This window comes from Melanerpes formicivorus, unplaced genomic scaffold (genome assembly GCF_026170545.1).
Source record: "Melanerpes formicivorus ecotype bairdi unplaced genomic scaffold, bMelFor1.0.p_v2 SCAF_14, whole genome shotgun sequence".
Lineage (NCBI taxonomy): Eukaryota > Metazoa > Chordata > Aves > Piciformes > Picidae > Melanerpes > Melanerpes formicivorus.
This window is the reverse complement of record NW_027142366.1, coordinates 7,509,042-7,755,334: the sequence shown is the minus strand read 5'-3', so window position 1 is coordinate 7,755,334 and position 246,293 is coordinate 7,509,042. Positions and strand designations below refer to the sequence as shown.

The 246,293-nt window shown below is 41.5% G+C and overlaps 14 protein-coding genes and 1 long non-coding RNA gene across 27 annotated transcripts; 7 read left to right on the top strand and 8 right to left on the bottom strand.

Annotated features, from left to right (window-relative positions):
- The first annotated feature begins 5,730 nt into the window (after window positions 1-5,730).
- KDELR2 (KDEL endoplasmic reticulum protein retention receptor 2) lies at window positions 5,731-18,329 on the top strand. Its single transcript, XM_068146778.1, has 5 exons — window positions 5,731-5,929; window positions 12,625-12,725; window positions 15,529-15,687; window positions 16,819-17,071; window positions 18,203-18,329. Exons 1-5 carry the CDS (start codon window positions 5,839-5,841, stop codon window positions 18,235-18,237), a joined length of 639 nt encoding a protein of 212 aa, XP_068002879.1. The 5' UTR covers window positions 5,731-5,838; the 3' UTR covers window positions 18,238-18,329.
- Window positions 18,330-19,962: 1,633 nt separating this feature from the next.
- Window positions 19,963-33,396, top strand: DAGLB (diacylglycerol lipase beta). 2 transcript variants are annotated; one of them, XM_068146775.1, is made up of 15 exons: window positions 19,963-19,996; window positions 21,087-21,238; window positions 23,347-23,521; window positions 24,156-24,417; window positions 25,477-25,602; window positions 26,413-26,540; window positions 27,544-27,670; window positions 27,946-28,029; window positions 28,398-28,475; window positions 28,866-28,946; window positions 29,038-29,165; window positions 29,622-29,690; window positions 29,780-29,852; window positions 30,061-30,314; window positions 31,592-33,396. In XM_068146775.1, exons 2-15 carry the CDS (start codon window positions 21,232-21,234, stop codon window positions 31,782-31,784), a joined length of 1,785 nt encoding a protein of 594 aa, XP_068002876.1. In that variant the 5' UTR covers window positions 19,963-19,996; window positions 21,087-21,231; the 3' UTR covers window positions 31,785-33,396. The 2 variants fall into 2 exon arrangements, with proteins under 2 accessions (XP_068002876.1, XP_068002875.1); XM_068146774.1 differs by lacking the exon at window positions 19,963-19,996 and adding an exon at window positions 20,290-20,473.
- Window positions 33,397-33,399: 3 nt separating this feature from the next.
- RAC1 (Rac family small GTPase 1) lies at window positions 33,400-48,453 on the bottom strand. Of its 2 annotated transcripts, XM_068146776.1 has the most exons (7): window positions 48,224-48,453; window positions 41,399-41,470; window positions 39,916-40,033; window positions 37,631-37,687; window positions 36,042-36,104; window positions 35,139-35,298; window positions 33,400-34,991 (listed from the first exon to the last, which is right to left on the bottom strand). In XM_068146776.1, the coding sequence occupies exons 1-7, from the start codon at window positions 48,256-48,258 to the stop codon at window positions 34,861-34,863; spliced, it is 636 nt and encodes a 211-aa protein (XP_068002877.1). In that variant the 5' UTR covers window positions 48,259-48,453; the 3' UTR covers window positions 33,400-34,860. The 2 variants fall into 2 exon arrangements, with proteins under 2 accessions (XP_068002877.1, XP_068002878.1); XM_068146777.1 differs by lacking the exon at window positions 37,631-37,687 and having other exon boundaries at window positions 48,224-48,445.
- A 9,117-nt stretch (window positions 48,454-57,570) lies between these two features.
- Window positions 57,571-61,479, top strand: SMIM10L3 (small integral membrane protein 10 like 3). The gene is made up of 2 exons (XM_068146772.1): window positions 57,571-57,831; window positions 59,450-61,479. Exons 1-2 carry the CDS (start codon window positions 57,646-57,648, stop codon window positions 59,468-59,470), a joined length of 207 nt encoding a protein of 68 aa, XP_068002873.1. The 5' UTR covers window positions 57,571-57,645; the 3' UTR covers window positions 59,471-61,479.
- A 551-nt stretch (window positions 61,480-62,030) lies between these two features.
- LOC137445233 (uncharacterized) lies at window positions 62,031-79,880 on the bottom strand. Of its 2 annotated transcripts, none has more exons than XR_010988373.1 (5): window positions 79,528-79,880; window positions 78,941-79,064; window positions 77,511-77,569; window positions 67,180-67,303; window positions 62,031-65,095 (listed from the first exon to the last, which is right to left on the bottom strand). It is a non-coding gene; the product is annotated as an uncharacterized lncRNA (long non-coding RNA). The 2 variants fall into 2 exon arrangements; XR_010988375.1 differs by having other exon boundaries at window positions 78,941-78,996.
- Window positions 79,873-130,802, top strand: CYTH3 (cytohesin 3). Its single transcript, XM_068146770.1, has 13 exons — window positions 79,873-80,127; window positions 107,031-107,113; window positions 107,633-107,697; window positions 108,120-108,186; window positions 111,919-112,037; window positions 114,549-114,629; window positions 116,663-116,775; window positions 116,963-117,111; window positions 118,148-118,259; window positions 126,130-126,206; window positions 126,288-126,359; window positions 126,498-126,652; window positions 127,300-130,802. The coding sequence occupies exons 1-13, from the start codon at window positions 80,097-80,099 to the stop codon at window positions 127,370-127,372; spliced, it is 1,197 nt and encodes a 398-aa protein (XP_068002871.1). The 5' UTR covers window positions 79,873-80,096; the 3' UTR covers window positions 127,373-130,802.
- A 1,923-nt stretch (window positions 130,803-132,725) lies between these two features.
- USP42 (ubiquitin specific peptidase 42) lies at window positions 132,726-150,059 on the bottom strand. The gene is made up of 17 exons (XM_068146766.1): window positions 149,897-150,059; window positions 145,504-145,738; window positions 144,580-144,780; window positions 143,300-143,410; window positions 143,038-143,140; window positions 142,824-142,891; window positions 142,603-142,673; window positions 141,870-141,952; window positions 141,504-141,615; window positions 140,980-141,120; window positions 140,688-140,788; window positions 140,123-140,261; window positions 138,662-139,402; window positions 138,257-138,345; window positions 136,100-137,563; window positions 135,328-135,617; window positions 132,726-133,518 (listed from the first exon to the last, which is right to left on the bottom strand). The coding sequence occupies exons 2-17, from the start codon at window positions 145,727-145,729 to the stop codon at window positions 133,478-133,480; spliced, it is 3,981 nt and encodes a 1,326-aa protein (XP_068002867.1). The 5' UTR covers window positions 145,730-145,738; window positions 149,897-150,059; the 3' UTR covers window positions 132,726-133,477.
- Window positions 149,901-162,887, top strand: EIF2AK1 (eukaryotic translation initiation factor 2 alpha kinase 1). The gene is given in 15 exon segments (XM_068146767.1): window positions 149,901-150,659; window positions 151,130-151,288; window positions 153,154-153,290; window positions 153,993-154,024; window positions 154,762-154,861; window positions 155,652-155,732; window positions 156,128-156,228; window positions 157,754-157,804; window positions 158,466-158,829; window positions 159,632-159,743; window positions 160,399-160,505; window positions 161,366-161,486; window positions 161,611-161,690; window positions 162,044-162,277; window positions 162,685-162,887. Coding segments are annotated over 15 exon segments (2,463 nt in total). The 5' UTR covers window positions 149,901-149,998; the 3' UTR covers window positions 162,808-162,887.
- Window positions 162,888-163,144: 257 nt separating this feature from the next.
- On the bottom strand, window positions 163,145-165,990 carry AIMP2 (aminoacyl tRNA synthetase complex interacting multifunctional protein 2). The gene is made up of 4 exons (XM_068146771.1): window positions 165,805-165,990; window positions 164,482-164,688; window positions 163,769-164,000; window positions 163,145-163,665 (listed from the first exon to the last, which is right to left on the bottom strand). The coding sequence occupies exons 1-4, from the start codon at window positions 165,934-165,936 to the stop codon at window positions 163,280-163,282; spliced, it is 957 nt and encodes a 318-aa protein (XP_068002872.1). The 5' UTR covers window positions 165,937-165,990; the 3' UTR covers window positions 163,145-163,279.
- Window positions 165,991-166,149: 159 nt separating this feature from the next.
- On the top strand, window positions 166,150-178,888 carry PMS2 (PMS1 homolog 2, mismatch repair system component). 2 transcript variants are annotated; one of them, XM_068146768.1, is made up of 15 exons: window positions 166,239-166,337; window positions 166,744-166,883; window positions 167,441-167,527; window positions 168,572-168,674; window positions 169,390-169,573; window positions 170,326-170,493; window positions 171,863-171,960; window positions 172,708-172,807; window positions 173,083-173,167; window positions 173,650-173,802; window positions 174,878-175,769; window positions 176,491-176,658; window positions 177,538-177,638; window positions 177,783-177,952; window positions 178,338-178,888. In XM_068146768.1, the coding sequence occupies exons 1-15, from the start codon at window positions 166,318-166,320 to the stop codon at window positions 178,479-178,481; spliced, it is 2,613 nt and encodes an 870-aa protein (XP_068002869.1). In that variant the 5' UTR covers window positions 166,239-166,317; the 3' UTR covers window positions 178,482-178,888. The 2 variants fall into 2 exon arrangements, with proteins under 2 accessions (XP_068002870.1, XP_068002869.1); XM_068146769.1 differs by lacking the exons at window positions 177,538-177,638; window positions 177,783-177,952; window positions 178,338-178,888 and having other exon boundaries at window positions 166,150-166,337; window positions 174,878-175,816; window positions 176,491-176,626.
- Window positions 178,889-179,021: 133 nt separating this feature from the next.
- On the top strand, window positions 179,022-204,770 carry LOC137445223 (radial spoke head 10 homolog B2-like). 7 transcript variants are annotated; one of them, XM_068146762.1, is made up of 20 exons: window positions 179,022-179,176; window positions 180,646-180,935; window positions 181,532-181,607; window positions 181,839-181,907; window positions 182,111-182,284; window positions 183,341-183,426; window positions 184,193-184,313; window positions 185,140-185,316; window positions 185,967-186,105; window positions 186,589-186,710; window positions 187,128-187,317; window positions 187,725-187,836; window positions 187,927-188,006; window positions 188,112-188,260; window positions 190,754-190,861; window positions 191,947-192,102; window positions 192,469-192,520; window positions 194,150-194,345; window positions 194,771-194,994; window positions 203,245-204,770. In XM_068146762.1, the coding sequence occupies exons 2-19, from the start codon at window positions 180,691-180,693 to the stop codon at window positions 194,961-194,963; spliced, it is 2,445 nt and encodes an 814-aa protein (XP_068002863.1). In that variant the 5' UTR covers window positions 179,022-179,176; window positions 180,646-180,690; the 3' UTR covers window positions 194,964-194,994; window positions 203,245-204,770. The 7 variants fall into 7 exon arrangements, with proteins under 7 accessions (XP_068002863.1, XP_068002864.1, XP_068002859.1 ...); XM_068146763.1 differs by lacking the exon at window positions 179,022-179,176 and adding an exon at window positions 179,678-179,700; XM_068146758.1 differs by lacking the exon at window positions 179,022-179,176 and adding an exon at window positions 179,781-179,956 and having other exon boundaries at window positions 180,643-180,935.
- Window positions 195,453-211,122, bottom strand: CCZ1 (CCZ1 homolog, vacuolar protein trafficking and biogenesis associated). The gene is made up of 15 exons (XM_068146765.1): window positions 210,932-211,122; window positions 209,095-209,192; window positions 208,886-208,979; window positions 208,714-208,788; window positions 207,768-207,815; window positions 207,073-207,156; window positions 204,765-204,940; window positions 204,071-204,152; window positions 203,391-203,452; window positions 202,415-202,526; window positions 201,818-201,851; window positions 201,354-201,471; window positions 199,056-199,214; window positions 197,864-197,991; window positions 195,453-195,806 (listed from the first exon to the last, which is right to left on the bottom strand). The coding sequence occupies exons 1-15, from the start codon at window positions 211,034-211,036 to the stop codon at window positions 195,751-195,753; spliced, it is 1,431 nt and encodes a 476-aa protein (XP_068002866.1). The 5' UTR covers window positions 211,037-211,122; the 3' UTR covers window positions 195,453-195,750.
- A 5,544-nt stretch (window positions 211,123-216,666) lies between these two features.
- LOC137445557 (parvalbumin, thymic CPV3) lies at window positions 216,667-220,092 on the bottom strand. Of its 2 annotated transcripts, XM_068147396.1 has the most exons (5): window positions 220,044-220,092; window positions 219,305-219,372; window positions 218,818-218,950; window positions 218,289-218,398; window positions 216,667-216,868 (listed from the first exon to the last, which is right to left on the bottom strand). In XM_068147396.1, exons 2-5 carry the CDS (start codon window positions 219,363-219,365, stop codon window positions 216,843-216,845), a joined length of 330 nt encoding a protein of 109 aa, XP_068003497.1. In that variant the 5' UTR covers window positions 219,366-219,372; window positions 220,044-220,092; the 3' UTR covers window positions 216,667-216,842. The 2 variants fall into 2 exon arrangements, with proteins under 2 accessions (XP_068003497.1, XP_068003498.1); XM_068147397.1 differs by lacking the exon at window positions 220,044-220,092 and having other exon boundaries at window positions 218,818-218,915; window positions 219,305-219,361.
- A 6,536-nt stretch (window positions 220,093-226,628) lies between these two features.
- LOC137445555 (parvalbumin beta-like) lies at window positions 226,629-229,616 on the bottom strand. Of its 2 annotated transcripts, none has more exons than XM_068147395.1 (5): window positions 229,543-229,616; window positions 229,116-229,183; window positions 228,359-228,491; window positions 227,498-227,607; window positions 226,629-227,037 (listed from the first exon to the last, which is right to left on the bottom strand). In XM_068147395.1, exons 2-5 carry the CDS (start codon window positions 229,174-229,176, stop codon window positions 227,012-227,014), a joined length of 330 nt encoding a protein of 109 aa, XP_068003496.1. In that variant the 5' UTR covers window positions 229,177-229,183; window positions 229,543-229,616; the 3' UTR covers window positions 226,629-227,011. The 2 variants fall into 2 exon arrangements, with proteins under 2 accessions (XP_068003496.1, XP_068003495.1); XM_068147394.1 differs by having other exon boundaries at window positions 229,116-229,186; window positions 229,543-229,604.
- A 3,394-nt stretch (window positions 229,617-233,010) lies between these two features.
- On the bottom strand, window positions 233,011-241,180 carry LOC137445222 (parvalbumin, thymic-like). Its single transcript, XM_068146757.1, is given in 6 exon segments — window positions 233,011-235,971; window positions 237,699-237,808; window positions 238,199-238,331; window positions 239,106-239,173; window positions 240,963-240,997; window positions 241,000-241,180. Coding segments are annotated over 6 exon segments (447 nt in total). The 5' UTR covers window positions 241,075-241,180; the 3' UTR covers window positions 233,011-235,945.
- Window positions 241,181-246,293: the final 5,113 nt, after the last annotated feature.

Here is a 246,293-nt window from a genome sequence, read left to right as displayed (position 1 = left end):
TGTTGCTTCTGCTGGGAATAACAGCTCCCATCACAGTCTCATATAAACTGTGATTCCTGCAACAGCAGGAGCCAACCTGATTTTCAGGGCTTTGTTATTGGTAAAGTGAGCAATGAGAGCATAGCCATTCTTCACATCCCCCTGTTCCCTATACCCCTTTAGCAATCTGCTGCTCAAGGAACTGCCTTTGCCTATAACTAACCTTGGCAAGTGTGACATGATGTTATGGATAATCCTACATGCTTTAGTTTTGCATTTTATGAGCAAAGAACTACTGCTGCAGACTGCCTTGCACCTTTCTCATGCTGACAAGACGATACCAGGTCTTGCCTCTGTTTCCTTCTCTGCATGCAAACAGTAGATTGCAACATTTATTTAAATAGAACTAGATTTGGTTTATGAATCCCAGCAAATAGATGCAAAAGCCCACTAAACCAAAAGAAAAATAAGCTTCAATGAGTCAAATACATTATCTGGTTTTTCACAGTAAAGTTTGTCTTTCATTTAGATGTGAAAGTACTAAAAGCTTATTTGACTTCTAGAAATTGCCTGACTGGAATATTATGTGCACTTCAGTGAAGATGAAGATGCAGGAGAGTATTTTCATAGTCAAGAAGACTGTTAGCATTTCCAGTTCATCTCTTTCAGTCAGATATGTGACTTAGCTATCCTGAGCACTTCAAAAAGCTGTATGAGCTGAAAATTATCTTCTGTCAAGGTACCTGGGAAGGATTCTGTCTGCAATTATGTGAGTCAGAGTTTAGCTTTTAATTGGAGCGGGAGCAAGCTCTTTGTTTTATGCCATCTGTGCTGTAATTTCTTTCAAGCACAAGTGCTTTTAAATAGCTGAACTCCTTGATTATTTATTTATTTTATTAAATTAATAATTATGTTAATAACTTTGGCATTGCATTTACATTTGGTCAAAGACAGCTGTATTTCTCACACGAATAGTGTAGGAAGGGTAAATGTGGAGCACCCACTTAGTGTTGTGCTTACTCCACAGTGAGGTTACAAATCCTGTTTGGTTTGTAAAATGGTGTGAGCATCTTGGATGGTGAGTGTTGTAGAAAAGCAATTTTACTCTTGCCAGTGTACCTTCCGTAAAGTTCACCAATGGATAAACCTACTCTACAAAAACTGTGATTCATGTGGGAAGAATAGATGGGAAGAGACGGTGAGCATTAGTCTGCATGGTATATAATTCATGTGTGTAATCTGCTGGCCATTCACAATCTCACATATTTCCACTGCTAGGAGGAAATTACTCCTTTTTCAGTCCTGTGAAACAAACCCCTTAACATAGGCATCCATGCCACAGGATACAGACAGTCATATGGATCTCTCCTCTGTGCATATGCATATTACATCCAAAATGCACATGATCACTTTCACTGGAATGCACTCATGGGACAAATGTCACACTGTCCCTCTCTCTTCATACCATCAGGATTTTGGGGAAGAATAAACCACAGAGAAATGTTGTATAAAGAGTTCTTTGATACTTATCAAAATGTTGATGTAGATGTGGGTAACATTTGTTTAAGCCAAGCTTATTTTTTCCTGTATCCTTTCAATTCTAACACTTACATGTGAGAATGAAAGAAAAAAAATCAGATTAATGCATAAATCTGCTGTTGAATATATATCATGACAATCATTTTCTTATCTGCATATTGTGAGAATTGCAGCTTTCCTCTCCACTTGTGAATACTCTGATGGTTGCTAGGCACTGGTGTACATACAGCAGGATACATGTTGGACTGTTGACAGCCTGGTGTAATTTGGTGTAGGCCTTGCTCTTCTGAGCGTTGTGAACCTTGTGGCAGGTGACCTTGTCCAGCCGTGTGCATGAGCAGGTATTTCACTTAATTCATTTGATTGGATGTAGGACTCTTAAGAGGCTAACATGGGAAGAAACACTTTGTTGTTGGGTGCTTATTTCAGTGCCTGAGGCACCTTTATATTCAGAATTGTGTTTAGAAAAGAGAAAGGCACTACTGGTTCTGGATCACCAATAGAGAAGATAAACCTACACCTGATGCTGAGAAAATGCTACATTTGTGGTTCTTTAAATCTCTGAAGAAAACCACTACCCACCCCCAGGGTCTGAAAAATGTTAAAGTTGGCATTATGGTTGTCAGGTTTTGTACAGTACATGGAATGTTTGACTCCCAGCAATCTCAATCTGTCACATCACGGCTAACCAGCTCCTATCAGTGTGAGGCTCTAAAGTCATACTTCTTTAATTCCAAGAAGCCCTTTATGCCTCTGTATAATCTGCTCAAATATTCCAGAGGCAATTATGTACTGCATTATGGCAGTTTTACCTTACCACTTGAGTGCTGCACCTACCTTACAATGATCACCACCTGATTTATTTTCCCATAACACAGATTGCAGCCCCATTCATATTAGATTAACACCTTATTAGAGTCCTATTGTCTGTCCAGCAGATGTAGAAACAGATGTAAGATATGCCTCCCAGGTGAGCCAGCCAAGCACCATGAACCTGAGGTTGTAGGAGATGTCTAACTCAAATGCCACTCACAAATAAGCAAGGGATCAAATAGTCACCTGGAATGTGTCACTTGAGCTGGCAATCCTGTATCATTTGCCATAGTGCACGTGCTGCTGTTCTGGCTCTTGCTGTGTTGTGGTTATAGATACCTCATGCTGCTCCCAAGTGTGCACACAGCCAGTTAAAGCTGGCATTCCTATCAGTTGAGGAATGGTAACTCCCTACATGGAGGTACCTCAGTCCCTTGTCATAGGCCATCTTACTTAGAAGCAGAAATCAAATTTCAAATAGTCTCTTTTTAATATTCCCATCAAAAAAAGGCTGATATTCTGTGTTGCTACACAACTTTAAGCAATGTGGTCTCTTTATCTCAGTGGAAATGATGTGTGAGGGTTTTTTGAAAGGAAAATCTATAGATACATGCACCTAAGGAGGGCTAAGAACGTTATTTTACTTCCTTACAGTACTGATTTGTAAAATATTCTGTGTCGTATGACGTGGGACAGCCTTATGGACTGCTTACTGCTGTTGAGGTGAGGGATCAGACTTTCCTTTCCAGTAAGGCAGGAGGAAACTGGATAGAAAAGACAGATCTGCAAAGAGTAAACACAAACGCCAATGTAAGTCAAATATTGGTACCCCAGAACATCTGAAATTGATCCTCAAGAACAGTATTTTGTGCAGTTATACAGCATGCTTTCCAAAGTGCAGATAAATGTCAGACTTTTCAAGGGACAAAATACATTTGTGTATCATCCAGGTATCCAGAACTTCATATTCTAGTAGTGTCTGATCCATTATCAGACTCTCTTTCCATATCTATCTACTCATTTCCTAAACAGAGAAATTGTGAGACTAGCTCATACACCCCACCTGACCTTGTCAGGTATCAGGACCTGTAGCAATTTGATGCCATAGGATATTTTTATCAAAAATCACATAAGGCTCTTTAATTGTACCCAGAAATAGATAATCTAGCAATGCATTACATTTTTTCTGCAGTGAGTAGCGAGCATCCAACGTCCATCTGTCTCTTCCCGCCTCTTCAGCATCAGTCTGCATTTCCAATCCGGATTAATGAGAGGATTTTCTTACCCTCATGATGCAGGAGCACAAGGCATGGTCAGAGCTTACAATCTAAGTGACTATACATTGGAATATTAAATGGAGGAACTGTGATTGCTGGATTTCTTGCTTCACTGACAACAGGGTAACATTTATCTTCTAACATTTGAGAAGATTATTAATTAGCCTTTAAAATATTTAACATCTCACTTATCTGTGATCTTCTCTTTGGGGGACAAGGATTAAATGCCTAGAGGAGAAGTATGAAAATAGTGGAAAATACCAATCTGTCACAAACACAGCAGGGTAGTATTTTCTGGTATGCCTTTCCCCAGTAATTTGTAACCATTGTATAGAAAAGAATTGTATTGATTTCTGAAAGAATAGCCATTGCTTTAGTTAAAATCCTGTGTTGGTTTGATGCACAAGCTAAAGTTGCCCTCAGTCATCCTTAACTGGGGCCTGACCAATGTCTATATTTAATCTGACGTCAGAAAACAATTCAGATCACAAACAAGTTCTGAATACATCCAGCATGGACTGAGAAAGGGATTGAGAGAGAGGGGATGTCTGTTCTCTGCCTTTAAAACATCAATTAAAATAGATTCCAGATAGGCATCTGTCAGTGTTTTTATTAGCTGCTTCTGTTTCAGCATTCATCCTTTTAGGAGTGTTTACATGTAACATAGTAAATGTACAAATCTAAATCAAGCTTGTGTCAGCTAATCTGACTAGTTCAGCTGGTGCTGAGACAGACACTACAGTTGTTACACCTGTACAGAGTGACAGAAGTGCCACAGCACAGCAGAGGTTGTATTTCTGTAGCAGCACTTTCTCCTGCACTGCTGTGGTCTACATCATAGACCTAGGGAGTTCTGTCAAACACTCTTGCGGACAAATTCTTCTCATACTGGACCTACGTTCCTAATGTGTGTCCTCAAGGAGGCAACTTACTGGTAATTGCATCAAATATCATTTGATGCTGAAATTTATGAATGTGTTTAGAATAATTAGTCTCTTAGAGTTAAAATCTGTTACACTTTTGAAATTTGACATTTAATCTCATAGGACATTACAGGTGTAGGGTAAGAGGTATCATGGAGCTTGTCAAGGACTTGTGTTGCTGTACTTGTAAACAGTGATTTAAGAGGACAGGCTTTGATTTCAAATCTCTGAAAATAAGTGAACTTCTTTCTGTCCCACTGTGGGTACATATTAATAAAATAAGCTTGCCGTCTTTTCTTTCAGGGAAGATGTAAGCCCTTTAAAAGATTTTAATGTCATTGCTGTGTGGCTATTCCTGGCTTTGTGTGGTATTGATTGTTGGGTTTTTTTTACAGTGAACCTTGGGAGAGTTATTAGAGAGTTACTTAAGAGGAAGTATCTCTTTGAACTGGGGGACTGATGGTGATGTCCTCCTTCAGGTTTAGGGATTCCGGGCTGCAGAGGCAACATGCTAACTCGTGAAGCCTTGTTTGTTGGAAAGAATAATTACTGTTTTATTCCTTGGAAGATCCGCATACACGCTTGCACTACTAAACACGAATCAAGGCAATTGTTCGTTTTCACAAAACATGACAATAGCTATTAAATATCAACCGCTGCACTTGCCAAACGCCTGATGGCTGAATTACACGGCAGCTTCTCTCTCCCGTTCATTCCGGGTCCTCGTTCTGCTGACAGGCAGCCACTGGGCGCCTGGGGCCGCGAGGTGCTGCCGGAGCCGCTCGTGGCTGCACAGCTCCGCTCTCTGCTTTCTGCCTGATAACAAAGAATCTCCATTTTATTCACGTGAAAGGGCTTCTGAAGAGTTCGGGGCAAAAGAAGGGAGCGTGGCCTGCTCCGCTCTCACTAACGGCCACCACCCTGCGCGGGACCCGATCCCACGACCTCGGTGCTCAGGGAGGGGTGGGACTGAGGCCCCACCGATACTGGGCCCACCCCTGCAGGGCCTGGGCCCGGCCGCTCCCCTCAGCGCCTCGGGAAGGAGGGCTGAGGGCGACCGGAGGATGATCGGTGTGTGTTCCCTACCCGGGCGGACGGGACGCAGCGCGCCCCGGCGTTAACGGCTCCGTCGCCCCGCCGGGCGGGGGCGCGGGCAGAGGGGCGGGGCCGCTCCCTCCGGTTTCCCAGGGTGCACCGGGCGCGGTGGCTGTCTGGCCACGTCCCCGGGCCACGTCGCTCGGTGCCCGCTGAGCTTGCGCCATCTTCGCTCCCCGGCTCCGGGCTGCGCTACTGCCTCTGCCGCCGCCATGAACATCTTCCGTCTCACCGGGGACTTGTCCCACCTGGCGGCCATCATCATCTTGCTGCTCAAGATCTGGAAGAGCCGCTCCTGCGCGGGTGCGTGCGGAAGGCCGCTGGGCGGGAGAGGGGAGGGTGGCGGGACCAGCCGGGCAGCTTTGGGCCGCGGTGCTAGGAGGCATCCTCGCTGGGGGCTGGGCGAGATCGCCGCATTCTCGCCGCGACGAGGGGGTGCTGCGGTCTCGTCTGCCGCCCTTTAGGGACTGCTGCGTGAGGAGAGCTCGACTGCGTCAGTGGAGGGGCAGGGGGTAGTGCGGCGGGGTCTCGCCTGCCCCACTTGGCCCAAGGGGCGGCCGTGGTGGAGAGAGATGGGAAAAGGGGGATTGTGCCCTCTGAAGCACCCTCTGAAGAGCCCCGGGGCGAGAAAGCAGAGCTCGCCCCGGGCAGGTGAAAAGGGACGATCGCTCACTGTAGAGAAGAGGGGAGTCAGCTCTTGTCCTGACCGACCTCCCTCTTAACTCGGCCTCCCCCAGAGCCAGGGTGTGGGGAAACGGGCGGGCAGCCGGGAGGAGGAAAGGGGAGCCGCATCCCTCTCTCCGAGGTTGGGGCTGTACTCGTGGGAGCCGCGATTCCATTAAAGGTTGCCATTATTTGTACTTCGATCCCCGAGCACCGCCACCTCGGCTGTCCCCGGGAGGGTCGCCCCTTCCTTATGTAACTGCCCGGTGGCGAGCGAATGAATGGGGAGGCAGGTTTGGAGGAGGGGAGGAGGGAGGAATGCATCCCCCGCGGGGCGGGCAGCCTCCCTCCCTTCCCCGCGCCGGGCCGCTATCGGGAAAGGAGATGGAGCTTGTTTTCTCGCCTTCCCTGACAGCGCACAGCCTTCCGCCTGCCTGTTTGCAGGGCAGCTCTAAGCGCCGTTTTGGTGCAGCGTTGGGAGTACTGACTTGCAGTTTGCAGATCCTGAAGTTTCCCTCGTTCCCTCCCTTTCCCTCCACGCACTGGTTTGCATTTGCGGCCGATTAAGTGGCCCGCTTCTTGCCTTTTGTTTTCTCCTTTCGCTGAGGTAAGAATTAAACTGTGGTTCATGCCGGTTTTAAGGTTGCAGTGATGTTTTCCTCTTGGCATGACCAGCTGCAGCAGGAAGCTAGCAGAGCGATTCCTAGCCGGGGTGAATAGGCTTTCAGTCGAGATCCTGGCCTGGTCTGACGTGGCAGCGGGAGAGGTGTGGCGGGGTGGGAGCTGGGTCCCGGCCGCCCTCCGGGCTGAGCGCCGGGAGAAACCCCCTCCTGCGGCTCCTCTGCCAGCTCGGGTGGGAAACGCTGCTGCTTCCTCCCATGTTCTGTACGCGCTTGCTCCAATTCCCTGTGATGTGGTTTGCCTTTTCTCTCCTAATATACGGTGTGGTGGTTGGAGGGAATTGCAAGCAGTTCTTCTAACTGCAGCATGGCTGGTTTCTTTCATAAAACTAGCAGCTGCTGTAAGTCAAACCGGTCTGTCAGTGCTCTGGGTATTACCTGGACCCAGGGCATCTACACTGGAAATAGAATTTTTTTTCTGTGGACTGGGGTTTGACTCTGAGTTTGGCTTTGCCTTCTCTCTAGTGATCTTCATTAGTAGAAATCTGCTTCGTTAGCTGAAATCAGCTTGCCACGTGTTGACATGAGCTATCATTCAAATACTGTGTTAATGCTGTTGATCAGATGTATCTGTAAATTACTCAGTTAAGAGTGTGAAGAATTGGTTTAAGCTGTGATCTGAAAGAACTGAGAAAGGGGAAATAAAAGAAATTTGCACTACAGGTAAGAGGAAGCACAGGTTTTGCATGTTTCGCGTCTGGGTGATTTTTGCTAATCACTTGATAGCACAAAAGAAAAAATAAAGTGAACTGATAGCTTTGGGTTTAAGCACACATAAAGTAAAAACTGTTCTTCACAGACGAGTTCAAGCAAATGACTCCATGGTCTGAATGCAGTGGTAGCACAGAACTATTGTTTCTGAGGTCATGAAGCATAAGAACTCCTTCCTCATGAACCTTCCTGGCTCAAGGTCTAGTGCATCAAGAATTGTCTGGCTCTGGGAGGAGAGCTATTCTGTAGAGTTCTGTCCTCTGTCTTCCTTAAGAAGTGCAGTCAAGATTACCAACAAAACAGAGTTAATGATCTAAAAACCAAGTATCTCATGCTGTCTGAAGAGAAAATGAGGAATTCTAGTGCAAGGCTAAAATTCAAGTAGGATTTTAGCCAAGAGATTCTTAAGTGACCTTTGGACGTGAGTTTTTTTTGCACAATACAGTACAATGTAATCTAGTCCCATCTTTCTGCTTAAAAAGTGCTCTGATGTTGTTTTCCTCAAGTGAGGATCCCTGTTGTTAGGGATTTATTCATAAGAAATTAATTATATCAGAATAGGGATTTATTCATAAGAAATTATACCAATAGTTGTCTTTGGTACTGCATTCTCCAACACAGAAGGGTAAATGGGCCACTATTATCTAAGGCACTCAGCTCTTGTCTTCACCTAATTGGCCAGTGTCCCTGAACACAAATACACATTCATGGACCCTGTCAGTAGAAAATGTCTCTTTAATTTGCCAGAGGCAAATAAACCCTGAAACAGGAATGTGTTTCTCTAAGATTGTTCTTTAGGGTCTTCCATTTTACTTCTGTGAGATTAGTGTCTGAGACCTGACAAGTTTGTCTAGAATGAGAAGAGCCTCTCAGAACATGAAATTTTATTTCTGGGGCTTGATCCTCTTTCCTTGTAGTGGTTTGTTGTCATTGGCTGTGGTTTCTACTAATAAAACTTCATAAATACGTAGTGGCATAAAGTATGTCTGTAATGCCATACACAATAACAACCACCCCATAAGAGTTACCAGTTGAGCAGCTGCTAAATGCCTGCCGTTGTTGGGCCTTCTGTGATTCCTCTACATTGCATGTTAGAGCAGTTAATATGTTAAACAAACACATGTACCTCATGCTTATTGGTGACTAAAGAAATGCGGGTAAGCCAGACAGCTGCTGCTCTCAACTGCACTTCTGAAGCAGTAGCTTAGAAAATAAATAAAGGCTTCTAACCGATTGCTGAGCTGTAGGCTGTGATCCATGACGAGCTGGCAAACCACATGGTGCCGAGTCCTCTCTTCTGGTTGCATCTGTGTGTGTCTGAGGCCTTTGTTCCAAGAGGAGCTTAGAGGCCTGTAAAAACAGCTGAAACGAGAGGGAGACAGCTTGTGTACCTCTGCTGCAACCTGCTGTTTTCTGAAGACACATCAGTCCCTGCTTTTTTTTTCCTGAGGAAGTCACTCCTGTAACTGAGGAACATAGGTGAGGCTAGGATAATCTGCATTATGAAGCACCCTGTTTTCAGTGTTTGACAAACTTCCCCCCTCCCCCCCCTTAATTTAGTCAATATGTTAAAAAGAGAACAAGGGGAAAGCAAATCAAGGCATGATTTCAGAGCTGGCAGGGAAGCAATTTTTTGCATGACTAGTTTGAGTTTCTAGATTTAGAGTTTGGCAAAATGTTTGTCACTCCAAATAACAGCTCAAAAATAATTACTAGGAGCTGTGGAGAATATAGCAGGTAACTCCACTATTGACTTTGTGTCATAATTAGGAAATTCATGAGACCTGAAGAATCTTGTGCTTTCCAGCGTTGTCATGTTCAGACTGCATTTTCTAACGCATTCCAAGTCAAATTAGATTGTTCACACTCTGAATTACTGCCTGAAAATTGATTTGCTTTTCGTAATGTCATTTGTCAAGGGATAAAGGTGACCTGCAGTTGCAGGGCTGTCAAATTATATGCTTAATACTCTAAAAGAAGTAGCATGGATAGTAAATATGTAATACTTTTGCTAGGGAATGTAGTTTCTCTCTTACAGTTTTGTTTATGTATCTGCTATGGACCTGATCATATGCTGTGTTGAAGACTTTAGGCCCTACTTAGCCAGAGATTGTTGCCAATTTGTCTGTATCTCCTCAAAAAATGCTGCTTTAGGTAGCTTGGGAATTTCTTCTCTCACTCTTTGAAGGCAAATTTTGCCTTTCTCAGTTGGTAAATAAAATCAGCCCAGCTCTAAACACAAATTTAATTGTTTCTAATTGTAAGTACAGAATTTGTATTGTTAGTACTTCAGTGGCAGAACTAAAGAACTTGTGGGTCTCTGGCTGATGTGGACTTCAATACTGTACAAAGCTACTTATTTTAAAGTCTGTGAAGTCTCCATGACAAAGCATGGACTGATTTTTTTTCCTTTGGAAAACTTCTGTTTGTAGATGTTGTGGTTATGACATGCAGTTCACAGTAGGTAGTGCACATGTTTCACAGTCAGGCTAACTGCTGCTGCCTACTGCTCTTCCCCTAGCTCTGAATAGCACAAGTTAGATGAGAAAGTATTATGAGTTCAGCTCTGCTGACCTCCTTGGCTCTGAAAATCAGCTGAGCTTTTGAATTAAAGTTTCATGCTCGTGCTTTTAACCAAGCTAAGTGCAGGAGTTGAAGGAGTCTTTCCATGAATAGGAATGAAACAAAAATGAGATATTTGACTCCTTGAAACTTGAACCCAGAGCCTGGGAAAAAGAAACAGAAAATGTGTTTATGCAGATCAAGAGCTCAGTAATGTTTGTGGGAGTAAAAGGAAAGGGAGAAGGACGAGAATGAGAGCAGTCTCAGTATGCTGCAGTTCCTAGCTGCAAGGCGAGTGCTGTGGCAGTATTTATGCCTTTCCTGAAGTACTGAAACGTGTCCCATTTACCCAGCAGTGTTTACCTGGTTCCCGCCCCTGCTTTTGGTGTGGTATGGATCTTGCTCTCTCCTAGTTTTCCTGTTTCCCTGTAGGTCTTTGGATTAAATTTTGCTAATCTTAGCCTACCTAATGTGAGCATTAGTTTCAATGTGGCTTTAGGGTGTGTTTCAAGAACATTTGACTGTTCTGAAAATCAATAATTGAGTGTAAATACTGGAAGTTGTAGTAAAACTTACAGCTTTTGAGTTGTGGAGGGAAGGTGAAGCTGGCAATGGCTCAGAGGAATTTGTCAAGTATATTACTTGTATTTATGTGATGATACTCTCAGATCCAAATTTATAGCCATTATCAATAATTAGTGTCTTGGGAATTTTTTTTTTGCTGTTCACAGTTACATAAGATAATGCTAAATAATTTAATGTAGTTACATCCTGTGGTGTGATGCTGGACTGTAATCTGTGCAGGTAGATTTCTTTGTCCTGTGGGTTCTGACCTTAGGACAGTGTTTCTTGCTGGGAGCTTTTATTGGCCTGAGAGAGGTGTAATGTCAGCAAGCACACCAGGGATGCAGCTGAGAGAGCCTGCTGCTGCACTTGCAATGTCGTTCTACTCCAAGAAGTGTCAAATAATGTTGTTTGGTTTTTTCCCCCTAATCTTTGGGAAGTGTTTTGCTTTTGTTTGGGGGCGGGGGGTGTGAGGTGGTGTTGGTAGCATGGCTTTTTTTTAATACATGCAGATTTTGGGTTATGGTTTTACAGTCTGTATAACTGTAGGGTTTGAGGCATTTGCTGTTTCCTGTACTGCAGGTGGGTTGTTCTGCAGGTGGTGCTTTAGACTCACCTTGTAGACGTTTCACTCATGAAAGCTGCAAACAAAACCCTTTTTGATTGTTTCAGCCATTCCTGTACTTAACTGCCCCAGATGAAGGGACTTTATACATACTCAATGTGTTTCTTAAGCCAGAGTGACAAGGCAGCTGGTAGCCATAGCAGATAGCCTTCCTTCTAATTGCTTTATGGCACTGTTAATAAAAGCCTTTCTCGGCAATATCTCTGTGTAAAGGGACAAGGATTTTTCAGCCTTCCATCTTAACCCTGTCACAGATGATTTTTTTTTTTTCCCCCCTCTTGTCTTTTGAACCTTATTTCCATGCTTAGCTGAACAGATTCAAATATTTTCACCCTGGATGACTGAAAACAAAAATAATTGGAATAACAAGAGAGAGGCACAGGCTAGGTTGTTTTGTCCCCCCACTGTGACACACCACCACATCAGTATTACAGAGCAATGCTTCACCTCGGTTTTCAGCAGCTTTTAGTGACTGGTTGTGCAAAGCTTTTATGCTTCTAACTCTACTTTAGTGGCTGAAGTTAAATACAAATGTTTTGATGTTGGTCCTTCAGCCTAAAATCAGAAGTTACTTTGAAAATGCAATGTAGCTGTCTGTCATTTTAGCTCACTTCTCTCCTTTTGAACTTTGTTACAGTACATAGTAGTATCTGCTTTTGTCTGTTCCACATTTTTTCTTTCCCCTACTGTGATGTCAGTTAAGTTTCTGAATTGAATTGCCTTACATTTTGAAATCAATTTATTCCTCTAAAATCATGTTGTTGGTGCTACATACTATGTGATTATCACTGGATCTGTAGTATCTATTGCCCTTGTACCTTTCCAGCTGCTCAGCACCTAAAGAATGTGCAGACAGCACTCTTCAGAATTGAAAGCTAATGCAGCCTTGCTGCAGAGTGCCCAATGATAGTGCAGAACATATAGTGTAATCTGCAAAAATACCACTAGCAAGCTATGTTCTATGAGTAATTTCTGAATCTTGTGCAGTGCTAACACTTGGCAATGCAGGGGTACTTGACTACTACTGAGCTACATGAACTTACAGCTCTCCTTGTACAGCTTGAATTTTTGTTCTGATTTTGTAATCAGCTTCCTTAGAAATTAAAGATATGGCCTTTCTCATCCTTAGCATCAAGTGTTTTGAAGCACATCATCACTTTTTGAATAATTAATTATTTCCTTTATCACTTTAGGTATTTCTGGGAAAAGCCAGCTTCTGTTTGCAGTGGTCTTCACTACCCGTTATCTGGACCTCTTCACTTCATTCATTTCATTGTATAACACATCTATGAAGGTAGAGTATGCTGCTGAGTTAGAAAAGCTAGTAATGTTGCATGCAGAGTGGGTAATCTAATTAATAAAAAGCCTCTTTAAATGGCTCACTGCACAGTTATTGCAGAACAAATTCTAGACAGGTTTTGGATAAAGAGTGTGGAAAATGGACTTAAAACCCTGCTTTTTTTCCCCTACGCTTTACATGCAGGGTTGAAAAACTGTCTGCATGGTGACACTGACATTTAGAACAAACACCATTTTGGTTACTGAAAATAAAAGCTTTGGGGGGAAATGGTTGAAATACATTTTGTTTCTCAACTGAGATGTTAGAGCCTAAGTAAACCTCTTTTTATCCACTACAAGGTAAATTAGTATTCAGAATGCTTTGCCAGAATGGCAGCTAGTGTCTGGTCAGAGGCTGATCGAAAGTTGACAGGAGAACGCTTTCAGGAATGTAGATTCCATCAGATTATACCCCATTCACTGCCCACCCAATGTCAGCAAGCCCAAACTTGGTTTCTCTGTTTCTTAATCCTGCAATTTCTGGTGCTGAGTACAAGAAAATAAAGCAGTAGACTGGAAGAGTGCAGTATGTTTGTGGCACCAGTATGAATTAATGCACTTGTGGCACTGGAGCAGACACCTGTTCAATCCAGTTCCTTGTTTCTTGGATTTTCTTGATGCTCTTCAATTTTATTTTAAAGGGTAGTAGTATATCTTTGCCAAGAGGAAAGACTAGATAATCAATACTGCAAAATTTACTGAAGAATACTGTCAAAATAAAATTGCAGCTCTTCAACCCACTCACGCTATTGTCTTTTACCAAGTCAAATGTGCATGTTTAATCTTTAATGTTAACAGTCTAGATAATCTGTGTATTAAGTAGAATATTCTTGAATCACAAGCTTTTTTTAGTTCTGAGAATACTGGCATTCTTGGTTGGAAGCACTAAAGGAGCAGCTAGAGATTTTTGCAGTTTATTCATTGGTTGTGGTTCAAGGTCTGCTCTGCAGCCCTCCTACCCAAAGAAGGAATGAATATGGGAAATGACACTTGTGATCCTCAGTTGCATACTGAACTGTCCAGTGTTGAAGGAGTGGTCCTCTGTTCAAATCCAGCGTTTGCTTGCAAAATGGAAGCCTGTTACAAGGTTTAAAGGTTACTGCATAGAGAGACTGTTTGATATAGTTGTCTTATCAGTCCTGTATCATGATACAAATGATCTTACCCAGAGCATAGCTGCACAAACTTCCTAACCTCAGAAAAATGCTGTAATTGGTAGCAAAACCCCATTAATTTCTTTAGAGTTAATATTTCCTTCTATGTTTTTAAAGAAATATTAAATTACAGTTGCCAACACTGTATTTGTCTGGTGGTGATCATCAGTTACTGAGGAAAATGAGTTTCTCCTGTGTTCCAGGAATATATACAGAAGTACACACACAGACACTGTCCACCTTTCTTAAAGACCTGCAGACAGTAATTTTTGTGATTTGCAGTATCTTGGTTTCTTTTTCATGGTACCTGTATCTGAGTGTTGGATGCATTTCTGCTCTGCAGTCATTTTTCTGCCATTGTTTTATTTTGGTATCTTTAAAAGGTAAAAGTTTTTGAGTGTCCAGAACCACACTGTAGTTCTTTACTAAGGAGATGAGGTTTAGTCACACTTTCTTAGTGTCTTCTATGACCACACCAGTTGGAATTAGTTTAGACTTGTAGTAGGATTTCCCTGTATGTGATATACCATCCTGTGGTGCTTTCTCCTCAGTCAGCCAAACTGCTAGTGTAGTGGAGAGTCTTTGGTTTCTGAGCTCCTGAGTATAGTATTTGCAGCATTTTTTTTATCTGTGAGCAGTACTTCTAATGATGAGTACCATCTGCAAACAGTGGGGTTTTAGTCTGTTACTTTTCAGTTGTAACGAAGCTAGCTTTAGTGCTGAAAGTGGTTTGCAGTATTTAATCCTTATGATGAAACTGAGGCATAACCTGAACTATTTGTCTAGTCTCTACTGTACTGTGTTGTCTCCAGGACAATGTGAGCTCTGTCCTGATGATGGTGGACTGACCTTTACAAAGTCACGTATTCTCTCTCACTCTGTTTTCTCTTCTGCAAAATAAGCCTATTTGCCTATTCTAATTGTTAGGGCACAGTAGATTCCATACCTCTTCCCCATGGAAGTGTTAGTGTTAGAAATAAGGTGAAATAGAAACTGAGCTGTGGCTGAGTGCTTCTAGCACTCTGTTAGTTCTGCAGTTTCTGTGGTTGGTGGGGAACATTGGCCACTTGCCACCATTTGCCACTTCTCATATTTTAGAGATGTTTAAAGGTTGAAATCAGATTGACTAATTTGTGGTATGTTAAATGACTGAGTCAGGATGGGGCTTATTGAATAGGGTTTTAATTGCTACATGAGCCACAACACTCCCAGGCTTTTTGAATGTTAGCAGACTCCTTCCATCATTATTGCATGTATGCACTTGCACATTTTTCAGGTAAATGATTTAGGCCAGTGCTTCCCCTGCAGCAGCAGAAGGGCTTAGTCCTTCTCCAGACTTTGGACAGTCACTTCAACCTGAGGCAAGGTGATGCTTTTAAAGTAACAAAACCAGTAGAGCCCAGAGTCACTGGTTTTGAATTATTACTCAGCTGAGAAGTTAAATACCACCATGTAGCCTGGAATTGCACAAGCATGTGAGCAAACAGTGCAAACAACTAAAAAAAGACAGTGCTTGTTCCCCTTAGTGTGTGGGAGTGTTTGTTTGGTGAGTTTGAGCTAATCCTGTAACCTCTGTGCTTTGTGTTTTCATTCTTTGCTCTTTAGCTTATCTACATTGCTTGCTCGTATGCCACTGTGTACCTGATCTACATGAAATTTAAGGCCACCTATGATGGAAACCATGACACATTCAGAGTGGAGTTTCTGATAGTTCCTGTTGGTGGACTCTCATTTCTTGTCAATCATGACTTCTCTCCCCTGGAGGTGAGTTGATTGTGGACAGAAGGTTATGTACTTCTTTCTCTAAAATATTCAGAACATGAAGATAAGCATTTAGGGCTGATTGAAGAATGCTCAAGATGTCTGTGTTCAGTAGGTTCAAGCTAATCCTGTTTATGCATCTTTACAGGGTAGACTTCTATGCAAATTTAAGGCCCTTCAGGAGACTGGCATTATTATCAGCATTGATTATTTTATCAGGCAGAAGGCTGTCTTTTTCCCAGCATACCCTGATGGTTGTATTAATGCAGAAGTGTCCTTCCTTTTGTGTTTGTTAAAATGCCCCAGAATGCAGTTTGTGAATAGCTGGTGCCACCTGGTGAAAACAAAAGGGAATGAAAATACTTCTTAAGTTTACAGAATGGCAGAGGACCTGCAGAGTGTTAGAAAGAATGGCATTGTGTTTGAAATCCAGCTCTGTGTTTTCCTGTCAGAAGAAAAAATAACAACATTTCATTGTAGAGAGTTCAGACAGGCAATTTTCCCACAAAAGAAAGAATAACTTTAGATGCTTGTTTGAAGTGTACTGAACTTGTTATATGGTTTTATAGCTCAGTTTTCTATTTGAGTTTTCAAGTTTTTAATTAGAGTGGGAAAGAATTTTAATTGCAGCACTTTGAGGCATTATTCTAAATTTTGTTCTGCTTTAAGCCACAAAGTTGGAGCAACATGGAAAGAAAGGATTTCATCTTACCTGCACCTTTTCACAGCACCATTTCTGCTAGGTGTATTTCATGCTGAAGGTGTAATCATCCTGAACTGATGGATGCACATGAGATTACTCAGGAGTAAGCATGCCAGCTCAGCAGATAGCTGGTTTGGAGAGCCTGCTCTCTGCCAAGAGTTCCCTCCTACCATCTTGTGGTTGGTTATGAAGCTCACGCTTAGTTTTTCCTGCTGGATGAGGCCTGGAGCAGCAGAATCTAGTTGTGAGGCATCCCTGCCCGTGGCAGGGAGGATGGAGCAGATGATCTCTGAGGTCCCTTCCAACCTAAGCCATTCTGTGATTCATAATGTTTTAGAGTGAAAAGTCAAGGCAAATGCCTTATGTGCTTCTGTTACCAGTAGGACAGCTGAATATACCTGTGGGTTGTTTTGTCTGTTATTTCCTTTCAGATACTGTGGACCTTCTCCATCTATCTTGAATCGGTTGCTATTCTCCCTCAACTTTTTATGATCAGCAAAACTGGGGAAGCAGAGACCATCACTACTCACTATCTTTTCTTTTTGGGTCTGTACCGTGCCTTGTACTTAGTCAACTGGATTTGGCGCTACTATTTTGAGGGATTTTTTGACCTCATAGCTGTTGTTGCTGGTGTGGTCCAGACTGTTCTTTACTGTGACTTCTTCTATTTGTATGTTACAAAAGGTAAGTAACATCGTAACTTCCAGCTTCACGTTGGGGAATGTAGCAGCTAATGCCTGTTACATTGATGTTACCAGGTGGTTAATTCTGGGTGCAGATTATCACTGGAATCTGCTTGATAAATCCATCAAGTACACTTCCTGCTAGTGCAGGGCATTTCTGAGGGCTGGTTTTGGGCGTGGATAGACTATAAGTGCATAAGTTGCCTGATTAACTTAATTGATGTTTAAGATAAATGTGGTAAATAGGTGTTGCTGTCGACTTGCATTGATGAGTATGATCCTAGTGCTTCTCCTGACAGCACACATGGTTTTGTGTGGATTCCATGCTTACAGACACCTTTCTCAGTGTTTTAAATAGCTTAAAAGGCCGAAGGACTTTGGGTGTTGTGGTGGGTTGAAATTCCCCCTCTCAACATTAACTTTGCCAGACCCTAGGTGTTTACGCAGCTCATTGCTGATGAGTGCATTTGCAGTTCTGCCTTTACTCACATTGCAGCTTCCATCATGTAACTACAAGAGTCATTGCTCTGTAAGAAACTGTAGTCATAGGCTGGAATGATCTGTGGGGATGAAAAGTGAGAATTCAGGGTGCCATGAGAGGGCAGGATTGGAATGGTTGTCAAATCCTGTCTGTTTTACCCAGGATGTGTGGAAGAGAGGGAGAGGGGCAAGCTTGAAAGGGCTGCCTGCAGGGCACCCGTTTTGTAACAGAGTGACTGCATGACAGGTTTTCATAGTATCATAGTATCATTCAGGGTTGGAAGGGACCACAAGGATCAACTAGTTCCAACCCCCCTGCCATGGGCAGGGACACCCCACACTAGATCAGGCTGGCCAGAGCCTCATCCAGCCTGGGCTTAAACACCTCCAGGGACGGGGCCTCAACCACCTCCCTGGACAACCCATTCCAGGGCTTCACCACTCTCATGGTGAAGAACCTCCTCCTCACATCCAGCCTGAATCTCCCCACCTCCAGCTTCATTCCATTCCCCCTAGTCCTATCACTACCTGAGATCCTGAGAAGTCCTTCCCCAGCCTTCCTGTAGGCCCCCTTCTTTGAAGCATGAAGTCTGTACTTTCAACTCGCATCTTTGTTTTGCTAACTGTTTTCTTTTCCTCCTTTTCCTTACAGTACTCAAGGGAAAGAAGCTCAGTTTGCCAGCGTAAGTGCCAAAAAAACCCATCACCAGCATCTGTCCTTTTGGATGCTTGGACAGAACAATCCTTATCACAAGCAAAGGCGAAGATGCTTGAGACAGAAAGTCAGAAACACAGCTCTTTATAGCGCAGGTAGTCATCAGCGGCTCTGTAAGAACGGAGGAAAAAACAACCAGCAGATTTCTGTTTGATGCATCTTGCCTTTATCTTTTTTATTACTATGTATAAAGATTTTTTACATAAAGAAACTGATACTGTATTAATAAATTCAGTGTATGGTTTCAATTGGAATAGTTCCAAAAGTGAGATTTTTGTGAGATTGTTTATGACCAGGAACAAGTGCAAACTTTTTGGTTTTTATTTTATTTTCAAGATTTTCTTTGAAATGACTGATAACTTTTTTTTTTCCCCCTCCCAAGTGCACAGATATGTGCATCCTTGATGGATGGTAGTCATCTGTTCTTTCCCTTTTTTGATTCAGTTTTCATTCCACTATATTTATTTTATTGTTTTTTTTTTCCAAAAGGTGAATATATGTCAACTCTCAATCTGAAACCACCGCTGTTTGATGTGTTGTGCTGGTACCCAGTCTTTGTGCCATCTGCTGACATGGAGTTCCTTAGTTACAACATGTACGTTGGTGCCAGAAGGGGAACGGTCGCGTTCTGTAGCCGTTCCCCTTCTCAAACAGGCAGACAGCAAGCACACAGTCAGGAAATCTCTTGAGGCTGCAAGGATGGGCCCTTCCCTATTTTGGCATGGTGTTTGGGAAGGTCATCCCAATAACGAAAGCACTTGGCGGTGCAGGTCATGAAGGGGAAAGGGACGCGGTTGTGGTGCTCCATGGTGAATGTTTGTGGCTGTATATTTTTTTTCCTTAGGGAAAAGAAGGTTAAATATCTTGGATGTACAGCCCTGCTGCCCATTGCAGAAATGGGAAACTTGCAAGTTGTTGATTACAGTAATCTGTAGGTGATCATTTTAAACAATATCTACTTTTCCTTTCTAATGACTGCTTTATAAGCAACTTCCATGTTCAGCTTCAAGTGGTTTTTGATGTCACTTTTGGACAATTAATTTTTTTTTTTTTTATAAACTTCTCAATCAACAGCACCAGTTACCATTCTTTATCCTTTAAATGATTCCCTTTTTTTACTGAGCTGTTGCATGATTTATCCTGTGTTACCATCCTCAATAAACACTTTATGAAATGGTGAAAATGTTGGGCTTTCCTTTTTTTCCATGAATTAAAGCTTTCTGGTAGCCTGAGACCAGCTGCAAAGTCGTAGTAAGGATGAATTGCTTAGTGGCATTGTTTGCTTTATTGAAATATGAAGTTATTAATGCTGTACGGGGCATTATCACTGAGTGAAGCAATGGTAACTTAGTTCTGCTTGTTTTCTAAGAGCTCGGTCTCCAGCCTAGTGCTGGTCTAGGTTTGGTGCTCTGTTAGTGGTTATAGCTCTTGGGGATCTGGGTAGGTTGTTTGCTTTCCTGTTGTCAGCTTTTTCTTCAGTACAGCTGCAAAGTGTCCCTATAGGCTGCGCTGTCCTGCTGAGCACAGGGGCCTGTGGGAGAAGGCAGGAGGGCTGCCGTAGCGCCGCCCAGCTCCAGCGTGCTAACTGCCCATGTGCTGCCGCACCTGTTAGCGGCTTTGCTGGTTTCTGGTGCCCACTGGTGACCTATGAGAGCTGCAATGGATGGCATCCCTCAGCATACCAAGAGCAGGCCGGATGGGGCGTTGGGACACGCAGGCGCCTGGAACTAGGTTTGTTCTTTACCCCTGAACCGCCTTGTGTTCACCGCTCCCCGCTTGGAGCGCGACGGGGTGAGGGGAGGTGTGACGTCCGCTCTGCGCATGCGCTCCGGGCGGGGCGGGCTTCTCGTGCCCGGGTGATTGGCCCTGTCCCGCCGTCTGCGGGCGGGGGAGGGGCGGGGCCACTCGGCGCGGGTGCGGCTCGGCGGAGTCGCGGAGGAGGAAATGTCCGCGGGGCTCCGTGGGGCGCCGCGTTTACGTCATGACGTGCCGGCGCCGTGACGTGGTGCGGCGCGTGCCCGCAGGCGGGCGCTGTGGCCTGCGGCAGCGGAAGGGCGGCGCGCAGGTGCTCGAGCGTCCGTGACAGAGCGGCCGCAGCGGCGCGGCCCGCAGGATGCCGGGGCTGGTGGTGTTCGGCAGGCGCTGGGCAATCGGCAGCGACGACTTCGTCCTCCCGGGGGCTTTTGAGCTCTTCGTCAGGCTGGTGTGGTAAGGCGGCCCGGGGGACCGAAACCTCCGCGTCTGTGGGGACGGGGCAGTCCGATGCTGCCGCTTGACCTGGGGCTCGTTTCCTGACACGGCTACGGCTGGCCGCCGGCTTCTGTGGCTGGCAGGTGAAATGCACGGCCGCCGGCGGCCGGCTGGCGTGCCTGGCGGCGGCGTTGCCGCTTTCGTCTGAGGCGTTGCATGGCTGGGGAGAAAAGCGGCAGGTTTGTAATTAGAACCCCTTGAGTTACATAATCACACGGCGGAATGTGCCTGCGCTGTCTCCTCTACGCACGGAACCATAATCACCTGCTTGTGTTTAATCGCCGACTGATGCCTCCTTTGTTTAGATCAGCCAAGGTTCGTTGGGATCTGTGAAAAGGAGTAGCATCACACAGGGAGTCCGTGGCTCGGTCTGCGAGCGACTGTGGGCTGATTACTGCTGTGTCACTTCACTCTGACGGATTCTTTACGCGAACGCTCCCTTTGTAGTAATCTTTGTGGGATACTTTCATTAGATGAAAACTCAGCCACTCTGACAGGAATTTAGGCGATCGCTTTGCGTTACACACTTTTCCCTTCCTTCTGTAACTTTTCTTATCTCGCTTTCCTGTAGGTGGATTGGAATTCTTGCCCTTTACACAGTTCACAAGGGGCAGTTTAACTGTCCTGGGGGAGGATTACTGCACAGCTACTTGCTTGTCCTCCTCATTCTCCTGGCTTCTATAATATGTGCGTTATCTGCTCTTGTATACGTCAGTATGCAAGGTAAATGCTTCATATTTTCATATTTTATATCTGTCTAGTAGTATTTTAATGTGTATGTTCATTTAATCTGGAGTGAACATTAAAAGGATGCAGAAGAATTCAAGTGCTTTGCTGGTCGTCAAATCCAAGGAACTGTCAGCATTAACACATGTGCTTTAAGAGAATGACTTCACTTAGTCAGGAACCTAAGATGATAAATGGGCACTGTAGCTTAATGCAGCTAATGGTGACATGCCAGTTGCCATCAGAGCATCCTGAAAACGTCCTCCTGTGCTCACCACTCATACATGACCTCGGGGAACTCTGCTCAGCCACTCTGACAGGAATCAAGGGGAATTCATCCAAAATCAGTTTCCCATCTAAAAAATCACAGAGTTGTCAGGATTGGAAGGGACCTCAAAGACCATCCAGTTCCAACCCCCCTGCCATGGGCAGGGACACCTCACACTAGATCAGATTGCTCAGAGCCCCATACAGCCTGGCCTTGAAAACTTCCAGGGATGAGGCTTCCATCACCTCCCTGGGCAACATGTTCCAGTGTTTCACCACCCTCATGGTGAAGAACTTTTTTTCTAACATCCATTCTGAATCTACCTATTTCTGGTTTTGCTCCATTCCCCCTAGTCCTGCTCGACTAGCCAACACCCTAAAAAGTCCCTCCCCAGCTTTCTTGTAGGCCCCCTTCAGAGACTGGAAGGCCACAAAAAAGTCTCCTCCAAGCCATGTTAGCTTTGTTTTGCATAGGAAAATTTATTCCTGTCTTTTGAAAGTTCTTCAGCTGCAGTGGGTTGTTTGGGAAGAAACACACATAGGATCCATATAAATGTCATAGCAAAACTAATGCAGTAAGTACTGTTACACAGGACAGGACTTGCAGCTTGTAGTGAATGGCTAAACAGAAATAAGGACACCAATGCAACTCCTAATCACTTGTTGAAAGGGTTCACTTTGGATTAAAAATGCTAGGAAAGCTTTATTTCTGGTGAGGCATCTCTACTACCTGAAGGGTGGTTGTAGCCAGGAGGGGGTTGGTCTCTTCTCCCAGGCAACCAGCACCAGAACAAGAGGACACAGTCCCAAGCTGCACCAGGGGAAGTTTAGGCTCGAGGTGAGGCAAAAGTTCTTCACTGAGAGAGTCATTAGCTATTGGAATGGGCTGCCCAGGGAGGTGGTGGAGTCACCATCCCAGTTGCCAGTGGTGAATCTCACTGGAGAACTCATTCACTGGCTTGTGGTGCTGGAAGAGGAGAGGAGTTGTTCTCAGGAACCACAGTTCCACCTGGTTGTGTCTGTGCTAGCAGCCATGCTGCTGCAGTGTAGGCTGGATCTTGGCAATGGGAGTAAGGGACCAGCGGATCAAGGGCTTTCTAAAAGGAGCTCTGTCACTGGGTGCAAACCACAGCTTTGTAGCTGGGGCAAAGCTTCCAAAGTTGTTTTCCTTCTTCAGTGTCTTAAACCTTTACAAATCATCCTTCCTACGCATGAGCACAGACACCTCACTACCTCATTGCACTGCCATCAGCAAACTGGCTTAAGGAGCCGAGCTGGCCAAACATTACTCTTCTTTTTATTGCCTCAGAGTGCTAAATGGAAGGGATTATTAGTGAGCTACAATACAGGGAATAGTCTAGGAAGTATTTGTCCTGGTGATGGTTGTTCTTTCTTTATCCTATATAAAAATGTGAATTAATTTATTATTTACTGAGTCCATACTTCATTGTAGCCCAGCAAAGCAGCATCTAAAAGTGAAATACACAGCCCACTAAAAGCTAAAGAGAATGGTAATAAAAGCAGGCACCAAGAGTCATAGGGAACTGTAGGTGAGCCAGTGCTCCAGTATGGCAGTTTGGCTTGTGCTGGGCACGACACTTCTGCCTCCAGTTCACTGCCTCTGACTAGAGGATGATTTGGGGTATTAGGAGAGTTGAGTCTGACAGCTATAAACCTATTGTGGTTTCAGTGATAGCTTTCCATGAAAATGATTCGTAGTTTCAGTGTAGTTCTCTATTTTCTGTGAAGCTCAGAAGTTTGTGTATCCAGGTGGGATTCGATGTACTTAAGATGCATTCATAAACAGCTCTTGGTCTAAACTTTCCCTGTAATTTCAGGAACAATTTCTAATCCAGGCCCAAGGAAATCACTTCCCAAGCTCCTTTATACTCGCCTACTTCTCTGTTTTCCTGAATTCATCTGGGCTGTGGTAGGAGCTGTGTGGGTGTCAGACAGCAGTGTGCACTGCGAGAAGACTGTGGTAAATGCCATTACTGTGACTGTTATTGCAAGGTAAGAAGCTTTCCCTCACATCTGTGCTTGCTAGTGTGCATGACATGGAAAGTAGTGCTGACTGGCTTTGGTTTGATGATTGAAAGCTTGTCCAGCAGTTAGAGACTTTGGTGCTTCTTAGAAACGACTGTGACTCCTCACAGAAGGGTTTGCATTGTGAAAGGATAGGAAATTTTAATCTAGCTAGCTAGAATGAGTTGATAACCATTCCTAAACAAGCCTTCACTGTTGCCTTGAGACAGCCTATGCTGGAATGAGGGAGAGGAGATGAACATCAGATGTGCCAAGAGGGATAGATGGGAATGTAGTGAATTTGATAGATGTGAAGAGGGTAGTAACTAGATTACTTCAGTGCTAGTGCAAAAGGGATCCTTCGCACCTCTGGGTTGCTGTTTCAAAGCACAGGGTTGGTGATTTTGAGTTTGCCCTGTGTGAAATGAGCTGACAGCCTTGTTCAGCTGCCTAGTGGGTTGAAAGCCCGGTGAGAAAACAGGCACCCTTAAGACAGTGACAGATGGTGTTCATGTCTGACTTTGGTTTCTGTCTGTCAAGTTCTGTAGTTGTGTTTTCTTGCATGCTTGTCAGAAGTATCTAGTCTCATGGCCTGTTTATCCCCCTTCCACCTGTTTTGCAGCTGGGTCATCATCATCTTTACCATCATTGGAGTTGTAATCGTCTTTGATCCGCTTGGGGGGAAAAAGACATTTTACTTCACCGATGGTGTAAACCGGAACCTGGAAAGCAGTCAGTCAGGGCAGTTGCTGTATAATGTGAAGAGCACTGCCACCAGAGTCTGGGAGAAAAGGATCAGGTTACTTTGTTGCTGTATTGTGCAAGACGATGACCATCGAGTGGCGTTCACAAGTATCGCGGAGCTTTTCCGCACCTACTTTTCAGTAAGATGGAGAGATTTCCTTATCTTTTGTTTTGACTGACTCTGAACTTGCAGCTATTGCAGCACACGTGTACAGCCAGAGGTCCCTGTCAGCCCATCCCTTGAAATCAGGTTTTGAATATGCCAATTTCAAAATGGAAGGTGATTCTCGTGCAAGGTGTGCAACACTGATGTTTTATTCCCTTTAACAGAGATTTCTCTCCCTTCACAAGTGTGAAGGGCTGTGAGAAAGCAGTGTTCTTAGGTGAGTATCTATTCAGGAGTACAAGGATGGGCTTCTAATCCTCACTATGTGAAGATAGAGGCATGTTTCCTCCTGAAGATGAGTAAGGAGTCACACCCATAGCAAAGACTCAGGCTTCTTTCTGACTATTAAAGAACCAGTCCCTGCAGTACGTGAAGGCAGCCTGCCTGTTCTGAGCCACTCCTGAGCACGTGCCAGCCTGGAGCCTGCACAGGCAGGAAGCTGCTGTTTGGAAACAGTGTCTGCCATGTCAGAGTCTGTGTCACTTGCTGCTTGGGCAACCATAGTTCAATGATGACTTTGAAATCTGTTCAAGACTAGTTCTCATTCATCAAGTGTTACCTAGGTATGCTGACTTCCAGCTACAGCCTCCTCAGTGGTGTGTAGAGTAGAGGGTGTCAGTCATACAGAGAGCTGACTGCCCCAGATACTTCATTAAAAACTTTCCAGCCCTCTGCTGTGTAAGATCCTTTTTTGTTGCTCTCAGTACAGAGGACTCTTTGCACAGAGCTTTTCACATAGTAGTGTAGAACAGTGATCAGCAAAGTCTGGATGATTATTTGCTATATGGCTGAGCAGCTCTGCTGTTGGGTACTCTGTTAAGTGATGAACTTGATGTGGAGAATTGTCAACAGTCTTACTGAAGAAACCCAATATGCACAGAAGGGGTGGGAGGTTAGATGCTGCTCTGACCTGCTTCTCCATTTATACAGTCTGAAAAAAAGAGAGTTCCACATGAATTTTGTGATCAGATAGTCTTGCTATGGTGAGGTGTGGGATGGTTTTAAGTGGTTTTTGCTTCATTTCTTTGTACAGGACACTGATCTGGTGCCAAGTGACATAGCAGCTGGCTTGACTCTGCTCCATCAAGAGCAAGATAAAATGGAAAGTTGCCCAAAAGACCCTGAAGAAGTCTTGTGTCATTCTCCATCATCTGTTGTGGTAAGATAGGGTTGTTGCAGTCACTGTTGCAGTTAGTCTAGGTAGTGCCAGATCCAACTGAAATGCACAAAGGTTTGGGGGTTTGTTGTTTGGGGTTTTTTAACAAGATTTAAATACTTACTTGAAAATTCACAACAACTGAAATTATTAATGCATGCAGTGAAAATGTCTTGATGAGTTAAAACCTCTGTCTGCTTCTGCATAAGTAATACTATGAATGGGAAATTAAGTACAAAAAGGACCCATATAGGACATTTGGGAGAGAAAGAACAGAGAGAAAATGAATATTTAGTACTATTTGCATAGAACTGAAAAGTTAGTCTTTAGTATTGTGGTCTGTTTAAATTGTCTGCAGCAGATACCCAGGTGATAGTTTGCTGGTTGGTTTTTGCTGGTCCTCTGTGGTAAAATGCCTTTGTAAATGATTTTACCTTCTTTTGATCTGTGTTTTATGTAAGTATTTAGTTCTGTTTCAACCCATTTCCTCAAATTCCTTTGAATCCAGCCAATATGATGGGGAGAGACTCTTAGCTATTCCTTTGACAGCCTTAAGTAACATATTTGGACTGAATGTTGCTTTCAGCATTGAGCTTATCAGTGCATACCTATTGGAAGAAACTAATGAGAGCTTTTCAAGACTCTTGAGCTGTGTAAGCTGAGCTCTTAAACCTTCAGGTTCTGTTTTTGAACAGTGCCTGTTTCATTCTACCTTGGTTTTCACTAGTCTGGGTTCAGGTTTTATTTTGGCACTGCCTTACACACCTTCCTTCCTCTCACTCTTCATTCTTTTCTCTCCCTGTGTCCCTTCAGACAGATGATTTGGATATCGAACTGGAGAATGCTGCTCACTATATGCTGTTTGCTGCAGCTGCTTATGGCTGGCCCTACTACATATACACCAACCCATTTACTGCACTCTGTAAGCTCAATGGTGACTGGTAGGTTGAATCAAGAGCTTAAAACCACATAGCTTCTTTTTATTTAACTAATGTTAGCAGAAAGAAAATTGTCAGTCACCATCGCTGGAGGTGTTCAGGAGGAGACTTGACAGGGTGCTTGGTTGCATGGTGTAGTTGATTAGGTGGTGTTGGATGATAGGTTGGACACGATGATCTTGAGGGTCTCTTCCAACCTGGTCTGGTCTGGTCTATTCTATTCTATCCCTATCCCTATCCCTATTCTATCCTATTCTATTCCTATCCTATTCTATTCCTATCCTATTCTATTCCTATCCTATTCTATTCCTATCCTATTCTATTCCTGTCCTATTCTATTCCTATCCTATTCCATTCCTATCCTATTCTATTCTTGTTGCATTAAATTATTTTGCTTTGGAGAGCCCATGAGCTTGACTGGTAGAACTGTCTTTCACAAATTCAAATATCAAAACCAACATTTCTTCCACCCTCAGATTAGCTTTTCTTTCTTAAGAGAAGTTATTGATAGAAAGAAAACTCATTTAGCAAGATGGCAAAGGAGGAATTGGAATTAAGGCAAACGTGTTTTAAATTGAGGCTCTTTTGGGCACATGTAGAACAGGAAGTTATTTAACCTACTGAAATATGCATGACTTGGAAAACAGCCCAGACATGTAATACAATGGATAAACATGAGATCAGCCTGCTGTACAGACATTGAATTGCCTTTTTTACTTGTGTGTGTTTTCTGTCATTAGCCTGTAGTCTAAAAAGTTCTTTCCTTCCTGCCCTGTTTGCTCTGCTGATACTCCTGTGGCAGTGGTGTAGCAGGCAGTCCCTGAACTGAAAGTGTATGGCACACTGGGCAGAGGGTAACGACATCTCACAGCAAACTGCTGCTACTGTTGGTGAAAAACAATAAACCAGAAAAAGAGCATTTGGTTCCTCTGCAAATACAACTGAGTTTGATTTGTTGAAAGGAAACCTAAAAAAAGGTGAAATTTTTTCTCTTCTTGTTTGTTAGTTGCCGAAGTAGGCCAACAGATTCTGATATAACTGGCAGTGACCGTCATAACTTTCACTTTGGATCCATCCTAAGAATAACAGGACTGCAGTACAGAGACTTCATTCATATCAGTTTCCATAACAAGGTAAGCAATCAGCAGAAAAACATAGTGATGAATTCACTGAAGGCAAGGAGTGAAGTTTCCATTTTGCCTTCAGCATTTGTCATGTGCAATAAGCAAAGCCAAATGAAAACAGGCCCTGAAACATTCACTTTTGGCCCAGTATTGCAGTAAAGGCACTTAAAATAACTTGATAAGAAAGTAATTCATTTTTTCCCCATAACATAATAAAGAGCCTGAGTAAGAGCTTTCAGAAGGTGACTGATGGTGGCTTCACTGATTACATTTTTTTCTTACAGATTTATGAGATTCCATTTTATGTTGCTTTGGATCACAAAAAAGAAGCTATTGTGGTGGCAGTGAGAGGAACCTTGTCTTTTGAGGTATCATTAGCTCTACAGAAATGGGTGAAGTCCTTGTATTTAGAGGAAATTGTGTTAGGTTGGCACACATTGAACAATTGCTGACAGGTATGGGTCTTAGCAGGCCTAAGTCGTAAGGCCTCTTGTCCTTGGATGGCCTCTGAAAGAGAGTAGAGGGTGGGCAGTGGTAATTCCTTTTCAATCTGAGTGCAGGTGTGTGTTGTGGTGTCTGTGATTGCACTTGGAAATAGTTGCTGAAAGCAGAGTTGATTGCTGTGTATATTTGCTTGGGTGGTGGTTTATGGTGGGTAGTGTTTGCTTGGAAGTCAGCTTGGTGATCTTGGTGATGGCCCTGCAGAGAGGCCTGACAAAAGCTGTCTTCTTTACAGGACATTCTCACTGACCTGTCAGCAGATTGTGAAGACTTGACACTGGAGGATGTTTTAGAGAATGGCTTTGTGCATAAGGTGTGTGCAGTCTGTAGCTGTTTGTCAGTCATCTCAGCAGTCAGAGAGTTACAGGTACCTGGGATCCTTTAGCTAAACAGAATAGTGCTCTCCTTGTGAGATGGGTAGTACAATTATTTCAGTGACTGGGATATTGCATCAACTACTGTCTCTGGGCCTGCAAGGTAGAATTTGTAACCCTCTTGTCAGAATTGATGTCCTTATTAAATACCAAAAAACCCTTTTCCACCCTTACATACAAGACCACTTGGTTACAACTAGACCAGGATGAGAAGAGCAGCTTTGCAGAGAGAAAATAATTCTGTGGTGGTGTTGTATTTAAGGTGTGCAGGTGTCACACTTCAGATTTAGATGCAGCCTTCTCTTCTAACTTGAAATGCTGTCTTCCAGGGAATTACTCAAGCTGCGAATTACATCTATCGAAAGCTGATAAACGATGGCATTTTAAACCAGGCTTTCACAATTGCTCCAGTAAGTTGCCTTCCACATCACTCATTTTGCCAGGAAAATTACACCAAGCTTTTTCTGTGTCGCTGTTTCAGTCTCCTCTTCCTGTCTGTAGGAATATAAACTTGTGATAGTTGGTCACAGTTTGGGCGGTGGAACAGCATCGATACTGGCAATCATGCTCAGGAACTCTTTCCCAACATTAAGGTGCTATGCCTTTTCTCCTCCAGGAGGACTGCTAAGGTGAGAGCCTTCTGGGTCTGTCTGAGATACAAAATCCTTCAATTTGTGTTAGATGGCAACTCTGGGCTGTGTTGAGAGTCGGTTTATGTATTTTCCACTATAATTAATGTGCCCCATCTCAAGTTGCACTCAAGTTCTTGGAGGAATATTACAGAATGAATACATCTAGTCAGTTCTATCAGGTGCTATTATTAGGGATTAGAATGTTTTGGGGAATAAAATGCTCACCTCTCCTGGTGCAGCTTGGCCTCTTCAATATCTGCACACACCACTACAGTCAGCATTGAAGTTGCTCCCTCATCTGGGGCAGATCTGAAAGTCTGCTGAAGAGCTGACTGCAAATACTGCTGCTGGTGCCACCTATTTGTGCTTTTGTTGAAGGAGAACAGTCATAAAACTGAAGCTGGACGTCTCTTTAGTGTATCTAAAGGGCTTCTCTTCTCTTTTTCTGTTAAGCAAATCACTTGCAGATTACACAAAGCGCTTCATCGTTTCAGTCATTGTTGGAAAGGACCTTGTTGCAAGGTGAGATGAAATGGTTTTGAATTGATCCTTCTGGGATGCATTAGACTTCAGAGATAGGAGACTGCACTTTGTCCTGTGTGTTTCAACAGGTTGAGTATGCCCAACATGGAGGATTTAAAGAGGAGAATAGTGAGAATTGTAGCAAACTGCAACAGACCCAAGGTAACTAAATGCAGTTCCTAGTTAAAAATCAGTGGAATTGGTACATGGGTTGAGCCCCAGCTTTGATGAGTGACAGCTGGTGCCTGTATTGCTGATCCTTACAACATTTCCTACTTGTAGTTTCCAATGATGTGCATGCAAGCATACAACTAGAAGTTCTTACTTGGAGATGCCAGGCCTCAGTTTGACTTTTTCTTTCCGAATTCAGTACCAGATTTTGCTGCGTGGGTGTTGGTATGAAGTATTTGGAGGAGATCCAGATAACTTCCCAACTGAGCTGGATGGTAGAAACCAAGATGCCCTCAACCAGCCACTTCTAGCTGAGGAGAGTTTAATGGTGCATCGGTCACCTTCATACCATGCCCTTGAGGATGAGTCTCACTTAAATTCACCACCTCAGTATCCTCGTCTGTATCTTCCTGGAAAGATCATCCACATTGTGGAAGAATCCAGCTCTAGGAGGTGAGTAGAATGGCAAATGCCACTGTCCTGTTTTCTTACAATCTACTTCAAGCTGCTTCCCACTTTCAAAGCATGTTTCCAGCTCTGCATCTCCAGTACCCCTCTTGGGTTATTACACCATCAGGCAGCCCTTCAGTTTTTATTCTGAGCCTCCCCACTTCTTTCTGTGAGCCCTGGAGATGCCCTCTCTTGCTGCCTGTGTCCCCCGTTCACCCATGTGTGCTCAGGGGATGATTGTAAGATTTTAAAGCTGAGGTTTGGCAAGCTGTGGTTCCTACCTGAGACTGCAGTCTTGCAGTCTTGTGTCCCAGTAGCAAAGAAGTGATAACCAAATACCCAATTGCTGAGTAGTCACACAAATAACAGTGATGAGAAAGAGGCAAAATACTGCCTGGAATACCAGCCCAGCCAGGCTGGAGAGGCCCAGTAGCCAGAGTGCCCCTGCAGCCTCCAGTGTCCTGTCCTTTTCTCCTGTTTTGTGGGCACAGGAAAGTGAGACACAAAGACAAGAGAGAAACTGAAAGTGGAGGAGGGATGAGGATTATGGCTTTGGTGGGGCAGAGTTGTTGTGTTTAGGGCAGTTTTTGTTTTGTTTGTATTTTGTTGGTGTTGGATTCTTTGTTTTTTGGACAAAAACACCTGAAACAAGCCACAAGCTGGGTAGTCCTTGATACCCTCTTCCATTCTGGAACATAAATAGGAGTACCTGTAAGGTGCTCTTACAAAAGTAAAATCTATACCTTACAGCAGAGGAAAGAAAAGGGACAGAGAAGGAATGGACTTTTTTTCCCTCCCATGCAGTAGATTCCTATTTCATTTAAGCTTCACTTTTTTAACATTATTTTAATCCTGGCTTTACAAGTTAGCTGCTTTAAACACCTGTGACCTGGCAAGCTCTCTCCATGGCTACTCTTACTTTACTTTTGTTATTTCTTTTCCTTCATTTACTCTCCAGCACAGCAATTAATCATGTTTTTTAATTAGCTGACCTAGCACGAGTCCCCTTCAGGGTCTATAAAAAAAAGATCTTAAATACATCACAGGTGCTGATTTTTCTACTGCTAGCAGTGACTTATTCCCTATGTTTGATGGGAATGGGCAATGCTAAACCCTCCCCCTGCTTTGCTCAGACTGTTCTGTGCATTATTTGACAGGTTGAGAAGGTCCCAGTTCCTCCCTGAGCAAGGTTTGAAGGCTGTAGGTGTTGTTCCAGGCTTGGTGTCAAGCACCAGTGTTGACAGTCTAAGCCATTGTATTCGTGGTGTTTTCTTTCCTAGGTTGTGCTCTTCAGATATTAAATATTCGGCACGGTGGTCAAACGAAACAACCTTCAGCAGCATATTAATAAGTCCCAAGATGATAACAGACCACATGCCAGATGTTGTGCTCAAAGCTCTGAACAGTTTGTCTCAGGAACATGAATCATGTATTTCTTGTCAAACACGAGAATGTAACACCAACGTGGTGTAAGCAGTGCTGGGAGAGGAGCTGTGGGGGTTTCACTGCAGGTCTCAAGCATTCAGCACCCACTCTGCTTTCATGCCAAAGTGGGTTTCAGTACTTCATGCATTGTGTAAAATAAAGAAGGGCCTCAGTGCCCTTGCTCTGCAGCGACCCAAGTCACGTTCTGCTGGTCAAAGCACAGATTCTGCGTTGCTGCTGAAGGCTGAGCTTTTGCACAATGAACAGTGTGACACCTTCTAGCTAAGCCTGTGGACACTGGCACACAGGAGCTGAGGTGTCAGCTGAGTACTTGACCAGAGCGGGGGGGTGTGTGAGGACAGTGTGGCCTACCTTACAGCAGAGCTCTGTCAGACCTTACAAATGGAACATGAAGTCCAGTTCTGCTTCAGAGTCACTTCAGGCAGTTGTCTTCGTGCCCTGCGACCAACCCTTGCAGAGCCTGGGGAGCATCATAGGAATGGAAGGCCCTGAAAGCGACACCTTGCAGGGGTGAGTGGCTGAAGCAGGGTAAGTGAGCAGGGCTGCAGCAGTGCACTGGCAGCACTGCACAGGGCCGTCATGGGGTGGTTCTGAGCCATTGCACTATTACAGACTGTGGTAGTATCCTGGGGGTGTTGTGGTTAAATACTGCTTGGGTATACATGTGCAATATTCTTTACTTGACCTGTCTTTTATAGTTGCTGATCCACATGACTACTTTCATTGATTTTAAGCTGAACTAATATTGTTAACTACTTCATGAGAGGGAAAAAAACAAATGCATTCATGCCCTCCCATCATGTTAATCACCAGCTCTAGCTCTGAGAGCACCAATCCAGTTCTATCAAAAGTGTATAACCAGTTGTGATGATTTTAAAAAGTGGGTTCCTCCTTTCTAGTGTGCAGCTCATTTTAACTTCTGTTTTTTCAAGGCTCAGCAGCATTTGTTAAGAAACAAAATTAACAGACACCCAACGTTCTCTGATGTGTTTGAGAGTAACTGTTTGGATGTTGTTGCTGTGATAATATGGAGACAAAATAAAATGCACTCTAAAAACCTGCTCTTCTGTTCAGGTGTGCTGGGTGCAAGACAACAGTTACTGGTTGCTGGCTGTTCAGAGCTAGATGCTGTGCAGTGAGGAAAGTCAACACCAAAGGTGTAACAGGTGCCTCCTCTTCAAGGAGGCAGCAAGGGTGAGACAGGAGCCCTGACAAGCATACAGCACAGCTGCAACATTAAAAGGTTAAAATCTCAGACATTTTAGCTCAAATAGTACTGCACCAGAGCCATCATTTACCAACCGTTAAAGCAGTAACAATTTTGTTTGCACAGAATGAAACAGGTATTGTTTCTTTCCCCCCTGGTTGGCAGCAGCTTTAAAATGCTGCATAAGCAGCAGCAGGAGCTAGTAATGACTCAAATGATAACGTGAGGGCTCTGAAGAAATGTTGCCAAGTTCCCTATTGTGTGATGGTTCTTAACATCAGGGCACCACTGAAAGCCGGTGGTCAGCGCACACACACGCCCCCCGCAGCAGACAAGTGCCCCATGCTGCTGTTGGCAGCAGCAGCAGAACACTTCATTCACAGTGGTACCAGAAAGAGAACACTTGCTCAGAAACTGAAAGATGACCACCACCCATGTGATTCAAGGATTTATTAAGTCATACATGCAAAACATACTGCTAATTGCATTAGCAAAAGATCAATGTAAAAACTTCACAATTTTGCAACGTTTCTTTTTCACTTCTGCTGTAGTGGTTGGAAGGGTGTAGTCCAACATTGTATTCCTGCCAGTCTGGATGTACAGAACATTAGCACTAATTTACAGCACCTCACAGACCCAAGTTACCATTACTCAATCTATGCTGCACATGTACATGTAGTGACATCGAGAACACTTGTCTGCATTAGTAATGTTACAGTGGTGGGGACATCTGGCAAAGAGTGAGAGTTGAGAGGGTTCAGAGTTTAGAAAGGTTTAAAATAGGAAAAAAAAAAACCAACCTAAAATGTGTAAAGCTGCTTCACATGATTTTTACACCTAGTTAATAGACTAAAAGCTCCTCAGAAAGCATATAACTTACTGGGTCAGAAGTAACAGGAAAATTAGGAGAATATGCTTGACCACACTACTCTACAAAATAAAAAGCAAGTCTCTATCATCAGAAAGGTTTCAAAAATACAAGTTCTATTGCTCAGGAAGAAGAGATCCTACAGGAGAAGCATTTACTACACAACAGCTGTGGGAATGACTGGTTCAGAACTGTACCTAAATGAATGCCCTGCTCGAAATTCAAAGGAATTCAGGGATGAACGCCAGCCTCTCCTCCACTACTGCACCTCGAGGAAAATGGTCCCTGATTTTAACCTGCAACAAGAGTCACTTCCGTTTCGGCTACTCTGGCAGTGTAGTGTAAGTCAGCTGTACAGTGTAAAAATACTGTCTGGCACTATCATTGATGCGATTTTCAGGTACCCATCACAAGAGAATGCTGTCAAAAGGACTAGATACACTTCAGTAAGAACAGGTATTTATTTTGTTTAAATCACAGCAGCAAGAACTAGATTGCAACCAAGCCCTCACCAAGGAGAAAGCATTTTACACTGTGACTCAAGGGTGTCAGTCATTGTCAAAGATTTAGGGTCATTACACAACACTAGGCAACGACTGGGGGTTGTCATCATCAAACAGGCTGGAGTGCAGTGTCTTGCTAATTCCAGGGGAGTTACTGTGAAAAACTAGAAAGGTTTTGCATTTCCTACCAGAAATTAGAGTCGTCTTCAAGAAAAATCTTTAAAAAACGGTTTAGTGCTTAGTGTTGGTAGCACAACAATGCAACTTAGTTCAGCAGATAGTTTGGCAACACTTAATTGAGCAAGAACAGGAGTTTAAAAATAAGGCTTTACATAGGTTTGTCTTTTCAGGAGTTTGAGAAGAATGCAAGGTAACTTGAAACAAATGAATCCATGAAATTGGTGACTGGTTCAAGAATTTATGGAAGAGAACTAATTTAAAACAGAGAAACTTGGCATTAAGTGTGAATGCTCCATTGTTCTGAGCAAAGCACAAGGTTGGGACTGGGCTGGGGGAGGGTAACATTTACAGCAGCAGACATTTTCTCTTCCTCTTCTTTACAGGAGGGGGGCACAGAACTGCTCGGATAGCTTCATCAAACACTGTCTTGAGGCCTCGCTGCGTAAGCGCGGAGCACTCGAGGTATTTCACTGCACCTGTGGAAGGCAAACAGGCAATTACAAAGCAGTCCTCAGTTCCAGCAGCACTGCTCCTGGCAACTCCACGACAAAAGCCAGGCATTTATTTTAATTAAGATACAACATCTTCACAAATGTAGAACGATAACCCCATTGCCATCATACCAATCTCTTTTGCCATGGCAAGGCCCTGTGGGTAGGTGATAGGAGTCAGTTTCTTCTCCTTCAGCTTCTCAATAGTGTCCTTATCATCCCGGAGATCGAGTTTGGTACCCACTAAGATGATGGGGGTGTTGGGGCAATGGTGCCGCACCTCAGGATACCACTGCAAGAAACCAGCACAGGTTGTGTGGGGGCAGATTTCCACAGAGGCTCTCCAACATTAAGACTGAAAGGCTCAGAGTCCATGACACTTGCAAGAGTCAAAGAGTAAGGGGAGTTCATAAGACCCCATTAAGGCTGTATTAGAAAAGAACATACAACTGCAAAACATTTCCATTGAAGCCAGCTGGTATTTCTGTAGAACTTACGAGGTTACCTCAATAAGGGGCTGTATTTTTCCCACAAGTGACAAAAACCCCTGACCTACACTTCCCCCACCCATGGAGACCACCTCTTATTTGTGAAGTCTCCACAAAGCCATCATACAGCTGAGATGTCCAAGGAGATGAAAGAGTGCAGCAGTAGCAAACCATGTACTAGAATGCTGGCTGATGCAAGAAACGAGTGCTGTGAACCGGAATTTTTACATACGCTTGAGGTTTAATTTTTCCTTTGCCTTGCACTGAAAGGAAAGCTTCTATTTGTCATCTTAGTACCTCACTGGTTGAAAACTCTTACAATTTCTGTTAACCTATCAATTGAAAGGAACAATTCATACTTAAGTATGTTCTATGAACACTAACCTTCGGTGACTTAAGTTAGGCAAATGGCTTTCTGCCTTTTCAAACCACATTTCACACTGCTTGCAAAAAAGAAAGTAAAACCCACCTAATGCATTTCCAGACACTGATGCAAGGTGAGCCCTATGCTGAACCCTTAGGCAAAGTGCTACCAGCTTGTACTTACCTTAGCACGGACATTTTCAAAGGAAGCAGGACTGACAAGGGAAAAGCAGATTAAGAAGACATCCTACAAAACAAGTTGACAGATGTTAGCCCAGCAGAGCAACCACTGCAAAATCTCACAACTCTGAACAGGCCAGTGTCACAGCACCTGTACCACACTTGCAAAAAGTAAGGGGGATAATACAGCTGCACATAACAATTAAAGGTACTTCCCAATGGGAAATCCATTCCCAGGCAGCTACAAGGGGCAGGGGCAACCAACAACTAGATTGTAGTCAAGTTGATACCGTCAGCTATTGCAGTAGCCAGCAACTAAAACCACTAAAGCCAGCACCTAAAACCACCACTACACTGCAAGCTTTTATTTCATAAGTGTCCTTCCTTCTCCCTCACCAACAGGGGAAAAAAAAAAAGGAAAAAACCACACCAAAGCAAACCAACACTTCAGATCCTGGACAAACAGAAGCAAAGATGAATCATCAGGCTGGCTTCTAAACCGAGGCTGGATGCTCCCTGCAGACCTCTAAGTGATTTAAGCCTTGAAAGACACATATCAGCATAGGATGCTGCAAAGTGTTAGCTGTTGGCACCAATATGTTAATATACTGTTAATATACTACCCTAAATGAGTCTTGCATTGCAAAGGCAAAGTACACTGTGTGCAACCAAAAAGAAGTAAAAAATCAAATTTGAACTTCTGCAATGATTGCCTCTATGCCCCAATCAGAAGAATCTTGCAGAACTGCCACTGCTATTGAATGTCAGTATAAAATAGTTCAGAATTGCTTCCTTCTTCCCTTTCTAAATGATACATATCTCACTTGTCAATTGAAGGCAAAAGAAAGGTTGCAAGAGCAAGTAAAGTCATTTTAGAGCACTGCAGACCTCAAAGAACAAGGAGCTTCACACCACAGTCTGTTCAGAATAACCACAAATGATGTTCCTTGACCTAAACTGATGAAGACTGTAATCCTGCTGTGTGATCTACTACTCAAACAAGCCCAACTTTCCCCAACCTACCTCTGCATCCACACTTGCTCAGTATCAACTGTGTTACAGAATCAGGCATTTCAGATTGTTAGTTGATTGTGCTGCATTTCACGGCATTTTGTTAGGTCAGCAGCTGACATCTGCACTGCTAAGCACTTGCAACCCAGTTGTTCATGCATCACCCCAACAAGTTTCCGTAGCAGCGTCCCAGAAGAAGAAAGAAACAACATCAAATAGTGTGATACTATGGCCACTACTTCTGTTCTCCAATTCTGCAGCTTTGTGGTGACTGAAGTGCTGCACATTACGCAGCCTCCTTCCTTTGCTAGCTCCAGAGAGCAGAAATTTTCAGTGTAACCACAAGGAATTACATGGAGATTTCAGGTGTCTGGCACACTACCAATCTTAACAATTAGGAGGAAAAGCTATTGATTTGCAAGAGAACTTTCAGTCTTAGCAACTTGTATAGAGATTTGGTAACAGAGTTGTCAATTGGCTAGTTCCAAGGAAGCAGCTGTTTATAAAATAGGGGCCAATTTATCACTATGGTAAGCAAGACAAGATGGCAGAACTTGGAACTGGAGTTAACGTGTTACATACGGCAATAGGTTGATCTGTCAGACTGGAAGATTTACTCTTACCATTGGTTCCTCCAACCTAGTGACAGTAGGAGATAAAGTTACTCCTAGAATGGCTTTAAGAGAAAATGTTCTCTCGGTCAGATTTGTGCTCACCAATGTACACAACGTGACTTTTCTTCCTGAGAGAGAGACGCTGCCCTGTAATTCCACACAACCAACTGCCTGCACCCAGACCAGACCCCCAGACTTCCCCCAAACCTGGAAATGTCTGTCTGCACTGTCAGAGGAGACTGGCAAGAGCAAACTCCTCCTGACAAGCATCCTCCTCACACAATTTTATTTTTGGATTGGTTGCCTGAGGAAACAAAGTTAACCTCCTGTTCTGTTCCAACTTCTTCCTTCCCCAAATGCTTCAAAATAATGGTAGATGTCACAGACATTGAACAGAACCTACCAAATTCCTGTACATTTCCAGGGAAAAAAATAAGGGCAAGAGATAGAAAGTAAAGCCTCAGCTACAGCAAAGTCCTTACTCTGAAGAGCTGCTGAACTGCTGGGGGGTGAATGGAGAGACACTTAGTGGCCAAGCAATCAGCAGTACCTGCTGTCACCTTGCCCAAAAGCTCAGGTGCTCACACTGGGAAACAGGGCCACAAGAACATGCCAGGGGTGAGTTTTCAATAGCAGAGGGAAGGAAGCAGGATGCTGAATGCAGATACTTAAAAAATCAGGCTTCATCAGCTCCATTTTCTCTCTCTCTGTGCTTTTCTGTTAGTTTTGTGGGTACCCTTCAGTGATGATTCTTACATACTGCACAAGTCGAAAATCTGAAGACCACTTCCATAAGAAGTTCAAGACTGACCACCCTGTTTAATTTTCTGCTGTACATAAAACCTTTATGTAAGAGATCTACAGCAGAAGAGATTCTTTTCCCCAAAAGTATGCTTAGATGGAATTCTTTTGCAGTCTGAAAGCCAAAGTTATTTTAGCAGGCTGAAGACATGCACATGCATCCTGTCCCTCTGCCATAGAAGAGGAATGATACACTCCCTTACAACTCTGCTTTCTCACACTATTAAGTGATCTTTCAACATACCTTTTTCTACCCTGGGATACTTCATGAAATCTTAAGTTCTTAGTATCTCATAAATATTAGATAAAAACAGCTTTCCATTCTCTCTCTCCCTAGAAAGGCAGACACTGCTGGCATTTCTGCTGCACTTCTACTGCAGTTGCCTGCAACTGGCAAGTTCACATCCATCTTGGGTATGGGAATCAATGGGAAAGCCAAATTGTATAAGTCAGTGAGCAGTGAATTAAAGAAAATTGTGAATTAAAACAATTTACTAAGAGGAGCACCAGAAGTCATTATTAAATAAGATTTGCATTATTCTGCTATGAATGGCACCATTTTGCCTTTTACATTGTTAGCACTGAATCTGGCAGTTAACAACAATAGTAATCGACACCAAAAAGCCCTGCAAATGACCTCCATCCTTCACTTACAGCAGAGTTCCACCAGACAAAAGTAACTGCTCTAAAGAGACTAGAAAACCAGCCTCTACAGAGGTAACTGCAGCTGAAGTTGCACTGGGAAAAGCACAGCAGATTACTTCAGCATTTTCCTCGCACAAGGAAAGCTGCAGCCTGCAAACAGGACTTAACCAGTTGCAAGCATGGAAGACAGAAGCACATTTGTATTGGCGTTATAGTACAAACTACAGCAAGTAATGAAATAGCCACAGCCTTAAGTACATTAGAAAGCTCCAAGGCAGCCTCTGTCAATACCAATAATATCTTCATTCAGAACTGCCTCTTGCATTTAGAACATCTTCACAGAGACTAAACAATTATCAAGTGCTTAGCAGTGACAGTTTCAGGTTGCAGCCAAACAGCACGCCTGAAAACAAAAACAAGCCCTGCTTTTGGCAAGCAGCTAACCTGAAAATCAATGGACCAGCTGAGGGGACTATTCACCAAGGGGTTTTTGGTTTTGTTTGTGGTTTTTATCTTGTTTTAAATCAGGCATTCTAGTTGATTCTGAGGCTGCAGTTAAAGAAAAGGCACCAAGTATGGGTGCAGGCAAATACACGAGCATGAAAACGTTACCATTTGTACAACAGCATGCACATCAAAGACCATACTATTACAGCTACAGCATGTAGGATGCAGGAAGGTGGCTTGCAATGAATCACTGTTCCTAAGAGACACAGCTCCAAGTACGACATCAACCTTCTGTTCACAAACTAAAACCCTTTGACAAAGCTGCACAGATTCTCTTTAGTTTTACACTGTAGTTCTTACTGTTTGTGGATAGGAGAGTGGACGTAGTCTGTCATAGTCCTCTTGACCAGCTGTGTCCCACAAACCCAGGTTGACTGGTTTTCCATCAACCATTACATTAGCAGAGTAGTTGTCAAAACTAAAAGAAACAAATAAAGGACCAATGAGCTGTGTAAGCTTGCACTAAAACACAGAGCCCAAAGACTTGGCTAGAGTCCTCATTGGGAACACTATGAAAGGAAACATTTTTATTGCATCCTTCTGTCCCCCAGAAACAGTAACATTCTCCTTTAAACCCTGAGCTCAGCCTCGGGTAATGGAAGGAGAAAAGCAACAAGCACAAGAGACTTGGTCCAGTCTGAGCATTAGTAATCTTTTTCATGGCTCCTCCAAAGGAAGTATTAATCTCAGTAAGCCCAGGAAAGCAGGTGACGTGCTTAGCAAGCACTTTCCAGTCTTAGTGGGATACTCAGCAAGTTAATCTGTCTTGTTTTGTAAGATTTAGAATAGAAGATACATAAGCAACAACCCAGGAATCCTTAATGGCAGCAGTAGGTTAGGGAAAAAAACCCCACCACAACCTATTAGCCCTGCTAAGGGAACAAAAACTTGAACAAATCCTCCAATGACATATCAGAAGTTAATAACCAGGGGACACTAGAGGCATACTTTTTATCTTATCACTACAGTATGCACAAAGGTTGTGATGACTTGGTAAGAGTAAACCACATTCACTGGAAACACAAGCACACTGGAATGCAAAAACCTGAATTTTACACCAGAAAAAGAAGTAGGAACAATTAAGACAACAAGGCCCCTGAAAGTTTACTGAAGCCATCCCTAAACACTGTTATCTGAGAAACTCACTAACTCTTAACAGAGAAGGCATAAAAAGAGAACTATCTGAAAAGGGCAAAAAGCTGCTTGTCTCCAAGACACCTCCCTCCAACAGGCCCTCAAAAAGGGAACTACACTACCACCGATACTGATGAATTCTTACATGCAAGAAAACAGGAAGCACCAAAATAAATGAGTCCCCACAGTCCTGTCTGAGGAGGTAGAGAGCTGTGGCTGGCTCAGAGCACAAAATGTGGAAGGAACGAATGAAAAAACCAAACCTCTAGTTGCATAAAGTGACTATTTCTGATTTACATATGACATTTTACAAGCTCTTCAGCCTGCTTATTATGACTGACATTAAAGAGAGAAATAATACATTACTTTAGAAGAGAACAGCACTGATAAAATGTTAGTAAATGGCAGTCCCTAATAAGCTAGGCCTGGAGGGCAGGCAGAGGCTAAGCTGACAGAGCATGAACAAGCACAGGTATGACTGTGCCATGAAGTAAAAGCCCAAATTGCTTCTCCTTGCACACACCTAGATACTCAGTTAAACATTTAAGATGAACCTGAGAGGTGCTTGCAGCTAATTCAGACAACTCCAATACGGAATCTGGAATGGCAATAAGCACAGATGAGTTTTGAGCATTTCAGAAGTACTTACACAGTGGGTATATATTCTCCAGGGAATGCATTGGTTGTGTAACTGATGAGTAGGCATGTTTTACCTACAGCACTGTAAAGAGAAAAAGTTCACATGTGAAACACATTCATCTTGAATACTGGGAAAGAAGATTTGTTCTAGGGAAGAAGACTGATTACCTCCTGTCACCTAAGGAACAATTGAGTGTCAGTAGTCACTGTTGTGTGAGAAAACAGCTAACAGACTATAGCTTTAAGATGACTGGTAATTAAACCACACCTATTACAACCACCCATTATGTGAAGTGTTAAATTTTGTCTATCTTTAGACCCCCCCCCCCCAAAAAAAATCCACCAATATTAATATGACAACTAACATCTGCTATGCTCACAACTGGAAACTCATCATGACAGCCTTACTCCAAATCCCTGAAGTTAAAAAACCTGAAAAGCATTTCCAGATACCCTCTACCCAACTCCAAACCGTTCTCTCTTCCACAAAATGGTAAACTTTCACACCAGACTGAAAAGTGCATTCTCAGAGCATTGTTACTTTGGAGTATTTGGGGAACAAGTACAAATTATAATCCTCACAACATCTGTTGCCGTTGCAAAATGACTCCCCACATCCTTTGTCAACTATTCAAACATTTCATAAACTGATTTATAGATAGACTGCATTCCAGTATTGGAGAACCTGAAGCACTGAACCATTTCCCACCAATCTCATTCTGAACAGCTTCAAATGGGAGCAGGGCAAGGTTCTATTTCAGGTTTCTCTCAAAACTCTGGCAGTAAGCTCCTTCCCTCTCCACCCTCCTCCTCATACCTTATCTAGAGTCAAACACTAGATGAACAGCACCGCTGAATTTTTGTTACTGTTTCAATTCAAGGGTTGGAAAACCTGGAGTTGGAGCACATTTCTTTTTAAAAATCAGACACTGCAAAGAGTGTTTCTGGCACTGCAGGACTGGTTCCCATGCTGGTTTCTCACTTTAAGTGCATAATCCTTTAACAGTGTGAGAGATTCCAGAGGTGAGTGTGCAACTAGTTGATCAAAAGCAATAATGGCCAGACAGACTTGCAATTCTTCCCCATCACTCTTCTCAAACAGATAAACTCCCATGCAAGGAAAACTGCCTTGCAGATGCTTTATCACTACAACCATCTGCACAAAGCACGTCCGCAGTAACTTTGAAACCTTTCTGCACTGGAAGGTACAATCTTGCTTGCCATTAGCATTAGGTTTGACTTATGAGCCTTCTGATCTGAAGCTCTCTCCAGCTGAAGGGAATCACTAAAGTTTGAGTCTAGAACTGCAGTTAATATTGAAAAAAAGAAAACCAAACCCACAAACAAACCCAACCCAAGAATCAAATGCCGTTTCTAAAAATATGCTATTGTCTGTTAGCTTCTGCAGAAAAACCAAACCAACCAACCTCACAGAAACAAGCTTTTAGTGAAGGGCTTATTCAGCTCTCAAGCTGCAAAGATTGTGAGGCATTCATATATGAACTTTACTATCTACCTTTCACTTAACTCACTGCATTTCATCTCTCTGGCAGCATGTGTACTGTTCCCTAACTTACCAAAGGCCATCTTCCAAACATCATTTAAACTTACTTAATGCTCAACATTTACCAGCCAGCCTTACCTACTGACTCACAATTAAGGCAGGCTAAGTAAATCCTGAGCTTTTTCACAATCCTAAGTGACCATTTTATGCTGTAGCTCAATCTGTAACAAGTCTCTCAACCTTTATGCAGTTCCACACTGCATTAGCCCATTATTTGATAGCAGCATGACATTACCTCAAACACTTGAGCTGTGAAAGAGTTGCTTCAGTGCACAAATTTACCTAGGATTTTATCCTACACACCCATTTTTTAGTTGTAATGTTATGTTTCTGATCTGACACCTAGGGTAACATCCCACCTGCTGTAACTCACTCTGATCATACCATGCAGTTTTCCACATTACTTTTCACACCTGCTTCTGAGGAAACAAGATGCCAGCTCCTTGCACAGTCTGAGGTTCATTTTTCCCCTTTCAGCATGCACTCTATTACCAAGCTATAACAACAATAAAGAGGGCACTTATTCTGTTCTTTAGAAGTGTAAGTGCTGAACATTTTCCTGTAGTAACAAGCTTGAGATATACTTGTGCTGAAAAACAGGAGGGGGATTTAGCCTTCAGAAACTTCTGTGGGACAGAATCAGGGAGCAGTATGACAACACAGCTAGCTAATGTTCACAGCTGTCAGAAGAGCAGATCCCATCTTATCTCCTGCACTAGCACGCACTGCCTCTGTAACAAGCCAGAACAAGGAGTTAAGGGAAGCTATTACCCTGCTTCCCCCACTAGGACAACAATTTCAGCTCCCTGAGCTATCAGTTAGATCAGCTCCAATATACTGCTGAACTGCACTCACAGCACTACAAAGCAGGCTACACCGGTCCAGTTTAAAAAGGACAGATGTTAAAACCTTTAAAATACTGAGCCACTTTCTTTGGAAAGCTTCCTGAAGTGCATGGGCTACGTGTTCTCATGCTTCTAGAACCTGTTTGGTCTAATTACACAGAATTTAAGCTTTAACAAATCAAGGTTAAACTCAACATTTTCAGCAGTAGACAAAGAATTTTTTTCTGCAGCCAGGCTCTTTCACTCGCCTTGTACTGAAACTGGTGAGTCTGCTCTGCCTAATCAAAACAGCATAGGAAGGAGGTAGTGAGAGATTCATTCCAAGCCTAGAAGTGCCTGCAGAGTGTTTCTGCAGCACCAACCCGACAGAGTCATTTTAACAAGAAAAAACACGTTCAACAACCCTGTTTCAGACTTGCTCCATCTAGGTTTCCTGCTCTCCTTGCCTTTTGGCTCCCTGCCCTAAGAATCAGATCATTATGGTCACAAGTCTTAAAAACAAACACTAAAGCCTACCTTCATAGATAAGGCACAACCTTTATCAACTTACGTTACCAACTTTTTTAGACTTCTGACTTCTGTATTAAAGCAACTCTCCTAAAGAGAATTCTGTTTGGCAACACATAAATCCTTGTACATAAAGGCTGAGACTAAGAAACTAAAGCTGAACCAAGATTAGTCATAGCAAGATTTCTAGCAACGACTTAATCATAGCTCTGTCCACCCACTATTACATAAATGAAACTAGTAACATTTGACTGTCATTTAAAATATGGCCTACAGAAAGATGGTGTTTTAACCAGCAAGTGAAAGACTTAAAGACAGCACTGGGTCCCCTGTTGCTTCCAGGTAGCATCCAGCAATTGATGTATTTATATAACCACACAGGTATTAATTCCTGACAACAAAACACGCCATCTCTGTCCTGGACTTAGTTACAGTAACATGTCTTATGAAGCTTCCCCATTGTGTTAGAGCTGCTTGGAGCCATCTTTCTTACATGACATGCACTGGAAACTCTGTTGGAAGACCTGCACCATCTCTTCCATTCTAAAGGTGCCAGAGTTGTGTAGATGGCTGAGAGTTTTCTGTTTTGCTGCATCTAAAAACCATTGCTGAGAATTCCATTCCCATTTACAGCTATGGAGATAGAGGCCAGCTGAAGTACTCGCTGGGTTAAGTCCAGAAACACTCATATCTGCAAACAGGTGGCAGCCTTCATGAAAAGCTTTGCCTGCCTCCTTTCTTTCTCTTATCCACATGAACTACTTCCCTAGTAGACATGATGCACAACAGCCCAGGTTTTCCCTCAAACATCAAAGAGCAGCTGAGATTTCTCTAGTATCATCCTCAAATCAAAAGTTCAGTACTTCTGCCATGGCTCTGACAGACAAGCTGCTTTTACTCGCTGTAGCACACCCTCTCCCAGATACACTGCACGGTACCTACAATACTACTACATTTTGTAAACTTAAGGTGACAACTCACCACATTCTCTACAGATTGCAGTGGAGGGACCCAAGGTGTTCAGTATCCTACACTGACACTGCATTACACAGTAAGATACCAATTACCCTACAAACCCTCTCTCAACAAGCAATCCAATGAAATTCAGCATGGCTTTAGCAGAGAAGACCTCAAATGAAGCAGAATTCCAAACAGAGACTCTTAATTCACTGCTCTTGTTCTTACAGTATTTCTACAACTAAAAAATGCCTGCAAAAGAGCATGAAGTGGGACCATTTCTGCTGCATGTAAGTAATCATTTTTCCAATATGCAGAACTTCCCCTAACATTACACAACCTCACTGGAGATTTCATTCCACTTAACAGCTGCCTTTTCAGAGTGCAAACAAAAGCTGCTAAAAATAACTCAGACCAATGCTTTTTCTCAAGTGTCAATCAACAGCAATTCCTGCAGTTACTCAAGGGGAGTGCTCCTCATCTGTCCTGCACATTCCTACTGCCCTGTATCATCAAGAAGCCAAAGCAACAGTTGCCATTTCTCCCCACAATGAATTAACAACAGGACAAAACAGGACAGCACAGCAAGCACACATGCTGTATTTTCCCAGTCAAATGTACTTATATAAACAGATACTAGTCAAAGCACTAGGAACATGGGTTACAGATGAGAAAGGCTACTCATTTACAACTTAAAAAAATAATCACCACAGAGGTACTTCTACACCTTTGGTTATTTTGTTCCTAGCAGATCTTTGTGGAGGGTACATAATACCTAAGTTTTATAGTGCAAAAGCAAATCTTCGGCTTGCATTGTTTCATAGAAACAAAAAAGCTTTAGCCTTATCTAAGCCAAACACCACACATTTCCTAGAATACCTCTAAAGCCTGAACTTTTGAAGCAGCAACAGCACAGAGAAACATCTTTAGTTAAATGGTTTTTAAAAACCATTAAATGGAGAATGATACAAAACTACCAAAAATGAGCAATTCTGCCTGAACAGAACCTTAAGGGAGACTTGTTTCCAATTTGCTCTTCTTGGAAGCCAAATTCACCTCCTGCAATTTTGTTCACAGGTTATGTACAACGTTCAGGTAGAATTACAGCACTTTCCAAGACAATGCACAACAAACATGTTAGGAAGCAGAAGGGTTTACAGAGCAACTGACAATAAAGAACTGCTTTGTTGAATCAATTGCTCAACATGATAGTTTGTGCTGAGTTCTCAGATCTAATGGAGGAAGCAGACTGATCTTTTTTCCCCACCCAAACGTGATGCATCACATTTACAGCACTGTCACAGATAACAATTTAGGTGATTTAAGAAATTGTAATAGAAAAACAAACCTGTTGGGTTTAAAATCAGTTCAACTGAAAGTCCACAGTTATCCTAACAAAGAATTACACTGCTATGACAAGTCTTAATTTGTCAGAATACCACTTCCATTGAGGTTCCTATTGCTCAAAATCTCGCACAGCAAGTCAAAAACTGTGTTTGTTACACAAATTTATCTTTCAACCACACTTAGCTGCATTTTTAAAGATCCAACATCTTTACAAAACCCAAAACCCAACAAAACCACACAAATAAATTGAAGATTAAACCACCCTATGAAACTACAGACAGCAGTGGAACTACTTAGCTACACTTCAACTCTTGTCATCTACACAAGTTTGCTGTGAAACCAACTATCATCAGCCTACACTGTGATTTTTCTTTCTCCTATGGAAAACCAAACCTTTCAAACTGCATAAGGTAAATCTTGTTCTCCAGCCAGCCTGTGATGCTCCCCTGAGCTCTAACATTTAGCCAAAGAAAGAATGCCTCAGTATTGATGGGAATAGCATCATTGAGGATATTCTGAAGCAGCAAACACAAACTTTCCCCACCACCATTTCAGCATTTCTCACACTGCAATCCAACAGCTAATCTTAAAGAGTTAACCCAATTCTGAAAAGCATCCTCAAGTTGTTTCACTTATGACTAATGCCACATTAGAATGCTGTAGGCGTAGCAGCTCTTTACCAACAACTCTATCATTAATGATTTTCATTTCGTGCTTTATCAGTCTCCTTTAGATAACTACTTTTACAAGACCAGATGCACACATGCAGAAAAACTGTGTTCACAAGCATTTATGACCTGTTTAGAGTTCTGTGTATTTCACTTAGCTTCACAGCAACAATCAGAGCTCAAAAAAATCAAGCTATAAACTGTAATAAGTTTGTTACTGCCACAACAGGTATTTCAAATCAACATTAAATTCCTCATACCATTAAAAGCGTTGTTTGTGGGGGTTTTTTAATGCATTTTGAATACTTCGGTGTGCCTAGTGATACATGAAACACCAAAAAATAAGAGGCAGCTCCCCGGGTGAGCTGACAGAAGCGGCCCAGCCCTGCCACAACAAACCCGAAGCGCACGCCCTCCTGTACCAGGGCAGGCAAAAGCCACTTCTGTCAGCACCCGTATGAATTATTCAGACACCACTACAGCACCTATCCCAGTAGCACCTTCCCCAAGAGCGATCCAGGGCTCGGGGAGGAGGCCAGCGCTGGAGACACCCACCGCTTACTAACACCCCTGCAGAAATCTCGCTCTCCCGCTCCCGACGCAGCCACCATTTGCTCGCAGCATTCACAGCCTTGCCCCACGCTTCCCTCCCCTCCCCCGCCACCAGCAGGAAGCCGCGGCCACCACCCACCCCCTACCCACCCGCCGCCTCGGCACGGCCACCCCCGGCCGCGGCCACCCCCGGCCGCAGGCAGCCCCCGCACCCCCCAGAGGCGGCAGGGCCGCGCCCGGGCTCCGCGGCCAGAGCGCCCATAACTCGCGGCGGGGCCCGAGCGGCCCGCGCCCCTCCCCGCCCAAAGGGCGGACACCCTCCTCCCTCACCCCCACCCGAGGCGGGCAGCGCTCTCCCAGGCCAGGGCCCGACGGAGGGCTCCTCTCAGACTTACCCGTCACCCACCACCACACACTTGATGGCCTGCATTGGGGCTGCGCCTCGGCGGCGGGTCCTGCTGCTGAGCGGGGCGTGGAAGGCCGCGCGAGAAGGGAGCCGGCGACAGACTCCGCACCAGGTCGCAGCCGCCTCCGCCCTGTGCCTGGAAGCCGGGACGAGGCAGCGGCCACCACCCAAGGCGGGGAGAGGGAGGACTGCGGGGAAACAGGAAGCGGCCGCTCCACTCACATCCGGCCGGGCTGCGCTCGGTCCCCGCGGCCCCGCCTTCGGGCCCGCTTCGGCGACACCCCGCCCTCACGGGGAGCCGAGCCGGCGCCGCCGCTTCGGGCCTCTTCGCCCAGGCGGCGCACGGCGCCGAGCGGGCCGCGAACCGCTTCGGCAGAGTTCGGGTTTCTCCGTATTGCCAGGAGGGCTTCGGGTGCGATCGGCATCTGCCGGCACCGCCGAGCGGGAGCGGCCGCCATGCTTGTGCTACTAACCCACTCAGGGAGCGAGACGGCCGCGGGACCAGGGAGGCCCCCAGGGTGATCTCGTTTTTGCCCTTTAATCATTCAGAGCCTTACTGAAATGTGATATCATTCACTGGCACTGCTGAAGCAAGCAGACAGCCTGGTGGTGCAAGCAAGGCTGGCAGCTATACGCAGACTGTGGGGAGGCTGCCTCGCCGTCTCCAGCCAGCGTCCTATCATGGACACGAGTGGGGGCATCATCCCACACCCTCTCTGTCCACCACATCACTGGTGATGTACGGACCTGGCAGACACCCCATAACAAACCCGTCAAAGAAAAAGCTGCCTTCAGACACCACTTTGGATCCTGTCTTTCGTTCCTGACAGTCTAACACGACCCAGCACCTGTTCGCTATCAGGACTTCACGTACCAATCTAATTCGCATCTCATGAAGCATGCTAATGTGACGTCATGTTTACCCTACAGATGTACCGTGTGAATGTAACTTCAGTTACCTGACAACTTCAGACTTCCTGATGCAGATGTGGATAGATGCCTGTTTTCTCCTGACAGACCCCCCCGACAGTCTCCCTCACTATGCCAGCACAGTGCAGAGCCAGAACATTTCCCTTCATCAATGGATCGTCACACCACCCTCAGTTCTGATGTGCTACGGCATTAGTTAACTCTGCTGGCAAGTCTGTCTCCTATTTCTCTTCTGCTGAGCAAAGATACTTTTCAGATATTTCACATCAGTGAGGAAAACATCATAAATATCACCGTGAACTGGAAGGCTATTTTTGCAATACTTGTATGTCCATGTTCCCTCATACAAATGGAATCTGAAATGACTTGTCATTTAAGCTGAATATCCTTAAAGCCAAGACTCTGCTGCTGCCAATGACCTGGCAACTGTTCCCTATTCAGCAGCCAGGAGCTGCGGAAGAGAGGTGTGGGCAGTAATGCAGTGCTCCTGCTGTTCTTGGCTGCTGCAACAGATTTTGGGGACTCTGAGATAAGGCACAGAAATAGAGCAGACTGAAGGCTGTCTAGTTTATATCATGGTTCTGGAGAGACCCAGAACAGAGGAAGATGCAAGGAACACTTAAAACTGCTTCTGATTTTCCCACTCCCTACCTATTCCTCCACTGGTACTTATCTAGTGTAAAATGGATGATTAGAGTTTTTCCCATGAAAAAGAAGGTACAACAAAATTTGCAGTATATTTATAAAATAGCATACAAAGAAGGAATTGCTTTTATGATCCTGCCATAAGACAAGCAATATCTTTTTAAACAGGACCTTTTCAGTGCTTCTCCATCCTATTATTTAGGGATCAATTGTTTTTCATTGTCAAAATAATACTCAGGTTAAAACACAGGCTATGCTTTGCATATGTCTATAAAGTGACACTTTCATATCCAGTTGGGGATATAATTGCCAGCACTAGAAAATACCATACAGTTTGAATAGGTTGTGACAATAACAGACCTATAATTCCCTTCCCCCCCCCCATTTTCTGATTTCCTGAAGTGCATTAAAAAGAATCCTTTTGGGAATTGTTCACAGTTTTGTATTTTAAATCATAGTTGCTATTTCTCTCAAGGTAACTTAACTTTTTTTTTGGTCCTGGAAGATAAATTGTAAATTGTGTGTACATTCCTTAGAATCCATTATGTGTTAATTATTCTATCATTAAACTTCACAATCTTTTAGCTCCATTTTACTCTATTCTCGCATCTTTGTTTGTTTAATTAGTATGTAGTGTATTTGCTTTTAAAGAGAAACAAATAACATGGTGCAACAAATGGTTACCACTCTTTGCTGGCATGGTGTTTTTTTCTCCCTGAGAGTGAGAGATGAGCACAGGGAATATATTGAAGTGTTAGTTTGGCAAAGTAAAAGAAACTTAAGAGAACGGTATGAAAGACAGAGCAATGGAGCGAGAAGTTAATAACAGACATCACAGAAAAACTCTCAGTTTGACAGATACAGCTGCAGTATATAAAATAGTTACAAATGAGTTACACAGAGCATGTAAAATGAAAATAATGAATGGCAGTAACAGTAACCAGTTATAACTCTTCCCATAATTCCGATAAGGTCATGAATCATAAAGTTGAGGTTTAGGTCAGCCCTATTCCACACACTGTCACCTTATCTTCTCTCATCCGGTGCAATTGTTGTTGAAAGTCTTTTTCTTAGAAGTGAAGAGGAGATCATGATTTAAAATTAGTTTGGATACTGTCTGGATATGCACATTGTGTGTGTGCTGGCAGTGAAGGAGGATTATTCTTTGTGGATGGGGAGTGGCAGGGTAATCACGCTGATGCAATACTGGAAAGTTCTGCTCACCCTGACACAGACCAGCAGCATTACAGAGACAATAATTATTTGCATCTTTATAGTATCTTTCATCCCAAACTATAACTGTGTTCTTTCACATATTAGTTCATTCATAGAGTCACAACCAAATGCACAGAGAAATTAAGAACTATCAGTATACACACTACACATCCATGGAAACATATCAGTGCAGCCAACAGAGCACCTAAGAGTGACTCATAGGTGTATTCTCTTACTCCTAGATGACACTTCCTGCTGACACCAGTTCTGTTCATTTGAAGGGAAACAGCATTCTGCAATATCTGGGTGAAAAGTAAAAGCCTGTCCAATGATGTAAAAAGTGTTTTAGGGCTGAAAAGCTGCCGTGGTAATTCACAGCCATTTCAAACTGGGGGTTGGACTGAAGTGCAAGAGCCAATCTGACATGAAGAAAATGTGTTATCACCAAGTGTTAGAGGGCAGAATAAGGTTTTCAGCATATTGCACTCTACTCTCTTTAGATGTATTAAAACCAGAAGGATAAAGAGTTGGTGGTACAAGTCAGGTAATTAATGATGTACTATTAGGGATATAGTAACTTGTAGAAAGAAATGCTTTCCTGGAGCCATTTTACCTGTGTTGTTATCTGCCTTAGTGGCTCTCCCACTGACAAATCAAGACAGCAGCACTATTTAAGCTGTTTGGATATCAGCAAAAGTCTTAAAGAGTAACACCTAGCAGTGCCTGAGATTCTGAAGGTTTTTACTTAACATCTTTGAATTCTTTAGTTATGTGTCTTTATCAAGCTAACAGAGCACACAGTTTTAATTAGGAAAGTGCCACTGTGGCTATGAAGGAAATTCAGAGTATCTTTATGGAAGTTGGGGAGATACTGTGACACAAAATTAATCTTAGAATGAATATAATCCACAAGTAAGAGTCTACAATTTCTAGCTACTTCAGATAGACATTTTTTTGGCATGATTAGTGACTTGAGTGTTGAAAAAACCCTGTACTAGCATGTGATAAGTACACTTGTCAAATATAGTACTCAGTCTGCTCTGGAGGAACTCAAGCCAGCAATAAAAAAGGAATCACAACTTTCATATGTCAGCATTTGCTGCACCAGAGAGAACAGATTAAGGCAGCATAAAAAAAAAAAGGTTAGTATATAAATCTCCACATTGATAATAAAGCATTTAAAATAAATGCATCACATTCATGTGATACCAGCACAGATGATTTAGATGGTATATGTACAAGAGAAACGAGCCCTGTATTTTCTTTAGGTAGCTTATGATAAATATCTCTTCTGTCAAAGAGTTTCAGTTATAAAAAACACATGAGGCTTTGCATTCACTTATGTCTGCCCTCAGGTTTAGCAAGCAGTAACGGACAGCGTTTACTACAGTGAGAACTGCTGTTGAAGGCAGTGGGTCTCTATACAGTAACCCCTGTATATGGCTGTAAGTTTATGGAATAAAGACATCATTATATATTTATAAAGAAGGACTTGAGATTTCTCTGTCTGTCCCTCCCTCAGCAGAAATACAGGAGTAAGCCTTTTTACAACTGTAAGCATCACATCAGTGAGGTGAGGCACTGCTGAAGTGCACAGATGTGCAAGCTTCAAGTTCCCCTCAACTTCTACCTATCTGGATATCAAACATTTCACAGATATGAGCCTTAAAATATTAAGAAAAAGTATAAAGGCTTAACTTTAACATAAGCCCTTTCAGCTTTTCTGCCTTCCACTGCCCAATCATTTTTCACATGAATAAAAACCAAAGGCTACAAGTTTTTTCCTGGCCACTTGTTTTACTTTGAGAGCTTTAGTATTCCTTTTGCTCCAGGCTTGCAGACATGCTTATGGACTTCAGCAGAGCTTAGTCCTACAAGGACCAAGTGTTCTGTGGCCAGTTTACCTGAGGACAGATGAGGTTATAAGAAGCTTATTTCCCTCTGTCATGGTGTACAGCTGTAACTCACATCTCAGATAACTTCTCCTGAAGGGGAAAGCCAGGCAATAACCAGACAGCTTCAAAACCCACATTAGATCAAAGCCAGCAACTAAAATCAGTGGTTCCTCATATAGCATGGTCAGCATTTGGGAACACAAAACAAAACAAAACAAAACAAAACAAGTACATTTATACAGAAATAAGACAACTGTCAAAAATTGATGGCATATTCTGGAATCTGTTCCTCAATGTAACCATTTGTAGACATCCTAAAGAATTTGTAAGAGGAATAAATACAGTAAGTACAGAATAATTTACTGTACCATAAATAGAACTACACATTGTATTACAAAGAATCACAGAATGGTTTAGGTTGGAAAGGACCTCAAAGATCATCTAGTTCCAACCTCCCTGCCATGGGCAGGGGCACCTTCCACCAGACCAGGCTGCTCAAGGCCTCATCAGCCTGGCCTTTTTTTGTGCAATCATTCAGGATTAAAAATTAATTCATTATTTTCCACTCCCAGTGACTGCATACTGACAAGCTGCTGAGTAACAGTTTCAGTGGAGAGGAAGACTTCTCAGAATAAGATGTTTATTTTCCATTTCATATACATAAAAATTACAAAACTGTCCTGTTTGCAGGTCAGTCAAGCTCTTTCTGGTTTACCAATAAATGCAGTTGAGTGACTGATACTTCTGCTTATTTCTGGCAGTGAGGTATTTTGATTTAATGCTAGATCGTGCCTTTATTAAACTGATGGAACATACCTGCTCCAGTAAGCTCTTGTGCCTTTTTAATACTGCCTGTTGTGGAGTACCAATGCTTCTCAGTGCAAGTTGTGTACAACACTGTGTTATAACACAACAGCTTCTGCAGGAGCTGTTTATACTGTCAGTAGCCTTCCGTGTGTCAAACTGTAACTTGCCAACATTGTGCTGGCAGAATCCACAGCGTGTTGTACACTTCATTTTCTGAAAGGTTTTGGAGGGAGTGGGCTCTGAACTCAACATCATCACAAACTAAAAGACTGGACTGAATGTTTTTGTCAGCAGGAAAAGGGTGCTTGGGATTCCAAGGTGGCAGATAGTAGATAGGTTCTGGGGAAGGAAACATGGCATCAGCAGACAGGCTACCAGAGATGGTGACAAGTTTCCTTGCAGCAATAAAAACCCACTCACAAGAAGGGGTTTGTTAAGAACCATCTGGCTTTTTTAAAACTGAAACTTCAGTCAAAGAAAGGATGGAAGATGACAGGAACTACACAGAACAAAATGCTTTTTTGTTTAAAATACTTCACACTTAACCTTTTCCAAGTTTCTGTTATGATCTTGGTCGCTTGCAATCGTTTTGCCAATCATTTAATGCAATTTTTGCAGACATAGCAATGGATATAAAAAGGCATCAAAAAGAAATAATTGTAAGCATAAATGACCCAAAACTCTGTTTTCATTTAAATACTAAGTGTTAGTGGTTTGTGTTGGTACCAGTTCCTACAGAGAGTACTAGAGACCTGATCACAAACATAAAGATTGCTCTGTGTCATGCTCCAGAGCAAAGAGGTCCCTTCCCAAAGGTGGTTTCTCCTAAGGACAGGGAAGAGAGTTAAACAGGAGAATGCAGTTAGATAATATTGGTCTCTGTAGTGTGCACATCAAGAGCCTAATTCTTCAATTTTTTTTGAAATACAGTTAACTTAAGAGCTTTGAGGGAAAATAATCCCTGTATAAATCTACAAGGAGCTACTTCTAAATAAAATAGAAATATGTTGAGAAAAGCATAAGAAAGCATTTTGAACATGTCAAAAGTCAGTAGTGTTGACTAACAACATTTTATTTTTCTTTGAACAGAGGAATATTTCAATACCTGAGAAGAAATGTTAGGCAAAATCAAATAAAACATTCAAATACTTGAAAATACAGGAATGTGCTTGTGTGATGCAACAGAGAACCCAAGTCGGGGTTAGGAAGCAAAAAATGGCATTAAAGTGATGGAAAATGATCTCTGCAGCCATCAGCCACAAATTGCCCTTCTGCATATTAAAGTAATCAGAGTTCCAGATAAGTTGAAAATTCTTTTACCACCATGACAGAGCTGAAATCAAAGGAGGAAGTATGGGATAGTTTTGAGGCTTCTTTTCACTGTCAAAATGATTAGCTAATTTCCAAATCTCTATGTGACAAAATCCACTGAATCTCTTCAACTGGTTTTCAGCTGCATTATCCACTAATTTCTTTGTTACAGAGCTAAATAGTGTTTTATCAATCTCCCTGTTTAATTAAAGAATTAGATCCAAATCAATACTGATACTAGCTTGTTATTATGACCTAATTCATTAGTTATATTGCCTACTTTAGTGTGAAAACTAATTTACAGTTAATCAAGATTTTAAAATTGATACTGCATCACATCTGTTTTGATGTGCAACATGAGCCAGAACTAATGAGAATCTGGCAGATATCTACAGATAAATAGAAAAGTTAATCAGCTTCCTGATTTAACCTTTGTGTATCGCACTGCATTCCAGTTTAATCATGGAAAGCTCCTAAATGTCCTGTGGCAGCTAAATCATGGTCTCAGGATACATAATGGAGAAAGGAATGGAGACAATAGGGAATTTGAATGACCTTGGAATTCCAGTGTAGGGCCTGGACACATTTCAGTTCCTGTGCCTCCAGTGCCTCTTAAAGGGTTATTAAAAACTTCAGATGAGGAGGAAACAAGATACACCACTGTACTCGCAAACCAGACACAGAAGGGAGGAGGATGGGGACACCACACACCACACCAAGGTAAAAGCACTGCTGTGTACATCACTTTCCTGCTTTCAGAAGCACAGTACCTGGGGCTTTGGAAAACTGGCAGAGGTTAAGACACTGGTGAACTGGAAGCTGTGGCATTAACTTTATGGATAATGTCATATCTTCTGGCTCCTGCCTTCTTTTTCTTGCATAGCTAGATGTAATAATAATAACCTGTGGGATACTTTTTGAATGAACTCATGGGGAGAGTGAGAGCTATGATTTCAGGTTCTTCAAAATGAAAACAGTGCAGATAAGTCTTCTGAAATGTTAACTCTCTGGAATTGCATAGACAGGCTCAAGACCACCAAGCACGTGGGAAATATAAAATCACAGACAGATCAATTCTGGCCTCAGAGGGGATCATTCATTTTTGATTAAAGCACTGATAGAAATATATGGCTAAAGAAGGATCTAAAGATCTTTGAATCTGCTAGGATGCCTTGTGCAAGATGGACAAGCTCCTGGAAAAGGATAATCTTAACTCTGAGACAACATTCAATTCCACAGCCTGGAATTCAGTCAGATCTACTTAGAAGACAGCAGTGATCTGTGGCTGTCTGAAGTTGGAGAATGGGGTGTAGGTCAGGGATTTTCACACTAAGAAGATGCTATCTAAAAGCCTAAGAATCCACATGGGTTCCTTCAGGTCTGCTCAGAAGCTGGGTGGTGTTAAAATTGCGCTAAGGGCAGCGTCACTCCCTGGTTCTGCCATTTAAAATCATGCCCTACCACAGCAGCCACAGGCCAGGCTGGAGGGGCCTGCACAGTCCCATTCCTGAGAGCACAAGCCAGTGCCTGCGGTTCCCTTAATTGAGCTGTTTAGAAACATGGGGGTTCTGCTCTATTATGCAATTAATGGATTACAGACAAAGGGATTGCCGATAAACCCGGGAAGATGTCAATTTTTGACGTGGAATTAGTCTTTCTCTGTACACCGTAATGATTCTGTGGCAATAAAATAGTGCTTTAGAAGGAGTTTAGATCAATATATTGATTTTCCTGTTTCACTTGAGAGTTATTGGAAGTTGATTGAATGGAAACTGCACGGAGCAGTTCTGGTGGGGAAAAAAGGAGACACCTTCATAAACTGTATTGGTTACCTATTACTCTTTTGGGGCATTTTTCCCTTCCCACAAAGCAAGTGTCACGATGATCGTTTATCTCAAAGAGCCTTCCTAAGAAACGTTTGCAAAATGTTTGTCAGTCTCAGACGTAACTCATACTCCAGCGCTGTATCCAATGTAAGAACTGAAGTATAGATTCTAAACCGATAGCAACTCTTGCCTTGCGAAAGCAGCTGGCTCGCAGAACTGATCCTCTGATTGCACAAACAAAAACCCCACCCGCACCCAGAGATGATAATCAATAGCGATGAATTGAGAAGGTTAATGTGCACGCCTGGGTTAAGCCTTCGAGCCTCTGCTTCCCAGCCAGAGGGGCTAGCCAAGCTAGAGACAGATCTTAGGAATCACAACAACGCCCCGTGGGCTCCCTGTATGCTTTCCACACCCGCGGGACCTACCGAGCAGCAGAGCAGAGGCGGTGAAGGAAGGCAGGCAGCCCCGCTTGGCGGCCCCGCTTCCCGACCCCGCCGCTGCAGCCCTCGCCGCTGCCCGCGCGCCGCCCTCAGGCCAAGCTTGGCCCGCGCTCCGCTCCTCCCTGAGCACGCGCAGGAGGAAGAGCCAGTGGGGTAACCTCGCGCGTCGGCGTGCTGCGGCACGACCGCGGGCACCGTCCCGACGCGCGACGTCACCATTACGCACGTCCGCGCGTCGCCGGCGGACGGCTCCTCCCCGCTGGCGACACCCACCGCCGGGTGCGGGGAGGGGGCGGTTGCGGAGCCCGGGTGGCGCGGCACGGCCGCTGCAGCGGGTATATGGCGGCGGTTCTGTCCGCCCTCGCTGCCAGGCTCTCCCAGTCAGCTGCGGCCAGGTCCTACGGGGTGTTCTGCAAGGGGCTGACTAGGACCCTGCTCATCTTCTTCGACCTGGCCTGGAAGCTCCGCATTAACTTCCCCTACCTCTACATTGTCGCCTCCATGATGCTTAACGTGCGGCTGCAGGTGGGCGGCGGCGGCGCGGACAGTGGGGGCGGGGGGGCTATCTGGCCTCGAGGTGGGGTTCATGTCCTGTGTTTTAGCCCAGTGCTGGGCAGAGGGTGCCTTTCGTTCCTAGAGGCAGCGGCTTCGTAGTCCTTGTCGTTTCACCCCGACTAGCCATAAAGTGCCGTTGGCCGTGTTCCTTGCCCTTAGGAGGGCCGCGGGGGGCATTGCACTCCCTTGTGTCAGCAACGGAAATGTCGCTTGGATTTTGCACGGATGTAGTCAGCTGCAGAGACCTGCTTTTGCCGGTGTTTAGGTGCAAGTACCCCGTTATGCTGCTTGTTCTGGATGTTGGCAGCAAACGTGCTGCCTTCTCAAGTTTGTCCATGTTACTAAGTCAGAGTTCCCTTAAAGACAGACGGTAGATTGTGAATATGTGCACTTCGGTAGTACGTTGCTGATAATCTGTAAAGAGCTAAGAAAATAATTTCTTTCAGGTGTCGTGGTTTGGTTTTTGTTTTGCTTGTGGTTGGTGATTGTGGTTTTTTGTTTGTTGTTTATTCAAGAACGATCGCAGCAGGGAAGGCGGAGAGATAATTTTAAATGATAATGTCATTGCATGAAAACGAGAGTTCACGTTCGAATTATTCTCTCTTCTGTCTTGAGCCTCTTTGTCCAAAACACAATAGTCCCTAAAAGAGGTTTGACCTAAAGAGGCGCTCCCACTCTTTGTAGAGTTTAAGTTTCGTTGGTTTTCTGATGAAATGAAAACTGTACCTTTAACTTAACTGGCAACAGAATCAAGCTGTGGACTATCACAACAAACATCTGTCCTTCAGATAGATACTTTTAGACGCTTTTTTGTTACCTCATAAACATAGCTGTACTGAGAGGTTTGCCACCTGGCTACTAGCCAGGTGCTGACAGACAAGTCTGGTTGTAGTTTGTGTCCTGTGCAAGGTAAATTGAAGTGGGATCTCGTATTTTTATTTTTGGGACTACAGTTCTGAAGCTTGAAATTGAGCCATGCTGCCAGGAGTCGTACACATAGCTGACTAACCTTGGTGGCTAAAAATGCCTTGCCTTTGCCTGTTATCTCTGTTGGTACATGATAGTGCTCTTGTAACAACATCAGCCTGTCGTTTGACAACATTGTAGCTAATACCCTCTTAACCACGCTGGTTTAGCCAGTCTGACCGGTTCCTTTAGGGAAGCATTTTTCATTTCCAGTGTTGCATGTCTCATTTCAACATGTGCTTCTGTTTATAGGAAGATTAATATTTGCCTTTGGTATTACACTACTAATCAGTTACAATTTGTATTTCTAATGGTTAAGGAAAGTGGTAATTATGCAGAGAATCTCTAGCTGCTCATTTGCTGATTGACTTTGATGCTTGTTATCAAAAGAATTTGTAGCAGATTAAACTGAAACTACAGAAGAAAATTTATGTTTGGGTATATTTCCTTCCCCTTTGGATGTGTTCAAGCAACCTGTAGGGAGACGTGTCTGCTGGGGCTAATGTTACACTTTGCAGTTGGGCTATTCTTTGTGTTAAAGATTTTAGATTTTTTTTCTATGTACAGGGCACCAAAATACTGGCATTTCAATGCAATAACTTTCTGCATTCCTTCCCTTTAGGTCCATATTGAGATCCACTGACTTGTGACTTGGTGTGCTGCTTGCGCTGTGTGCTGCAACTAGAGGCAATCACACTCTTCAAATTCAGCCTGCTGTGAAACAGCAAAACTATGCTTGTCTTCTCTAGGACTGTGAAGAAACCAGTATGTGACTGTGGCCCAGATCATTACAAGGCAGCAGCTCACCTGACACACATGCATTCCGTGTTGAACAAGTCTCAAAATCCTAGTAGCGGTTTACAAGAACTATTTTGTTTTAACACCAGGAACTGTTCGCTCTTTAATACTATACCTCTGCCTTCTACTGGCAAGGAAATGCCTCTGAGTTTGAGTGAATCAGCAGGGAGGAACTCAAGTGCAGCTGCTCTGTGGAAGGATTCATTTCATCTGCACTCTTCTTTTGGTAAAGACAGTCTTGCAGCGATAAACCCTATCATTAGTAGCATTTCAGTAATGGGCTGGCTGGAGAAAGCTTGTAGTTTTGCTGGAGACTTTAGCTCGTGCTGTCCAGGAGGTACCTTTGTATGTTTTGCACACTTCTGGCTGGGAAATTTGCAGTATAATAAAACCCTGCAGTTTCTGGAATTAGAAACGAGTGGTAGCAGAGAGACCAGGTCACACATTACATTTCTTAAAGAGCTGGAGCTCGGTGGACTTCCTGATCTTGATTCTATTCTGATTGCCTCACTGAAAGAATACGCTCTGGGACCCTTGAACAACCAGACACCATGTTTTATCCTTTGTTACTTAATCCTTGTATCTTCAGAGCAAACACTTGGATACAAGCAAATGCATTCACATCTACAATATGTAACTAATAATTGTCACATCATACAGCTAGTAATTTCTGTGCTAGCTTTTGCACTAGCAGGTCTCTGGTATGCAGTAGTGAAGGTAAAAAGTATACTAAGGTTTTAATAATTGCTATTTTTAACATTAATAGAAATGTACCTGAATAACAGACAAGGTTACAGGTCTGATTTTAGGGAGAAGGAGACAGCTAAGTAAACATATTTGTGTAATTGCTAGTAAAACTGGCTGTTGGAAGAATAGCAACTTTTTTTTATCAAGGAGTATCTGCATCTGGAAGAACTTCTTAATCTCAATACTCTCTGTGACTTTTGCAGGTCTGCCATTAACACTAGACTGGAACCCAATTTGATTGTTTTGCACAGATCCTCTGTTTTATTTAGGGTTTCTATTAGCAGAGTGTTCTGGCTACTATTTACAACCATTTAAAATGAAATTGTTTCTTGCAGAATTGAATTCCTTCAGTAAGGAAAGTATCAGTCCTCAAAACACTTTGAACTGGAAAGCTGTTGGGAGAACGGTCTTCAATACAGCATAATTCTCAGCAGTGTTCCTTTTCAGGGGTGGTACTGCTCTAATCTATACAGCATCTCATGAACTTTATTGTGCTACAATAGACACCACAAACAGTTTTCTAAAAGAATGTTGCCTTTCCTTGAGGAAAAGTGATTGTTATCACTGAAACCTGGTAATCACTTCTGGGCCTGTTGACTTTGGCTTTGTGACAGACTTTTGACAGCGAGGTTTGGCAAAGAATGGAGAAAAAATGTTGGAAGCAATAGAGCTGCTTGTGAATAAGAATTTGCAGGAATAGGCTCCCATGGGCACCTACATGGAGAAACTAATTGTGCAGTAGGTCAAAGTTTGAACTCTGTGTCCAAAATTCTCAGCAGGGAGTTGGTGTAGGTGGGATAAATGTACTCTAGGGACTTGCCTAAAGAGGGAGGTATTGATACAGTCAGGTTGCATTCTCAGCTTACCCTTTACTCTGTTGAAAGTGAGGACTTAAAGCAGAGTTATGTCATGCCAGTGATTTGCACACCCAGTATCCTTTTTGCTAGCTTCAGTTTGGAAAGAGAATGAGCGGTGTTGCATTTAATCTGAACTGAATTACTCTGGAAAGCCAGTAGAGTTTCTAATGTGTTTGTTGGGGTGTTAGCACGCCTGTGTGAAGTCCTTGATTGTGGAGATACCGGTTATCAGTGTTACAGGGAGAAATGTTGGATTTCTTTAATCTTCTTTGAGTGTTGAAAGTAAGATATACTACTTTTTATGTTAAATGTTACAGTATGTTTTTATTTTCTCCGTTGGTTGGCTATTTCTTCAGGATGTTACTTTAATTTAGAAAATATTTTTCCCCTGATGTGTAGTTTTATTATTTAACTTCCAGACTTTTGACCGCACAGATAACATGTCACAAAATTACCAAAGCCCCTCAAATTGTTAAGGGATTATGTATTGTAAGTAATTGACAGCAAATTTCCTCTTAGTCCAGCCAGTCACCCAACTCCTTCCCAGCTGCACTGCTGCAATTTATCACCCTTGCAGTGGTATTAACACAAGCGTTTGTGGATCAAGATGGCTACAGCAATGTGGACCTGAAACCCCAAAATGCCAGAAGTGAAGACACTTCTCTCCAGAAGTCTCTGGCTTATTTGAATTACGGTGTTAAGCTGTTGTCTGTGTACATCTCGACCCAAAAAACACTTGGCAGAGCTGAGGGTAGAGGAATGAAGGTGGGGAGGGAGTGGAGCCTGTTTAAGCTGGCTTGGTTGCTAAAGAAAATATTGTGCAACTAGATATTAAAGTGCAGAACTACCTCTATAGGTGAAGAAATGCCCTTTCCCTGTAGGCTGAGTTGGTTGGTTGGTGGTGGTTTGGGGTGGGGTTTTTTTTTATTTTGCTTTTTATTCCTTCTTTTTTTTTTTTCTTCTAAGTTGCATCCACAATTGAGTGCTTGAACTTCCTGTATCAAGAATTGATTGGCATATAGTTGTATCTGTACTTGCTAATTGAGACCTTTTGTGTACAGCTTGAAGGGTTTGGCCTGGAAGATTCTCTACAATGTAATTTAGGAACCAGTCATATACAGCAAAAATTTGGAGGTGATATTGTTAGGGTAATAGCAAGAGGAGTGGCTAAAGGCATAAAAGCATTAATCTGTGTTTTAACACACCTGTTCTTCGTGGTCATTTTCATGTGGAGGGGCAGGAGGGGACACAAAAACATGAGAAATTGCCTGTAAATGAGAATTTAAATAGGTGTTCAGCAGGGTGCCCATGGGTTGTTTCTTTCTTGATGACAAAGCTATGCAGGAGGGGATCTTGGAATGTTGAATCATATTGTGTATCACAGTCTAGCTAATACAGTCCTGTTTTAAGCAAAATTTGCTTTTGACTGAGTGGCCTTTAATCACTTACTACAGAATCACTTCAAATACAGATACCATACAGCTAAGCAAAATTACTGATTTTTTTGGGGTGTATTATATGTATATAGAACATAAGATATACAGAATATGTCTTAATGGAGTGGATTTAATCCATTTTAAGATAGTTTATGTACTTTGCCTTGGATTTTACTGTTTAAAACCTAAAAGGTAACTTTCTAACTTGAACATTCCTTCTGAAATTCAAATAAAGGACAGTTTGGTGTGTTAAAATCTCACGTTATGTACTGCACTTTAAGCTAGGAGGCCATACATTGAAAGCGCTGTTCTTGCACTAATAGAATTGTTTGACTGGCGGTGACAACACTCAAATGGCTTTTACTGTCTGGGGGAGAATAGTGAACCAGAAGGATTGCAGTCCTTTGAAACTACAGAGGAACCAAACACTATGTGATTTAGGCCACTGTTCTCTTCCTACAAAGGTTTTTAGATTAATTCATCTCAAAAGATGGAAGGTGTGTCAGCTAAGAACCAGCTTGTATGGAGTTGTCTGGCTTCAGTAAGTCTGATTTGGAATGCTTTTTCTGAGTAAATGTGTTGTGAGGGCTGAGACTGTGTCTTGGATGATTATTATAGTACAGAAGAGTAACATTTTTAGTAGGGACAAGGGACCTTTATACTGAACCAGGAGTTGCCTTCTTATTTCCAGTTCCTCTCATCTTTCTCTTCTGTTGCTGATGGAAAGAGCTATTTTGAAGCAAAATGTCAGGGTTCTACTAAACAACTAATGTTTTCTAGAATTTCATTCACCAGTGTCCAGATCCTTCCTGCACTACATAGCAGAGTTCTATTTCTGCCATTAGAAAACAAATTAAGAAAATACTCAGTATTTAGAAAATTGCCTAGTAGTTTCCCATAAATGTACACTGGAGTGGAAATTTACTATATGGTGTACTGCTTTCAAAAAGAAACCGGACTTTTAAATGTGTGCACACAGAGCTCTGCATGTAGATGATAAGTGTTTTATCAAGGTGTGATGTTGGAATGCCTGTGCAAATGCTTACTTACTTTCTGACATGACAATGCAAAATGCAGTAGAGATGGTGGTGTACTTCTCAGTGTGGTAGTAGCTAGTGCAATCTTGGAAATGGTGTGTGCATCATCATGCACCATGAGGCAGTTTTATCTCTAGACATTTTTTAGCCTTTTGCCTTTTCAGTGTTGGGTTGGTAGTTGGGTTTTGTTTGTGGTTTTTTGTTGTGGGGTGAGTTTTTTGGTTTTTTTTGGTTTTTGGGGTTTTTTTTTTGCATTTTTCTTGGGTTTTCTAGAACTGTGAAGACTGCACTTTCTTAAACTTTACCAAAGTTTGCTTTCTTTCTCCTTTTCTCCTCACTTGCCCTTCCTTTTAAGTGTACACACTCAATTTTTGGAAGAAGCGAGCCTGTACATACTCTGCTAATATATCACATTATTGTCAAGTTGTTCTTATCCGTTTCCTTCTCTTCCTTCACCATCACATGTCATCATAAGCATATGCTCATATTCCATTCCATTTCAGAAACACTCCTCTGTAATTAGTTATATGTAACAAACTGACAGAAACCATGTAGAGATGTAAGCATCCATACTCTGTCATTAGGGTGTATCTGACAGAATAGGTTTTCAATGTAACACATTTCTGCTTTTCCCCCTCAAAACAACTGCTTTGATTAAAATCTGGTATTTAATTTGAATTTGTAGTACCTCTGTCAGCTAAGAACTGCAGCTGGAATTTGGGGGTTATCAAATATACTGATGTCAAAACGTAAGAAACAGGCTAGCTTAAAAACTCTTTAGGTTTTTAAGTTATTAGTATCACTTTCTGAACAATTCAAGTGAATGTACTCCTAATATTTTTGAAACCCTTTTTATTTTTTCCTAAGAGTGCATAGACTAAAATGTGTTCTGACACTTGTTTCCATGATACACAGTCAATAACTGGGGTGGGGGGATGGACCTGAAGGGTTAAAAAAATGGCAATGAATCTCTTTATCTCAGGCAACAAACCCTCTAATCCTCAAGGAAGAGCTGGATTCCATAGAACTTTCAAATAACTTGCTGCTAATGAAAATACTAATTTTAAGATCAGCTTGCATACTTAAATACAAGGACATTTAGGTATCAGTCCGCCAATGGTGTGAAGATGTGAATAATATGGAAGTGCTGGAATAATGCTATCCTTTACCACCCTGCACTAAGGAAGTCCTGTTGGTGTGTACTTTTGAGATTAATCCTGTATGACACTCCAAAATCTCAATTATCTTAGTCTTCTTGCAGTTGGTGATAAAAGATAGCCTAGGAGACTTCTAGAAAGGAAACATGCCTTGAAAAGATTCGGTTTATTTCTGTGATCTCAATATATTTATAGTGTTTTTGCAAATCCCTTCATTGTGGAAGATCTGTAGAAACCTGGTGGCAAAAATGGTTAAAATGCAAACTTGTAAAGTATTTGTGTTCTTTTTCTGTTTGCAGTTAACGTTACCTATAAGCAAATACAAAAATACCTAGATGTAATTTAAGCTTTTGTTCTTAAAAGTAGGTAAATCTAATGCTTAGTGCCTGATTAATCACTTGGAAGCCTAGTGTTCCATGAACTTTCTTGAAAGTGGACTCTGCTACATGCTGGTGGCTAACTTCAAATGCTGACAGCACTTCCTGTAAACTGTGATGTTATCCACGCAGAACAATCTTAGTCTTTGGCCCTAATGTTTTGGTTGGTTTATGGTTTTTTTGGGTTTCTTTAATTGCAACGTGGGAGATGGAGAAGGCTGGCACAAACCATTGCTGTTTGTTCCAGAGAAAGATGTTTACAACTTTGTATATATTTCAGAAATTCAGTGTAACACTTTTTAACTTGTGAGAGGAGTTTCTGTAGTAAACTTGAAATCTGTTGTTTTTATGAGGTGAATACACTTTTGAATGAGAGTGTTTAAGCTTCCAGAAGCTGTTGACCATGATGCTGCTCGCTTACACCACAGGAGGGAGTTAAACATCAGTCTTTTAAAAATTTCTAGTTAAGGCATCATATTTTCCTTAGCACAGTACATTTCAGTTTATAAATACGCTGACTTTGAGTTGTACAAAATCAATACATGGTGGTGATGTATTGTAACTGTTTACAATTGAACTCTGAGTATCAGTTGATGGGTTTTATCAAGCTATTTAAAAACAAATAAAAACCTTTTTAAAAACAGTCTTTTGTCTGTGCTCAACTGAAGAGCTGGTCTTAGTCTCATTCCAATTTTTCACTGTAGAAACTGTACAGATGTACTTAAAAGGGGTCATGCTTGTGACAATGCAGTCAGCTAGTGAATGGCTTTTTCAGAGATAAAATTTGAGATGTGTGGACTGAATACCAAACACATTTTAAAATCTTTGTGAGAATAAAAGGGCTAAATGCCTTCCACTCTTCCTTGGAAGCTTGCTCTATGAGCTCTAGGCTAGCATAAGCATGTTAGCCACCAAAATGCCTTTAGGGTTAAAATCACCTTAGTGTTAAAGAGCTATGTTAGTCATCTTGGTTTTGTTGACTACAATATTCACACTAAAGGAGTGGAATAAACATGTACCTTCTGCTTAATGGTGATTGTTTAAAAAAAATGAGAAGAAAACAAAACAACAGAAAACCCTCACTTTTCAGATACCACTTTTGAAGGCTGCTATCAGGTGATTTTTTGACTCCAGACTCAAAAGGCTTAACTTAGAGGTTTTTGTTTGATTTCAGGGTCCCTCAATGCCACAAGTGATGCATTTTGAGAAAGAATGTTACTATGTGCTGTATTTTTTCTGACAAGAATGGGTATTGACAACCCTAGGCATACTATTTATCTTTATTCTCATAATTTAAAAGAAAAAAACCAACCCTCAGCAACCACAGTCACGCACACTTTTGTGTTCTTTCAAGTGTTAAAAGTATCCCCGAGGACAAAGGACCAGAACCAGTACAGAAGTCGCATGCTTACCTCTTGCTCCTTGAAAACACACACCCATACACAAAAAGCCAGCAGCAATGACAAGCAGAAGGTTTTCAATGCCTTTTCCCCCCCTGCCCCCTTATCTAGTGACTCAAGCCTTTCATCATTTAGCTGGACATTTTTCACAAATAACCCTTCTGAGCTCAGTAATCCTGTCTTGTTTTATCTAATAAAATATTTTCTACAGCAGAGATTGCTAAACTGCCCTTTGGGACTTGGCCTTGGCATTCCAAGTGTTGCACACTGGCTGCATGCATGGATAACCTGCTCCAGAGTTAGAATAGTTACTGCTTTGCCAATTTCTGGTCTTTGTCCCTCTTCAACATAGAAGAGTTTAAAAAAAAAAAGAAAAAAGGTATTTTTGTGATACTCTGTAGCACCTTTCTAAGGGCTTGCTTGTACACCTTCAGGTGTCTGTCATTTAAAGTCACAATTGTAGGTGACTCTTCTATCAGGCTGAAAATCAGAGACTAACACACAAATGAGATTTACTTGGCAAGACAGAATGAAAATGCAAACCTTTTTCAAAGCTGGGCAGCCTTTTATCTTCTGTTCCCTCTAGCTGCTTTCTGAATGAGAACCTCTGTACAGACTAAAGCAGGTTTCAAGTCCTTCACTTTGATAGATGGTATGCTCCAACAAGCTGTTGGTTTAGAAAAAAAAAGGCAGCGTATCTAGTCTCTGTTGTCACTGTCAAATATAGTTTTCAGAGTTTTCTTAATAGTTTATAATAATTAATTTGCAGCTGATAACTATCTTCTGTTTCCCTTCTGTTTAGCTAAACTAAGTAGTTTATCTCACCAATGCCAACAAGCTAGAAGTCTGCAGATTTTCATCACTGGATGTTTTGTTATGGTTCCTCAAGCTTCTTTGCTGCTTGCTCAGTTTACAGTTAATTCTAATATATTTTCATTAAGTATCCATAAAGCATTGTGGCTGTTCCTGAATGCATTATTTAGCAGTTTCTCTTCCCTCACATAGGAAGTGTTTCTCCTGAAGGCCTCTATTGAAACAACATTGTCCAAAGGTTTGATTCCATTTTGGATGCTGCTAGTGTTACCATAGTTGGTATAAAAGAATGCTTTTATCAGTGAAAATGCCTCTGGTAAATCTTTGTTACTCGCCTGTGCTTGTTAAATCCAGCAACTGATGTGCCTGGGAGGGAACCATACTAGCAGATATTCTAGCTGTGATAGATAATGACATACACAGGATGGCTCTTGTCAACCTAACATACAAAACCAGAGGGATAAGGAATAAACTCAGCAGGAGTGTAGGGGGAGAAACCGACCATGAAAAAAATAGTGCTTTGAACATATTATTTGTTTAATTGTGGTAAGTCCTTTTGCCAGAAATACAGGATGAAAAGATGTGAATTACAGCTTGAGACAAAGAGCAACACAGATATGATCTGATTTTCCTTTATAACAGGAACTCTGTCAAATAGTTAAGATTCCATAGAGGGGGTGGAGTTAAGTAAGGACTGGAAATGGGCTCAGAAGAAATAAAAAAAACACACAAGTATTTTACGTCTCCTTTACTGAAAATTACATTTTTACTGTTTTTCCCCAAGAGTTAGTACTATTGTCCTTCCTGTCCTACATACACCTCATGATAATGCAGAGCTAGAAGATGTAGTAGTCCATGAAAAAGATTGGAGAAAGCAAGCAAAGTTTGGAGATTGATGGAGGGGTTTTTGCATTTCAGAAAGGGTAATCAATAAGAAATCTGATAGTAGGATTTATCTGTCTAAGCAACTTAAAGTGGTTTTAGTAGGACAAATCACTGCTTGAATCCTGTAATCCAATCACACAGGATCAGTATTCATGTCTTGCCTTGCTGACTTAATGAGAGCTCTGTATGCATGAGGATCTCCCTATGTGAACCAAACGCCAAGGTCTGGACTTGGGTGTTTTATGGGAATATCATTCAATTTAAGCCAGGTTAAAGATCCAGGTATACTGACAGTGGAGCCAATGTGAATCTTCCCAGCAGTTCAAAATGAGACAATACCATGGTCCTGAAGTGCTTTGAAATTCATTGCATACTTCCCAAGTATCATACTCCTCATGGAAAGACAATGCTAAACTATAGGTATGTTATTTATCAACTGAGAACTACAAGTATAAAACACACAATGTCCAAAGTTATACCTTTGCTTGTTTAGCTCAAGAATGTATTTCTGGTCAAGTGCATTCCTAAATGCAAGGAATGGAAACACATCCCTAAGTGCTACATTAAGCATAGTCAAAACATACCTTTCTTTTCTATTAGTCTAGAATTAATATAGATCTTCCAAAATCCCAGTGTGATAAAGGTACTGCTTTACTCATTCCTATTGCCTATGGCTGGCATTCTGGAATAACATACTTAATTGAATAGCAATTTAGATTTCTGAGAAGATTGCTTTATCTGCATTTATCTGTCACTGCTTGCACTTTCATGATCTAGTAAGAACAGTAGTACCTCCTTTCTAATAGTTTCAAGAAAGCTTTTAATTATTTTAGCTGAAGAATATGAACTCTTTCCTGTATAACTCACCATTACTAAAACAGAATGAAATATAACATGCATAGAAAGGAGAGCTCTGTACAAATGAGGCAGGCAGTTCAGAGCATTTCAGGAAGGAACAGTTAAAAAAACACTGCCAGGCTACTCTTCTTCATAAGAAGTGCAACTGGAAGTTCCATACAAGTAATCAGGACACTGAAGATGCCACTATAAAAAAATGTCTACAAAATACCTGCTGGAGTGATTTAATCTATGAAGGAGATAACCATTCTCATCAACAGATCAAAGAAAGTTTTCACTGTGAGAGAACAAGACATTATTTAAGAACAGTGCTGAGATAACAGTCTATTTATCTTGCAAATGTGATGAAGATGTTGGAAAAAAATATGTTTGTTGTAACTGTAGTTATCTGCCATCTTGTTTTTCAGGTTTGGAGCCTTCCATGCATGCAGAGTTCTGGAAAAGCTTTCCAGATGGGCATAAAGAGCAAGGGCATCATTTTGTTAGTCTTCTCTTGTGTATCCCTCTTCTTCTGAAATGCTTTTTCTTCTAGCTTGAATACCAGAATGCGACAGGCCTTTACAGGCCAGAGAAGAGAAAGCATCCTTGCAGTAAAGAGTGTATCTGTTTTCAGCTGGTACAACAGAACTAAACATCCTAGTTTTTGAAGCGTTCTCAGTCACCATCAGGTTTCAGAAACTTCTGTGTAAGAAGTCTTTAAGGTATAAATCTGCTTTTATTTCCTAATGCTTTCATTTGTCCCCCACAAATATATAAGCAAATGGAGAAGACACCTGCTTTTAAAAAATAATTCTTTATCCAGTGTAAAAATGTTGAGCAGTGCATGTTGAATAGAATAGAATAGAATAGAATAGAATAGAATAGAATAGAATAGAATAGAATAGAATAGAATAGTAGACCAGACCAGGTTGGAAGAGACCCTCAAGATCATGGTGTCCAACCTATCATCCAACACCACCTAATCAACTAAAGCATGCAACCAAGCACCCTATCAAGTAGCTTTGTGGATTAAAATTGTGCATCAGCTATTTTAAACATGCAAATGATTTTTCTATAGAACATGCTTTGCTTTGTGTTGGCTACTTTGTGCATTTTCTACGCCCTGCTGATTGGCACACCTGATGCACACATCCTCAGAGCTGAGAGCCTGCATCTGGACAACTGAGATTTCTGCTATCTGAAAACAGAATGAGGCTTTTAAAGATAACACATAAAAAAATGGGCAATTGAATTACTTTGTGGGACATTAATTTTTCAAATGTGTCTATTGTATTTTGTACACTAAGTGATTTTTTTCTTTTCACATTACATTGCTTGTTTTATCTGAAGTGGGCAATTTGCCAACCTTAGCTTTTAGTGATAAATTCTGCTATACAAAGCAAAAATTTTTATATCTGAGGCCACTTCCTTCTGCTATTTTATCATCTTCCTGGTTTTGTCTGTTTTCAATAAAAGCCTTTGTATTTTCACATCTTTTATATGCATGTATACATAGATCCTTTCCTCCATATTAAAACTAATAGCTGCAAGTTGGTAAGGATGAAAAAGACAGACTGTTGACTTCAATTTCACTGAACTAATATACTATATGGTTGCTTTTATATTACAGTATAAAAAAAATCTTAACATACTGATATTATTTCCTGATTTTTTTCTGTTTCATAACAAGGTTTTAAAATGGAAACCATCTCTGGGTACAGCTATATTTGAGTACTACAGATTGACACACGGAGGCTGGGTTCTCACTGTGAAAATGTGTTATTTTAAAGCATCTCAAATTTAAGTATATTGAAATTTAAAGTCTAAAAAACATTATGAGGGAGGCCAAACATTTCTGCTTTATCTATCCTAAGAAGTTGAATATTTCAACCTGAGGAGAAAAATCTAGAAAATTCAGCATTAGGGAGAAGCCACAGAGATCCCTGCACCCATAGTGAAACCCAAAGAAACTTGAGGGGAAAGGAGGACTGAATTAGGGGTGGTCAGAGCAGAAGAATGAGACTGAAGGGAAAATAAGTTGCAATGAAGCAAACTGGAGAAAAGCTTTTGGAACCCATGAGAAGCTGCCCCTGATGTCACTGCCCATTTTAGCACTCTGTCATGAATTCCTCTTTCCCACAAAAAACTTGTTACTAAGGATGTAAGCTGCAAATCATCATGTACTAATCTTTTAATGAAGCTGGTTTTGTTGTTGTGCTGTAGACTTATTGTTCTTTTACAATTATATTAACAGACTGAAAATAACAAAGGCAGTTCCATCAGTTAAGAAACAATTTTGTTTCTGAAGAATGATTATTTTATACTGTGCTGGTTGAGATCACAGCAATCCCTTTCTGACCACAGAGGTATAAATTCATCCTTCATTTAACTGCACTAAGGTAAATGGAGTTACATAAGGAATTAATTTGACCTGTCTCCTCCATTTCCTTGGAAAAATTCTTTGTTTTAGTGCTTGCCAAGTTTTAACTTTGTCTCTCCCTTGCTTAACATCTTCTTGTACTTTAGAGACAGTTTTTCTTTCTTTAAGACTATAAAGAGAAATACAGCAGGAGAAAGATAATTAATTTTTTTGAGTTGGAAGTACACTTCCATTATGGTAAGAAAATACTAAACCCTTTTTGTTTTGGTATGGAAGTGTATGGGATTATTCTCACACCTATGAGAATATGAAAGGAATAAAATAGTAGTATGAATAGCCATGACAGGGAAAGGATTGAGGCGATGTTTTTTGCCTCAATCCCCATGTGTTTGTTTCTAACTGCAGCAGCTGGAATAAACAGGGACCTTTCTTGGCCAGAGACAATAAGAATTTAAAATACTACATGCTACCTTTTTGAAAGAATCATGTCCCTTTTTCACCTGGACCCAACAGGAGCTATCTATTCAAAAATAACTTGCCAGAGAAGCTAAAGGCATACTCCATACTCCTGCCAGTATATAACTAATTTCACAATACAATAAATTTAGGTTTTGGATGGTGACAGGGCACAAAACTCTTTGTGCAAGTTCAACCCACCAGTACAAAGTTATTTGAAAACCAAAACCCTTGCAGAACAAGATATGGAGAGTGGTGTTACTCCTGGTGATTTTACATTAGAGTTGGTATTCTCTAGCTTCCTGCCGCTGAGCCAGGATAAAGCTTGGTCTAAACACTGTAATGTAACTCACATCTGGATAATCTTAACAAGAATGCAATTATGTGCTCATATTTAACCTTGATCAATTTATTACCATTAGATGATCTAGCATTGCACAGAACAGACATTAACAAGTCTGAGGCGCAGTTTGAGAAGGGCTAAGCATGAAGGATTGGAAAGTGAAATTGATGGAGATATTCTGTGGTTGAGAATAAGGTTAGAATTCTGTAGGGTTACTGTCCACAAAATAATTATCCAGCAGCTTGCCTTCTTTTCACCTGTGTGAATGCTGCAACTGTGCCAATGCAACTGTTCTGGGACCAGAGTGTGAACTTATCAATGGAATAATTCTGGTTAAAAATTATTAGTTTAGACAGTGCTTTTAAAATCGGGATTGAGTGATCTGATTTACAGTGTGGCTTTAAAAACATTTGCATTAATAGCTGAGAGAGCACTAAAAGTCACAATCAGTAGTTGCCAGCTCCTGCTCCTGTCGAAATTTATGGTTCCATGTTTATTAAACCCAGATTTGTGCGCTGTGGACTAGCCAGCAGCAAAATTGGAGCCAACTCACGTGGAGATATGCAATTGCATTTCAGATGCTCACTGATGAACCAACGAGAGCACCTGGTCTAATCCTCTAACACTGAATGTCCTGCGTGAGTCCAACTTGTAACTTGGCTGCCATATGTACCACGGGATGCCAGCCCTGTTACACTGTGGAGCTGTTTAAGAAGGCTTCTCTGGCTGAGGAGGAGGAAGGAGCTGTGGGAGCCAGTACTGTTTCCAACAGTACTACAGTAAATCCCTCAACTGTTGCCATATGCATGCAGCCAAAGCAGAACTCATGTGGTCTGCACCCAGTGTAGGACAACGTAGGAATTCTGAATTCCCAGGTGCTGGTGAGACTGGAGAGTGGTATGTGATGACACACTTAACCATTCTAAACTGGAGATAGCCAGGAGAGGTGAATTCACAGATATGGCTACTTCCCAGGGGGGAAACACAATCTGGCCTTAATCCTTTGACAATTACTTTATATCAGACCCTATGTAATTTTCCTGATATAGAAAAACCCTCTCAAGCTTCATGCAAAATTCCACTCATGATCTGTTTCACCCCACATCCTTTGAATCCAGCTCCTCTTTTTCTGTTATTTTAGGCCCAGCTTTCAAGCTAGAAAACATTCAATTTGTGTATAGTACTATGCATAATTAATACAGGTAGAACAAGTACTAATGCAAAGTACATTTCAGATCCTAACCATCACAGACTTGGTGGACCACCACCACTTTTAATGCATTTAGTTTTCCTGACTGGGACATTCTGGTGTTCTTTACTCAGTGACTCACCAGTAGTCCTATCAGTGTTACACAATGGAAATAAGCACTGACTTCCCAAACCAGTAACATTTGATGCTAAGAGTAGATTAAACTTAGTAGAAGCCTTTAAAAACAACCTCAAAAATACACCAAGAATTGGAATTTGAAATAAGCTGCAAATAAAGTTCAGGCTGTGATTTAAAAAGTTCACATGGAGACTGATGCAAAGTTCTTAAGAGAGGCATCTTTTAACTTCAGGAGTTTTGGCTATTTTAACAGAGTGAGCTTCCTACCCACACAGAAAAGCATTCATAAAAGATATTTGACTTGTTAAGCTTCATCTTTGATGTTTCCCAAAGCAATATAAAATGCTTCCACGTGATTTTCTTTTTGCACTAAATGAAAGGTGGAAGCACTTTTGAAACCGTTAGGACAACCAGCAAACAGGATTTTCTGTGAATGTGTTTTTCCAGCTGAGCCAAATATGATATGTATGACAGTATAAACATTTTAAGAAACAATACATGACTACAAACTGTCTGCCAGACAGAGGAAGTCAAAGAGTTTGCCTTAAGGGTTTAAGAAGACCAGATTATTCAAGAACTGATAAATAATGAAAAAAAAAATAGGGAAAAGGAAGATGTGATGATGGACTGAGACCTTCCTGCCTGGAAGCTGTTAGGCAGTGCTTCTTGAAAAACAAAATTGGCTTGATCGTTTAGATTAGAAACAAAAAATCCTCTTTACAAAGGCTGAGTATTGATGACAGTGATTCTGACTATCAAGAAGATACTCTCTTAGGAAGTGTAAAGCTTGCACCATTTTCCTACAAGCGTCAGCATCTAAGTGAGCAAGTGGCAAAAACAATCAAATAATGGTAGTTTACAAACTGTTGCACAAAGTCACAGTATCACAGTATCACTTAGGTTGGAAAGGACCTCGAGGATCATCGAGTCCAACCTGTCAACACAGACCCCATGACTAGACCATGGCACCAAGTGCCACGTCCAAGTCCAATCCCCTCTTGAACGCCTCCAGGGACGATGACCCAACCACCTCCCTGGGCAACCCATTCCAATGATGAATGACTCGCTCGGTGAAGAACTTCCTCCTCACCTCGAGTCTAAACCTCCCCTGGCGCAGCTTGAGACTGTGTCCTCTTGTCCTGGTGCTGGTTGCCTGGGAGAAGAGACCAAACCCTTCCTGGCTACAACCACCTTTCAGGTAGTTGTAGAGGGCAATGAGGTCACCCCGAGCCTCCTCTTCTCCAGGCTAAACAATCCCAGCTCCCTCAGCCTCTCCTCATAGGGCTTGTGTTCAAGGCCTCTCCCCAGCCTTGTTGCCCTTCTCTGGACACGTTCAAGTGTTTCGATGTTCTTCTTAAATCGAGGGGCCCAGAATTGGACACAGTACTCAAGGTGCGGCCTAACCAATGCAGAGTACAGGGGCACAACGACCTCCCTGCTCCTGCTGGCCACACTATTCCTAATGCAGGCCAGGATATCTATATTCTTTAAGATGTATCTATACTCTTTTGAGATGTAGGTCTTCTTTAAGAATGTGTTCTTGAAACTACAGATGTTCTTGTCTCTAAGATTAACTCTTCTCTTTATGGGTAACTACAGAATCCTTCTTAGCAAATGTAACAAAAGTCACAAGCCAGACTTGCAAATTAGTGGCCTGAACACATGAAATGGGAAAGCCTGCATGCAGGATGACTACTCCCTTAAATAAAATTCCAAAGAGTCTTTCTTCCTTCTAACAGCAAGATGACCTTCTGAGGTCCCTTCCAACCTAGACCATTCTATGATTCTGTGATCTCCCTGTGTGTGACACTGCTGGCTAGTCTGATGGCACAACAGCACTTACTTTACTTCCGCATTGGGAAAATTCAGAATTGCCGTTGTCTTTGACTACAATGTTACTATCTACTTCCCAACTATTATCAACGTAGTGAATATCACCACAGCTCCTGTTTTTGATTAGAAATACAAGGTTTACAAATCTATCATCATAAAATGGAATTTTACATCATGGAAGCATTTACTTAGCAAACTTAGCAAAGTAAGATTAAGCTTATTTCTTTGTAGAAGTAAAATGAATACTGAAGACATTGTTTCAGAATGTCCACTAATTAATAAAAAGCAATCTAGAAAAAAGGGAATCCACTCTTGCTGAGGAAGGCTTCTGATAACCAGCAGGGTTTTCCTACACTTGAATTCTTCATTAAAAAAGAAGGGGGGGGGGGGGGGGGCGGGGAGGAAGTGGGGGTAAAGAGTAACTTTAATTCGCTGCTGCTTGGAATCTGGTTCAAATTGAAGTGCACAGAAATGGCTTAACATTTAATCAGCCTTGTAGACCACAAAAATGTGATGCAAGGGATTCAGTTGTCTTCACTGACTCTCTGTGTAGGGACAAAGGTCATAACAGAGGTGCTCCTGACCCATTAAAATGAAAAACTACATGATGAATTACTACCTAGTGGAAACTGAATCAAAACAGATACTAAACTGTCCAAAGAGGGGGAAAAAAAAGATAAAATGTATTGCCTGAAAATTCAGCAAATAACCATATTTATCATTAAGCAATCAACCCTGCCAAAAGCAGTTTTTGGAGAAAGCCCAATTTTCCCCTAAAAATAATTCCAACAGATCAGCTATTAGACTATTATTTAAATGACTGACAGACTACGTAGTTCTTTCAACACAGAAGGTTAGACTTGTGGCTATAAAACTGGCAAAACATACTTGTGGTAAAAATAGAGTTATGACTGCAGAAGGGACTGCAAGAAAGGCAAAACAAGATCTAGTAATCTTCAGAAAAATGTTGATTGAAACCCTTATTAATATGGTGTGGCAGTTTAGGCTGGGTGCCTCCTGTTGCTGCCACATCAGCTACACCTCCAGTGTCCCGAGTGTCCAGCCCAGTAGGTGGACACAGGAAATGGCACATTTCATACCCATAATGTCCTGTGCCCTATAATTCTATCTGCAAGGTCTTTCACTTCCTCTTTCTTCCCTCCCTGCTCCCGTGAGAGATGCTCCCTATTGGGTAATGGTGGGAGGTTATCTCTGGGCCTCTTAGACCTGGCCAAGAGAGGAGAATGGGGAGGGGCAGTCTCAGACCTTGGCCAGCCTGAGACTAGCCTAGCAAGTGGCTGGGGAAGAGCAAGCCCTGGGGGTCTTGGGTATACCCTCAGATGGGGAGAACAGAAATGTCAGGAGGCTTTTGGGTGTGCTGTAAGGGACTCTGTATGTCTTGGGTTTCTTTTGTCACTATGCTTCTAGCTTCTGTACAACACTTACTGCTTTCCATTTAAACTTTCCATTACTTTGCAATCCATTTGTGTGAGTGTCTTTCTTTTGCCCCTTTCAAGGGCAAGAGAGGATCTGCCTGGCCTGAAACCAGGACATATGGGGATTAAAAAATAAAATTCATATGTATTTAAAAACATAAGAAAGCTAAGCTCCAGAAAAGATCCAGAAAATAAAGTAGATGCAAGGGGATCATGCAGATGACTAGGAAATAGTTTACTGGAAGGTGTCCTAAAATTTGCTGAGATTGTAACCTGCCTTGCTGCCTGACATCTTTGTTGGTAAGGAAGCACCCAGTATTCAGTGACAGTGCTATTGTTACTGTTGAATTACCAAAAACTATAGAGAGTAGTTCTGCTACTGTAGAACTACTATGGCTACGATGCAGAACTACGACTGTAAACCTTTAGTTGATTTTGTGTGCTTTCAAAATACCCATTCCTGACTTAGTTAGGTTTATAGCCAGATATGAGACTTATTTTATACACAGGAAAATGAGACAAAATAAAAGGTTTAATCTTAAAAGTTTCTATCACACATCTCACCTGAAGATCAAACCGCTTTGCCCAGGAAGTGCCTTGTACACAGAACAGTTTTAGAATACCTGTAGGTATGAAAAAGTCTTTTTAAAATATACACAGGAGGTATGAAAATGTCATGTTTTAAGGAATATCTGTCATTGTTTCAGAGACATACAGCCTTCAAGAAGCCACTATAATTTCAATACTCTTTTGTACTATGTATTATTAATAAGCCAATCTACTAAAAAGGGACTGGAAAGAGCAGTTTCCTTGAGAGGGTGCTGAATGACATATGTTGGACTCGATGATCTTTGAGGTCTCTTCCAACCTTAGGAATACTGAAATCATATTTCAAAGTTTCCACAGAGTAAGGTAAAATAATGCAAAATACTAAAAACTTAGCTCTTTGCTCAAGTTAGTAATGAAGTTAGAATAATGCACATTTTGCTTCTCTCCCAAGTTTACAGTTGTCAGATGTCACCATAAAGTTTATGTAAGTATCCCAATGGAGCACTTTTAGCTAGGACCGACAGACTTTCTTTTCATATTCTGTTTGCATCAGGAAATAATTTTTATCTTTGCTCTTCATTTGGAGAATTTTAAAACCTAGTAGTGCTTCCATGAAGTCAACAGGAATTTTGCACTGAACTGGTAAACTGCTCTCCACAGCTCACTCTTCTCTGGTATTAGAATTAGGTGACTCAGCGTGCTTTTGTTTTGCACTAGAATTTTCCTTATAACAAAAGGGAGGGAGGAATGAAGGTGACAAAAAGAGCAAAAGTAAGGTTTAAAACAACACAAATAAAGGAAAGCAGACAATCTGTGATCAATTAGAAAATTATCATTTTTCTCATAAGCCCTCTTATGTAAATTGTTTGCTCAGAGTGCAAAAATATTCAGAGCCCACTGCCACTTCATCTGCTTTCAAACCTATCTTAAAACCATCCTATTATTGCACTTCATTGACACACATTTCAAAATAAATCTCTTACCAAGGTAAAGCTTCTGGTTTATGTTATATTCTATCCTTCTTATACACTAACTTAGTAAATTATAACAATGTTTAATTTAAAATATGAAATGCAGGGAAGTATTTTAAAGGTTTGTGATATTTATGCTTTGTAGATGAGGTAAAATGCTTTATTGTCAGAGCAGCTGTCAGAGGCAAACCTCAGCTCTCAGCAAAATATGCTGTAATAACCACCGATTAGCCGCGGTGTCTAGAGGTGAGCGCTCTCGACACAGCCTCCTGGACTGTGTGCTGTCCCATGACAGCCTACAAAAGGAAAATGAAAAAACCGATATTTTCCTGTTGGCTGACCCTTTCCTCCCGCAGCTTCCTTTCTAAATAAAATTTTGACACCAAAGGCTTTTAAAAAATAAAGAGGGGTGGTGCCAAGAAAGGAAGGAAGGAAGGAAGGAAAAGTGGTCTGTGCCAGCACACTTCTGCTTACCTTTACAGACTTTGGGGCATGCTGTATCTCGACTCCTGAGGTATCTCACTGAAGACCTTTATGGAGGAGTTAAGAAATCCCACAGATACATTGACTCCCAGGGCAGTAAGCAGGTGAATCCTTTCTGTTACCAATGCAGAGAAAATACACCAAAGCAAAAGCCACTGCTGCATAGAGGGTACAGTCCCATTTACATGCAAGGTTCTTTTTGACCCCCATTTACATGCAAGGTTCTTTCTGACCCCCGTGTCAGCGGAAGCACCCAGCACTCCTGCCATGGACCGGACCCAAGGGCAAGGAGCAAGCACGAATCAACAGAAAACACACTGAAACATCACATGCCTCAGGCTCCTTTTCGGAAACTTCAAACCACCTCATGCCCTTCTTCAGGAAGCTGCTTCAGACCAGCTCTGCCCTCGCCTTCCTGTCACTACCCGCCCCCCCCCCCCCCCCCCCCCCCCCAATTCCCCCTCCCCTGTTTAGACTCCTCGAAAAGTCACTGGTGCTGCATTTTCTGGCTACCCCAAAGGTCAATCCCAAATGACATAAACCCAAGTGAGTCGATGGCTCCCCTCGACCCCTCTTACCACAGCCCTCAGGCTGCTCCCCATCGGGTGCCCTGCAAGCCAGGCTCCTCCCGCTCCCGATCGCCGCCCTCGACCCCGTCCCGCCATGTCCTCTGACAACCCACGGCAAAGTCAGTTTACGGCCCTCAACGCTGCCAGGCCGCGCCGCGCGGAACCTGCTGGGGCGGGAACACGCAAAAGGAGAGGCGGGAGGCTCCTCGCTTCGGCCTCCCTTCGCCGCAGGGCTGCCGCCCCGTGAGGGGCGGAGGCAGTGCGGCGGTGGCCGACGACCCTGTGGCGGCGGGGGTGGCGGCACAGGGCCGGCCGGGCCTGCCTTCCCCCTCCGCCCCTACACGGGTCACATGAGAGGGGCGGGCGGCTGGGCCGAGGCGGCGGCTGCTGCCGGGGCTGAGGCAGGGGTGGGCGGAGAGGCACTGGGCAGAGGAGCTCAGCGGCGCAGCGCGGCGGAGGTGGAGGAGAAGGGGCCTCGAGGCGCGGGGCGCCGCGAAGGAGGCGCCGAACGAGTGGAGTGAGTCCGGGGCCTCTCTCAGCCGCGGCCGTCGCGGGAGCGTCCTGCCTGCGGCCCCAACATGGACGAAGAAGGCGGTGGAGGTGGCGGCGGTGAGTGCCGGGACTTGCGCGGGAGGGGACGCGGCCCTTACCTGGCCGCCGAGGGCGTGAGGAGGGCGCGCCTGCCGTCGGGGCGCCCTGCTCCCCGGCCTCTGAGGCCGTGACATTTGCTGGTGCTGCCGCCGCGGCCCCGCTGCGCCCTTTCCCTCGTCGCGGAGCTGCCCGCCGGTACTGTGCTCTCGTCCTGCTTGGCGTTCCCCCGAGAGCCGAGAGGCCAACCCGAGCAGACCGACTGTAGCAGCGAGTGCAGACCAGGTCCCGGGAGCGGGGCAGCGGGGCGGGCTGGCCCCTTAGCCGGCGGCCACAATGGGGCTCTGTGCCCCGCGGCGGCCGCCCCCGCTCCCGGGAAGGGTCAGGCGTGGGGCGGGGGGACACGGGTTTGAGCCGGCATGGCGAGTTCAGGCACAAAAGGGGGTGGCAGGGCCTGGCAGGGCAGGCGAGTCCCCGTCCCTTCTCCGCGGTGACAGCCCCGCTACATTGCTGCGCTCCCTGCGTGCAGCTGCGCTTCTGATGGGAGAGGGGAAGGGGAGAAAAAGTATGTCTTGCAGTGAAGAGAGTAATTATGCTTTGCGAGGGCTCTCTGTGTGTGATCTTAATGGAGGCTCGGTGATAATCACGGGGTGGTTGATCCAGTTTAAACAAGGCGAATTGTTTCTCAAGGCAGCAGCGTTGATGTTGCCAGTTTCTACTTTTGGAGAATCCGGACTTGCGTCTTCGGAAGCTTTGAGTTTTCATTTTTATCTGTTGGAGGCCGGTTTGCTCACTGTCCCAGTTTAAGGCGCTGCAGACTTGCAACACGTTCCCCTCCTTTAATTTATAATGTGTTTTGTGAGTGCGTGTGTAAAGCTGCTGCCTGAAATAACCAGTTCTTGTGTATCATCAGCGATAATGGTGGCTGCGGAGTAGCTGCTGATCCTGCCTTGGGGCAGAGGGATCGACTGAATGGGCTGCCCTATATTCGCAGTGCCTGTGACTGTGTCGGTGGTGCTGGTACAGATTGGAGTGATGATGACAGATCTTAAAGAAAAGGCTAAGCAGACTGCGTTTAAATGCACTGGCTGATTTCTAAATAGGTAAAGTAAGGGCTAAGCCTTGTATGATTAATAGTTGCACGGTGCTTGCTAATTCTAGATATAATTACCCAGAACTCGGAAATCAAGTGGGTGTGGTGTTTGTTTTGACAACTTGGGGAAAAAAAATACTGTGATGAATCAGAAAAATAATTCTTCAAGCAGTTGTCTGAAAATGTGGCCAATTCTCAGCAGGCATTTCTGCTCATTTTGTCAGTGATAGACTTAACTCTTAAAAAAAATTCTGAAGAAGGGACACAAAAGCCAGTTCTGAAAAGTTGTTATTCAAAACAGTTGAACGCTGTAATTGTAAAGAACAGAAAGCTCATTCAACTCAAAATATGTTATTTTCACAGTATTATGGACTTGCATCTGTAGTTAAGGGAGATTAGCAGGCTTGTTATTGGCACTGACCCTGTGTAATATAGTACTTAATAACATTCAAGTTGTCAACTAGAAAGTGGATGTATTTCTGAATCAGTCTTTCATAAGGTGTTAAACATTTCAAAGCTGGATTTTCATGGGAGGAAAAATACTCAGGACCACTGAGGGAGACAGTCTGTATTTAGCTAAAGACTGGTTCCATGGGTAAAGTCAGACTTTCACCTAGCATGCAAGTGGAACTGTTATTGATAGCTTCATATCACATTAATAACCATGTTGCTTTCTTTGGGTCAAATGAGAATATAACTTATGTTCCTATGTTCACTGTAAAAAAAATAATTGTAGATGAGCAAGACTGGATTTGTTTTTTTCCCCCAATCAATGTCTTTAACATTTTACACAGGCTTCTTGTGAGTATTGCACTTCTTCCTTAAAGAGAGATCTATTATGGCTTTTTCTTAGGCACCACTTTCAATTTGGGACAGTAGGATTTGTTATGTCCTTTTCAGATGGTGAATTATTATTTTGAGCTGAAAGGGATTTTCTTTCTCTTTTTATAGTAGAAAACATCTAGAAAGTGTGGATTTGATAGCCAATTTTAAAATCCTTTCTTGCTGTTGAGTAGTAAGACTCTTAGGGTACCAAGGGAGATTGGCCAAGGCAGTCCAGTATTTTGAACCTCTGCAGAACATCTGCAATCCTGAAAAAGTTTACCTTATTGAGTAGGAAACTCATAGAGATAAGCATATCACTGTGCACAAGTACTTTAGGAAGTATGCAAAATTATTTGAGGACTGCACACAATCACCCTAATTAGAGACTTGAACTAGATAATCATCTAAATATCTAGGACATTAAACTGTGATTCAGAAGGTAAGCTGCTATTCCCAGTTCACTTCTGCCTGCTGCCCTGCTCTTCAGTTTAATTTGCATCCTATGCTTCAGTTCCTTTCTTTGTCAAATGGGGTCAGTTGTTTTACTGTCTTTGAAAAAAAAACAAACCAAAACTGTGAATGAAATCAGAACTGTTTAAAGTTAGGATTAATTTTTCTTAGAAGCATTTGATGGAAGAGAAATGTTAATTAAGGGAATTGTTCTTAGCACTGCTTTCTCTTTTGTATGTGGAGCTCTAAATAGGGGCATGCGTTTGTATTATACAATCCACTTACACACAAGCCTCTCATTGATTTCAGCAGAGGCTCTGTGCATGGATTATTGATGTGATATGATCCGAGTCAGTTGGTGTTTGTCTCAACCTTCTTTTGTGTTCTGATTAAAATATCTCTGTGGTTCACTTAATCCAGGAAATCTCTCCTCCTCCTTCTCCTCACTTGGTTTAAAACCACATCTTTTGCGATATGACTGAGGCTTTTCTTAAGTGCTTACTGTTATGTGGTGGTGGTGGTAGCAGTGAACTGAGCTCCTCACATTGTTGGCAGCAGGTGGTATGGTTGAGTACTGCTAAACAGTAAGTGATCTTCTGCGTAATGTTGAAAGTAAAACAGTCAGTGCTGGAGGCTCAGAATAGTGCTTTATTTTTATGAATTTGAGACCAGTTATGCAGCAGCTTTGTTATCCCCAAAATTCAACTCAGTGCTCTTGGAAAAGTCTGCAAGACTGAGTACTTACTAACTATGTATTTATGTTTGTTTTAAGCTGCCTTTTGAAGGACTCTAAACAGACATGCCAAGAGGTTAAAATCCTGCCTCTGCTTGACAAGTAGATCAGATTAATAGCACTAATTACAGCATTTAGGTTTCCATACTGTTTTATTTCCGAATTTTGAAGCTTTTTTTTGGGAGAGAGCAGTTCACTTGCCAAGCTCTGTTAGTTTTTGGCTGTAGATGCCAGTGATGGTGCCAGGTAGCAAGTTGATTGTGTTATGTAGACAGCCGTTGACAGGGAACTAGACCAAGAGACAAGGTCATCTCAGGGAGGACTCAAAAGAATGGATTTGCTGCCAAACCAGATTTAGCAAGATGACTTCTGTTCATCTAAAGGGCAAAGCAGTTACCCATTTATAGGTAAAAGCTGTTAAACATAACGAACCCCTCAGATTTGTCTTAGGAAGAAATGTTTCAGATTTTCCTGAGTGCGTATCCTCCTCTCACTTTGAGACATGAGCAGCCTAATTGCTTCCGTTCTTTTCACATTGTGGTGTCTTTCAAAGCTAGACATTAAAGATAGAAGAGTCCATGTGGCCTCCTTATGGTTATAGACGTTTACTCTGCATTTAAGACTAAATCTGTGTGTTTTGTTTATAATAAAAGACGCTTGTAAAATGGTATGTATAATTTAATGCAGAAGAACATTAATCCTGTTTCACTCCCTACTTGTCAAGGAGGGTAACTTGTACCAATAGTTCTAAAACATTGTCCCAAAAGCCCTTTAAAGGGGGAGTTTGTAGTTTTAAATGGCACTGTGGGGAAAATCCAATATAAAACTCTACCTGAGTGGTAGACTGACCACACAATTCGATTCTAGGGAGAGAAAAAGAGCAGATAGAGACAGAGCACAAAAAATCTCAATGACATAAATAGGATTTTTTGTCAGCCAGCGGAGCTCCACGCACTCTCGTTATGCTAGATAAATATTTCTGCAAGCTAAACTGATCTCATATTTGTGCAGATTACCTGTCAGATCAGTAATATTTTAATTCTTAGCCCCAACCCCATTTAATATGTTACCACTCTAATAAAAGCTGCTGTAATAAAATATTAATAATTATGTTGTAAATATTAGTTGCTTGTGATGTCAGAGGATGGGCTTGTTAATTGCAGTATCATTAAGCTTTTTCTTAGCCTAATGTTCAGTATTTTTAGCTGTGACTTGGAAGAACACACTTTTGGGTTTTTTTATATGATTCCTAGAGGTTGCCAAACTTACTCTATTATATAATGGCATTCAGTGACTTGTGCTCAGCAATGTAAGCAGGCCATGGGTTTAGGAGAACATTATGCCTATAGCGTAGCGTCTGTGTGTGCTGTTAACATCTAGGAATGAAAGCTGTAGATTTACTTAGTGGAACAGAGTATACACTGCAGAACAATGTCTGGGAATCCCAGGAATAGCTACCTGGCAGTGGGCTCCTCATGTCCTGTTATTGAGTGGATATTGCATATTTTCAATTTTTTTAGCTTTTACTAGCTGAGGAAATGTGGATCTTGAGGCAAAACAGTTTTCCAAGATACATTCTGCAATTCACATTGAATTTCTCAATCTCATCATATTTATTCCCTCCCCTTCTTTCTTTGTAGAGTTTTGAATGCTTTTTTAACAGGAAAACAAATGAAATGCACTGTGGGCTTTGGGGTTTTTTTGGGGGGTTTATTCTGCTTGCTGTCTTTCTATCCTGCAAGTCTTTCCTAGTACAACATGAAAGGTTTGAAAAGCTTTAAATTGTTTTCCTGCTATCTTCTGCTCCCTTCCTTTCCCTCTCAATGTGAATAGGTTTTAGTCTATTTCTTTTTACAATCCATCTTTGGCCCCGTTTACTTTTTGAACTACTGCTCCATTACCTTTTAATGTTGAAAGTCATTGGGTGAGCTGTTGGTTGTCACTGCCTGAAGAGTATCTCCTCCAGGTTCATTCTAGGTCCTATCCACACTTGTTCTGACCCCTTGTACTCAGTACCTTCCCTTCCTTCTCTTTGTCCTGCCAGCTGCCTCTAGTACTCTTTACTATACTTTTTGAAATCTTGCTTTTTTTTTTGACTATTCTTGTTCTTCTATCTTCTTAATTGCATTTTCATGTGGAAGATGATCTTTCTGCTTCCAGCGTTTCTGTGAAGATTTGCAGGACCCTGCACTTGGTTTAATGCTCTCTTCCTCTCTACATCTTGTTTCAGGAGAATCAAATTTGCAACTGTAATGGAACTATCGTATTTAAACTGATGACTCACAGCATGTATTGTGTGCTCTGGATCTAGTACCATCTGTCCCCACTAATGTCGGCTTGTTTGACATCTTAAGGTTGTGTAATTGTCATCTTAAGCTTAATGAGTCTAAACCAGAGCTCTTATTTCCACCCACTTTTTTGTTTGTTTTGTTTTTCTATATATTGGTGGAGGCACACTGACCTCCCAGTTGGTTATTGATAAGTAAATAGTGAGATGCTATAATTTATTTTTAAAATGGCCTGTAGAAAAGTTGTAATAAAAAGGGCAATGCAAAAGTATTGGAACACTTTTGCAATCTCAAAGTTATGAAACAAGTTATGTTCTCCTGTGCAATATTAATTTTCCTGCACAAATAGATTTAATCTGGGTATGGGATCATAAGCTTCTGCATGGAACTAGCCAGCATGTGGGATAGTGTTTTGTAAGGATTTAATGAACTTACATGATTTCCCCCCACCCCCTCCTCTTTGAAGTAAAGTGTTAGTTAATGATGTCTGCTTTACTTTGTGTTCTGTAGTTCATGAGTACTTAAGCACATATGGAAGGATTGCACTTGTTCTAGTGAAGAGTTTGGACACATGGGCCATATTCTTCATTCACAGAGAATAAAGAGACAAAAGTACTTAACAGCTGTTTTGTTAGAAAAACCTGACAACTTACAGAAGTGTAAGGCAGGAATCCCATGGAGATGAAGAACATGTGAGTTTCAGATTTACAGAAGCAAAGGAAAGGTTGTGTGAACAGACATAATGCTGACTGTTCTGACTTGACTGTGCATTCTTTTAGAGCAGTATGGTGAAGGTATTTGACTTGGGTAGTCAAAGTGTGCTGCTTGATGCCATTTGTGTAATTTTGACATCTAGCAAATTGCTTTTAATTGCCTACGACTTCCTTCTTTTAATTCCAACAATTTCATGGGAAAACTTAGTATTGCAGATTTTTTGGACAGCAGCATTTCCTCTTGGTGGGATAGACACACAAAATCCACTAGAAAACCATGTGTTTTGTGGTCCTCTGAGACTTGCCTGAAGAAGGAAATGGCTTGACCTATTTGGTTGCTATGAACTAAAAACATTTTTCTTTTTTTTTTGTTTTGTGAACATCTGTGTCACATTTATTTCATGACTTTCTGAGGTTCTTTAAACCCATTATTTGGCAATATTAAGTTTTATTCAAAAAATAAACTGATGCATAAATGCTTCCACAATTTCATTGAAGTTAGGATATTTTCTTCTGCATGTTTATTATATAATTGATTAGGTTTTCCCATAAAGGTTGACATGTTAAAAGGCAAACACAAGTATTATGTAGTATTTCCTAGCAAAAAAGAGTGAAAAATTCAGTGGGATTTCATGGAGTTAACAGGAAATGTTGCATGCTGGAAGCTTGTGAAATCTAAATCAGAATCTCAACAAGGATATGGAGTACTGAAGAACTTTGATCTAATTTTTCAACAGGTTGGACTTCTTGGTGTGGTTTTACTAATTACCCTTCATTTTCCAGATGTTGTGTTTATTACAAAAAGAAATAGTTACCTTATGCCAGATATATGGAAGAAATGTGATTTAGCCATCCCATGGAAATGGTACCAACAAAGACAGATCTTACTGCAAGAATATTAACTAAGAATTCTTCTGCATTCCATAAGAACAAGAACTGAAGATCAATTCATTTGTGAAAGCTGAATTTGAATTCAGATCTGGCTTTCACTGTCATGTCCAAGGACTCCGTTCGATTTTGAGGAGCTGCTGCTGCGCTTTGCAGATGTGGGTCCCTAATACAAAAGGAGAAACTGTTTTTAGGATAAAATGCCCTGAGTTTCTTAACAAAGAAGCTGTGTGAAAACAATGAAACACAAGTCTGCTGATTCTCAGGGTATGGAAGAGACTGAAGAGTAACGGCGGGAATTAATTTTAGTGTCTGTTCTACTCGGCTACCAGTTCTCACGCAGCTTGAAGGAATATCTACTCCTCAGTCAAATCAGATTGAAATTGAGTGCTATGCTAGCTCTTTGGCAGAAGGAGTTGATGGGTAAGAAATGTGTCTAGTCTGTTGTGCTCACTTGTTCTCACATGTGTGCACACATGAGAAAAGGCTGAGAAAATTGGCATGTGCAAGTAAGGGGATTGCCTCTTGCAGTTTTATCTGAGAGGCACTGTGAGATGTAATAATTTAATGAGTCACCTCTACATTTTTATCCAGCTGCCTCACTGTAATACTTGGTGTTACTCCTAGCATGGAGATGTGTATTTTTTTTTATTTTTCCAATTCATATTGCAAAATATCATTCAGGTTGTTTTCTTGCTTAATTCCAAGTATTCAAGAGTCTTTATTTGCTGTTACATTTTTGCTTTCATGTGCTGTAGATAATCATGTTCCTTAATAAGATCCTTGTTTAACTCAGAAGCAGTGTTGCCTGTAAGGTCACATAGACAGACCCTATTGCTTTACTACAAGAGAGAGGGGATTGTGAAAAAGGGACATTTCTAATTGCACTGATATTATAAAATAAGGAATTATATTCAGTAGTCAGATTCCAAATAAGTTTTTTTTCTTTCTTGCTCATCTAAGTTTGGACTAATGAACTTCCTGCCTAGTCATTCTAATACACTGAGGAGGAATTTTCCCACCAGGCTGTGTTCTCTGTCTGAGTACAGCTTTGACCACTTGCAAATGCAATTTTTGAATTTGTAAAGCTGCTGCATGTTTTTGTTCCAGTATTTTCCCAGGAAGTGGAGGTTAAATGAAGTGGTTGTGAGAAGTGATGGTGGTTCTGTTATGGAGAAACTCCATTCCTTGGGAAGAACCTTGCAAGTTGCATGCATTCTTTAATCTTGAATCTCCTAATGTACACTGGACAGGGACTTGGTTCTCCATAGGACCATTTTGAGTCCTTCTTGAGAAGAGCAAATGGATCTGTCCCCTTCGTTGTACATGTAAAGTGCTCAGCTGTTTCTGATTGCTCACACAGGAGCTACTGTGTACAAACTGCAGGCTGATGATCCATTGTGATAGATCTATGGACTTTGTTGCACGGGGTAGGTGAGTGTGGGTCTGTATTTTGTGGTTCTTTTGTTGTTGTTGTGCTTTTTTTTCTCTCATATTTTTGGTTCTTTGGTGTTTGTTTCCCCCTACCCCCTTGTAACTGAAAAGGGTTCTGCTTGGGACTCATCCACAAGAAACACTATTTCAGGAGTGTCTCCAAGAGACTCTATCAGAGTGAAGAAGTCATTGATTTAGTCTTGCATTTTGTAACCCTAGTATGTAGTAATTGGAGAAAACTAATTTTGTGTGTGGCATCTGTCACGTAGCTGCCTAAATGGTAGTCTGTATTATGGAAATATATCTTTATGGTCTTGAAAGTCACTTTTTTATTTTATAGGACTTTATTATTATTTAACTTACTCTTCTACAAGTCACTTTTGATCTCATGTACTACCCTTTTAGTTATGAAAATTACCATATCACATGCTTGCAACATTTTAAAGCAGCATCTAACATTCGTCTGGGGACCAGAATATCTGTGCTTGTTTTCCCACCATCCCTTATCATCGGTGCTGCTATTCCTGAATTGCAGTTTGTATAGAAACTGTGTCCTAAGCAGAAACTGATAGCCAAGGTCTGTCAGGGACAAAGTTTAGAGAAATGGCTGTTGCCTGTGAAAACATTTGGAGTCACACAGTGGAGAGTATAAAAGGTTTCAGGTTTGTGACTCGTTTGTTCTTCATGTAGGTGTTGCTGGTTACTTCTGTTGCCTGGGCATCTCAGACTGGGTCTTAGACTAAGTTTCTATGTATTAGATGAGGTCAACCTTTGTAGGCAGCTTGTGACATTTCAGTTTGCTGTAGATATTTTAGTAGGGACAGATAAATGAAGCATATGGAGCTGATTATTTTTTTTGGCTATAGGACGGGGATTTTTGTGCATTAAATATAGTAACATTTTAAATATCTGAGAGGAAGCTTCCCCCCCTGTGATGTTTTTTTTTTTTTTAAGTCAAAATACATGTAACACTCCTCACTCATTTTGTGCAATATAAGTGGGAAAGACTGCAGTATTTAGTCTTGGTCTTGTACCAATAAATGATGTAGTATCACATGAATGTTTTAAAAGATTAGGTGATATTTTTTAAGAGAAAACCAGCTATTTTATAAAAAGAAGACCAGTTTAAGTCCTCCTGCTGTGAATTTACTGGTACCCAAAGTAACAGTATGTTATTGTTTTTATTTGGCTGAGAACTTGCTTTCCTTTGGTATATTCTACCTGTGTTGTAAGCCTGCAAAAGTAATGTGTTACGAAGGGGGAAAGAAAGGTTGAGTGAAATTGGTAATCCAAATGAAATACAAATAATACTCTGCAGTTTATGGAGCCTGTGGGTGGGTGGACTTGGCAGATAGACCCATTGTGGTATGTTAGACTTGAAAGACCATATGGAGATGATTATTTTCTGGCATTTTGTAGTAAAGGTTTTTCAACAAGGAATTTTATTTTATTTTTCTATGAAAGGGATGAAAAAAAAAAAGAAGGATAACTTCAGTCTGCATCGCGCAGTAAAGTAGTTTGTTGTAGTAGCATATGGAAAACCAATATATTCAAAGGTAAACTGCTACAAGAAGTTTTCCTACTGTTTTCCTATTGGCTCTCTTGTTTTCTGAAGGCAGCCCAAGATCCTGTGCAGCTGGGACTAATACAGGATCCAGCTGTAACTTTTTTATTGTTGTTCAGATGTCCGGTGATGGTCAAATCTAAGTTATTGTGTGGAAATTCAGCAAAGGAAAAGGGTAGGGTGGGAAAAAAGTGACTCTCTATAAAAATATTCCAGTAAAAGCAACAGGAACTAGGAGTATCCATTTCAGAATTCTGCCATAAATCCCATCCTGAAATACTTAAACGCCTTCAGATTTTGGTGTAGACTTTAAGTCATCTAAGAGTTCTTGGTTTATTTTTTAAACAGAAATGAAGTTAGCTGGTTGGAGTGTGAAGGTGGCTGTTCCTCTAGATCACTTATGGAAGAAGATACCAGTTTCTCATTCAGAATGCAAGGTTTCAGTTAAAATTCTTCACTCTCTTTAAAGTGTTGGTACAATACGTAATGCTACAACATGAAGTATATCAAACAGCTTTGATTTTTGCCAACTTAATTGTGCTGTGTATTGCTAGTCTTTGGTTTAGAGAGCGTGAGTATGTAGGGAGAGGAGAAGCCTAGTATCTTTCTGCAGTTTGATTCACCCTGGTTACATTTGGTGCTTTCAATCCAAGGCATCCTTAGAGTTTGGATTAAACAAAAAGAGTGAACCAAACAGGCATATGGAACAGTGAGGATGCTTGATGATGATCAACATAATACATCATTTTTTCTTTCAAAACTTTTGCTTTTTTTGCTTTTGGGATTTGTTGGTGTGGTTTGGTTTTCTTTGGTGTGTCTGGGGTTATTTTTGGTCTCTCCTTGTTAAAAAGATCCTATTTCACAAGTTTCTTTATAATTGTAGCCAGTTACCCTGTTTGTTAGTTATTTGAGGCTGTTGATGCCAGTATTGAAATGCAGTGTCTTTCAGGTTTCTGCTTCTTTCCCAAATCTTCCTTCCAAACTTAACTTGCCTATGGAGTCCAGCAAATGGCTACCTGAATTTCAGAGTTCTTCTCTTCCGAGTGTTGTTACTCAGTCAGTTTGTAATTATGCTAGTCTAATTTAATAAGTTTAGTAACCATAGTATACACCTGTAAGTCCTAAATGCCTGGGAGAGCTAGCTTGAAATACTGCAAGTTGTTCCCATTACCAGTGACAGTGAAAGGAATTGTAAAACATATCTCCTATCTCAAGTATAATTGTGGACAGTATTCATGCATACCTTTCCATGTGCCTTAATTGGTTTGTGATACTAATTTTTCTGTAGGGGAGGGAGGAGGGGGGGAAAACCCAAAAAGGACAAGCTGAGAAAGATTGGTGGTTGGTCTGTTGCCTATTGGACAGCCTGGCATTTTGGCCCACAGTACTAGAACATAACAGCAACAACAATTTTCTTTTCCTTCCTGAGCTAGTAGGAGCTCACCTGTGACTTCAAAGTGGAAGAGAAACGTGGACAACAAAGGGCTTTGCAGGCAGAACTCTCCTTACACAAATCAGCTGCAATGCAGAAATACCTATGATGTTCATATAGCAAGGTCAAATGTCATAATTCTGGGAATTCTTGAGTGTGCTCACCAATACCAGTTGTAAAAATTAAGAGGTTTTGTTTTGGTGGTAGGACTGCTGCAGTCTATGCATGAGTGACAAAACCAGTCAATGCTACTTGTCTGGTGACTGAATTAATTCACTGTCAGTGCGTTCTGTAAACCTGCAACCAAATCTGTTTAGTTTGGGTTTTTTTTAATTGATGAGTGTTTCTTCTTCTGTTTAATTCTGTGAGGAGGAGGTTCTTCACCATGAGAGTGAAGAGAAGCCCTGGAATGGGATATCCAGGGAGGTGGTTGAGGCCCCTTCCCTGAAGGTGTTTAAGACCAGGCTGGATGAGGCTCTGGCCAGGCTGATCTAGTGTGGGGTGTCCCTGCCCATGGCAGGGAGATTGGAATTAGATGATCCTTGTGGTCCCTTCCAACCCTGACTGATACTATGATAATTAAGCACATAGTGGTGCTTCTTCTGCTCTACTACTGCATTGAGTGATGTATCCTGTGTACTTGTGTTTGGGCTTTGGTCACATTGTTTCCTCTCCCAAACACTTTTGTATTTTATCTTTCATTTCCTTTTAAATAGAATTATATAAATTAATACAAGACAAATCATTTGCTCTCACTCTCCCTCCTCCCCGTAGTGGCTAAATAAGCAGTGCTAATTTATTTTATAAAGTTTTGAGGAAATGGTAGTCAAAATTATTTTCTCCAAGTTTTTAAAAGCTATGATCTATATTTGAGTTGTGATAAGCCTGAGAGAATCTCTCACTTTAACAATTTTCTTGAAGTGCAGGTCAGCTTACAGTACATTTTGAAAAATGGGTTGTGTGTAGACTCTGCCCATGTCACAGAGCATTAAAATACAGCAACTAGAATAAGAAAGTTTGCTTCCAACATGCTTTCTGCATCCATCATATAGTTCAAGGACAATTCAAAATTGTGGCTTAAGAATAAAGTCTGCCAGCTAAACTGAAGAAAGTAGTATGATCATGTCTTTCATCCTGGAAACTGTAACTGCATTGTATTTAGAGCTCAGATGGATTTAGGAGATTATTTTCTGATGTGACAAGAGGACATCAAAAGGTCCTTTTCGGGTTTGAGAAACAGTAGTATGACAATTTAGCAAAGTTTTAGCTTTTCACTACCTCATTTTACATTTTGAAGAAAAGGTTTCCTGCTGAACAAACACATGTTAGCCTGATAGCATTTCCTGTGTTTGAATGGTGAACAGTCAAATGACTCAAAAAAATTTATGTTATGGTAGATACAGGGTTTCAACATGGAATATGTGCATACAATAAATCTATTCAACTAATCAGTCTGCTTCCTTTCCCTCCCACTCCCTTGCAGCTGGAAGTTCATGAGCTTCTGCTACTATATCTAGCTTCCTCTTGAGACTTTCTGGGATAGAGTTAACACTGGTGGCAGGCATTGATGAACAATATCATGATTATATTCTGTGTGTCTGTATATGTTGTCATTTTCCATTGCTACTATTGCTTATAGAAACTATGTCATCCATTGAGTACAAGCATGTCATGTATGCCACGCAGCGTTGCGTGCTGCAGTAGTTAGTGAGAGCATGTACATCATCATTAAATCAGTAGAAAATATTTCCAGTGACCAACCTGACATTTAAAATGGAAATCTTTTATTTTCATAAGGTTGTTGGCTAGGATGATGTAAGATGATTTGACTTCCATTCGTAGTTCATAATTAATTATACTTTGAGGTTCTTTGGCATATGATAAGACTATTTTTTAATGGTACATCTGTGGAAGAATTCAGGAAAGAGGGAAAAATAGATGCTTCCATTTGTCTTAGCAGTTGTAAGCTTTCATGATAATATCCTTGCTGTCAGGTCTAATGAAATCGAACAGCCTGATTAAAAACCCAATTTGTATAACTCAATTTTTGGTGACCTTTTTTATTTAAAGGATCAAAACATTATCTTTCACAGCTAGCTTCTGGACATTTAGAGGCACTGGCTGAACATCTGCAGCTTCAGTGCAGGTGTTCTGATTATGTTTCAAATACTTCAACAATGTTTTAAGGTCTAATTTATTAAGACATTGAAAAGATGGTAGGACAAATCTTGTAATTGAGTAATCTTTTAGAACTAGTTTTTGTATAATTTTGACGTGGGCTGTAGACTGCTGCCTGTCTAGATGTATGCTGTCAGGATTAGATGATTGACAAAAAAATCTATGCTTAAGCACTTCTATTACCAACCAGTGATCAAGAAATACAGCAGTAAAGAGCTTATCTGAGAGTGGTATCCTCCAGATGTTTTGTATTCACTGCTGTATCATCTGTGTTAGTGAAATAGGAACTGCATTAACAAGTTTTCTCACTACATGTACCAGAAGTTACAGCTTGGTATTTCTGGTTGCCCTAAGGCAAATTTAGAAGGATTGCAAGTGTACTAATGTGAGTCAGATCTTTTTCAGCTTTATACAAAGTTTGCCTTTGTATAGTGAAAGCTCATGCCAGGGAAAAGCATGTCTCCAAAGAGTAGACCTCCTCTCTAGAAATGTGCTTAGCTGAAGCTCCATATAATCACACAGTCTATGAAGCTGGTGTCTGCAGGTAAAAGATTCATAATTTGCTGTAGGTTTTACTCATGTAGGAAGTGGTATCTTTTCTTTTTACCTTTTGTATCATGTTGAGGGGTAGCAAGCTGAAGCATTTGGTCCCACTCAATTGTTTCCCAGTCAACAAAACTGTTTCCTATTTGAGCATGGCAGGATGAAGTGGAAATCTGAGAAAGAATGTTTATTAATAGGAGCAGCAGGAGCTGGTGGATTTAAAAAGAGGTTGAGTGTTGTAATGCCTGTTAGTTGCTTCAAGTTTTTAAATCTTTATTAATTTTCAGGGAAAAAGCTGAATTTTGTATGCTGTAAATCAGAGACACTGAGAGTAATAAAGCTAAATTGCTTAGAGCTTTGAAGTTGAAAGGATTTATTTTTTTTTAAGCACTTAGCTGAGAAAAAGTTATTATTTGAAAACAAAGTACAAAAGATTTTATGTTCAGATTATTTTTCACTGATCTCTGGAAGGAATGTCGTGATTTTGCCAGTATCAGGCAGAGAAAACAGATTAGAAAGGGCAATGTAATATTTTAGCAGATCTGGCTGAAACTGAGGGAAAGTTTAAATAGGAGAAATGTGGTTTTTTTTTTTCAAATGAGTTTTTGATCAGAATGCTGGAAGGTCTGCTTGGAGTATGAAAAAAATGTTTCTTTTTGTAACATAGGACTCATACCTGCACTTACAAGGATTCAGACATATGCTGAATGTGCTCTGTTTTGGAAGCACAGTGAGCCAGATGTGGTATGAACTGCTGAGGTTTTCAGCCAAGCAAAGAATGGGAGACCAGGGGTTTGACCTTATGGTAAGAGGATCCATCCAGCAAACTTATCAGTGGACTGTATGAAAAACTCTTTTATATCTGGATTAGTGACCTGTCAAGCTAATTGTTTCATGGTGTGATGGCAACCAACAATTCACAATGGCTTAAATATACTCTTTTCTGTGGAATCTGAAAATGCTTTATAGTCTTAAACTAAGCCTTACTATTCCTTCACTAATAAATCTATGAATGAATTCCTGACCTCTCTTTGTGTCCTCTTGGGCTACAGAGCATGTGACCGATGGGTCTGTTGATGCAGTAGCAAAAACGTGGAGTGATTCAAGCTAAGATGGCCAAGAAACAAACCACTATTACCTGTAGGGTGTTTCTTTGCAAGTGCTACAGCTCAGTGTTTTCCATAGCAGGTAGCTGGCTTAATTTTTTTGGAGGAGACTGAAGGAATTTCTAAGGCTTACACAGCATCAGGCATTTGTCTTGTTTGGGAGAAGGGTAAATGCTGCTTGAGCAGTTATTTGATAGGGGAGCAGTCCTGCATGTCACTATGTAGCTGCCTTTTGGAGGCTTTCTTCAGTGAATGGAGATTGTTTTCTAATCTGGCAGTTGGTTCACCTCCTTCAGTGTGCAACTGATCTTGGAAAATGAATACATAGAGAGCTTCTGCAATAAATACTGCTTCTGAAATCTAATTCCAGAGCTGTATCAGGCAGGGATGGGGGAAGGGGAAAGATGAACTTTGCCTTGCTTTCTGAAAATTGGATTTTTGTGCTTTAGAGACAGACAGCTAAGTAACTGGCTAATGCAGTCTGCCTAATGAGTGAAGTACAGTGAGCACCTTTCTTATTGCCAAGAGTAGATGTTACTGGAAATTTGTGACAAAGACTGTCTGAGCCCCAAATGTCTTGTTGGAAACATGGTAGGTCTGATGAGCTGTGCCTGGATCTTGAGCAGGATTCAAGGATATTGCTGGCGGGCAGACGCAGGGCCTGGGCTCCAGGACCCCCCTGCAGCTGCTCAGCGACATTCCTGTCAATTTTCCATGCTGCTACTCGAAATGGATCTGACAGGAATGTCTGCTCCTACTCTGTGTTTGCTTTTTGCTTTTTTTTTTTTTTTTTTTTCCAGGGTCTATCCTAGGAAAAAATGTAGGTACATGGCAGCCAACCATTTCCCCTTCCCAGTAAGTGAAGGTGCTGTGGGTAGCACTGGTTGTGTAAGGGCACAGCTGAAACACATTGCTACGATTATGTCTTTTGTTTTTTTTCTTTTCCCTTTCCTTCTCATAACATTTCGAAAGCTGAAAGGATCAGTGTGTTCTTGTTTGCCTCTTCTTCACCCAAGAGATGATGAAGTAATCTCTGCTTTCAGAAGGAGTTGTCCCACTCTTGGATCCTGGAGCCGAAAGCAGTCTATATTGGCAGCAGGACACTTGTGGTTAGTCCAGGTTTTCACAGCGACTACTGGGAACTGTGTGCCAGGGGGAGGTGAAACTTCCCTGCTTTCCTTTTCATCCATACATTCATCTTGGGACTGCTGGGAGAGGAAAAAAAAGTGTCCTGTTTTGACTGACAAGGAAAAGAAGGGGAGGATTTGCTCTCCTGTCAGTTTAAACTTTGCCTAAGACTCCACAGAGTTTCTAGGAATCACCCCAAACCCTCACAAGCAAAGACAGAACCAAATCCTGGTCAATGGCAGCAGTTCAGGCTACGCCGCTTTCCAGCCTATGTGGGCTTCTACATCTTCAAACTGTTTTCCATTAACAGTCAGTGCTGATCACCCTGCCCTGCTGGCCAGCTGAAGAGTATGTACATGGCCACTTTCACTCCCTTAGAGGAGAGCAACTTTAGTGATGGTTGATGTGCTGGAGGTAATCCAGTGCTAAGCATGTTCCATTTTGCAGGACGAGGTAGATTATCTTTGCCAGCTTTCTGATCTGGATTTAAACTAAATAGTCTCTTTATATTGTAAATCAGGATGTCCACATGTTGTAGGCTTAGTGGAAATTTCTTGTAGCTTCCTTACCTGGAAACCTGTCATCTTAGAATTGTTTGAAACTGAAGGTTTTTTTAATTACTGGCAGCATGGCCTGAATGCTGGGCTCAGTCTGACATCAACTGCACTGGGCTGTGAAGTCTTGGACTGTCCACTCCCTTTCCATCTCATTTTTTGTGTAATTCTGTGTAGTAATGCACTCTTTTTCTATTGGGAAAAATCATAAATGCCCCAACTTAAAAGGTACATGCTGCTTCTATTCTATGGCTTAAAAGGTGTGGCTCTTGGAAAGCCAATACATCTGTGCTTCTTAATGTCACAGTATCACAGTATCACTTAGGTTGGAAAGGACCTCGAGGATCATCGAGTCCAACCTATCAACACAGACCCCATGACTAGACCATGGCACCAAGTGCCACGTCCAATCTCCCCTTGAACGCCTCCAGGGTCAATGACTCAACCACTTCCCTGGGCAACCCGTTCCAATGACGAATGACTCGCTCGGTGAAGAACTTCCTCCTCACCTCGAGTCTAAACCTCCCCTGGTGCAGCTTGAGACTGTGTTCCCTTGTTCTGGTGCTGGTTGCCTGGGAGAAGAGGCCAACCCCTTCCTGGCTACAACCACCCTTCAGGTAGTTGTAGAGGGCAATGAGGTCACCCCTGAGCCTCCTCTTCTCCAGGCTAAACAATCCCAGCTCCCTCAGCCTCTCCTCATAGGGCTTGTGTTCAAGGCCTCTCCCCAGCCTTGTTGCCCTTCTCTGGACACGTTCAAGTGTTTCGATGTCCTTCTTAAACTGAGGGGCCCAGAACTGGACACAGTACTCAAGGTGCAGCCTAACCAAAGCAGAGTACAGGGGCACTATGACCTCCCTGCTCCTGCTGGCCACACTATTCCTAATGCAGGCCAGGATGCTATTGGCCCTCCTGGCCACCTGGGCACACTGCTGGCTCATATTCAGGTGGCTGTCGATCAGCACACCCAGGTCCCTCTCTGTTTGGGAGCTCTCCAGCGACTCCGACCCCAGCCTGTAGCTCTGCATGGGATTGCCGTAGCCAAAGTGCAGCACTCGGCACTTGGACTTGTTGAATGCCATCCCATTGGACTCTGCCCATCTAACCAGTCGGTCGAGGTCCCTCTGCAGAGCCTTTCTACCCTCTAACTGACTAACATCTCCGGCAGGCATGCAAAATCCACTGCTCTACCACTGCCCTTTCTTTGCACAGTGCTGAAGAAAGGGTTTCAATTAAATGCATGATATCTATAATGTGTCACTCAGCTATGCTGTGCATACTTGGCATGGTGATCTGTTCCTTTCACCTCCAAGATAATGCTTAGAGGGAACCCTGATTTCCTTCCCAAGCCTCCCACTTAAAAGATACATTTGCTGTCAGCTGTTACCCATGGTTTCCCTCAGCATTATTGCTGGATCATTTTCACTCTGAGGTGCTAAAGTTACCTGTGACTTGGGTCTTGCTATGAAAGTGAACAAAGGAAATCCAGAATTTAAAGGCCTTTACTCTTTATAGAGTAAATTTTGTGTAAGCACAGGCTCTAAAGTGCAAGCATCAGATGTATTAAGTAACCTACCTATTTGTTTCTCCAGCTCTGTATAAATGAGTGCTCCATAAGGAGAAAATTAGTACTGAGTTCTCCCAAAATTATTTACCTGTGAGTCTCTGCCTTGCAGCATACATTTTGTAGGCCAGGGGCAAAATAATTTGATTTGTTTGACAGGGTTTTGTTGATCTCTAACTCACTGTAAAGAAAAGGCGTGAGACTTCTTATTTTTGGAAAGGCAATATCTTTATTATACTGGTAGTGCTACTGCACAAAGCTGATTCTGATCACCCCATTATTTACTGTAGGGAAAAGAAATTGGATGCAGTCATTTTGTTCAAAAGCTGAAAGCTGAGTAAGAAAATCTTAAGGTAACATGAATGCACCACTGTTCCTAAAACAGCAAGACAGTGCAGGACTGAGCATTTTTTACTCATGGTGCTTGGCACTGTATTGCATTTGTCCCACATTATTTCGATGTCACTGTTTTCCCTGTGGAAGGAGGACTGTAGTATTAAGATGATGGTGTGACAGTGTATAGCTGTGCCACTGTAAGCAGAGTGGCAATTCACCAGATTCCTTGAACAGTAATTGGTAACTGATGCTAATGAAGGCATGTGTTATCTTGGGTGGCATTTCCTGTATCTCTGCTAATCTGTTCATAGCCCTCCCCAAAACACATACCATTATGGTGTGGGCACCATCTCCCCTTAGAATTTCCACATTAGTGAGCATCAGTTTTTTTTCTGTGCTCCTTAAATATGCTGGCCATGCATATTTTAACACTTTATATTATTAATGCAAGTATTAATGTGTTTGTGTGAAATCCAGCTTTCTTTTCATATTCAGTAATTTGTATTTACATATTTTAGAAAGCAGAGTTGACCTAGAAGCATCTTCCGATCTTGAAGCAAGGGTAGAGCGACTTCAAAAGAAAAAATGCTCCTAAAAGGAGATCCACACTTATCCATTTTTAATATCAGGTTGAACTACTTTTAGGATTTTGAGAATACAGCCTGTAAGGATAGGGGTTTGGGGCTGAGATTAGCTGACTTTTGGGCTGGCTGACATCAGTGGGGTTGCTGTCCCCTGCACCTCTCTTGCTGCCGGGGCTTTCTGCTGTGCCTGTTGTGTTGGCATGTGCAAATCTGTGGTCTCTGAGTGGAACCATTTGGCCTGCTGAACTGGCAAAAGACAAACGCAGAAGGAGCAGGATCATATATCTGGGAGCAGCAACTGGCAGAGTGATGCAGGAACATAGGGGAGCCAGTACCAACTTGCTACGTGTGAAATTTCACTCAAGCTGGTGCCTATGTGTTTTTCCTTCTTTCTCCCCAAGTGATGTTCCTTGGTGCATAGAAGTGATTCTTCTATGTTGTTGCAAAGCACTTGGCTTCCTAATGGCAATAGATCAAAATGCTGAAATAATATACATTATTGAGTATAAGCTGTAAAGGAGGTAAACAGAAAGTAATTGTGGCCTTCACTGCTGCCTGTTCATGTTCATAAAAATAACATTGTGGACTGAAAAAGGAAATACTCATTAACTTAAACACATACTGTTCTCAGATGGCAAATACCTGTGTCAGTGGTATAATTAGGAGCTCAAAAGCAAGGTAGGTGTCTCTCCAGTGCTTTCGATGAGTATTTTTATATAGCAAGGTGAAGGTCTGAGAGCTGTTGTAAAGTACCTGTTTGTGCTTCAGTGCTATTAAGAAGGGCAACTGATAGCAGGTCATGTGAGCTATGAAAAGCCTTCATAGTCTTTTCTTCCACTTGGCAGCTGTTGTTACTCATGTTATCTACACGCACAGTTTGTAAAGATACACATACTGCAGTGTTTCCTGCAAGTGTTCCATCAAGTTGAAGAAACGCATTTACTGTGGTTTACACAGTATAGGCAGAAGCATATTTGCAGATACTGTGGTGAGGCAATATTCTTTCTGCGTGAGACAGCTGAAAGCAGATATTTTTGGGGTGGCAGGTAAAATGTATGGGTTGGATTAAAAAAACAACAACCTGTTTTTCTGCCTTTCCAAATCTGTGTTGTCTGGACCCCATTCTGCAGCGCTTTGGAACTGTCTACTTTCTGCTTGACTGGAGATGTTGATGCTACTTAAAATCTACATGGATATTTCTGAGCAGGACAAAACCATAATCTTGGCTTTTTGGAAGTAATTCTTACAGATTATAATAAATAATGTTTATTTTGTGCAAGAAACCACCTCACACTTGGCAGTGCAGTTACTCAGCTGTATCTTTCTGTATAGAATAAAAATGTATTTCATATTTCCAATTTTTCATGCTTTTGTTTGTTCTTAAAAAAAAAAAAGTAATTGTGAGCCACTGGTGTAATGAAACCTACCTTGCAGTGGAAGTAAAAGAAAAATGATGTTAGAGATTTAGTGGGTCATATTGAAAGGAAACTCTCTACATTCCTGAAAGTATATTTTTATGTAGGAGTAAGATTAATATCTCTACACTATTTCCCCACCCCCATATTATGAGCCCAATTACAACTTGCCTGTGAAGTATTTCCTTATTCTACAGGGAAAAAAATTTTCAGGAACATCTTGTAATGGTGTGATTTCCAGCAGCTAAACAATGAGGATGATGGATGTGAGTTTGAGGTTCTTCTCTGGGTTTGGACACTAATGTGCTTTCTGGCCACAGTGTCCCTCATGACTGAAAACTCTCAAAATAACTCTGCAAGCCATGGACTCAGTCCTAAATTCCTCATACCACTGGCTGGTAATTGGTTTTTTGTATGTGAAAAGATAGTGTGTACAGGGTTATTTCCCCTCTTAGTGATGGTTTCTGTGCTAGAACGTACTCAGAAGTGACTAAATAGGAAAGATTAATACATTAAGATAGTTAAAAGAAGGAAGCAACCAAATCCATCTAGTTTTACTGATTGAATTTAATGCAGATATAGTTTGGTTTTGCACTGTGAAGTAAGTGTGTTCAGGAAGATGTCCTCCTACAAAAACTTCTGTGGAATCTTTAATAGCCACAAGTGGTCACAGCTTTGTTTATACATCTTGTTTGAAAGCTGGAATATGTTCCTATAATTAAGTTTAGAAAAAGGGAGCATGTAGGGGGAAAGGGAAGAGAAAATAGCCTGAGAATATCCGTTGAGGCAAATGTCCTGAGACAATCAGATTTGTTCTCAGAGATGAATGTGTATTATTTTAAAGGACAGAAGAAACATGTCTACCCATTCTGTGCACCAGTGAGGATAGGTTTGTTTATAGCTTTGCATTGTGTAAATATCTTTACACTTGCAAGATGTTTCTGTAGTTGCAAAATTGAATTCCATCCAATTGTGCTTTGCTTGGAATGGAAATACTTAAGACCACCAAATGGGGGCTGACATGGAAGAAGAAAAATATTTGTCTGTGTGAAACCAGAAAGTTAGTTGAACATTCAGTGAGGGAGTTGTGTTGCTTCCTAAGTGAGGTTGAAGAATTAGCATTTCATCTGTTGTTAGGTGTTTGCTTTCTGCTGTCTGTTCATTGTTTTACTGTGTCCCCTTGAGACAGAACTCTGAAATGAGATGGAAGTGGTGGGCTGAGATCGTTTGACACCTTAACTGGTGACTGCTGATCAAAAGGCTAGTAAGCTGTTAAAAAAATAGGTAAAACACAGGGGGTTTAGTTCATATAATACCATTTGAGAGCTGGAAATAATTTCATTTTTGCTACTGAAAACCAGTATTAAAGAATACTTCTGGGCTGGAAGGAACCTTTAAAGCTTAGCTAGTCCAACCCTTTGGCAGTGAGCAGAGATGTCTTTAGATGAGGTTGTTCAAAGTCCAACCTGACCTGGAATATTTCCAAAAGGCATCAGAGGGGTGGATTTACAAAGATTAGAGTTCTGTCTTTATTATGGGATTTCCTCCTAACTGTCACTAGCTTGTGGCACTTTCTTTGCAAGCCAATCTGTTGCGTTTCTTTCTTAATGTGGAAAAGACCTTTCTTTGCCTTCTTGCTCAAAAATACTTATATTTCATAAAAGAGTTCTGGGCTAATGCTTTTGTTTGTGTACTGAACTTGGGTTTTCAGTAGTAGAAAATTATTTAACAGAGTGACATCACAACTGGATGGACAAGACAGGACACTGGTTTCTGTAGCGAAGCTACAGAGTTTGCCACAGAAGTTAAATGTGGTTTGGTTTTTTTCTGGGGTTTGTGTTTGGTTTTTCCTCTAAAGTAGAGTAGGCAAACCTGTATTAAAAGTGTGTATTTCAATAAGTGTTTGTTTGCAGGAAATTCAGGTCAGTACATTTAGACCAGTTACAGTAGGAAGGCCAAGTTGGAATATATGAATTTTCTTTCGTTATTCTTAGTTGTTTGTTTCCTGTTGGTGCTTTGTTTTCATCTGGCTGCTTGGCCAAGAGTAGAATTTGTACTTTGAACAGTTTTGTTGCTCTTAAACATCAGTAGGTATATTGACTTTTCATTCTGTAATAGCTGAAAGTCTGAAGTTTTAGAAGGAGGAAGCTCTCTATGTAAGCTTTAAGGTTTTCACACATTACTTACACTAGATTAGAAGCCAGCATGAAAGCATGCTGCAGCTGTGGTTTGTTCACTACATGAAATGCTTTTGTTCTCTTTCGGTATTTAAGTGTTCATGCTAACTCCTCCCATCCTGTCTGCTTTGTGTTTAGATTGGTGAAAGACAAAAATCTTGGAAATGACTCAGAGAGGTCGGCTAGAAAATTTGTCTTCAGAACAAATATGTAATACGTGCTCGATGAGCTCTTGAGCACTGAGGGAGGCTTATGTGAACACAAGGTTAGAAAAACCAGAAGTGTTCTAGCTGCTGAAGTAAAAAAGATGGATTATGGAAGGGGTCTTGCCAGGGCAAATCATCACTTGTCATTTATCTGCAGTATTTGCTTAGGACTGTGAAGATGTTTTAATGCCCTCCTGTTAATCGGCCGGTTTTGATCCCCTCTTTGCTTGCCAGGAGTCTAATACCATCCTTGACACCAAACATTGCAACTGTGGTTTTCATGTTTTTTTTTTTTTAATAAAAATGTTTCCAAAGTGGAAATAGTCAAATTACTTTCTAGGAACACCTGGGCACAACAGCTTTACAGGTTTGCTTTCTGAAGAGAATTATTTTCAGGCTCTCACTGTGGTCCCTGCATTGCAGGTTGCATAAGGCACCTTGTGCTTGAATTAGAAGGACTTAAGCCTGCCACTGAGGAGACATTTTATCTATTTAGAAGTAGGATGTAGGGGTTTTAATATTTTCTAGATGTTTTTTGAATCATTAGGGATCAATAGCAAGCAAAGGATAGTTGATATGAAAACTGAGTAGATCTTTACTTATTTGTGAGGAACAAGTCTAACTAATAGTAGGTGTCCTTTTGTGTAAGTGGGGATTTTGTTTGTTTTTAGTTGCAGGTGAGTGTCTTCTACTCCTTCTTTCCTTTCAGGTAAGGTAGGCACAGCCTCCAGTATAATATTGCAAAAGCCTTCACTGAAATACAGAAACTGTTTTGTTTTCAGACAAAATTGAAACAACAGGGACAATAGATACAAAGTCAGATAGCCTCCTAGAGAGGACACCTTCAGCCTCCGAAGTTGCAGGCAGTAAGGTCACTTAAGAACCTTTGTTTTGGTGAGTTTTCACATTGATAGAACAGCAACACTGGAGAAGGGAGATAGTGATTATATACATCCAATAGAAGGATGAGAATAAGGCAAACATCTTCAATATCTTGCATGCATGCCAGTGTATGGTGACGATAGGACTTAGGAGTCATGCAGACAAATCAATGTATGTGCTGGTAGTTTGGAAGTAAAATATTGACTGTACCAATACTTTCTAGAATCTGAGCAGTACTGTAACTCTTTCTTATCAAAAGATACTGGAATCTTTTGGCTCTGATATTAGTAGCATTATTTAAAGATGTTGCATTAATGTGCTGTGTTCACTTCACTGGTGTCTTGTAAGTGCTCTCCAAGTGCAGAATCTTTTCTGGCAGACTTTTTTCTTGTCTTGCATCTGGCAGATAGATACTTGATGTTATTTCCTAATGCAGAAGGCAGTCTGACTCCATTTTGTTTATTTCCTTTCTGTCTAACAGCCTCATTAATTATATTGTGAGGGTTGTCTCTCTGCTGTGGCTGTGATCAGAGGAAAGGGAAAAACACAGCCGTCAGTCTTTGGGTGTTGTAGGAAGAGGATTGAGGTGTTTGATTTCTTTTCTTTGCTGGATTGCTTGCACAGAGAACTGTCACAATTGGTGTTGATTCCAAATAGCAATTTCACTTGTTCTAGGCATTCCAGACCTGTTCCAAGGAGCTTTTACTGCATGGTAATGTAAGGAAGAAGAAACGGCACTCATCAAACTCTCATGGAAGAGTTTGTGTGAGCATGCAATCCGGAGATTTTGTAACTCACCTTGAAAAACAAACTAGGCACCATCTATGGAGTCTGTATATTTAATGCTTAAAGAGTATTTTCTGTTGGGGTTCTGATTTAGTATTTCCAGTGGTCAGCAAAGGTGGAAGGTACCAAAATGCTTGCTGTGGCAAAAAGGTTAAAAAAAATAAATTAAGAACTCTTACAAATATTGGTACTGCAAAATTTCATCTACTAATGTAATTTCATCTACCAATGTAATACTGCAAAAATCCTTTAAGGATCCTCAAACACCCTAGCTAAGAAAGGTATTGATTGTACACAGTTTACCAGCATTGAGTAACAGTCTTCGTTTGTTTTATTGTCAGTCCTCAGTTAACTAATTGGAATATTTGTGGCATGTCTATGTACAGAGTGTTTGTATAGTCATCAAATCCCCAGAGTTTTGGTGGTTTAAGATCTTAGAGTGCAGATGTGAGACAAAGATAAGATGTAGGCACGTGTATTTATAAGATGTGATGTGGAAAGTATCTTACTGGTATTTGCATGCAAGGAATTTTTAGGAGTGTGTGGGTTTCTGAAGAGATGAAGGGGGGAAAAAGCAGGTTCAATGTATGGAAGCCTGGTATTTGTTCAAGAGAAGACTGTCATTTCCTAAACTGGAAGTAATTTAATCATGTTTGTATCTGGAGTAGTTAAATGAGATCATTTGCCATAATTACTTCATGTCTAACAAGGTCTGCTGCCATTTGGGGTTCATGTTCAATTTTATGTTATGATTAGAATCTGCAAAGAAAGGAGCTTAACCATGGGATGTTCAAAATAATGTATTTCTTTAGTAAGATTTGAACAGAGTGCTTCAAACATATCTTTAAAAATCTCTTGAGCTGGAGCTCTGCTGGTGATCCTGTTGCTTACAGCATATTGCATGTGCATGTTACATAAAGCAACAGCTTTGGCCGTCTCAAATGCCTGTGTTGGTGTCGTGTGTTGCTTTTGGGACAGAACCATTTAAATCTCTTGATAATGGCTTTTATTGTTCATTTTGCTAAGCTAGAAGGAAAAGCTGTTCTACAATTAAGGAACTATTTCCAAGAAAGTGGGTAGCATTAAAACTGTTATTACAGGAACTTTGCAGAGGAAGTGAATATTTGTGGTTGGTGTCTAGTGATGTACAAGTGAGAGTAATCTCTGTCCAAAGAAGTTTCTTGCTAGAAAAAATGTAGTTGCTCAAGAAAAGCAGAAGGTTTGTGTGAACAACTTCTCACGTTTGCTGGCTTGGTTGTCAGGCAGAGACTACAGGGTGAGGGGCGGCTGCTAGAGGGTGTGACAGGACCACATTTCCATCTTCGGTAGCAGCTGATTTTTATCAACAGAGTAATTGCTAAGGAGAGACCTAAAGTTGACTTAAATACTCCAGACTAACTTAAATGATGTTACACAAAACCTTAAGTTTGTAATACAGTGTTGAAAGAACTGATTTTGACTGGGTGTTTATTTGTATATCTTACTGAGGGAAATGGTTTGCTGTTAAGGGTGATGGTAGTATTGTGCTTACCTGCTTCTCTGTTCTACAAACCAGATGAAGGAGTGGTACTAAGATTGTGATGTATTGTCTGAAAGCAGCACTGGGATACACATCTTGTTAATGACTTGTATATAGCTTTGGCTTTGTTCCCTGGAAGATAGTCATGTCTTCTGAACCATAATTCATTTACATGGAGGATTTTAGTCTGTAGCTGAAGTAATTTGAATGATAGCAGACTTCAAGTCAGCAATTAAGCTGCAGAGCCAAATCTTACCACATATATGCTAAGAAGTTCCCTTTGAATGTCTAGCTATCTTTTGATAGCCATTTATTTGATTACCTTACTTAAGATATGACAAAACAGAATTCCAATAGATAAGGTTGGGACTTCAGTTTGGTTTCAGGGTTTTTTTTCCCCTGGAAATGTTCCTAGCTAAAAAAAGCCCCAAACCTGGATGTTTCCTGTAAACTTACTGTTAAAAATCACTATTTTCTCTGTGATGAGATATTTTTGCAAATGCTAAAAGACTACTGTGCTGTATTCTAGTGCCTGATGACCTCTCCATAGAAGAAAGAGAAGAGCTTTTAAATATTCGTCGCAGAAAAAAAGAACTGATTGATGATATTGAGGTAATTGATTTATCTGTACAGATCCTTAGAAGACTACTTCAATAGATTAAGTTACAGTAAACTGCATGTCTAACTATGAATTCCTGGTAATTGTTTTGAAAGCATATAAATTACTAAGTGAGGTTTGGCTAATAATAAGCAGGATTTGTGTGTCATTCGTGTCCTTCAAACAATACTGACTTCTCTGTTTAGGTAATGCAGTATGTGCGTGTGTACACATTTCATTTGTGTAATCAAGAGCTCATAAAAAAGCAGATTTGCATATAGAATAGGAGTGAGTGAGAAATCTGGGTAAAGAAACCTTCTGAAGTGGCAGTTTGGGGTTGATACACAAACTGGGAATTCAGTATGTTTAGCGGTCATTCAGTTATGGTAAAGTCTTTAAGTATCTAAGAAAGCCAATACTATACAGGTGACTAGGAAGCACTAGAAAATAAAATCTAATTGCTAATATATGATAGATGATGTCAAAATTTGTTCTAATGCAGGTTAACATATTGTCCTTCCTTCTTTTGGCAGAGATTAAAATTTGAAATTGCTGAAGTTATGACAGAAATTAATAATCTGACAAGTGTAGAAGACAGGTAAGCACTGCTAACATATGAACATGATTCAGTAAGAGCTTGGAACAAGCCTCCCAGGAATAAGGAACAAAAATAGCTTCATCATGTTAAATAAACTTTGCATCACCTTTATTCAGTCTGTTGTAAAGTCACTAAAGTGTGACTTTATCCTGTTCAGATGTGTCATTCATTGGGACAAAGGATATGTTGGACAGAATGTATTATTTTAGACTGTCCAGTTGATAGAATTCTCTGAAGCTGCAATCACTTGGAAGAACTGAAAATGGTAATGTAATTGTCCTTCTTTGTAGAAAGTGAATGGCTTGGTTTTGTAATAAAAACACAAAGTAGCCAAAATATAAATAAGCTCATCCAGAAGTTGTTGTTTTTGTAAGAGAGCAGCTGATAACTGCTTGTTGTTTTGTCTTTTCCTACATGTGTAGCAAAACTACACAGAGAAATAAGCAAATAGCCATGGGAAGGAAGAAATTCAACATGGACCCTAAGAAGGTACAAGTTGTGTTGTTGTTGTTGTTGTTCCATTTGTCAGGAATGGAGTTCCTGCTTGTAATATGATCCATAGATCAACAAATACAGTCTGCTAATAGAAGTCCCCAGGTCTTGTATATCCTGTAACAAGCTGAGCTAGAAGCAGTCACCTAGTTAGTTGCTGGTCAGGTGTGCTTTATTCACTTAAGCAAACCTTTTTTTTTGATAATGGAGGTTATTTATCAACAATCAAATATGCCAACTACTGATTGAACTGGCCTACAGAAAGATTATTTGCATTTGCTGGAGGTATTCTTTGTTGGTATATCAAATACAATTCTAAAAAGGTTCTTGTATTTGGTTATTGGTGAGGCCATACTTTTAAAAAATGCCTTCCTATTTTGGTTTCTTCAAAATTACCTCTAACATGCTTTAATTTGTTCTCAAATGGACTTTTCTATCTGCATATCTAAGCTCTATTTGCATAAAAGGCTTTTATGAACATTCACAGGTTTGTATACATCTATATGTGTACTTACATGACTTGTACAAACACCTGCAGGTAGAAGCCTGGCCACCTATGTTGAGATGTCTACCATGCATCTAGCCAAGAGTAAAGTAGTTAATTTCCTGGAAATGCCTCTACTTTTTGTACATAATTGTCAATTTTCTGGAAAATTCAGGGACCTGCACATGCTCTTACAGACCTTCCCAAATGTGTTTAAAGAGCTCCTTTGACATAGTTCACCTTTAGCCTTTACATTACATTTTATGTCTTCCTTGCCTTTTTTTATTGTCTTCCGTTGCTTGTAATAGAGACTCCATTTTTAATTTGTAAAGAGTCTTCTTTAAGCTCTTTTTGGAAGTTGTTTAGCCTTTTTGTTGTTGTTGTTGTTTAGTGTTACTTCTTGGTGTGTTTCTTTCTGGTTGTATTGAATTCAGTTATGGTTTGCTGGAGTTTCTGTCATGTTCTAAGTACAGTGATGGCTGCTATTCTTCAGGCTGTTTTCAGTTTGGGGTATAGAATCCTTCTTAAGCTGCTGACCAGCAGTTATGGTTTTCTTAGGTTTTATTTTCCACTTTGGTGACTGTCCGATGAGTTCTGTTGAGGACAGAATACTCCCCAAATATCCTGAGAGTTTGCCGTTGTCCTCCAGCTCTTTCATGTCCTGGAAGTTTCTGGCAGAGACACAGGATGATGTCAGATGCTTTCATTCCAATGTTAACTATTCTTTGTTACTGTTCTTGTTGGGTGAAACTACTTCTAAAAATAGGTGCTGTGGACACATTGCTACTGTAACATAATTTAAATGTGGTAAACAGACTTAAGTAGTAATTTCTTAATAATGCCTGTGAATCAGTGTTAGCCTGCAGTAGCTGGCTGCTCTAGATCTAGATCATCTTGTTTGCAGCTGCTGCTTTGCATTACAGGCAGCTCAAATATATATCCTAATGTTGAGAGAATTAACTTGGGGTCATTGCAAAAAGGATGTTTTTTCACTCATGAATGGGAGGGAAGGTGGTCTTTGGAATGAGAAATAGGAAAGAACTGGGGTGATAGTAGATGCACCAAATCCCCCAAGTTTTCATCTTTGAAACCAGGTGAAAGAATTTTAATGTTTTCATATTAGGAGCACAGTTGAGTAACTTGCTCCTTTTTATATGAAAACCTGTGTGTTTTCTAGCATGTAACCTATGTGTGGAACAATTCTTCAACCCCCATCTAGAAAATTCTCATTCAAAATAGCTGTGTTTAAGGCAGCTAATGTGATGTAATCTCACATACCACGCTGTTTGGATTTGGTTAGCTAGTGTGGGAAGGGCTACAGTGGTAAAGTTTGTAAAACTCTTGAAGAGTCCCTGTGCAGAAGACATAAAGTTGTGTTTCAGAGTCTCAGTACTGCCTGTGTTGGGGCCAGAAAATTAATTCTCTGTGATAGAGCCTGGGGTTTAAATAACTGCAAGCTTTGTAATGAAGGTACTGTGAAAGCTGTGACATTCAAAGGAGATTTCATTGCACTGATTAAAACAAAAAATGAAAATTGACAAAATATTTGTAGTGAATGTGGAGTATTCCTGGAGCTATGGATTTTGTGTGTGGAGGTTAAACTAGTGCAGCTGTCTTCCATCTTCTATCAGTCTACAGAAAGCAAATTTGCATCAAGACAAAAGATAGTGTAGGAGTTGATGGGGATTTGGCTGACCTATTTTACTGTTCATTCCAGACACTGGAGTTGTTGTCCCAGACAAATTCCTTTTCCTGTCTATTTGACTTTGTGCTGTTTAACATCTTATGAATAGTAAAAAAAAATAAAGGGGGGGGGAGTCCAGAAAAAGGAAAATTAAATTCAGTTCTTTAGTATCTTGAAGTATGTGCTTCTGTGCACAGAAATTTTGTTTTCCATGCTCACAGTCTCTCTGCATTATCTTAGTCTCTCTACATTATCTCTTTTCAGGTGGTTTTTTTTTTTTTGCAGTCTTTCTACATTATCTCTTTGCAGGTTAGGAAACAGATTGATTTTTGTTTATTGGTTTTTTGGTCAGGCAGGTAATAACTTTATCATAAAACCCCAGAACCAACCAGCCAGAAGGATAATTACTGTGTTGAATGTCATTCCTATGCTATACCAAAAATATAATGAAGATTTCCCAGTTGTCATGTAATAAAGGTACCCCATTGAAAAACAGTATTTCTGAACTCATGAAATACTCTAGTAGGAAAGATTGGGGAAAAACTTACTATTCCATATCTGTATGTATTGTAATTCAAGACTTTGGGGTCACAGCTGCCATTCCTACTTTTCACTAATGTGCTGTTAACAGTTTATGAAATCAGCAGGAGTAGCAACTTCTTTGTTGGGGTGTGTGATGGGGGGGGAAAATAGAGCTCTATGTCTTCATGACCTGCTGAGTGCTGGGATAACATCCCTTCCATCCTATGTGTCATTTTTATATAACTCTTAGTCTCCTTTCTTTACCACTTTACAGAAAGCTCTCTGAGCATCCCTAGAGTGTGCCAGTTATAGGGCCAGTAATTTATGGAGGCATTAGGAATCCAGGGGCTTGGTCAAGTACCTGCTGAGGGACAGGGTAAGATCTTCCACCTGGCTTTGATAGAAGCTCCATGGTAGAAGCTTCACCAGTTCATGAACAGTTCTTTGTGAATAGTCTAGATCAACTCCTTTGTGAATAGTTTAGTTCCAGCACGATCAGAAGTCACTGATAATCCCAGTGTCAGCATAAACTCTTTTAAGCTGGTTTCAGTATCTTCTTCAGCTGCTACTTCTACTGCAAGTAGTGGCTTGATGTATTGGGTTGCAGTTTGTAGATCATAACAGATGCTTTATTTTGCCTTGTGATGGTGATTAAGTTATTCCTCTTCATGATATGATTTTACAGATTATGTCTCTTCAGACATTTATGCAATATTATAAACAGGCCAACTCATACATTAAAAAGCAATGTGGAATCATTACTCAGTATTTGATATTTCCATTGTTGAGAGATTCAAACTGCCACCTAGTACTTCTAGCCTTAGAAATGTGTTCTCATTTTATCTTTAAACCAATACTAAAATATTGCTTATCTAACTGAAAAACATTTGTTTACCATTTCATTAAAACCTCCACAACTGTAGGCTAATGTAATATGTCTGTGTCAGGACATTAATACCAAATGTGTGAGCAATATTTACATGAATAACCTGTGAGAGGAAATCTAACCTTCCTTTTCACCTGCGATTGTTCTGCCTAGGGAATACAGTTTCTGATAGAAAATGACCTCCTGCAGAACACAGCAGAAGACATTGCACAGTTCCTTTATAAAGGAGAAGGATTAAATAAAACAGTAATTGGAGATTACCTCGGTGAAAGGTAAGATGAAACTACTGAAATTTGGGGTTTTGTTCTTGAGTTTACAACACATACTTATGGGGTTGGGTGCTTAGCTTACCCTTCAAAGGCTGCTTGAGAGAGCTACTCTGAGGTGTATAAATGCTACAGGAGGAAGTAAATGCTGCAGTATTGTATAGGGCTTTTTCCTGTTAAGTTGTTTTACCTTTAAATTTAACTGCAGTGCTAAATTTAATACCATAAGCTTTTGGAATGTGTGTGAGTGGTATTGCAACAGTTCCAGTAACCCTTGATACTGTGCCCTGTCAAGGAGTGATTTACAATCACTAATAATTGGATAGTAGAGAAATTACTTACTACAATAGATAGTTATGGGACAGCAATTATAAGCAGCTTTTACTGTTGTCATCTTCCCTTCACCTGCATTTCCCATTGAGAAATAGAAGTCTCAGGGGGCAGCTGTACCACATCTTTGTCAGTTCTAGGACAATAAATGTGCAATGTGTATTGATACATACTACTGTAAAACACAACCAAAACACAGGTTACTTCCAGTGCCGTGCAACCCAGGAGTTGATTTTGAAAAAGGCAGAAGAAAGAGACAAGTGAAGAGTGGGTTGGAGTACGTGTATCCACATGCTTGCACATGTTCCAGTTCAGGTGCTAGTTACAGAGGTTTAAAAGCTGACTCATTTAGGATATACTCCTGTAGTGATATGTTCTGGCAGATCCCTTTCAGGCACTCATAATCTGTTTACATCATCAACAGCTCAGTTTGTGCTCAGCAATTTCCCCCCTGACTTTAATAGGTTTAATGAAAGTTTTTACTGTAATATGTCTGTGTTGAAAATCCTCACTATGAAGTTTCTGTACAATATATGCAGAAATGTCAACGGCTGTTATACAGCAGGATGAAGCTGTTTCTGTTGAGTATTTCTGTATTAAATGATCACTTATGTTAATGCCCATCCTTTCAAAGCTGTAACAAAGCAAGTATAAAGCAGTCTGTGCCCATTTTGAGAGCTCTATTCTCCTGTACTAAATAGTCTTCTTAAGCTGCTAGTTTTGCCTTTTTGACTACCTCAGAAGCAAGCTATTAAGTGATTTGTGGCATGCAAATGACAGTGCATATTATAAATGAGCTTTTGCTGAGTTGCCTACTATCTTGTATCAAGGCATTTGGAGTCTGAGGACATTCTCTTTTACTTTGCTACTCCCGCTTGGGGGCCCATCATTCTAGCTAAATATAGCTGGGGACGAGACCAGGGGAGTCCACAGAAGGGAAATATTTGTACAGTATCCTGCCATAAAGAGTTATATTTTAAATTATTGACTTTTGTAGTGTTAGTTAATAAACTAAAAAAAAACCACCATAAAGTGAATGGTAAAATGGAGCAAGAGAATACCTAAAAATGTCCATAAAATGCAGGACAAATTATATTCTACAAAGGATTTAAGGTTTCTTTCTATGTAGGTAAGTGACTTCCTAGACCTTTCATGGTATATGGCTTGTGTCTTTGGAGCTGTACTCAGCAGAAATATAAAATACATTAAAATCCAGAAGGCAAAAAATTAGGGTATAGGAGTAATATTAGTTCTGACTTACTGCAGCTTGACATGCGTACAAGCAAAAGCAATTATTTGGCTTAGAGTAACAAAGTACCCCTATTGAGTCCTCTCTTTTGTTATACTGTTACACCACTCTTATTTTACTGCACTGAAGGCAAGTCATGCAGTTGCATTGTGCATTACTAAATTTCATGAGAACTGCTTTGTTTTGCTTGGCAGAGCTGATGTGGTTTTTCTGTAAACAATACAGGGACATCTTGATGAATGGTTTGTGTTAAGGTGTTTGCTGGTGAGTGTTACAGGTTAGTCTGACCATGCAGTTAGTAATGCAACAGGTAATTCCTGGTGGATGCACACCTTTCTATTTTTGGGTGGAGGCTGATATGCAACATTCTGTCTTGGTGATGTATTTCAAGCACACCCTGAGGACTGTAGGCTGTAACACTTCGGGCATATGAACTCAGTGTAGACCAAATTCTGCCTGCATCCAAAAAGTTTTGTGTTCATTAATGTTTAAATATTGGGTTTGCATTTAAACCCCCTTGTATGAAGCAAAGCATATTTTGGCTCATGGGTTACATGGCAATGCAAAAGGCGAGAGGAATCCTGTTCAAAACTTATTCTGATTCAATAAACTTTCATTGTAATGCTTTTTGGCAGTGAAGTACAAACATAGTATATGGTAAATAGCTCCTCAAAACAAATGCTGCTGCTTTTCTTGGCCAGAAAAAAAGTCTTGCTAAAATCAGTTCAAGTGTACTTGCTCTTGCTAACCTACCCACAAAAATGGGCCAAATACTAGTATTAAATATTAAAATACTCCTCAAATAAGTGTGTAAACTAGTTCTGATGACTGGATTTGATTGGTATAATGCTTTATTGCCTTGCTTATTCTCAAAAGCAAAGCCAGCAGGTCTTTATAGCTCAGTGGTAATTGCCTGTTTCCATTTCTGTCTTTCATAGAGATGAATTTAATATTAAAGTTCTTCAGGCTTTTGTTGAACTCCATGAGTTCGCTGATCTCAACCTTGTACAAGCTTTAAGGTGAGTAAATTCTTTCTTTTTTGACCTGAGGTTCCTTTGTCAAATTGCACATTCTCATGAGTGACTGTGTTGATGTATTTGTTGGAAAGCTGATCGACAGCTCAGCACCATTATCTGCATTACTGTGCAAGTTAGCAGAGACAGCTCTGTTTAACCCTTCCAATTGCTTCTGCGTGTGCTCTGCCTTTTGAAGGTGAAAACTTAATTATTTGAGGGAAATACAACTAGCACATAGCTGTAACTCTTTAGTGTGCCTGCCATATGTGGACATTTGAAGATCTGTTTTATATCTTAGCACAGAGACAGGTAAAAAAACCCAAACAACCCCTAACCTACGCAAAAAAGTGATTTTCTTTGGTGCCATCTTCTTTCTCCTTTCTTTCTGCCTCAACTTGTTCATCTGAGCAGGGAGGGGAGGAATCCAACTGACCATAATCAGTGATAATGTTCAGTTACAAAGAGGTAAACTTTGAATCAAGTGTTTATTTTTTTTCTCATAGTTTCCCACTTGTCATGTGAACGAAAGTGTGATATCTTAGTATGCTTTTTTCTCTTGCAACTCTCTCTTGAGTGAACAGTTTATGAGATTCCTCTGGGATACCAGCATACAGTGACCTCATGAAGTCCCTTCCAGTCTTGGTGGAAATCCATAATAAATCTAGCAAATTAAGTTGATTCAGATAGTTCTGCCAGTTTTATTGCCACAGGTGACTCCCTCCTGACACCAGATAAACTGAAATGTCTGTGTGATCTTTGTCTCTCGTGCAGTGCCTTGTGATGTGAAATCAGAACAGCTTTGCTATGGTTGAGTGATGTGGGAGTGATAACTTGAGCTGCCTGAGGCTTGAGCTAAGGAAAACTTTTTTTCTGGCTGCTGAAGCTTGTCTGGGAGGCTTCATATTCCTATCTCTTTAACCCAATTTAACATTAGGTTTGACTTTATTCTTCCTTAGCAGCTGCTACTATTAAATGTTTGTATTTTGGTAGCTTACAAAATTGGTGATCTGGGTTGGAACCTTGCACAAGGTGAGTATAAGATAGTATGTAGAGCTGGCAAATTAAAGATGGCCTGTGACACCTTAATAGAAGGTCCTAAAATGAAAACTGATAAAGACAGGAATATTGGCACCCAGTGTACAGGGAATACTGAGAACTTGTTTTGCATGGCAGAGCATGTAAGTTTGCTGGTTTAGGTCCTCTTATAATTGAGAGAATTCTTGTGCTAAGAAAGAAAAGAATAAGCAATTAAATTCTTTGGAGCTTTTAAGCATCAGTGTGCCACAAGTAAATTTGTGAAGACTTCTGTCCTGTATGCATTCCAGTGTACCTGTATGTAGAAACAGTCAGTTATGAAAGTAAAAACTATAGTCCAGTTCATGCTGCTAAACAGGAGCACAGATCTCTTGCATGCATTGAAAATTACCTAGATGGTACCATGAGCCTTTCCTTTTGAGATCTAGGTATGATTCTTATAGGGGTGAACTTAAACTAGGCAGGCAGCACCTCTCTGAGCACTGGGGGGTTTCTTCTTGTTGTTGCTATTTGTAAAATGTTTTGATGAATTCAGGTAAAGGTGTTTAAGTGTTTTGTATTCTTTGCTTCTCTCCCCTACCAGACATACTTCATCTTACTGTGTGTTTTCACATTGTAAGAAGTCTAGCTGAGTGTTTATTGGTTTTAGTAGCCAGGAAACAGAGGGAGGATTGAGTTAATTGTTTCCCTGTAGCATTCTCATGGCAAAAATGGGATGCATACAGAATATTGTTTACTAGTCTGAAAAAAAGAGAGCATCTCAGAATATGACCTGCTGTATTATCTTGCCTGATAGCATGCAGTGTTGCTGGCTGCATTACTGGGCTAGCCATCTGTGCATGTTGCTTTATAATAGCTCCTGACTTGTGTGTTGAGAGATTGAGAACATATTTCCAGGACATTTTACATAGATGTTGCTGACTTTGTTTCTGATTATTAGTAATACGTGCTTAATATATGAATATTAGAATCAGGCTAACAACTATTCTTCCTTTCTGTAGGCAGTTTCTGTGGAGCTTCAGACTCCCAGGAGAAGCTCAAAAAATCGATCGTATGATGGAAGCTTTTGCTTCACGCTATTGCCTTTGTAACCCAGGAGTCTTCCAGTCTACAGGTTAGTCGCAGGAAACAGTAGGAGCTCTTACTTACACCTGCCCATCTTTAGAGCATATGTGTTTGTCTACAAGAGACAATTGCCAGTTTGGAAGTTCAGGGTAAAATAATCAGTGAAACGAGAAACCTGTACACTCATTGTAGAGGTTTGTGGCACAACACAAATACTTTTTCAACTCTTCTTTTAGATACGTGCTACGTGCTTTCCTTTGCGATCATTATGTTAAACACCAGCCTGCACAACCACAATGTAAGAGATAAACCAACAGTAGAGAGATTTATTTCCATGAATCGTGGAATTAATGAAGGAGGAGACCTTCCAGAAGAATTATTACGGGTAAGTTAGATTGGATGAGCCAAGACACTGCCTTCTGTTTGTAATAGGAAACTTAGAAGCGTGTGCCACATTTCTCAGGCAAATTTGTTGAGGGGAAGTAAGAAAAACATTTTCTAGCATGCATAATAACTGACTTGCTGAAAGAAGCATTTTATGACACAGCTTTTTTTGAGCTACCTCTCCCTGTATTCATCCCTTTGAGGAGAGGAGGTTCCAGAGAAAACACTTCCTATATCTCTGTCAGAGAACGAAAGAAAAAGTAAAAATCACTGCTTTGTTATTGCCCCTCATTTCTCCCCATTTGTCTTGTGGAGCTCCCTCTTGCCCCTTGAGATACCAGTAAAAATACATACTCATCTGAGACAGTGTGATAGTCTTGAACCATTTTCTGCAAGCCCAGAATCATTGGCAGAACTTGTACTAAATGTGACCTGAAGCTGAAACCTTTGGAATAAAAAAAAGAAAAAAGTCTTTGCTAGGGTTGTTTATAAAATCTGTAAAGATCATTGAGTCCAACCTGTCACCACAGACCTCATGACTAGACCGTGGCACCAAGTGCCATGTCCAGTCCCCTCTCGAACACCTCCAGGCATGATGGCTCCACCACCTCCCTGGGCAGCACATTGCAATGACGAACGACTCACTCGGTGAAGAACTTTCTCCTCACCTCAAGCCTAAACTTCAAATTCAGTCAAAGCAGGAAGCTACAATAGGCTGCCCAGGGACATTGTGGATGCCTCCTCTGTGAAGGTGTTCAGTGCCAGGCTAGATGAGGCCTTTAGCTGCCAAGTCGAGAGGTGTTCCTGCCCATGGTGGGGAGGTTGGAGTAGATGATCTCTACGGTCCCTTCCAACCTAAGCCATTCTATGATCAAAGATTGAGGAGGGGTAGTTCAGTGTATTATAGACAATGTTGCCTATGCTTTTTACACAGATAGTCTGAGCAGCAGTAAGATGTCCTGGTTGCATTTTCTGTTAGCCATTTTATTAATAATGTCTTTTTTTTCCCCCTCTTTGTTTTTTCTTTATTCTTCTAGAATTTATATGAAAGTATTAAGAATGAGCCATTTAAAATTCCAGAGGATGATGGAAATGATCTAACACACACATTTTTTAACCCAGATAGAGAAGGTTGGCTGCTGAAATTAGGTTAGTTCTAAAGGCAGTTTTGCTGGCCTGTGTTTGTTCGTTGTTAGCATGTTTGCGCCTTCCGTGTCTCTGCTTTCTCGTGAAGGTAATAGCATTGATTTTGTAATTGGTGTTTAAAAATGTTTGAGCCAAAGCAAGTAACTCCTTTAGATCAGAAGGTTGTTGCTTCTCTCTCTCTTTTGTTTGGTTTTTTGTTTTCCCCCTTTTCTTTCTTTTTTTTTCATATCCAAATTACCAATCTTGTTCCAGGCTTGGGAGTTTTATTTCTGCCTATCCGAGAAATAAAACCTCAGCGACAAAAAGGAAATGTCGTATGTTATTTACCACGTGCTGTGACTGATAAATAACAACTAAGCCTCCATAAGGTCATTTCAGAAAACTCTGTGAGATTTCAACTCAGTTTTCTGTGTACCAAAAAAAAAAGGAAGAAAAAAAAACACAAAGGATTTTTCTCGTCAAAGAGTTATTTTTGTATGTCTTTATTTTTCCATATTATTTGTGAGTTTCTCTTGGTTTGGTTTTGGCTATGATTTTTTAATGAGTGGTTTAAATGTGCCTTCTTGTTTTCCTTATGGCCTATGACCTATCACCTTTCTGTTCTGTGACTGGCTGTCTCTGCTTATTCTGCATTAGGAGGTACGTATCTGATTGCTTTCCAGTCCCCTCTTCTTCAGTTGCTCATTCTTTTATTTTCTTCCTCCTTCTTCCTGTTTTGTTTTGGTTTCTGTTTTCTTTTGGCTTTGTTTTTAGAATCAAATTTATTGTAGCATTTTTCTTTTTCACTCAGTGTCACTAACAGTGTCATCGGTGGTACTCTGAAAGACTGGCATGTCAGTGTCTAGCTCACATGCAACTGTGTTCTGCAAAAGAGTGGTTACATGTAAAGCAGAAAAATAAAGATGACTATTCCAGACACTTTTCTTGTTCATTGAACAACATAACCAGAGAAAGAAGGCATGTTGCTAATGAGAGAAAACAACATGTCTTACAGTGAGGTTCCAGAGTGATTTTTGTTACTTGTGTATCAACTATATTAATTATTGGAAGATCAATTCCATGTGAACTATGCATTTATAGGAACTGTTCTTTTTCCTGCTTTGTTTTCTTTGTAAATAATATATTTAGCTTACTTAACAGAATCTTAAATGAGCACCAAATTTAGGGTTGTGGAAACACCTGGTTATCTCCTGGCACTGCAAGGTGATGTCCTTGTTTTACAGATCCTTTGAAAGTTAATAGGATTCAGTTTTTCACTTGGGTTTAGGGATTCCCTTCCCCCCCATATGCAGAAGACTGGAATTTTATTTTAGCATTTGTTTTAAATACAGGAGGCCTACTTCTCTGAAAAATAGTACCCACTCCATTAGATCCAGGTGGTATAACTGCTTGTGGAAGTAGAAGGAACTTTGCCATTGGGGAATGGTGACTAAAGTCTGAAAAGGAATATGTGCTGGGGGGTGCACATAGGGGTCAGTGTGAACCTAGAGGCTGGTTTGGTCCCACTCTACTGATTGCACCTGGAAATTAGTGGTCATGCAAGTGGTGGAAGGAAATAGATGTGAAAAGGAAGCATTTGGAATTCATTCACATGCTCTCCAAAATCTTATTTTGACCTCTAAGCTACAGATGCTATCGAGCTCTTTGTCTTTTTGAATACAGAAAAGGAAAGCTCTTGCTTTTTGATGTGTGTTGGCTTGGGTGGCAGAATTTCAAAGATGACTTTGCAGCTTTTCTCCATTTTGTAGCATGAGGTGATAACTATCTCAATAGAAAAGGCTTTTAGGATGATGTAGATAAAATGTGCTTTCTGGAGAAGGGGTTGGGTATAAGTTGATGCTCTGCATATTCCTCTGTTGCCAGTGTGCTCCCGTGTACTAACACACATACTGAGAGTGCAAGCAAGAGTGTGTGTGTGTGTGTGTAGAGGAGTGACAGTATGGAGTCACAGAATGCACTGGGTTGCAAGGGACCTCTAGAGGTCATCTAGTCCAGTAGACAGGGACATCTTTAACAAGATCAAGTTACCCAGAGTCCCATCAAGCCTGACCTTGAATGTCTCCAGCGATGTGGCCTCCACCACCTCCCTGGGCAACCTCTTCCAGTGCTCCTCCACCCTCACAGTAAAGAGCCTCTTCCTAATGTATAATCTGTATCTCCCCTTCTCTAGTTTAAAACCATTGCCTCTTGTCCTGTTCCTACAAGCCCTTGTAAACAGTCCTTCCCTAGCTTTCTAGTGGGCCCTCTTCAGGTACTAGGAGGCTGCCGTCTCTTCTCCAAGCTGAACAACCCCAGCTCTCCCAGCCTGTCTTCGTAGGAGAGGTGCTCCAGCCCTCGGATCATTTTTGTGGGTCTCCTTTGAACCCTCTCCATCAGGTCCATGTTCTCCCCATGCTTAAGGCCTCAGAACTGGACACAGTACTCCAGGTGAGATAACACCAGAGCAAAGCAAAACAGCAGAATCACTTCTCTGAACCTGCTGGCCACGCTTCCTTTGCTGCAGCCCAGGATGCGATTTGCCTTCTGGACCACTACCCTCTGGATGAAACCATCCAGCCAATTCCTTATCCACCCATTGAAGCACCCTTGCCAATGAAAAACATGCAAGAGAACTAATAAAAAATAGAGGAAAAAAGATAATGAAGAACAGAAGTGACTGAAAGTCAGTGAGAGCTGCCAGGTACTTCTGCACAACCCATCTCTGGCCCTGGCAAGAAGTCAGTAAAACCAACTTTTCCTTGTGTATGATGCAGATGAGAGCGCACGGCAATCCCAGCAGAAAAGCCCTGTGTGCGGCGGAAGGGTGTTCCACGGAGCACTCCCACAGCCTGATGTCACTTGGATGAAGAAATGAAACATGTCCAGAAGCCTCTGGTGAATCAGCCTGGAAACGCCTGAAGCTGGGCTTCTGTGAGGGACTGCAGGGCTTTCAGCAGGCACGGGCTGGTACAGACAAACACATTGTGGCAGTTTAGATGCGTTGACCAGAAATAAACCTGGACGTCTTTTTTGTGCCTTTCTCTTTTTCCTCTCCCTTGAGTTTCCTATTTGCTAGGAGACTTGAACAGTATTTTGAGAGTGCTGTCTCAGTCAACATGGTTTGCATTTTTACAGTCCTCTGTGTTGGGAAACAGTTCTTGTGAAATGGGTAGGGCTTCCTCCAGTTCTGGAAGATAACTGGTTTTAAAAGCTTGGATGTTGTTGAAATGCTAAGAAGACTTTTCCTGCGTGAGAGTTAAGTGCTCAGTTCTGACAGAATTAAAAGTTGAAATAGAAAATTGTATATAAAACTGCAACTATGACTTAAACAACTTGCAAACCCTGAGTGCATCAGGACAGTAGTTTGTATCTGGTATTTCTTAGAGTCATTTCTTCTCAGTTAGCTGCTTCTGCCCCTCTTTTTAGTATTTCAGCTCAGCCTGTTGTTTATTCTCTGGGCAGGAGATGGGTATCCTGAAACTTTGATATATTGTAAAATTCATCTGTCCTAAAGACCACTCTAGCTCCTTAGCCTGGTGTTAGGTTTTAGAAGCTGGGATGGTGCAACGTGCTTTTGGCTAGTTTGCTGCTCTGAATTGTTCAGAGGTGACTTTGTGTTCATTCTGAGTGCCAAACTTGGCAGCCAGATAGCAATTCTGGTTTTATCTATCTAGTCTCAGGTGGTGCCTTTATGTAGGCATCTTTATCTTGGTAGGCTTAAATAATCACTCAGTTCTAGGTCATTTGAAGCCATAATGAAAAGCCATCATTGCCCCATAATGAAAATGAATGATACAAATGAAAAACTGAAAGCTGCTGAGTGTTTATGGATCCTTGCCTAGAGCAGCTTGAGGCATTTCAAGCTTTTAGATTGTTCTGCTTCATAATTGTTAGTGATGTTGGTACCATGACATTTTCTGCCATCCACTTGAAGGTATTTTGACATTTCTGCCTGTGCTCTCTGCCCTAATGTCCATGTTACAGTTGCTTTGCCCAGGCAGGCATTTCTTGGCCTAAAGGAGCTTCTCTTGGCAAATAGCTTGGTTTGAGTAATGTTTTCTTGGAGTTAGAGGGAAACTGTGATGTTTCCTCTCCACTATGGTGAAATTCTGATTCAAGCCACAGACATGATTCTATTAGTGTTTTCCTTGCCAGTCAGGCTGTTACTGAGAGCTTGGAGATTGTCCAACAGCTTTGTAGCCAGGCCTATCCCACCAGTGGCACATCTGTCCTTGAGAGGATGATGTTTCTCTTCCCTAACCAGGGATGAGAGAGTAGCAGTGGTTGATCAGGAAGCTGGTAGCTTCCTGTACCTGTCTGTCTTTCATGGTATCTGAAGATCTTCTAGGCTGTAGCAGTTAATGTTGTGGTCAAGGGAAGCTTGTTCCAAGAAGCTGAAACTTCAATCATCTGTATAACTGTAAAATTCCTGAGTCTGCTCTGTTGGGTGGTGTCTGAATGAACTGAGGAAAAAGCCACCACATTCTTGATGTCTGCATCTCTCTGCTCTAAAACTATACAGAAATGTGCTGAAGATGTGGGTAGAATTTTCTAACTTTAGTGACATTTCTGCCTTTAGTCTTAAGGCTTATTTTTGTAGTTAAATTGGTGTTTCCCAAGTCATTCCCTGTTGGTTTTCCCTTTAGTACAAGGTGGTTTGTTTTACCTTGTTGGCTACTTTGTGTTTTGCCCAGAGTTGAAAGAAATAATCTTATGTTTGGTGATGTAGGTGAAGAGGGTTTCTGTTCCTCTTCCTTTACATTTTGCCTTGTTGTGGCCCTTTTCTTGTAGTTTCCTTAGATTTGCACCTGCAAGATGTTGTGCTGCTTTATTTTCTTGTTTGTGAAGTCTTTGCATTGTAATCCGCTAGATCTTTCAGAAGTCCATCATTTGCATCTCCTCATCACTGTGAACGGTTATGGATTCATACTTTAATTTTCTCGATCCTCTTCTGTTAACTGAATTTCTTCCAGTTTTAATCTTTGAAAGGCTGGGAGCTGGAATGATACAAAGTATGGTACTAACCCCTTTGTTGCTGTTTTGTGAGCCTACAGCAATTTTGGTGGAGGAAAAGAATGTTTTGTTCTCATGAGTTGTTACCCATTAATCTTGCATGCCGTGTTTACCGGCCACAAAGCCTTATCAACCAGCTTCTTGGGTCTTAGCCCACTGTAAAGGCATACCAAATGCACGTTAGACAGTGACCCCTGCAAACTTGATGAGTACAGATAAGAATGCCTTTCAAAGCCTTATTAGAGTTTGTGCTGTTGTCAGCTGTGATTAAGTAATGGGGTGGGGAGACAGAGACTTAAATGCTAGAATAGTTGCTCATCTTCCAAAAAAAATTCAGCCTTGTTGCCTTTGTTTTATTTCTGGAAGAGAAGAGTAACTCATGCCTTGGTGGAGCAGGAGCTTAGGGTCTATTTCTGTGGCTCATATGAGTGATATAATGTGGTGAGCTACTGGCTGTGTTAGGGAGAGGGGAGCAGTAGTAGGAATGTTGTTAGAAAAACTTCATTTTCTTCCTGGCTTCAGCATCAGTGTTGTCCTGGAGCTGGGAAATGTTTCCTGACAAAAGCTTCATCAAAACTGCAGCTTGATGCCAGGTCTCTGGTTTAAGAAATCTGGCTTTCTGAAGAGGGAGGGGATGTCAGAAAAAACTTCAGCAAACACAACTGCCTTTAGTAATTGGCACTTCGTATTATTGTAGGTGGTGTGTGTTTTAAGTCTGTTTCTGCCCTAAATCATAAGCAGGCCTTCTTTTAACTATACAGTTATTGCCTGATGATTTGAAATGGTGTTTTGACATGATATCACAGTTCAAGAAGCACCTTTATTCACTTTAAGCTGCCTCTCTGACAGTAACCTCTTTGCCCATTTATTTCATCCTCTCTCCTGCTGAATAGTTTTTCTCCTACAATTCAGCAAGCAGTGACATTTGATGCTAGCTGATGTTACCTGTTAGCCTGAAAAACATGGTGACGCTTATTGTGCTGTTAAAATGTCAAATGGTGTTAACCTCAGACAGCAGAATGTGACCCTAAAGTCACACCAATCAACATGAGGTTTTAGGAAAAAATGCCATGTTATGGGGATAGCAAGGACTGCCCTGGCAGTCATCCTGACTTGCTGATGCTTATTCATTGATCTGGAAGTGAGTCATGCTGAAGTTAGTCAGCTTTACATTCCTAGCCCAAACATTTCCTGATACTTGAACCAGCTCTCAGTCAAGGTGATGGGAATTTTTCTAGTGACTTACGTGCCAGTTTGAATGTTTCTGCAATGCTTTATGTAAGGATCTGTCGCAGTGGTTACACTAAAATGCCACCAGTTCTACCCTCACTGTCTCCACTCAACCATTCATTGTGTCATGGCTTCTGCATCTTGCACTGTTTTGCCTTCTCTTATTTCACCACACCTGCTTGCAAATTAAATTTTTCTTAAGATACATGTGTGTGTGTCTGTAGCAGAAACATAAAGTTTACTGAACATCAGAGTGTGTTAGCACTGGCTTACTGTATAGGTCGTGGAACCAAGCAAAAGGAAGATACAACATACTTGGCCTGCAATGCAAACACAGAGTAGGCTGGTATGGAGAAATTTCATGATATTGCTGGAACTGTTCATGAGTGTGATTTGGATTTCTGTATTAAACAAAACCCCAGCTATCTCAAGCAGAACTAAAAGATTTAAAAAAGTAGGCTTGTGTCTTGCATTTAGTTGTATTCCTGGATGAAATTTGGCATCTTGTGTCTTATCAGTGCTGCTATTTATGCGTGGGGGTTCGAGAGGAAGATCGACTGCTTTGCAATGTTGGGCTAATGAGATTAAATCACTGCTGAATGGATGATGCACAGGTGGTGACAGAATCCTGAAATCAGATAACTATGGTGGAGCTAAGCCTGTATATTAATACCAAGTGAATGCTTTATCCAAAGTTTGCCTTTCCTGGAAATTAGTTTTTAAAATCATGCAACTGTGGAATGATAGATGGGTTCTGAAGTAGCCAGGAGGAGAAAACCAGCTGAAAGGGCTGAGACAATAATGTATGTTCCTAGGAGGAACTGCTCCCTACAGTGTGACATGAGCAGGTGTAAGCAAGCTCTGTGGTTGCTGTTGTCTAAACTATTAATGCAGGGAAAATTGGCATTTTGGGAGCAGTAGCTATTTCTTCTGGCAGGTGTACTTGATGTATTAACCCATGAAGGGAACATACTTAAAAATACTAAATGTCAGGAAGCAACCTGGTCCATTTTAGCATATGACTTACTCCCTGCTGATGACACGTCCTATTTGATCTGCTAATAATGTTTATAAGCATCATATGCACTTGACGTTAAATCTGAAAGTAGAGAGGGATTCTCAATCACATGTATGCTCACAAGTGGAGTGAAAGCAAGGTGATAAAATGCCCTTGATTTTATTGACAAGACCATTTTCTTGTACAAGACAGCCTGTGGGGAAGGTTGGCCCTGTCGCTGTAACCCATTTACGAGTTTTGCTGGTGATTGGCTTCCCTTTGCTTTAGCAAGACTGCATTTCTGAGGGCTGTATTGTATTTTTGATGCAATGAATAGGTGTGATGGACTGGGCAGAGGAAGCAGGTCTGATTGCTAAGACACTGCATTTATCCTCTGTAAGAGAGGACACATTTGCAGCTTCAGGGGTTTTGTGGCTGGTCAGCGACACCATAGTTAATGCTGTCTCAGGAGTCTGATCTTAGTACAAGAGTGACAGTAACATGTTCCTTTACCCTCAGCTCATCTGTGCCTGATCCATTTACAATTAAACAAGTCACATGTTGAAAACCAAGCAAAACCAAGTTACTGTCTTATCTACTGTTGAAGCCTTGACAGCAACACACATTTAATTCAGCCATGCCTTTTGATTGTAGGGGGAAGAGTAAAAACGTGGAAGCGGAGATGGTTTATCCTGACTGATAATTGCCTGTATTACTTTGAATACACAACAGTGAGTATGTTTTACAGTGAGCTTTGTTTGTAATCAAGATATTTAAGTGGCTAACGATGTGGCATTTTCCTAACTTTTTAGGACAAAGAACCCAGAGGAATTATTCCATTAGAAAATCTTAGCATAAGAGAAGTTGAAGATCCCAGGAAACCGGTAAGATGCTTTCAGAATACTTTTTTTTTTAGAGTGAAGATAAATAAACCATCTAGAACTTAGATGTAGTGTTAAATGAAGATGTTTGTCAGTTTGGGTTTGTATTTTCAAATGTCTTTCTTTGTTTCTACCCTTCAGAATTGCTTTGAACTCTATAATCCCAGCCATAAAGGCCAAGTAATTAAAGCGTGTAAAACTGAAGCTGATGGTAGAGTGGTGGAAGGCAACCATGTAGTGTACAGAATATCTGCTCCCACCCCAGAGGAAAAGGAAGAGTGGATTAAGTCCATCAAGTGAGTTTGAAGTCTTCAATGTCTTTCAGAAATGAAATGTAAGATTTTCTTGAAGTAAGATACTCAGAAAAATTTTATTGTAACTTGTTTGAAGAATTCTGATACGGCAAAGTCCTCCAGGGTTAATGACAAGCCATGTGATGCTGAGAGATCAAGACCAAATCTCCTGTTACTGCCTGGTGCTGAGGAAATAGTGTTTCTACCTCAGATGAGGAAAATGTGGACTACTTCTTTTGTTGTTTTGTATTTTCTTTTTTCAGAGCAAATGTAAAGCTGTGTCTGAGTTGTCTGTAACTCATTTAATTAGATTCTTACTTCAGCCAATGATTAACTTCAGTGACGTATATTTTAAGAATATTTACAGTGCAGCCTTAAGGTTTCACAGTTTTACTTAATCTTGGAAGTTTCATAAAGCAGTGCCACACTTAAAGAGATGAAGAATGATCAAGGTAAAGCTATGAACTCTTCTTAGCAAATCTCAGCTGAATAACATCTTTCTCTAAAGAAGTATCAGTGGTGCCTAGAAGCCAGCCCTCCATTATTTTAAGAGTGTGAGGTCTTCCACAAAGAAGAGAGAACAGAGTAGTTAAGAGTTTCCAAATCAGCTGTTTGTTAACCAACCTGATGATTCCTTTTGTCTCTTCTAGAGCAAGCATCAGCAGGGATCCCTTTTATGACATGCTGGCAACAAGGAAACGAAGAATTGCAAATAAGAAATAGAACCTGATCAGCAACTTGCATACCTGCATCAGCCTATAAATGAGCATAGAGTTGAGTGATAATGTAAAAATTGGACAAACTGAATGGAGACAATAACTGTAAATTTTTTTTAATATATATATATATACACACACTTTGATTAAAAAAAAAATGGGCAAGACCTTTCAGGGTAAGTAGGTATTGGCATAGAATTTGAAGCATCAAATCCCAGAGATTATTCTATTGGAACTTAATTACACTGACAACATGGAAGCCTTGTTTTTACTTACATTAGTTACACTTCCAGTTTACTTGGGTTGGGAGGGAAGGAATTCAAGGCTAATAGTAAAATGCCCTATACCTGTTGTTTGAGTGCATTTACCCCAAAAGGAGGATTGACTATAAAACCTTCATCTCTCACTGAAATGCAGCACCAGAAGTGGAGCACAGCGGGATCTAGCACTTAACTTTTCCGTAGAAAGAAAAGCCACCATCTCAATGTCAGCTTTCAGGTCAAGTGTGTTTCACAGTACACAAACAGCTGAGTGCAGCTTTTAGTTTGGATTTGTTCCCCCACCTTTATGGGAAATAGCTTTTATTCTTCTCCAGAAAAGCAACTCAGTTGTGGCAGACTGGCACCTGCGTAGTTAAATAGTAGTGCCAAAGAGTTTGGTTGGTAAGTGTTGAAATGTATTTGCAGGTGCCAAGAGCAAAGGTTTGAGTCTGACATGACACTCTAAGTACAGATGTGGTTTGATGTTTGCCAGTAAGCTAAAACTCATTGCTGCCTACTCATACTCTCAGAAAAAGCAGTAAGACTGAATGAATGGTTAATCTGCTGCTTCTTATATAGTAACATCTTTCTTAAGTTTCAGATATGTTGTAGTTTAATTAACACTAAGTTACTAATAAAGGATTAAGATGATGGGGCTTGCATGAGTTGAGGCTTTGCATGTGAAAATGTCCCTCAATATTTACAGATGCATTTGACCTTTCTGGGGAGAAAAAAGCCAGCAAGGTGGAATCTTTCTGTAAGATGGAGCCCTAGATAATTAAGCAAGCAGGGTTTGTTGTTTTGCTTGGTAACAAACTTTGGACATACAGTATTTGTATCCAATATGTTATTGCATTCTTCAAAGGCAATTTTTTAGATCTCTGCTTCAGCAGTTACAAAATTGGTTTTTTAGTTAAAAGCTCAGATCTTGCACATCAGTTACTTAGTGCAACTAAACTCACCTACAAGAACATGTCTCTTTGGTTTGGGTTTCCTATAATTCATGGCAGGTCTTTCTGAGGTCTTTTGCAACAAGCAAACTGTTATTGCAGGTTTTTCTTACAAGGCTTTTCTATTGATGTTGCACAGACCATTCTTAAGGTAAAGCCCCTAATTCCACACTGGGGACAAGAAGTGGTTTGTCTGGACCCTGCTGTTTCTGTTAGTACTCATTTTTTCCACAAACTTGTTGAATCTGAGCCGTGCTGACTGTGCCAGTGAAGACCCAGTTGGAAACCCAGTATTTTGTCAAAGCAGTCTTGCTTGCTGGAGTTACAGAAGCGTCTCTGGAAGTGTGCTGCACTGGCAAAACTACAAACTTAGTGAGTTGATCTGTTTCAAATCTTGTAACTGTAAGGGAGAGTCTGTTTCATTGTTGCTGTCTTGCTCACTTGCCTTGTTTTGCATGGAGTGTCAGACTGCCGATGTTTTGATTTATTGCATGTTTGCAAAAATGGATGAGAGGAAGAGAAAAGAAGGAAACTTTTTTTACACCTTAGATTTTCACCAGAGTGCATTAAATTGCAGTCTGCTTGGACGAATGTTCAAATCCAAGTACTTTCAAGGGAGTAAAACTCAACCAAAGGAAGTAGAATCCTTGACTAAGTATCAGTGTGGGAACTTAATGGAACACATTTAAACTCTTTATAGAAACAAATTAAATTGTATGTCCTATGTTGGCAAAGCAGCAGGATTACAGAGCTGCTAACATCACTTGCTTTGAGGCTTCTGTTCCGCAGCTTTAAGTGTTGTTTTCAAACGATGCCTACATCAGGTTTAGCTTTGGACGAGCTGTAATGGAAATAGCGCTAAGCCAGAACCAGTGGTACTAAAGAGGGCAAAGGGGAAGAGCAGCAAATCAAATGTGTCTGGAGAAATGTGAGATTACTGAAGCATTAATAAGCCATAAAGCACTTTTGTATCAAATGTTCTGAAAGATCACCTTCAAGAAAATCTATTTATTTAACCAGGTGAGGCTGTCAGCCTATAAGCATGAAGGAAATGCCTTGAGAATTCATTTGCTGTATTTAGTTTGAAGTTCTTGTATCCAGCAGGAGTAACTATTTAGAGTAACATGTAACTAAGGATATGATAGCAGGAAATATATTATTTCTTAGCATTAAAATGCAACATCTTAAAACAGCTCTTTGTGGTGCTCAATCTATTTAATTTACCAAAGCTAATGGAATAGCATTCTTGTGTGTGATAATAATTGGTTTCAGACGTGCTTTGTAACAGTATTAGCAGGGAGTGAAACCGGCCCAAAATTTCCACTGGCCACAAGGCCAGTAAAACAAAGTGGCTTGTGAAAATTTTGGCCAAATCAGGTACTATCCATGAGGGTGAAGAAAAATCTCTCAGCCTTTCCCTTTTTTATTGGACTTTGAGTCCCGCGGCAGCTACTACCACCAGCTGCCCGGTGGCCTAAAGCAGTATCTGTTAAGGTTTGGCCATGCTGAGGAAAAGTCCTCTGGGGACAACAGGCTTTTCCCTTCCTGTTGCACTGAAACTCGCTCAGTTCTTTGTCCTTTACGACTGCAGGGGCCAGCAGGAGCTGCTGCTGCTGCCGCCATGCGCATGGCTTCACTCGGCATCTAAATCATTTGGTCCCTAACAGCAGCCCACGTTACCAGTGCCAGCTGGGCAGAGAACTGCACGTAAAGCTTAAGCTCAGCTGGACTGACTTAAATTTTACAACATTCTAACAAAATAAGCTCTGCATCACTTAACATTTTGAACTGTTTTAAACTGGTACAAACCTGATCCTTTTTAAACTGAGCAGCATTTATAATGCTTCATATATAAAACCGATGCGTATTTTTAAGATTTATTACATATCTATGTAGATATGCTTGCTGGAAAAGCTGGGTCTGTTGTAGCCACCTGCTACAAAGTAAGACTTGTGGCTGACCAGTTTCATTTCTCTATTTTCTTGGAAAATGTTTCTAGCTAGAGTTTAAATACAAAGTGTAAATACTGTACAGCTCTGTATCGATAGAAGTATTCCCTGATGTACACAAGTGATTTGCATGACACATACTCTGTATCAATCATTGTTAAAAATGTGATGTTCTGTGTAAATCCACTGCAATATCAATGTTTTCATTTACTGTTAAGATCTGTTGCTTAAAGTTGGAGAATTATTTTTTTTTTCCACAAATAAAGTGTGAAACTATACCACTGTACAGCTCCTCAGTTACCAGGAACTCACGGGGGTGTGGTGGTTTGGATGCCCACCGAAGCCCCTCTGTCACTCCCCTTCTTAGATAGACAGGGGAGAGAGAAAGTATAACCAAAGGCCTGTGAGTCAAGACAGAAGTGATTGCATGGGATGAGGAGCAAAAGCCAAGGCCGTGCATGGAAGCAAGAGCAAAGAAAGATGTTATTCTCTGCTTCCCATCAAGCAGACTCCTGGGAAGCAGGGCTCCGAGATGTGCAGCGGCTGCTCTGGAGGACAGACACCATCAAGGAAGGTCCCTACACTGCCTTCTTTTACTTAGCTTTTGTAGCTGAGCTGACAGCAGATGCCATGGAATACCCCTTTGGTCAGTCTGGGTCAACTGGCCTGTCCGTGTCCCCTCCCAAGATCTTGCCCATCCCTCGGCCTGCTGTTGGGGGTGAAAATGTTGGAAAAGCACAGCCTTGGTGCTTGGCTCAGCAGCAGCCAAAACACCAGTGTGGTATCACCACCCAGCTACAGCCCTACAAAACACAGCACTAGAAAGATGCTCTGGGGAGCATTAACTCCAGCTCAGCCAAACCCAAGACGGGGGCAATTGCTGATTCTTCTGGCTTGTTTTCATTGAGATTACAGTGCAGTTTCACAGCCTGTGTTGCAGCTGCTCTTGTAAGTAAGAGGCCTCTTTTCCCTGCCTTTGGGCCCACTGATTTAAATTGCCAGGTTTAGATTTTCAGAGAGAGACCTTCAACTGCAAAATAGATGGTTTCAGCAGATAGGCTTCAATGAGTGCTCTTCCACAGACAGCTGATCTCCTTTGAGATCCAGCCTAAATTAAGGAAGTAGTTAGTCTGTTTCCTTCTGTCAGCTTTAATCAAATGTAAGGGAGATGCAAGGGGTGGGGAAATCAGATCTCTGCTCAAGTATATTAATTAGACCTCCCCCAGTCAGCAACAGCTCACACTGCTGCTGGTGGCCAGCCTGCTTCTCCATGACCTGCCCTCCCTCCCTTTAACTGTTTATTAGCTAGTTCAGGTACTTGTTGCTTCCAGAGCTCAACCTTGACACTCTTTTTATCCACTTACACCAGAATTATTTACCAGACAACAGCAAAATCTTGGAGCTGCAGGACAAAAGGAAAAAAAAGGCAGATACAGGACAGGTATGTGTTTTCTTTGTCATGTTACTTTATGTAACTTCACATAACTGTTGCCATAGGAACATATGCAGGGTACACTTCTAGTTTGGCTTTATGGTGTTCTCCATGTACCAAAATATTACTTTTAAGTATTTAGTAGAACAATGACCTTGCTCCTTTTCACTTGTTTTTTTTTCCCTTAGTGTCACACATGATTAAAAACTACTGTTGAGCTTCCAACCTGCTGCCTGGTTTGGGAAGCTTTTAACTTGAAAGGAGGAGGCCTTCTGCATTCTTGTCTAGGCAGGCAGCTGAAGTCCCAAGTTACTTCTCTGGGTCACAGCGACAGCATCTTCTCACCTACCACTGAAAGGAAGAGCTGCTTCCAGGAGTAACAAACGCACGGCCAGCTGTCCGTTCACATGACATATTGCATGGTAAAGAACTCAAGTAAAACTCCAGTAAAAATCCATTTTAACTTTGCTGTATTTATATACTATATAAATTGTACATGCTATATATTTACAGTGGGGCAAGTGCTTTTTATCTTTAAAAAAACAAAGATCAAACTTTAGACATCTCTGAACAACACAGCTTGTATAAACCAGACAGATTATTCAGATGAACTGTATTTAATACAGGTTCCCCACTCATCTCCTGATGCAGGACCAGTGAATAATAAGTGCATCACAGTTTGATAGCATTTAATAATAAAAATAAAAATCACAGTATGAATTTTGTCTGTAACTAGACACTTTAAAGAGACAAAACAGACAACTGAGACTTAAGACAAGTGACAGTATATTAAGAAAAATGTAATAAAAACATATGGAAGAGTATACAAATAGTCTTGAGATACATTCAGAACTGCATATTCCTTGTTTCACAATGCTGAAAATCGGAAGATTTCCTTCAGATCTTGAATACAGTTCAACTGTGAAGGTTCTAGTGTCAGACATCACAGGAGAAGGAAAAAAAAAAAACAAACCAAAACCAACCAAACAATAAAATGAAGCTCTTGCAAAACTCTATCATAGTTAGTTGAGAGCCTGTGAAATTTTAAATAAGTCTTTAAATTAAATATACAGACTGTCAGTTGCAATTTCTGTAATTCCTGGTCGCTCTTGCACCAGATGTCTAACTTGGAGTAACATTACATGAATAACACAAAGTCAACCTGAGTCTGTAATTAAGCAGCATTTGAGATGGTCTATTCCAGGGCATTACCTCACATCTGTGAGAGACTGATGTGGTCATTTACAATGTTCAGCAGTTGTAAAAAGTTTCCACCCTTTTGGATTAAAAGTCTATTTTAAAAAAGAAAGTCTCGAGTTCAAAACTTAAAAAAAAGTTCTTTCCATGGTAAAATTCTGTACAGAAATGTTAAGCACCACTTATGACTGGATTTTGTATTGATGGTAATTCCTTTTGATAATAAATGGTAAGTTGTGATGGCCAAGATTGGTCATGTTGGGTTTGATAGTAAAAAGTTGTTGGGTTTGATGGTTAAGAGTAGTTTTGAGTTTGATGGTAGGTTTAGCTGGAGTAGTGAAGGCTTCCATCAGTAAGCTCTGCATCTGAAAGATAAAAGGAAGCGAGGTCACTCCCTGTCCTGACAATTCAACGTAAAAGCTGTGTCTCAGGGGTTTGATCTCTGAACAAGAAGTCACAGAATCACAGAATTGTCAGGGTTGGAAGGGACCTCAAGGATCATCTAGTGCCAACCCCTCCTTCTTGCCATGGGAAGGGACACTTTCCACTAGATCAGGTTGCCCAGAGCCACATAGAGCCTGGCCTTAAAAATCTCCAGGGATGAGGCTTCTACCACCTCCTTGGGCAACCTCTTCCGGTGTCTCACCACCCTCACCGTGAAGAACTTGCTAATGTCTAACCTAAATCTAACCTCCTTTAGCATGGATCCATTCCCCCAGTCCTATCACTTCCTGACACACTGAAAAGTCCCTCAACAGCTTTCTTGTAGGCCCCCTTCAGATACTGGAATGCCACAATTGGGTCTTCTCAGAGCCTTCTCTTTTCCAAACTGAACAGTCCCAACTCTCTCAGCCTGTCCTGATAGGAGAGGTTGCTGCAGCCCTCTGATCATCCTTGTGGCCCTTTTCTGGACATGTTCCAGCAAGTCAATATCTTTCTTGTAGTGGGGGCTTCAGAGCTGGACACAGTACTCCAGGTGGGGTCTCACCAGAGTAGTATAGAGGGGGAGAATCACCTCTCTCAATGTGCTCGAAACACACTTCTCTTAACCTAGCCCAGGGTATGATTTGCTTTCTGGTCTGCAAGTGTACACTGGTGAGTCATGTTGAGCGTCTCATCCACCCTCTGAAGACCCATTCATTGTATGTATCAGTGAACATCTCTTCGAACTAGAGCCCCTGACTTGTGTCACGAGATGGAAGCCGCTTCTTTCGGGCTGGTCTTTGGGCTGCTGTAGGGAAACGTGAGTCTGCCACCTGCTGGCCAGAGAATTCACTACAGCCTAACAAGTAGTGCAGCAGATGCATTTGGTTTCTCTTTTGTGCCTGATTGATCAGCTGGAACTGAGACGCCTTAAGTGCAAGAATAACTATTTTGACATTAGTATCATTTAAAAGTTGATTTTTTTTTTTTTTTACAGCAGTAGTATTTGAAAGACCTCCATTCAGTCCTTCTTAAGTTTTCCTGGTTGAAGGGATAAATAGCATCTTCAATTGTACAAGAATGCAGTGAACAATCACATTTCTCTCCATACTTTTGTTTTCAGAATAAAACTTTAGGTTGTCTGTGCCCAGAAAGACAGTCCTTGTTTTTCCACATGTGATCTTCCTCTTTGCCTTAAGCAAAGAAATAGCTGAACCCAGTCCTTTAAATCACTGACTCTGGCAGCCTTTGTTATGAAGATGGTCTTTCATCACAGTATTACTAGCCTGGAAGTCTCATGTCATCTCTTTCATCTTGACTACTGAACCCCCTCTCCACCTGAGAGATTGTTTTCCAACAGAGCTGCCCAAGGCTGGTTTTCCTAGTTAGTTAAACTGAATTTAATGAGGCATCTTGCACCTCTCCCACTTGTTTGCTGCTTATAGAAGAGACCTCAGAGATCATCTACTCCAACCTCCCCACCATGGGCAGGGAGGCCTCTCAACTTGTCTTAACCGTTACATCAAATTAAGATTACTTGCCCTTCAACCCCTTTGCACTTTTAGTTCAGACTTCCCTGCCTAGCAGTCATTTAGAAATGGAGGGCAGAAAAAGCCTACCAACTCTTTTTGGTATGAATGCAGGCAGTTCAGAAGCCATGGGATAGAGCTGAGATGTCACCACACACATTTAAAGGTTGTTTGAAACAACAGTGTCAGGAGCCCTGCAAACCTCCTCTGGCCTCTGCTTACCTTTACCATACTCATTGGATGGGATGAAGCTGTGTTTCTTGCTTTCACCTGCAGCAGAAGACTTCCCTTCCTTGGAGGGCTGGTTACTGCCCTGGTTTCTGTATTGCTCACAAAAATAGCCACCTGGAGGACAGGATTCTTCCCTCTCCCACCTTTTCTTCTGAAAATGAGGATCTAAGTGTTCCAAGAAGTCTTTTGGTTTCCTGATGTGTTTCTTCTTTTTCTTCTTTTTCTTATGTTTGCGACTGTCATTGTCAAAGCGGAGCACAGAGTCATCCAAATCATAATGTCTGAAGAAAACAGGCAAGTTAAAAATAGAAAAACAGATGTGGCACTTGATGCATACATGAAAGGTTATTTCTTTCACCCCAGCCGATGACTTGCAGCGTGTCAGCTCTTTGGTGGTAACTGCTGCACGTCTAAGTTACCTTAGATGCAGCAAACTTAAGCCCTCAAGAGTGAAGGACAGTAGGTCCCGGTTTGTACACAACTCATTCACAGGGGCTACTTGTGGAATAGGTGGAATTAAGAATAATGAAATTGTCATAACCGAATCGAGAAGGCAGAGGTGACTAACTACGTGGTCAGATCTAGTGTTCCACCACCATTCAGCAATAGCCTTCCCGTCTTCCCTTGACCAGCCTAATGCCATGAGCCCCAGCCAGCTGATGCTACACAAATAACTTAGGAACAATGGAAGAAAGGCAGACATGAGAAACACCTGGAACAGAATTAGGAAAAAACTGCTTATCATGCCAGAATCCTTGCTTACTTGTAATCCTTCTCTCGATGTTTATCTTTGGACTTCTTTTTCTTCTTCTTATATTTTTTCATTCTTTGGTCATCTATTTTCCGGCATTTCCTCTCTACTTCGCTTCCGCTGCTTTCTGAGGGGCTGGATTTTTTTTTGCCATTTCTTAGTTTTTCATTTTCCCAGGCAGAGTCCTCAAAGTTGGAGTGAGCTGGCAGAGGTGGAAATGCATGCCTTTCACGAGGATATTTTTCAGATTGCTGCTGAGGTACCGAACAGTGATAGAAGTTTGCTCTGTGGCTGCTAAAGTGATGTCCATCAGTGAAGGTGTTGTGAGGCCACCTGCTCCTGCAATGATAATCCTTCTGTGACCTGTTGTAAGCTTGACTCACTTTGTCAAAGTCTTTATCGCAGTAAGAAGACTTTCTCTCTCTCCCATCTCTTGCTCCGTAAGAGGGATAATAATCATAGTACCTGCATTTATCCCATCTCCGTGGCTCATCTTGGTAGTATCTTTCTCTGCTCCAAGTTCTCTCTCCTTTGGAATGATAATACCTATTCCTATCTTGCTCTGTTCTTTCTCTGCTTCGGGATCTATACCGAGAATATTTTCCTGAGCTTTTGCCCTTGTCTGGGCTCTTTCTGTCGCCATGGGAAGCTCTGTACTTGCTTTCGCTGCAGTACTCCTGCTTAGGACGAGTTTGCTTATTTGTTTCCACGCTGCGTGAGCACCTCCTCCTGTGGGAATGGTCATCTGCTTTGCTTCTGGTTTGCTTCTCCTTCTCTTCGGTGTCTGAGCTCTCTCTTTTCTTTCGGTAGTGCTCTTTGTCAGTTCTTTTGGAGTCATACAGAGTTTTCTTGTATTTTTTCCTATGTTTGTCATCTTCACATTTTTTATTATTCAGTCCCTCATTTTCTCTAGAAAATTGGCTCTCCAAAACCTTATCCAGCTTTGTAATGGAAGAGTCATTAACAGGTGGTACTTCTACGTAGTTATTAGAGATGTCCTTTGTATCCTGGCATTTGTCTGCAGTATCTAACGATGCAAGTTTTTTAGAACTACATTCAATGTCAGACTTCAAAGAGGAAGTTGGTCCTAATTTCTCTTCACTCTCAGGAGACCCTTTGATGTACAAAGGACTTTCTTTTGAAATGAGTTCAGGTTCTTTTGACCTTCTTGGTTTGTCTTTGTCTCTGCCATCTTCAGATTCACATTGCTCAAGGAATTCATCTTCATCATCCAAGGATTTTTTCCTGACCTTGTGCTGACTGTTGATATTAGGATGCACATTATCAGCTTGTTTTATACTTTCAGCTACTTCTTTGGTAGAAATGGTTTCAGAATCTGGTTGAGAAAAAAGATTCTCAACCTCACAGCTAAAGTTGGAAGGAACCTTCCTCGATTCCTCATAGGCAAAGAGTGCTTCCATCACTACAGTTTCCATAAGAGCTTCATTCTCAGAAGATTTCTGTGGTCCGGGGACACTGCACAAAATGAGAACATGTTTTTTACTTGAAAAAGTCCATCTAAAAAATTAATGTTAGGAGTAAAATTCCCTCAAGTAAAAAGACTTGTGGCTACTGAAAAACTCTGGAAGACTTTCTCCTTAGAGACCTATTTCTGCACCTCCCTCAACTCCCAGAAAAAAATGTTTTCCTCCTCTTAATTCTGCAAGTACTGCATTAAAAATCCTCTCCCCCCAGATCTGTCTCCCTCCACTTGCTGCCCTGAATCCCAGCAATAGCCAAAACCACTATACTTGCTCTGCCTCCAACCAGAAGAAAACACATGGATTTTCCTCTCCACAAATGGGAGACCAGATGGCAGGAATTTACATTCACACATCTGAGGATGGAAAAAAGGGAAAGAGGAATAGAAAAAATACTCCAGAAAATGGGGGGAAAACCCCAAACCAAACCACCAAAATGAAACAAAATAAAACCACCACCCAGAAAAAAAAAACCAAACCCAACATTCTAAGAAGAAACAAAAGCTTTCCCAAAGGTATCCAATTGTATTTAATAAAGAACAACTTATGCTCAGTGCTGATGTTCGCAGCACTAAATAGTGTGGAGTTCTCTGTACTAATTTAAAGCTTTTTATTAGCCAGAACTAGTAGGTAAGCCACTGATAAACTTGTATGAAATCTTGTTTTAATGACAGGGGACTCATTTTACCTTATTTCCTCTGACAAGCTGTTCAACTGGCTGTACGTGAGAGACTCTAAGAGGATTTCTTGAGGAACCGGCGACAGAGTTATAGGCATCTGCGATTAAAATGTAGCCATTAACAGACAGAAATACATCAGATGTTAAAGAAGATCGCTTGGATTTATGTTCACTATCACCCCATCCCCCTCTCCCCCTTCATAAGTTACAAAGTTATGAAGTACTCCCTCAGCTGAGCTTATCTTAAGTTGACGTGCTCTGATATGTGAGCTCAGCTCTGCAAATTGAAAGGGGCTAAGAGCAGAACGAGTTATGATGAAATTCGTGCTCTGTATATCAGATGAATTAGGAACATGAGAATGCTCCCAGATACATCCCAGGTGAGAGATTCTAGAGGGAACAATCCAAACTCACCGTTTCAAGCAATCCATTTGTTTTAGAAAAGAAAATCTCAGAAGGTTTAACAGGTTGGACTTGGCAAGCGGAATCATCAAGTTTCAGTCCATTTTCTTTAGATTCATTATCTAAACTAATAGCACCATTTAGTGAATCATTTTTTGGCAGCTCGTGCTGGGATCTCTCCTCTTCAGCGTTCTGACAGGAAGGATGGGAATTCTGCAATGTACGGACCACCTTTCCAATCAAAATTCCATTGGAAGATACTATGTTGCAATTCCTTTTAAACAAGCCCTTGGACTCCTCAGATTTTCCTGAAGATTCTGCACTGTAAGGGACTACATTATCAGAGCTGAGTTTAGAGTTTCCATTTCCATTCACTGCTGGCTCAACAAAAATCTCATCAGGAACTTCCTGTTTGGAAATGTTAGTAGCAACTGACATTGTAGATGCATTTGAGGTAGACTCTGCTGCAGAAGAATTTGTAATGGTAGATGAAGCAACAGGCTTGCTTAGGTCCTCATCCTCTGCAGCACCGCTAGGACAGTCAGGTTGTGACACAGTTTGACGTGCAGGCAATTTGTTATGAATACTGATAGTGATCTTCTGGGGTTTTGATGGATCTGGAATTGAAGGCCTGGCAATTGCCCAGTTTTGAACACAAGCTGTTGGTGGAGCTGAAGATGGCCTTTTTAGGGTAACACCAATGGTATTGGGATCCTCTTTTAGGGGTCCGTTTCCATTTAAACGGCTTGAATTCTGTATTTAAGAAGAGATTGCAAGATGGATATGTGCAATCACACAGTACTTAAAGGTTTTAAATATGAATCCTTCTATTAACTATTTCTACAAATTGGCTCAACACCTAGGACAACAAAACACCTCCCTTCAAATATAAACATGAAAGTCCAACAATTGTGTTTAATTCCTGCCTATGGTTTACTAAATAAAGGTACCAAATGCATAATTACTTTTGAATTACTACATAATGGTATCACATGCACATTACTTGTGAAACACCCAAACAACTTATCCCTGACTAAAGCTCTTCCTAAATATATTTATTTTCCCCTTTAAACATCCCCTAAAAACATTAGAGTAATCAGTCTGGTTCTAGAAAACAAGACACTACATTTTCAATGTATCAACTAAAGTGACACTGAGATGTGTATGGGGGGGGAAGTCTTTACTTTTAACTATCTAAGCCTTGATAGATGACTTAAATTGTGTCAAGAGTGTCAGTCTCAGTGCTTTATAAAGCAGAGCCAGAAATACAAAGCAGTGAAGTAACATGGCTGCAATGTTTAGGGTCAGCTACAGTTTGAATAATTCTGGCTGTAGCATGAGAGATGTGAAGAAAAACAGAAGGAAAATACAACTCAGATGCTAAGAAACAGTAACAAACCCCAGACACACCAGAAAAAAAACCCCACCATGAATTTAGTGCCATTATCTGCTCCCCCTGCCCCCCCCAATTACCTTAATCATGTGAGGAGGAAGTCGTGGTCCCATAAAGCCAGCCTGCTTGCTATTAGCCCCCCGCTGACCGAGGAAGGAGCGGGGATAAGACGGTGCCGGCAGGTAAAAAGCACGTTCTCCGAGCGTCAAATCATAGCGCCTTGGGAAAAGAGCAGAGAGCTTAGCTTAGAGTTTTCTTTCAGCCTCTTCCTGGGTTAAATCCCATCCTGTAATTTTGTAGGAACAGTTTCTATGACACAGAAGATGTACACGGAAGACTTAACCAAGATAACAAACTGACAATTGGATAATGGTCTTCCTGCAGGGACTGTCCTTTGCAGAGCAAGAACTCATCCTCACACCATCCATGGCCTTAATTTCTTCCCTTTTCTATAGAGCACAGAGCTGGAGCAATGTACACAGCACAGCAGTGTAATGCCAGGAAATGAGAGGTAATAAATGACAGAACTGCATTAGATAAAGAGTAATCTTTTCATAAGACAGGAAGAAAAACAACTGAAAGCCAGAAAAACACCAGTAACAGGGGAAGAAATCTATTCTGAAGACAGCCAGTGTTTGTTATTACCTGATATAAAAAAGTACATAAGCTTGCTGGTTGAGCACTGTCTTGATATCAGAGAGCTCTACTGAAGCATCATTCATTCGATACCAGAGTCCATTCCCAGCCTGCAAAGAAAGGCAATGAGATCTGTGCATGAATTGCAAGTTTTCCAAATGACAGCACAGAGAACACTCTGGAACAAAACATACCAACACAAGTCAAACAAACCTTTTCCCCTAAAAAGAGGCTACCAGGAACTGTTTTATTTCTTTGTCAGCACAGATTTTGCCCTGTTCAAAATCAAGCTGGTACCTACCTTGATGAAGCAGAGATAGTGTCCTGCATTACAGTTGAAACCACTGTGTACAAGAACTGCATATAAAGCGTAGATGAGAGGTTCTCCTATTGATTGGGACATATATGCTCGGAGATCCAAGTATTCAGGGTATTTTACATCCTAAACACAGAAGAAGATTCAGAAGTTATCCTGAAATACTTCCTGTAATAGCCCAACAAAAATACTTCTAAAAATACAGGCAAGGGTTACACCAACAGATTTTTGATTCCTTAAAAGCCATCTATTCTCAGAGACAACACTTCATAACTGAAGTTGCAGTGGACTGTTGGCTACAGCAGGAGCTCTTGCAGAGTAAGGTATGTTCTTATGGTCATGCAGGAGCTTGATTAGAAATGAGAAAAGCCATAGTTGTTCCATTAACACTTTTTGGGCTATAGCTAGTTACTGCCTGCAGATATTAACAGCTTCTTCATCAGTATTGAATCCTTGAGAAATCTCCCATTCCAAGAAAATAAAAAGCTGCATGACAGCTGCAAATATACCTTATTGATCTTTCCACCAGTAAAATTTGCAAACCTCTTCAGTGATATTGTGAGAACGTTGGAAGCACGGTGTATTGTGTATCTCTTTGAGGCAGGAACCATCTTTTTGCACCTTAAAGGCAAGCACAGACAAATGATGAGCTGCATATTCTCTTCCCAAAAGCCAGACAAGGTTTCATCTCATGCCAGAAACACAAAAATCGCTCCCTTAGGAACCAATGTGTTGTTTCTCATGGTAGGAACTATTTCAGTGTATGAGATCTAGACACAAAAGTAAGTGAAACAACAACAGAGAGCTTTGCTTTAACTCACACCACACATTACATGTGCATCTTGTACTAAGATGTCATTAGTAAGAAATCTTACTTGCTGCACTTGTAGCTGTTTTCACCATCCAGTTGTTCTGGTTTCACAAATTGTTCTAGAGCCCTGGTGACAGATGTAACTGCCTGGAGAAGTAAGAAAGGAGAGCACTAAGTCACAGAAACCCAAAATTTCCAACACTTATTAGCAATTTGAGAGAACCTCTCAAGATCCTGCTTAAGTGAATCACTGTGAACCAGCAAACACCATGAGGGAGGAGGCACAGACAGTACATCAAGCATTTACCTCACTGGAGAAAGATCCTACTTGGAAATAACTCAATGTTGCAATGCAGTAACAATAACAGATGTGTACTGAAGCAGGGTAATTGCAAAACACCACAATATCCTTGATTGGGGCAGTACAATTGCTATTTTTCCACATTAAATCCATTGCAAACACGGAGACCATTTCAATGGTTTCCACAGAAGAACAAAGGCCACTTGACTCCCATCTACCACCAAGCTCTTTGGGGTTAACAGTGTGTGTTTGGAAGTGAAATGACTTGATTTGAGAAAGCTCTACAAGTCTTAGACCCTTACCTTGCAGATCATCAAGTCTAACCATCATCTAACTGCCTAGTCTGGTCCCTCAGCACCACATCTGTTAATCTTTTAAACACCTCCAGGGATGAGGGTTCAACCACCTCCCTGGGGAGCCCATTTCAGTACTGAATAACCATTTCAGTGAAGAAATTTCTTCCTGCATCTCAACACAGACTGACAGAACATCTTACCTTTATATCCAAAGTAATATCGAGGAATGGCTCATAGGTATCTGAAACTGCTTTGCAGTTTAAGCACTTTACTGGAATCAAAACAAAAATGCTTATCAATATGTGAAGGAGACAAACTGTGCAAATTTTAATTGTGAATACATATTACTGGAGTCAAACTACAGGCAGACAAAAAAAACCACAGACCAGATGCAAGGATGGTAAGATTCTTAAAACAGTACCTCGAGATCTTAGATAGCCTCCAAATATTTGATAGATAAGGGTGGTGGCTTGGGAAGATCTGTCCAATCTGCAAAGAAATGATAATTAGGCCTCAGGAAACTTAAGGCACAGAGTTAACTCTTTAAACAGGTTTTTCTTTTTTTTGAAAACCACAGTAAAGAAATGAGTAAGAAGGGGTTGGGAACACTGCAAAGTTCATTTCTTTATGCTTACTTGGTGCTTCCATTCAAGCAAGCTTTCTGCAAAGCATCGACGGTGAAGCATAAGAATTCATGGGCATCTTCCTGACTGCCAAAATGGAAATGTTTTCCTATTCCTAATAAAGAAGAAGGGTATGATGTTTATCTCCCACGAAGCAAAAGAAACCCTGCATTTCTAAAATACCTCTTCTTAAAAGTAGCAAAATAATTTCTATGCATTTTTCTTTGAACCATTAAAAAACTCCCACCCCCTCCCACCCCCTGAACTGACGTACTTTTAAGGCCATTGATAACAGATGTGGGTTTGATGGCATTATTGGAGCAACACAGGACTTGGTTTATGTGAGTTTCCATAGTGCACATCATACAGAATCCTTCTTCGTGACCTGAAGAGTGAAAGAAGAAAGCAGCTCAGTCTAGTCGAATATGCCCTGTAAACCCCTCCAAATCTTTACATTCCAGATGCAATGTCCACCCTGCAGGCTACATTCTCTCCAAGTGTCCACATCCCAACGGTTTGGTGACATTTCACAGGACAGTAAAGAACACAAATGTCAATTTAAGTCTACCTTCGAGTGCATTTTCTGACGAGAAAGAACTACATACTTATACAACTGTAAGTAACTATTGCAATATCACTTTTTTTCTGCAGGCTGACAGGGATGTGAGCTCCCCAGGCTGCAGAACATAAGAAGAAACAATATTGACACCGATGATTCAGCACTAAGAGCGAATGTGTATTATCTTCAGCACACTGCTGTAAGGTGAGCTACACGACAGAGCTAAAACTCCTCTGGGAGGAGTGGAAGAGTCAAGTAATGTACTTATCATTATGTCTGCCCTCCTTTTTTCAACAGGATTCTTAACTGAAATCCTTTCTATATATGGTAGGAAAATACAGCTGCATTTCTAGACTAGAAAGCATGCAGGTGCTCCTGTGAAAATAGACATCTATGGATATGAAGAGAGGCTCTCAGGCGTCAAAGACCCAAAGAACGTAAATCCAAGGGTTTAGAAAAATACAAACTTCTATCCAACTGCTTTTTGGTTTTTTTCCTATTTTTTTCTCACTTTTCCATTGGAGTACCTTGCAGTGCTTTCTAGGGTGATTGCCTTTTTTTAAGTGGGTCAACAGTGAACATTCTGTTTCTTGCAGCGTCAGTGCATTATAGGATCCAGGCAGTAAAGATAGATATTTCACAGCACCATCATCCTCAATTTTGCCACTTTTCTACCAGCAGTAAACCCAAATGCAAAATGTTCATCAAATGCTTTACTTTACAATGCATGTCATGAATGCATTGGAAGGAATGACCTTGTTCTGAACTTTCACCATGGTGCATTAAATGAACAAATACACTCCATATGCTATTCTGACCCTCCTGTTAATATAATCACAAAATCACTGAGGTCAGAAAAGACCTTTAAGGTCATATTTGAAGCCAGTTTCTACAGATAAACCAGGACAAACTAAGTTTTCCTAACAGTTTTGCTGTTATTCCTCCACCTTCACAGCTGTCCCAACAGATTGATAAGGATGTTGGAAAGTACTCACATGACTGGGTGTGTTCAAGAGAAAGCATGTAATTGGCAAGCGGAGGTGTATAGGTCAAACACTGAAGAGTAGAATTAAGGAAACAGGTGTTGCCCAGGTTTTGCAGTCCAACTCCCACACTTTGTGTTTGCTGCCAGTCCATACAAATTTTCTCAGGTGGAAACAGAATCCTTTGTGGTGGGGCAATTCCATCATTGACAACTGCAAGACAATGGTATTTTTATAGAGATGTATTGGTTTTGTTTGAACAGGGATAGTTCAATACTAGTATGCAGAACCAGTAATGCTCCAAAACACAAAACCAGATGATGCACAGCTTTAACACTGGTCAACACAATGTTTTGGACAACAGTTTAATCGTCTGGTCTACTCCTCCTGATGCAAGACAAGCTACCACTCCCACTTTTGCCGAGCTTCTTTCCCTCTACAGACTGATCGTTATTTAATTTTATTGCTTGGTTTTTTTTCCTCCTTACTGTAACTGACACCACACGCTTGTAATTAGATGGCAGTAAATATAGCAACCAGCACAAGAAAATCAGCAAATAACTAGCACAAAAAGTAGCCTTAGAGACATCAGATCTCTTCCTGAGCACTCTTAGCATTCAAAGATTTGTGAATAATGGAAGGCACGACTAGCAGTGGCATAACGTACTTTTTTCTACACAATAGAAAAGACCTAGGCAAGTGTAATATAAACCCTCTCCACAGCTGCCAGTCAGTAGATAAAAACTGTTAGGAAGATTGTAAGTTTTGCAACACTAGTCCCTTCATCTGCCTCAGGAGAGTCACAACACGGAGGTATGCCACCAAGGTCTTTATGTGTTGCAGCCCCATTTTACAGCAGCACAAGGAAGAACAACAACAACTACATTTTCTACTGCTGTTTCACTTTGAAGCAAAAAGTGGAGAGGAGACACTTACCTAGATCTCTTTGGGCAAAAGGCTTAGATTTTTGAGATGACCTACAATAAATATGACCTGCAGGTCCTTTGTCCACTGCGCCGTTTGGGTCTTCCGCAGGTGGTACCCGTCCCAGGTTTGCAGTGCGTGATGTCATTTTCTTCGTCCGGGGTTTCTTGGATTTGTCAGACCGCCTCGATGATGATTTTTTAGAGTTTGAAGATTTTGGCTTGTTAACTATGGTCATTGTTCATATCTGTAACAGAGGCAAAAGTCCTGGTTGACATAAGACGACCGAGAAGCATTCCAGAAATAAAAGGAGAAATCTTGTCACTTGGTCTCAAAGAAATAACTGAAGGAGCTAAACAGCTGATAAGAATGATTAACAAGCAATAAATAAACCCCAACCAAACCAAAAGCTAAACACTCAAAGCAGCATTTTCCAGCAAACCTGTATCAACATTGCTTACAACACCTCTACAGATGGTGACTGATGGCTTTTCTGGGATTCAAAACACTTTCCTAGGATTTTAATGCATTACAGTTATGAAGAGCTTTCTGGAAAGCTGGGAGCATCGGTGTGTTCAAGTGGTGGCCTGGTGAGACAGAGGAGGAGCTCTGTGGCCCATCTTTCTGTTCCTGGGAACCACACACCTCTGAGACAAAGAAGATGGGATACAGCTCTGAGAAATCTTTGGAAAAGAGAGCAAGAAACCACTAAAAGACTTGCAAATTGATGTCTACCTGGCTCTCTTCTGCCCCTCCCAGAAAGATTCATTTGGATGCAGTTTTGGCAGAAGTACTTGTGGTGTTTTGCACCTATGGCATTTCCAACTCTTACTGACAATCAAAAATGACCCCAAAAGCATCTTTCCCGCTTCTGCTTAGGCAAAGCAAAACTTTCACAGGCAAAACAAGAGGGGGATGTAAGATATAAAAAGGAAGCAGAGAAAAGAAAGCAAAACAAGCCCTGGCCTACAAGGGCAAAGGCAACAACTGATATTAAGTCACCTTAAAAATGATGATTGGGTTTCAAGATGACACCTCTATTGAGATATATAATTGTGTGAGCATAGAAAGCTGCACACAAGCAATCATCAAGTTTTAGATGTCAGTGTTTGCTACTATGTTGGGGGCTGTTGTAAGTTTAGGGAAACCAGAAATTTAACTGAGAGTTTCAAGCATAAGCCACTTTCATTACACTGAAATAACTGAGAGAACAAAGCATGAAGTAGTTTCAGATTTATGGCACAACTGGATTGCTATTAATAATAAAGGCAGATTGAAGAAAACACAGTAAATGAGAGAACTTCTGGTCCTACAAAAGATAAATGGTGTGCAAAGCCTTTCCTCACATCTCTTCCCCTTTACATTTCCCATTTAAAAGCTACTCTCTACACAGTTGCCATTCCCTATTACAAGAGGGATGTGGAGGTGCTGGAATGTGTCCAGAGAAGGGCCACAAGGATGATCAGAGGGCTGGAGCACCTCTCCAATGAGGACAGACTGAGGGAGTTGGGGCTGTTCAGTCTGCAGAAGAGAAGGCTCCGAGGTGACCTAATTGTGGCCTTCCAGTATCTGAAGGGGGCCTACAAGAAGGCTGGGGAAGGACTTCTCAGGATCTCAGGTAGTGATAGGACTAGGGGGAATGGAATGAAGCTGGAGGTGGGGAGATTCAGGCTGGATGTGAGGAGGAGGTTCTTCACCATGAGAGTGGTGAGACCCTGGAATGGGTTGTCCAGGGAGGTGGTCGAGGCCCCGTCCCTGGGGGTGTTTAAGAGCAGGCTGGATGAGGCTCTGTCCAGCCTGATCTAGTGTGGGGTGTCCCTGCCCATGGCAGGGGGGGTGGAACTAGATGATCTTTGTGGTCCCTTCCAACCCTGAATGAAACTATGAAACTATGAGTGGAAAATTCCCACTTGTTTTACTCAGAGATGCAAAAGTCATCCTTGGTTATTCTGGAGACTAAGTGGGCAATTCTCAGGCTCATTGATTCACAAGGAAGATCCAGGCTTCAAGCTGCAGATACCTGGGGCATGTCCTCTTGCCAGTTGAAAGGGGAAGTGTTTCAACAACAGATTTAAACCAGATTTGCAGGACAGAACTCAGTGAAAGGCAAACAGAAGACGACTATTGCCAAAAAGCATGAGTGTTTCATTGACCAACAAGGGAAACCTTAAGCAGTTTCGAAGTTATTTGTCTTGGACAACCTTGTAGCAATAGCTGACCAAACAACAAGCACTGTACCAGAGCAAATGTCAAGACCTGTAGGAATCAATCAGATCCACCACTTATCCAAATTATAGCAACAGAATTCTTAAGCCGGACATAAAACCCCTGTGACAAAGCAGCAGAGAAATCACAAACACTGAGAGCTTTCCCTCTCCCGTTGTTCACTATACATACAGATTGAATTCCTACAGCACTACTGAACAGACACCTACATTGCCGTGTGTGTGGTGTCTTATTTCCCTGGGAGGGGGGAAGTCCTAAGGGACGTTTTGCAGATAGTGGGATTTTTTTCAGCACCCTCTGCACAATGCACATCAATTACAATTCAGATCTAAACCTTTGCATCTGGTCTCCAGTCTCCACACAGTAAATCACAACTCAGCAAGATGTTGTACGAGATCCCACTGACAAAGCTGCCTTTCACCAGAGAGCAGAGGTTGTAACGAAAAGCACACTACCACCACTCCCACAAATACCTGTGTAGCAATGAGGCGCAACAGAAAACTATTATAGCAGAGACGAGATGAAGAGCAGGCACATTTAGGTCTTGAAATGACAAGCGACACTTCCACAACCCAATGCTACTATAAGCAAAACAAATCCCGGAGCTGAAGAAACACTACAAGCAACCCACCACACGCAGACTTCATAAAGAAACTGTCGTTAGGAAAGAGCCCAGCCAGCAAGCCGGGAAACGCGAAACTCCTCCTCACTTCCTCACTCAGAAGCCAGTGAAGTACGTGAAATACAGAGCAGCTTCGGATGCTCCTTGCCCCGGTGTGCCAGGGCCAGCAGACGGTTTCTCGGCGCCGAAGCTTCTCGGGGCGACAGAGAGTGCGGAGACCGCGGGCGCCCGAGAGCCGGAGCATCCAGAGCAACCCCGGAGCCCACCTCAGCTTCTCATCCAGGGCCATGGCTTGTTCAGGCGGGCTCCGAGGCACCGCTGCATCGGTGACCGCCATAGAGCTCCGGCTCAAATCAAACCGTTCGCCTCCAACGCCCGCGCACTGCCCGTACTAAGCCCGAAGTCCCGACTCGCTACCCGCTGCTCTGCCTTTCGGCGGGGCAGTGACTCCTGGAAGCGCTCGGAAACAAGAGCAAAGGCTGCTCCCAGGACCGGGCACAGCCCGCCTGCCCGCTCCATGAACGCCCTCGGGAGCGGCGAGAGCTCCAACACAGCCCAAGGAAAGCCCCCTCAACACGCAGGCGAGGGGGACCGGGGAACGGCTCTGCAGGAGCTTCCTTCTCGCTCCAGCCTTCTCCCTCCAGCTCCCCCATCACCCCAACGGGCCACGGCCCCCGCGCCCCTCATCCCCGCGGCTCCACGCCCAGCTGGGGGCAGGCCCAGCGCCGTGCCGCACCGCCTCAGCGCCCGCCCTCTCCGCACCGCCTTCACCTTTCCAAGGCCCGAGCCAGCGCCTTTACCGATCGTCCGGAGGCAGGACCGCGGCAGAGGCTCGCCCAACGGCGACTCCGTGCCCATGGCAACGCGGCGGGGGGGCGGGGGCAACCAGCGCCGAGGCGGGGGGAAGCGGGAAGGGGAGACAAATCGAACCCGGACCCTCCGAGCAGCAGGCGGCAGGCCCCGCAGGGTGCCGCCGCCTCGCCCCAGGACTCGGCGCAAGGGGATGCCGGCCGCCTTCCCTCCCTCCCGCCCGCAGCGAGACGGGGGAAACAGCGCCCAGGGCCCGCTCTGGCAGGAGGAAGAGAAAGAAGGCGGCGGGCGGGCAAGCAAGCAAGCAAGCAAACAAACGCCGGCGGGACCCCGGCGCCTAAAGGAGGAGTTGGGCGCGGAGCAGAGACATCGCGCCGAGTACCACCACCCCACGCCAGGAGGGGGCCGTCCTGCCGGCCCAGGGGGTGGCGGCGGCGGCTGGGCTGGGTCCTTTAGCCGCGTGCTGGGGACGGCGCCCCGCCCCGCCCGGGGGTCCCTCCCCCTCCGGCTGCCCGCCAGCCGGGAGGGCAGCGGCCGAGTGCCCGGCTGGCGCCCCGGCGGGGTGGGCCGGGCCGTGCAGGGTTGGGTTGGGCTGAGCCGGCGGCTCCCGCCGGTCTCTTTCCCTTCCTTTTCCCGGGCCAGCCCCTCCCCCCCAGCCCATTGATTTCCAGGCAGGGAGACGCACGCGGCGCTGCTGGGATGTGCCAGGCCGCTGCCGGGCCCAGCTCTCCTCCCCAGCCCCATTACCTGGCTCGGCCCCGCTTGACTCGGCGCTGCCGGGTCTCCCTCGCCGCAGCCCCCGCCTCAGCCCGGCCCGCTCCGCCTACTGTTACAGCCCGTCGGGGAACAATGACGTCCCTCCGCCGGCCTCTTGCATCCGGGGCCCGGCGCCGGCCCGGCAAGCGGGCGGGGGGAGGAAAGGAGGCGGTGGCGGCGGCGGGGGGGAGAAGCGAGCTCCTCCGGGTCACACGGGGACCAGCACCGCCCCTGTGCCGCTGCCGGGAGCCGCTAGAGGGGGCTCGGCGACCCCCTGCCAAGGCGAGTGGTCGAGGGCGCCGCGGCGAGTAGGTTCCCGCGGGGCTGCGCGGGCTTGGGAGTCCCCCAGGGCCCTCTGTGGGCGGAGCGTGGAGCCGCAGCCCCGCGCGGGCTGTAAGGGGTCTTCGCCAGCCCTGCTGCCTGAGGGGACGCTTTAGCTCCCCACGGCTAAGCTTCAATCCGAGCTCCTTTCTCGGCCGTAGCCTTCCTGTCTGTCTCTGCCTTCCGGGCCCTTTTTACCCTGCTGCGATTTATTCCTCCAGTTAATGTTTTATTACTCTACGCTCAAAGAGCGCCTATAAGCGCTGGCCCGGCTCCCAGGGCCGCCCACAGGAAGGCTGGCAGGCCCCACCGGCCGGTGCGAAGGCCGGGACCCCAGCGCCCGGCATGTGGCGGGGCGTGCGGCCGGTGGCCCCTCGCCCGGTGCTGCCCGCCATCGAGTTTCCTGAGGAGAGCCCGGAGCCGCGCTTTGATGGTAAGCGGGGCCTGCCGAACAGCCAGGTGCTCTGCGGGAGGTGTGGGGAGCAGGGAGGTATCCCCGACCCCGCGAGTGACGGCGGGGCGCCCCCGTTGGCGGGGTAGGAAGGAGGCAGAACCGCCGCTTTCCTCTTCTCCCTCCCCCATCACCTTGAGGAAGCGGCAGCAGCGGAGGGTGATGCAAGAGCGGGCAGGCTCTTGGCAGCGCACCCTGCCCTGCGGCCGCGGCGGGAGCTCCCCCTCCGTCGAGGAGAACCTCGTTCTTTCCGGTTAGCTTCTTAATCGTATGCGCTTATAAAAAGCAACCCGATCTGTTAATTAGTGTCTTGAGCTCGCGCGGTGGCAGCTCGTGCGGTGCTTTTTTGAGAGCCAGGACCGTGCTGAAGCTATCTGGGTTGGTAGGTGGTATTGATGTTTTGGTAAATGGGCATCTACTGAGACCTAAATTCATTCTTCTGACTTTTCCAGAATCGGATGTGCCGGCGGAGCTGCGAATTGCAAATGGGTCCCAAAAGTTTGTCAATTTCACTTCGACCATCCAAAACCAGCTGCTGCTCGTGTCACTTTTGGAGCACCTATGCCATATGTACACACGCAACCCCGTTCGTTCCCGGTGTTTGTTCCGAAGTTAGTAAGAGTAGTTCTTTCCTCCCCCTTAAACTGCCTTACCCCAATACATTCCGGGTTCTTCTGTACACTATTGCAGTGTAATATCAATACAAAGCTGTAGGTCTTACAACATTGAGACAAGTAGCTCTGAGAAGAGGGTGAGTATCCTCATCAGCTTAATTGGAAAGGAGGACCCGTCTTACTTTTGGGAACAGTAACAGAATATTGTTGCATTGTTGTAAATGCACAGATCAGACAGTTCTGTTCCAGCTCAGTCATCTGAGTTGCATCATGGGAAAGGTCGCAGGGTTAATTACCTAGCTGTTAAATCTCATCTAAACCACAGATACAAATTTATGAAATACTTATTAAGAAATAGCTGTAGCTTGGCCTTCACTAAAGATTTTTAAATTATGGTCTGAAAATTAGAGTAAATACCTTTTAAAATCCTTTATTTTCTTGGAAAATCTTTTGATACATGTCAGGGAGCTTACATTTTTAGCTGCAAAGTGTTTATTTTGAAATCTATCATTTTGACATGATACTTAGCTTAAGTATTTTGTAAGCACATACATAATGGAGTTGAGAAACCATCTTCAAGGTTTTACTCCTTACTACACTTGATTGTTGAAAATAAAATCCAGTATATTGCTCATACTTCATACTGAAGACATTTATAGCATCCAGTAACAACAGTGCAGACAACTCATTTTGTCATTCATAGTCTGATGTAGAAATTTGGCCCCAGGTCTTCCTGTTATCCCTGTTGAACCCAGAAATAGAGGTGGAAAAGAAATCCAAACAAATTACCTCCTTTTAGGAAAGAAACAAAAGAACCCCAAAACCCAATCTGGGCGTCTTCCAAAGGTGCAGCTGCATGGCTTCCTGGTGCACCTCTATGGAAAGTGCTGGCCCTCTATTGGTGTAGCTTAAACCAGTCTCAGAATTGGAATAGGCTTGGTGAATAAAAGAAAGCAATAGTGCAGTAACTGCACCTGGTTTTTGGTTTTGTCTGGTATATTTATGTTGGCAAGGGCAGGTTTTTCCTGCTTTTCCAGTGTGTGTGACTGTCCCCCTGAGGTTTCTGTAGCAAAATTCCTGAGTTCTTAAAGGTTCACTTTCAATAAACTTTATTTCCTTTAAAAGATAAAGTAATAGGCTGGGTTTGTTTTTTTTTAATACTGATACCAAAGAGGCATTTTCAAAAACCTTATGAGGAGGTTTGTTTTAAGTCTGAGAACTCTTTAAACTTAAGTGCATTTTTGTAGCATCTTCACAGTTGCACCCATCTCTAGTGTTTGTTAGGGTTTTGTCTGCCACACATTTGTTCTGCTCCAGCTGAAAAATCTGCAGCTCAGGAGGTGAAAGGAAGTGGTTTCATTCTTTGCAGTGAACATGTGCACAAATGAAGTTTGTGTAGCACTTGCTATAAGCTTGTGCTCCTAATTGTGAACATGCCTAGAATTTCCTTTTTCACTGATGAAAATTAGTCCAAGGATATAAAGCAAGTGAATGGGTGGATGCTTGTGTGATTCATCTGCTAAGATAAGGAAGAAGAGGAGTCCAAGGATATAAAGCAAGTGAATGGGTGGATGCTTGTGTGATTCATCTGCTAAGATAAGGAAGAAGAGGAGAGGTAGTTGTGACCATGAAAGGTGTGGTGAATAACTGTATTACACAAAGGGATTCTCACAGTGTAACTCTGGTTGGATTTAATTGGGCTTTACTGCTAAGAGTATGGGAAACAACATTAGAGTGGGAGTGACTGTTTAGTTTCTGTGCTATCTGTATTTAAATAAAGTTTCTCATTTTAAAAACAACCATTTAGATGATCTCACTGGCAGGCTTTATTTAATGTGACCTTTCTCTGTTCCATCGTACAGTACTCCGTGAGGCTTTCACGAGAACAGGGTTGCTCTCCCCTTTTGCCTTCTGTGATGAATTTAGTACTGTAAGACTGCAGCATAATAGAGCCATTACTGAACTAATGAAAGCAGCTGATCGACAAATACTGAACGGGGTAAGCTTTGTTAAATTTCTTTGGCAGCCTCTGCCATCCAAAGAAGCTTTTGTTCAGGGCTTCTTTGAAGATTGGATTGGGTGTTTTTAATAATGATATTAAATGGTACTCCCCTTCTAGCTTAGCCATTTGGGATGGTTCTGGTTCTATAGGTGCAAAGCAGGCATGTTTTGTTACTTATTAAATAACAATAAGTTTTAAATCGTAATAAAATACAGGCAAGGTGTTTTAAATATTGCTACAGCTTTTTTGGCAGTGGACAGACATGCATTTTTCAACTTGTAACTGTTACAGTTGATTATGTTAACACCCTCATATTTATATTAGCAGAGGGCATAATTTGTATACTGCATAATGTGCTTCAGGCTGAGTCAGAGTGGTTAGCTTATCTCGCTGCTTGAACTAAGCTAGTTAATTTTGTCTTAAGCACATTTTAGAGCCCTTATTTTATCCTGTTTGCCAGCAGAATTCCAAAAGGGCAGTAATCTCTCCAGCTGAGAGCTGTTAGCAGATTACTAGTGGGGTAATACTTCAATTTGGTGAAGCAGTCTGCAGAATGAATGGAAATGGCTCTCAGTAAATATTTTTTCTTCGAAGAACATAGTTGTAGTTTCCAATTTGATCAAGCTGTCTGTGCTGATGGCATGGTAGGCCTATTACTCTGTGGGGCATGTTTTTATGTTGGTTTTTGTTGTTTCACAGGAACTTGATAATGGAGATTATCATGCAATTGGGTATGTATTCAAAGCAATGAGAAACAGTAAATTTAACTCCCTCCCTAAAGTTCTGTGCACTGCTCTGAATGACTGGATGGGGTGCTTGGTGCCATGGTTTAGTTGATTAGATAGTGTTAGATGATAGGTTGGACTTGATCTCAAAGGTCTTTTCCAACTTGGTTAATTCTATGCTATGCTATGCTATTTTGTGCTATTCTATGCTATTCTAAATTAACACTTCATATTTTGGCTTTGAAACATACTATCACAGTATCAGTCAGGGTTGGAAGGCACCACAAGGATCATCTAGTTCCACCCCCCCTGCCTTGGGCAGGGACACCCCACACTACATCAGCCTGGCCAGAGCCTCATCTAGCCTGGTCTTAAACACCTCCAGGGAAGGGGCCTCAACCACCTCCCTAGACAACCCATTCCATAGCTTCACCGCTCTAATGGTGAAGAACTTCTTCCTCACCTCCAGCCTGAATCTCCCCACCTCCAGCTTCATTCCATTCCCCCTAGTCCTATCACTACCTGATATCCTGAGAAGTCCCTCCCCAGCCTTCTTGTAGGCCCTTTAATTTCTTGTAGAAATAAAAGTGAAAATTTCTCTGAACCCTTCAAAGGAATTGTGCATGTATTTTCTTCTTTTCATTATGCCAATAGTATTTCTAGATTGTGTATACCCATATCTTATATGATACCTTACTTAGAAGTTGTGATTTAGGTTAATGCAGCCTGTCTTTTTTGATCAGGGAGAGAGAAGTACTCTTTGAAGGACAGACTTCACGATACTTGAATGAATTTGATGAAATAGCCAGACTAGGAAAAGGAGGATATGGTAAAGTATACAAGGTATTTTTTACCTTCCATTTATAACTGGTTACTTTATATCTAATTATCCTTTGAAACTTAAAATTACTGTTTTGTCTTTTATTTTTCTGATTTGTTTTTTTCAATAGAACAGGTGCAAACCCACACATTGCAAGATGTTGGCATTTCAAAAAATGCTGACTTGTAGATTTTTCTGTTTGTCAGAAGCAGGATGTCTTTTACTTTGTACATTTTGACCTTTTTAATGTGAATGGAAACTCCTTACTTCTTGTGTAAAGTGTTGTGATTGACTTAAAGTAGCCACAGGAACTATTAGTCTGCACACCCCAATGTTCCAGTTGTGCCTGCTTGAAAAAAAGGCAGCTTTCATGTGGAAGTAAACTGTCCAGCCTAGTGCTGAATTGCATTAAATGCTTGTAGCATATGGCCAGCCTAAGGTTTCCCACATGGTATTGTCCACATGTAAATTACTGTTGCGGTCTCACAAATTTACTCAGAACTTGTTTAAGCAATTACTAGGACCTGATCTTACAGGACCTATCAGCATTTGTTTATTGATGGAAAGATAGTTGTAAAGCTGTGTATTTCACAAAGACTGGACCACATGTTTGCAACCCTGAAAGTTGGCAGGGGTAGAGTATCCTTATCTTAGACAGGTGGGGCCTAATCCCATTTCCATTCTCTGATAGAGGTGAAAGGTGGTGAATGGAGTGCAGGAATTAATTTTTAGAAAATAGTGGGTTCTAAAGGACTTAACTCATTAATACAAACTCATTAATACCTCTTTTTGTCTTATTACAATGGTTTTCAGGTCAGAAACAAGTTAGATGGTCAGTTCTATGCTATAAAAAAAATTAACATTAAGAAGGCTACAAGAAGAGATTGCATGAAGGTAATCTTTCCTGTGTTTCATCCCTTTTAAATCCCTGTCTGCTGTAGCTGAATCTGATTTCATTTAATGATGCAGTTAATATTTCCCAAACCATCAAAAATGTTAGGAACACTATTGATGCTTTCTGAGTTTCTAAAGATTTGACCTTCTCAATACCTAGTAGAAAAAAGAAGAGAGTTAAATGAAGCATATTATTAGCTTCAATTTGATCATCTCTGCAAACTGTGAAAATCACCATTTGTTTTAAAGCTTTCCAAATTTTCCCTCTCCTGCAATAATTTTGTCTGTGCTTTGTGAGAAACTGGGTTTGGTTTTGGTTTTTTTTTAAATCTTTTGGGTTCACTAAGCACTCAGAACAAAGAACAGTCATACTGTTTTCTTTTTGGTCTTCTTAGGTGCTGCGAGAAGTTAAAGTGTTGGCTGGGCTGCAGCATCCTAACATTGTAGGCTATCACACTGCTTGGATGGAACAAGTTCAAACCCTACGTCCAAAAGGAAAGTACAGCATATTGTGTAATTCTTGCTTATAACCTCTGTACTGTTCTTTGCAGGGCAGTATTCCCTGACAGTATCAATTAAAAACACCCAAACATTTAAATAAGCAAACTCCAGGAAACCACCAGGTCTTGCATGTCCCACTGTGCACTTCAGTCTACTGCCTGATCATTGATCTGCTGCTTGATGAATCTGGGACTTGGGCAGTATTAGCTTCACTTCTGGTAATAGATGAGGAAGATTCTAAAGTTGTGTGAAGCTGAGTAGAATGCAATGACAGCCTTTTAGCACAAAAAGTAATGAGTGGACTAGGAGAAGAATAAATACTGGGGAATGAACCACTTCAGATTTTGGGGGGAAAGTGATGGAAAAAGGAAAAATTCTACTAATCTGCTACCACATTTTGCAGTCTGAGAGTTGTCAGAATAAATCTTCCACAATGCTTCTCTTCCTATTAGGAAAAGAGTTTAGAGAAACCAAAAGAACCTGGAACTAAATACTTCAGTGGCAAAACTAAATAAATATTCCTTCTTATTTTGCTTTCCACAAGAGTTCTTAAATTTGAGAAGTTGTTTTTAATAGTTCTGCATAGACACAGCAATCTGGCTTGCTGTCTGCAATCACTGAGAATTTATCTATTTTTATGTTGATTTCACACCTTTTCTGCCCTTTTTCCTCTCTCTTCTGTTTCTCTTTTCACAGTGCTTCCTGCACTTTTTCTTTTGGTCCATTTGCAACCCTAATTCTTTGGTCCCTTTCTTTCTTGTCCTTTTTGGAATGCCTTTAACAGTTAAATCCTTTGATCCTGTCTCAGTAGGAGGTTTTCTTATGATCTATATGACTTTATTGCTTTCCAAATTGGTGACTTGACACCCAGTCAGCAATAAGCACAGAAGTGCATGAGAAGCTGGTACTATAGCAAGACAGACAAAACTTTTTAAGTGATGATACTGAGAATCTCAAAGGATGCAACTTTTTAGTACCTTGAGTACTTTACAAGTATTTAATAGCCATAATATGAATGCACAAGTAGATGTATAGATCATACTTAATGGTTTTCCTTGGCTTAAAAAATTGGTATTTTGTATTTGCCTCTATGTGCTAAAATGTTTTTTTTTTCACATAAATATACAATCTTAATTAATTATTTCCAAAACAGCAAGTGTGATGCAAATGATGGTGCCTTGTGGAGTTGCTTCTTTAACTGTGTTATATACATTAGGGGTCCTAATTTTGAACAGGCTGAATTCTTGCAGGTGAAATGTAGGTAAATAGCTCCAAGAGCCCAGTATGGCCCTTTCAGTGAAATGACACAACATGTATTTTCTTTTCATTTAAAAGTTAAACCATATTAGGGTTGCCTCTCAGACTAACAAGCACCTTTTGCAGCAGCAAAAATAGAGAAAAGATATCTAAAGGCAATGGAGCTAAACTCCATAAGATGCTGTAGCTTACATGTTGACTTATAGTAGATATATGCATGCTTTGTTTTGTAAAATACCATCTTTACCTTTTCTTCCAATAGGTAAAACAATAATGGAGTTGCAGCCATTACATCTGGAGCAAGCGAGCAACAAGTGAGTACTGTAAATCTCCATGATAATATTTATTTGGCTGTAACATGGATCTTTTAGAAAGTAACTTTAAGGGTGCAGTTGCACAAGTGCTTTTTGCTTCCATATTACAGCAGAAAAAGGTTGTAAATTGTCCTTGTTATTGTTTCTGTTGTTCCATAAGCAACTGAACAGTTCTGCCTTCTTTAGATCTCTCAGTTTCTGAGTGCCTTAATGAAGGACTGGGCTTCAAGTTTACTTCAGAAGTTTTGTGCCAGCCAGCAAGTCTTGCTTCAGACAGAGGGAGGGCCTAACCAGTCTAGTAAGACTCAACCATACTGGTGAGGCCCTCCCTCTGTCTGAAGTGTTGATTAGTCCTTTCAGTTAGGAGATGGAGTCCTGTGAGAAATCCTTTCTCACTTTAAGGGACTGGAGATGTACTTCTGTGCAGTGAGTGCTGCGACCTAGGGCTGTACATATGCGTGAGCTGGCTGGTTTCAGCTATCAGAAATCCCTCCTGGGGTTGAAGCCTATGCTACCTACTTTCTGCACTGGGAAGCAGCTGAAGCCTTACTCTAGAATGCAGTTTGCAATTGGGGGAAAAAAAAAAGTGTTCAGAATGCTGTCTCACAGATGATATAAACCTGTGTACATGTCTTGATTTCTCTCTCTTTATTATTTTCAGTGATCACTGTCACATTGAGAGTGCAGAAAGTGGTAGTTCAATTGTCTTTGCTGACGTTACTTCACAGGAAAAGAAGGATGACACTACCAGTCTTAGAAATGGTAGTGAATCAGTGAAGAATATGGATATAAGGAATGATTTTACAAGCAGCAGCAGTAAAGAATGTATGAAACCAAATAAATGTGAATTATCCATAGCATTAAAAGAAGACTCTCTAAGTAGTGTTAGCAGTAGATCAGCTGATGTGAAAAGTCATTCAGCACATGGACCTCATTCTAATCTGGATCAAGATGACATCACTGAAAGTAGTTCCTGCACTGAAGAATGCTCCAAGAATGATGTAGCTCTCTGTGAGGAGTTTGAGGTAAATGTAGTTCTCTCTGTCTAATTAAATGTATTTGTAAAGTGGAGTTGACCATGGGAACTGGCAAAACTTAGCACACAAGAAAGTTTCCATGTCTTAGTTGTCTTGGATCCTTTCTAAGTATTTACCTGAACAAAAAGCACTGCCCCTGCAGTAAAAACTTAGCATTCAGTAACAAAGGCTGATTCAGATATTACTGCTGAAAAGTGCCTGGGTGTGTAATGTGGTGCCTGTACAATACAGGACTACATATGAAATACAGAGAAACAGATCTGGGCAGGGAATTGCCACTCTGCCAATGCTTCTTAACCTTTGCTGGTGTTCATACCACTGAAATGTTTTGTATAACATAAGCAGATCTGAAAGGTTACAAGCTTTTGGTATCATCTGGAGTTGCCTCTTGCAAGATTTTAAAGTGTTTGAGTTGTCCAGGCTATCAGTTGAACTAGAACATTATCAGAAATCGGGTGTGAAGTTACATACTCATGCTAATAAATCATAACATTCCATAGGAATAGTTGGGTTTTTTCTCTTTTATATTAATATACACAGTTTTCTTAAGCCAGAATGAACCTGTTTAGTATGTCTAGAAGCTTTTAAACTCTAATTGGAATATTGAGGTAGGTGGTTGGCTGTTTGTTAGCTTTTATCATAACAATTGTTAAAATACGAGGAACAAACAAAAAGAAAAACACCCAGACTAGATGCTTGAATGCAGTAGATTAGTGATGCTATATCTGGTATCAAGGAAACAGTGTTGACATCACAGTGGCGAAATCACAGACGGTTACTTCTCTGCCAGGTGGAATATCGTTTGATGCTTTACATACAAATGCAGCTGTGTGAAATATCCTTGTGGGACTGGATCGCTGACCGCAATAAAAGATGCAGTGAGACAACAGAGGAAGCTTCCAGTAAGATAACATCACTGTCTTGAAAACTTACTTAAGTTCATGAGTTTTAGACAGCTCTTCAGAAAAGAATGAATGTATGCCTGAGGCATAGTTGTTACCTGGAGAGATCTCTGCCCAGGCAACTGTACTTAGTTGGAATATAGTTTTTTTATTGACAGAATCTGCTTTTTCCTCAGTAAGCTGTTTAAATCATTGACATTTTACTTTAGTAGTAGTCTTGCTGCTAACAAAGTAGAGTTCTTCACAGGCTGACTTGTCTGCTGTAAAAATCATACATATGTCTTTGGTTCCAGACAAGTTAGAACATACTTCATAGAATCATAGAATACCAGGTTGGAAGGCACCTCAGGGATCATGTCGCCCACCTTTTTTTGGTTTTTTTAGGAGAAACACAACCTAGATAAGATGGCCCAGTACCACCTCTGGAGGCAGACACATATTCATGTGCCCTGAACTGTCAAGGTTAGGGGCTTCTGCTATTTCAAAAGCAGTATCTTAAGAGAAGCATGGAAAATTCCGTATTTAAACTATGCTCATTCTGCTGAAAGTGTATTCCACATCATAGAGAAACAGAACTCAACAAGATGTATTATTAGAAATTTAAATAGCTCAGTAAAATTAGCTGCAATAGTTGAGATTTTAAATTTGGTTTCAGGTCCATATCACCTTGTGGATGTCCACTGGACAGTGAAGATTTTTCAAGAGCTGGTAGAAGGAGTCTGCTATATTCACAGCATGGGAGTGATGCATCGAGACATTAAAGTAAGTTCATCGAGTTACTACTTGAGGTTGAAGAAAACAATGACAACTGACATTATGGGAGAATAAAAGCAGCTTCATAGTTAAATTTGAGATGACTTGGGGCTCTTAAGAATTTAGCTATGTTATATATGAAAAAAACCATTGTCTCCTCTATACCAGTATCATACTTTCTTAATGATAAGCATAGTACTCAGTTACATTGACTTTAAAGTAAATTACACTTAAATTGGAAGTGTTTTCTCCTTTCTGAAGTGAGTTTCTTGTTCTGAACAGGGATGGTCATACTGGTTTTGTTTTGTCTTGGTTTTTCTTTCACCAGAGTGGGACCCTAAATTATGTTTTCTAGGCTGAAACCCCACCCAGTTCTTACGTAGCCTTTCTTCATATGAGAGGTGTGCCAGCCCTCTGATAATTTTTGTGGCCCCCCTCTGGACCTGCTGCAACAGATCCCTGTCTGTCTTGTGCTGGGAGCCCCAGGGCTGGATGCAGTACTCCAAGGGGGGGTTTTGTGAGAGTGGACTCCTGGGGGGAGAATCCCCTCCCTCAACCTCTGACCACACTTTTCATGCAGCCAGGAGTGCCACTGGCTTTCTGGGCTGTGAGTGCTCGTACCCACTTTTTCATCCACCAGCATTCCTAAGTCCTTCTCTTGCAGGGCTCTTCACAGCATAAGATGCTTACTGAGCAAAGGTGAGTGGTGTGTGTTTGAGGCAAAAGATAACATCTGGGCTTTTTTTGATATTGAATAAAACAAGTCATGTTCAGAATTATCAAGAGATGTTATTTTATATACTTTGAAATGGTTGAAACTTTGTATTTCTTTATATAGATACATTGTAGATTTTATGCTTATTTTGTAGCCCAGAAACATCTTTCTGTATGGATCAGATCATCATGTGAAAATAGGAGACTTTGGATTAGCCTGCAAAGACCTTCTTTGGCATGATGCAGACCAGTGGTTTAAGACAGAAAGGGTAAATGGTAAGAGAAAAAAGCTGAATGGGTTTCAGGGTTTTAAGTCTCTATGATAAGAACTTCATGGTTTAAATAAGTGAAATTATAACAATGCAACAGTAGCTGAGCAGGTATGATTGCCTTTTTAAAGGACTGACACATACTTCAGGAGTGGGGACTTGCCTCTATGCCTCACCAGAACAATTGCAGGGATCTCACTATGATTTCAAGGTATGGGGTACTTTTTTTTTCCCCCCTATTAACACATGCTAGATAACAGGAATAAAAGAACATTTGGTAGACAAATAACTAATCCCTCTACTGTTACTCCTAATGTTTTTGTTGAAACATGGATTTCAACTTTTTTTTCTAGCTTGCTACTACTATCAACATTTCTAAGATCACCTTGAGGAATGTATATAATTTGAATGTGTTTCTGTAGTGGTGTCATACTTTCCATATCAGCATGAAACTTGTCATTAACCTTTTTCACATAGTGAAGTTTTTAATGAGAAAAAGAAATCCAGTAAATAGTTAAAAACCAGCAGTTACTCTAGAACTATTTTCCTTCACTCCCTTATCAGTCAGACATGTACAGCATGGGTGTTATCCTGCTAGAACTCTTCCAGCCCTTTGGAACAGAGATGGAAAGGACAGAAGTTCTTACACATTTAAGGAATGGCCAAATTCCTCACACTTTCTACAAAAAATGGCCTGTTCAGGCCAAGTACGTTAAACTTCTCACCAGCCACAGCTCCACAGAGAGACCAACTGCTGCTCAGCTTCGAGACAGTGAGCTATTTCATACCTCAGAACATGTAAGTTACACTAGCAGCTGCAACTGTTACAGCTTAAAGAAAATGCTTTCTTTCTCTGCCTGTAATGTTTGTTCTGAATCTCTGCAGTTGAGACCGATTTTGGTGTTAAAGCCACTGTATTAATGTTTCTAGTGTCTTTGTATGTTCACTAAGTGTAGGTACCTTTATGAAGGCAGTACAGTTGACTTACATACAGCTTCAGGCATTATTATAGGTCAGAAAAGCTTTTGAAGCTTTTCATCAGCTCCACAGCCTCTTTTTCCTTGCCCCACTTTCTTGTGGATTAAGTTGTATCACATGCAGAATAGCTATGGTGCTGCAGTTTGTCTGTAGGGGATTGCAAACACTTCAGATAGGTTAACAAGGTGTTTTCCTTGCCTCTGAAGTAAACTGACTCTCATTTTCAGGTTATTTCCAGCCTCCAACAAAAGGTGAGGGAGCAGGAAGAAGAAATAGAGAAACTGCGAGAGAGGATAAGATTGCTTTCTGAAGAACGAGATGAACATGTGAGACTAGGTTCTTCTGTTTAAGTACTGGAAGATCTAACCCCTGGTGTATATTAAGTTGTATAAAATTATTCCTTTTTTTTACATAAAAATATTTAAATGCATTTTGATTTCTCCTGCCTGTTCTTCAGAGGTATTCATCTTATTTTAGGTCACAAGGCACCAGCCCCCATAAGAGTCATGTTGTGCTTAGCTGCAGTGCAGTTTGACTTGGGTAAGTAAGTTTTTGGGTTACACAGACAAATAGGAAGTAAGAGTGCAGCTTGTATTTATATAGGACAACTTTAGAGACTTCATAACCATTGAACAAACATCAATGTTGTGCATCAGTTACAAAACACAGAAAGGTCACACCCAAAAGGCAGCTGTGAAGTTTTATTAATTTTAAAACTCTGTCCAACTGTAGTACTTGAACACAGAAAGGACTCAAACCACTACAGCAGGTAGGCAGAAGGTGGAGCAGGATGAAAACTGCACCACGATGAAGAGCACAGGCTTACTTTAGTAGCTTCATAACAGAGCTAAAAGGTGCCAAGTTCTCACATGACTTCATCCATTTCTGCACATTGGCCGGGGCAGCGTTTGCACTACCTGTCTGCCGAAGCGCACACCATGCAACAATGTCTGCTACGGTGAGTTCATTCCCCACCAACCACGATGTCTTGCCCAGGGCAGCATTCATGGAGCGCAGGACTGCTCCTTTTTCCTTACTGCTACCTTCTTTTAGCTGGAAGATGGCTGTATCAACCCAGCTGTCAATCAGAGTTGAAGTAACTGCATTGTACTTCTGGCCAAAGAGGGAAAAGAGGAATCTAGCGATGTTCCCCTCTCCTTCAATAGGGCACATTGTTTGAATGCTAAACTTCATCTGTGGTTTTGGAACTGGAATTAAGAAAAGAAAGGAAAAAAAGTGAGTACCACGTGGTAGAGAAGTTAAATGTAATGGTAGTTCTATGAGGTGTTTTATGTGTAACTTCATTCTTACCGTCCTTCCAAATAAGAGTGAAGCCCAACTGATACTCATGACGTGGTTGCTTTTTAGTCTGCTCTCCAAAGCATTTCAAGAGGTTTTCTGGCACACTTTTCACTGATGAATGTGTGTGAACAGCTGATAGGATTTTATAGCGTTCACAAAGCAGACTGTGTAGTACTAATAATGACAGTGGAGGCAGAGAAGGATTTGCATTGATGACAATATCTTTCAGGGCACCATAATCCTGAATGGAAAATAAAACATTCAGCAGGTAAGACACATTCCAGGTGAAACTTTGAAGTAGTGGAGTTTTCATCTGACATGAAAATGTTCATAGCCACACCTGTATGCCTGAAATGCTCAGGACAATCAAATAAGTTTGGACATTTAGAACTTGTTTAAGCATTGAAAACATTTAACTTGATAACACAACTGGGGTAAATTCTAGATCAATCTAAAGCCAAAGTTAAAATTTTCAGTTAGTGACAGGAAACCAACTGTCCTCATTTCAGCATTAGCCATTCTAGTTTGGAATTAGAGCCAAATGAGAAGAGAAAGGATTTAGTATTTACAAATATATCTGTAATCCAGCTGCCCAACGTGAGAGGATAGTAGCTGTAGGTTATTTGTAATGAGAAGACTTGAATATCGAGTTCTGACTGTCCCAGGTTTTAATGCCACCCTTCTAACCTTGAAAATCCACCTACATGCTCAACTAAACTTACCTTTCCAAGCATCAAATCTAAGTCTGCACCATTTGTTGTCAAACAAGAGGATTCATCGGTTTGAATGACATTAGTTACATCGAAGTCAGCATCTGGAGTTTGTATCATCTTTGAGAGACCATCGACAGCACTCTTCAGTTCATACAAGCGCTTCAGAATCTCTTCCTGGCGGGATTCAAGTGCTTGAAGTGATGGATCAGCCTCTTCCTGGAGGAAAGAACAAAGTCACATAAACGTTCATTTAACTGTATGAAAATACTCCCCAGTTCACTTGGCAGTAAGTTTCGAAAGACTTTAAACACATTCAAGAAACTAATATCATGGTATGTCATGGTCTTAGATCCAAGTTCCTTCTTTGGGTCCAATGGATAAAAAGATGCCAAGCAAGGTACCAGAGTGAAATCCTGGCAGCCACTTTACACAATGTTCTCAAAAGACAAGATCCAGAAACATCTCTTAAATGATGATTATTCAGCTAATGCATGATTCCATAGAATAAACATTCCTCTCAGAGGCTTGTGGTAGGTAATACTTTGTTGTCGCAACAGGAGGGCATCTTAGTAAATACTCTTGTGAAGTTCTGCCCCAATTCTACTACTCAGTTCCTCCATAAGCAACCTGGGTGAGGGCACAGCAAATACTCAGTGAAAAGATATGATGGTATCAATCTAAAAATGGCCACAAGCAGCCTGGAGCAATTCAAAGCATTTCCTGACGCTGGAGAGAGGCTGAAGTATGGTAATATTTTGCATTTTTGCCTTATTTAAGAAAAAGTAACTGAGACTGGAAACAAGGACTGTGCAGCTCGCTAGTTCCTATCTCAACAGCAGAAGCGAATCACACCTGAGCCAACAGTGACGACGTAGCAGTGACACAAGGCCTCCAAGGCCTCTGCTCGGCCGCTTAAACATAGAAGCTGAGAAAGAAACACACTCGAAACCCCAGGAAATCCAGGTGGAGAATTACCGACGGCTCTCAAATTGTTGCTAAAATCCCTCCGAAAAAGGTGAGCTTATTCGACCCTCAACCGAGTCATTGACAGACGAGGCGGAGCCAGGTGCCAGCGCTACCGCGCTCCTCCTCCGGACATACGTGGTGGATCGTGAGGACAGCACCCCCCCTTCAGCTCCTCGGCAGCAGAAGCTTCTCCTAGCCCCCGAAGGCAGACCCCACCTGGAGCAAGTGCCGCCCCTGCGCGGCTGGTGACTCGCCCGTTGGGTTTCCCGACAGCGCGGCGCTAGACGCCGGCCCGCTGCTCACAGCCGAGGCCACGGGGCCCGCCAGCGCGGGCCGCAGGCCCACCCGCTGTTCCCTCGTTCCTACCTGCGGTGGAGGCGACTCGGCCGACGAGGGGGAGCTATGAAGGTTGGGCAGGCGGTACATGCAGGAAGGCAAATGCTCCGCCAACACCTCCCCACCGGCCTTGTGGAAAGATCTCACTTTGTACATGGGCATGGCGGCACCCACCCACGCAGCGCGTCTGGTTCCGGCCCGCCGGCAGGCCCGCCCCACGCTGCATTCCTTGGGCCAGATAGGACCACGGCGCTTTACTGACTCACCCGCGAGCCAGTGTGCGCTGGCGGCTGCCGCACAGCCTCCTTGTCTTCTTTCTATTGGTCAGCATGAGCCGGTGATTTCGTTAAGCGAATCCCCATAGGGCAAGAGGTGCAACTGCTAGTTTTGATTTGGTATCTTCATTGACCAATTGGCATCAAGGGAATTGAGACTTTGTTTAGGACTGGCGAATTGTGTTCTCCAGCGGCCAATGACTGAGCGAGGGCGGAGCCTGCGGGAAGTGGGTTCTGAGGCGAGTATAGCGCGCCGCGCTGGGTCCCGATGGAAGGGGCTGAACCTTGGTGAGCGCTTTCTCTAGAGTGGGCTTCAGCCTATAGCAGCCCTTCTGTCTGCAGCGGTGGGGTTTGCGCTCGCTCGCACTCCCCTGCTGCCCCCTGCTCCCCCCTGCTCTGCTGCCTCTCACGGGAGGCTCGGGGCCTCGCTGCTTTGCAGCGGGCAGTGCCCTAGTCGTGGTGTGGTTGCGGCCTCCTCGTCAGTCACTGGGTTCTTGGGTCCCGCCTCCCCTCCCGCCTTGCTCGGGGAAGCGTGTGCGCCTTCTTGGGCGCTCCGCGTTTGAATGCGGCTACGCAGTGTCTTACCTCCTGCCTCGCTCTCGGATGCCGGTTGCCCTTGTTTAGGAGGGATGGGCGGGCACGGCGCGCCTTTACCGCCTGCTACACCGTGTGTTTTTCCCCTCCCTCTCTCAAGCCTGCAGCCTGCGAAAGCCATCAAGCCCATCGACCGTAAGTCCGTTCATCGGATCTGTTCGGGACAGGTTGTGCTGAATCTTGGCACTGCGGTGAAAGAGTTGGTGGAGAACAGTCTGGATGCTGGAGCTACCAACATTGGTAATCTTTTCTTCATTGTGCTTTACCTAGAGTTCTAAAGTAGACTTTTCTTCAAGGCAGAATGCCTATTAACAGGGCTGTCAAGGTAATATCTCTTTGGGTCAAATTTCTCTTTGCAGTGATTTTAAGCCTTGAAAAAATAAAACATTTTGATTTTCAGGCTCCATCTGGGCTCCTAAAGGATGGGATTTTTTGCTCTGTTGTAGGCCTTTTGGCCACCAAATAAGGTATTCAGCCTGTACAGCAGTGGTGATAAGGCTCTGCTAGCCAGTGGCCTCAAGCTAGCAGATAGTTAAGGCAGGGTTGCAGCTTCCAGAGCTGCCGGGATAATAGCTGTTATAATTGGACAAACTTCTGCTCAGGCAGAAGTGTAATGAAGCTGAACTGTCTGCAAGTGCAGACTGGTTTGCATTCATGCCCTGATTTTTGACAGCTGTGGGCCTCGTGTTGCTCAAACTTGAGCTACAGTTATGTGGTAAAGTTACACCAAGTACAAAATTAATAGTGAATACTTTGTATGAACATACAGAATGAAAAGACTTCACTCAATTTTGTAGATGTAAAACTTAAAGATTATGGAGCAGAGGTCATAGAGGTTTCAGATAATGGAATTGGAGTGGAAGAGGAAAACTTCGAAGGCTTAAGTAAGTTGAACATTTTTCTTCATTTATATTTGGATGTCTCTGTTCAGTGAGAAAACAGCTTTAGTTTTGGGTTTTTTTAAAGAAATGTCCTACATTTAATAAGACTTTAGCAAATACTCATCTTTTATATAACATATGCACCACCTGCAAGACTTGAGGAAAAACTAGACTGAACTTCCGTAGTGTTATTGTGGTTAAAGTTCTTGTAGCTTAGAATTAGCCTTTGGTTTGATTGCTTATTTAAGTGTAATAAAGAACAGAAATAATTATAGATGAGAAAGTCCTGTAAATGTTCCTTTAGGCTCATTCATGTTGAGTCATCAATCGTTGTGAAAGAGTCAGACTTTGTGAAAGTGACTGCTTTCTGCTGGAAGGGAACTGTCATTGCTTGTCTGACTGTCAAATCTTCCCTTTGATAGTTCTAAATGGCACAAAATGGGAGCAGAAGCAATACTGTATGATAACTGTAACAAAGCATTGCAAGAGAAATATTTGCATTTCTTTTCTTCATAGGATGATTTTTATCATAGGAACTTCATGTGTTCACAATATGTGTGACCTGTCCAAGACACCGCAATTTCTGGCGTGCTGCTACTAATTCACTTTGTAATCTAGTGACTAATGGTGTCCTGATTATGTAGATTGAGTCCTCCTCAGCTGTGTTCATGGTGGATTAAGTTTATTCCTGTCCACTGTATACCACAAGCAGCACTGCAGTTGTTTTCTTGTGGGGTGTGGGGGGGAAATCTGTGACAGGTACAGCAGCAGCAGAGACAGGCACTGTGCACTCCTCTGAGGCGTCTTGTAATGCATACATCAGTAATGCTATATGAATTTGGGGATGTAGTGTGGACTAACACATGTATCTGAGGATTTTAAAAGATCCTGTTTATAGAAAGAGGAAAAAGGAAGCATTAAGCATTTAATTATTGTCCCTCTAATACTATCTAAAATAAAATGAATATAGGAGGTTTTTTGCATCTTGATAGGCACAGACCAGTGTCAATTTGAAGTGAAATCTGTATTGTAAATATTTTTTTCCAGCTCTGAAACATTATACATCAAAGATACAAGATTTTTCTGATCTAATACATGTTGAAACATTTGGATTTCGAGGTGAAGCTCTGAGTTCACTGTGTGCATTAAGGTATTAATATTAATCTTCTTATTAGCAGAGCATTACTGTATGCACAAAAACACCTGAAGCCAGCTTTTCAGTTTAATCATTATTGATAAATGAAGCTTTGAAAACTTCCAGTTGCTTAATGTTAGGTCAGTTCTGAGCAGTAAGTTACATGTTATCCTGAGTCCTTTCCAGCTAAAATTATTCTATGATTCTAAGCTTCTGAAATGATTATATGATTCTGAGCACTTGATAGTTCTTTTATGTGCAAAACTCTTTGCAGGATGGGACTCTCTACTTGTGAAAGTGTTTGATTCTCTGATGTAAAGTAGTGCTGTGTTTTCTAGGCTGTAACCTGTTAAAACTGTGTTTAAACTTCTCCTAGACAATCTATAAGTTGGAAACAGCTTTTGTGGACACAGTTCTGTGCATCAAGAGTATTCTGCTGTTAGTTATGTATTAGTATGAGGCATGTGGTGTCCAACTTTTATAGTCTGACTTTATAGTCTGACTTTATAGTCTGGAGAAGAATGACAGTGATAAAACTAAAAATGTTTGTGTTGTAGCTAGGCAAATGTTACTTTGGTCTCTGGGTGTGTTTTCAGTTGTTTGTGGTGAAGACCTGGTTTAAATGAATGAATGGTATTGGTGTAGATTCTGTGCCTGATCAGGTCATGAGGAATGGGTAAGAAAACACAGTGTTCAGTGAGTAATGCTGTTGCCTCTTTCTGTCCTTTAGTGATGTTACCATTTCTACCTGTCACAAGTCTGCAAAGGTTGGGACTCGTTTGGTGTTTGATCACAATGGTAAAATTACTCAGCAGACTCCTGTTCCACGACAGCAAGGAACAACTGTTAACATACAGCAGTTGTTTTATACTTTGCCAGTGCGGCATAAGGAATTTCAAAGAAACATTAAAAAGGTAGGGTTAGATCATCAATTATTGATTCAAAGGAAATGCATTCCCTTCTGAATGATTCTCAGTTCTAGACCAAACCAGACTAGAATAGACCAGACCAGGTTGGAAGAGACCTTCAAGATCATCGTGTCCAACCAATTATCCAACACCACCCAACCAACTAAACCATGCAACCAAGCACCCCATCAAGTCTCCTCCTGAACACCTCCAGCGATGGTGACTCCACCACCTCCCCAGCAGCCCATTCCAATGGGCAATCACTCTCTCTGTGTAAAACTTCCTCCTGACCTCCAGACTAAACCTCCCCTGCTGCAGCCTGAGACTGTGAATTCTCTGTAGAATCCATTGATTATGTCAGACTGTTTCATGCTTGTCTTATAGCTTCATCATACAAGAGAGCAAGCTTCCTGTGTTCTTTCCTATTCTGTTTCCCAATGATTGTTTTTAAAGGTGCGTTCTCAAATGTTCAGGTGTTGGAAAGTGTCATGTTCACTTTTGTGTGCTTTGAAATCAAGGACTGCTGTGTTAGAGCTAAATACCCATCTTGTAATGTGCTGTTTATTTCTAATGGCAGTATTTTTCATGTATGGTTGTATATATATTTTATTTCATTTCTAAAAATGTACAAAAGAGATACTAAATTTAGCCACTCCCTTTTTTGTGTTACTTGCACATATTGACTGTTTTGTTCATTCATTTTTGTTTTAAAAAGAGATAGTTTGTATAGATGTGAACTCTTCTTTTTTCTTTGATAGGAATATGCAAAAATGGTCCAGGTACTGCAGGCATACTGTATTGTTTCGAAAGGAGTGCGGATTACCTGCACCAATCAAGTTGGCCAAGGGAAAAAAAGCTCTGTGGTATCAACTACTGGAAGTTCTAGTTTAAAGGAAAACATTGGAGCAGTATTTGGGCAAAAACAGGTATTACTTTTATTATTGAGAGATACTATACTTAGGCCGACAGATTTTTAGTATCTATTAAATAGAGGAGATGTAGGAAACCTTTAAAAATTCTAAGAGGACAGGGCAAGTGTTGACTTCTAGCACACCCTACAGGTGGAAGAAGGAAAAACAGTTTCATAGTTTCATTCAGGGTTGGAAGGGACCACAAGGATCATCTAGTTCCAACCCCCCTGCCATGGGCAGGGACACCCCACACTAGATCAGGCTGGCCAGAGCCTCGTCCAGCCTGGTCTTAAACACTTCCAGGGACAGGGCCTCAACCACCTCCCTGGACAACCCATTCCAGGGTCTCACCACTCTCATGGTGAAGAACCTCCTCCTCACATCCAGCCTGAATCTCCCCACCTGCAGCTTCATTCCATTCCCCCTAGTCCTATCACTACCTGAGATCCTGAGAAGTCCTTCCCCAGCCTTCCTGTAGGCCCCCTTCAGATACTGGAAGGCCACAATGAGGTCACCTCGGAGCCTTCTCTTCTGCAGACTGAACAGCCCCAAGTCCTTCACTCTGTCCTCATAGGAGAAGTGCTCCAGCCCTCTGATCATCCTTGTGGCCCTTCTCTGGACATGTTCCAGCACCTCCATATCCTTCTGTAATAGGGGCTCCAGAACTGGACACAGTACTCCAGGTGGGGTCTCACCAGGGCTGAGTAGAGGGGGAGGATCACCTCCCTCGACCTGCTAGCCACACTTCTCCTGATGCAGCCCAGGATCTGATTGGCTTTGCGGGCTGCAAGTGCACATTGAGAGCTCATGTTGAGCTTTTTGTCCACCAGCACCCCCAAGTCTCCCTCCTCAGGGCTACTCTCCAGCCAGTCACTGCCCAGCCTGTATTTGTGCCTGGGATTGCCTAGACCCATGTTCCCTTGGAGTTTCTGAGTCTGCTTAGAGATGTTCTGATGAAAAAGACTTAAGAAAATAGGGCTACTGCTTAGTATCTCTCTGAAGCCGCTTGTATGTGTTGTGCCAGCAAGCCTCTGAAGCTTTTGGAAAATAGTATGGGAAAGTACATTCTTGCATGTCACGAGAACAAGCAATTTTAAAAATCCTAAAAATGATGTGAGTCTTAATTGGGGAACAGAAAACAGGAGGTGCTTCTAGCTTTTTCAGCCTCTTCCTGTGAAACAGGAACAGTCATTCATTAAGGCATTGTTCCTGTTTCTCGGTAGGCAGTGCTTTGAGTAATTTAAATGTCTGACTTGGTCAGCCAACTTGAATAAAACCCCACCATTTTATCAAATAGATTTTAAGGCTAATAAATAACAATAGAAGAAAAAAAAAATTTTCTTAAGTTTAATGGTTTTTTGTTTTGTTTTTTTTTCCCCCCCAGTTGCAAAGTCTTGTTCCCTTTGTTCAGCTACCTCCTAGTGAAGCTGTTTGTGAAGAGTATGGACTCAACGCTACTGGCATGCCACAGACTCTTTATAGGTAGCTAGAGGAGTACAGACCACTGCTACCAAAATGAAAATAAAAAAGAAAACAAGGAGTTTGATGGTGGTGAATAGTATCAAAAGTAGCTAAGAACTGCATAGTAGATATTAGTATATGGTTTGGGAAAGCCCATCACTTGCTTGGAAAAGTTCATTTAGGCTTAAGATGTTGCTAGTCAGATGAGCGGGAAGAGCAAAACTACTATTCCTTGTGTCCTAGTTAGTTATATATTAGTGTAGTGTTCTGCTGAATGTCCCCTTTGGTGCTCTTGAGGAATTGTGTGGATTTGCTGTATCAATTGTTTATACCTCTGTTTTTTCAGTGGTATTACTGAGAAACGGTAGGAGATGAATGGGAATCAGTTTAACCAAATATCCTTTACTTTCTTAAAAAGTGTACCTTTTAAAATCTCTACACACGAGATTGCCAAATAAATGCATTAATATCTGACCAGTGACAGTTCATAACTGACCCCTCTTCTGCTTTCAGAGCAGGGAAATTACAAATGCTACTTCTTTTGAAATTGGAGCCACCTACTTGTTTAATTGCCTGGTTCTGTTTTGGAGCTGAACGTCCAGCCTTTTGTCAGTTCAGCAACTGGGAGAGGAAATACATATGCCCATTTACTGATTCTGTATAGTAGTGCTTCTTTTAACCCCTTATACTCTTCCATGTTTAGTCAGGAAGATGAGTTTTCTTTGCTCCTTCATCTTTCCTTACTGTTGCATTATCATCACACAACAGAATTGCAGGCTTCATTTCTCGTTGTGATCATGGTGTTGGAAGGAGCACAACAGACAGACAGTTTTTCTTTATCAACCAACGTCCATGTGATCCAGCAAAGGTGAGGGGTTTATTTTTCTGACATCACTAGTGCTAACTTGTTTGCTGTTCTCTGAAAGCCACTGTATAAGTAGCTGATGGGTAGATTTTTGGATTTATGCTGCAAGTTCCTGTGTCTCAAGTTTGCCTTCGTTGTATCTGTGTGTGAGCGAAAGCTCAATCATACAAGATACAATTTAGTACTTCAGTTGTTTTGAAGGGAGTCAAATAACATATACTGATGGGAAGTAGAAGATAACAATACTGACACTTATTGTTTCTTCATTCTCTCTGAAGGTTGTCAAGCTTGTGAATGAAGTTTATCATTCATACAATAAACACCAGTATCCCTTTGTTGCCCTTAACATTTGTGTAGATGCTGGTAAGTCATGGGTAATTTTTCAGGAACTTCAGTAAAGGCTGTAACTTCAGTGAAGAATAAATTCTGTTTATTTAGAGAATACTGTAACTTTTAGCTGTGACTTCCTGCAGTGGGTGATATTTTTAATTGATTTTTTAAATCTACATAGAGTCTAGCTGTGGTTCCACTTTTTTCCCCCCTCCACTTTATCCTCTGACTTAAGTAGTGAGAAAAAGGCGATCTTGTGGTTAGCCTACAGACAAGAAAACTTTCACCGTGTTACTGGACCGAATTAGCTTGTGTTTTGTTTGCTGAAATGCTGACAAAGTTAAAAAGTGCAATTTGCAGACGTACTGTGAATGGTAACTGTGGCTTGGGTTTTAATCCTGTGAAATAAAAATGGAGGGTGAAAAGACAGAAAACATAGATCCAAGGGTGGACTTTATGTTGTTCTTAGGTTTTTTTTTCATTTATAATGCAGCTGATTTAATTTTTTTCTTTAGAGTGTATTGACATCAATGTAACTCCAGACAAAAGGCAAATCTTACTTCAAGAGGAAAAGCTTTTGTTAGCTATTTTAAAAACTTCTTTGATGGAGATGTTTGGTAGTGATGTTAACAAACTCAACGTCAATCAGCAACTTCTGGACATTGCAGGTAGGACACAATATGTGAATTTTTTTTGGTATGATACATGGTAGAGAATGAAAATGGGAAAATACATTTTTTTTACAAACCCAGCAATGACTGTTAATTGGTAAATATTTCAGGGTAGATTCTTCAGGTGTTGCTTACATCAAATAAGAAAGGAGGACCTTAAGTGAAGTGATTGTTATGGAAATGGCACACTCCAGCACAACATGATTTACAGGCAGTGGTGGAAAAACTAACACAGAAATAACTGATAATGCCTGGAAAAGGTTTCTCTTAAAATACTGGAAGCATACTGTGTTTATTTAACCATTCTTTCTCAAGGACACTAAAAATCTTGTAAATAAAATTTGAACTTTGAGTACAGTTTTGAACTTTGATTCTTTTACAGTAGCTACAGCAATTTCTGATTCTTTTGTGAGCATATAATCATTCAGAATTGTTTCTCTTTGTTAACACCTCCTCGTTCTCCTTATTTCTGTCAACAGAACTCTTTCTAATTACCTTTTAGCTGGCACAGAATCTGTTATAGATGGAGTCTAAATATCAGTTTAAAATAACTAAGTAAAATACATGTTGGACTGACAGATTTTAAGATTCAAGCCCTCTAATTATCTGCAAATCACCTATACCAAGCCATGGTTTAGTCACGAGGTCTGTGGTGATGTGTTGGACTCGATGATCTTTGAGGTCTCTTCAACCTTGGTGATTCTGTGATTCTGTCTATTTTGCCAATGGATTTTTATAATGACCATTGAAGTGTAAAAGCAATTCACTTTTCATTGTCACTCACTCATTAAACTCTTTTGATAATATGCATGAATGTGCCAGTTGGACTGATTGCTCTTCCAGCTTAAAAAGAAATGACAAATTCACACAAGTACTATTAAGTTTCTTAAAGATGTAGCAGCTTGTCTGTTGGATATTAATGCAGTTCAGCCCCATACTTAGTCATTTTCTGAGGATTAAGGAATCCTTTGAGTAGGTTGCTATTTTTTACCTCTTTTCATTCCCTTTACATTTCATTCATGTTTCCAGGTAACTCAGAATATTGAAATACTCTTTATTCTGGTCTTATTAGGAAATTTGAAGAAGACTCTTCCTGAAGAGACAGAAAAGCCTCAGGTACAAATGCTGCCTGACGCTGAGACTGAAAAGCCAAGTTGTGAAGGAAAAAAAATAATGACTCTTGCCAGATTAAGAGAGTCATTCTCTCTGCATCAAACACCAGAAAGTCATTTCCAAAGCCCTAAAAAGATAAAACGGCAGCACAGCTCCTCTAGGCAAACATCACTTGATACCATTCTGAGTCCTGTAAGGACTCAAAAGGCTGTCTCGACAAAGGAGTCTGAGAATTGTCATAAGATGGACTCAAAGATGTCAGTTCCAAGCAGGTGCTTGAGAAAATTAGAAGACAGTGCAGATTCTGGATTCTGTAGCACGTCTGAGTCAGATGCCGGATGCAGTACACCAGAAGCTGGGAGCTGTGTGAGCAGTGAAAGTGTAATTAATCCTGAAGAAGAATTCTGGAGTTCAGAACAACCACCTCAAACTGAGTGTCTGAAAACTGGATGTGGTGAGAAATCACTGGAATGTGGTGTTCAGGTCTTGGGTGCTGACCCTAAGTTAAATCAAGTGAATGACTGGACTAAACCAAATATGTTATCTCGAGGAGCCAGTTGTTCTCCCCCAAGAGTAAAATGTTTTAAAAGCAAGGTCTTCAAAAGTGAAGCAGGTAAATGTCCTGAAGTGAAGAATACTAGGAACTGTGTGCCCAATGTTGATGTACTAGTGGAAGTTAAAAAGAAAACTGTGCCACTTGAATTCTCCATGAAGGTTTTAGCAGAAAAAGTAAAAAAGGTAATACAGCAACAACGGAAAAGTGCAGAAACACAAAATTACAGAAGATTCAAAGCAAAAATTAGTCCTGGAGAAAACAAAGTAGCAGAAGATGAATTAAGAAAAGAGATCAGGTATTTTCACCTTCTTAATATGTTGGATTCATCAATTGATAAAAATAGTTAAGTAAAAACATCATACTTCTCTTATGGGGTGGGCATGAGGCTCACATCTACCTGTTAATTTGGGGTATACCTTTTATTTAGCTTCTGCTTTTAAGTGTTCATTTGACAAGTTATTTTAGCTGACAGCAGTGCTTGAACTAAGGGCAAAAGGAAAGTGGAAAATGACACTAAAAAGGGCACAAACATAGATGTGGCTTGGTTCAGAATTGTAATTTGCAGTATAGTCAGTAACAGTAAATTTCATCACAGATAAAGGGGAAATATGAGTCATAGTCATCTATGTGAAGCTGAAATTTGGTGAGAGATGGCTGTGAAAATAAGTCACGTTCTGCCCATTTCTAATTTTATCACCAGTGGCTGTATTTGGGGGAATTCTGAACCAGTCCTGCCTTAATGATGGATTGTGTGCTGGGGCACAACAGCCTCACCAGTTAGTGGCAGATTGCAGATAACTGTACTTTTTCATTCATATCCTGCTTAAATGAAATGGGTTTGGGGTTGTTTGGGTTGGGTTTGTGTGTGTTCTTTGCCTTTTTGTTTTCCTTTCTTTTTTTGCCCTTTTTTCTTTTCTCATGTGAAGTGTGTTCAGGGGGGAATAAAAGTTTTGCAGTCTGACAGGATAAATGATGAGGTGTAATTAATTCATAATCTGTTTGTTTTCTATATACAGTAAAGAAATGTTTGCAAAGATGGAAATCATTGGCCAATTCAATTTAGGGTTTATAATAGCAAAGTTGAATTCTGATCTTTTCATAATTGACCAGCATGCTACTGATGAGAAGTACAACTTTGAGATGTTACAACAACACACTGTTCTTCAGGGTCAGAAGCTGATAGCGTAAGTATTTTCACTGTTTGAACAATAATGATTTACTTTTTGTCTTTAATTCAGTGTTTCAGAGGGATACCTATGGTTATCCTTACAAAGAATTTCACACTTTGAAAACAGTTAGGACAAAAGCTGGGTTTATGTGGCTCAGAAAGGAAATCTTCATGTGAAAAAAAATCCACTGCTGCAGCCATAGCTATGCAGCAAGTCAGTGGCCAGATTCCAGAGTTTGGTAAGAGTGGTCATGATCAGAGGGCTGGAGCACCTCTCCTATGAGGACAGACTGAAGGAGTTGGGGCTGTTCAGTCTGTAGAAGAGAAGGCTCTGAGGTGACCTAATTGTGGCCTTCCAGTATCTGAAGGGGGCCTACAGGAAGGCTGGGGAAGGACTTCTCAGGATCTCAGGTAGTGATAGGACTAGGGGGAATGGAATGAAGCTGGAGGTGGGGAGATTCAGGCTGGATGTGAGGAGGAGGTTCTTCACCATGAGAGTGGTGAAACCCTGGAATGGGTTGTCCAGGGGGTGGTCGAGGCCCCGTCCCTGGAGGTGTTTTAAGAGCAGGCTGGATGAGGCTCTGGCCAGCCTGATCTAGTGTGGGGTGTCCCTGCCCATGGCAGGGGGGTTGGAACTAGATGATCCTTGTGGTCCCTTCCAACCCTGAATGATACTAAAGCAGGATATTGGCAACTGCTGCTGCAACAATGAGTGCTGCCCAACCAACTTAACTCTGCAGAGTAACACTTGGAAGTGATCTGTTCAGTAGTGAGGTTTTCCTAGCAAAGCAGAGGTTTCATCAGAGCTCTGTATTGGTATCTCTGGATTGCTTATGAAACTTAAGTGGGCTGCACTACATACATATGCAATACCATAATTTTCTGTCTCTTTCAGGCCTCAGAATCTCAATTTAACAGCTGTAAATGAAACTGTATTGATTGAGAACCTGGAAATATTCAGAAAAAATGGGTTTGATTTTGTCATAAACGAAAATGGTAAGTTTGGGCCAGAACTACTGGAAAGAAACCTTTGCATAAATGCAAGTCACGTCATATTAACGTATCAAAGCAGTTTCTCTCAAGAAGAGGTAATTTCCTGTAATGCACAAGTTTTTTATTGTTTTCTTGCAAATCTTTCAGCTCCTGTAACTCAGAGAGTTAAATTAATATCATTGCCAACAAGCAAAAACTGGACTTTTGGTCCACAAGACATAGATGAGCTGATCTTCATGTTAAGTGACTGCCCTGGAGTCATGTGTAGGCCCTCCAGGGTCAGACAGATGTTTGCTTCTCGAGCTTGCAGGAAATCTGTAAGTACATCATTCAGTGCTTGATTTCAAATAGATCCCATATTTTCTCTTGTGTTACAGGTGACTGTGTCTATATATATATTGCAGGGGAAGTTTACTACTGGGTGTCAGCAGCTAGTATCTTTAATTTTGCTTGTTGTGGTTTTGTCTGGTGTTACTTGAGAAAAAATCCTGGTGGTTTTTAATTTTGTTTCATACCAGTGTAATTATAAACACACTTAGTTGCATTTTGTCTTCTGTTCATCTTGTAGATCTTTCTGCTTTTAATGCCTGGCACAGCATTTATATATTTGCTTGGGTAGTGGAAGTATTGCTCTGATCTGTGTCACTTGTCAAGATGTAGAAAGTAAAATAATAACTGGGGGATTTTTGCCTTTTCTTGCAGGTGATGATTGGAACTGCACTGAACATGCAGGAAATGAGAAAACTGATCACCCATATGGGTGAGATTGAACATCCCTGGAACTGTCCCCATGGAAGGCCTACTATGAGACACATAGTCAGTTTAGACTTGATTTCACCAGAATAAGTCAGTTTCTGTTTATTAACATTTTAATTCCTGGTAATATTCTGAGCTTTTATCATGACTCTTATTTTGAGTAAAAAAAAAGTTTTAGCTTGTCTTCAGCTTTGAAGACGGTAAAGGCAGCTCAGCAGGGTTTCATTGTTACTCCTGTTACTTCAACAATATTGATGTACTGCAACTGACATGTAAATAACATTTCTTTTATTGCCATTTACTCTATTACTTACTTTTGAATCAACACTTCAAAAAAAATAAATAGAAATGTTTACATATAAAGAGTAGTTGGACGTAATTTATATCAAATACATTGTGCTGGGTTAACACAGCTAACTCTTGCATGCCCCTCAACTCAACCCATGACAATACACTGATGAAATGGAATGTGAATTTAAGTGATGTCATAAAACAAACATTAACTTTCATGTTTAAAGCTACCCTACACAGGATGTATAAAGAAAATGTAAATGATACACAAGGGCATGTTTTTCTTCTTATGCTAAAGCTGCTTTTCATTAGATAATTACTGGAAGCATTAATGTTATGTTTAACTAACTGCTCTCTGTGTTTAAAGCTGACAGAGAATAATTCATCTGCTGTATTTACTTTTAATTAGCATTGTTCCCATCCGTACTCCAAACGTTTTTGTTCAGCTGATGGGGAATGGGAAAAAGCTGTCTCACCAGATGCTGCTCACTCAGGTCAGTCCAAATCCTGAGCAGAACCAAAGTAATTACAAATATTTATATTTTTTTTAAAAAATCAGAAATCCATTAAAACAAGTAGCTATGCCTTTCCACTTCTCTAGGACCAAGGTGTGTGCTTTTTGATGCCTGTTCTCTAGCAGCTCCATTTACAGCATGTATAGTGTGGCTGGGGAGCTGCTGTTCAGGCGCAAAGCAGCACTCGCCACTCCCCTCGGCTGTCCGGCTGCTGCGGCGGGATGGGGCAGAAACCGCCTACTCCGTGTCTGTGCCCGCACGGCCGCGGCTGTGAAGGGGACGGGTCCCGTGAATACATTGTACTCTGATGCAGCAGTTCCCCTCCTGACTTGAAGCCAGCACCGGTGTGGCTACTGCCGCGCTGCCCTCCGTGGGCATCGGGAAGGTCGCTTCGCAGCGTGGGGCGACCCAGGCAGGGCAGAGTGGGGAGCTGTGTTGGGATTTACCCTCGGTAGAGCCGTGCCTCCCCCGCCTGCGGGGACCGGCCGGGTGCGGCCCCGTTGGTAAGGTTACGGCAGCCGCCGTCGCACTGCGGCTGCGCGGCGCGGGCACCGCGGCGGCGGTTGTGAGGCGAGGGGCGGCGGCCCGGGGCGGCGGCGGGCCTCGGAGGGGACTGGAGCCTGGGAGCATTGGCCTGCGGGCAGGAAGGGCTGCCAGCGCCAGGTGCCCCTCGCCGTCGCCCGCTCGGGCCCTTGGCACAACTGATCCGATCCTGTCACTGCCCGAGTGGAAGGCAGCGCTGGGTGGAGCCAGGCAGTGGTGAGAGCATGGCGGTTGCCTGAGGCTGCCCCTGTCAACGCTCGCCTCTGCAGCGCGCAGGTTTGATCCTTGCCGTATCACAAACCAGTGGTGAGAAAACGAGCGGGAATTGTGGCTGCAGCTGTTCAAGCAATCCTGTAACTCTTAACTGCAAAAATAACTTTCTAAACTGTAGCGGTTACTCCAGGTGTGGTTCAATCCACAACTTGGTACTTGGGCAGCGATCTGAACCCCTGATACAAGTGCCACTGACTTCCCCGAAACTCACCAAACCCCTGTCTTTAGGAAATGGTTTTAACTTTTCCACATCACTAAATCTGGTGTCCTAAAACTCTCCTAGTAAAGATGGAGATACCTGTCTAGCAAAATTAAGTTTATTGAGGGCACTTGGCTGTAGTGGTTTGGATGGGCCTCTTGGACATCATAGTTCACAGGCATTGCTTCTTGTTAGCCCTGAGATCTGCCAACCACAAGCTGAAACCATTGCATTAAGGAATTATTATAACAGACTTAGATTAAAACACATGCATGTGTAAGAAGTAAAGACTAACTTATTTATATATATATATATAAATATATATATATATATATATATATATATATAAAAAGCTGTTTGGCTCTGCTTTGTTTTTGTTTTCTGTTTAACCACATAGATTATAAGGGAAAAATCTTTTTATGTGTGACAGTAGCTGTGAAGAAGGGAAGAAAATAAACGTTGAGACAATTCAGTAGTTATGGCAAAGGATAAAAAGAAAGAGGGAAAGAAGGTAGAAAAACCTGTACGTTCTCCAGTTCCTGCAGAAGATATTAAAGCTGAGAGCAGTTCAACAAAGCTGACAGATCTGCAAACTCTGGTCAATGAAGTGGAAGAAACACAGGCAAATCCAGTGGATGAAGAACCAGAGGAGGTACAGGAACCTCCAGACAAAGGTGTTCCTCAATACGAGGAGCCTCCTCTTTCTCTTCTTATTGTAAAAAGGTATGATTTTTACAGCAGTGAAGTCCAGAATTCTCATTTAATTATCTCTGGTGTAACTAGTGCCATATAAACATGGATTTAATTCTCAGTTTGAGGCAATGAATCAGGTTATTCAGATCTAGTAGCTGTGACAATTTACAACACTGATGCATATGGAATCCTGCTGTCTTTTTGCATCCCAGTGTGTTGCTGGTGCTCTCTGCCTGCCAGAAGCTGCATTCTTTTAGCTTATTTACCAGTGGTGAAGTTTTGTCTACATATACAGACATTTAGTGAAGAAAAGGTAGCTATCATTTAATAGTAAGTTGTTGCAGCCTTTTGAAGCTTAGGGCTGTTCCTACACTCAAGAAACAGTTGACTGGAAGTGTTTAACTGTATCATTTTTCTACACAAGGTGCAACAACTAACCTGTGTTTAGACCATGGTAAATCAAAGGTCATAGTTCAGAGGTGGTGGTAGTTGGGTTACAATTGGGCTTGACGATCTTAAAGGTTCTTTCCAACCTTAATGATTCTGTGATTTATTATATATCATTTGTGATTCACGTCTACTGGCAGTGACTTGAAACATTCACCTTTAGTTTGTTCCCTTTGTAGATATGAAGGTGAAAAAGTCTGTGGATTGTATGAGGGTGAAGGATTTGCATATTTTGATGGGGGAAATACATATAAGGTGAGTGTATAAATGAAGAAGTAGTGGTTCTTTAGAACAGCCAAGCTATTTTAATGTAGATGGAGCTTGAGCAGTCAATGTGTAAGCATTGAAAGCTCTGTTGGTATCTGACATTAAAACTTCCTTTGAAACTAATAGCTGGGGTGGAATGAATATGTCATTATTTTGAAACACTAAAGCTTCAGTTGTAAGAATAAATTTGCAACCGATGCCGTTCTCTTAATTTCAAAGGGCATGTTTTCTGAAGGGCTTATGCATGGACAAGGGACTTACACGTGGGCTGATGGAGTGACATATGAGGTAAAGTCCAATTTAATTTACAACTTAAACCCAATTGCAGCCAATTAGATGTGCAAATTCAAGGAAAGAAAGTTGCAGTAATTGGTATAGTGTAGGTGGCAACCATGGAACTGTGACAGTGATTTCAATCACAAGCCTGACTTATCCCAGACAGTTGGGGAACGGTGAGTCAGTTTTTCAGATGCTCTAATTTAATCTTTTAGGGAACATTTGTAAAGAATGTGCAGATGCTTAATGGCCGTTACACATGGAATGATGGCAGTGTTTATGAAGGATCCATCAAGAATGGGGTTAGGCATGGATTTGGATTTTTCAGAAGTGGTACTCATCCTGTTTCTTACATTGGCTATTGGTGTAAAGGCAAAAGACACGGCAAGGTAAGTAAGAGCACCATGTGAGAGCATGGTCTTGGGCCCCTTCTAGAAGAGCGTGCACTCTTATGCAAAGGTTTTGCAGAACTGTTTTATGCCACTGCGTGGTCTCACACTATGTACAAATTAGTTTATCCCAGGGATCTTCTCTAAGCCATGCATGCTAATTAAAACAATTAGAGTGGGATCTTGCTTGTACTAAAAGGGATTAACAGTATCCTGAAAAGAGTTACTGACCTGTTAACCTGGTTTGTCCCTTATGCTGCTCCAAGCAGATGCCGACAAAGTGAAAACTGATAACTGCATCAATAGCTACATAACAATGACAAAACAATTAGCTTCTCACTAATGACAAAGTAATCCCACCTCCCAAATGTATTAAGCAGACTAAGTATGATAATTAAAATTAAGATTGCCTTATCTAGTGTTAGTAACATGTACTTCCAGCTTTTAAAGGTAAGCGCTTTTATCTTAGTTTTGTGCATCCAGATTAAGACACTTTCCTGGGTATGACACTTTGAAGATCAGTGTTCAGCATATGAGGAGCAACCACTGTAATCACATGGGTTTTTTTGTCCTGTGTCACTATTGATACATTAAAAACCCATGGGCTGCTATGGATGGCTACCAGTGCAGTGATCTGAATAGTCTGTTCTGAGTTGAAGCTCTCAGATAGAGAAAGACAGAATAACTAATGCTGTAGCCCCCACTGTTGGAAGCTGATTACTGAATGACTCAGAAAACTGATCTCAGAGTGACTACTGTGATGAAGTTGCTAAACTGAGCTCTCAGAAAGTATTTCCAAGTAGTCTGAAAAACATTTAGACATTGATGCCATGGGATATGATTTTATTTTGTCGTTGACACTTGGCCTTTTTTAAGGTCTTAACATTCATCAAAAAAAGTTGCTTTTAATTTTACCACTTTGGTTGCTTTCAGTAGAGTGTCTCAACGTGGCTGTAAGTAAGCATAATTACATCTATCTTACATAATTTGCATACAATGTTGTATTAATGTGAATTAATATTTAAGTAATTAAATTGACTGTCTTGTTTGTTTTAGGGTACCATTTATTATGATCAGGAGCATACCTCTTGGTATTCAGGTGACTGGGTAAATAATGTCAAAGAAGGATGGGGAATGAGATGGTAAATACAATAGCACTTGTTCTTATCTTCATTTTTTTTTTCTTTTATTTATATATCATACAGTTTCTCCTGTTGTTTAAAATGGATATAAATGCTGCCATTTCATAGTAGTGTGCACTTTCTGCAGTGGAATATATAAGAGCAGGCTGGATGAGGCTCTGATCTAGTGTGAGGTGTCCCTGCCCATGGCAGGGGGGTTGGAACTAGATGATCCTTGTGGTCCCATCCAACCCTGACTGATACTATGATACTATGAAGTGTCCAAAGTGCTTTATAGTAATAAAATAGACCTTCTCTATCACTTATGGTTTTATATTTCTAGTAATCATTCCCAAAAAAAACCAGTGTCTAAAGACAGAATCCAAAATCAGCTTTGGTAAACCACAAATCATCATTTAAAGATGGGTAATCTTGATTGACTTGAACAGATGGAGCTGCTCTCATGAATAGATGAATTAGTTGTGGAACTATATGTAGAAGAATATTTTGATTACCTGTGGCAAAGGCTCTTTGAATAAAAACTTCATCAACATTTTTACAGTAATTTGTAATTGAAAAATAGGAGATAAACAGTGGATACAATCAAACCTCTTTAGCCATGTCATAGTGACTCAACTTTCAGTGCAATGCTAATATTTAACATTAATAAATGCTACATTTATTAGCAATGATGTTTTGTATAAGTAAAGCTTGCTTTCATGAGATCCACTCTGAATTTAGTATGAATGAGTCATAAACTTTCATTGATTTTTTTTTTTTTTTGCAGCTACAGGTCTGGAAATATCTATGAAGGTCAGTGGGAGAAAAATGTCCGTCATGGAAAAGGAAAAATGAGATGGTTGACAGCTAATCAAGAGTACATGGGACAGTGGGCGTATGGCATACAGGTATTAATTTGTTCCCCAGCAGCCTCTTCAATTCAGCATCTGCCTAATACTCTAGTAAAGCTAGACAGAGAGTTTTGTGCAGTGTTAAAGGAGCTTTGATGCTTTTTGCCAGTTGATAGCAGAAATATGCTGTCCATTTATGTTGATTTTCATGCTAGCAATATTCAAACTATTAAAAGGCTTATTTGACTTAGTCTTACAAAGTAATCATTTCATTCTCCAATGGAAAATACAAACCTTTTTCATTAAAAAATGGAGTTAAAAAAGTTACATGGTTTTGACAACACTTAGCTGGAGATGTGACTTCAGGAGTAAATATATCTGTCTCAGTTTACTTCTATGTAACCTGTAAAATATTAGACCACTCTGTTGCCTCTTGTAAAAGTTTTATGATGGACAGAGATTTCTGACATTTTCTGTTCCTTCATGAGCTACTTCCTCTGTCTTTTTACATTGTGCAAAATTGTCCAGGGTCAGCTTCTGGAACATTGTGCCTCTCAGTGTCACTTTGTCTGACATGATTTTCCTCACTTGTCGAAAAGATTCAGGCAGGAAGGATGCCTTTAGGAGTCCTCTTGGTAGAGCTTGCTCAAGTATGTGTCGATTTGGTGTATCCTCTGAGTGCTTCTCCCATGCACCTTTGTAGAATAGAGTTCTCTGAATGGTTTGAAGTGTTGCAGCTGCCGGCTTGGGTGCTTTTGTCTGAGAAGTTTGCCAGCAATAACTCTTAAAGATGCTTATGGTGATTTTCCTTCTCAGAAGCTGGGACCTGTAGCAATGGTAGCTGTCCTGGATACAGTTTTTTTAACACACTTGTTTTTTTCAGCATGGTTATGGCACCCACATATGGTTTGTGAAGAGAGTGCTTGTGTCTCAGTATCCTTTGAGGAATGAATACATGGGTGACTTTGTAAATGGTGAACGACATGGACATGGAAAGTTCATATATGCCAATGGAGCAGTGTATGATGGTGAATGGGTTGGCAATAAGAAGCATGGCAAGGTGAGTACTGACAAGCACTAAGACAAAACTGCAGATAACAGCAGAGGGGTCTGCTTTGCTCTCTATAGTGCATCTCTAGATTTCTGTAGAAATCCCAACATAAAGGGCAGAGTCCACTGAAAGCAGCAGGAGTCCTGCCAAGGACTTTGTTGGGCCACAGGTTGGATTCTGTGGTGGATGTGTGTTGTGTTTATAAAGTAGTACATTTTACAATGGGAATGTTCAGTGCAGTAGGTGCCCTGAAAATATGCTTTTTGTGGTGGTTGGTCAGAATTTCACTCTTAAGCTGTGAGCTAAGGGATTTCAAGCTATTCTCACACAGATGTTCTCACATTAACACACTTAAAAAAACCTGAGTGGAGTGCAACATATGCAAGCTAAGGATTGCAAACAAGCCTTTCTAGATGGAGAAGAAGAAATGGGCTTTCCCTAAAATTCTTTTCAGAAATAAACAGAAGATTCTTCATAGCAGTGTACTTTCATTAACAGATAACAAAGTAGTTTATAAAAGGGAGAGCAAAAAATATTTTGCATTTTAGCAAAGATTCTTCAAAAGAGATTTGATTGAGAGCATTAATGGTTTTTTGTTACTTGTTTGTTTTTTCACCAATTTGTATTGAAATAAATTCATTCAATTGATCTGTCTACAGGGCAGGTTTGTCTTCCAGAATGGTCATGTTTATGAGGGAGAGTTCAGAGATGATCATATAGCAGAGTATCCTTCTTATCTGGATGCAATGAAAGCAAAAGAGCTGAATGCCATCTGCACAGGAAGTCATTTTGCTGGTGGTAAGCTGCTTGACAAAACAAACTGTACTGAGATCACATTTTGTTCTTCCTTTTTACTATAATGTGAAGCTGTTTGTACTTAGTCAAGAGCCAGACATATTTCTTCAAAGAACTTTGATAAAGATGGGAGGTATCTTAGTCATGAATGACCTTTGCTCCCATGCTTGCTTGTTTCCTGCATGTGACACTTTGAGTTGAGTGACACATCCATACTGCATCTTGCATTGCTTTTGGAACACTGTTGTTTGAAAGTTTCATAACTTATGTAATATCTGCATTTCCTCTTGGCTGAAGCATGGATTTGACAAAATTGCTCTTCAGTTGTTATGTTCTTGATGATGAAATCTCTCCTTTATATTCAGAAGTAGTCTATTCTCAGTTTGAAGTCAGCAAGATAAGAAGTAATAATGTAGGTTTTGTTTTCCCTGTGTGCATGGATATTTAAACTTCATTTTGGTTTAATTTGTTTTATTTGCATGATAGAAAACATTGCAGTCATTAATGGCTCAGAAAATGCTTCTGTTCTGGGATTGATTGCTGAGTTGGATATAACCTCACTTCTTGGTTTGTTGCCAAGGGAAGAGAGACATGAAGAACTGAAACAAGTAAGTCTGCTGTTTGATATTTTCAGTTTCACCTCACAGTGTATTTTGTATTATTTTATTTCTTCTTTATTTGTATTTAAATCACTCTTTCTATTTAAAAATTATTTGGCAATCTCAAGGCCATGAAACAGAAAAGCAAAAAGAATGAATAGACAGTGTTGCCTCCTCTGAGCTTCCACCAAAAGACACACTGACATCTCTAAAAGGGCATTCAGCACCTGTCTATAGCTACTGTGAGGTTTGTGTGCTCTCAGAGATTAGTTTATCAGTCTCCAAAAAAAAAGTAGTATTACTACACTTGAGTAATGCTTTCATGGATGCCTAACCAGGGATATGCTCTGTCCAGTTACAGGATCAATACAAGCTGATCCTCACTTGTTGTGAGACCATGCTGAAAACATATCCTGCCTTATTTAGGTAGAATTTGCTGTGTTGAGGCATATCACAGAACTGAGAAGAGTTTACACCTTCTACAGCAGCTTAGGCTGTGATCAATCTCTTGACAACGTGTTCCTCATGACTAAGCTCCAGTTTTGGAGATTTCTGAAGGATTGTCACTTTCATCACTCCAGCTTAACTCTTGCTGAGATGGATCGGATATTGAGCGGTTCGTATGTCTGTTGACTGGGCTCTAGAATTTTCCCAGTGCTCGCTTTGGTTCACATGTAGTATGTTGTGGGGGTTTAATGCTACTGAGTCAGTTAATCAATCAATTCCATTTAGACCTGCAGGGGGATGCACTGCAGTGTCCCTAGTATGTGAATGATTTAACTCCAGCTTCACTTCTGATGCTGAATGAATGCATTTCTAGACGGAGAATTTTATACAATTCAGATATAGGTGGTGGTTCTCCCTTGACCTGCTTGTTTGGAGTTGGTGTTGTGTCTGGTCTGGTTCTTCCAGGAGTGTGTTAGATAGAGATGGAGTGGATAAGAAAGGCTGATGAGTCAGTATAGCTATAAACATTTTCATGTACCTCATAGCAATAGAGATTTGTTTTTCCAAACGTTTTAGGTGATAAAACACCAGCTAAGAAGATGCATTGTCCACATGAGACTTTACTGTTCAGAACATTTTTATCTTACCTTGTTCATCTAGCATTTCATATCTATCATGAAGAGCACAAGTAAGTTAATCTTTTAGTGAAATTTATTTCAGTGTGATCAGTTTGAATCTCCCCAGACAAGAGTGGTTATGTTTTGTTTTTCAACTGCAGAGAAAAAGGCCCATACCTGAATAAGTGTTTCTCAGATATGATGTCCAGGAATGTTATTCCCACTGCCTGTCATACCCAAAGTAAGTAGTGGTATCCTTTCTGTGCTGTGCAGAATTCATCAATTAGTACCACATCTGCCACAGCTTTATTGTGATGGTTGTTTTTTTCCCAACTAATTTTTAAAGGTATCTTATTTTCTGAAGAGCTGCGTGCAGTTTTTGTCATGGGCTACCTTGACAAGTGCTGGGAAATGTACAGAGATTTTTGTAGAACAAGTACCAGACCTCCATTTGAACCCACCATGAAAATGAGGCACTTCCTTTGGATGTTGAAGGTAATAATACTTAGGTTTTTTTTTAATCTCTTGTGATCAGAGGCACCTTATTTGTTCAGTTTATTTGAGCATTTAAACATACTTCCTGTGGCTTCTGCATGGTTTCGAAGGGAGGAGTGATGTTCTTCATACAGACTGTCCAACAAACATTCAAGGGACACATGTTCCACAGAAATTATTCATGTACTTCTGCAGGATTGAAATCTGGTTTCATACTTGATCATTGGAGGTGTTTAGGAGGAGACTTGATAGGATGCTTGGTTGCATGGTTTAGTTGATTAGGTGGTGTTGGATGATGGGTTGGACGCGATGATCTTGAAAGTCTCTTCCCACATGGTCTGGTCTGGTCTATTCTATTCCTATTCTATTCCTATTCTATCCCATCTTAGACAAATGTGCTTTAAGGGAATATAAATATTTAGAATAGAATAGAATAAACCAGGTTGGAAGAGACCTTCAAGATCATCGTGTCCAACCTATCATCCAACACCACCCAACCAACTAAACCATGTAACCAAGCACCCCATCAAGTCTCCTCCTGAACACCTCCAATGATGGTGACTCCACTACCTCCCCGGGCAGCCTATTCCAATGGGCAATCACTCTCTCTGTGTAAAACTTCCTCCTGACCTCCAGCCTGAACTTCCCCTGGCGCAGCCTGAGACTGTGTCCTCTTGTTCTGGTGCTGGCTGCCTGGGAGAAGAGACCAACCTCTGCCTGTTTACAACCTCCCTTCAGGTAGTTGTAGAGAGCAATAAGGTCACCCCTGAGTCTCCTCCTCTCCAGGCTAAGCAGCCCCAGCTCCCTCAGTCTGTCCTCATAGGGCTTGTGTTGCAAGCCCCTCACTAACTTCATTGCCCTTCTCTGGACTCGTTCCAGCAAGTCAACATCCTTCCTAAACTGAGGGGCCCAGAACTGGACACAGTACTCGAGGTGTGGCCTAACCAGTGCAGTGTACAGGGGCAGAATGACCTCCCTGCTCCTGCTGGCCCCACTGTTCTTAATGCAGGCCAGGATGCCATTGGCCCTCCTGGCCACCTGGGCACACTGCAGGCTCATGTTCATCCTACCATATTTCTGCTGGTTGCTTTCCTCCTCTCCTCTTTGTAAAATGATTACATAAAACCATCTTATTGGTAGAACTCAGTGACTGGCAGGTTTTGAAACAACTCAGTAAACCATTTTAACAATGTATTAATTTAATATACTTCAAGATGAACATGAGATTTTTTACATTAAAATTCAGTAATTCAGAAACAGATGAAGATCACACTGAAACTAAGGAACACTTCCCATTGATGTGCCTGAGTCACTGTTTAAATCCAGGTTTAAAAAGACCTAATATTAAACAATCATTCAAAAGACCTAATATAAATATTGGCTGATAAACCAGTAATTTTTTTTATATTTTAATGTGTGGTCTTTTCCTGTTTGCAGATGACACCAAGTTAGGAGCAGATGTTAGTCAGTTAGAGGGTGGAAGGGCTCTGCAAAAGGACCTCGATTCACTGGACAGATGGGTGGAGTCCAGTGGGATGGCATTCAACAAGTCCAAGTGCCGAGTGCTGCACTTTGGCTACGGCAATCCCATGCAGAGCTACAGGCTGGGGTCGGAGTGGCTGGAGAGCTCCCAAACAGAGAGGGACCTGGGGGTGCTGATTGACAGCCACCTAAACATGAGCCAGCAGTGTGCCCAGGTGGCCAAGAAGGCCAGTGGTATCCTGGCCTGCATTAGGAATAGCGTGGCCAGCAGGAGCAGGGAAGTCATTGTGCCCCTGGACTCTGCATTGGTTAGGCCGCACCTTGAGTACTGTGTCCAGTTCTGGGCCCCTCAGTTTAAGAAGGACATCGAAACACTTGAACGTGTCCAGAGAAGGGCAACAAGGCTGGGGAGAGGCCTTGAACACAAGCCCTGTGAGGAGAGGCTGAGGGAGCTGGGATTGTTTAGCCTGGAGAAGAGGAGGCTCAGGGGTGACCTCATTGCCCTCTATGACTACCTGAAAGGTGGTTGTAGCCAGGAAGGGTTTGGTCTCTTCTCCCAGGCAACCAGCACCAGAACAAGAGGACACAGTCTCAAGCTGCGCCAGGGGAAGTTTAGGCTCGAGGTGAGGAGAAATTTCTTCACTGAGAGAGTCATTAGTCATTGGAACGGGCTGCCCAGGGAGGTGGTGGAGTCACCATCCCTGAAGGTGTTCAAGAGGAGATTGGACGTGGCACTTGGTGCCATGGTCTAGTCATAAGGTCTGTGGTGACAGGTCTGACTCGATGATCCTCGAGGTCTCTTCCAGCCTTGGCGATACTGTGGTACTGTACCGTTCAGGGAGAGTTCCCCTTCACTTCAGTAGGACCAGAATTTCATGCTGTTACATAATTTATGTACATGGACATATCACTTGTAACCACTAGAAATCTTGACACAGGCTTGAAAAGGGAGTTGGGTTGGGGCCTTGTGGGAATGCCATAAGTACCTTTAACATATTTACTCTCACCCAGGATTTTAAACTTCTCAGCAAACAATTAACTGCCTCAAGAGTTGTGGAAATACTTGTCAAAGACGGTCCCTCTGTACCTGATAGCAGCAACCCCAACCTGGAGCCAGAGGTGTGTATAGAAAAAGACATACCACAGTTCAGTGCTGGAGGATCAAATGAAATTACTTTTAAAGAATGCTGTAAATGATGTCTTATCTGCTACAACAGGAGGAATATTAATTTATGTTTAAAAATTAAGGCACAAATTTGAGCTTCTGTTTGTGTTGTCTTTGTTCTGCCTATGTCCTCTAGTTTAGCTCAGGTACTTCCCTCTTTCTCTTATTATCTTATCCTTAATACAGTCTCATTAAGCCTGACCATGAGGTAACTCCTTAAGAGTGCTGTAACCCAGAGGGTGAAATGCCTAAATCTGCCACCCTAGGAGATTGCTGCTGGTAGTGGTTCTGTCTGCAGGGCAGTTGCCTGACAATATGTGCATGCAGTGATTACACAGAAATGAATCACAGCACTTCCAGCTGCCAAGGCATGCACTGGAAATGTTAAGGTGGGTCAGTATTTGAGATGTGAACCCACTGATCATGAAAATCTGATGATCCAAGACACCTGGTTAGTGATGTGTGAAGTGCTGCTACCTCAGTGAGGCTGAGTAGTGACTGTAGAACTAGACTCTTATGCTGCCTGACAGCTGACCTGCTATGGAGGGCCTTCTCCCTTAAAGAATTGGCTCTTACTCAACGACCATCTATTGTAAATTACATAACTGAATGTATTGTTTTAAACAGTATCTAGTAAACTGAGCACACTCTGTAAGTCTTACTAAAGGATTCATTATACTTCCATTCTTGAGGTTTCTGGAAGCATTGTATGCAATTAAGTGTTTTGGGGAATAGCAATAGTTGTGTGTTACTTGTTAGAGAAATGTCTCATAGCTCCAGCTCCAGCAAAAATCTGTGCAGTATTTTAGTTCAGTATGACTTGTGTAAGGCATAACACAGTATATCACCTCCTGAATGTTTTGAGCTTTGGCTGTGTTCAGTTTTTCTTCAGAAGAGATGTTTAGCTAGATAAATGAGGCCAGTGAGGCTTCACAATTGCTTTTCAGTTCTTTTGCAGAGGCACATACATCCATTAATGAAGGGATTTTGCAAACATGAATTAATCACTGAGGTTTTTTTGTTGTTGTTTTAACTCTAGTTGGTTTTTCTTGAGTTTGTTGAAGCTCTCCTTGGTTGTGCATTGGTGTATGTTACCAGTGATATGCTTAAGGAGCAAGTAGCTCATGATAATCAGCAAAGAAGCTTTAGAGCCAAGAGTGTCTCCGAGGGAACCACAGAGTATTTTCTGTCCCAGGTAAAGTTGATGCAAGGCTGTTAAATATTATTGTATGTCCACTTAGAGGGTGAAGTCAGGCCTTGCAAATGTCCTGTGTTTCCTGAACATAGAACCATTTCCTTTTCTGGCATAAACAGTCATTGGATTGGGTCCTTCTGCTTTTTCTGTTTGTTGCTACCTTAGATTGCAAGATCAGTATAAACAGGTTTAAGGCATTTGCCTGTTTTCCTAGAAAACACTACTGAAATGTAAATGTCATTAACCAGGCATAATTGCAGAATGTTTTGGAGACAGGAATTTGCATGACTCAAGTGGATGTGTGATTGCACTTTATTTCAACACAAGTCCAGGCAGTGAGTAACTGAATTTAAAATTTCTTGGCAGCCACTGAGATCTCGTGAAGACAGAGAGCATTCTCTTGAAGAATTTCTACTGGGTGAGTACTGTAGTTAGCATAAGCACCTATAAGCAGTGGTGCTAGAGGAGATTCACTCTTGCTGTATCTTTGACTAACACAAAAAAAATCCCTTGTAGCTGTTGACTTGTGAAATGTTAATTACCTATGCAGATTTCAGCTTGTCACAAGAGGGCAGTACATGAACGTTAAGTCTGGGAAAGACTTTTTTTGAAGAACTTAATAATTACATGAGACATTTCAGTACATGCTTACATAGTTTCCCCTATTTTAAAATGCTACAGTTTATATCATAGTATCAGTCAGGGTTGGAAGGGACCACAAGGATCATCTAGTTCCAACCCCCCTGCCATGGGCAGGGACACCCCACACTAGATCAGGCTGGACAGAGCCTCATCCAGCCTGCTCTTAAACACCTCCAGGGACGGGGCCTTGACCACCCCCTGGACAACCCATTCCAGGGCTTCACCACTCTCATGGTGAAGAACCTCCTCCTCACATCCAGCCTGAATCTCCCCACCTCCAGCTTTCATTCCATTCACCCTAGTCCTATCACTACCTGAGATCCTGAGAAGTCCTTCCCCAGCCTTCTTGTAGGCCCCCTTCAGGTACTGGAAGGCCACAATGAGGTCACCTCGGAGCCTTCTCTTCTGCAGACTGAACAGCCCCAACGCCTTCAGTCTGTCCTCACAGGAGAGGTGCTCCAGCCCTCTGCTCATCCTCATGGCCCTTCTGGACAGTCCAGCACGTCCATATCCCTCTTGTAATAGGGGCTCCAGAACTGGAGGCAGTATTCCAGGTGGGGTCTCACCAGAGCTGAGTAGAGGGGGAGAATCACCTCCCTTGAGCTGCTGGCCACACTTCTCTTGCTGCAGCCATCTATAAGCTGTAGTTTGTGTTTATGAGAAGAGCCTCCTCTTTTTTTTCTTTTTTAAAGATATTACTACTATGTCTTGGGATTTTATTTAATAGAAGAATTATTAGTAATTGTGTGCCACCATTAGCTGGAATAAGATGTCTTATGACAGGCCAACATTAATGCAGAAGAAAAATCAATATGAGCATTTTTGTATGTTGAGGTCAGTAACCCTTAATGGTTGATGAGATCTCATCTGGCTTGGGTTTTGTGCTTAAGTGCTTTCAACAGACAAAGAATCCTAATAAATAGGCAGGGATCTTTGCACAGTGAGCAGCTCTTTCACTGCATGCTGGTGACTAAAAAGTGACTGATCTGAGGAACATTGTTTCTTCAAGAAGCAGCAGATAGGCCCTAGCCTACTTTTTGACAGTCACAATTGAATGCTTGCATGCAATTCCATTCTTTCAGGTAGTCTCCATTCCCCCCATGCACAGGAATCATGGATACTGAATTGTCATTAGATTACTGCAGAAGGCATTTGTCATAAGATTAAGGGAGAAAAGTTCTTATGTTTTTGATTCCATTCCAAGGGATGCAATCACTCTGACAATCCACAAAAGGGCCATCCCCTTTCTCACACACCAGTTCAACATTGTCACAGTTGTCATCTTCTGTACCATGCAGAAGTCCAGCATCCCTGTGGCAGAGGATCAGATTTGAAACAGCACAGTCCAAAACACTGGAAATAGAAATGCCCTGCTAAAGAAGTCTGTGTAATTTGCATGTTGCAGATGAACAAAAAGAAGCCAGAACTGAGCCAGATGAGGAGGTTAGTCTGTGGATGTGTCAGGTGCAGATCTTTTTTACAACTAAGTTGTTTCCCGCCTACCAGCATGAAAAAGTGCTGAGGGAAAAAATCAAAGAGAATCGAATACGGGATGCTGAATTCGCTGAGCTGAGGAAGATCAAGGATGAGGAGCTGGCAAAGTGAGTGTTGTATCTTGTCTTGAAGTACTGTTGTCTCTTCTACTAACAAAATGATAGAAAAGTGTGCTTTAATAACTACTTCATACTGTACCTGGGAAAATCAGCTCTGCCAGGTATAAGCACCATGCACAATGTAACTTGTGACTTCTGTTACTGCAAATACAGACTGCTTTCAGGTTATACAATGCTTATTTCCTGGCCTTTGAGCCCTGCTCTGTGTAAAGGCAGTGAAGATGTTAGCTCATAGGGTTTGGGGTTTTTTTATGTTCTGTTTTGTTTTTCTCACATGCTGGAATTCAGACTTGAAGTGGCAACTAGACAGATTTTCCATTTCTCTGCTGGTTTATACTGCTGCTACTGTGACTCTACCAATAATGGCTTAGCTCCCTCTTGAAGTACAGAAATGTACACTTTTTTTCACTCAGACTTATTGCTGAAAAAGAAGCAGAAGAGGCAAAAAGGCAAGAAGAAGCTGCAGCAAAAATATCTGACTCCAAGAGTACAGGTTTTCAGGAGGCAGAGAAGCCTGTCACGCTCCCTCCTAAGGAAGAGGCACCCATTGTAGCAGCCCCAGTTGCTACCAAGGTACCTGCTGGCAAAAAGAAAAAGAAGAAATAGATCTTCTGAGAACTGCTGAAGATTCCATTGAGTAAGTACTCTTTGAATGAGAAAAAACAGCAGGAGAACTATGCTTGCAGAAAGGTCTAAAATATAAGTTATGATTAAACTGTATGCACAAGACTTACTGGCTTCAGGGGGAAGCTGCTCTTGCAGGGGTCTAGGACAAGAGAATAAAGCCATTTACAGAAGCATAGCCCTTTGAACAGAACTATTCCAGTATTTGACTTGTAGATAAAAACTCTGAAAGTGCTACCTTGTCATGATCCTGTGTCCCAGTGAAACAGGTTCTGCTGAAAACACAGGCTATTTGACTGAAGTGCTGCATAGGAGCAAGTATTTAGGGGTTTGGCAAAGAGTCTCAAGCAGGAGCTACAAGGAACAGGTTAACTGAGAAAGGTCTCTGTTCAGGGGTCTCTTGTAACCAATCATTTCCCATTGTAGAAAGCAGCAGGAAGTCACACAAATGAACACAGGAAAACAAAAGGATGCCCTTAAAAGTGTAACAATTATTAGTTTTATTTTTCCAGTAAAATATTCACATAACAGTATCAGAATGGAATGGTACAGATGAGTTCAGCCTGGTTTGATTAGCTTGCACATAAACATTTTTAAAATCTAAAAATTTTATGATCAGAGTTTACAGCTTTTTAGTAGAAATTTTGATTCTTACAAAGCAAGTATTGCTTTACTATTGTCATTATTCCAGTCAATAATATGACTAATAACTTTTCATGTTGAACAACTGTCTGACATTGACATCTTCAATAAATCAGCCCTTTGCAGATCAATCCAAGAAGAAAATATTGTTAAACTGTGTTGCACAAAGTTTCTTCACTTCTTCTGTAAAAAAAAAAAAGAGAAAACATTTCAGCATGATTATGTTACAGGATAATAATAATAAACCAGGTTGGAAGAGACCTTCAAGAGCATCACGTCCAACCCATCAACCAATCCAACCCACCTAAACAACTAACCCATGGCACCAAGCACCCCATCAAGTCTCCTCCTAAACACCTCCAATGATGCAGACTCCACCACCTCCCTGGGCAGCCCATTCCAATGGGCAATCACTCTGTCTGTATAGAACTTCTTCCTAACCTCCAACCTAATCCTCCCCGGTGCAGCCTGAGACTGTGTCTCCTCTTCTTCTGGTGCTGGTTGGCTGGGAGAAGAGACCAACATCCACCTGTCTACAACCTCCCTTCAGGTAGTTGGAGAGAGCAATAAGGTCACCCCTGAGTCTCCTCCTCTCAAGGCTAAGCAAGCCCAGCTCCCTCAGTCTCTCCTCCTAGGGCTTGTGTTCCAAACTCCTCACCAACTTTGTTGCCCTTCTTTGGACCCATTCCAGCAAGTCAACATCCTTCCTAAACTGAGGGGCCCAGAACTGGACACAGTGCTCAAAGTGTGGCCTAACCACTGCAGGGTAGAGGGGCAGAATGACCTCCCTGCTCCTGCTGGCCACACTGTTCTTGATGCAGGCCAGGATGCCATTGGCCGTCTTGGATGCCTGGGCACACTGCAGGCTCATGTTCAGCCTACCATGAACCAGTACCCCCAGGTCCCTCTCTACCTGGCTCCTCTCCAGCCACTCTGACCCCAGCCTGTAGCACTGCATGGGCCTGCTGTGGACAATGTGCAGCACCTGGCACTTGGATGTGTTCAATCTCCTGCCCTTGGACTCTGCCTCTCTGCCCAGCCTGTTGAGGTCCCCCTGCAGAGCCTCTCTACCCTCCAGCAGATCAACTCCTGCCCCCGGCTTGGTGTCAGCAAATTTACTGATGATCGACTCAATGCCCTCATGCAGATCATCAATAAAGATATTAAAGAGCACAGGGCCCAGCACTGATCCTTCACAAGAGAAACCCTGGGGGCTCAGGGAGGAGAATACAACTAAATTCAAACAGAAAATACCCTAGGAGTCTCTAATGTAAAAATACACTTCATGTTATTCTCTCTTCAGACTTGACTCAATCTTTTGCTGACATTTCACACTGAAAAATGCTTTGTGCACTAAGTGGCTGAAGTGTCGGTGACAGGTTGAGTTTGCTGCTGGGCCATTCACCTTGTCAAATACTTAGCTTCAGGAAAGGGAAGTAAATTGTAACCCCTTTTCAGGAGAGGGAAAGGTTACAGTGGTCTGTTACAGGAACTCTAGTATGCACAACTTTTACTGTGTGCTGTTTAGCAGACACTGCTTCCTAAGTTTATCAGGCACAGACACACTGTAGGGCAGCTTTGACTCTGAAATACAATTAGAATTCAATTACCAATCACTGTTAAGTCATACCCTTTTTAAAATGTAGGTTTGCTAGGCTTTGCTCTTGGAAAAGTATCAGTTCTTTCCCACCATTCAAGTAATGACATCGCCTACTCTTAACACAGAGCCCAAATTGCTGCACTTGAGACTCCAAGTGCCATTTCTTGTACAGACACAGTAAGCTTTTAAATAGACTTTGTTAACTTGCACTCTTAGGCATAGTGAATTGTGTTCAAAACAACATTAGAAACGAGACAACAATGGAATGAGGATCACTGACAAGGTAGACATTATGTGTAAGTAACACACCCATGACTCACTGACAAATAAAACCTAATTCAGATGTAAATATGTTCATCTCTCATCCATAACACACTTCATTAATTACTCCTAAACTGAGCTCTCCTCTATTATTTGGAGGGGGAATAATGGCTGATTAATAATTGAGAACACCTACTGAATATTTATGCTGTTCTTTCACAGCTGGTACAAGGCAGACTAAAACCTTATGCAGACTTACCTGGTGTATCATAGATCAATCCCTCTCTAGATTTCTTGGGAGATGGATTTTATTACTTCTCCAGGGACATACATTTTAGTAGTAACTGTATTTAAAGGTAATAAAAAAACCAATCCTTACCATTCACTTCAATCAGATTTGCATTTTTTTGATTCAAAATAACATACAGTTCTCGCTGGTCAGACTTTTTCCCAACTACCCAGTAATCACTCATTGCCTTCACAATAATTTCCTCATCTTCATCAACTCTGAAAGAAGTTTTAGAAAGTAAAGAAGGTGGCAGCAAGTTCATCTTCAACAGCTTAATTTCTAATCACCTCAATGGCATAAATTGTGCAGCATCAAAGAGCAATTGCTAGTACTAACTCAAGTGTAGTTCAGCAATCCAAGATGAAGGCTTCATAAATGGCTGCTTAGGACAATTACATCCCCAGAGCAGTAAATCGGTACTAAGTGTCCAGCAACCCAACCCTCCAGTGCTCTGAAGAAAACAGCTATCCTCCACACAAAGGACACACTTTGAGTTATGATTTGCTACACAGTGACTAAATACAGCAAGCTGGAGATGGTATGGTGACACAGCATTCACACAAGCAGTAGTTAACCTGGAACTAAACCATGCTCAACAACTATATATTGTATAAAGCTGTTGCTGATGAAACAGTCTTACTTCCTTTACACAAAAATTAAAGCCTTGTGCTTAAGCAGAATAGGGAAATTGCCAGTCATTAATAAAGAGATGTAGACACCCCAGTCATTCAGCATTTTCATGTCATTATTAATTTTCATAGTGAAGATGGGCTCTCCCACCTTGGAGCACAATACCCAGTAACAAGAAGCCAGTTATCTTCTCTATCAGCAGTACTGCAATAACTGCAATTGTCTGGTCCCCACAAGCAGACAGCTGTTTCAGAGGAGGCTGTAAACAGCCAGAAGCAGGAGTCCCTGTCCTTTGTACTACTTACACAGGGAGGAGACAGACTTAAGTCCAGAAGCACAAGGCTTGATTCCCCTTTTACATTGTAATAGCTATTCTGAAACTTCAAACAGATTAGATATTTCCTTGGATATAGGCCCTGGCCCTTCCTAAAATTACTTTTAAAAGGACAAAAGAAGTTTTGTTTCAGACTACTAAACCTACACAAAATACCAAACATGATCCATGTTACACCACGTACCTCACAGAGCTATGAACAGCCAAGCATCAACAAAATGGCATGAAAGATTCACTCATTTGAAAAAACACATTAAAAACTTAAAACTCTGCTTTTAGAGAGGAAGAGTTACAGACTATTTAATAGTTAAGCATTACCTGGAGAAGTCACTGTTGATGTCACCGAGAATCTTCATGAGGTCAGGGTGAACAGATGCAAGTGATACACTGGGTGTTTTCCTCATGTGAATGGTACTTTTCTCTGCCAGGTTCATGTGATTGAAATAGATAAACTTAAACTGCGGCTCCTTCTCAGCCCTAGGAAGATTGTTAAAAAAACAAACAGCACATGAACACTGACACATTCTATAGGCACAGGCTTCACAGAGAACAGGAACAAGCCAGTGCAAAGCTTGCTCAGACATCCTGAAGCTATCCTCACAGTGCAGAGACTCAAGTATGTTGAGACGTGTAGCATGGTCAAACTTGATTTTAATGCACTTTTTTTTCCATTTTGGTTTGTGTGTTTTTTGGTTTCTTTTTAAGAAAAGGCAAGCCTGCAACCCCAACCACTTTTTCCCCCTCTGCTGTTTGGGCTGCTAGTAAATAGACACTTGGAATCTAAAGGCTTTGTCCCACATCCCTGTAGTAGTTTGCTTGCATTTTTCTAATGAGCTCTTTTTAATCTGTGCTGATTTTGTTTCCTTGCTGCTCTCCCCTATGTCAGTCCAATCTGATGCTAGGTCTTTAGTTTGATTAGCAAGCAATCCTCCACTCATGTCTTTGTTTTTAGTTACAATCAAAAGAAAGAATTCCTTGATTCAGGCAATTAAGACTTCCTCCCATCTTTTCTGTGAGTCAAGCAAGATACTATCTTCAAACTCCTGCCTTGGAAGTCTTCCTCCTTTTTCCTCTTTTATTAATACCAAATCTGTCACTTAGAGCTGTAGTTTCGGTAGATGTCACAACAAATTCAGACTGGCAAAAACTGGCTATGGCAATTGGTACTTGAGGCTATCTATTATTTAGAATTGGGGAGATACTGTGATGACACCACTCACCTTAGCAAACAACCAGATACCCCCTTCCTCTCTGTCACCCAGATGCATTAGTGTCAAGAAACTGTATCATGTTTTTGAGACACCACGGCATTAAACTTTCAAAAGAGTTAAAGCTGCCAAAGCCAGTCCCAGGTGACATTTAAAAACCCCAAGTTTAATGATTTAGTAGATTGGCACAATTTCAAGCACATCCTATTCTATACCCTGCAGTTTTGCTGATCTGGCACACTACCACTGAAGGAGTTCAGTCGCACACCTATCTTCAGTTTAAATCCGCTTCTGTCGTATCCAATGCTCTTCTTGCTTCCCCAACTAACACATCTATCTAGAAGTAAATAGAATTTTAGGGATAGTCAGCTATGGTTCTAAGGGAAGTGCATTTAAAGCATTAACATCCTTTTTCACTTGACTTTCCTTTTTTGCCCTTCACGTATTTCTCTTAGTCCTGCAAAGCAGAAGAAAAGAAGACAGCTTTTTTCCTCACCTACTACACATTCCAATGCTTCAAGAAGCAGTAATTCTGGAAAAAAAAAGTACTCAGCTCTAAAGCCTGCATTGTAATCAAATAATCCACTCACTAAAACCTCCATTTCAAACTGGTAAAAATTGTTCTAGTATCTCGAGTTCCATTTTCCTTTTTGGACTTGAAACAGAGTTGAGAGTTACATACACTCAGCCCAAGCTCTAAAGTACTTGTGTCTAAGGCAACGCTCAGAGTGGTGTCAGCATCCACTTGAGGTGGAAAATGCAGGTCTTTCAACATCATAAAAAGCAGCAAATTGGGAAGGCAGAAGTCAAAGGAAATGAGCATAAAGATGGATGTGGGCACCAAGATAGTGACAGTTCTTAATTTAAAACTACAACAAAACAAACCAGCCACCAAACAACACCCCCCCCAGAAAAAAGCCCTCCATAAAACCAACCAACCAAACTCTAACATTCTACTACCCTAAGGGCTGAGGTTCTGTTTCCCTCAAGAAAAGGTAGAAAGCATCAACTGAAGATTTTGCAGGAACTGATACTTCTCTACTTCAACATGAGGGACAGTGACAGAAGCCCACCACTTCAGCTGTCATTTTGGCCATCCTGTAAGCACTTCTGCCAGCACGTTTTCTGCAACAGTTACGCCCGTACAGGAAAAAGGTTTCGGTTACACAATGAGCGTTCTATCCTAAATTAATAACATGAGTGTTGTTACTGCAGGCAGACCTAATTAAGCCAGAACAGGTACTTTACAAATGCTTAAGATGCAGAAAGGTTGATAAACATCATTTAAGCACACAGATAACTTAATACGTTATTTGGCCTCATGTTACCATTATTTAAGCAGTTCATTAAACCTAATTTATGGCCAACTAAGGAGGGACTGCAACAGGAAGAGAAAAGTGGTACAAACCCTGATATTCTCTTGTTGATGTTGTATTGTTCACATATATCTGATGCTAACACGGTGAGTTGAGGCCCAACAATGCTGTCCAGTTTACGGCAAAACTCCAGCGTAGGTGGAATTGAAGCTAGGTGGTGGGTAAGGAAAAAAGGGAGAGGTGAGATTCTCTTCTCACAGCTGAAGGTTACATTTCTTTGCCCACTTTCTCTCAGTGACAGTCCTGGGACATAACCATTCCATTGTAACCTTAGGGATGATTTTGAAGGCGCCTGGCTAACTACAGCAGTATGGAGTCATTTTATTGTGTAAATGGAGTTACTTATACCACTGGAGCCAAATTCAAAAGACTGATAAAAGCATCCAGGAAGAAGAGATTCAAGTAACAGCATATTTTTCCTAAGTAAAGCAAGTTGCATGTGAAATAGCATTTTGTACTATGTCTTGCCAATTAAGTGGAGCTAATTGGTACTTACCATCAATCATAAAGCAGACAGCTGCACTCATGGCCTGGAACAAAAAAAGCAGAAAAACATTTACAGTAGGTTAGCTCAACTACCTCAAATAAATGACAATACTTCAGTGAGGTTACACACAAGTAAACCAGTTAAATTACAACAACAAAAGAAAAGCCATCTACTTTAGAGGTAATGCTTCTGTAGGATAATCCCTTTGTAATCTTGCACAATACAGGATTCTAAAAATCAGCCCAGTTAACCATTTTTAAGCTGTAGGGGAAGGGGTTACCTGAAAATGCATTTTATGCAAGGATGTATGTCTGCAAGAAACTTGCATTTACTGAGCAATGCTACACAAAGCCAGGTATGAGACTACTTGAAGTAACTAAGACTGGCCTTCTGTTTAAATAAAGCAACTGTTTGTTGTGAGAAGGGGGCAGGAGAGGGGAAAAGAGGATTCAAGCTTTAAAGCTTGTTGCTAGAAACACCAGGGAGCTTTCTGTCTCTTTGCTTTAACCTGGGCATATCAATGCATCTTTCTGTACACTTCCTGAGTACTTCACATCACTGTCTTCACCTAACTCTGTGGAATGACTGCAGAGAAAACTGTAATACCTTATAAACGATTAAATGAAGCTCTTCGTAACTGTCGTCAGTGTTAACAAATATCTTAGGGAAACGGCATTTTGCTTCTGGATCATTAAGATTTAAAGGTCCAGTCAGAAACCTAGAATATAATTTAACAGGTCAGATGCAATGAATTCATGCCTTTCAGTTGTTCCTATTTAACAGCAGTTCTTGCAATTAGCAATTACTTGCATGTATGAATCTGTTTGAATACAATGCTGAGTTCTCAGCTGTGCAGATAGGCACAGAGCCCTTAATATATTATATCAGCACTTATATTTTCGAAGCAGTATTTGAATTTGTGCCCTAGAGAGTTAGAGAGACAGGATCAGAAAGCCAGAATAATACTAAAGAAAATAAACTGCACAGATCAAAGGAAAAACAAGACTCTTTTTGCTGGGAAGGTACTTATTTTTCTTTCAAACAGTACATTTTAGTTGGTGTTAGAAGCACCTTAAACTTAGGGCAGTGGGGAGGGTGGAACAGGGAGCATGTGCCAGTGCCTCAATCCCAAAAGAAAACAATAAATCAGGTAGGAGGAATTTTCATGATTGAAGAAAGATGTCCAAACCCACAATTATCCAAAATAGTGTTGCACAGCTGCTTAGGTACAGAATTCCCCACTCTGACATGCTAAGCATGGGCGGTGCGGGGGGAATGAAAAATAGATACAATCTACACCTTTGTCTGAGGTGCATGACTAAAAAGAAGTAACCAAAGGAGTTCCAAACCTTTTGATGTAGTACATTAAGAGCAATAGGGAATCCAAAGAAATCTGCAGTAATGTTAATGAAGCCTTTTCCCTTTTCTCCCCAAAGGTCAAGTTTCACATTGCACCAACTACCGTGCAACCCTCTGGAATGAGCTGCACCTGGAATATGTACTCAAAACACATGTACTCCTCCTCCCAAACTTTTGCCCTTGAGGGAAGTAGCAGCAGCTGGTGACAGTAAACAAGAGCTACCTTCCATAGTGTTGTAGATTTCCTGGCATTTCAGCACGTATTGGAGAATCTCTACCTGCTAACTGAAGTGAAAAAGAACAGATAAGGAAACACAGCTCAGAGGTACTTTGCTACATTTTGTGCACTGTCTTTAAACCAAATTCAAAGCAAACCATTTGCAGAAATTGCCACTCAGGAAGCTGTATTCTCTGTGTAAAAAGAAGTAAGTAAAGCTAAAGTGTAAAAGATGCTTGATAAACCAGGGAGTTTAATTTTGCATTTACTGATTGTGAAGTTTAGCTTATGGAGCTTTTGGATGGAGGGAAGGATAATGACTCCATGTGGTCTTATGGCCTTCCACACTGCATTTAGTCATCAAGCTGAAGGGATTCATTTGCAGTACTGAGGAGTCTGCAGGTATCAACATTCAGTAAACTCCCTATCACCTCCCCATGTTCAAGTTACCAGCACTATTCATACTGTTAGGTGCAAATACTACTGACTGCAGTGAAAACAACACACCTCTGAATTCCTAAACTAAAACTTAGAGAGGGAGGAGAGAGATAATCCTCTTTGGTATTTTAGCCCTTAGTGGTACCAGACAAACAGAAATTAAAAGAGGAAAAATAACCCAAACAAAAGCTAGGAACTAACAACCACCTCCACCCCTGCCTCCCCAAAACAAATGCTAATTGCCACACCTCAGGCTCCATGTGCCTTGGAAACAGAGATGTTGTGAGATATTTGTACAAAATTCTCATGTCATCTTGTTCCAGTCCACTCCTAGACCAGGGAGAAACACAAGTGATATTTGTGCTGCAGTCCAGATCACACATTTTCTGCTAACTAAAATTCAGGCAAAGCACCTGCCAAAGCAGGGTACATTTCAGTGTCTCAGCAGATTAAATCCCAGAACATTTACTTTTAATAAAATGTTAGTTAATTTGCTAAATACAAAACATGCAGAATGCCTATAAACCATAAGAAAAAGACAAACAACATTTAAATAAAGATGAAGTCTGCTGTACCTAAGTCCATTTTTAAGCAGAACTCTTCCCAAGCACTGCAACTTGCTGGTTCAGAAATATATAAAGGATAATCCTTTAATTAACCTATACTAGAAGTCCTACAAGAGGAACTTGTGTATATGCAGTCTCTTGTGATGGAAATGACAAAGACACTTCTCTAGCTACTCCTCAAACCAGCTTCAAAGTAATCATTTGGTACAGGCTAGAGATTTTTAAAGCTGAAGACCAATACCTTTCTTATGTATCACTCATCCTACCATTTCTCATGTTCATGCAACTCTTTCACTGAGTCAAAAGCTTTGCTACTATGACACTTTTTTATAGGATGAGAATTGAAGACACACAAAAGAATCCTTTTAGTACCTACCAGATAAGCTGGTCATTGTAGAGAAATGCAGTATACTTGACTATGTTCAGGCTCTCTTCCATCCTATTAATAAATGACTGAATTTTCAAGTAAGTCATTTTATCCAGTGGAAAGAAGCTGATTCCACAAAACACATCCAGCAGATCACAAGACTGTAAATGCAGTGTCTGCAAGTACTAGAGAATAATGACAGTCGATTTTCAGACTGCAGAAAACTTCCAGTGTGTAGATTTAAATTACAAATTTGAGTCTCATGCCTGGTAATCTACACTAACAGTACCAACCCCCCCCCCCCCCCCCCAAAAAAAACCCAAACCAAATAAACCACCAACCCTTCCAGTTCTCCTTCATATGGGGATGCCCTTTTCAGTAGAGCCTGTAGCAACACAAGAGGTGATGGACTACTAAGAGTAGATTCAGACTAGATATAAGGAAGAAATCTTTTATGCTGAGGATGGTGATACACTGGCACAAGTTGCCCAGAGAGGGGAGAGATGCTCCATCCCTGTAAACATTCAAAGGCAATTTGGATGGGGCTCTGAGCAACCTGAAATAGTAGATTTCCCTGCTCACTGCAGGGAGGGGTGCACTGAATGAGCTTTAAAGGTCCCTTCAAACCCAAACCATTCTATGAGTCTATGTGTGAGAGTGTGTTAATGTGATTCCAAGTGTCACAGCAACAACAGTATTGAAGCCTATTAAGTATTTAAGAGCAAGCACAGCCTATCTTACTAACATTTCTATGGAGTTCTGAAATTAAATCTTACCAGATAAATCCATTAGCCTTCATTGTGCAAAGATAGTGTCTATGATTCTCTTTTCTCCTTACCAAAAGATTTCATATGCACTATCAGATGCTCTGCTCTGTGAAAGATGAGTTATCCAGTGGCTCCCTCTACAGTCATTTCACACTACCAAAAGACCCAAGTAAATACAAATAGTATGACAGATCTCTGTCACAGTTTACAATCCAACACTCATTTCCTTTCAGAGTTTCAATGTGGTTTAAGCCTGCCAGTAACACATAGCCAATTTATTCAACAGGGCTATAACTGGACAACTTTTCCTTGGATTCCTTTCTGGTATACAAATCTATTACAATTTTAACTTCAGTAGGAACTTCAAAGGAAAACAACAGTTTTAAAGATACAAATCTATTGCTTCCCCTTTTTGCCATGTTCTGCTTTTTTAATTTAGTCAAAAATATACAGTCAGCTCATGAAACAAATACTGTTTATGCCAACAGTGTTCATTCTAGTCTACCAGAGTCTTAAAAAACACAAGCAAAAATCCTCCCCAAATCCACAAACAAAGGCTGTCCTAAGAATCAAGCTGTATTGTACTTCTGTTTCCACTGTCACAACATTGTGTTCTTCTAAAAACTCAGGAGAACAAAGCTGTAAGCATCAGTATACAGTGTCTGCACTCCACCATGAGCAAAGATAGCAATAGTAAAATCTTTACCACAAGAGAATTAACTGCTGACAGCAGTCCCCTGTTTCCTTTCATGCAAACAACAAAAGTGGGGTTGCCATGTTTTAAAGCTAGCTTGATGAAACTTTGCATGTAGGAGCCTGAAATTCTGCCACAGACTACTCACTTATGTGAAAAATACCTGAAAAATATTTGATTGATTTCTTGCTTAGAGATAGGTTTTGCTTTCCATCCTTTCAGTACAACACATAAAGACTGAAGTTAAATTCTGAAGAGCAGTGATATCAAGGAAGTATTTCCTGAAACCTTATCAGGCACTATTACTAATTCCATGTGGGTGGTGGAGGAAATAAAATGACATTACTTCACAGTACTATGGGACTTTGAGTCTGTGCACACAGGTTGTGGAATCTCCATCCCTGGATGTTTTCAAGACTCAACAAGTCACAAGCCCTTTGCAGCCCAATTTGATTTCAGTGTTATCCTTACTTTAAGTAGGAGGTTGAACTGGATGGCTTCTCAGATTGCTCCCAACCTGAATGATTCTGCAACAGTTATTCAAACAGGACTGTTCTCATGCTAACCAATTCAAACATTAAAACAGAATTTCCAAAGAAAGAACATGATTCCCCTGGGGAAAAGATATCCAGCAGCTAAGCTGTCCCTATTGTGGTTCAACTCCACTTAAAGAATCTACCAAGTTGGTAAGAAGCAGGAAATCATTCAGAAAAACAAGGAACCAGACTTTATGTTGCCAGCACACCTTTTCCACTACCTATTATTTAGAGTCACACTGCAGCCACTTTGAGAAGATCTTTGCTTTTGACTTCCAACACAGAATCACGCTGTATGTGCCTGAAAAAGAAGGTCTTACCCGATGGAAGAATTTCTCTAGTCTCTCCTTTAGAACTTTTACACCTCCATCTTCCATGGCTTTCAGGAATGTGCCATTGAAAAGCTAATAGTTAAAAGGAAAAAATAAAAGCAGTCAGGTAATCATTTGGTAAAGTCAGATTATGGTTGGACTCAATGATCTTAAAGGTCTTTTCCAACCAAAATGATTCTGTGATTTACAGCAATTTCCTACAACTTGGCCATGAATACAGCTAAATTCCAAGCCAGCTCCTGTTTCTCAGTACTTGGTCTCCACACAAATCCAAATGTTCCCCTCTTTCATTAAAAAAGTCCCTCAGACTTGCAGAGTCCAGGCACATGAGGAAGAGAGGGAGAATCAGAGAAGGAAACATATCTTATACTCGTTTTGAAATGACAGCTTGATGGCCTTTATCCAGTATTGTTTCTCCAACAGATAATAGCTAACACCATGAAAATCAAACCTTTAGTAATGTAACTACCCATGAAAAAAGGAAATCTGGATTTCACAGAAACTAGAAAGCTCTTATTTTTACCAGCACAGCTAACTGCAAAAGCTTTACTTTTCTCTTCCATCAACACCATTACAGCTTCAGGAAGAGAACAGACAATAGTAATGAGACAAGAATGTCAAAGCTGTGATGAGCTTACACATCCAAATGGTACAAGAGGAGGACTCTCTAATATTAACTCTACCTTGTACATGCTGTAGCACTGCTGTAGGACCGAACTATAAACCTTGTCCTGCAGAAAAAAGGGCAGGATATTAGTATATACACAGGCAGAATTTCAAGCATTTGGGCCAAGTCACATGCTTCCAAAGAGCCAGCAAAAACACAAATCAAGAGAAATTGATCTCTGAAACATTAAATAGCATTTTCAGTCAGCATCAGGACATCTCTTTGTACTTAAGATAACAGTTACAGATAGTGCCCTTCCCTAAGGCCACTGGTGAGTGAAAATGAACTTTCTGACTAGTTTTCTTTTCATCAAAAGCTAAGAGATGGGACACCTTAACAGGCTTTTACTAGGCTAGGATCTTAACCCAGATGAAAAGAAGACTATTTTATTGTTTGTCTGGCAAAACAGAGTGCCTGCAACACCAATCCTTTTCTTAGAACACAATGAGGAGCAGAGGCAGCGTAAGCAACCAGCATTTTATTATCCCACCCTTCCAAATACCCTTCCTGTACACAGTTAAACTGACATAATGATACTGCAGTTTGGACAAGAAATCCAGGAAAGTTATGAGGTGTCTGTGTTTCCAGATTATTAGTGAAGATTGCTAGTAATCTTAAAGTAACAATGGATGTTTATTTTTATTAGGTTTAAGTCATTTAAAATCTTGGAAGAACTTTATTAGAGCCTAAGAAATACTCACTTATTCCAAGCTAAAGGTCTCAGAGCTGTGTATTTGACTGATGTTTACTGGGTGAGTTTGAAATGCTATCTAGATAATTCTCTTGCTCTTTTCTCTGCATGTGATGGAAAGTACTTCCCCCCTTTTTCAGTTTATGGAGATATATTATATATACACATAAAAATAATTTTGGCAGCAGTTCAAGAAGAATCAAACTAAGGTATTTCTGGAGGTACTCTTAAAATACAATGTAGCCCAACCTCCCCAAGCATTAAGCCTTACCAGTAATTCTTCTTCCTGATATTCATAGACCGGCTTTCCATCTTTGTGCTTTTCTATGATGGGATTCCGTACAACCTAGAAAGTGGAACAGGCTGGCATTAGACAATGCAGAATGCATTGAGAACAGTGCAATATGATGGTTTAGAAATATGGATATCACATGCATAAATACCATGACCATCCAGAAGTTTTCTTCAGGTTCATGGAAAAATTGTCTGTTCTTTTGCGTGTGTAGGGATTTTGCAGGCTTTGTTGGACTGAAGGTCCTGGAAAGAAGGCATGTATGTAGATACAGACATGTATACACACAAAATGAACACATAGGAATGGGAAATACAGGGCTTGTGCTAATACACTGAGCCATGCAGCCAGACTTCATACCTTGTGAACTGTATGATAGCTTCACATAGTCCCACGTTTCTAATTTTTTCATTCTTTTCTACTTCATTTGGGTGGTAGAAGAGAATCTTCTTTTCTTCCTAAAATTTGATGAGAGTCAAAGCAAATCCATTTTAATAGAATCAGGAGTTGAAATTGTAATCCCTTCATTTCCTAGGCAGAATTCTATCTTGTACCTAAGTGGGCTTCTGTAATAATGCATAAAGGGCATAGTTAAGCGCACTTAAGCAGTCACTCATCCCGAGGTATCTCAAAATGCTTTATAAATTGAAGACCATTGAAATCATAGGGCCTAGTCACTTCACAGCTCATTCAAAGCAAGATTAGTTTCAAAGCCAGATCAAAGCATGGCTAGCTTCAAAGCTAGCTCAGATTGCTCAAGGCATTGTCCAGTTAAGTTACAAAGCTCTGTGAAGACGGAGATTCCACAGCCTTTCAGGGTCCTTCTCTGCTGGTTGGCTACTTCACTGTGACAAAATTTTTCTTCTCTCTCATCAGAACTTGCCTTGCTCAAACTTCTTCCATTACCTCTCATCTTTTCACTTCAAGAGCCTGACTCTATCCTCTACAGGTAGAGAGAGGAAGAAAGCCATTGCACCTCCTTCCACATCACCTCTTAAGGCCACATAAATCCACTTATCTAAGGCTCTCTCGGTACATCACAAAATTCAGCCCCCTGACCAACTATGGGGCCCTCCACTGGGCTTGCTCCAGACTGTATTTGTCCTGCTCTGGGAAGCCCCAGAGGAACACAGTGCCCACCAGCAGTCTCACAAGTGTTGAAGAGAGGGGAAGCAATCACTTCACTTGACCTGCTCACTCACTCACACAAGCCTGGCATGCTGGTAGTTTTCACTGCCACAAGGGCACACTGCTGATTCACGTACCACCTCCTGGTCCTGTTCTGCAAAATCGCTTTCTAACCAGTCAGCCCCTGGTCTGTCATCGTGCATGACGTTATTGTATCCCACAGCCAGGACTCTGCATTTGCCTTCACTTAATCTCAGGAGGTTTTGGCTTGCCCATTTCCCCAGCTCACTGTGGGTCCCTCTGAACAGCAGCCCTGCCCTCTAGTGTATCAGCAGCCTTCCTTGAGCTGGAGTCACCCACGGACTTGTTGAGAGTGCACTCAGCCTCATCGCCCGGTCATTAATAAGGCTGTAAGAACACTGCCCTGCTCAAAACCTATTAAAACTAAAGGTTATCATATGAAGCATACAATCAGCTGCTATCTAAAAATAGTCTATAGCTTCCTGAATTTACTTATTAAAGATCACAATGGCAAGAAAATACTAGCAATAACCAAGTCCAACACTAGGCTTTCTACCATGTTGTAGCTACCTGGATAAACTATTTGTGTAAGTTAATGCATCAGTGAAACATAGTTACTAACAGACCGGCTCTCCATCTACAGTATTTTACGTGCTACTGCTCATAACAGCCTCGGTTACTGTTCCTTTTTAGTCTGAATCAGAGGCAGATCTAAATGTAGGTGGCACTTGTCCCTGGCCTCGCTGAGGACAGCTGACACACAAGCCCCAGGTGTTCACCAGGTGGCCACGGGCAGGCAGAGCTGCGGGTCCCACCCCCCCAGCCAAGCACCGGTGCTTGCCGAGCCGCCTTTGTCTGGTGATGCTCCGCTGGGGGAAGAGTTAATCCCGCGGGCACATGCTACGGCCCAGGCATTAGGAAGGAATGACAGCACGGCCAAGACAGCCGCCGCGGGGCCCGCTGCGGCAACCGAACCCGGGACAGAGCTGGGCCGAGAGGGTGCCCTCCTCTTCCCACAGCCCCGGGACGCGACGCCCCGCGCCGGTACCTCTCCCTCTTTGGGCCCCAGCTTGGGATTATAGATGAAGAAACTGAGCAGGGTCGGAGCGATCTGTTTCTCCTGGCCGGCTCCCCCTGCCGCCGCCGTCGCCATGCTGAGCCTGAAGTGAGAGCGCCTGGGGCCGGCAGCCGCCACACACCATCAGGGAGCAACCCAGAGCCCGGCGCCGGCCCCGCAACACTTCCGCCTTCTCCCTCCCCACCCCGGAAGAGCACGGCGCGGGCCGGGAAGTGCTCCCGGGGCCCGGCGAGGGCCGGTGCTCCGCCGCGCCCCCGCCGGCGGAGAGAGGGATGGCAGTTGGCGGGCCGGAGCGGGGGCGGCGCGCGCTGGAGCCCGCGAGCTCTGCTCGCTGCCTGGAGGTGTGGGGACTCGCAGGGCGCTTGCGGCGCCCCGGGGATCCGGAACGCCCTCACTGAGGCGTTGCGGCTGGTCAGGGAGCCGTGAGCCCTGCACTGCAGGCCAGAGGAAAGTTCATTTCTTTACACTGTTCACTTAAACATGGAAGTGTTGCTGGTGTTGATAGTCAAGTTAATTAATTTCTTGAGTTAAACCAGAGGATGGCCATGAAAATGATCAGAGGCCTGGAACAGCTGTCCTCGGAAGCCAGGCTGAGGGAGCTGGGTTTGTTCAGCCCGGAGAGGACTCCAGGGAGCCCTAATAGTGGCCTGCCAGTACCTGAAGGGGCCTATGAGAAGGCTGCAGAAGGACTGTCTGACAAAGTCCTGTAGTGATAGGATGAGACACAATGGTTTTACATTAGAGACGAGCAGGTTGTGCATTAGGAGGGAGTTCTTTACCGTGAGAGGTGTGGAACACTGGAGCAACTGCTCAGGGAGAGAGCTGAGGCCTGATGCTTGGACATTCCAGGTCAGGATGGACAAGGCTCTGGGAGATCTGATCTGATGGAGGGTGTCCATGCTCACTGCGGGGGGGGGGGGGGGTTGGACTAGATGACCTTTGGTGGTTCCTTCCAATCCAAACCATTCTACGAGTCTGTCACTTAGCACAATGGACATTCTGGTCTGTGACAAGGTCTGTTCACTGCTGTAACAGAAATGCTGTTGCAGGGAATGTATTGGGGAGGCAAGTGTGGCTGGGCAGTGGGTACTTACTGTAATTGGTGATTGCTAGGGAGGGTATTTCTGTGCCAAACGTTCCCTAGGAAGGAGATTGATGTGATGCATATGTAGAGATTGCTAAAATACAATTCTGCTCAGTGCAGCCTCATCTGTAAATTGCCACTGCTTTTGGTGGAAGCATTTGTGAGAATCTACAGAGAGTGATAACAGATTCAATTAAATTATTACATTTCTGGTGTACAGATTAACAGGGCAGGAAGAAACTTCGATTGTGGTTCCAATTTCATCCCATCTTCTTAATTGTATGTGCAGTAACACCACACCTTGACATTTGCAAAGTGGCATCAGATCACCCTGAGTTTGAAATGTGATTCCTAGCCCATGATTATGTAAAATTAAACTGCTGCATAAGTACACTGGGAATTTGACAGGACAACCCCTGCATGAAGAGACAAATAATTAACAACCTGATGAGTGCTTTCTAGTTTATTAAAAAAAAAAAACCTACGTAGGAGTAAGAAAGATTATTGTGTAGTCAGACATTTGGGTTTGTGGAGCCTATTTCTAGGTCCTGTTTTGAGTATCTCCGTCAGCTGCATGGTAACAGACTTAACAAAAAGATATACTATAAATCACTCTGGGTGTTAGAGCTGACAGCTGTAAATAAATACAGCTGACAGCTCAAATAGCTGTTCCATTGACAGTATGTGGTCTAAATGTGCTAACAAATGTGTAGACTCAGCAGTTTGGAAGTCGTTTAGCAAATAAATTACAAAATAGTGCTGCGATCCAGCAAAAAGCACAATGCCTCTGTATCCCTGGTCTGCACGCTTTGTTGGTGCTGGAGCAGGCCTTGGGAGCGCTGTGTGAGCACACAGCCCTGCAGCCTAACTCAGGGGTCCTGCTAAGGCTATCGGTCATCTCCCTGATTTCTCCTCGGTGTGATGTCAAGAAACGTGAGCAATGATCTGAGTGTCGTGGTGAGTAGAGATGGTTTAATAATAGATGTATTTGCTTTGCAGAATCAGAGATTTCATAAAGGAAGGGGTAGTGACTTTACACTGGCTTGGATTACGAGTAAGCATAAAAAGTTGCTGAATAGCAGTCAAAACTAATGCAAAACTTCAGGTATTTACATGCTTTGACTCATTTAGACTATTTAACAGGAATATCTAGGCTGTAGTTAGTAGCCCAGATCTGTAGTACATGTGAAAGAAAAACTGGCAAAAGAGCTTGAGGAAAGGGCTAGACAGTTTAGAAGATGTTAGCTTTGAAGATGATTTATAGTAACACATTAGTAATTTCCCTACTGATCACAGTAAGAAATGAGACAGAGAATTACATGAAGAATTATGCCATAGTCTGACATATTTAAGGCATGGTGTTCTTGTGCTTAGAGGTTGAATGAAGCCACTGTTTGCTCTTTTATATTTTAACTATTCAGAGACAGGGTAACATGGCACAAGACATTATGGGGTAAATGAAATGGAACTCTGGAGCCATGTCTTTTGCTGGAATCAGAAACACTGTTTTCTAATAATGTATTTTTATTGTTGCTGTGCCTAGTGAATAATTTGAGTACATAATGGACAAGTGGTAATTCTGGTAACTAGTGAGAACTTGCATTGCAGTTGGTAAGTGTGAGTGACAGTAGTGGCTGATTTTTGAATGCTGCCTCTCACATCAAATCTTTTCATGAAATATAGTTCTAGAAAGTGGCTGCTCATTCCCTTCAGTCAGCCTCCACATCCATGTGTTAAATGGTAGTTAAATAAGGTCTTTAGTTATTTTACCTTCCTTGTAGGTCAATAAAGCCCTACCCAGGAGTTTTCTCAACTACAAGTGCTTACTTGACACTGGAATTCTGTGTGTCTCTAGAAGGAAGCCTTTTGGTTTAGGCCACAGAGCAGACAGGTATCTTTGCCAGTCAATAAATCCACTTTGATTGTCACTGTCACATGTTTTGCAAGTCTGTTCAAAACTTTGATCTGGCATTTCAAGGATTCCAGGGAATGGATAAGTTGTTTTATCTTTAAAATTTGGTTTCTTTCACTTCAGAAATCCTGAAAGCCAACAGGTTTTCCTTCATTTCAGACTTCTCCCATAGAGAACAACAGTCTGCTGGAGTAACCCTAACTGTTAGGGTTTTCAAAGGTACTTTTATCCTGAAGGAAAAAGATGGAAAGAGTCCTTTAACTGCAGTACTTTGGGTGTTGGAGAGATCTCAGAATATCTCAAGTAGAGTAAGTGGGTTGTATTTTTTTCTGCTTGGTGCTTTAGTGCACAACTTGTACGTAGTAATATGCTATAAACAAACAATTGAGACATGTTTTGAACAAGATTTTTCTGAAGCCTTTACATACAAACTAATGAAAAGCATCTGTGGCAGGCCAAGAAGTGCTGCCCCAGTCTTTTTGTCCCTTGACTCTTGACTGGGCCTTAGTACCTTTTGTAGTTCAGATGTTTTACAGGAGCTTTTTACACAGAGCAGACAGATGTGGTGTGTACTTCCTGAGAAATGGACAAAGTTCTGCTTTCAGCTATTCAGATCTGTTATGGGACAGGGCACTGCACCACCTCTGTCCACCTCTGTCCAGTGACCTGCTCCAGCAATGTGTTGCATCTTAGTGGAGGATAACAGAATTTGTACTTTGCCTGGGTCCATACTGCAAAGGCTGAAGCTTTGATGGGAGCTAGAGTTCAGTGTGCAAGAGCAGCTGGAAAGTTCTGTATTTTACATGCATTTACCTGCCTGGTGTCAAGGTCAGGACACTTAATTGTCAGTGAAATGGAGAGCTATTTGTTTGTTACTTACATATGAACTCTTCTGTCATCAGACTATTTTCATTGCCAAGAACACACTTTATTTCTTGTGAATATCTTATGACATCCATCTTACACAATCAGAATCTCCATGGGGCAGATCCTCAGCATGTGTAAATCTGAGTAGTTCTGTTTAAGTCACAGATACTCTAGGGATCTGTTCCAGGTGAGCATATTTGAACATGTTAAGAAATACTACAATAAGACAATGTGTGTGTGTGTGTGTTTTGTTTTCCTAGTCAGTTTGTATTCTGCACAATAAAAGGGGGAAAAAATTATGACAACATTAAATTCTCACATATGCTGAGTGTACCAGTTTATGAACAACTTGGATGCCAGATTAAGCTGCTTGAAAACACTTTGAAATGGGACAAAAATACTGTTTTCAATCATCAAGTGTGAGGCATTGTGCATTAATGTAAAAGGCAGTAGGTATTTCTTGTCTGGCTCTCCAGTACTTGGCTCCCAGAAGAGTAGATAGTTGCAGAGAAGACACAGAGATGAGTATTCAGGAGTGAATCACTCTAGAATTTGCGTTAGAGCAGCAGACATTAGGGTGAATGGCACTCCATTAGCTCTTCTTCACACTGAGTAATGGAGGATTTTTATGTATTTAACTGCTTTTGATTTGATAATAAATATGTTTGAGGCCAACAGGAAATTTTCAATTGCTGTTTTATTAGATTTGAAAAATGCAGGCTGGGAGAGAGAAAAGCACCAAGGTTATCAGAGCATTAGCTGTCTGGGTTCTGTGACTTTGTCGCTCTGGAAGGCAGGTAGCCCTTCTCACAAGTGCATTCAGATTCTTTAGGCTTCTTCCCTAGTAGTAAGTGATTTCTCATGAACAATTCAGCTCCCATTTTGGTGGTTTTCTGCAGTTACCAGTGTACATAGAGGCTTTTGAAAAGGAAAAAAAAAAAAAGGCACTTAATTTGGGATGTAGTCATTTGCAGCCCAGGAATAAATACATTGAAACTGCAGCGACTAAACCTTTGCTGAAAAGGCTTCTCTTGCGTTTGAGTGACTTCCTACAAGCTGCCTGCGTGTGAGCTGCAGGATACAGCACTTGTTAATGCTGAGAAAACTAGATAGAGAAATACTCCACCAGACCACCAGACTCTCTTTTCTAATGACTGAATTGTTTGTTCATAAAAAGACATTTCTTCAGCCCCCCCAGATGTGGATGCTTTTGTGAAGGACATTTCTAATATGACAGATATAGCCTAGAAGTACCAGGTAGAGTACATTAGATCGTTCTCAACATGCATTTCTGCAAATTCTTCCACCACTTAGTCCTCCCTATTGAGAAAAGTAGAAATACTACCAAGAAGATACTTTCGTTGTTGTTTCCCCTCTGCTTTTTAAGGCCTCACAGCTATTGGAAACCTCAAGTCCACAAAGGCTTTCCTTTTAATTCTTTCTGCACCAAAGCATGTGGGGTTTATGTTCTTCTTCTTGTAACTGGCTGATTTAAAAAGAGCAGTTGGAAACCGGAGCAATCTCATGCAGAAACCACTTAAGCAAAATTACATGACAGCTTTTCACTTGATGGTCGCTGAGGGATTTTATCCTCACCTACTTCACAACTATATCTGAGCTTTGACAAAGACCTGAGTGTTTTAAGAACTTCAAGCTTAAGCCAGACAGCCTTTTGTAAATGAAACTCACACTGGTTTCAAAAGCTGTTCATATATGAAGGCCTGATAAGATCAAGATCTTGAAGGGATGAACAGTTTCAGTTTAGGAGTCAGAAAACCAGACACAAGCTACAGTATATGAATCATTTTTATTGGATATTTTTAGGGGAAGTGTCTGCTAAAATAGAGTTAGAACATAGTCAATGGTCCACACAATGAAAAAAAAGAATCACCAATCACTGTTTCATTATGTTGCTAAGGCAATGAACAAATAACAGACACTGTCAAGATAATTTCAAGGTTTTGGAGTGTCTCATGCAGATTCATCCCACTTCTGTCTTGCTTGGTCCTCTTGAACCTCTAAGACTGCACCAGTTCTTGGAATTCTGTGAAAGAGAAGAAAATATTTATAGCAGAAGCATTGAAGGATTAGAAGCATGTGTGGTTTATTAGAAATGTTGTCTAAACTTCCCCCTTTAAACTACAGACAGAAAGACAATGATTCACTGACATTTACAAGGAATAGGAGAATGCTCAGGGCAGTTTGATCCTTCTCTCTGGGTAATACTGATCTTAGATAAAAATAATGGAGTGGCTAAGATGAAATTTGAGTAAGTAGTTAAGAACTTACAGAATTAAAATTGCCTCCATATGTCTTATTAGCTGTTTGTAGTAGTGTGGATTGCACAAAAGCCAAAACCATTATGCAGTTCCACGTGGTGTGTTATTGAAGCACTGTGTTGTACAACAAGATACTGTCGTTTGGAAGATCTGGTAAATGTTTGGCTCCTGTGAGTTTAGAGTATCTGATCCATCCTGTCTCTGAACAACTATATTAGTATAGAGATTGCTTCATAAATCATGTGTGTTTATTCTGGCACATTTCCTAAGGAACTGGCTTTAATTCCTTCCAAAGAAAAAAACAACCAGAAGAGTTCTGTCCTCCTAGCGCAGTGAGCTGGGGAATCTGCACACCAGCACATTCCCTGCATGCTATTCCCTAAGCCCCTTTCATGCTCATCTAGGCAGCTTGCTTCTCTCATGGGACAAGTTGCCATTGGCTGCAGCCTTTTATGTGTGTGCTGCCCGTTCAAAATGGGACACAGAAATATGGGATGATGAGATCAGGAGGTTTCTGCGCTGAGCAGCTATTAAATCACGACATTTCCGCGGGGTGAGTGCAATATGCTGCTTCCTAAAGCAGCTGCTTCTTCCTGTCTGATCCTTAACCTGCCACTGAAGACAAATAGCGCAGAGCCTGTTGTGGGATCTCGTGTGGGGGTAGTGGCACTTGATCATTCTGTTCTGTTTATTGTGCAAAGCAAATATTGAACTATAATGTTAGCTCTTGCACAGGATGAATGATTTCACTGACTGGCAGAATTTCTGTTGAGACATGACTGCTGTTGAGAGCCACTGTATGTGCTATTCATTCTCCTGTGGAGAGCCGATTCTTTTGTCCTTGATTTTACAGTTGTTTGTTACAAGTGATGCTAGTGCTTACATCTGTGGAAGTGGAAGGAGAAATAAGGGGCAGTTCCTTTCAAAATAACTGGAAATCTGTGAGTGAATGGCATTGAGAAAGTCCCTTAGGGCAGCCTAGGTGGGGTTACTGACTTTCATGTGCAGAAGGAATTGCAGGGAGGAACCTGTAAGATCAGGGACTGTTCCTGCCCATAAGTAGATTGTCACTGCAAGGGTTTCTGAGTAGGCATTAATGTACTATCAACATAAAAGAGAATCACACATCATCACAACTCATCCTGAGGAGTCTTATTCTTTATATAAATATAAATAAGTTTATACCTTCAGCCCCAATTTTACCATCCCCATCATGATCTGCAGCTGCCAGGAAGGTCTTGGTTTCTGAGGTGGTTAACACTCTAGCTCCACACTCAAACCTCTGAAGGAAATACCTAGGAAGAAAGCAACCGTGATTATGATTTTCACAGATCATTATTATTTTATGCTGATAGCTATCCATAAACAAACAATTACCACAATGGCCAAGTCCTTGAAACACTGCTTCATTTGACAAGCTAAATCTTAGTCACACACATTTCTGCTTTTAAAGTTCAGCCCCAATCCAACTGGTTCTGTCCACTACTGAAATCCAGCCCCAGGGAGTTATTTGTCCCATACTAAGCATTAAAGGCAGGCATTTACTAAATGTTTTTCTCTGTAGGGATTATCTGCTTAAATACACCTTTCACTGTCTGCTGAAAGTTTTTGTTAGTGTTTAGCATAACTTGTGCTCACATTTACAGAACAGTACTGGAAAGGAAAAAAAATGCTGGTGTTTGGACAGCCTCTAAATAGTTAACAAAGTCCTTACTTGAGCTCATCTTCCTCAATAAAGCCACTCTGATCATTGTCGAGAATCCGGAAGATCTCCTTGATCTGGCTGCTACTCTTTTTAGACATCCCACTGATCTGAAAGAATTTTTTGGGACTAAAGGAATCTGGAGCTGAAAATAAATTAATAAATAAATTAACCCCAGACCACTGCTTTCACTGTTGCTAAGTGGTCTGAGGACGTTGCTTTGTTACATTTGAATTGTTCTAAACATGAATGATAGATAAAGCCTGTCAGAGATACTGCACCGTGTGTACCCTCCTAAACATACAACAAGATAATCATATGGGGATAAGTTACAAACTGGCAGTATAAACCAGCCATGAACAAATGCACTGTGACAGCTAAGTAAAGAGATTACAGAAATCTGTTCACAGTATGTGCTTGTTCAGTATTCCTTTGGAAGGGAGTTAAAGTTGCCATGTGTTACACAAAACAAGTTTGAGAGTTTTAATTGTTTTCTCACCTTGGCAGTCCCTCAGAGCAGCAGCAATATCAGAAGGGCTTAGAATGTCTGTAAGGCTCATTTTATACCTGTGCAAAATAGCATATTGCAAACAGATTTGTGAAATGCAAATGCATCTTACAACAGATTGATTTTGCGGTGTTCTGAAGCACGCTATATGGTAACGAAGACTTCTGAGGGTAGATGAACCTAATTGATCAAACCAACATCACTGCTATTCCTGAACTAGTTAGAAGATTTAGTACATCACTTCCTTAAAATCAGCAGTGCTGAAATAGTAGGTCTTAGTGAGACAGATGACATAAATCATATTGTGAGTTCATGGTCATTTTCTTTTTATCATTTACCTGCATAGTATTTAAGTACAGCACATTTAAAAACTTTATGTAACTCTTAATCTAATAACTCTATGTAAACTGTTAATCTAATAACTCTATGTAAAATCTTAATCTAATAACTCTATGTTACTGTTCATCTAATAATTAGTCTTACTGGAATGCATGGCCTCTGGCAATACAAATAACAGTATATGCAGTGGAAAAAAGGTCAAGAAGGTTTGCTGCTGTTTTCTCCCCCGACAGTTCTGAAGAATGAAAAGAAAGCTGATACTTATCTATAGAAGGTCCATCCACATGTAATTCCAGCAATTAAAAAGCCTTAGAACAATGGTTATTGTACTTACTATGGGTGCAGCTCTGCACAGTAAATTCATTTAATTAATCTCAAGTCAGCTGCTCACCTTTATAGTTTTCTGAGCTAGGTAAAGGAAAAATAGCTGAGGAGACAGCAGGCAAAATAGTAATGTTGGCTCTGGCTTGCTACTCTGGCTTATAAAGGATTCAAAAGGTGACAATAACCACTACTTAGGTTACTGTTTCATGGATCAGATGTTTGATTTGAGACCTAGCTCAAATTTCTTCCTTAACTAATTAAACTTTTCTTTCTATTTATATCCTAAGATAATATAGACAAGAAGAACAGGGGTTTTTAATAAATCCACTTGTGCTTAATTTAAGTACAATTCTGCCATCAAAATGCAGCTTTTCAATCTCCAAGTATGTTAAAGGTTTTCAGTTGCATCTTGTAAGTTGCTCACTGGAAGATGACTCCAGCAGCCAAATCCTGCTCAAAAGAAACTAGTTGGTTTCCCTGAGTCTGTTGATCCTTTGGAATGTATAACGGAAGATGGAGATGAAAGATCAGAGGTGACAATGTGTCATTCTGACAAAGACAGCTTGTCACTAGGATAGAGGCAGGCATGCTATAATTTGGGGTGATCTTTCTACAGTAGGCTTAATTTCCTATTTCCTGACCATTTTCTAAATTACTGTGATGTCCTTTATCAGAGGTAGAACAGAAGCCAATGCCTTGAGTGACAGCAAAACTCTGACACTGGGGGAATCCGAGTAAACTAATTTTGTCTGCATTTCTTGGAAGATTATGGACAATCAGATGGCCTACTTAATAATCTGCTTTGAAAACTCTAAATCACATTAAATCTATAATAGACTTGAAATTGTAGGAATCCAAGTTTGTTAGTGTGGAGCCAGATTTACAACACACTTTACAACACACTCTTACAGTCAGTTTCCTTCATAAGAACTTAAAATAAGCTATAAAAGGTGGGACTTTATTACATATTTCAAGAGCATTGATTTTGGGGGAACAAAAAAACTTAAGGAAATTGGGAACAACAGATAACAAAGTTTCCCTTCTCAAACACATTATTTTTTTCCTTTAAGGGGATCTGTATGGATGAAATTGCAGCATGAAAACAAGTAAAGCATGCATGTATTTTGGAGTTTATTGTGGAACAGTCTATTATCATAGTATCATAGTATCAGTCAGGGTTGGTATTATGGTATTAAAAGTTATGCTCTCCTAACACATCATCATTGTTTGAGTTTTTAATGGGTGGCACTAGCATGGCATGCTGAACAAGTACCATGTGTTACAGTAGCAAAAGTTACAAATGGTGCTGTGGAGTGGAGTAGAGTAGTAATGTGTCTAAGCCTTGGTGTAAGTTAATGGACTACAGTGGGTTTACTGCTGATTGGTTTAATGACAGTGAGAAAAATATCAAGCATAGCAGTTGTTCCACAGCACCTTTGTCTGAATTGGGGTAGAGAAAGCAAGGTTTAAGTAACACAAAGTCGCAGACATCGTTTAGTGACACTTCAGCCTATTTTGCTGTTTTGTTTGTGTGCAAAAGAAAGTGACATAAATCACAAATAACCAGACTTGCTTTTAATCCCCAGTATCAGATGTCTAGTAGTGAAAGTATGCTCTCTTCTGTTTCTTTCAGTAGGAATACTGTTTAGTCATCTGGAAAATAGCATTTTCTATTATGCCTAAGAACCATGGGCTGTTGTAAATTAGTGTTGTCTGACTAAAACAACTTGAGCTATGCTGAAGTGAAGATGTGATCTCAGGTCTTTTGGTGTTTCAGGCTTGTTTTTTCTTCTTAGTTCAGTACTGTATGTACATGTTGATTTCTGTCTGAGATTTGTGTGATATTTTGATCTACCAGACAGCGGCTGTGGGAGTGAAGAGCATGCTGTGCTTTCTGCAGGATCATTTTGAAATAATGCTCATCCTTCTTGCACTCTGTTGTGAATTTTTGTCCCTAATGATCATCTTGAGTTGAACTTGACATTTTTACTGCCAAGGTGTTTCTAGTTTTGGTTGTTTTCACCTCTCTGATGATGCCATAGATGTTTACAGTAGGCTTCCTTTATTTCTGCTTGCACTGCACACCGCCCATTGAGCTGCTTGTTTTGTTCAGATTTTTGACTTGTCATACAACAGTAATAATGAGAAGGAGGAAATGGAAGTAGAGGAACACAATGAGAAGAAGATGAACCTGTAATAATCAAGCTCAAAATATGTCTGCAACTAATTCAGGGATTATGTTAAAATATTAGCAATCAATGCTCAAAGAATGGCATCTGGTTACCTCATGCACTCTGCCACGGTGCACAGGATGCTGACCTGTTTTTAAATGTATTCAACAGTAGCAAAAGAGCCAGAACTAATATTGTATCAAAATATCATCTCAAATAAAAGTGAGATAACTGCTGCAATAAGTTCACTATTACTGCTTACAAAGGGATCTTTAAATGTTTGAAATTCAACCCTGACAACAAAAGTGATGCTAATCTTGGCCGAAGGATGGTTGACAAAAGCCTAAAAGAGCTGAATTTCAGAATCTAGTTGATGTCACTGTATATTGATACAGGTAGGAATCTAGGGTTACTGGGGTTTTATTTATTTATTAATGACACTTCATCTGAAGTACAGGTTTCTCTCCACTACAATTAGAATGACATAATCAGGGGTGTGTATATGATATAAAGGAATGCTTACATTAAAGAATCTATTTTTACAGCTAAATTATCTGCCTGTTTTCATTACTTCTGGGGTATGCTTTAGCTTGGGTAATTGTAATCACTGGAGGGGTTCAAAACCTGAGATCTGTAAAATAAATCTTCTAAAAGATATTACACAAGAAATTTAATGGTATAAAGAAAATACCTAATAATTCAACCAAAACAACAGCTGCTAGAGAATGGGCAGTTAACAACAGTGCCAGATCTGGTACAGAATCTGAGTATTGCACAGCTTCCATTCCTATTCCACAGCTCCTATTCCTATGAAATACCAATAAAAAAACATTTTTGTCTGTTTGTTTATTTGGTTTGGTTTTGTTTTTTTTCTCTACTGTGGATGCCTGGAATTGTTATTGGGTTGTTCATCTAAAGATATATGTACTTGTCTAACTTCTCAGGTTTTCCTCCAAGATGTCTTTATGTGCAGTATATACAGGAATGTGAAATACTTTTTTTCATTGCTTTTTTTGTTTGTTTTGTTTTGTTCTGTTCTGTTTCAGACCTCCAGGTGTAGTTCTGAGAAATGCAGAGCATTCACCTTGATAATGGATTCTTTCTAGGAATCTAACCATGTGAAGCAACTGTTTCCAAATAAGTACTGTTCACTTCTCTAATAAGCAGAGCAAGGTTGTGTTTTGCTAAGTCATCGACAGGTTGTGGACTAGTCTTTCATTCTTTGTGTTCTGTTTGTTCTGCAGTACAGAGTTAATTAGCAGTGGCAATCAGCTAAAGACATGTCTTTAAGCAGATGCAGAAGAAACATCAGCAGCTGTCTCAGGTGCGATCAGAGGAGAGGTGTTAACCTGAGACCAGCTACAATAAAGAGATGCTGTGGCAGCTGTTCCGAAACCCACACAACTGCCTCACTCAGCCCTCAGTTGCTTTAGGGCCAGAACAATTGTATCACAATCCTGGATAACAGATTCTGTCATTGTAATGGCTTTGGAAGTAACTAAAATATAGAATCATAGAATGGTTTGGTTTGGAAGGGATCTCTAAAGGTCATCCAGTCCAACTATGCAAATAGATACTTACTAACTATGTGGTTGATCGTTAATGTTGATGTCTCAGTGGTGATAGCAGGGAATCTTAGTGTGAATATAGCTATACCACTGAAAAGGGTCTGTACAACAAAATGAATTATATCCTGCCTCTGCAAGTTGCCTCTTCAGGAACATTCTTCAACCATATAGAAATAATTACAGAATCCAAGCTGAATGGCTGCTGGGACCACAGTCTTTTACCATAGTTAACAGAGAAGTTTAAGAACATGGTTTACTTTTAGAGATTTTGCATTATTGCAATGAGGGATGAAATCCAGGCCTTGAAAGCCTCTGTGACAAAGCTTTCTTTCCATGCAGAAAGTAGAGGATGCTACCCATAGCACTGAGCTGCAGAATCAAAAGTTCAAGATACATCCTGCAGCACTGTGGGTCTGGAGCTAAAGGAAGACAGGTATGTCTCTCACATTAGGAGAAACATCTTTTGTACTTTCCTCCATTTAAATGATGTCCTTACCATTCTGTGTTAATGAGATTGATCTCTATTTGAAAATGATAGCAGAATAGACTAACATAACTGATACATAGTGTAAGTAATTTATAGAGATTGGTCTGATCAGAACATTGTTTTCCACTTAAAAAGCTGTCCTGGAAGACGTCTGCTAGCAGTTGGTATGCTGTGTGTTTGTCTTTAAATGCACCTGACAGTGCTCAGTAACATGATTTTCTCTCTCTGACCCTTAATGCAATTGTCTTAAGATGTTTCTGTTGGGTCTCAGCATTAGAGGCAGTGTCAGATGGAGTGTTCTTTGAAAGTCAAATCCTTCAGGTTTTCTGTGTGTTTGAGGAATAACTGCGCCCCAAGATTGGAGGCTGTGAAATGGGCGCTGCCTTTTGTGGGATGTAAAAGATATGTACAGTGTTACTACAGTGTTACCAGAGGCTTTTTGCACATGGCTGTATTTCACTGGCTAAGAAGCCATGGTAAAATAAAGCAATTAGCACTGAAGTGGTTCCAACTATTTCTGTATTTGCTGCCTGTCTCATTGATGTCAGTGGGATTTCTGCCATTCATTTCAGCAGTAGGAGGATGTATAAACCTCAGCAAAGTATGAAGTAAAAATGCCCTATATTTAGAGTTAACCTTATAAGTAAACATCAAAACTCACTTGTTTAAACAGAAATGGCCTTCTAAGAGAAGGAGGAGCAGATGTCTAGATTCAGAGAAGTGCTTGAAACATACATAAAGCATGTGACAAAACTCTGTTAACAAAAGGCAGCCACAAAATTAGGGACCCTGGTGGAGAGGGTTGGATAGGATAATTTGCAGAATAATGCCATGATTTCAGACCTCTAGATTTATGATTCCAGCAGAGTTATTTTTCACTTTAAGGGAGCTGTGTGGGAACGTATGATTATGGTCATGCAGCAGCCTTTCCAGCTGTGGCCTTACAGGCACAATTTTAAGAGCTTTCTTAATGCACATTATAAGCAGTCACAGAATTTTCACAATACCTGACAGCCTATGTGAGTGAGAGAGAGGAAAAGGAGGAGAGTGTGTTCCTATAAACAGAAAGCAGCATTTTCTGCACCAATATGTTTAATGGCAATACTGAATGAAGGAAAGGTCTAAAAGTGTCGGTAGTCACAGGCTCTTCTTAACTTTCTGGAGTGATCACTGAAGCTGATACCAGACTTGCCTTGTCATTAATTTTTTACTATTCTTAATGGAATGGTAAGTGGTGAAATTGTCTTAGATTTGTAGACCTAGCAGGCTAATTGGTGTGGAAGTAAGTGTGGTTAAATAAAGGAGCTGCCTGCTAACTCCAAAGTTATCTGAGCTGTCTGTGCCTTTCACTCTCATTATCCATTAATATTGGTATGATGCTTGAGGATCTTCATGTGACCCATATTACATGGTGATATAAAACATAGTATCAGCTGAGATATACAGCATTTTATGGCAGCCATGAGAGCTTTCAGCCCTGCAGTCAGACTGCAGTTACTAATGCCTCGGAATTTTGTTTGTTGCCCTCCTGAAATGACATCAAATTCATAAATGTGAAATTGTTTGATGAATAATTATTTTATCACTGTTGAGAAAAAAATCTACAATATTAGGGCCTGATTTAGTCAACAGAGTCAGTGGAAAGATATTTTTGGCAAATAGGACATCCATGCAAAACAACCTGCAGTTGTGCTAACAGTTAATGCTCCAGACATTTACCTTGCAAGAACTCATTTTAGCATAAATAATGTTGATTAAAGGGTACCCAATCTCTGTTCTGACTCTCTGTGTACAGACTTTCAAGTCTCACACTGACAGAGAGGGGAAATCTTGGCTCCTGACTCCTACCCTTGTGCAGGTAGACCCATGTCTTGCTCTTTTCTATCTCTGTGCCATGGTATGCAACAGCTGGTGTGCTGGATATTTAATGCCTGATGGATGGCACTAAAGGGCATCCAGTGTGTGAAGTGAATCCAACAGAAGTATTTATTCCCCTGCTGCAAACAAGCATCACAGACATTTTCTGAGACCTCCATCCTGTTCCCAAGATCTGAGGCATAGGGTCCCCTCCTTTGGAAAACAAAATGTTAGCATTCTGTGTTCAGAGATTATTTAATGTGGCAAAACGGAGTCGTCAGCAGAAGTGGACAGATGGGTGGGTTGCTAGAAGTGTTCTGACTTGAATTAGCTCCAGCAGCTAGAAGAGTTTAACTTTGTGTAAGTGGAACGCTAGTGCCATCAGGTGGGCAGGAAGCTGCGTGAGCCTTTGCAGAGTTTTGAATGTGTTAGTAGTAATCCAGGTTCATCTTGGATACACTGGATCTTATTAGTGCTAGGTCCTGCTAATTCATTAGTGTCTGAAACATAATCAGCTGCATCAAAACGTATGCAACATTAAATACAACTCTTGATTAAATACCACTGCTACCAGTTACCATAAACAGGTTTTACCCCTGTACATTTTATTAATGCTGTTTTTTTGACACAGGTGCTATCTGTTTATGCAAATATTGGAAATAAATGGCCCGGAGAGATGCTTTGAATTTTCCCTTAATATTTTTATTAGTGACTTCAATGCCCAAAATTCAGCTGAGCAGAGCGGGTTCCACTTCAGTCTCCCAGTGTTATAGACCTTCTGCTTAAAGCACTGGGGAACATGAGTGAAGTATTACTGCACTACTTCAAATGTTTTCCAGCAATAGGAAGTTAATTGACAGCAATTGTCCATGACCTTGCAGGGTACAAAATGAGTAAGTGAATAGTAAGCTGTTTATGGCACAGATATCTTCGTCTTTATCTTGACTGCTTGTTAAGATTTGACCAGAGCTTGAAACTCTGAAAAAGAAATAAGAGGATGATAAAATGGGACCACATTTTGTAAGTGCACAGTCAAAAAAAAGTAATTCATTTTTAGAGTTAAAATGGGAAACTAATGGTAATTCCTCTGATTATGGTTCCTTAAATCTAGCACACTGTATAGATGCAAAGGAATTGTTGCATTTGCCACATTGTACCACAGTTCAACAGTAAAAAGCAGTGAAATGATATACTGAGGTCTTATAAATATGTCAATTTAGATTCCAGTCCTGAAAAATATCTCTGTAGATGAAGAAAAGGACTGACCACCTATAGCTGAGGGCAGAATATAGTCTGTCTCCTTTGTTAGAGCCTCTCTATAATACAAAACAGATCTGAGCGCCTCAGAATCAGATCCATAATATGCAGTGTATGAAGCAGGGCACCTGCCTGGAGTCTCAAAGGCAGCTATTCCTCTGTTTAATAAAGGCAGTCTTACCTTCCACTCCAATTTTACCATCTCCATCACTATCACCTGCTTGCAGGAATGCCTTGGTCTCACTGTCAGTCAAAACTCTGGCACTGGCTGAGAAATTCTGCAGGAAATATCTGTTAAAGGTGAGAAGACAAAGGAGTGAGGTACTCAGTACTGAAAGCATTCAGAGTTTGTTATTGGTAATAGCTGCAAAATTCCGAGCTTGATTCGATTCTTGAGACTATTTCAAAAGCTCTTTGTGTAAGAATAAGAGTAAGAAAGTAAGAGGAAGTTACATCACAACATAAAGAATTCCTTGGTGCTATTTTGGTCTCATTGGATTAAAAAGGCAAAATTAAAACTGACTCCATAGGGGCAGGATTTGTCTTTCCTCCTCTTTTATCATCTTTCTTTTCTCCCAACATGTAGACTTAAGAATGGCAAGAATTTTTCTAACCTTACTTTGTAACTTCAAAGTCAGATGAATATGATCTGGAAGATAAAATTCATGTGACAGAAGGAAAGATGAGAGCAAAGCAGCCCTTTGAATTCAGTCTAGTAAAAAAATCTTGCAATAATAAAAAGCAAACTCTAGCAGAAGTTCTATTTCTGTCTTCACAGTCTGTCAGTTACCCCTAGATGAAACAAGTGCTATCAGAGTGTTCTCTTGTTGTGATCCAGTATTCCCTTCATTACATGTCTTGCAGCTCCTTCAGCACAAGCACAGGCATGCACATGTGCACACACACACAGACACACACAGACACACACACAATTGTCTCTCATCCAAGGAGAGAGCTGGAAATGGAGGAATTCTCATCTTATCCTGCATGTTCAAACAGTAAAACACAAACCTGTGGGTAACTCACTTTTTTATTTACTTACTTCAGTTCTTCTTCCTCAATAAAGCCACTCTTGTCTTGGTCAAGAATTTCAAAGACTTTAGCGAGTTGGTCTTTGGACTTGGAGTTGAGACCCACTTTGATGAAAAAGGTTTTGTAATCGAATGAGTCGGCAGCTGAAATACGCAGAAGAGATGAAGAAAAGTAGGTCAAGATCTGGACCACCACCACCCCCCCAAGAAAAAGCTATTTGGTCAAAAAGCAGCAAACTATTCTGCAGTATGGTGAGGGTTAATGCAAACCCTAATCAACAAGCCTGTATTTTTGTGACCTTATTTCAGCTTAATGGGAGTTTTTCATCAGTGATCTCTCAGATGAAGATAAATATTGACTGTGGTGTTCACCATGCGAGAACAGATACTTGTAAATAGATGTTTCACTGAAACAAATTAATGGAGTTTGAGGATAAGACCCAGGACTTCAGCCTCTGGATTTTATCATACTTAAAATTGCTACAAAGTGGAAGTGATAATGGGTGTTTGTGCCTTGTCTGGCAAAGATCTTGCATTTCTTCCTTTACTTTGCATTCTTTTCCCCCCCCCTTTCTTTTTGTAAAGCAATTAAAGCTCTAATTGTAAAACAAACGTCACAAGAACATCTTACCATGTATCCTGGAGAGGGAATCAACATTGTGCTGCCTAGTTCATCCATTCAGCCTTTTTTGTTTCCATTGGAAATTGGAATGTTGGGGTAGTGAGGGCAAAAGAAACAAAAAGCTACATTTAAAACATAAATGTTACCTTGGCAGCTCTGTAGGCCGGCAGCAACTTCAGCCTCCGTCAGGATGCCAGAAAGAGCCATGTCAAAGCTACTGTGAAATCAAAAATAATACTGGGGATGGTTCATGCTGATCTTGCTCTGTCAGCCTTTGCTGCTGCCCCAAGAGGACAACCAGGTTTGATAAGCGGGGCAGTTGCAATCTAGGTATCAGGGCAAACCAGGGTAGCGGCCCTGCAGGAACTAACTGTTCTCTCCATTAGTTCATACACATGTAGTGCATCTGGCTTGCTGTTATGCCTAGTTAAGTCTTCAGGTGCACAAGTTGAGGACAAACCCAAACATATTTCTAGAACTGCACAGCATTTGGGTTCTGTGGTTATTTCCATGCTGTGTTTGTGTCAATTATGGGGATGTCTTCAAAAGCTCCAGAGGGAAGATTGAACTCACCTTGCCACTTAGTTTTCCCCAAGCCAAGAAATGTAAGGTGAAAGGTCTGCAGAGTCCTCTTGACTGAATTCTTCTTCACATGGCAGAGATAATGACTTATATAGACCTTAGTTAAGTCCTCTGAACCTTTTACAGAAGTCCTAGAGCCATGTGATGGCTCAAATACCCCAGGGGATAAGTTACTGTGGCTGACAAGACCTGCTAGCTAATCAGATTGATATTTATATCCCAAAGGAATATGCATGGTAGTTTAGACAATATATAAGCTCTAGTGCCATGCAAAGCAGATCCTCTCAACTTTCTCTCAGTTTTTAGTCTAGTGAATGGTTTTTGATCTGTGAATGAAAAAAAATAACACATTTCCTTTTATTGCTTACTGATAGCAACAGATGGACATATTCGTGGTAGACTTTGACTTTTAAGGGCCTAGTCCTGATAGGAATTACCCCTGAGATATCAATCCTGCAATTAGGCTAACAGTCTTCAAATAGTGCTAATACTGATATATGTTCATAAGAGATATATCTGACCTCACAGATAAAACTCCTCATTTGAAATCAGCTCAAAGTCTTTTTGATAAACTTGTACATAAACTTGGGTTCCCCAGTTACTGAAATACCTATTTTAGTCTATTATTGAAGACATTTTTTCTGTATTAATTGCATGGTGAACATTTTAAATTATCCTAATAAGTGTATCCACTTACAGATTGAAGGTTGTCAGTGGCTCAGCAGCACAGACGAGTATGCATTAATTAATGGTAGTAAGGAGTGAAGCTGAGTAGTGACATCTGTGATACTTGGTTCTTTATTTCTGTACTGACAAAATAAACTCCTGTAGGAATTCAAACAGTAACTAAGCTCAAGCTGCACTCCTCCACTTGGCTTTCTTGTGAAATCCCATTGAATATTAGCAGCCTCAGGAACGGGTGAAATTAGCCAATGGTGCAAAATGCCATTGGGAGAGCATTTCACAGCCATACATACAGAAACATGCAGGGAGTGTCAGTGTAGAGTTAAATAATAGTTGAGAAACAGCATTACATCTAAAAGAAAGCCTTACACTTGGTCAATATAACATAAAGCTGCTGTCTTTTCCTTCAGAAATTATAGACAGGAAGCTACAGACAAACCTTGTCTTGTACGTCTTAGCTTCTCTTGTTTATTTCTTCAAGTGAAGAATGCTTAGGAGGAGCACCAACTACATTATTCTAAACCCATGCTGTGCAGTAAATTGCACACTGTGAAAGCAGAGCTTTCTGGCCTCTAGAAGATCAAGTTATTTTTGAAGGCATTTTATCCTCAACTGGTGAATATATGAACTAAATGATCTACACTTTGCTCTTGGGAATCTTGCCTTTGTTTCAGATCCCTAGAAAATAATTGAGAGTATGGCCTCGTGTCAGAAAGACTCTGGTAACTGTGTCAGAATTACTGAACATTCAAGAAGCAATCCTTGTTAGAAGACCACATTTTGCTTACAGGCATTTATCGATTAAAGTGTTTTGAGTATTTTAAAGCAAACGAGAGCTTGCCTCTAGATGGCACCAAAGTTAGTCAAGTCCAGCCATGAAATCTCTCTGGGACTGAGGAAAAAACCCAACAACCACCACCAAAACAAGGAAATGCGGACAAGAACAGGTTAACAGGTGGGTGCTAAGGTAAAGAAAGAGGAAGGAACAGATATTTATGAGAAAAAAATGTCAAATCTATAAAATCACTTAAAAGACTGGAATATATGCACACCAAACTGAAAAGTCTTGCATAATTCCAGAGGACTTTCCTTTAGTAGTGACTTGGAAGAACAGCTTATGTTGTCTGTCCAAAACCCCTCAGGCTTTACTGTGTTTATATTTATGCTGGCTAAATTTTTCAGCCTATTAGGGAGTGTTGTGGAGGCATCCCCAAAACAGAGGACAACTGCCACCCAAAAATGGGGCTTTATTGTGAGCAAGACTGCTCAGCACTCCTTTCAACACAATCAAATTACAATTTCAGAGGGCAGTTGGGGATATACTCCTACACCAGCAATTCAGCTTTAACATTGAGTTTTATGGAATGTTTTTTCCACTAATATGACCCAAAGTGTACATGTACTCACTTACAAAGGGGAAACCTCTCACTCCAGGGTACCTAAATTACACACTCACCAAATTGGGGTTGAAGACTCAACCCATGGAAGTGTTCTTAGGTGGCATCTCAGTCTAAGAGTAGAGGATCTGACTGCCAGGCCACACGCTCTATGGGTATGAACTCAAAGTGTCTGTGTAGCAAGACTCCAGTTATACCCTAGGTCAAGGGTGCAGAAGGGTCAGTTCTAGTTAGTTGGAGGGCTGAGCCCACAGACCCACCCAAAACCAGGGTAAGATCCTGGGCCCAAAGGCACTGGTTAAAGTCCAAGAGACGCCAAGCTGGTCTTTATCCGTGTATAGCAAGCCTCAGCCCTTTGTCAGGTGCCTGTGACAGGCTTTTGTTTCTGTTCAGGCAGCTGTTTGTTCTGGAAGCCTGGGAGTTAGAGCAGAAAGTTAGTTATCTGGGAAATACCAGTTTATTAATATCTAGTTGTGATGAAAGTGATGTGACTTCCTTTGAGTCAAGCATTTGCATATTCTGCTCTGGCCTAAGTACCCCCCTGAACTTAGGGTCTAGAATAGCTTTATACCTGCAAGGAAAGGCATTGTCTAACGATACCTGATGGATAGGGATAACTGATGTTGTGAACTGATTTTCTTTTCTGGGGCTTGATATAAAAACTTTCTGATATTCCTGTTATCATGAGTGTAGGATGTGCTGATAAGCAAGTCGAAAGTGAAGAATCAGCCATATCCCAGGTGCTCTATAGGCTGATGTCACAGTAGCTTTCTGTACTTGCAAACAAAAGTAATGTGGAAATTGTGTCATAAAATGGGAACACTTTAAATTAGTTCATATTCCACAGCATCTACTTATTAAAATGTGTTTAAATATATGAACAATCAAGCATGAAAATGTTAGGAATATGTCTACTCAGGGATTTAATCAAGATGTATCTATTTCAGTAACACATTCCAGGAAATGGATCTAGCCTTGGCCCCCTCTGCCCACACTGTTTATGTGAAGAGATCCAGGCACCTCTGATGATGCTGCATCAAAGATTTTCCACATGGGCTGGCTGTTAACTCCGAGAAGAAACTTTACCAGTCTGTGTGTGCAATGAATATTCTGACATCCCCTTGCCCTTTCTGTCCTCTCTCACTTGTTAGAAGATGACTCTGAGATTTCAAACAGTTGGGGAGCTGAAATTGAATCTGAATGGCTCTAGGTTGTGATTTAAGAGGGGATTGGACGTGGCACTTGGTGCCATGGTTTAGTCACGAGGTCTGTGGTGACGTGTTGGACTTGATGATCTTTGAGGCCTCTCCCAACCTTGGTGATTCTGTGATTCTGTGTGATTCCAAAGAAACATGAAGTTAGGAGGCATCCAGGTTGCACTAAATATCAGGAGATTTTATTTTATGCATAATTCTGCTTCTTTATTAGGACAGCCCAAAATTTCAGGTTAAGAGAGATAATGGATTCAGAGGCTAAAGCAGTAGGGTGGTTATGGATATTGGGTTCAATACCTTGGACCTTTATATCCCTTATGTAAGAGCTTACGTAGGACAATCAATTTCTTTGTGATTAGTTCCCACTTAAAGAAATCATAGTAGAGTGTCTGTATTTCACAAAAAGTACTGGGAGGATTAGTGATTTAACTGCTCATACAGGTTAATGAGGGGACTGAGGTATGTCTGAGAACTCACAATCTTTGGGCTCAGCAGGACTCAGATCTGCCACACACATTTTGGGAGGAGACATCCACAACCTCCCTGGGCAACCTACTCCAGAGTCTCACCCCCCTCATACTGAAGAACTTCTTCTTAAGATCCAGTCTAAGCCTACTCTCCCTCAGCTTAAAACCATTCCTCCTTGTCCTGTTGCTAGACACCCTTATGAAAAGCCCCTCCCCAGCCTTCCTGTGGAATCCCTACAGATAATTGGAAGATGGCTATAAGGTCTCTCTGGAGTCTTCTCTTCTTTAGGCTGAACAACCCCAGCTCCCTCAGCCTGTCCTCATAGTGGAGGTGTTCCAGCCCTTGGATCATCTTTGTGGCCCTCCTCTGGACTCTCTGTCCTTCTTATGATGGGAACACCAGCACTGGATGCAGTATTTGAGGTGGATTTTAGTGCCAGCAGAAGACAGAACAGGGGCTAGGCATTGTTTTCCTGAACAGCCTATGGGCTTTCCCTGAAACTGGGGACTTCTTTTTGAGGTTTATTGTAATTGCTTCTAATTAAATGGCTGTATGGCTTTAATGACATTTAAAACATCTTCTTGCAAGGAGTTACTGTTCAAGAACACATTTTCTCATAAACCACACTCTCTGAAGTTTTACAGGAGGTTGTAACATGCATAAGAACTGCCTGGTGCTCAGAAGTGCTTAATTCTCCCTTTGGCAGCAGAAGTGCAGTTGTGAACAGTGATGTGTAGCTGCTTAGCATCTCTGAAATGCTATCTAGGCCACTATGTAGCCCTGCATTTCTTGCATTCCACATGAGACTTTCAGATGTGTGAGGAATGCAGTATCAAGTCTGTCATGGTATTGTGTGTGCCATTTGTTTGTGAACTAGTGACATGACACTGTAGTGATGAGCAGTGTGAAGAGTTAATGTGTGTATTACACCTCTATATTGTTGCCCTCTGGGGTTCTTTCTTCAGCAGATAAAAGAATGAATAAGGTAAAAGGAACCAACAGAGTCTCATCATTATGCAAAATATTTCAGTGGCACAATTAACAGCAGCTATGATTTAAGTCCAGATTTGGCATCAAAGGTGGCGGGGATAGAATTAGGGTTTATATTCATTAGCATGTTGCCACAGTTCAGTGACTCTAATTGCTAGAATTCCTCTTTTACATTAGCTGCCTGAAATCTGCTGAACAGCTCTCCTGCATGCCTGGCTACGAGCGGGCTGTACTTGCCTCACATAATCATCTTGCAATTCAAGGAAATGGCAACGTTGAACATTACATAAAAGCTCCAGAAGGCTTTGCTTCTGCTCTTCTTTGAAACAGCTGCCAAATAATGTTATAATTAACATCCAGTCTCAGCAAAGAGTATTAAAATGACAGTCTACTTGTGAGCTGGAACCACGTCATAGTAGATGGGAAAGGAGGCAACTAAATGTTGGTGGGGAAAGTTCCAACCCACTCGGCCAGAAATTCACAACATCTACTCAGTCTGGTGAGCTCTGAACTATGAACAGTGTTTACTTTGCCCATTAATGAAGTCAGTGCTATAATTAGCTCTAAATCCTGTAAGACACTTACCAAAGGAAAGACTCAGTGATTTTCAGACTAAAGAAAAATTTCTCCTATTATGGGTTATATAGATGATTGTTTATATAATAAATGAAAGAATTGAGTAATGGCCATTAGTTAGCAGTGTAACAGAGTTGTAAGGCAACTGAATAGCCTGGCTGTTGTTTGATCTGTGGGAAACACAGAAAAGGATAAACATAGCCAAGCGTTACTCGTTTGTATGCACTGAGAAATAACAAGCAGGGCACTCATGATGCACAGAAAAACCTCCAGGTCTGTGGCACATACTGTCAGAGGACTGTGAATTGTGACTTGTGATTAGCCCCTTCTCCTTTATCTCACAGCTGCCTTAGATTTCATGAAAGATAAATCTTCTTGAGGGAGAGTTACATCTTAGGCCATAAACACTTTCTGATGATACATGCTGTAGCCTGGTACTTCATTTTGTAAAATTGCCCACAAACATATCCTGGGCTCTGAGCTATGTGTCAAATCCTCTGACATTTTTTTTCTCATAGTCTCAGGGCTGGGATGCAATATAAATCATGTTTAGCTATCTTGTTAGCATTACTTCTCCTCAAGGATCAGACCATTAAGCAGAAATGAAATTCAATGAAATGAGTACAATTGCACCTTAAAAGACATCATTGTTTATGATCATCAGAGTTGTGTCTGGTGAGTCAGCATGGTCAAGTATGAGGGTGGAAACCTAAGAAAACATTAAAAAGGAGCTTTTTTTCCCCCCAGGTTGTTTGTTGTTGGTTGGTTGGATATTTTTGTTTCTTTAATCTTTTTTTCTCCCCTCTTCCAGCCACAATTTCACCATTATGAGTGGTTGAAAATCACAAAGTGCCTTCTTTACAATGGAAATGTAACAATACCAAGTGACCAAAATGTCTGTGCATTGCAAGATTTCTCAGCAATCTGCTGTGTGAACTTGATGTCTGGGGAACTGTTAATGCCTGAAACAATATAAAAATGTACAAACACATGCTGAGTGCAGAGTGCTTGCTGGACGAGGTAATTGGAAGAGTCAGTCCAAGGTTGCCTTTGGTCTAGTGCCGTTTATGCCTTCACCAGAGACTGGAATTCTGTCAGGGAAGAAAATGAGAAAGGCAGGGAATGAAACTAGATGAAAGTGAGTTTTAATATCTTTAGCAAAGATAAAAATTGCTTAAATTCTTAGCCATGGAGGGCTCCCAAAGTTATTATAACACTGCACAAGCTACTGCTAAACTGAGATTCTGGGGGCGTTAGCAGATTTTTCGCTCCTTAAAAAGAGTGAGTGCAGAGAGGAGGAGTGTGTCTGTAAATTCCTATCTGTGGGGAATCCTAAGATAAAAGTTAAACTATCTTTAACCCATCACAAACTGTGAGAGTAGCCAAGGAAGCAGAGAGCGTGAATCTAGGTTGAGCCTGTAGTTTTCAATATGAGGCATTTGAAGGTTTGTTAAGCAAAAGAAGAGAATATCAGCTGTGATGTAATTTTAGAATGGGAGATTCAATAGTTAAAGGCTAAGATCTGCATAATATAATGCCCTATCTGGGGCTCATAAACAGAAGCTGCAAAAGCTGCTGCTAAAGCAAATTCCTCTACAGTGTATCTCTCTCTCCTCCCAAACTCTGGCTAAGATTAGCACGTGTGTCGGTTAGAGTTATTGCCACCTGTCCTAGTTCAGCTGAGACAGCCTTGTTTTCAGTGACTTCATCTCTAATACATGATGCATAATGTCCTATTTTTCTTTACTGCAATTTCCAAAAGCACTATCCTACCCAGTTCACATCATCCCTGTGAGATTTTCTCGAGAAATCTGACTTAGGTTCTCACAGAAGGGCAGCTCAGTGACATTTGCATTGAGCAGATAATTCTCCAGCACAAAATTCTGTGCTGCACTTCAGCGGTTCGAGCTTTGAAAAACAATACCAGACTTAATTTGCCTCACTGAGTTAACTACTCACTTGTACTGGCCAATGTTTGATAGCGGTAGATGAAGAAACAAGTGAAAGTGCCATATGGCCAGAAGGACAGCATGCGTTCTGGTGTGATCTGTGCTTCCTGATCAACTACCTGAAGGGAGGTTGTAGCCAGATGGGGGTTGGTCTCTTCTCCCAGGCAACCAGCACCAGAGCAAGAGGACACAGTCTCAAGCTGCTCCAGAGGAGGTTTAGGCTGGATGTTAGGAGGAAATTCTTCAGAGAAAGAGTGATTTGCCATTGGAATGTGCTGCCCAGGGAGGTGGTGGAGTCACCATCACTGGAGGTCTTTAGCAGGAGACTGGATGGGGCACTTAGTACCATTGTTTAGTTGATTAGATGGTGTTGGGTGATAGGTTGGACTCTATGATCTTGAAGCTATCCTATCCTATCCTATCCTATCCTATCCTATCCTATCCTATCCTATCCTATCCTATCCTATCCTATCCTATCCTATCCTATCCTATCCTATCCTATCCTGCTATGGCAGGGAGTTTGGACCTGAAGATCTCCAAAAGTTCCTTCCAACCCCTAACATCCTGTGATCCTATGATGTTCCAAAGTTCTGGCTCACTGATTCTATGGATCAGACACATGACAAAACCCAAACCCAAAACTGCTAATATTGATTGGAAGAACAGGATCTGTATTGGGCATAAATATGTAATTGCTGCAACAAAGTTCAAAATAAAGCTATGAAAAGAAAAGTACTCACTAGAAGAAAAATTGTAGCAGGAAGTACCAGGCTAAAGTACTTGGATGTATTCTTCATGCTACAGTTTAAAGTAGCCCTAAATGCATGCATTTGTAAATGCAAATCTTATGATGTTTCCACAAGTCTTACCTTCCACTCCAATTTTGCCATCACCATCAGAATCACCTGCAGCCATAAAAGCCTTGGTCTCTGTGGAGGTGAGAACTCTGGCATTTGAAGAGAAATTCTTCAGAAACAGCCTGAAATAGAACAGGGTATAGGGTACTGTGCTTGAGTTTTGTGCTCTGAAGTTACCTTGGCATGTTGGTACTTCTGTTTTTCTTAAATCCATGCCAAACCCCCATAAGGTAATGTCTATTACAGTATCACAGTATCACTAAGGTTGGAAGAGACCTCAAAGATCATCGAGTCCAGCCTGTCACCACAGACCTCATGACTAGAGCATGGCACCGAGTGCCACGTCCAAGCCCCTCTTGCATATTGTTATTATCTGAGGAAATCCACACAGATTCAAGGAAAGCCAAGGAACTGTGTTTTATTTTTAAAGCAGCAGCAAGTTTCTTCTAGCACACTAAACAGTTCAAAGGTTTGCATTGTTTAAAGAAATCCAGCAGCTGAACAGTACTTACTGGAGCTCGTCTTCTTCAATGAAACCACTCTTGTCCCGATCAAGAATTCCAAATACTTTCTGTATCTGATCAGGAGTTTTGCTGGATAAACCAACCATGGAGAAGAAAGACTTGCAGTTGAAGGAATCATCATCTGGAAGAAACAGAACTTGTTTAAATATTTTCCCTTGAAGCTGCTACTACTTTTTATATTCCTTACGATTATGTATGTCTTGTCTTAAGCATCAGCCTGCTCCTCCTTCTCTTCTTCCCTGGTGTAGTGAAGAAAAGAAGACACAGTGGATCTTCTCCCTTTTGAATCACTCTCTGCCTGTGGACATTTATCCTACCAGCCAGTTTGAAGTTTTCTGCTACAATGCACATCCTGTTAAATCAGGATTTATGCAACCTGTCACATGCAATTAATAATTATTTAGAGGGTGGCTTACAGACCAACTCCTATAATTCATACTTCTTTTTCACTTACTCCTTACTTTGCTGAAGAGTTTGGTAGAAAGCAGTCAAACTAGCTCTTCAAGCATTTGGAAAATTGGCTGGATCTTGCTGAGGAACTCTTAAGACAACTGAGACTGGTAATTGCTTCACAAGTGACACTGTGCAACTTGAAGCTTTTTTGCCATTTCCAAGGAAAAGGCTAACTATTTACATGTAAGTCTTTAACAGGTATAAAAACTCTCAAAGTTAAGCCAGCCCTAACTGAAACTTGGGGCCCTTTAATTGGTACTCTGTCTTTTGGGGAATGTTATCCACCAAATAAGCACTTGTGAGGCTTTCTGAATTCAAGGCGCTATACTGTAATGTAGTAGAGATCTCAGAGGGAAGGAATCTAAAGGGAAAATGATAGGCATGTCATCTTAAGACATAAAAATGATATGCATCTTCTGGCTGCAGAGAGACCATTCCTTACCCTGGCAGCTGGAGAGAGCAGACTCGATATCTTTAGCAGAAAGGATGTCAGTGATGGCCATTGTTGAACTGTAAAATAAATTAAATGTGAGCTACTTAGTCATTAAAATGACTTCTCTACCTCTTTCATGGCTCTATTTGAAGTCACTGCTGTGACAGTATATGACAGGGGAGACATTATTCATCTAATTGTACGCGGCGCACTCTGTAACAGATGTCTGCAGCAGGTGCTTCCACTTAAAGCTGGGTAATGAGGGAGGAATTCTGCATGCGGGGAGTGTGGGGCTTCAGGAAGATATGATGCTTGTACTGCAACTGGGAGAGCCAGTCAAAGGTGTCTAGCACCACAAAACTTCATGGCTTCTGTGTGGGTTTCCCTGGAGGTGGATTACTCAGTTCAAATTGGCATGTGTTTCCAGCACACAGAAAAGATCAGGTCCCCTGCGGCCCCTAGAACTAGATTTGGAACAAGTGTAAGTGAAATAGCACACACACACACACACCCCACCCCCAGTATTATCAATAAATGCAGAAATCTTAAAATAACGAAAAGAGTAGTGCAGAATAAGTAATAATTTTGCTCTTTTCAAGCGAATCTAGATTTGGAAAGTAAGTCTTGAATAGTCATAGAGCCATAAATGTTAACGACACTACACATTTGGCTTGCTGGGCTGCTGCATCATTTCAAGACTGCATTTCCTGATAGCTTTACAACAAAAATAATTTTTTATTTATGTTGTGGGCTTTGTTTGTTTTTTTTCAGATTCCATGCAGGTTATAATAAACCAGGCTGTGTTCTAGATGTTGGCATTTCAGTATATTGATCTGCTGAAAACAGAGAGATTGAGACTTAATTTTAATTCCTAGGAGGGTGGAGGAGACATTTTCTTTCTAACAGCAGCATTTGACAAAATATACATTGTCCCATTCAGTCACAAACAGCTGCAATGGTTTGCCAATGTAATATATATCTATAGCTTAAGAAAATGTGTCCAGGCCTGAGTTTCTAGTCAATTTCTTAGTGTGGACATAGCATTAATGCATTTACAGGTTGGTAAACTGCACACACCAGTGCAGGCTGGTTACAACTTAAATCTTGCCATATTACTGTAAAGTAACTTGATCTTAATGAAGGAAGGGCAACTAAGGCATTGAAAAGGTTTTTTTTAACACAATAGAACAGAAATATCTTTTCATAAATCCCCAACAGCTCTTCCAACAGCATCATTCTTCCTATCTAAGCATGGAAAGGAACATTCATGAGAAGGAAACCTATGCTGGTAAAGGTTTGTGCACTAGTTTGAGATCTACACACGGCTTTAACCTTTGCCTACAATATGAAGTGGCTGCCACTTGTGCCTGTTGGTTTGCAGCACAAGAAATTGTCAATCATTTCAGTCTCTTTCTGAATATCTCAGAAGGTGTAAGAAGACAATGGGACTAAATCATGCTGATGGCAATAGGTATTTCTTCAGCTAAGGCAGGTAAGGTCCTTCTGTTTTGCTAGCAATTATTTTGTCCCAGTGGATTCTTGTGCAAAACACTTCCCCCTCTTAGCATTAGGCAAGATAATTTGGAGCTCTGCCATTCACCTAATTCTTACTGCTAACAGGATTGAAAATGTAGAAGTGTTACAGGAAAAACCAAAACATTACAGCATTTTTTACAAGGGGCATCATTCCCATCTTACTCCATCCTGTGAGCTGGCTGCTGATTCTACTCTGTTAGCTTGTAAAGATACAACATATTGGAAGCTGATATAAGAATAGGTATTTTAATGGCATAGGCACTTTCCATGTATGGAGCCTTCTGCTTTTGTGTTTCTTCTTTCTGAAAGCAGAGGATCTAATCAGCTTACCTTTGTGGTCTTCTTGCCTGGATGTGGAAGCAATCTGGTTAGGAGGCAGGTACTCGCTGTGTGTCTCCAGCAGAGCAGAGCTTGCATATATATACTTTAAGTTGTATACCATATACAGATTTTAGGTTTCAGCGTCACGAAGAGGGAATGGTGTCAAATGAACTTGCCTAACTAATCATCTTGCACTATTTTTATCTCAAGAGAATACATATGATATTTGCAAACGAAACAAGATAAGTGTCCAGATAGGTGAAAAGGACAGAGTCAAATTTCTTCTGATTTAAGCAGAAAAAACCAACTTCCCAATATGATGTAGAGCAGGAAAAAAAAGCACCCACTATCTGATATGCTTGATCCGAGGAGTCAGATGAAATGAAGCGCTACTAACTTCTGAAGAGGTGCCTTAAATGAATGTTTAAATGTGATAGCTTGTTACCTTATCTGTAGATGCTACATGAGAGAGAGTTTAATCATCAGAGCACAAAACAACACCCCAAAAATTACCCTGTTCAGACACTGTTTGCACAGCAAACCCTTTAGGGAAAATAATAGTGGTGTTGTCTCCCAGAATATCTGCTCTGTTGTTTTGAAAAAAAGCCTTCCCAGTGAATTTGTTGCCACAGAAGGTAAAATAATATTATGTCAGTCCATGGGAACAGTTGGCTGGGGGAGGGTATTTCATCTGGTATGTTTCCAGAGAAAATCAGGCAATTCTGCAAGGTTCTGACATCCTCTTTAGTCTCGTATTTATGAAGCAAAGAGGTTGTGATCTACCCAGCTGTCTCGGAGACAAAAGCCCCTGAGCCCTACATGAAAGATCTTTGCTTTCAGAATAGAGAAAAACATTTTGATAGCAGCATCACTGCACAGAAGAATATGTGAAGAGTGTCTTTGCACTTGTCAGTGATCTTATGATCACTTATGATCACTGGTAAGTGATTATTTGTTAACATTTTTTGGCCAGCACTTTCTCCAAGCCTTCCTTTGTCTAGTTACTTGCTCTCTCTCTTTCTTTTTTAATTTAATTTTTTTAGTGTAGAAACAATTTGATCTTTCCAACTTTCTTTCATGAGCGATGCAGCTTCACCGGGTGAGGAGCCTGCCAGCTTGGATCTCACTGAGGCATAGAGGCAGCCAAACAGTGAAAGACAAGTGATACGGATTTCACACAAGATAATATTATGGCCAGGGATCTCAAGGGATGACAGTGCAATTGGCATCACAGCTTGAGGTGGTGGCACAGTAAGAAGTGGCAGTGCAGAGACTGCCTTAATTTCAGAGAGAGTATCAGGGCATCTTTTTCCCAAAGTATTTTCCTCTAAGATGGAGGACAAACCTAGCCAAGCACCGAGGCCAGCCACTAACAAATCATAGTGTGAGGCAGAAAAAGTGGCAAATGGGGTACCTATGAGACCTTAGTGCATCCAACATTGATAACAGCTGATGTAACAGTTCTGGGCCCCTCAGTTTAGCAAGGATGTTGACTTGCTGGAACGAGTCCAGAGAAGGGCAACAAAGTTGGTGAGGGGTTTGGAACACAAACCCTATGAGGAGAGACTGAGGGAGCTGGGGCTGCTTAGCCTGGAGAAGAGGAGACTCAGGGGTGACCTTATCACTCTCTACAACTACCTGAAGGGAGGTTGTAGACAGGCGGATGATGGTCTCGTCTCCCAGGCAGCCAGTACCAGAACAAGAGGACACAGACTCAGGCTGCGCCAGGGGAGGTTCAGGTTGGATGTTAGGAAGAAGTTCTATACAGAGAGAGTGATTGCCCATTGGAATGGGCTGCCCAGGGAGGTGGTGGAGTCGCCGTCATTGGAGGTGTTCAGGAGGAGACTTGATGGGGTGCTTGGTGCCATGGTTTAGTTGTTTAGGTGGGTTGGATTGGTTGATGGGTTGGACACAATGATCTTGAAGGTCTCTTCCAACTTGGTTTATTCTATATATTCTATATATATTCTCTAGTCTAAAAAGAAGCAAAAGATGATTGCAAGAGTCACTGTGTCTGGAGGGGGGCTTAATTTCACTTGCTGTGTGTAAATGTAAGAAAAATTATTCTACAAGGTGTTTCTTTCTGGTTTTTTTACAAATTCTGCATTTCTCTCCTCCCTAAAAAAGTTTCAGACCCAGATAATTTTTGTGAGGAGGAGGACCACTGGTTAAGAATGGCTGTGGAAGATTTCAGCTTTCCCAGTTTTCTGAATGGGTTGTTGAGCAGCTGACGCTGAAAAATGTCACCAAGTATTTGATGGATAGATATTTAATACTAGCTCTTGTTGCCACTGGTGACATCTGGTAGAAGGGATACAAATATCACTTTACCCCCTCAAACTCTTCTAAGAAATTGCTTTTCTTTTACATGAGAAAAAAAAAAAGGCAAGCCTCTCTCCTGTGCACACACCACCCCCTTCCCCCCTCCAATTCGGGAAATTGCCTACATAGTGCCAACAACTGATGTGAAGTAAGGAGGGCGTCCAACATAAAAACTGATGGCATGATATGACCTAATGAAGCTAAGTTAAGAGGAAGGCCAAATTCTGCTGAAACTCTTGGACTGCAGGAGTCTGCATGGGAATTTGGTCTCTGGTGTCTGTTTCAGAGAATGCATTTGATTTTAGATGCAATGGCTTCTCATTTTGCCCAGAGCTAATTCCACATATGTTAACCCCTCGCCCCCACTCTTCCCTTTAAAAATAGCATTGATTGCTGTTATTTCCCTTAATGCCTGTGGACTGTTGCCATAGTTTGAACTTTTGTGTGTGAATAACATAAGGATGCAGTCTTTAAAAATGTGATTTGTTTTCTAAGAGGCTTTCATAAGCTGATTCCTATTGTTCTCTGAAATTTTAAGGATAAAGCACAGATGCCAAATGATTTATGGCTCTGGTCTGTTGAGCTGCTTTCAGACTCCAGCAAATTTTGGAGTCACTTTTGCAGTGAGATTGGAGGCAGCAGAGATCCAGAACACATGCACTGGATGAAATGTGCAAGGATCATGTAACTCTATTTACAACCAGCCTCCAACAACCATTTTATTTTCAAGCTCTACATTAGAGATTGCAAAAACATCTGTCTGGTCAGTTTTACTTTCTTAAACACTGTTAGTAACTTTCCAGATGCCATCCAGCTTGGCAAGGAGAGGAACTGCAGAAGTATTTAAAAGTAAGAAGAAGATATCCCTTTCAGATTGTCAGGTTACCACTAAAAGTGGGTTTAAACCCTGGGATGTGAACATTTCGCTTTGATGGAGTCTCACTGCCTTCTGGAGGACTCTGTGATGGAATGCTCCTCTCTTGTTTTATTCTTCCCACATCTACAGTTACATCCCCAGATTGAAGAAGCTGTATTTTAGGTCATCAGTAGTTGTGTGATAGTTCTGTAACATATTCTTGCCATTGTCCTTTGAGTGCTCATGAGACTCATTGTGCAATAGAACAACAAATGCACACTGAACAGTTGTGAATGCCTGCTTTAATTTGAGAAAGTGTGTGCCTGAATCATTTTCTCTGAATGGCTATGATAGGGATATCCACAGTCAGCAGCCAAGGAATAGAAATCCCCATACAGAATGTGTTCAACCTATTGTTAAATGACATGTGAATAGTGGAAGTGGAAAGTTCACTCAGCTTGTAATTTGCTTTGGGAATATATGAGATCAAAGAAGTTGTCTGAATGTCATTTAGTGCGACTGTATTGATGCATCATGCTCCTGTCACTTGAGGAACTTAACTCTTGGAGTGATCTCAAAACATTTGTGAGTGGTTTTAGATTTGTGTTGCTTAAGCTAATATCTGTAGCCACCTCATAACAACGCCCCAGAAAAATGCTGAACAAAATACAGTGCTGAAACAGTCACTATGAGGAGAGGAAGCTGTACATGGGAAGTACACCAACTAACATCTGCTTTCTTGGTGTAAACTTGAAGCAGTTACAAATGTCAAGCAATTTATTTTTTTCACCAGCTATCATTCTAGGGTCGAGAAGCTTCAACTTCTGAGATGGTTTTTCAGCAAATCTAACTTTTCAAGTGCTAAGTTGCAGTTTTCTTAGATGTGTGAAGCATAGTTTTTAAGCTAATTGGATTGTTCACATAAACCAGAATTTCTGGTTCTGTCTATCTGTGATTTGCTAGAGAAGAGTTCCAATTCAGCTTCCAAAATTTGAAAGGAGTATGATCTAGATGTAAAATCTGTGTGATTTCTCAAGCTGTAGCTTGAGATGTTTGTTTCTGAATTCAAACTTTAGAGTTCACTTCCATTTCTCTTTATTTCTGAAAATGTTTGTGCATTGATGCAGAAAGAAAAAGGTTTGTTTCCCCTTTATTTTCCTTTGTCTCTTTTAATTTTTCTCTCTTTTAATTTCTTTTCCTCCTCTCCTCTCCTCTCCTCTCCTCTCCTCTCCTCTCCTCTCCTCTCCTCTCCTCTCCTCTCCTCTCCTCTCCTCTCCTCTCCTCTCCTCTCCTCTCCTCTCCTCTCCTCTCCTCTCCTCTCCTCTCCTCTCCTCTCCTCTCCTCTCCTCTCCTCTCCTCTCCTCTCCTCTCCTCTCCTCTCCTCTCCTCTCCTCTCCTCTCCTCTCCTCTCCTCTCCTCTCCTCTCCTCTCCTCTCCTCTCCTCTCCTCTCCTCTCCTCTCCTCTCCTCTCCTCTCCTCTCCTCTCCTCTCCTCTCCTCTCCTCTCCTCTCCTCTCCTCTCCTCTCCTCTCCTCTCCTCTCCTCTCCTCTCCTCTCCTCTCCTCTCCTCTCCTCTCCTCTCCTCTCCTCTCCTCTCCTCTCCTCTCCTCTCCTCTCCTCTCCTCTCCTCTCCTCTCCTCTCCTCTCCTCTCCTCTCCTCTCCTCTCCTCTCCTCTCCTCTCCTCTCCTCTCCTCTCCTCTCCTCTCCTCTCCTCTCCTCTCCTCTCCTCTCCTCTCCTCTCCTCTCCTCTCCTCTCCTCTCCTCTCCTCTCCTCTCCTCTCCTCTCCTCTCCTCTCCTCTCCTCTCCTCTCCTCTCCTCCCTCCCCTCCCCTCCCCTCCCCTCTCCTCTCCCCTCTCCTCTCCTCTCCTGTCATAGCATGATTTCTGAAATTATAGATTCCCTGGTCTGTTAAATCTGATCCAATCATTCATTCATGACTGAAATACCTGGACATGCAGATGATTCTGTCCATAGTTTAAAAATTACTTTCAACCGTCAGAAAGCCTATAAAATAAACTGTTTTCCTGCTTCAGCTCTGAGGCAAAAAGCTCACTGTTTTTGGAAGTATCCCAATAAAATTTCCAATTAAAAGGTATGTGTGGGATAATCATGGGTTTTAAGTAGAAAATAAATCAGCTCTGTCAAGGCAATCTTCTCTAGC

Excerpts from the sequence above, each read along its gene's own strand:
- PMS2 (XM_068146768.1), top strand. The coding sequence starts at position 166,318 with ATGGAAGGGGCTGAACCTTG. Across the intron at positions 175,770-176,490 it reads GAATTAAGAAAAGAGATCAG|TAAAGAAATGTTTGCAAAGA; the intron begins GTATTTTCACCT and ends TTCTATATACAG. Across the intron at positions 177,953-178,337 it reads CTCGAGCTTGCAGGAAATCT|GTGATGATTGGAACTGCACT; the intron begins GTAAGTACATCA and ends CTTTTCTTGCAG.
- CYTH3 (XM_068146770.1), top strand. The coding sequence starts at position 80,097 with ATGGACGAAGAAGGCGGTGGAGGTGGCGGCG. Across the intron at positions 116,776-116,962 it reads AGGAGTCTTCCAGTCTACAG|ATACGTGCTACGTGCTTTCC; the intron begins GTTAGTCGCAGG and ends CTCTTCTTTTAG. Across the intron at positions 126,207-126,287 it reads ATTACTTTGAATACACAACA|GACAAAGAACCCAGAGGAAT; the intron begins GTGAGTATGTTT and ends CTAACTTTTTAG.
- LOC137445557 (XM_068147396.1), bottom strand. The coding sequence starts at position 219,365 with ATGAGCCTTACAGACATTCTAAGCCCTTCTGATATTGCTGCTGCTCTG. Across the intron at positions 218,951-219,304 it reads TGCTCTGAGGGACTGCCAAG|CTCCAGATTCCTTTAGTCCC; the intron begins GTGAGAAAACAA and ends ATTTATTTTCAG. Across the intron at positions 218,399-218,817 it reads ATTGAGGAAGATGAGCTCAA|GTATTTCCTTCAGAGGTTTG; the intron begins GTAAGGACTTTG and ends CTTTCTTCCTAG.
- LOC137445223 (XM_068146762.1), top strand. The coding sequence starts at position 180,691 with ATGGCAAAGGATAAAAAGAAAGAGGGAAAGAAGGTAGAAAAACCTGTA. Across the intron at positions 186,106-186,588 it reads AGGAAGTCATTTTGCTGGTG|AAAACATTGCAGTCATTAAT; the intron begins GTAAGCTGCTTG and ends TTTGCATGATAG. Across the intron at positions 190,862-191,946 it reads ACCCCAACCTGGAGCCAGAG|TTGGTTTTTCTTGAGTTTGT; the intron begins GTGTGTATAGAA and ends TTTTAACTCTAG.
- SMIM10L3 (XM_068146772.1), top strand. The coding sequence starts at position 57,646 with ATGGCGGCGGTTCTGTCCGCCCTCGCTGCCAGGCTCTCCCAGTCAGCT. Across the intron at positions 57,832-59,449 it reads TGCTTAACGTGCGGCTGCAG|GTCCATATTGAGATCCACTG; the intron begins GTGGGCGGCGGC and ends CCTTCCCTTTAG.
- CCZ1 (XM_068146765.1), bottom strand. The coding sequence starts at position 211,036 with ATGGCGACGGCGGCGGCAGGGGGAGCCGGCCAGGAGAAACAGATCGCT. Across the intron at positions 203,453-204,070 it reads CAAGGCACATGGAGCCTGAG|TTAGCAGGTAGAGATTCTCC; the intron begins GTGTGGCAATTA and ends TTTTCACTTCAG. Across the intron at positions 201,472-201,817 it reads TGTCTGCTTTATGATTGATG|CTTCAATTCCACCTACGCTG; the intron begins GTAAGTACCAAT and ends CCCACCACCTAG.
- RAC1 (XM_068146776.1), bottom strand. The coding sequence starts at position 48,258 with ATGCAGGCCATCAAGTGTGTGGTGGTGGGTGACGG. Across the intron at positions 37,688-39,915 it reads CACTCTCCTATCCACAAACA|GTTGGAGGAACCAATGGTAA; the intron begins GTAAGAACTACA and ends TACTGTCACTAG. Across the intron at positions 36,105-37,630 it reads TGACAGATCAACCTATTGCC|GATGTCTTCTTAATCTGCTT; the intron begins GTATGTAACACG and ends CTTGTTTTGTAG.
- KDELR2 (XM_068146778.1), top strand. The coding sequence starts at position 5,839 with ATGAACATCTTCCGTCTCACCGGGGACTTGTCCCACCTGGCGGCCATC. Across the intron at positions 5,930-12,624 it reads GAAGAGCCGCTCCTGCGCGG|GTATTTCTGGGAAAAGCCAG; the intron begins GTGCGTGCGGAA and ends TTATCACTTTAG. Across the intron at positions 17,072-18,202 it reads CTATTTGTATGTTACAAAAG|TACTCAAGGGAAAGAAGCTC; the intron begins GTAAGTAACATC and ends TTTTCCTTACAG.
- AIMP2 (XM_068146771.1), bottom strand. The coding sequence starts at position 165,936 with ATGCCCATGTACAAAGTGAGATCTTTCCACAAGGCCGGTGGGGAGGTG. Across the intron at positions 164,689-165,804 it reads CCGAGTCGCCTCCACCGCAG|GAAGAGGCTGATCCATCACT; the intron begins GTAGGAACGAGG and ends TCTTTCCTCCAG. Across the intron at positions 163,666-163,768 it reads CACTCTTATTTGGAAGGACG|TTCCAAAACCACAGATGAAG; the intron begins GTAAGAATGAAG and ends TCTTAATTCCAG.
- USP42 (XM_068146766.1), bottom strand. The coding sequence starts at position 145,729 with ATGACCATAGTTAACAAGCCAAAATCTTCAAACTCTAAAAAATCATCA. Across the intron at positions 140,262-140,687 it reads TATGTACTTTTTTATATCAG|GCGCTATGATTTGACGCTCG; the intron begins GTAATAACAAAC and ends TCTTTTCCCAAG. Across the intron at positions 139,403-140,122 it reads TTCCTCCTCACATGATTAAG|AATTCAAGCCGTTTAAATGG; the intron begins GTAATTGGGGGG and ends TCTTAAATACAG.
- LOC137445555 (XM_068147395.1), bottom strand. The coding sequence starts at position 229,176 with ATGGCTCTTTCTGGCATCCTGACGGAGGCTGAAGTTGCTGCCGGCCTA. Across the intron at positions 227,608-228,358 it reads ATTGAGGAAGAAGAACTGAA|ATATTTCCTGCAGAATTTCT; the intron begins GTAAGTAAATAA and ends CACCTTTAACAG. Across the intron at positions 227,038-227,497 it reads TGGTAAAATTGGAGTGGAAG|AGTTTCAAGCTCTGGTCAAA; the intron begins GTAAGACTGCCT and ends TTTCTTTTTCAG.
- DAGLB (XM_068146774.1), top strand. The coding sequence starts at position 20,379 with ATGCCGGGGCTGGTGGTGTTCGGCAGGCGCTGGGCAATCGGCAGCGAC. Across the intron at positions 27,671-27,945 it reads ATATCAGTTTCCATAACAAG|ATTTATGAGATTCCATTTTA; the intron begins GTAAGCAATCAG and ends TTTTTCTTACAG. Across the intron at positions 28,030-28,397 it reads GAGGAACCTTGTCTTTTGAG|GACATTCTCACTGACCTGTC; the intron begins GTATCATTAGCT and ends TCTTCTTTACAG.